Source organism: Salvelinus alpinus, chromosome 13, assembly GCF_045679555.1.
Source record: "Salvelinus alpinus chromosome 13, SLU_Salpinus.1, whole genome shotgun sequence".
NCBI lineage: Eukaryota > Metazoa > Chordata > Actinopteri > Salmoniformes > Salmonidae > Salvelinus > Salvelinus alpinus.
In genome coordinates, this window is record NC_092098.1 from 49,725,385 (window position 1) to 49,942,884 (window position 217,500).

A 217,500-nucleotide genomic window follows, 5' to 3' on the forward strand; every position below is an offset into this window, starting at 1 on the left:
TGTTTCTGTAGTGTGAGGCAGCTTGATGTACAAATACACCCCCTGGACAGGACGCTAGTCTATCTCCTGTTTCTGTAGTGTGAGGCAGCTTGATGTACAAATACACCCCCTGGACAGGACGCTAGTCTATCTCCTGTTTCTGTAGTGTGAGGCAGCTTGATGTACAAATACACCCCCTGGACAGGACGCTAGTCTATCTCCTGTTTCTGTAGTGTGAGGCAGCTTGATGTACAAATACACCCCCTGGACAGGACGCTAGTCTATCTCCTGTTACTGTAGTGTGAGGCAGCTTGATGTACAAATACACCCCCTGGACAGGATGCTAGTCTATCACAGTCAATAGTGTTATGTTATATCTCAAAGAAGCCCTTTACTTTGGCAGTGGGGTATGTACTGCGACAGGCGACAGGCAGAGTAGAGAGCGGTGAGAAGGCAGCAGCTTAGCTCTGTCGTCTAGTGCCGCACGTCACGTTGGCAACTTGTCATTCTTGCAGTAATTGGTCTGGAAGAGAAGCGCTGCGGTCTGGGTAAAAGACAGAGGGGGTGAGAGGTCCACATAGGCACCTGTGTCTCAGGATCCTCCTCATAAATCATGATTACATTTTGACCCAAGTTTGTAATGGAAGCTATGTTGATTGTTTGGTGCGTTTGGGCCGACCAGCACCTGCATTCTGGAAGAACTCTGCTAGTGAAGGAAGAGGGACATCACAGAGCAATGAGGAAGGATTGTGGGCAGTTTTAAAGGTGAAGATTTAGACAAACACACATGGGCTCAGTAATACCCTGGTCTGGTCCTCCTCAGACAGGACAGTAATATCCCAGTCTGGTCTGGTCCTCCTCAGACAGGACAGTAATATCCCAGTCTGGTCTGGTCCTCCTCAGACAGGACAGTAATATCCCAGTCTGGCCTGGTCCTCCTCAGACAGGACAGTAATATCCCAGTCTGGTCTGGTCCTCCTCAGACAGGACAGTAATATCCCAGTCTGGTCTGGTCCACCTCAGAAGAGGACAGTAATATCCCAGTCTGGTCTGGACATCCTCAGACAGGACAGTAATATCCCAGTCTGGTCTGGTCCTCCTCAGAAGAGGACAGTAATATCCCAGTCTGGTCTGGTCCTCCTCAGAAGAGGACAGTAATATCCCAGTCTGGTCTGGTCCTCCTCAGACAGGACAGTAATATCCCAGTCTGGTCCTCCTCAGAAGAGGACAGTAATATCCCAGTCTGGTCTGGTCCTCCTCAAAAGAGGACAGTAATACCCCTGGTCTGGTCCTCCTCAAAATAGGACAGTAATATCCCAGTCTGGTCTGGTGCTTCTCATAGGGGACAGTTATATTCCATTCTGGTCTGGTCCTCCTCAAAAGAGGACAGTAATGCCCCTGGTCTGGTCCACCTCAGAAGAGAACAGTAATATCCCAGTCTGGTCTGGTCCTCCTCATAGGGGACAGTTATATTCCATTCTGGTCTGGTTCTCCTCAGGGAGGAAAGTCATACCCCAGTCTGGTCCTCCTCAGAGAGGACAGTAATATCCCAGTCTAGTCTGGTCCTTCTCATAGAGGACAGTAATACCCCTGGTCTGGTCCTCCTCAGAGAGGACAGTAATACCCCTGGTCTGGTCCTTCTCATAGAGGATATGAATACCCCAGTCTGGTCTGGTCTGCTGCTCCAGCCCTGTTTTAATACAGCACCCAGGTGTTTGTTAGCCTGGGTATTTCTATCAATGACATCACTTTGAAGTGTGTCTCTCTTTCTCTCTTTGTCTCTCTCTCTCTATGTCTCTCTCTCTGTCTCTCTCTCTGTCTCTCTCTTTGTCTCTCTCTTTGTCTCTCTCTCTTTGTCTCTCTCTCTCTCTGTCTCGCTCTCTCTGTCTCTCTCTCTCTGTCTCTATCTCTGTCTCTCTCTGTGTCTCTCTGTCTCTCTATGTATCTCTCTCTGTCTCTCTCTCTGTCTCTCTCTCTGTCTCTCTCTCTCTCTCTGACTATCTCTCTGGGTCTCTCTCTCTCTCTCTCTCTCTGTCTCTCTCTGCCTCTCTCTATGTCTCTCTCTCTGTCTTCATTTCTGTATTTTCTTTCCTGGTAATCTCTCTGTGGAGCATACATACAGTATTGAAAAAAATATAGCTGACACTAAAGAGAAACTTCACTCTGGTCTAAACAATGGGCAGGTCTAGCAGCTCAGACCCTGCATTTAGAAATCATTGATCCTTTAACTCAGTTAGAATAGGGATGCTTTCTGAAGTGTCTCAATAATTCTTCACATCTTGGTCCTTGACATTCCAAGTTTGTCTGATTCTGGCTCATTGTGTGTGTGTCTGTTATTTACTGAACAAAAATATAAACGCAACAATTTCAATGATTTGAGTTACAGTTCATATACTGTAAGGAAATCAGTCAATTGAAATAATTTCATTAGGCCCTAATCTATGGATTTCACATGACTGGGCAGGGGCGCAGCCATAGGTGGGTCTTGGAGGGCATAGGCCCACCCACTTGTTAGACAGGCCCACCCACTGGGGAGCAAGGCCTAGCCAGTCAGAATTAGTTTCCCTCAACAAATGGCTTTATTACAGACAGAAATACTCCTCAGTTTCATCATGTGGAGGTCCTGGGCTGGCGTGGTATTAGTGGTCTACGGTTGTGAGGCCGGTTGAATGTACTGCCAAATTCTCTAAAACGACGTTGGAGGCGGCTTATGGTAGAGAAATGAACATTTAATGATCTGGCAACAGCTGTGGTGGACTGCTCATATATTATGTGCCTGTTGTTGCCATCTGCATCTGTTTAGAATTCTGAAGTAGCTTTTCATCGTTCTTTTTTCTCTTGTCAAAGTTTGAGACGTTTATTGCCCCTAATTAAGCCGTTGCAACTGCACACATTCATCGAGGTGGACACACACACACACACACACACACACACACACACACACACACACACACACACACACACACACACACACACACACACACACACACACACACACACACACACACACACACACACACACACACTGCACCAAACCCATGTCTGTGCCCCTTAGTGCCTGATAAGAACTATCTGTCCTATTATCTCCCCACAGGCAAATCAGTGGGCACCTACATCCTGCACCATTCTAACGCGCCACACATTCAATAGAGGTCAGAGATATACTGAACAAAAATAAAAATGCAACGTGTAAAGCTGAAATAAAAGATCCCAGAAATGTTCCCATTCGCACAAAAAGCTTATTTCTTTCAAATTTTGCACAGAAGTTTGTTTACATCCCTGTTAGTGAGCATTTTTCCTTTGCCAAGATAATCCATCCACCTGACAGGTGTGGCATATCAAGAAGCCGATTAAACAGCATGATGATTACACAAGTGCACCTTGTGCTGGGGTCAATAAAAGGCCACTCTAAAATGTGCAGTTTTGTCACATAACACAATACCACAGATGTCTCAAGTTTGAGGCAGCGTGCGATTGGCATGTTGACTGCAGGAATGTCCACCAGAGTTGTTGCCAAATAATTTAATGTTAATGTCTCTATCATAAGCCACCTCCAACGTTGTTTTAGAGAATTTGGCAGTACATCCAACCTGCCTCAACAACCGCAGACCACGTGTATGGCGTCGTGTGGGTGAGTGGTTTGCTGATGTCAACATTGTGAACAGAGTGCCCCATGGTGGGGTTATGGTATGGGCAGGAATAAGCTACAGACAACGCACACAATTGCATTTTATCAATGGCGATTTGAAAGCACAAAAATATCGTAACGAGATCCTGAGGCCCATTGTGAGGCCCATTTTTTTTAAGGTCTCTGTGACCAACAGACGCATATCTGTATTCCCAGTCATGTGAAATCCATAGATTAGGGCCTAATGAATTGATTTCAATTGACGGATTTCCTCATATGAACTGTAACTCAGTAAAATCAAGGAAATTGTTGCATGTTGCCTTTACATTTTTATTCAGTATACCTTGCAGAAACTTGGCTGGCTCTATCTATGTATAAACTCCCAGCAATTTAATGGGTAAATACATGGAGTGTGCGACTTTCTTAATTTTGATAGTTATATAGTTTATTCGCTGTTAGTCAGCACCTCCACACAAACACATTTTTCTGGGTGTGCGCCAGCTCATGTTTTTTAATCTACTATTGGCTCAATCTATGAACATAGAACTGATTTCTCCATGGAGCAACACGATCGGACGACAGCAGCCTCTGGCAAGTCAAAAGCCTCTTCATAACAACAACTGATAAGCTGCTTCCAGTGTGAAGGAAATCTCGAGCTTTTGCTGATATAGAATCCCTCATGTTAAACTCCAGACATTTTTATCTACCAACAGAGTTCTCATCCATAATTATCATGGCTGTCTACATCCCTCCACAAGCCAACACCACTTTGGCAGTCAACGAAATGTATGGGGCCAGAAACAAATAAGAAACCGCACACCGGGCCACTTGAGTGGCGCAGTGGTCTAAGACACTGCATCGTAGTGCTGTCGCTACAGCCTGGGGTTTGATGGCACAGCCGGTCATGACCGGGAGCCACATAGGGTGGCGCACAATAGGCCCAGCACCGTCCGGGTTATTGGATGGTTTGGCCGGAGGGCTTTCCTTGGCTCATCGCGCTCTAGCGACTCCTATTGGAGGGCCGGGCCCTGCAAGCTGACTTTGGTTGTCAGTCGAACGGCGTTTCCTCCGACATATCTGTACGGCTGACTTCCGGGGTAAGCGAGCAGTGTGTTAAAGCGGCAATATGTAACTTTTTGGGCAACCCGACCAAATTCACATAGAAATGTGAGATATAGATCTGTCATTCGCATTGAAAGCAAGTCTAAGAAGTGGTATATAAACTCAGCAAAAAAAGAAACATCCCTTTTTCAGGACCCTGTCTTTCAAAGAAAATTTGTAAAAAATCAAATAACTTCACAGCTTTTCATTGTAAAGTGTTTAAACACTGTTTCCCATGCTTGTTCAATGAACCATAAACAATTAATGAACATGCACCTTTGGTAGGGTCATTAAAACACTAAGAGCTTACAGACGGTAAGCAATTAAGGTCACAGTTATGAAAACTTAGGACACTAAAGAGGCCTTTTTACTGACTCCGAAAAACACCAAAAGAAAGATGCCCAGGGTTCCTGCTCATCTGCGTGAACGTGCCTTAGGCATGCTGCAAGGAGGCATGAGGACTGCAGATATGGCCAGGGTAATAAATTGCAATGTCTGTACTGTGAGACGCCAAAGACAGCGTTACATGGAGACAGGACGGGCAGCTGATTGTCCTCGCAGTGGCAGAACACGTGCAACAACACCTGCACAGGATCGGTACATCCGAACATCACACCTGCGGGACAAGTACAGGATGGCAACAACAACTGCCCGAGTTACACCAGGAACGCACAATCCCTCCATCAGTCCTTAGACTGTCCGCAATAGGCTGAGAGAGGCTGGACTGAGGGCTTGTAGGCCTGTTGTAAGGCAGGTCCTCACCAGACACCACCCACAACAACGTCGCCTATGGGCACAAACCCACAGTCGCTGGAACAGACAGGACTGGCAAAAAGTGCTCTTCGCTGACGAGTCGCGGTTTTGTCTCACATGGGGTGTTGGTCGGATTCGCGTTTATCGTCGAAGGAATGAGCATTACACCGAGGCCTGTACTCTAGAGCGGGATCGATTTGGAGGTGGAGGGTCCGTCATGGTCTGGGGCGGTGTGTCACAGCATCATCGGACTGAGCTTGGTGTCATTGCAGGCAATCTCAAAGCTGTGCGTTACAGGGAAGACATCCTCCTCCCTCATGTGGTACCCTTCCTGCAGGCTCATCCTGACATGACCATCCAGCATGACAATGCCACCAGCCATACTGCGCATTCTGTGCGTGATTTCCTGCAAGACAGGAATGTCAGTGTTCTGCCATGGCCAGCGAAGAGCCCGGATCTGGTGCAGTCTATGAGGAGATGCACTGCAGTACTTAATGCAGCTGGTGGCCACACCAGATACTGACAGTTACTTTTGATTTTGACCACCCCCCCTTTGTTCAGGGAAACATTATTCAATTTCTGTTAGTCACATGTCTGTGGAACTTGTTCAGTTTATGTCTCAGTTGTTGAATCGTATGTTCATATAATATTTACACGTTAAGTTTGCTGAAAATAAATGCAGTTGAAAGTGAGGACGTTTATTTTTGTTTGCTGAGTTTATTTGTTTATTTATTTATTTTGCTGAGTTTATTTGTTTATTTATTTATTTTGCTGAAGTTATTTGTTTATTTATTTATTTTGCTGAGTTTATTTGTTTATTTATTTATTTTGCTGAGTTTATTTGTTTATTTATTTATTTTGCTGAGTTTAATTGTTTATTTATTTATTTTGCTGAGTTTATTTGTTTATTTATGTTCTATGTGCGCTATTTCTATGATTCTTGTTTTTTAGTTTCGTTTTTGTTTTGTGTTTCTTTTTACTTTCGGTTTACGGTCAAAAAAACTGCTGAAAATACAATATTTGTGATTATGGAAAATATATTTCACAGCGGTTTAGATGGTACAATGATTTTGTCACATAAACTGAAATGATTAGAATTGATTAGAATTTTAGCAAACAGGGATTTATGCATAGTGCATCTTTAAGAAGCAGTGTGGCTTGGCGGGACATATTTCGTGGGACGCATGTCTTTCACCTCCACCTCTCCGGAGCCCGTTGGGGAGTTGTAGAGATGAGACAAGGTCGTAACTATCTATTGGATATCATGAAATTGGGCAGAAAGAGAAATGGGGTAAAATTACACACACATAAAAAAAATGACAAGGCACACCCGGAGGCACAATCTTTGGTGGGTCTTTAATGGTGGGAGGCTTAAAACCGTTCTACCTCACTTCTACCAACATGACTCCTGTGCCACTAGGAGCACTAAAATTCGAGAACACTTTTATTTTATCCACAGAAACGCATCCTTCGCACTTTCTTCAGCAAATCAGACCGTGACTCCATCTTCTTGCTTCCTATTTACAAACAAAAGCTCAAACAGGAAGTGGTCCAATGAATTAGACACAAGGCTACAAGACAATTTTTCTAGGACAGACTGATATATGTTTCAGGATTCATCCGATAGCATTCATCAATAGGTGGTTAATCAATAACTGAACAGACAATGTCGTCCACACAGTGACTATACAATCATATCCAAACCAAAAACCATGGATTACAGGCAGGATCTGTGCTGGGCTAAAGTCTAGAGCTACCACTTACAAAAAAACGGGGCACGGAAATGGACGCAAACAAGAAAGTCTGCTACGACCTCCGACAAGACATGAAACATGCAAAAGGACAATATTGAAAGAAGGTGGAATCCTATTACACCGCCTCCGACGCTCGTCGGATGTGGCAGGGCTTGCAGACAATAACTTATTACATAATAATAACGGAAACCCAGCCATGAGATGCCCAGCGACGCAGAACTCCAAACGAGCTAAATGCCTATTATGCTCGGTTCGAGGAAAACAACACCAAATCCTGCATGAAAGCCCCTGTTGTTCCGTATGACTCTGTGATCTCGCCCTCAGTGGCCAATGTGAGTAAAATGTTTAAAACATGTTAACACTCCCAAGGCTACCAGGCCAGACAGAACACCAGGGCACGTTCTCAGAGTATGCACAGACCAGCTGGCGAGTATCTTCACGGACATTTTCAATCTCTTATTGTCCCAGTCGGTAATCCCAACATGTTTTAAGCTGACCACCATTTTCCCTGTTCCCAAGAACAGTAACCTGTCTAAATTACTATCGTCCTGTAGCACCCCCATCTGTAATTACGAAGTGCTTTGAAAGGCTGATCAAGACACACGTCATCACCATCATTCCAGATACCCTGGACCCACTCCAATTTGCATACCGCCCCAACAGATCTACAGATCCTCAATTGCACTTAACACTACCCTCTCCCACCTGGACAAGAGGGGAAAAATTATGTGAGAATGCTGTTCATAGACTATAGCTCAGCATTCATCACCATAGTCCCCTCCAAGCTCATCACCAAGCGCGGGACCCTGGGACTGAACACCTACCTCTGCAACTGGATCCTGAACTTCCTGACGGACCGGCCCCAGGTGGTGAGGGTAGGCAACAACACCTCTACCATACTGACCCTCAACACGGGGGCCTCTCAGGGGTATGTGCTTAGTCCCCTCCTGTACTCCCTGTTCACCCATGACTGCATGGCCATGCATGATTCCAACACCATCATCAAGTTTGCTGACGACACGACAATGGTAGGCCTGATCACAGACAGCGATTAGACAGCCTACTGGGAGGAGGTCAGAGACTTGGCAGGTCAACAACCTCTCCTTCAACTTCAGAAAGAATAAGGATCTTGATCGTGGGCTACAGTAGAAAGAGGGGAGATCACTCTCCCATCCACGTCGACGGGGCTGTAGTGGAGCGGATCGTGAGCTTCAAGTTCCTTGGCGTCCACATCACTAAGGACCTAACATGGTCCACACATACACGCACAGTCGTGAAGAGGGCACGACAGCCCATCTTCCCCCTCAATAGGTTGAAAAGATTTGGTATGGGCACTCGGATCCTCAAAAAAGTTCAACAGCTGCACCATCGAGAGTGTCTTGACTGGCTGCATCACCGCTTGGTATGGCAAATGCACCGCACTCGACTGCAAAGCTCGACAGAGGGTGGTGCGGACAGCCCAGTACATCTGAGCTCCTTGCCATCTAGGACCTCTGTACCAAGCGGTGACAGAGGAAGGCCTGAAGCATTTCCAAAGATCAGTCACCCAAACCATAGACTGTTCGCTCTGCTACTGTCCGGAAAACAGTACCAGAGCATCGGATCTTGGATGAACAGGCTCCGAGACAGCAGTCTTATGGCTTGGCGGTAAAAGCTAAGTAGCCATAAGACTGCTAATTAGTTCATTAAATTGTTACACATACTATCTGCATTGACACTTGCACTGACTCTGAACACTCACAAGACTATAGATACACACACTATACACACTCACTCACACACACTACACTGAAACTCACACAAAACCAATACACATACACTACATACACACTTTCACACTCATCATATGCTGCTGCTGCTACTCTGTTCTTTAATCTTACTCTTATTAGTATCTATTCTGATCACTTAGAAGAGTGTAGTGTTGGTCATTACTGTTTACTGTTGGTCATTACTGAGACGTGGTTAAGGAAGAGTGTTTTGGATACTGATGTTAACCTTTCTGGTTATAACCTTTTTCAGCAAGACAGATCTTCCAAAGGTGGTGGAGTGACAATCTTCACCAAGGATCCCCTTCAGTGTTTGGTTGTCTCCACCAAGTATGTCCCCAAACAATTTGATTTGCTGGTTTTAAGTATTACACTTTCAAATAGATATTTGTTGACAGTTGCTGGGTGCTCACGCACCAGCCTTTACCCTACCTGCCCTAAGCTCTCTCCTGGCCCCTTACACTAAGTCTGAATTTGTCCTGCTAGGTGACCTAAACTGGGACATGGGACTCCCTAAATCTTTCTCAGATTATTACCAATCCCACAAGGTACAGGTTGACTCCAAACACCCACAAAAGGTTACTCTTCTTGATGTTATCCTCACAAATAATCCTGATAGGTCATTGACGCTTGCTAAAAAACTTTAATTAGCAAGCCTTCCTTCATGAACTGGCCTCTGTAAAATGGTATAGAATCAGCTTGATCCCCTCTGTCGAAGACGCTTGGACCTTCCTTTTTGATATTTTCAGTGGTATTGTTAACAAACACGCCCCCATAAAGAAAATGAGAATTAAAAACAGGTTCAGCCCCTGGTTCGACTGTGATCTTGCAGAGTTACTCCACCTCAAGAATTGCATTTGACGAAAGGCTCGGCACACGTATACTCAGGCTGACTGGCTCTCGTTCAGGCAAATGAAAAATAAGTGCACTCAGGCTATCCGGAAGGCCAAAGTTAGTTACTTTAAGGAGCAGTTCTCTCTCTGTGGGTCTAACCCCAAGAAGTTCTGGAAAACGGTTAAAGACCTGGAGAATATCCCTCCTCACAGCTGCCCATGTCCCTTAATGTTGATGATGTGGTTGTTACTGACAAGAAGCACATGGCTGAACTCTTTAATCACCACTTCATTAAGTCAGAATTCCTATTTGACTCAGTCATGCCTCCTTGCCCGTCCAACATTTCTTCATCTCCCACCCCTGATGCTTCTCCCTCTTTTTCCCCTGCCCCACTACAAAATGTCTCCCTGCAGGCAGTCAATGAGTCCGAGTTGCTAAAGGAGCTCCTGAAACTTGACCTCAAAGAACCATCTGGGTCAGATGGTTTAGACCCCTTCTTCTTTAAGGTTGCTTCCCCTATCATCGCCAAGCCTATCTCCAACCTTTTTATCATGTCTCTTCTTTCTGGGGAGGTTCCCATTGCTTGGAAGGCAGCCACGGTTCATCCTTTATTTAAAGGGAGAGATCAAGCTGATCCTAACTGTTATTGGCCTATTTCTATTTTGCCCTGTTAATCAAAAGTGTTGGAAAAACTTGTCAATAATCAACTGACTGGCTTTCTTGATGTCTATAGTATTCTCTCTGGTGTGCAATCTGGTTTCCGCTCAGGTTATGGATGTGTCACTGCAACCTTTAAAGGTCCTCAATGATGTCACCATTACCCTTGATTCTAAGCAATGTTGTGCTGCTATTTTTATTGACTTGGCCGAAGCTTTTTATACAGTACACCATTCCATTCTTGTGGCCCGATTAAGGAGTATTGGTGTCTCTGAGGGGTCTTTGGCCTGGTTTGCTAACTACCTCTCTCAAAGAGTGCAGTTTATAAAGTCAGAAAATCTGCTGTCTCAGCCACTGCCTGTCACCAAGGGAGTACCCCAAGGCTCAATCCTAGGCCCCACGCTCTTCTCAATTTACATCAACAACATAGCTCAGGCAGTGGGAAGCTCTCTTATTCATATATATGCAGATGATACAGTCTTATACTCAGCTGGCCCCTCCCTGGATTTTGTGCTAAACGCTCTACAACAAAGTTTTTTTAGTGCCCAGCAAGCTTTCTCTGTCCTTAACCTTGTTCTGAATACCTCCAAAACAAAGGTCATGTGGTTTGGTAAGAAGAATTCCCCTCTCCCCACAGGTGTGATTACTACCTCTGAGGGTTTAGAGCTTGAGGTAGTCACCTCATGCAAGTACTTGGGAGTATGGCTAGATGGTACACTGTCCTTCTCTAAGCACATATCAAAGCTGCAGGCTAAAGTTAAATCGAGACTTGGTTTCCTCAATCGTAAATCACTCCTCTTTCACCCCAGCTGCCAAACTAATCCTGATTCAGATGACCATCCTACCCATGCTAGATTACGGAGACATAATTTATAGATTGGCAGGTAAAGGTGCTCTCGAGAGGCTAGATGGTCTTTACCATTCGGCCATCAGATTTGCCACCAATGCTCCTTATAAGACACATCACTGCACTCTATACTCCTCTGTAAACTGGTCATCTCTGTATACCCGTCGCAAGACCCACTGGTTTGTTGCTAATTTATAAAACCCTCTTAGGCCTCACTACCCCCTATCTGAGATATCTACTACAGCCTTCATCCTCCACATACAACATCCGTTCTGCCAGTCACATTCTGTTAAAGGACCCCAAAGAACACACATCCCTGGGCCGCTCCTCTTTTCAGTTCGCTGCAGCTAGCAACTGGAACGAGCTGCAACAAACACTCAAACTGGACAGTTTTATCTCAATTCCTTCATTCAAAGACTCAATCAAGGACACTCTTACTGACAGTTGTGGCTGTTTTGCATGATGTATTGTTGTCTCTACCTTCTTGACCTTTGTGCTGTTGTCTGTGCCAATAATGTTTGTACCATGTTTTGTGCTGCTACCATGTTGTGCTGCTACCATGATGTTGTCATGTTGTGTTGCTGCCTTGCTATGTTGTTGTCTTAGGTCTCTCTTTATGTAGTGTTGTCTCTCTTATCGTGATGTGTGTTTTGTCCTATATTTATTTATTTATATTTATATATATATATATAATTATTTTTTATCCCAGCCCCCGTCCCTGCAGGAGGCATTTTGCATTTTTGGTAGGCCGTCATTGTAAATAAGAATTTGTTCTTAACCTACTTGCCTAGTTAAATAAAGATTAAATAAAAGAAAGAAAGAAAGAAAAAAGGTTTCCAAATGGGTTTTAAAGCTTTTTGGTTCCAGTTAGAACTCTTTTTGGTTCCAGGTAGAACTCTTTTTGGTTCCAGGTAGAACTCTTTTTGGTTCCAGTTAGAACTCTTTTTGGTTCCAGGTAGAACTCTTTTTGGTTCCAGTTAGAACTCTTTTTGGTTCCAGGTAGAACTCTTTTTGGTTCCAGTTAGAACTCTTTTTGGTTCCAGGTAGAACTCTTTTTGGTTCCAGTTAGAACTCTTTTTGGTTCCAGGTAGAACTCTTTTTGGTTCCAGGTAGAACTCTTTTTGGTTCCAGGTAGAACTCTTTTTGGTTCCAGTTAGAACTCTTTTTGGTTCCAGGTAGAACTCTTTTTGGTTCCAGGTAGAACTCTTTTTGGTTCCAGGTAGAACCCTTTTTTGGTTTCAGGTAGAACACTCTGTGGAAATGGTTATTCATGGAACCGAAAAGGGTTTTAAACTGAAACCAAAACTCGTTTTTCAAAGTGTTCTCTTATGGGAAAATCCAAATAACCCTTTGTAGATGTTACTTTTTTTTATAAGATTGTATTCACATTACCCTGCCTTCATGTACATATCTACCTCAAATACCTTGTACCGCTGCACATTCATCTGGTACTGGTACTCTCTGTATATAGCTCCACATTGATCTGGTACTCCCCGTATATAGCTCCACATTGATCTGTTACTCCCTGTATATAGCTCCACATTGATCTGGTACTTCCTGTATATAGCTCCACATTGATCTGGTACTTCCTGTATATAGCTCCACATTGATCTGGTACTTCCTGTATATAGCTCCACATTATCTGGTACTCCCTGTATATAGCTCCACATTGATCTGGTACTTCCTGTATATAGCTCCACATTGATCTGGTACTTCCTGTATATAGCTCCACATTGATCTGGTACTTCCTGTATATAGCTCCACATTATCTGGTACTCCCTGTATATAGCTCCACATTGATCTGGTACTCCCTGTATATAGCTCCACATTGATCTGGTACTGGTACTTCCTGTATATAGCTGTACATTGATCTGGTACTGGTACTTCCTGTATATAGCTCCACATTGATCTGGTACTTCCTGTATATAGCTCCACATTATCTGGTACTCCCTGTATATAGCTCCACATTGATTGGGTACTCCCTGTATATAGCTCCACATTGATCTGGTACTGATACTCCCTGTAGATAGCTCCACATTGATCTGGTACTTCCTGTATATAGCTCCACATTGATCTGGTACTCCTTGTATATAGCTTCACATTGATCTGGTACTGGTACTTCCTGTTTATAGCTCCACATTGATCTGGTACTCCCTGTATATAGCTCCACATTGATCTGGTACTCCCTGTATATAGCTCCACATTGATCTGGTACTGGTACTCCCTGTATATAGCTGTATTCTTGTGTATTTTATTTATGCTTTGTATTTTTATATATTTTTTTACCTCAGCATCGTTGGGAAGTGCTCGTAAGCAAGCATTACCCGTTAAAGTCTACACCTGTTGTGTTTGGCAAATGTGACAAATAAAATTAGCTTTGTCTGGGCAGACTAACATTCCATACTATCGAGAAAGAAAATAATCTTAGAGCCCTGGTGAATGATGTGATCCAGAAATGTGGGGATATTTATTAAACGTTAGCCCGTATGAATGGCTGTTCATCTAAAGAGATACACCTGTCTGTCCATCGCTGTGGTTCATCCATACAGAGATGATTCAGCTAGTTTGTCATCTCCGTCAGGTCCCCCTATCTCGCCTGTTGTCAATTTGTCTAGGACATCACCACACACACACACACACACACACACACACACACACACACACACACACACACACACACACACACACACACACACACACACACACACACACACACACACACACACACACACACACACACACACACACACACACACACACACACATCTGGGTGGTGTTAATGTTGTGTCAGTTGTTTTGTCCCCAGCTAGCTTGAAATTTCTGTCTCTCTCTCTGTCTCGCTCTGTCTCTCTCTGTCTTTCTCTCTCTCTCTCTCTCTCTCTCTGTCTCGCTCTGTCTCTCTCTGTCTTTCTCTCTCTCTCTCTCTGTCTCTCTGTCTCTCTCTGTCTTTCTCTCTCTCCATCTTTTCATCTCTTTGTTTCCAATCAGTTTTCTTATCTTTGTTTGTGAGCAAAGATGTAATCTTTGTTCAATCAGAGAATGCTGCTATTAATGAGATGCTATTGGACCACACCATTATTGGCAGGGTGAAGAGGGGGATATAGGGTCAGTTGTTAATGATAGATAAGCTGGTATTAAGATGTAGTAGAAATTAGCCTCCCTGCTTCTAGATTAAACATTTATCTTCATAGTTCTGTGAGTCAGGGATTCCTCTGTGAATTGACGACTGCGTCACAGACATTTCCCCAGAGCTTCGTGCAGGGAAGTGGGAGAGTTATGGGTGGGTGGGGGGGTGGGGGTCTATTAAGAGGAAAGAGGTGGGTGTTGACTGCTCAGCGTGCTTGTCAGGTACAGCTGCTGCAGAGTGAAGACTGTGATTGAGTCTCACTTCAAGTCTCCTTGATTCAAAGTCAATGGCAGCAACAGCCGTTTGTCCTCACAGGAAGCACTGTGGATCTGTCAGGGAAAACACTCACGATGAAAACATTACTGAGGGACTAAAGGTTTTAAGAAACTGTAAGGGATATCTACTATATTTGATGTTACCATGAAGTGACTATTCAAGCCATCAAGATCCTATTAAATTACAGTCAATTATTATTCTAGTTCATAATTATATATGGCAGCTATATTGTATCTAGGAAAACCAAAGTTTTCCAACATGAGGTTTTGTAGTGATTCCTATGTTGATGATCTGAATAATATTTGCTGGTCTGTGGTGTGTAATGAGGACTAACCAGATGCTGCACTTAACACATTTATAAAATTGCTTACACCAGTTACTAATAAGCATTAAGAAAATGACTGTAAAAACGATTAAATCCCAGTGGATTTATGAGGAATTAAAAATGTTTATGGTTGAGAGGGATGAGGAAAAAGGAATGGCACATACAGTTGAAGTCAGAAGTTTACATACACTTAGGTTGGAGTCATTAAAACTCATTTTTCAACAACACCACACAATTCTTGTTAACAAACTATAGTTTTGGCAAGTCGGTTAGGACATCTACTTTGTGCATGACACAAGTCATTCTTCCAACAACTGTTTACAGACACATTATTTCACTTATAATTCACTGTATCACAACTCCAGTGGGTCAGAAGTTTACATACACTAAGTTGACTGTGCCTTTAAACTGCTTGGAAAATTACAGAAAAGGATGTCATGGCTTTAGAAGCTTCTGATAGGCTAATTGACATCCGTTGAGTCAATTGGAGGTGTACTTGTGGATGTATTTCAAGGCCAACCTTCAAACTCAGTGCCTCTTTGCTTGGCATCATGGGAAAATCAAAAGAAATCAGCCAATCAGCCACCTCAGAAAACAAATTGTAGACCTCCACAAGTCTGGTTCATCCTTGGGAGCAATTTCCAAATGCCTGAAAGTACCACGTTCATCTGTACAAACAATAGTACGCAAGTATAAACACCATGGGACCACGCATCCGTCATACCGCTCAGGAAGGAGACGCATTCTGTCTCCTAGAGATGAATGTACTTTGGTGCGAAAAATGCAAATCAATCCCAGAACAACAGCAAAGGACCTTGTGAAGATGCTGGAGGAAATAGGTACAAAAGTATCTATATCCACAGTAAACAAGTCCTATATAAACATAACCTGAAAGGCCGCTCAGCAAGGAAGAAGCCACTGCTCCAAAACCGCCATAAAATAGCCAGACTACGGGTCGCAACTGCACATGGGGACAAAGATCGTACTTTTTGGAGAAATGTCCTCTGGTCTGATAATCAGATGGCTCATTCATCACAAAACCCACTGATATTGCCAACTACTTTAATGATTTTTTCATTGGCAAGATTAACTAACTTAGGCATGACATGCCAGCAACAAACGCCGAACCTACACATCCAAGTACACTGCTCAAAAAAATAAAGGGAACACTTAAACAACACAATGTAACTCCAAGTCAATCACACTTCTGTGAAATCAAACTGTCCACTTAGGAAGCAACACTGATTGACAATAAATTTCACATGCTGTTGTGCAAATGGAATAGACAAAAGGTGGAAATTATAGGCAATTAGCAAGACACCCCCAATAAAGGAATGGTTCTGCAGGTGGTGACCACTGACCACTTCTCAGTTCCTATGCTTCCTGGCTGATGTTTTGGTCACTTTTGAATGCTGGCGGTGCTTTCACTCTAGTGGTAGCATGAGACGGAGTCTACAACCCACACAAGTGGCTTAACAACAGACTTTCAGCATGCTTATAGGGAAGGGCATTCAACATGCACGGAACTTACACAAATGACTGATGATTGGCTGAGAGAAATTGATAACAAAAATATTGTGGGAGCTTTTTTTTTGTTAGACTTCGGCTTTTGACATTATCGATGGTCCCGTGTGGCTCAGTTGGTAGAGCATGGCGCTTGCAACGCCAGGGTTGTGGGTTCATTCCCCACGGGGGGACCAGGATGAATATGTATGAACTTTCCAATTTGTAAGTCGCTCTGGATAAGAGTGTCTGCTAAATGACTTAAATGTAATGTAAATGTAATCGATCATAGTATGCTGCTGGGAAAATGTACATGTCATGGCTTTACACCCCCTGCTATATTGTGGATTGACAATTACCTGTCTAACAGAACACCAAGGGTGTTCTTTAATGGAAGCCTCTACAAAATAATCCAGGTAGAATCCGGCATTAACCAGGGCAGCTGTCTAGGCCCCTTACTATCTTCAATCTTTACTAATGACCTGGCTCTGAGTAAAGCCAGTGTGTCTATGTATGCGGATGACTCAACACTATACACGTCAACTACTACAGCAAGTAAAATCCCTGCAACACTTAACAAAGGGCTACAGTCAGTTTCAGAATGGGTGACAATAAATAAGTTAGTCCTAAATATTTCAAAAACGAAAAGCATTGTATTTGGGACAAATCATTCACTAAACCCTTGACCTCAGCTATATCTTCTAATAAATAATGTGGAAATTGAGAAAGTTGAGGAGACTAAACTGCTTGGAGTAACTGTTATGGTCAAAACATATTGATGCAACAGTAGCTAAGATGGGGAGAGCTCTGTCCATAATAAAGTATTACCTTTTAAGAACAATATCAACAAGCCAGGTCCTACAGTCCCTAGTTTTGTCGCACCTTGACTACTGTTCAGTCGTGTGGCTAAGTGACACAAAGAGGGACTTGGGAAAAGTACAACTGGCCCAGAACAGGGCAGCACGGCTGGCCCTTAAATGTACACAGAGAGCTAACAATAATATGCATGTCAATCTCTCATGGCTCAAAGTAGAGTAGAGATTGACTTCATCACTACTTGTTTTTGTAAGAAGTATTGACAGGCTGAATGCACCAAGCTGTCTGTTTAAACTACTGGGCACACAGCTCGGACATCCAGGCATACCCCACAAGACATGACACCAGATGTCTCTTCACAGTCCCCAAGTCCAGAACACACTACTACATAGAGCCATGACTACATGGAACTCTATTCCACATCAAGTAACTCACGCAAGCAGTAGAATCAGATTTTTTTTTAAACGGATAAAAATACACCTTATGTAACAGTGAGAACTGTGAAGAGACACACACAGGTACAAACACACATAACACACACGCTATACACATACGTACACCTGGATAGTGTTGTAGTAGAGTAGTGGAAGGAGGAAATACACTTAATGTATTGTGAAATCTATTGTAAAATGTATTTTAATGTTTAAAAATAGTATTATAATGTATATTACTGCCTTAATTTTAGCTGGACCCCAGGAAGAGTAGCTGCCTTGGCAGCAGCTAATGGGGATTTATAATAAACACAAATACAACAATTATGAGCACAGAAACATACACTACCTGATCAAAAGTATGTGGACACCTGCTCATTGAACTCTAAATCATGGGCATTAAAATGGAGTTGGTCCCCCTTTGCTGCTATAACAGCCTCCACTCTTCTGGGAAGGCCTTCCACTTGATGTTGGAACATTTCTCTGGGGGATTTGCTTCCATTCAGCCACAAGAACATTAGTGAAGTCGGGCACTGATGTTGGGCGATTAGGCCTGGCTCGCAGTCGGCGTTCCAATTCATCCCAAAGGTGTTATATAGGGTTTAGGTCAGGGCTCTGTGCAGGGCAATCAAGTTCTTCCACACCAATCTCGACAAACCATTTCTGCATGGACCTCGCTTTGTGCACAGAGGCATTGTCATGCTGAAACAGGAAAGGGCCTTCCCCAAACTGTTGCCTCGAAGTTGGAAGCACAGAATCGTCTAGTGTATGCTGTAGTGTTAAGATTACCCTTCACTGGAACTAAGGAGCCTGAACAATGAAAAACATCCCCATACCATTATTCCTCCTCCACCAAACGTTACAGCTGGCACTATGCATTGGGGCAGGTAGCGTTCTCCTGGCATCTGCCAAACCCAGATTCGTCCGTCGGACTGCCAGATGGTGAAGCGTGATTCATCACTACAGAGAAAGCGTTTCCCCTGCTCCCGAGTCCAATGGTGGCGAGCTTTACGTCACTCCAGCCGATGCTTAGCATTGCGCATGGGGATCTTAGGCTTGTGTGCGGCTGCTCGGCCATGGAAACCCATTTCATGAAGCTCCCAATGAACAGTTCTTGTGATGATGTTGCTTCCAGAGGCAGTTTGGAACTCAGTAGTGAATGTTGCAACCGAGGACAGACGATTTTCACGCACTACGCGCTTCAGCACACGGCGGTCCTGTTCTGTGAGCTTGTGTGGCCTACCACTTCGTGGCTGAGCCGTTGTTGCTCCTAGATGTTTCCACTTCACAATAATAGCACTTACAGTTGACCGACTTGTTGGAAAGGTGCCACGTTGAAGTCACTGAGCTCTTCATTAAGGTCATTCTACAGCCAATGTTTGTCTATGGAGATTGCATGGCTGTGTGCTCGATTGTATACACCTGTCAGCAACGGGTATGGCTGAAATAGCAGAATCCCCAAACTTGAAGGGGTGTCCACATTCTTTTGTATGAACAGTGTATATTCTAAAATGAACTGTGGAGATTTAAGGCATCTAAATAAATCAGAAAGGATTCCCATATAAGTACAAAGACAACCTGACCTTTACAGACATCCAGACAGTGCAGGAGACTCTCTCTGAACATGGTAATCGTGTGGCATATCACTCAGGCATGTGAGAGGGAGGTAAATATCTCTTCACACATGGAATGCCACTGATTATTTACATGATGCAAATGAAGGCTGTGACCAAAAGAGAAGAAGAAAAATACTGCTGGAGGGCAGGCAGGCAGACAGGCAGATAGGCAGACAGGCAGGCAGGCAGACAGGCAGGCAGGCAGACAGGCAGGCAGGCAGGCAGGCAGACAGACAGACAGACAGACAGACAGACAGACAGACAGACAGACAGACAGACAGACAGACAGACAGGCAGGCAGGCAGACAGACAGGCAGGCAGACAGGCAGGCAGGCAGGCAGGCAGACAGACAGGCAGACAGACAGGCAGACAGGCAGACAGGCAGACAGGCAGGCAGACAGGCAGACAGGCAGGCAGGCAGACAGGCAGGCAGGCATACAAACTAAATGTTGTGTGACTGGAGTAGTGGCTAGGACGGAGAGATAGAGAGAGAAAGAGAGAGAGAAAGGGAGAGATCGAGAGTACAGGGAGAGGTGGAGGATTTCTCTTTCGTAATAACTTTGACACTCAAGAGGTTCCCTAGAAATGTGTGGAGCCAAAAGGGCTCTCTTACAGTGCCTTCAGAAAGTATTCATACCCCTTGACTTATTTCACATTTTGTTGTGTTACTGAATTCGAAATTGATGAAATAATTTTTTTTCTCTCTCACCCATCTACATACACAATAGCCAATAACGACAAAGTAAAAACATGTTTTCAGAAATGCTTGCAAATTTATTGAAAATGTATATCTAATTTACATAAGTATTTACACCCGAGTCAACACTTTGTAGAAGCACCTTTGGCAGTGATTACAGCTGTAAGTCTGTCTCGGTAAGTCTCTAAGAGCTTTCCACACCTGGATTGTGCAACAATTGCCCATTTTTCTTTTCAAAATCCGTCAAGATCTGTCAAAATTGGTAGACAACCATTTTCAGGTCTTGCCATAGATTTAAGTAGATTTAAGTCAAAACTGTACCTCGGTGTAGACTTGGCCTGTTGTTTTAGGTTATTGTCCTGCTGAAAGGTGAAATAATCTCCCAGAGTCTGGTGGAAAGCAGACTGAATCAGGTTTTCGTCTAGGATTTTGCCTGTGCTTAGCTCCATTCCATACATTGTTCATACTAAAAAACTCCCCAGTCCTTAACTATTACAAGTATACCCATAACATGCAGCCACCACTATGCTTGAAAATATGGGGAGTGGTACTCAGTAATGTGTTGTTTTAGATTTGCCCCAAACAAATGTCGACAGACAGACAGACAGACAGACAGACAGACAGACAGACAGACAGACAGACAGACAGACAGACAGACAGACAGACAGACAGACAGACAGACAGACAGACAGACAGACAGACAGACAGACAGACAGACAGACAGACAGACAGACAGACAGACAGACAGACAGACAGACAGACAGACAGACAGACAGACCGACCGACCGACCGACCGACCGACCGACCGACCAAACCGGCTACAATGTTATAGTATAGAATTGTATAGTACAGCATAGTCTAGTTCAAAGGCCTAGTGCAGTCAAAAAACGTGATTTGCCTGTGATTTATTTACATTTATACACAATGAGGTTGGAATAGTACTGTTAAATTGTGAAAATTATGATAATGCCCTTTTAGTGTCGGAGCTGTTTGAAAAGGCGACCTGAAATTTCAGCTTGTTTTGGTGGGGTGGAGTTTTGGCCTGCCTGGTGACATCACCAGGATGTAAATTGGTTAACAGACCAATAAGAAAGACAGTTCCGAACCTCTCTGCCAATAACAGCTAGTTTTCAGTTTTCCCCTTCCCACTCAGACCACTCCCACCAAAATTCTTGCTTGAGAAATTTCCCTTTCCGAATAAGTTATTTTTGTTAATTTTTTTACCATTTAAATTGAAAACAATCACAGTAAGGTACTTAATTGTTACCCAGAAATGATTTGATATTGAGATATAAAAAAAAACAACTGCATTGGACCTTTAAGCATTGCGCTGTGTTCACTGTATCTATAAGTCTTATCCGCTGCATGGGTGTCTGACTGTGGGTGAGACATGGCATGGCTGCATGAGAAGAAGTCAGATTTTCAAAGTGGCCCAATGCCTATTATGTACAGTGCATTCGGAAAGTATTCAGACCCCTTCCCCTTTTCCACATTTTGTTTCGTTACAGCCTTATACCCCATAATGACATCACAAAACCCCATAATGACATCACAATACCCCATAATGACATCACTATACCCTATAATGACAAAACTAAAACAAGTTTCTAGAAATGTTAGGAAATGTATAAAAAAAAACAGAAATAATGTATTAGCATAAGTGTTCAGACCCTTTGCCATGAGACTCGAAATTGAGCTCAGGTGCATCCTTTTTCCATTGATCATCCTTGATGTTTCTACAATTTGATTGGAGTCCACCTGCCGTAAATTCAATTGATTGGACATGATTTTGAAAGGCACACACCTGTCTATATAAGGGCCCACAGTTGACAGTGCATGTCAGAGCAAAAACCAAGCCATGAGGTTGAAGGAATTGTCCATAGAGCTCTGAAACAGGACAGTGTCAAGGCACAGATCTGGGGAAGGGTACCAAAACATTTCTGCAGCACTCTAGGTCCCCAAGAACACAATGGCCTCCATCATTCTTAAATGGAAGAAGTTTAGAACCACCAAGACTCTTCCTAGAGCTGGCTGCCCTGCCAAACTGAGCAATCAGGGGGGGAAGGGCCTTGGTCAGGGAGATGACCAAGAACCCCATTGTAACTCTGACAGAGCTCTAGAGTTCCTCTGTGGAGATGGGAGAACCTTCCAGAAGGACAACCATCTCTGCAGCACTCCACCAATCAGGCCTTTATGGTAGAGTGGCCAGACAGAAGCCACTCCTCAGTAAAAGGCACATGACAGCCCGCTTGAGTTAGCCAAAAGGACTCTCAGACCATGAGAAACAAGATTCTCTGGTCTGATGAAACCAAGATTGAACTCTTTGGCCTGAATGCTAAGCGTCACATCTGGAGGAAACCTGGCACCAGCCCTACGGTGAAGCATGGTGGTGGCAGCATCATGCTGTGGGGATGTTTTTCAGCGGCAGGGACTGGGAGACTAGTCAGGATCGAGGTAAAGATGAACGGAGCAAAGTACAGAGTGATCCTTGATGAAAACCTGCTCCAGAACGCTTTGGACCTCAGAATGGGGGCGAAGGTTCACCTTCCAACAGGACAACGACCCTAAACACACAGCCAAGACAACGCAGGGGTGGCTTCGGGACAAGTCTCTGAATGTCCTTGAGTGGCCCAGCTAGAGCCTGGACTTGAATACGATCAAACATCTCTGGAGAGACCTGAAAAAAGCTGTGCAGCGACGCTCCCAATCCAACCTGACAAAGCTTGAGAGGATCAGCAGAGAAGAATGGGAGAACTCCCCAAATACAGGTGTGCCAAGCTTGTAGCGTCATACCCAAGAAGACTCAAGGCTGTAATCGCTGCCAAAGGTGCTTTAACAAGTAGAGGGTCTGAATACATATGTAAATGTGATATTTCAGTGTTTAAAAACCTGTTTCTGCTTTGTCATTATGGGGTATTGTGTGTAGATTGATGAGGGGAAAAACAACTATTTAATCAATTTTATAATAAGGCTGTAAAGTAACAAAATGTGGAAAATGTCAAGGGGGTCTGAATACTTTCCGATGGCATTGTATAGTATAGTTCTGAAAGTTATGTAATCGCTTGAAGTTATAAATAAGTTGAGCTGTGAGGGATAGGACAGAACTAGAACACCTTGTTCCCCTTTTTCTCCTTCCAGCCCACTGCCTACTATCTGCAGTACAGTACTGGGCCTTCTCATCTTCTGCATAGCCACGGAGAAGGAGATCTCACTGCAGTAACTTCACATGGTTGAGTCTCAGTCTCAGATAAGATCAAACTTGTACCAACACCCTATACCCTTCCTTTTCGTAGGCTACTCCTACTGCAGTTTCACCACAGTTGTGAGTTGTACAGAACTGAGAAAGTATCAGAATAATTCAAGCAGCTCAAGGCAAAAAGCGACATAAGCGGCTGCTTAGGGGTCCCTGCATTATATATCCTTTTCATTGTTCTTATCTCAACTTACTATTGAGAGTAAGAATAGTAGAATACACCAGGTATAATTTAGAAATGTGGTCGTGCATCATTCAGTCACTGAAAGTCAACCAATTCGCCATGTCATCTAACAATAATCATGGCTGCATAACGATCGGGCATGCTGGGTACGTGCCCAGGGCCCTGACCTCAAGGGGGATGCTATTGATTTTGTTAGTCTTTCTTACTTAGATGTCATATTAACATGGCATAAGTCATGGAAAAATTTATAGAATTGCAGGAAAATACTTGTAAAACTGCACATTTCTTCTATAAGGCAGAATTCGTAGAATTTCAGGAAATTTGTTATAAAGTTGCTACATTTTCTCTCTGCCGAATGGCAAAATGTGTAGAATTGCATAAAACTTGCTTTAAAATGGCAACATTTTCTCTGCACCCCATGTTAAAATGTGTAGAATTAATGGAAATTAACTTTAAAACTTTGTTTTTTCTCTCTGCTGTTTAGGGGGGGGGGGGTGCAAAAAAATTTGCCCGCAAGGTGGAGGGGCCCATCTAAATATTGCTTAGGGAGCCCAAAACGCTAGAGCCGGCCCTGGATTCAAGGATGACCCAGGTGCACACTGTTCAAGGACAGTAAACTCACTTACCTAACTAGCTCATAGTGTGAAGTGAAGTGCTGTGTAGGAGTTGCGTGGGGGCATTAGATTAGTCAACATTTGATTACACTCAATTGGCAAACTATTTCCAGAGATGTAGACTACAGCTATTCCGAGAAGTACAAAATCAGGAAAGTCTCATTCTCTGCAATTGTGTTTAGGAGTCTTTTAAATAAGCTGTCCAGTGTTTCCAGAAATATTATATATAATGAATTACAATATGAGTGAAATAGTTCTCCTTAAAAAAAAAATTGTAATTAAGTATGTTTAAAAACAGCTTTTCTGTGTTTGAATGGTGTGGCCATATCACAACAACAGAATGGTCTGGGCATATACTGGTCAATAAAAGTATTAATGACAAGTAAACAGCTGATTGGCCAGCTCAGCCAATGAGACGTCTCACACAAAAACATGACGTCGTCCTCTATGAGGAAATAGAAAGCAAGTTTGAGGTGGGATTTTTGAAGTGTTTTTTTCCCCCTCTCATTTATGCTTTTGTCATAAATACAAGTATAGGACGAGTCAACCGCATTTTTGGGGTATGAGTAACATATTATGAGCTTTTAAAAGTGAGATTTTCTCGGGTGCACAAGATGATGTGCCAAAAGGGAAGAGATCCATAACCCCAAGCATGAACTGATGACATATGAAACATTTGTATCTTGAGAATGACATAGTATTACCTCCTGTGACTTTTCATATGCGGTGCATCAGAACTATAGGCCTAAACCGAGAAGACACGGGCGGTCCGTATTTGGCTTACCAAAACCATGGGAGTTTAGCAGTGCTTTCCACTCAGGTAATGACAACCAATAGGAAGGCAAGGGAGTGTTCGAACACGCTCACTCACGAGATAGGCGGTCCCTTCGCAGTCCCAACATATCACACCTTGTGGTTTTGATGAAGTGCTGACTGCAATAGGATCTATTGGGCAATAGAGTTGCCTTGAAAAGGAATCCGGCGGTACAGCTCAAATTGTCGGCTCGCAGAAGAAGAGGCAGGTGACCGTCTAGCAGGCAGATCCACCTCCGCTTGGCAGTCTGAACGCAAGGCACATCGGTGGAAAACGACTGTATATTAGACCTTTATTGTCGTAATAGATATTCCATATTTAACTACATGCCTTTTAATTTAATTGTTTAGTTAGTCAGTTCTCCCTCCGAGATGGATAGCGCGCACACGAAATCCGCATCGGAAGTTTTAGAGAACTTCAGTGTGAACGAAAACACTGGACTCACACTTGAACAAGTGAAATCTAATTTTGAAAAATATGGACCGAACGGTGAGTAACATTGTTGCTGTTTACTGTTATTCAGTTTACCTGGTTGAGTGTTAAATGCAATTCTTCCACAGTCACGGATATCATTGAGCAGTTTAGGGAAAATGTAATTCATCCACAGTCACGGATATCATTGAGCAGTTTAGGGAAGATGTAATTCATCCACAGTCACGGATATCATTGAGCAGTTTAGGGAAAATGTAATTCTTCCACAGTCACGGATATCATTGGGTAGTTTAGGGAAGATGTAATTCTACCACAGTCACGGATTTCATTGGGTAGTTTAGGGAAGATGTAATTCTACCACAGTCACGGATTTCATTGGGTAGTTTAGGGAAGTTGGTTAAATTATTTCCCGCGCCTTATTGAAAAACACGAATATCTGTCGCATACATCCTGCAAATGTTCCTTCCACCCTACATCTGTTGACTGATCTTATGCTTGACGCTACTGCCCGTTTTGTTATTTAAAAAAAAATATGTATCACACTTCACCGAGCTACATTGCGTTTCTCGCTTTAAACAAAGTTGTGTGTACGTGGGGAAACAACGCACTGAACCCGAACGTTCCTTATCACAGATAACTGTTACAACCTTCAACCAGATTAATAATAGAATATGCTATTATTGTAACACCTGTATTTAGGCTGGACGTCTATCGCATCGGTTTTGTAATGCATTCATGCATGTATTTTTTTTGGGGGGGGGTACGTAGACTAGCTTTATGGCACGTTCATCAACGACAATTATTAATTAAGAATAACTATTGCATAGTGCAATACTGTAACAATTTCATTTGGGGCTATAGTCAACAATAGGAATAGCCTTTACACATTATGGTACCATCTAGCTTTTTGATCATGACTCTGTTCCATTACATTACACATAGTCATTGGACTAAGGCACCTTCTATACGGGGGATTTGTTCGATGCTCGGTCTGGACATTAACATACATCGCTTGCAATAGAAGCAAAAGGACCTTATCTTTTCATATCAGCGATACATAATTATCAAAAAAAACAAAAGGTAAAAGTGATACATACCTTTTTCTATAGGGTTAGGGTCCCACATAGCCACATTTCCATGTTACAGCGCTTTTCTACGGAAAACAGACAGAAGACCGTGGACTACCTGTGCAAATTAGCTTTCTGGCTCTTCCCGAACACCTGTGTGTAAACGAAAGATGGACGCCACAAACGTGTTGTCACTGAAAAATACTGTCGGCTGCAACTGTGTTAAAACAGTGTACATGTGTGTTTTGGCATTTAAAAAAAATCATTTTAATGTGATATTAAAGTACAGGGATTTATGTGTCTAGAATCGTACATCATTTGGTAATCGAACCCCGTTTATAGAGGAGGAAGTATTTGGATGTTTTGACTTCCAGAGCCTATTCGCCCTTTAAACAGAACATGTAAGGTCCTTGGACTAAGGAGTAACTTTAGTCTTGAGCTAATTGGAGAACAACTATTCCCCCTTTCATTTAAAATAAATAAATAACATATTATTACTTGTCATTCCTGCTATAGACAGTCTACTATTTCATGTGAATGGATATTTCACCAGAGGCAGTCAATCAAGTTGATAAGGAGGAAATGTTTCTGTGGGATATTCTGTCAAATACAGAACTGATAGAGAGAACTTGATTTACCTGTTTCCATTTCAACCTCATTTGTTGTATTACGCATGGTTAATACTCTAGGTTTGAAGTTACACACTCCTGCCATGCTAGGCTACTGTATCAAGGGGAAGAGACTGGCATTTAGTGATCATTTTGGATGCCATTATGGCACCGCCATTAATTCAGGATTCCACGATGGCACCGCCATTAATTCAGGATTCCACAATGGCACCACCATTAATTCAGGATTCCACGATGGCACCACCATTCATTCAGGATTCCACGATGGCACGCCCAATTGAGGAACAGAGGGGGCCAAGGTGACGTGCTTAACACAGCACACCCACATATTTGGTGTCAGACTTAGTACCATAATGATAACATTCATAGGTTAAGGAAACTCTTTTCTTCTACTTCTGGGAGAAAGCGAAACAACAGCGCCGGAACAACAGCGCTGACTTGTGTGAAATCTGCACGGAAAACAAATATCCAGGACCGTCCCTCAATGTGCTCAAAGGGGCGTTTCTATAGGCTACAACCTGTTGATGATGCAGTATAATGGTACACGTCTTTTCCTCCCCGGGGTTTATTGGATCTTAATCAGATGTAGATGTGCTGCTGCTTAATGGGTGTTTTACTGAACTCGCCACCTTTACAATTGTCCTGAGTCTATGGCCTGATTGTTTTTGCATGGTGGCTGGTGCCTTTTAGCCATAGAGGAGGGCTGCTGCGCTGTATCATTAGAGAGAACCAGCAGTCCTTTGTTGGCTCAGAGCGAGACCTACCCAGAGATCTGTGTGTGGCGGTGACGACTTCATGGAAAAAGAAACGTCTAGTTACAGATAGCATCTCTTTCGTTGCTAGCTGTGAACTGACTTCCCGTGTGTGTGTGTGTGTGCTCGTAGATATGTTTGCTTAAGGGAATACCCTTTCCTCTCTTGGCTGTAAACCAGGGTTGCGTTCAGTAGGGCAACGTTGTGGACCGTTCAGATATAAATATATTCTGTGGAACAAACATGCCTCTCGGACAAGTAGAAGAAGCAATCTTGTCAGTTCATGAAATGTCTATCTGCAACGTTCCACTGTATATTTCCTGCTGAACGTGACCAATGTCCCGCTCTCTAATCCCTCACAGCCAACAACACAAGGAAAAGGAAGTGTTATTTTAAGTTTTAATGGCTACATGTCTCAGCTGAGTGGTGAATGTGGCACACTGAACGGCTCGTTCCCCTCTGCCGACAAACCCACCACAGCCTGCCTTTTGTAGTTGACAGCAACGACTCGCGGTACTTGGATTACAAAGTTGGTTCCAACGACTCACGACAATGAGTTTGGTGATGGTTGCAGGGAGAGAGCCGCTGTTCAAAGTGTGTGGGTGGCATGCTTTTCTGTTACAAACCCTCCATGATTACATCTCGCTCTCTGACACCGAGATGGACTGTTTTCATAGGGAGAATACAGGAGCTGTTCTGTAGTCTCGTTTATTATTACTATTACACCTGTAGACAATATGTCCACAAACAAATATGTCCCGCAAACTAATCTCTTACTGGTGAACACAAACAGGATTAGGTAGGTTATTGCTGTATGGCAGTACTTTTGTGCTTGGGGAACTCGTAAGGCCATAAACCTAATTATCAAAGAGAATATGTTCTCAGTCAGTTTACCTGGTAAAATAAGGGTATATAAATAATCCGCTGTGCATGAGGGCATATTTCTGAATATTTATAATGTATTTAGGGGTAAAAAACAAAAAAAAGGTTATGAACTAGGGAAGCCCCTTGTTCCTTCAAGCGATCTGCTCGGCTGTAGCCGGTACTAGCAACATTCCACACTAGCAACAAGATGTATCGGTATGCCAGTTTCTTAGACACAGACATAACATTCCTACGTCAGTACAGGACGGGAGGTCTATTTCACGCTTTGTCTGGCCCTGGAACTCCTGGATGGAGTGTTCATTAGGCACCAAAATGGAAACTAAAATGGACGATCTGGATTTATAGGTGTTTTCTATTGGAAAACATTTTTCTACGGTTTTCTCAGATCACGACCATGTAGGGGAGACTCCTCCATTTTAGATGATACATTGTCACCGTTGGTAGTGTCAGAGGTGGGTTGTGCCTTGGTGTTACTGTTATCCTAGCATAGCACACACATTTAGTAAGGCCTGTCTTACCCCTCGTCAACCTGTGGTATCATTATGGAAGTCATGTCTCCTTTTATTTTGAAACTGATAGGGGGGGGGGGACATTTTGTTTTGTGACCTCAAAAGTTTTCACCCTGTGTTTTACATACTCAAAGATGGAATATTTGGGTGGGTTGATGACATTAACAAGGTCAAAAACATTGGTTGTCACTTAACGAGTTGGTTTTAATTGTTACAAACGGTGACAAACACTAGCAAGCAGAGTATATTTCAGTTCTTTCCTTCATGTTAAGAGGACTTGAACGTCTCTGTCCACACAGACCATTGGGCTTAGTGTCCTTGCTACATCAGGCCACACCACACGCACCCACACCCATCTGGTAATATGGACCGTGTGTGTCATTCACAAGAATATTTACAACTTCTCTTTTTTTGTCTGCTGGTGTTACTTGTGAAGACCGCAACTCTGAGCGTGTGTGTAGTGAAAGAAGACAGACAGGCCTCTCTGCACGCTGAACGTACGATAACATAGGATGTTGCTTTGAGAACGTGCGTGAGGGGTGACTTGAATTTGCAGCTTGCACCCCCACCCACGTGGAGGGTGGTTTAAAAAAAGCTTTTTTTTGTACCCCTGTGTTTGTGTAAGAGAAATGGGCCAGCACGCTGGCTCTGTCGTCTGGCTGGGGCTGCTGACTTAATGTTTGTAGAACACAGACCCTAGCTCTACCCTACGTAAAACACGGACCCTACCCTACGTAAAACACGGACCCTACCCTACGTAAAACACGGACCCTACCCTACGTAAAACACGGACCCTACGTAAAACACATACCCTACCCTATGTAAAACAGAGTGGTAACAGACCTGGTTACCAAGATTTACGACCCAAAACGACTCCCTTTTCCCAGGATAAATAACTGAGAGAAACCGGTAAATTATTTATAAACTCGCAAAAAAAGAAATGTCCTCTCACTGTCAACTGCGTTTATTTTAAGCAAACTTAACATGTGTAAATATTTGTATGAACATAAGATTCAACAACTGAGACATAAACTGAACACATTCCACAGACATGTGACTAACAGAAATGGAATAATCTGTCCCTGAACAAAGGGGGGGGGTCAGTATCTGGTGTGGCCACCAGCTGTATTAAGTACTGCAGTGCATCTCCTCCTCATGGACTGCACCAGATTTGCCAGTTCTTGCTGTGAGATGTTACCCCACTCTTCCACCAAGGCACCTGCAAGTTCCCGGACATTTCTGGGGGGAATGGCCCTAGCCCTCACCCTCCGATCCAACAGGTCCCAGACGTTCTCAATGGGATTGAGATCCGGGCTCTTCGCTGGCCATGGCAGAACACTGACATTCCTGTCTTGCAGGAAATCACGCACAGAACGAGCAGTATGGCTGGTGGCATTGTCATGCTTGAGGGTCATATCAGGATCAGCCTGCAGGAAGGGTACCACATGAGGGAGGAGGATGTCTTCCCTGTAACGCACAGCATTGAGATTGCCTGCAATGACACCAAGCTCAGTCCGATGATGCTGTGACACACCGCCCCAGACCATAACAGACCCTCCACCTCCAAGTCAATCCCGCTCCATAGTACAGGCCTCGCTCGGTGTAACGCTCATTCCTTCGACGATAAACGCGAATCCGACCATCACCCCTGGTAAGACACAACTGCGACTCGTCAGTGAAGAGCACTTTTTGCCAGTCCTGTCTGGTCCAGCGACTGTGGGTTTGTGCTCGTAGGCGATGTTGCTGGTGATGTCTGGTGAGGACCTGCCTTACAACAGGCCTACAAGCCCTCAGTCCAGCCTCTCTCAGCCTATTGCGGACAGTCTGAGCACTGATGGAGGGATTGTGCATTCCTGGTGTAACTTGGGCAGTTGTTGTTGCTGTCCTGTACCTGTCCCGCAGGAGTGATATTTGGATGTACCGATCCTCTGCAGGTGTTGTTACACGTGGTCTGCCACTGCGAGGACAATCAGCTGCCCGTCCTGTCTCCCTGTAGCTCTGTCTTAGGCGTCTCACAGTACGGACATTGCAATTTATAGCCCTGACCACATCTGCAGTACTCATGCCTCCTTGCAGCATGCCTAAGGCACGTTCACGCAGATGAGCAGGGACCCTGGGCATCTTTCTTTTGGTGTTTTTCAGAGTCAGTAGAAAGGCCTCTTTAGTGTCCTAAGTTTTCATAACTGTGACCTTAATTGCCTACCGTCTGTACGCTGTTCGTGTCTTAACGACCGTTCCACAGGTGCATGTTCATTAATTGTTTATGGTTCATTGAACAAGCATGGGAAACCGTGTTTAAACCCTTTACAATGAGATCTGTGAAGTTATTTGGATTTTTTACAAATGATCTTTGAAAGACAGGGTCCTGAAAACGGGATGTTTCTTTTTTTTTGCTGAGTTTATGAATGGAATAGAACTGTTAAATTATATTTTACGTCAAAATGTAGCTTCTCTATTGCCTTGTCTCTGTGTGATGAATCACCAATGTTCAGGGTGGGGACAGACAGCCCATCTCAAAATGGAGCACAGACCTCAGCTATAAGGCCGTAGACCGATCATCTCATCATGGTAACTTTTTTTTCTTCCTGTGACAGGCAGGTAGGCCTACAAGGGGGCGGAATTGCAATCTACTGCAGCGTTCTGTCATGCTATCCAGGTCTGTGCCCAAACATTTTGAGTTTCTACTTTTAAAAATCCACATTTCCAGAAATAAGTCTCTCACCGTTGCCGCTTGCTATAAACCATTTTCAGCCCCCAGCTGTGCCCTGGACACCATATGTGAATTCATTGCCCCCCATCTACCTTCAGAGCTTGTGCTGTTAGGTGACCTAAACTGGGACATGCTTTACACCCCGGCCATCCTACAATCTAAGCTTGATGCCCTCAATCTCACACAAATTATCAATGAACCTACCAGGTACAACCCCAATCTGTAAACGTAGGCACCCTCATAGATATCATCCTGACCAACCTGCCCTCCAAATACACCTCTGCTGTCTTCAACCAGGATCTCAGCAATCACTGCCTCATTGCCTGCGTCCGTAATGGGTCTGCGGTCAAACGACTACCCCTCATCACTGTCAAACGCTCCCTAAAACACTTCAGCGAGCAGGCCTTTCTAATCGACCTGGCCCGGGTATCCTGGACGTATATTGACCTCATTCCGTCAGAAGATGCCTGGTTATTCTTTAAAAGTGCTTTCCTCACAATATTTAATAAGCATGCCCCATTCAAAAAAAATTGAACCAGGAACAGATATAGCCCTTGGTTCTCTCCAGACCTGACTGCCCTTGACCAGCACAAAAACATCCTGTGGCATACTGCATTAGCATCAAATAGCCCCCGCGATATGCAACTTTTCAGGGAAGTCAGGAACCAATATACACAGGCAGTTAGGAAAGCAAAGGCTAGCTTTTTCAAATAGAAATTTGCAGTAAGCATTTTTCTACGGCTGGCCATACTTTCCACCTGGCCACCCCAACCCTGGTCAATAGCCCTGCGCTCTCCACAGTAACTTGCCCAAACCTCCCCCATTTCTCCTTCACCCAAATCCAGATAGCTGATGTTCTGAAATAATCTGGACTCCTACAAATCAGCAAGGCTAGACCATCTCTTTCTAAAATGATCTGCCGAAACCCCCAATTACTAGCCTGTTCAACCTCTTTCGTATCGTCGGAGATCCCTAAAGATTGGAAAGCTGCCGCGGTCATTCCCCTCTTCAAAGGGAGAGACACTCTAGACCCAAACTGCTACAGACCTATATCTATCCTGCCCTGCCTTTCTAAGGTCTTCGAAAGCCAAGTTAACAAACAGATCACTGGCCATTTCGAATCCAACCGTACCTTCTCCGCTATGCAATCTGGTTTCCGAGCTGGTCATGGGTGCACCTCAGCCACGCTCAAGGTCCTAAACGATATCTTAACCGACATCAATAAGAGACAATACTGTGCAGCCGTATTCATCAACCTGGCCAAGGCTTTCGACTCTGTCAATCACCACATTCTTATCGGCGGACTCAACAAGGCTTGGTTTCTCAAATGACTGTGTCATTTCTAGACCTGACCTGTTTCCACAGACCTTAGCTACAGTGTCAGTCCTGCTGCAAGGTCTTTAACTATGAGACCGAGAGAGTTGGAGTGCTTGCTGACTGCTCTCTATGGCCTTTTGCCACAGCTACTGACTGGCTGGCTATTTATTTGACTAACCCTGGCTATTTTCTTGAATGCAGCAGTAGGCCAACGGAGGGCATCTCCTGACCACCTGCTTATTACCCCACTATAAAAGCCAGTACCAGTTCCCTCTGTTTCAGAGCTTTTTAACAATTTAGTCTATGGGGTTTTACTATGCTGCACTTGCTGTTCGATGCCTAGAGAGCCAGTGCGCATCCCCACTGACCCCCTATTAGGGCTCCCGAGTGGCGGAGCGGTCTAAGGCACTGCATCTCAGTGCTAGAGGTGTCGCTACAGACCATGGTTCGATTTCAGGCTGTATCACAACTGGCAGTGATTGGGAGTCCCATGGAAACAAATGATAGTCTCGCTAACCGCAAACCAGATGGGATGGCGTATCGCTGCAGAATGCTGTGGTAGCCATGCTGGTTAGGTGTGCCTTGAATTCAAAATATTTCACCAACAGGGTCACCAGCAAAGCACCCCCACACCATCACAACTCCTCCATGCTTCACGGTGGGAACCAACCATGCGGAGATAATCCATTCACCTACTCTGTATCTCAGACACGGCGGTTGGAAGCAAAAACCTTAAATTTGGACTCATCAGACCAAAGGACAGATTACCACCGGCGTAATGTCCATTGCTCGTGTTTCTTGACCCAAGCAAGTCTCTTATTGGTGTCCTTTAGTAGTGGTTTCTTTGCAGCAATTTGACCATGAAGGCTTGATTCACTCAGTCTCCTCTAAACTGTTGATGTTGATATGTGTCTTTTACTTGAACTCTTGTGAAGCATTTATTTGGGCTGCTATTTCTGAGGCTGGTAACTCTACTGAACATATCCTCTGCAGCAGAGGTAACTCTGGGTCTTCCTTTCCTGTGGCGGTCCTCGTGAGAGCCAGTTTCATCATAGCGCTTGATGGTTTTTGCAAACGCACTTGAAGAAACTTTCAAAGTTCTTGAAATGTTCCGGATTGACTGACCTTCATGTCTTAAAGTAATGATGGACTGTCGTTTCTCTTTGCTTATTTGAGCTGTTCTTGCCATAATATGGACTTGGTCTTTTACCAAATAGGGCTATCTTCTGTACCACCCCTACCTTGTCACAACACAACTGGTTGGCTCAAACGCATTAAGAAGGAAAGAAATTCCATTCCAGGTGGCTACCTCATGAAGCTGGTTGAGAGAATGCCAAGAGTGTGCAAAGCTGTCATCAAGGCAAAGGGTGGCTACTTTGAAGAATCTAAAATATATTTTGATTTGTTTAACACTTTTTTTGGGGGGGGTTGCTACGTGATTCCATGTGTTATTTCATAGTTGTGATGTTTTCACTGTTTTTCACTATTATTCTACAATGTAAAAATAAAATCCCTTGAATGAGTACGTGTGTCCAAACTTGACTGTTACTGTACATCTGTAAGGTCCCTCAGTCAAGTATTGCATTTCAAGCACAGATTCAACTACAAAGACCAGGGAGCTTTTAGAAAGACTCATAAAGAAGGCCAGTGATTGGTAACCATAACAAATCAGACATTGAATATCTCTTTAAGCATAGTCACGTTAATAATTATGCTGTGGATTATTTATTAAACCACTCAGACACGTCAAATTATACAGTGGTCCTTTTGAACTGAGCTGCAGGACAGGAATTAAACTGCCTAGGGATGTTACCATAAAGCCATTGGTGATTTTTAAAACGGCTACAGAGTTCAATGGCTGTGATGAGAGAACTGACGATGGATCAGCAACATTGCAGTAACTCTACAATAATGACCTAAATGACAGAGTGAAAACAATATAAATATACAGACTAAAAATGTAACAAGGCACTAAAGTAATACTGCAACAACAACAAAAAACAGCAAAGGAATACTGTTTTTGGCCTAAATGCAAAGCCTTCTGTTTGGTGCAAATCCAACAACACATCACTGAGTAACTGCCTCCTTATTTCCAAGGATGGTGGTGGCTGCATCATGGTATGGGTATCCTTTACATTGGCCAAGACTGGAGAGTTTTTCAGGATAAAAAAAGAAACGGAATGGAGCTGATCCCAGAACCTGCTTCAGTCTACTTTACACCAGAGACTGAGCGAGAAATTCACTTTTCAGCAGGACAATAACCTAAAACACAAGGCCACATCTACACTGGAGTTGCTTACCAAGAAGAGAGTGAATGTTTCTGCATGGCCAAGTTAGTTTTCACTTAAATCTGCTTTAAAATCTATGGCAAGACGTGAACATTTCTGTCTAGCCATGATCCATTGCACACCTGAGCTTGAATAATAGGTAAATGTTGCGCAATCGAGGTGTGCAAAGCTCTTATAGACTTACCCAAGTTACTCACAGCTGTAATCGATTCCAAAGGTGTTTCTAACATGTATTGACTTATGCAACTATTTTAGTTATTTAAATTTCTTTTTTTTAATCCTTTTTCCTTCCACTTTGACATTTGAGTATTTTGTGTAGATTGATGACAAATCAATTTGAATCCCACTTTGTAACACAGTAAAATGTGAAGAAATCCAAGGGGTCTGAATACTTTTGCAAGGCACTGTATATTATATTTGTATAACATTTGGATATAACACTTGTATATCGGCGAGGTAAACAGAACGTCTTTCTCTTTAGTCCTTAAGGTGTTTGAGTAATTTCAAATCAAATTGTATGTGTCACATGCTTCGTAAACAACAGGTGTTGACTAACAGTGAAACGCTTAATTCCTTCTCCAGTGGGCTCTCTGTTCTCCTGCTTGGTTGCGTGTAAAGTATCTGGGATCCTGTTAACTCGTCCCTTTTGTTTTATTCTCACGTCCTACCTCTACAGTACCTCATCCCCATATTATTACTTACCCTCTTGCTCTTTTGCACCCTAGTATCTCTACTTGCACATCTATCACTCCAGTATTAATGCTAAATTGTATTTATTTTCGCCTCTAGGGCCTATTTATTGCCTACCTCCCGACTCTTCTACATTTGCACACACTGTAGATTTTACTTTCTTTTGTGTTATTAACTGTACGTTTGTTTATCCCATGTGTAACTCTGTTGTTTTTGTCGCTTTGCTTTATCTTGGCCAGGTCGCGGTTGTAAATGAGACCTTGTTCTCAACTGGCCTACCTGGTAAAATAAGTCAGTCACACTCACTGAGGCCTTCTGGAGATGGATGTTGAGTCGCTGAGCTGAGCAGAGGCAGCATTGAGCTACACACAGACCCTTCTACTATCAGTCAGTGCTGCTCAGTCAGTCTTCACTGAATTAGACTTGATAATGTGGTTGGTTCTTACTGCTGTGTTGTTGAGGGGGGCTGGGACCTGATGGTATCCCAGGTGGTAGTTGGCTGGCTTCTGGTGACGCATCTCAACTCAGTCCTGTTGTGTGTGTGTGTGTGTGTGTTTGTTGCAGTGTTTGATCAGTCAGACTGATGAAGTTATGGCTGGGCGATATGGCCAAAATATGATATCACGGTATTTCACTTTTTAAATTTTATGAGTATTGCTTGACCCTGGGGTGGCAACACACATTCTAAGTGATTTCAATGGGTCTTTATCCATTCTGATTTGTTGTATACGGTTCAATTCAACTGAAATTATTTGTGGTTGATCATTTCTGCATTTCTGGCACTCATTTGAGATCATTTCTGGGCTGCATGACATGGGCCAACAATTTAGGCTTTTATTTTTATTTTTTCAAATTGTTGCAATTGAGATTAGAGCGAAACACTTGGGCGAACTGTTCAAATCAAATGTTATTTGTCACATACACATGGTTAGCAGATGTTAATGCGAGTGTAGCGAAATGCTTGTGCTTCTAGTTCCGACAAAGCAGTAATAACCAACGAGTAATCTAACCTAACAATCATGGAAATGAAATGATTATAGAATTTTGAATATAATAGTAGGCTCTTTGAATACAATGTTTGACATGACAATGACTGAAAAGCCAGGGAGGAGTTATTGTGACCGGATAGGAACCGAAGGGATGGTCAGTGTTTCTTAGGGGACCCTATAACCTTTTAAAATGTAGCCAATGTTTTTCTCTTAGCTACTTCATGTAGCTATCATATTCTTGCTTCGATATATTCCTCTTTGATTTAGAAGAAACTGTTGCACAAACAACATGCTGCTTTAGGTCTACACCATCACTGGTATTATCAGGTTGTATGGTTAGTTACGTTTTCTCTGACTGACTATTTATTAGCTAGCCGGCTAACTAGCAATTAGCATTAGCGGCTAACACGATTTAGGCCCAACTTGCTAAGAAAAATGAAAAACTATCCATTTGCAGATGTAAGAAACCAACTAACAGTCATTATATAATGCTATAATACCGCGCAAAGTGAAAACAGCATCGCTGTCATCAACATTGTTGCAAGTGCTGTGTTGACCATGCAGGGACGGAAAGCAAGTGTCTCGTGGTTGAACAGCCATGCGCTGCTTGAGTGACGGGGTGGGGCTAGGTCTGTGCGAAAAGCGGCGTGGAGAGAGCTGACTCAAGTAGCAGAGTAAACTATAAAAATGGATGTTACACACAGCTTATCACATTTAACAAACCAAACATTCAAATACCATTTATAGAAGGTAAAGTAAAAACCCAAACGTGTGTGTGTGTGTGTGTGTGTGTGTGTGTACCGTATTTTACTACACACACACCGCCCAGCCCTAGAGAACCCCCCCCCCCCATGCCTGAGGTACTGATGCTTTGTTAGGTTAATTTGTTCAGTAGATTTGGGTAGTTGTTACTTTAGATACTATTAATTGAGAAATAAATCTACATCTTGAGTTTAACAACCCAAAATGGCCGCTTCTCATGCCAAGAGTAGTAGTGAGTTGTGCGAGCCACAGTTGGACAAGGTATACGTAGGCTCTCCCAGTCCACTCACCACAACTCTAACGTTACATCGCTCCAGGCCACGGGTGAGCTCTCTGTCAAATCTTCTGCTGTGTCTCTGTCTCTCACGCACAAAACCGGAGAGACAGGCACTCACACGCACGAAGACGGGCCCAAATACCCTGAAACACTTAGTCGGCCTCCTGGGAAGGAAGGTGCACTCTCCATTTATATTAAATGAGTGACATCCACTGAGTAGATACGATCATAGACTGCCAGTCAATGATACGTCTGACACTTACCATTCACATCTAATACATGATCTGGTTACATTTACATTTACGTCATTTAGCAGACGCTCTTATCCAGAGCGACTTACAAATTGGAAAGTTCATACATATTCATCCTGGTCCCCCCGTGGGGAATGAACCCACAACCCTGGCGTTGCAAGCACCATGCTCTACCAACTGAGCCACACGGGACCGGTTAATGCATGTAGATGTACAGTGGGGGTAGAGGAAGGTGGAACTTGTCACCAGAGTTCACCTTTGTAGCTAAGGTCTGTGGAAACAGGTCAGGTCTAGAAATGACAGTGTCAGTCCTGCTGCAAGGTCTTTAACTATGAGACCGACCGAGAGAGTTGGAGTGCTTGCTGACTGCTCTCTATGGCCTTTTGCCACAGCTACTGACTGGCTGACTATTTATTTGACTAACCCTGGCTATTTTCTTGAATGCAGCAGTAGGCCAACGGAGGGCATCTCCTGACCACCTGCTTATTACCCCACTATAAAAGCCAGTACCAGTTCCCTCTGTTTCAGAGCTTTTTAACAATTTAGTCTATGGGGTTTTACTATGCTGCACTTGCTGTTCGATGCCTAGAGAGCCAGTGCGCATCCCCACTGACCCCCTATTAGGGCTCCCGAGTGGCGGAGCGGTCCAAGGCACTGCATCTCAGTGCTAGAGGTGTCGCTACAGACCATGGTTCGATATCCGGCTATATCACAACTGGCAATGATAGGGAGTCCCATAGGGCGGTGCACAATTGGCCCAGCGTCGCCCGGTTAGGGTTTGGCCGGGGGGTAGGCAGTCATTGTAAAATAAGATTTTGTTCTTAACTGGCTTGCGTAGTTTAAAAAAATAAATAATAATACTTTAAAAAAAAATTGTAGTGAACCACATTTTGACCTATTCCGTTAATGGTGCTCTGGTCAAATGTAGTGCACTATATTGAGAATAGGGTGCCATTTTAATGCAGACCAAGTGTGTCGGGATGTATCAAGGTCCTAAATGCGTTGCTTAACAGTTATTTTTGTGTTATTTTCAGCAGGCGTTGGCACTGTATTCCAGTAGTTTCCACAAGCCAAGTAGTCATGGCAACCGTTTTGAAAACTTTCACATATTTGCAGTTGAGACCGAGAGGACCTCAATCTCAAATCATAGTTTATTTGTCACGTGCGCAGAATACAACAGGTGTAGGTAGACCTTACAGTGAAATGCTTACTTACAGGCTCTAACCAATAGTGTGGGGAAAAAAGCTGTGGGTGGGTGTGTGTGTGTATAAGTAAAGAAATAAAACAACAGTAGAAAGACATTTGAAAAAAGAGTAGCAAGGCTATATACAGACACCTGTTAGTCAGGCTGATTTGAGGTAGTATGTACATGTAGGTATCATTAAAGTGACTATGCATATATGATGAACAGAGAGTAGCAGAAGCGTAAAAGAGGGGTTGGCGGGTGGTGGGTGGCGGGACACAATGCAGATAGCCCGGTTAGCCAATGTGCGGGAGCACTGGTTGGTCTGCCCAATTGAGGTAGTATGTACATGAATGTATAGTTAAAGTGACTATGCATATATGATAAACAGAGAGTAGCAGCAGCGTAAAAGAGGGGTTGGGGGGGGGGGGGCACAATGCAAATAGTCCGGGTAGCCATTTGATTACCTGTTCAGGAGTCTTATGGCTTGGGGGTAAAAACTGTTGAGAAGCCTTTTTGTCCTAGACTTGGCACTCCGGTACCGCTTAATTGGTTAGGAGACCGTAAAACGGCGGCCATCTCCTCCGGCTGGCCATTTTGTGGCCCTATTGCTGTGCTTTCCATATTATGACGTGTAGTTTTAGTCTGAAACCATTACAGCTCTAATCATTAGGCAAAGGAGACATTTAAAGGTGTGTTTGTGTGGTAGGAAGTTGTAATGAAAGCTACTGACTCAGCACATCCCATGTCCTAGTGGTGATGGATGTTACATTTCCTGGTGCTTCTCCTGGCTGTCTGTTACTGGCCATCAGAGCTGGGTTCAAATACTATTTGAAGTCTTTCAAATACTTTAAGCATTTTCAGGGTTTCTACTTTGGAACTATTCCATTGTGCTTGATCAAGCCCAGCTAAAGTATTTACAATTATTTCAAATACTACCTAAATTATTTCAAATACTACCTAAATTATTTCAAATACTACCTAAACTCAGGTTTGCTGGCCATGTACTTGGACATGGAACCCCTTTGTTCTGTTGGCTACTGTAACCAGGAAGTGGTTCCTCTCTGGTTGGACTGGTAGTGTATAAACAGGCTGGCTTTTGTTTTCATTGTCTCATAGCCAGGGGGAGAGCACATGATTGGTTGGGGGGGCAGACAAAGAGAAGCTGAGAGCCAGGGAGAGAGAGTGGAGAAGAATAGAGGCATGGTGAAGTCAGTTTGTTGGAATGTTTCAGAACAGGATGAGGCTGACGCAACCCAGATGACTACAGTGAGGAGGGAATCCTTGGCACAGAGAGGGCTGGGGAACCCCGTTCAACCCCTCCAGTCCTCCCTCCCTCTTTCCCTACCTCGCTCCCTTCCAGTAAGCAAGCCTCTCTTCCCAGCTCAGACCAGCAGAACTAGAAACTGCAGCCAGCCTGTCTGCCATAAAAACAATTGTTTGCCGCCCCACTTGTCTAACAGGGAAAAGGGCTTATGTCAGACTGGCAGAGCAGGGAAGACTTTTCTGGATTTTTGGACACAGTACACAGTCCTCAAAGGGTTTCCCATGTTCAGCTCAGAGCTCCTACAGGAACCAGAGCCTCTATATGCATGTTGCTGAAATACTTTAAATACATTCTCGTTAAAGAATGAATCATCGTTGCAATGCAGATTACTGTGTGTGCGGATGAGGCAACAATGATGATGATGAGATAATTGGTTAAGAACTAAGAAGGAATAGAAAGCTGTATTTTTTTATTTTTTTTTATTTCACCTTTATTTAACCAGGTAGGCTAGTTGAGAACAAGTTCTCATTTGCAACTGTGACATGGCCAAGATAAAGCATAGCAGTGTGAACAGACAACACAGAGTTACACATGGAGTAAACAATAAACAAGTCAATAACATGGTAGAAAAAAAAGAGAATCTATATACAATGTGTGCAAAAGGCATGAGGTAGGCAATAAATCGAATAATTACAATTTAGCAGATTAACACTGGAGTGATAAATCATCAGATGATCATGTGCAAGAAGAGATACTGGTGTGCAAAAGAGCAGAAAAGTAAATAAATAAAAGCAGTATGGGGGGTGAGGTAGGTAAATTGGGTGGGTAGTTTACAGATGGACTATGTACAGCTGCAGCGATCGGTTAGCTGCTCGGATAGCAGATTTTTAAAGTTGTTGAGGGAGATAAAAGTCTCCAACTTCAGAGATTTTTGCAATTCGTTCCAGTCGCAGGCAGCAGAGAACTGGAAGGAAAGGCGTCCAAATGAGGTTTTGGCTTTAGGGATGATCAGTGAGATACACCTGCTGGAGCGCGTGTTGCGGGTGGGTGTAGCCATCGTGACCAGTGAACTGAGATAAGGCGGCACTTTACCTAGCATAGCCTTGTAGATGACCTGGAGCCAGTGGGTCTGACGACGAACATGTAGCGAGGGCCAGCCGACTAGGGCATACAGGTCGCAGTGGTGGGTCGTATAAGGTGCTTTAGTAACAAAACGAATGGCACTGTGATAAACTGCATCCAGTTTGCTGAGTAGAGTATTGGAAGCTATTTTGTAGATGACATCGCCGAAGTCGAGGATCGGTAGGATAGTCAGTTTTACTAGGGTAAGTTTGGCGGCGTGAGTGAAGGAGGCTTTGTTGCGGAATAGAAAGCCGATTCTTGATTTGATTTTGGATTGGAGATGTTTATATGAGTCTGGAAGGAGAGTTTGCAGTCTAGCCAGACACCTAGGTACTTATAGATGTCCACATATTCTAGGTCGGAACCGTCCAGGGTGGTGATGCTAGTCGGGCGTGCGGGTGCAGGCAGCGAACGGTTGAAAAGCATGCATTTGGTTTTACTAGCGTTTAAGAGCAGTTGGAGGCCACGGAAGGAGTGTTGTATGGCATTGAAGCTCGTTTGGAGGTTAGATAGCACAGTGTCCAAGGAAGGGCCGGAAGTATATAGAATGGTGTCGTCTGCGTAGAGGTGGATCAGGGAATCGCCCGCAGCAAGAGCAACATCATTGATGTATACAGAGAAAAGAGTCGGCCCGAGAATTGAACCCTGTGGTACCCCCATAGAGACTGCCAGAGGACCGGACAACATGCCCTCCGATTTGACACACTGAACTCTGTCTGCAAAGTAGTTGGTGAACCAGGCAAGGCAGTCATTAGAAAAACCGAGGCTACTGAGTCTGCCGATAAGAATATGGTGATTGACAGAGTCGAAAGCCTTGGCCAGGTCGATGAAGACGGCTGCACAGTAATGTCTTTTATCGATGGCGGTTATGATATCGTTTAGTACCTTGAGCGTGGCTGAGGTGCACCCATGACCGGCTCGGAAACCGGATTGCACAGCGGAGAAGGTACGGTGGGATTCGAGATGGTCAGTGATCTGTTTGTTGACTTGGCTTTCGAAGACCTTAGATAGGCAGGGCAGGATGGATATAGGTCTGTAACAGTTTGGGTCCAGGGTGTCTCCCCCTTTGAAGAGGGGGATGACCGCGGCAGCTTTCCAATCCTTGGGGATCTCAGATGATACGAAGGAGAGGTTGAACAGGCTGGTGATAGGGGGTGCGACAATGGCGGCGGACAGTTTCAGAAATAGGGGGTCCAGATTGTCAAGCCCAGCTGATTTGTATGGGTCCAGGTTTTCCAGCTCTTTCAGAACATCTGCTATCTGGATTTGGGTAAAGGAGAAGCTGGGGAGGCTTGGGCGAGTAGCAGCGGGGGGGGCGGGGCTGTTGGCCAAGGTTGGAGTCGCCAGGAGGAAGGCATGGCCAGCCATTGAGAAATGCTTGTTGAAGTCTTCGATTATCACGGATTTATCGGTGGTGACCGTGTTACCGAGCCTCAGTGCAGTGGGCAGCTGGGAGGAGGTGCTCTTGTTCTCCATGGACTTTACAGTATCCCAGAACTTTTTGGAGTTAGAGCTACAGGATGCAAATTTCTGCTTGAAAAAGCTGGCCTTTGCTTTCCTGACTGACTGCGTGTATTGGTTCCTGACTTCCCTGAACAGTTGCATATCGCGGGGGCTCTTCGATGCTATTGCAGTTCGCCACAGGATGTTTTTGTGCTGGTCGAGGGCAGTCAGGTCTGGAGTGAACCAAGGGCTATATCTGTTCTTGGTTCTGCATTTTTTGAACGGAGCATGCTTGTCTAATATGGTGAGGAAGTAACATTTAAAGAATGACCAGGCATCCTCAACTGACGGGATGAGGTCAATATCCTTCCAGGGTACCCGGGCCAGGTCGATTAGAAAGGCCTGCTCGCAGAAGTGTTTTAGGGAGCGTTTGACAGTGATGAGGGGTGGTCGTTTGACCGCGGACCCGTGGCGGATACAGGCAATGAGGCAGTGATCGCTGAGATCTTGATTGAAGACAGCAGAGGTGTATTTGGAGGGCAGGTTGGTCAGGATAATGTCTATTAGGGTGCCCATGTTTACGGATTTAGGGTTGTACCTGGTAGGTTCCTTGATGATTTGTGTGAGATTGAGGGCATCAAGCTTGGATTGTAGGACTGCCGGGGTGTTAAGCATATCCCAGTTTAGGTCACCTAACAGAACAAACTCTGAAGCTAGATGGGGAGCGATCAATTCACAGATGGTGTCCAGGGCACAGCTGGGAGCTGAGGGGGGTCGGTAGCAGGCGGCAACAGTGAGAGACTTATTTCTGGAGAGATTAATTTTTAAAATTAGAAGTTCGAACTGTTTGGGCATAGACCTGGAAAGTATGACAGAACTTTGCAGGCTATCTCTGCAGTAGATTGCAACTCCTCCCCCTTTGGCAGTTCTATCTTGACGGTAGGGCTATGACTGAAATGCATTCACTAGTTGATATTTATAGGGCAGTTTTACAATGACCATTATCTTCCTGCTTCATCTTACTCTCCCACTTCCTGCTTCATCTTGCCCTTACTCTCCCACTTCCTGCTTCATCTTGCCCTTACTCTCCCACTTCCTGCTTCATCTTGGCCTTACTCTCCTGCTTCATCTTACTCTCCCACTTCCTGCTTCATCTTCCCCTTACTCTCCCACTTCCTGCTTCATCCTGCCCTTACTCTCCTGCTTCATCTTACTCTCCCACTTCCTGCTTCATCTTGCCCTTACTCTCCCACTTCCTGCTTAGATAACATGATCAGTGGAAACAGAGTGTTCTTCAAAGCACAATAACCCCTCTTTGTACTGCTACATTATTCATGTACTGTACCGTGTCAATAAAAAGCAATTTCATTCAATTATATTTTAACCTGAAATCATCAGACTATTTTTCTTTTTCTATTGGTTAATCAGCAAGTTGGTAGGAATAATTCAAAAGCTCCTGATTTTAACTCTGTGTAATTCTAGTGGTCCTGAAATACATGTAATTTCCCGGCGTGCGGGTGTGTGTCTTGCTTGGGTATGTTTTTGGAAGGGCTCTCCTCTGGGCGAGTCACGTCATGGTTCCTCTACTTTTCAGCCCTCTGAGTGGGGTCACGTTTTGATGGCCATGTAAAACCTCCAATGCCTAGTCATACTGTAGTTTGTTTCCAAACATGTCCATCGTGCTTTTATATTTCAGGATTTCAATTATGGCTTTAGAGTAAGACTGGAAATTGCAGCTATTGAGAATTTTCTGTGTTATCAAATATGAATGTTTTGCCCTGATCTCAGTAGGGTTATATAGACCAGTCTTACAGGAGCTCCAAGCTTGACAGGGGAGTGTATTGCTATAGCATGTTCAACACTTCATTATATAATAATATATATACACACACACACACACACAATTTAGCAGGCGCTTTTATCCAAAGTGACTTAGTCATGCATTCATACATTTTACGTACGGGTGGTCCCGGGAATTGAACCCACTATCCTGTAAGGCCCATGTTTTACCAACCGAGCTACACAGAACATCACATTACCTGAGCGTTATGCTGACCAGTATTGATGGACACGTGGTGCTGTAAAGAGGTTCTCATCACTGTGGTGGGTGTTGTGCTGCCTGTCCCTCACTCCTCTTCACCACGACTCCCCCTCCCTCCACGCCTCCCCCTCCCTCCACGACTCCTCCCTCCCCCTCCCTCCACGCCTCCCTCCACGCCTCCTCCCTCTCCCTCCACGCCTCCTCCGCCTCCCCCTCCCTCCACGACCCCCCCCCCACACACAGATCTGATAATGGTGAGAGCTGAAGAATAACATTTATTTGAAATCATCAGAGTTGTTACAACACACTAATCATTTAGTTCAGAAACACTGCCATGAGAAGCCTTCCTTTATTTCATATGTAATCATACATTTAAACTCAACTGCTCCAGGATTAAGTGGAATTGTTTACACATGTCATAAGCTTTTCAAAGCCTGTTCTAAATTAATCTGTTAATCATTAACATGTCTTTGCGCTGTCCCCCCTCCCTCTTTCGCTGTCCCCCCTCCCTCTCTCGCTGTTCCTCCTCTGTTGCTGTTCCTCCTCTCTCCTCTCTTCATCCATCTCCCCCTTCCATTCCTCCACGGATGGCGTGATGGTGGTGTGACACTGACAGAGCTTCCGGCTGAAGAAGGTAAATATTGATATTTCCAGTGAGATTCTAGTGCCCCCTCCTTTACAAGCTGATGATTAGCCCTTTAGCCTAGGATCGTGTGTGTGTGTGTGTGTGTGTGTGTGTGTGTGTGTGTGTGTGTGTGTGTGTGTGTGTGTGTGTGTGTGTGTGTGTGTGTGTGTGTGTGTGTGTGTGTGTGTGTGTGTGTGTGTGTGTGTGTGTGTGTGTGTGTGTGTGTGTGTGTGTGTGTGTGTGTGTGTGTGTGTGTGTGTGTGTGTGTGTGTGTGTGTGTGTGTGTGTGTGTGTGTGTGTGTGTGTATCCTCGGAGTACACACTGACTTGCAGCACCACCCATATAGATTATAGATACACTGTCAATAGAAGAGGGATTATTGACTGGCAGAACAGAAGTATAGACCTATAGAAGTCCCATATTATCAACGAATGGGTAGTGCTGTTTTACTGTGGTTCCAATTCTCATGATGTACTTGCAGGCCTTGACTAAGAGTTTTTATAGGTACAGTATGTGTGACAGGATGATGTATAGCCGGACCGTCTTATGACTTGACTATATGTACAGGGCCTTCAGAAAGTAGTCACACCTCTTGACTTTCTCCACATTTTTGTTGTTACAGCCAGAATGTTAAATGTATTACATTTAGATTTTGTCACTCTCCTACACACAATACCCCATAATGTCAAAGTGAAATAATGTTTTTCGACATTTTTTTAAACAAATTAATAAAAAATGAAAAGCTGAAATTTCTTGAGTCTAAGTATGTTTGTTTGTTATGGCAAGCCTAAATAAGTTCAGGAGTAAGAATTTGCTTAAGTCACGTAAGTTGCAATAATTTTACAATAATAGTGTTAAACATGATTTTTGAACGACTTCCTCATCTCTGTACCCCACACATACAATTATCCGTAAGGTTCCCCAGTCGAGCAGTGAATTTCAAAACACAAAGACCAGGGAGGTTTTCCAATGCCTTACAAAGAAGGGCACCTATTGGTAGATGGGAAATAACTTTTTATTTTATTAACATTGAATATCCCTTTTAGCATGGTGAAGTTATTAATTGCACTTTGGATGGTGTATCAATACACCCAGTCACTACAAAGATACAGGTGTCCTTCCTATCTCAGTTACCGGTTTAGAAGGAAACCTCTCAGGGATTTCACCATGAGGCCAACTGAGGATGGATCTACAAGATTGTAGTTAGTCCACAATACTAACCTAATTGACAGAGTGAAAAGAAGGAAGCCTGTACAGAATACAAATATTCCAAAACATGTATCCTGTTTGCAACAAGGCACTCAAGTAAAACTGAAATTAACATGTCTGATTACAAAGCATTATATTTGGGGCAAACGCATCACTGAGTACCACTCTTCATATTTTCAAGCATGGTGGTGGCTGCATCATGTCATGGGGACGCTTGTCATCGGCAAGGACTAGGGCGTTTTTAGGATAAAAATAAACTGAATAGAGCCAAGCAGAGGCAAAATTCAAGAGGAAAACCTGACATTCACCTTTCAGTAGGACAATAAGCTAAAACACAAGGCCAAATAAACACTGGAGTTGCTTAACAAGACAACATTGTATGTTCCTGAGTGGCCTAGTTACAGTTTTGACTTAAATCTTATTGAAAATCTATGGCAAGCCTTAAATGGCTGTCTAGCAATGATCAACAACACACTTGACAGAGCTTGAAGAATTCAGGTCTGCAAAACTCTTAGCGACGTACCCAGAAAGACTCACAGCTGTAATCGCTACCAAAGGTGATTCTAACGTGTATTGACTCAAGGGTGTAAATACTTATGTAAGTTAGATATTTATGTATTCATTTTTAAATAAATTTGGCAACATATTTCTGAACCATGTTTTCACTTTTGTCATTATGGGGTATTGTGTGTAGTTGGATGAGAACCTAAATTGAATCCATTTTTAAATTCGGGCTGTAGCACCACAAAATATGGAATATGTCAAGGGGTATGAATACTTTCTGAAGTGTTTGTGTGTGTTTTAGGCAAGTCACTATGGGAGCTGGTGGTGGAGCAGTTTGAAGACCTCCTGGTCAGAATCCTGTTGTTAGCTGCCTGCGTCTCCTTTGTAAGTAACTATTGAACCCAATACCCTGCTGCTCATCACATTCTCCTTTGTAAGTAACTATTGAACCCAATACCCTGCTGCTCATCACATTCTCCTTTTGTAAGTAACTATTGAACCCAATACCCTGCTGCTCATCACATTCTCCTTTGTAAGTAACTATTGAACCCAATACCCTGCTGCTCATCACATTCTCCTTTGTAAGTAACTATTGAACCCAATACCCTGCTGCTCATCACGTTCTCCTTTGTAAGTAACTATTGAACCCAATACCCTGCTGCTCATCACATTCTCCTTTGTAAGTAACTATTGAACCCAATACCCTGCTGCTCATCACATTCTCCTTTGTAAGTAACTATTGAACCCAATACCCTGCTGCTCATCACATTCTCCTTTGTAAGTAACTATTGAACCCAATACCCTGCTGCTCATCACATTCTCCTTTGTAAGTAACTATTGAACCCAATACCCTGCTGCTCATCACATTCTCCTTTGTAAGTAACTATTGAACCCAATACCCCTGCTGCTCATCACATTCTCCTTTGTAAGTAACTATTGAACCCAATACCCTGCTGCTCATCACATTCTCCTTTGTTCATTTCTCTCATTCATATGAGTCCTATGTTTTTGACTTTTTCTACATTGGCTTGAAAGTTTAACGTCTAGCTTTGCAGCTTAGCCCAATAGTGACAACCAGGCTACTCTGCCTTGACAGTGGGCAGAATGCGTCTGTAATACTCTGCCTTGACAGTAGACATGTGTTTATAATACCCTGCCTTGACAGTGGACATCATGTGTTTATAATACTCTGCCTTGACAGTGGACAGAATGTGTCTATAATACCCTGCCTTGACAGTGGGCAGAATGCGTCTGTAATACTCTGCCCTGACAGTGGACATCATGCGTCTGTAATACTCTGCCTTGACAGTGGACATCATGTGTCTGTCATACTCTGCCTTGACAGTGGACAGAATGCGTCTGTAATACTCTGCCTTGACAGTGGACATCATGTGTCTGTCATACTCTGCCTTGACAGTGGACAGAATGTGTCTGTAATACCCTGCCTTGACAGTGGACAGAATGCGTCTGTAATACTCTGCCTTGACAGTGGACATCATGTGTCTGTCATACTCTGCCTTGACAGTGGACATCATGCGTCTGTCATACTCTGCCTTGACAGTGGACATCATGCGTCTGTCATACTCTGCCTTGACAGTGGACAGAATGTGTCTGTAATACTCTGCCTTGACAGTGGACAGAATGTGTCTGTAATACTCTGCCTTGACAGTGGACAGAATGTGTCTGTAATACCCTGCCTTGACAGTGGACAGAATGCGTCTGTAATACTCTGCCTTGACAGTGGACAGAATGTGTCTGTAATACTCTGCCTTGACAGTGGACAGAATGTGTCTGTAATACCCTGCCTTGACAGTGGACAGAATGCGTCTGTAATACTCTGCCTTGACAGTGGACAGAATGTGTCTGTAATACCCTGCCTTGACAGTGGACAGAATGTGTCTGTAATACCCTGCCTTGACAGTGGACAGAATGCGTCTGTAATACTCTGCCCTGATAGTGGACAGAATGTGCCTGTAATACCCTGCCTTGACTGGACAGAATGTGTCTGTAATACCCTGCCTTGACAGTGGACAGAATGTGTCTGTAATACTCTGCCTTGACAGTGGACAGAATGTGTCTGTAATACTCTGCCTTGACAGTGGACAGAATGTGTCTGTAATACTCTGCCTTGACAGTGGACAGAATGTGTCTGTAATACTCTGCCTTGACAGTGGACAGAATGTGTCTGTAATACTCTGCCTTGACAGTGGACAGAATGTGTCTGTAATACTCTGCCTTGACAGTGGACAGAATGTGTCTGTAATACTCTGCCTTGACAGTGGACAGAATGTGTCTGTAATACTCTGCCTTGACAGTGGACAGAATGTGTCTGTAATACTCTGCCTTGACAGTGGACAGAATGTGCCTGTAATACTCTGCCTTGACAGTGGACAGAATGTGTCTGTAATACTCTGCCTTGACAGTGGACAGAATGTGTCTGTAATACCCTGCCTTGACAGTGGACAGAATGTGTCTGTAATACTCTGCCTTGACAGTGGACAGAATGTGTCTGTAATACTCTGCCTTGACAGTGGACAGAATGTGCCTGTAATACTCTGCCTTGACAGTGGACAGAATGTGTCTGTAATACTCTGCCTTGACAGTGGACAGAATGTGTCTGTAATACTCTGCCTTGACAGTGGACAGAATGTGTCTGTAATACTCTGCCTTGACAGTGGACAGAATGTGTCTGTAATACCCTGCCTTGACAGTGGACAGAATGTGTCTGTAATACTCTGCCTTGACAGTGGACAGAATGTGTCTGTAATACTCTGCCTTGACAGTGGACAGAATGTGTCTGTAATACCCTGCCTTGACAGTGGACAGAATGTGTCTGTAATACCCTGCCTTGACAGTGGACAGAATGTGCCTGTAATACCCTGCCTTGACAGTGGACAGAATGTGTCTGTAATACCCTGCTTTGACAGTGGACAGAATGTGTCTGTAATACCCTGCCTTGACAGTGGACAGAATGTGTCTGTAATACTCTGCCTTGACAGTGGACAGCATGTGTCTGTAATACTCTGCCCTGACAGTGGACAGAATGTGCCTGTAATACCCTGCCTTGACAGTGGACAGAATGTGTCTGTAATACTCTGCCTTGACAGTGGACAGAATGTGTCTATAATACCCTGCCTTGACAGTGGACAGAATGTGTCTGTAATACCCTGCCTTGACAGTGGACAGAATGTGTCTGTAATACCCTGCCTTGACTGGACAGAATGTGTCTGTAATACCCTGCCTTGACAGTGGACAGAATGTGCCTGTAATACCCTGCCTTGACAGTGGACATAATGTGTCTGTAATACTCTGCCTTGACAGTGGACAGAATGTGTCTGTAATACTCTGCCCTGACAGTGGACAGAATGTGTCTGTAATACCCTGCCTTGACAGTGGACAGAATGTGTCTGTAATACTCTGCCTTGACAGTGGACAGAATGTGTCTGTAATACTCTGCCTTGACAGTGGACAGAATGTGTCTGTAATACTCTGCCTTGACAGTGGACAGAATGTGTCTGTAATACTCTGCCCTGACAGTGGACAGAATGTGTCTGTAATACTCTGTCTGCAGGCATTGCTTTGCATACCACCTCCGTATTTCCAATAATACTGGCCTGCCGACGGCGGAAGGTTCAGACCTGTGACTCCCTAGATTTTCCCCTTAAAAGCATGTCTCTTTACTTCAGTATTTCCAATACTCTGACGCACACAATTCCTTAAATAGTGACCATGTTTTTGGGCCAGGTGGTAGGGTGGAGCATGTGGCACGGCCAGGGGAACCCTGACTGTATAATGATTTTATTTCCATCTATTACAGTCCCCAGAGCCACGGGATGGAATTACAGGGCTATTCTGGGCAGCGGAAAATAAGTATTAAAATGTATATGATACAAATATATCTACACTAATTGCCTTTTGTGTTGATCCTGGTGTTTCTAAGTGGGAGGCTGTTTGTTTTTCCTAATGTAAACTGGGCTGCCCTTTTAATTGTAATTTAAATGTGTTAACACTGTAACAAGACCCTGTTTTTGTTCCACTGATTTACAGCTCCCACAGCTTTACTATACACCAAGCAGAGTGAGCTACCTAGGCTGGTTAAACCTCCCGCACATCCTTTACTATACACCAAGCAGACTGAGCTACCTAGGCTGGTTTTACCTCCCGCACATCCTTTACTATACACCAAGCAGAGTGAGCTACCTAGGCTGGTTTAACCTCCCGCTCATCCTTTACTATACACCAAGCAGACTGAGCTACCTAGGCTGGTTTAACCTCCCGCACATCCTTTACTATACACCAAGCAGACTGAGCTACCTAGGCTGGTTTAACCTCCCGCATATCCTTTGACACTTGATGCTGATGTAGGCACTGCATCTCAGTGCTTGAGGCGTCACTACAGACATGATTGTGAGTCCCATAGGGCGGCGCACAATTGGCCCAGCGTCGTCCGGGTTTGGCCTGTGTAGGAAGTCATTGTAAATAAGAATGTGTTCTTAATTGACTTGCCTTGTTAAACAAAAGTTAAATAAAAAAGTGACATCAAATGGATTTAGTTAGTTAAATTAACACTTTTATTTTTATTTTATTACAACAATTCAGTTTTAGTGACTGACGTTGGTGCTTTAATGAATTACAGCAACATGTGCTCAGCCTACTGGTGCTGGAAGAGGTGGCGAAAGTGACCTACAGAAGTATCCGAAAAAAAGGCTATCCTAACCTATAAGGGCCAAACCTCAATGGGGGAATTACTAATTTGTGTGCCTATTTGAATAATATGTAAATGAAGACGTTGAGCTGCTCTGACTGCATGACATGAGAATAGAGCCTTGTAACCAGGCAACAAGAGAGGAACACAGAACAAAGCTGTTGTTTTTAAAGCGGTCTCCGATATAATCATTACACATGACTATTTATGGATGGAAGTCGTAGAGGAGAAGGAATGCTCAAGTTTACCACTACAGCCTCAATAACTGTTACTGATCACAATGCTTACTGTAATTTATCATATTGTAGACAACTTTTTTTTACTATTTAATTTGATCATCTTTTTACTAAGATTTGTTGTGTAGTTGAGACAACTTGATCACTCCCATCCATCTATGAGAATAGGGGTTATTCGACCGGGCTATGCCAAGTCAGGCTGACCCATGACACCAACCGATGACAACTGGCAACATCGATCAGCTGAAACAATGAATACACTTCCTAATTATGAAATAAACACTTCCTCCATTTTAATCTGAGGAAGGAGGGAAGGTTGGCTTCCTTTATTTCGTTTTCCACGGCATTATGTGAGAGGGGGAGTGTAGGTCAATGTTTTGGTTGGTGCAGGAAGGGAGTGAAAAAGTCAAGTTGCCATTGAATTGGGCCCTGATGCTTTGCTTGTTGTCGTGCATGTCTTTGTAAACATTATTTTAATACGTCTTTTTTAATTTTTTCCTTCCATTTGTTAAAGCTGTGTTTTGGTTTTAACGTGATGTTGGAACTGTGTGGCCATTCAGTCCCAATAAGCCATCTGTCTGGAAGTGAAGCGTAACTCCTGTCTTCTGAAACTAAAAACACTTCTCGTCATCCTCCTCTCAAGGGTCTCCAACCTTTTCCTAGCATGAGAGCAACTTTTTTTTATTTTTAAATGTCATGAGCTACTCTTTTTATAGCTTTCAAAAAGGCACATTCTCTTCTCTGCAACTCTTCCCCAGGTCCTTAGTGTACTACTATCTCTTGTACACTATGTATTCTGTCAATATGCCTGGTAAAATCATGTTTAATAAAAACTCTGAGGGGGGGGCCCTACAAAATAAATGTGGTTTCCCAAATTCTGTTTGAGATTTTCCTGGTTTTCAAATTTTTTTTTGGGGGGGGGGTTCACTCTCAATTACAATTGCTCATAGAGAAACAGCGAAATTGGATGTTCTGAGTCGATGTCAATGTTTAAATCGTATCAGAAAACCCTTTTTTTTGGGGGGGGGGTCTGGAAGATAACTTTTTAAAAATATATATATTTTTGTGTAATTCCCCTTTTTTTTGAGCCTCTAATGTGCCAGTCTAGCGATTGTGCTGTACTTCTATTGCTCATTTAATGGCAAAGTCAGCAAATAATAGATATACTTACTCAGGATATACTTCTGCCAGGTAAGCCTACTTTGCAATAAACATTTAATTGATATGCTTTTGAAGAAAGTATTTCTGTCAACCCACAAGATGTTTTTTACATCAACTGGCTACTAGTGATGTGCATTATTGTCTGTGAGCTGGACCGTTTGGCGCCGTTCACCTAAAAGAGACGTTCATTTGGCTCCCAAATTGCTCTTCGTTCAGTAATGCCTTAGAAATTGACGTAAAATCATGACAATATTATACATCTCTCATTTTTTAATCCTAAAACATTGTTTACCATTATGTCAGATCGTGAAATGTGAGTTCAAATACATTTTTACCTGATCAAATGATTAGATGACCTGCAATTTTTTTTTTAAATGAAGACCAAATGTAATACACTGAAAAAAAATTAGCGTGGACCAGAATGAGGCCCCCTCACTATACATAGTTCCTGCTCTGTGGTATTGCCATCTTCATAGTTTAAAAAAATAAAAACTGTGTCTGGAGCTCAACAAGCTATAGTAAAAGTATGCAAATCAGGTTGACTAGATAATAGCTGGGAGCTTGCGGTGTCTGATACCTGTGAGATTTATTTTATGACGGTTTGCAGTGGAACACGTGAAAATTCCATGTACTTTCAGAATTGTTTGGCGAGCTACTCATAGGTGATCTGGTAGCTACTCATAGGTGATCTGGTAGCTACTCATAGGTGGTCTGCGAGCTACTGGTAGCTCGCGATCGACCTGTTGGTAATCCCTGCTCTAACTCCCGTCTGCTAAAACTAAGAACACTCGCTAATTGTCAGAAATACCACGGAAGTGTGTGTCAGTCACAAGTACAGAGTAGCCAGCCAGGTGCCGGAAGCACCCATGGGTTAGAATGTCTTGCCGAAGGAGCTCGATTTTAGTGGCCTCCGGTACATTGTAACGCCTTCACATCATCTGAAATATACAGCAAAATTATTGAATATTTTATCAAGTTTACCTCTGAAATTTTTGTTGTGGTATTGTGCAGAAAGATATGACTTTGCAACTAAAATGACTGAGCATGTATGAATTAAGTGTATTGTTTTGGATATGGCGGGGCCTAAGGGTGGGCAATTCCAGTACTCAAGGGACTGATTTGTGTCACAGTTCTGCCCCAGCTAACACATCTTTGGTTTAGAATGCAATTTGATGAATCAGCTGTGTTTTTCTAGGCATGGAGAAAGTGTGACACCAATCAGGCCCTCGAGGACTGGAGTTGCCTACCCCTAGGCCTATGTGATCAGGACTATTTTTCAATAGCAACGCGACGTCGCAGAGTACACAAGTTCAGCTTCCCCAACTTTGGTCCCGCCCTGGTTTACTCTCCCTCGCCCATACTTCGCTTTCCTCAGTCGAAAATGAACTGGACCTCGTTTCATCACCCCCAACGTGCTAGATGGATTTCTGCTGAAAGTGGTAGACGCACTGCACACACACACAGACGGGCATTCTCGTTGCTTCTTCAGAAAGTTGCAGGAAATACGAAATAACTAACTACGTTTCCATTCACAGTTTTTATGAGCAAAAAGTCATACCGTATTAAAAAAATACATTCACAACAGCTGTGATGGAAACAGAACAATTTTATAAATGTTAACAGAATTTAATTCAGCAAAATGAATTATGTAAAAAATGGTGGTGGAAACACCTTTGTGCAAATATTGATTATAATAACCATCGTATCTAAGTAAACTTGGAGTCACACGATAATATGTTTTGTGGTCCTCCCACTACGACTTGGGAAAGCATGTAGTTTATTAGGCTAAAGATTAAATAAGTTATGAACACCACAGGGTGGTGAATGTGCACGGTGATGGACTTAATGCCCCTTTCCAATAAATATTGAGGGTCTTATTCTGGTGACATGATGATCGATACTTGACTGCCGTTTTGAGAAATAAAAGTATTCTCGCTCTTATTCATTAATAATCTCATGTAGACTAGTCTACCCTCACAGCCTACCCCCACAGCCTACCCCCACAGCCCACAGCCTACCCCCACAGCCAACCCCCACAGCCTACCTTCACAGTATCTGTGAGCTGTTGGCTGGAGTGCAGGTGTGACCAGAGGAGGCACATTTTGATATTTAACGGTTTTTGTGACAAAACTATTAGTAGAGTTGATAATGTGATGGAAACACATTGCCCTTTAGATTTTTATTCAGTCCTTGAAAACTTAAACGTAAAAAGTACATTTTGTGTGCACTACGTCATCACACAGATTTCTATCCGTAACAAGTCAGTTTGGTGGGAAAAAAATTCATAAAATTCTGTCGCCAATTGGATAGAAATCTACCTACTGATGCGTTCTGTTCATGTCTTATGATATACTCGAGCAAATTAAATGTTCAATACATTTAGGTGATTTAATAAATGTTTTAATATTGTTGAATTCTATTTTAATGTCTGGATTCGGTGAGGGCCCAAATGATCAAACTTTGACCAGAATGAGGCTCTCCATTACCTGTTGTTCCTGCAGTAATGATTCTTAATCAAATATTTTCATAATTTATTTGTAGATAATTGCCAAAAAAGCCTAGGTCTACTAGTAGTCTATGCAAACTAGGGAGCCAAATGAAGGGCTCTCACTGATGCGATTCGGTAGGCTACACTGACGAGGTGAGGTACTCACTTTAGCGTCACCGTCTGGCAAGCACCGACATCCTAGGGAAGGAAAACCTAGAAAATCCTTTGGTTTATTTGTCCCGACGCGATACCATCGTCATAACAACGTTGCTTGACTTTATGATTGATTGACTTTATTCAGTCACTTCAACACATTTTATAAACTTGCTGTTCAGTTGTCAATTAAAGCACAGTAAATGGCCTACTGTGGAATTTGACTGCAAACCAACCACAGCACACACACACATTGTATCGACCAAAATTGTGCCGACAGATGGCCATAACAAAGATGTTCCCTGTCATCGCTGGCTTTGTGACTGACGGGCGCCTATCCTATCAATAGATCGCTAGAATATTCATATCATTCATTCTAGTGGGAGAGAGCTCGATGGACTTGCGAATTGATACTTTTACGTGAAAAATAGTATTAAAAAAAAAAAATAATAATTTTTTTTTAAATATATTTTATTTTATATGAAGTGGAAGAAGTAGCCGGCTGAAAATTAGTCTGTAACCGGCCGATTAGCCGACAGACGGCGCTAATGGAAAACAGTGTCAACTGGCTAGCTAGGCTGAATGAAAGGACAGATCAGAACGAGTTTCTCTCCTTCAATATTCTCTACACAGAGCAGAGTGAAGTGAAGGGTAGATTTGCGGGACCCAAACGGTCGTGAATGATGAGCTATCGACCGAGGCTTGAGCCGCTGATCTGCTGTGCCCCGCTCCGATCCTCCTCACTGCTCAATACTCACTGTGGAGGAGAAAACACTGTTCTATTAACTCTGTATTATGTTGCCCCGCCCCCCCCCCTCCAGGTGCTAGCTCTGTTTGAGGAGGGGGAGGAGACCATCACAGCCTTCGTGGAACCTATCGTCATCCTGCTCATCCTCATCGCTAACGCTGTGATCGGAGTCTGGCAGGTGAGTGTCTCTCTCTTGTGTGTGTTCGTTCACCTGATCATGTGTCAGGAGATGGTGCTGACATGCAGGATATTATATGGTGTGTCACCTTAGGGTGAAGATATTATGTCACGAGTCATCTATACAGAACCATAACTTGTGTTCTGCTTTCGACCTTCATACGTGGCAGCAGGGCTTTTATTGATGGGTTGGATAGTAAAGCTGTATCTACTGAAACATGGAAACCATGGAGCCAAGGCCAAGCTTTTAAATTGCCCGGTGTATATACACGTGGCAATGTACATGGTGCTTCTAGAGGCGCCAGTAAAACAAGCCATTGATGATGTAAATGCTAGTTCTGTAGGTATTTCAGTCAGAGCGATCACTTACTGTCTTTGTTCATTTCACTCTGTAGACCTGCAGACAGAAACGGGTCAGTGTTAATTGAAAACCATGAACTGCAGCCTAATCAGAATTGGTCTCTGAATAGAGCACTTTGACCTTGGAGGGATGGGTAGAATGAGGTAGAGGGATGGGTAGAATGAGGTAGAGGGATGGGTAGAATGAGGTAGAGGGATGGGTAGAATGAGGTAGAGGGATGGGTAGAATGAGGTAGAGGAATGAGGAGAATGAGGAGGGATGGGTAGAATGAGGTAGAGGGATGGGTAGAATGAGGTAGAGGGATGGGTAGAATGAGGTAGAGGGATGGGTAGAATGAGGAGAATGAGGAGGGATGGGTAGAATGAGGAGAATGAGGAGGGATGGGTAGAATGAGGTAGAGGGATGGGTAGAATGAGGTAGAGGGATGGGTAGAATGAGGTAGAGGGATGGGTAGAATGAGGAGAATGAGGAGGGATGGGTAGAATGAGGTAGAGGGATGGGTAGAATGAGGTAGAGGGATGAGTAGAATGAGGTAGAGGGATGGGTAGAATGAGGTAGAGGAATGAGGAGAATGAGGTAGAGGGATGGGTAGAATGAGGAGAATGAGGAGGGATGGGTAGAATGAGGTAGAGGGATGGGTAGAATGAGGTAGAGGGATGGGTAGAATGAGGTAGAGGGATGGGTAGAATGAGGAGAATGAGGTAGAGGGATGGGTAGAATGAGGTAGAGGGATGGGTAGAATGAGGTAGAGGGATGAGTAGAATGAGGTAGAGGGATGGGTAGAATGAGGTAGAGGAATGAGGAGAATGAGGTAGAGGGATGGGTAGAATGAGGAGAATGAGGAGGGATGGGTAGAATGAGGAGAATGAGGAGGGATGGGTAGAATGAGGAGAATGAGGAGGGATGGGTAGAATGAGGAGAATGAGGAGGGATGGGTAGAATGAGGAGGGATGGGTAGAATGAGGAGAATGAGGAGGGATGGGTAGAATGAGGAGGTGGAGGGATAGATAGAGCAGATGTGATAAAATGGGGTTTGGAGGACACATTGACAGCTGAGTGAGCGAGCACTGGGTAAGGTCAGTCTATGGGTTGAATGTTCCGTTTATAGCCATTGCATTTCTAGTAGGTGTTCATTCCAAAGTGACAGAAATACACAAAACACATCAGCGTGGTACGAAATGGGGCTGCAATAAAGCTTGGACCTTTTGGCCTCTGTGTTGGTACTGAACCTGCCTCTGTGTGGTCCAGGAGAGGAACGCGGAGAACGCCATCGAGGCGCTGAAGGAGTACGAGCCAGAGATAGCCAAGGTGTACCGCATGAACCGCAAGGCTGTCCAGAGGGTCAAAGCCCGGGAAATAGTCCCTGGGGACGTTGTAGAGATTGCCGGTGAGTACAGGGTGAGGGACAGACAGTGTGAAAGTATTTTTCTTTGTTTCACCCTGCATTCTGGCCCATACCAAAAACACACACACACACACACACACACACACACACACACACACACACACAGTGCCTTCAGAAAGTGTTCACACAGTTTGTTGTATTACAGCCTGATTTTTAAATGGATTAAATGTTGTTGTTTTTTGTCACTGATCTACACACTATACTCCATAATGTCTTGAGTCAATAAAGTAACTGATCAACCCCTTTGTTATGACAAGCTTAAATAAGTTCAGGGGTAAAAAGTGGCTTTAAAATTCACAGAATAAAGTTGCGTGGACTCACTCTGTGTGCAGTAATATTGTTTACCATGATTTATGAACGGCTACCTCTACTATCTGTACCCCACACATACAATTATCTCTTATTACTTAGTAGAGCAGTGAATTTCAAAACACACACATATACAGTACCAGTCTAACGTTTGGACACACCTACTCATTCAAGGGTTTTTCTATATTTGAACTATTTTCTACATTGTAGAAGAGTAGTGACGTCATCAAAACTATAATAAAAAGTGTTAAACAAATGAAAATATATTTTAGGTTCTTCAAAGTAGCCACCTTTTGCCTTGAAGACAGCTTTGCACACTTTTAGCATGCTGACTGCAGGAATGTCCATCAGAGCTGTTGCCAGATCGTTTAATGTTAATTTCTAGACCGAGGCTATTTGGCTACTATCTACAGATACATTCTGAAGGAATCATTACTGCAAGAACAACAGGTAGTGGAGAGCCTCGTTCTGACGGCTGAGGAGTATTTCTGTCTGTTAATAAAGCCTTTTTTTGGGGGAAAACTATTTTTAATTGGCTGGGCCTGGCTCCCAAGTTTGTGGGCCTATACCCTCCCAGGCCCACCCATGGCTGCACCCCTGCCCAGTCTTGTGAAATCCATAGATTAGGGCCTAATGAATTTATTTCATTTGACTGATTTTCTTCATATGAACTGTAACTCAGTAAAATCTTTGAACTTGTTGCGTTTATGATATCGCACGTAAACTAAAACAGAGCCATTCTGGCAGTACTCGTAGGCACTGTGGATGGGGCTATATGATGATTTATTTCCTTGTTTCTATAATGTTGTTGCCTTCATGGTTTTTTTGGGGGTTGGGGTGTCTATTGATTAATGAGACGCAAATGTTATATTTATTTTAGTGCTGTAATTTGCCATTTACCTTGAAACATATTATAATTTGTTTATATTATTGTCTCAATGAGCCACTAGGCTATAAATAAGAGCTAAGTGCAATGGTCAGGACACTGACGTTAGCTTGACGTAGAAACGTCCGTCACTTGTTCGCATCCTGGTCGGTGAATTAAAGTGAGCAATAAGAAATCAATCTCTGACTTGAGTGCTCCAACTCCATTGTACCTTGAATTATTCCATTCGGAAGTTTTTCCTTGGTAAGTCGTTCATGTGATTTGTCAGTTGTTGTTGAGCACCCCTTTTTCTTTGTACGCTTTGGATGGTGTATCAATACACCTAGTAACTACAAAGATCTTTCCTAACTCAGTTGCCGGAGAGGAAGGAAACCGCTCAGGTATTTCACCATGAAGCCAATGGTAACTTTTTAAAACAGAGTTTAATGGCTGTGATGGGAGAACTGAGGATGGATCAACAACATTGTAGTTACTCCACATTACTAACCTAAATGACAGAGTGAAAAGAAGGAAGCCTGTACATAGAAAAAATGTTCTAAAACATGCATGTTAGCAACAAGGCACTCAAGTAATACTGCAAAAAAATTGGCAAAGCGATTCACTTTTTGTCCTGAATCGAAATTGTTATGTTTGGGGCAAATCCAATACAACACATCACTGAGTACCACTCTTCATATTTTCAAGCACAGTGGAGGCTGCATGTAATGGGTATGCTTGTAATCATTAAGGACTGGGGAGTTTTTCAGGATAAAAAATAAATTTCCAAAGCGTTTCCCATGCTCTGTCTCACCACCTGGTTACAATTGGCTCATTCATCCCCCTCTCCCCTGTAACTATTCCCCAGGTCGTTGCTGCAAATGAGAACGTGTTCTCAGTCAACTTACCTGGTAAAATAACGGATAAATAGTCTGCTTTCCACCAGTCACTGGGAGATTAATTCACCTTTCAGCAGGACAATAACCTAAAACACAAGGCAAAATCTACACTGGAGTTGCTTACCAAGAAGACCGTGAATGTTCCTGAGTCGCCGAGGTACAGTTTTTAATTAAATCTACTTCAATCTATGGCAAGACTTGAAAATGGTTGTCTAGCAATGATCAACAACATCAACAGCAATGATCAATGACATCATTTTGAAAATAATAATGGGCAGATGTTGCACAATCCAGCTGTGGAAAGACTGCCAAAGACTGCTTCTACAAAGTATTGACTCACGGGTGTGAATACTTATGTAAATTAGATATTTTTGTATTTAATTTTCAATAAATGTGCCAAAAAAAATCAAAAAACATGTTTTCACTTTGTCATTATGGGTTATAGTGTGTAGATGGGTGAGAAATGTAATACATTTTGAATTTAGGCTGTAACACAACAAAATGTGGAATAAGTCGAGAGGTATGAATACCTTGTGAAGGCACTGTAAAAGCCTTTCCTCTGGGCCCACAGATGCCAGCCAGGACCACATGTGAGAAGTGGCTGCGGTCGTTCCTGTATTTAGGGGACTTTAAATTTCCAAAGCGTTTCCCATGCTCTGTCTCACCACCTGGTTACTGCTTCTGGGTATTTGACAGACACGGCTGGCTCATCTAAAAAATAGTCTTGTCACTGGTTCCAGAACATGTGTGTATCGCACACGCACGCACGCATGCGCACACACACACACGTTGCAGAGAAGTTCTCATCAACGTAATTTGTGTAACCCTTGGCTTTGCCGTGCGAATGATTTCACACAGTATCAGCAGCAGAGTGATGTCTTGGGAAGGTGGGGGGGAAGGAAACGGGAGGGAGAGAGGGACCACAGCTTTCATTCATAATCACTGCACTGCATGCCTCCTAAGGCAGTCACAAGACAAGTGAAAGGGATGGTGTGCTCTGAATGGGTAATGTACTAGCTAGCTAGAATGAAGACCCAGTGTTCTGGTTAGGTAGCATGTATTTAAGAATGAAACACACTGAAGACCCAGTGTTCTGGTTAGGTATCATGTATTTAAGAATGAAACACACTGAAGACACAGTGTTCTGGTTAGGTAGCATGTATTTAAGAATGAAACACACTGAAGACACAGGCAGTGTTCTCCATGGTGTGAATGTTCATCTGGTGGGGGTGTAGATGACCTGACCCAGTGTCGTAGGAAACTTTGTTCAGCAGGGTGTGTTGACTGGGCTCGGCTGTGACACCCTCCCTCCCCCGACCAGACATGTATTTTATTATGGATCCACATTAGCTGCTGCCAAGGAAGCAGCTACTCTTCCTGGGGTCTGGCAAAATTTAAGGCAGTTATACAATTTTAAAAACATTACAATACATTCATTACAGAATTCATGACAATTACCTGATGTGGAATAGAGTTCCATGTAGTCATGGCTCTACATTGTACTGTGCGCCTCCCATAGTCTGTTCTGGACTTGGACTGTGAAGAGACCTCTGGTGGCACGTCCTGTGGGGTATGTATTGGTGTCTGAGATGTGTGCTAGTCGTTTCAATTATTCAATGTCCCTCTTTGTGGCACCTGACCACACAACTGAACAGTAGTCCAGGTGTGACAAAACTAGGGCCTGTAGGACCTGCCTTATTGATAGTGTTGTTGAGAAGGCAGAGCAGCGCTTTATTATAGACAGACTTCTCCCCATCTTAGCTACTGTTGTATCAATATGTTTTGACCATGACAACAGTTTACAACCCAGGGTTACTCCAGACAGTTTAGTCACTTCAACTTGCTCAATTTCCACTTTTTTTTTATTACAATATAAAGTGAATGATTTGTCCCAAATACAATGCTTTTAATTTTTGAAATATTTAGGACTACCTTATTCCTTGCCACCCATTCTGAATCTAACTGCAGCTCTTTGTTAAGTGTTGCAGCCGTGTCAGTTGACTGGCAGACGGAACAACAACACCACTGCCAGTCAGGGGGGGGGGCTACCCAAACAGCCTGTCTCCATGGCAACAATCCTCAGACTAGCTCCACCTCTACTGAAGCACAGAAATGTTGAGGTTCAACAGCACCTCTAAGAACACTGAGAAGAAGCAGCACTATCAGGTATCCTGTTTAAGTGTTAAGGTTGAGAGTCTACACCAGAAGTTAATGGGTATCTGTAGGAGGAAGGTATATGATGGGGGTCAATTAAGCCTGGAATGTACTGAGTGTAGGGAAAACGATCACGTGGCAGGCATTGATAAGGGGGGAGAGAGTCATGGATTAGTGATGAAGTGGGTTGAGGTCAGGTCACGTTAAGGGAAAATGGACCGTTTATTGCCCCTATCACTTAGTTTCCTGCCTAGCAATAAAGATACAATATTTAGCGAGAAGGAGGAGACTCCTTCTATACCACCACTATTGTAACCCATGTCTTTGTCTGTTCAGCTGTCCGATCCTTTAGGCAAGAATACACTTGGTTTAAAGCTTTCATAGGGTCCGTTGAGTTCTTACTCTGATCATTAGAACCTAACACTTTCTGGGACATATAATACAACCCCAGTCTGACACTACTGTATATGAGGAACCAATGAGATCTAGCCACTCCAATCCTCTTTATTGTCTCTATGGCGATCTGGCATCTTTGAGCTGAGGTGGAGAGGGAAGTGTTTTCAGTTGAAATGGGATTTGACCCCCCCCCCCCCCCAATCTGTCTCTGTAATCAGGGTCTCCTCTGTGGACGGTGAGTCCGAGTATCACTCCTCTCTGTCAGCAGCTCTATATAAATGAATGATGGGGTTTAGTTAGTCTAGCCCATCCAGTATCTGCTGAATGGAGGGCAGAGCACTCCCACTGTAGCACGCAGCCACACTGTTCACACAGACAGAGGAAAGATGCCAGTCTGTCAGGATGTGAGGGGCCCACAGAGGAAAGATGTCAGGATGTGAGGGGCCCACAGAGGAAAGATGCCAGTCTGTCAGGATGTGAGGGGCCCACAGAGGAAAGATGTCAGGATGTGAGGGGCCCACAGAGGAAAGATGCCAGTCTGTCAGGATGTGAGGGGCCCACAGAGGAAAGATGCCAGTCTGTCAGGATGTGAGGGGCCCACAGAGGAAAGATGTCAGGATGTGAGGGGCCCACAGAGGAAAGATGCCAGTCTGTCAGGATGTGAGTGGCCCACAGAGGAAAGATGCCAGTGTCAGGATGTGAGTGGCCCACAGAGGAAAGATGCCAGTCTGTCAGGACGTGAGGGGCCCACAGAGGAAAGATGCCAGTCTGTCAGGATGTGAGGGGCCCACAGAGGAAAGATGCCAGTCTGTCAGGATGTGAGTGGCCCACAGAGGAAAGATGCCAGTCTGTCAGGATGTGAGTGGCCCACAGAGGAAAGATGCCAGTCTGTCAGGATGTGAGGGGCCCACAGAGGAAAGATGCCAGTCTGTCAGGATGTGAGGGGCCCACAGAGGAAAGATGCCAGTCTGTCAGGATGTGAGGGGCCCACAGAGGAAAGATGCCAGTCTGTCAGGATGTGAGGGGCCCACAGAGGAAAGATGCCAGTCTGTCAGGATGTGAGGGGCCCACAGAGGAAAGATGCCAGTCTGTCAGGATGTGAGGGGCCCACAGAGGAAAGATGTCAGGATGTGAGGGGCCCACAGAGGAAAGATGCCAGTCTGTCAGGATGTGAGGGGCCCACAGAGGAAAGATGCCAGTCTGTCAGGATGTGAGTGGCCCACAGAGGAAAGATGCCAGTCTGTCAGGATGTGAGGGGCCCACAGAGGAAAGATGCCAGTCTGTCAGGATGTGAGTGGCCCACAGAGGAAAGATGCCAGTCTGTCAGGATGTGAGTGTCCCACAGAGGAAAGATGCCAGTCTGTCAGGATGTGAGGGGCCCACAGAGGAAAGATGCCATTTCCTTCCATAGCAGATACTGGATAGAGAGGCGTCCAGCTTGGCATAGTGTTCTGTATGTACAGTATTGCCTGAGCAGAGGAATATCTCTGTGACTTAATCTGGTTGCTTAGTGCCATGTAACACTAGTAAACACTCAGTAGGTAAAACCGCAGTTATTTTTTTCTCTCTCAGAAAGTGTCTAAAAGCATGTCCAGAATGGGTGACAAGGCAAACACTCCTTTTAAAATTATTATAATTTTTTTTAAACTTACATTTCTTCTCTAAAAATGTTTGTGTCGAGTCTTTTCTCTCCTGTATGTTGGATTAGTGTCCGTTCAAGTTGTTTCCATGGGAACTAGCGATCTGAAAGGAATGGAAATGGACACTCGACTACAGTGCCTTTTTGAGGAGAGCTTAAAAAACATCAATGCAGGATATTTACACAAGTTTCCACCCTCCTCTCTGCTGCTTGCCTGGTTTCACATTGTCCCCAGTGTTACGCCACAGTTATGGGTGTGGAACATTCCCTGGTTTTTATCTTTTGTTTTTTTACAGATAGAAACCTGCTGTACACTTGAGACAGACAGGGTTGTTGGAACGACGAACACATACAGGCTTTGAGGGCCTCAAGAAATAGAAACCTGGGAAGACCTCCTAGTGGAAAAGGAAGGGAGTGAAGATCGTCCCATACAGGAAATGGGTGCCATGTAGCCAGTTCACTACTACACGTGATGTTTGGGTTCCATTCTAATGAATATTCCCTAACCTCCTCGGTTAGGGAACTAGAGATGGATTTAGGTGGTAATGAGGTCAGAGTTGAAGAAGCTATGCTGTACTGTATTTTGCCTGCTGTCTATCTTCAGGAGAACTGGGACTGTGAACCTATCAGTAGTACGACCTTAACAACACAACAAGCTCTGTCAGTGTGCTACTTGCTGTGGCATGATTCAATTAAATCCACAATCTCAGACCATCACAAATCACATCAACCGGTGTTTGGTCTGATAGATCCTAAGTTCCAGGAGTGAATATCAGACCATCACATCAACCAGTGTTTGGTCTGATAGATCCTAAGTTCCAGGAGTGAATATCAGACCATCACATCAACCAGTGTTTGGTCTGATAGATCCTAAGTTCCAGCCAGGGTTGAACGTTAAGTTAAGCACACTCTACTGGATGATTCTCCAAAGGTTCCCTCCAGACAGTTGACAGTTTGCACTCAGTAATGGCGTAGGCTGCATTATGTTAAGGTAAGTATTCACTGTCAAATAGAACTTACTGATCCCAAGCTCCTATTATTACCATTTAGATGGGAGGGGAGCGAGCGAGACTCAGTCTGTGGGAGGTGATTGGAGACGAGTGATGGGTGAGTTGGAGGCGATAGGGCTACAGAAGGTGAGGAGGATGCTGGGAGTGGGAGTTTCAAAAGCCTCTTTTTGCAGTTGCCACACATACACCTCTTTCTTTCCTCGCTACATCTCTTTCTGGTTGTTGTTGAGGAAGAGGAGGAGTGGATTGTCAGATATAATGTGAGAGATTGAGTACTCGTGATGAAGTGGGAAAATGAGAACTCCAAGGGCAATGCAGGAAAATGCCATGATAGGGGGAAAAAAACAGGTTTTCTGAAATCAAACGAGCAGTTTGCCATAGTCCTACCAATGAATGTGATGTAAGGTTTTTAATCAATACCTTATGTTTGGTCAATGGTTCACTTCCTGATTAGAGTTGGAGGGGAGGCCAAATAACGCTCCCACACACACTAGGAACATAGCTAATCACTGTCAGTTTGCCTTCCGTAATAATGATCATTCTGCACCACCAGATAAGGCAATAGACAAGACAGAGACTTTTCATGAGGGATCACCTTGAAAAGCCTAATTGGTGCATTCTGTTACTAGCCTTGTTTTAGTGAATAGCAGTGGATTAGGCTGAGATCTGAGGACAGGGTTGGACCCATCTGAATTATGTAGGCTGATGTCTGAGGACAGGGTTGACCTGGATAACATGTAGGCTGATGTCTGAGGACAGGGTTGACCTGGATAACATGTAGGCTGATGTCTGAGGACAGGGTTGACCTGGATAACATGTATGCTGATGTCTGAGGACAGGGTTGACCTGGATAACATGTAGGCTGATGTCTGAGGACAGGGTTGACCTGGATAACATGTAGGCTGATGTCTGAGGACAGGGTTGACCTGGATAACATGTATGCTGATGTCTGAGGACAGGGTTGACCTGGATAACATGTAGGCTGATGTCTGAGGACAGGGTTGACCTGGATAACATGTAGGCTGATGTCTGAGGACAGGGTTGACCTGGATAACATGTAGGCTGATGTCTGAGGACAGGGTTGACCTGGATAACATGTAGGCTGATGTCTGAGGAAAGGGTTGACCTGGATAACATGTAGGCTGATGTCTGAGGACAGGGTTGACCTGGATAACATGTAGGCTGATGTCTGAGGACAGGATTGACCTGGATAACATGTAGGCTGATGTCTGAGGACAGGGTTGACCTGGATAACATGTAGGCTGATGTCTGAGGACAGGGTTGACCTGGATAACATGTGGGCTGATGTCTGAGGACAGGGTTGACCTGGATAAGATGTGGGCTGATGTCTGAGGACAGGGTTGACCTGGATAAGATGTAGGCTGATGTCTGAGGATAGGGTTGACCAATCTGGATAACATGTAGGCTGATGTCTGAGGACAGGTTTGACCAATCTGGATAACATGTAGGCTGATGTCTGAGGACAGGGTTGACCTGGATAACATGTAGGCTGATGTCTGAGGACAGGGTTGACCAATCTGGATAACATGTAGGCTGATGTCTGAGGACAGGGTTGACCAATCTGGATAACATGTAGGCTGATGTCTGAGGACAGGGTTGACCAATCTGGATAACATGTAGGCTGATGTCTGAGGACAGGGTTGACCAATCTGGATAACATGTAGGCTGATGTCTGAGGACAGGTTTGACCAATCTGGATAACATGTAGGCTGATGTCTGAGGACAGGGTTGACCTGGATAACATGTAGGCTGATGTCTGAGGACAGGGCTGACCAATCTGGATAACATGTAGGCTGATGTCTGAGGACAGGGTTGACCAATCTGGATAACATGTAGGCTGATGTCTGAGGACAGGTTTGACCAATCTGGATAACATGTAGGCTGATGTCTGAGGACAGGGTTGACCAATCTGGAGAACATGTAGGCTGATGTCTGAGGACAGGGTTGACCAATCTGGAGAACATGTAGGCTGATGTCTGAGGACAGGGTTGACCAATCTGGAGAACATGTAGGCTGATGTCTGAGGACAGGGTTGACCAATCTGGAGAACATGTAGGCTGATGTCTGAGGACAGGGTTGACCTGGATAACATGTAGGCTGATATCTGAGGACAGGGTTGACCTGGATAACATGTAGGCTGATGTCTGAGGACAGGGTTGACCTGGATAACATGTAGGCTGATGTCTGAGGAAAGGGTTGACCTGGATAACATGTAGGCTGATGTCTGAGGACAGGGTTGACCTGGATAACATGTAGGCTGATGTCTGAGGACAGGGTTGACCTGGATAACATGTAGGCTGATGTCTGAGGACAGGGTTGACCTGGATAACATGTAGGCTGATGTCTGAGGACAGGGTTGACCTGGATAACATGTGGGCTGATGTCTGAGGACAGGGTTGACCTGGATAAGATGTAGGCTGATGTCTGAGGATAGGGTTGACCAATCTGGATAACATGTAGGCTGATGTCTGAGGACAGGGTTGACCAATCTGGATAACATGTAGGCTGATGTCTGAGGACAGGGTTGACCAATCTGGATAACATGTAGGCTGATGTCTGAGGACAGGGTTGACCAATCTGGATAACATGTAGGCTGATGTCTGAGGACAGGGTTGACCAATCTGGATAACATGTAGTACAGAACTGTGTTGATGTATGTATTTACCTCTGTAAACCACGCAACTTCAAACCATTGCAGAATGGCATATTGGTTGTGTGGTTGTCAACATCAGTTGCAACATAGCTTTCAGTTACGAGGATGTCTGCTTCCTGTCTTATGACTTGTAAACCTCTTATATATTCTAGAAGTTTTTACTTAAAAAAAAAAAAACGTTTTTGTCTGGTGCTTGGATGAAGCAATTCCAGCATCACTATCCAGGTGTGACCCACCAACGAGCCCCAAAACCTGTTGAATGTGAAGCTGTGACAAATATGTGCAGTGGAAGCAATGAGCATGGTTCAAAGGACATTAAGTGCCACATGCCCACGACACCTAAACCCTGTCATGAAAGATGACTGTAATATACAGCCAGAGAGGAGAGAAATATATTGGAGGTATTAATCCAAGCTGCTTGTTTATGGCTTCATCCCTCTGTGATGAGGGAGCGGAGTGCTTTCTCAGATGCCGAGCGCGAGTGTGGAATCAATTTTATAGGGATGGCATCGTGACTCGATCAGAGTTGCATCAAGGTCGTTTTTATTTATTTTTTTGGTATACGGTTGGCTGCATGTTGTTGACTTGCAAGGCTAAACCAGGGCTCGCTGGCTGAAGTTACTTTGCTAAAGGCTTTGTTTTTTTAATACTGCGATTCGATAGGTTGCAATTGAGTGTTCACCTGGGAAACGTGGGTGGTTGCCGTCAGTTTCACAGCCAGGCTTCCATCTTCTCATTTCCTTTATGATGACACCTCCTGGCTCGCTGGACTCACATCTTCACAGGTCACTACAGAGGGCAAAGATCCTCATTTAAAATCTCACACACCTTTCTCTTGTCTCTCTTCACTCCCCTATTCTCTCGTCTCCATTTCAATTTAAGTGCTTTATTGGCATGGGAACCATATGTTAACATTGCCAAAGCAAGTGAAGTAGATGATAAACAAAAGTGAAATAAACAAAAATGTACAGTAAACATTACACTCACAGAAGTTACAAAAGAATAAAGACATTTCAAATGTCATTATTTCTATATACAGTGTTGTAACAATGTGCAAATAGTTCAAGTACAAAAGGGAAAATAAATCAACATATTTACATTGTGTTTGTTCTTCACTGGTTGCCCTGTTCTTGTGGCAAAAGGTCACAAATCTTGCTGCTGTGATGGCACACTGGTATTTCACTCAGTAGATATGGGAGTTGATCAAAATTGGATTTGCTTTTGAATTCTTTGGATCTGTGTAATCTGAGGGAAATATGGGTCTCTATCGTCATACATTTGGCAGGAGGTTAGGAAGTGCAGCTCAGTTTCCACCTCATTTTGTGGGCAGTGTGCACATAACCTGTCTTCTCTTGAGAGCCAGGTCTGCCTACGGCGGCCTTTCTCAATAGCAAGGCTATGCTCACTGAGTCTGTACATAGTCAAAGCTTTCCTTAAGTTTGGGTCAGTCACAGTGGCCAAGTATTCGGCCACTGTGTACTCTCTGTTTAGGGCCAAATAACATTCTAGTTTGCTCTGTTTTTTTGTTAATTACTTGACACATTGTAAAGAATAATCTTTTTGTTTTCTCATGATTTGGTTGGGTCTAATTGTGTTGTTGTCCTGGGGCTCTGTGGGGTGTGTTTGTGTTTGTGAACAGAGCCCCAGGACCAGCATGCTTAGGGGACTCTTCTCCAGGTTCATCTCTCTGTAGGTGATGGCTTTGTTATGGAAGGTTTGGGAATCACTTCCTTTTAGGTGGTTGTAGAATTTAACGTCTCTTTTCTGGATTTTGATAATTAGCGGGTATCGGCCTAATTCTGCTCTCCATGCATTATTTGGTGTTTTACATTTTACACTGAGGATATTTTTTCAGAATTCTGCATGCAGAGTCAGTTTGGTGTTTGTCCCATTTTTGTGAATTCTTGGTTGGTGTGCGGACCCGAGACTTCACAACCATAAAGGGCAATGGGTTCTATAACTGATTCAAGTATCTTAAGCCAGATCCTAATGAGTATGTCGAATTTTAGGTTCCTTTTAAACCAATTAAACCATCTAGTGTTCAGCGAAATAACAATACAATGTCAAATTTATTTTATTTTTTATTTCACCTTTATTTAACCAGGTAGGCAAGTTGAGAACAAGTTCTCATTTACAATTGCGACCTGGCCAAGATAAAGCATAGCAATTCGACACATACAACAACACAGAGTTACACATGGAATAAACAAAACATACAGTCAATAATACAGTAGAAAAATAAGTCTATATACAATGTGAGCAAATGAGGTGAGATAAGGGAGGTAAAGGCAAAAAAAAAGGCAATGGTGGCGAAGTAAATACAATATAGCAAGTAAAACACTGGAATGGTAGATTTGCAGTGGAAGAATGTGCAAAGTAGAAATTTAAATAATGGGGTGCAAAGGAGATAAATAAATACAGTAGGGGAAGAGGTAGTTGTTTGGGCTAAATTATAGATGGGCTATGTACAGGTGCAGTACAGTAATCTGTGAGTTGTTCTGACAGCTGGTGCTTAAAGCTAGTGAGGGAGATAAGTGTTTCCAGTTTCAGAGATTTTTGTAGTTCGTTCCAGTCATTGGCAGCAGAGAACTGGAAGGAAAGGCGGCCAAAGGAGAAATTGGTTTTGGGGGTGACCAGAGAGATATACCTGCTGGAGCGCGTGCTACAGGTGGGTGCTGCTATGGTGACCAGCGAGCTGAGATCAGGGGGGACTTTACCTAGCAGGGTCTTGTAGATGACCTGGAGCCAGTGGCATTAGCGACAAGTATGAAGCGAGGGCCAGCCAACGAGAGCGTACAGGTCGCAGTGGTGGGTAGTATATGGGGCTTTGGTGACAAAACGGATGGCACTGTGATAGACTGCATCCAATTTATTGAGTAGGGTATTGGAGGCTATTTTGTAAATGACATCGCCGAAGTCGAGGATTGGTAGGATGGTCAGTTTTACGAGGGTATGTTTGGCAGCATGAGTGAAGGATGCTTTGTTGCGAAATAGGAAGCCAATTCTAGATTTAATTTTGGATTGGAGATGTTTGATGTGAGTCTGGAAGGAGAGTTTACAGTCTAACCAGACACCTAGGTATTTGTAGTTGTCCACATATTCTAACTCGGAACCGTCCAGAGTAGGGATGCTGGACGGGCGGGCAGGTGCATTCAGCGATCGGTTGAAGAGCATGCATTTAGTTTTACTTGCATTTAAGAGCAGTTGGAGGCCACGGAAGGAGAGTTGTATGGCATTGAACCTCGTCTGGTGGGTTGTTAACAGTGTCCAAAGAAGGGCCAGAAGTATACAGAATGGTGTTGTCTGCGTAGAGGTGGATCAGAGACTCACCAGCAGCAAGAGCGACATTGATACAGGTAGCCTAGTCAAATAATTAACATCCAATCACATTAACCCTTACTCTCTCGTGGGAAACCTTCGTGCTTGCACAGACATTTAGAAACGAAACATGCCAATTTGAAAAATACCCCATGGGAGTAGTAAGACATGTATAAAAGCAACAGATACCATTAATAAGAAGGGGCTAGAAGCGTCTTATATGGTGAGCTACTGAGTGGCTAGGACAGGCAAGCCCCATACTATTGTGGAGGACTTCATTCTTCCTGCTGCTGCTGATATGGCTGGGACAATGCTGGGAGAAAAGGCCCCAAAAACTATACAGACAATTCCTTCATCAAACATTGTTTCACGATGCATCCGTGACATGGCAGGAGATGTTTTGAAACAATTACTGCTTCGCATACAAGCCAGTGAATTATATGCGTTACTGCAGGATCAGTCAACAGATGTGGCGGGCCTGGCACAGCTCCTGGTATATGGGGCGGCAGGTAGCCTAGTAGTTAGAGCGTTGGGCCAGTAACCGAAAGGTTGCTAGATCGAATCCCCGAGCTGACAAGGTAAAAATCTGTCGTTCTGCCCCTGAACGAGGCAGTTAACCCACTTTGGCAAGTCAGAGGCCATCATTGTAAATAAGAATTTGTTCCTAGTTAACGGACATATTTATGTTTTATGGGGGTCAATTTAAGGAAGACATCCTCTTCTGTAAACCACTGTAATCCAGGACAACAGGAGAGGATATTTTTTAAGTCCTGTACAGCTAGTTGCGCAACGGTCTAAGGCACTGGTTCTCAATCCTGGTCCCGGGGACCCAAAGGGGGGCACATTTTTTATTTTTGCCCTAAAACTACGCAGCTGATTTCAAATGATCAACTCATCAAAAAGCTTTGATTTGAATCAGGTGTGTAGTGCTAGGGCAAAAACAAAAATGTGCCCCCCTTTGTGTCCCCAGGACCAGGATTGAGAACCACTGGTCTAAGACACTGCATCTCAGTGTAACACTATAGTCCCTGTTTCGATTCCTCAATCACATCCAGCTGTGATTTGGAGTCCCATACAACGGTGCGCAATTTGGCCCAGCGTCGTCCGGGTTTGGCTGGGGTAGGCCGTCCATTGTAAATAAGAATTTGTTCTTGACTTACTTGCCTTGTTAAACAAAGGTAAAATAAAAAAAAAAAAAAAAAATGTGACATCAAATGTATTTGGTGGTCAGGATGTGTTGGTATCTGTACTGATGGTGTAAAAGCCATGACAGGGAGACATAGTGGAGTGGTAACGCGCAAGCAATTTCTCCTGACGCCACTTGGGTACATTGCAGCATCCACCGAGAGGCTCTTGCTGCCAAGGGAATGCCAGCTTGAAAGACGTTTTGGACACGACAGTGAAAATGGGTAACTTTGTTAAAGCATCTCCCCTGAACCTTCGTATTTTCTGCATTATGCACTGATATGGGCAGCGACCATGTAACGCTTTTACAACATAGAGAAGTGAGCTGGTTATCAAGTGGCAAAGTATTGACTTTTTTTATTTTTTTATTTCTTTTTTAATTGAGAGACGAGCTTAAAGTTTTCTTTACTGACCATAATTTTCAGTTGTCTGACCACTTGCATGATGATGAGTTTCTCACACGACTGGCCTATCTGGGTGATGTTTTTTCTCGCCTGAATGATCTGAATCTAGGATTACAGGGACTCTCCGCAAGTATATTCAATATGCGGGACAAAATTGAGGCCATGATTAAGAAGTTGGAGCTCTTCTCTGTCTGCATTAACAAGGACAACACACAGGTCTTTCCATTATTGTATGATTTTTTTGTGTGCAAATGAACTCAAGCTAACGGACAATGTCAAATGTGATATAGCGAAGCACCTGAGTGAGCTGGGTGCGCAATTACGCAGGTACTTTCCCGAAACGGACGACACAAACAATTGGATTTGTAATCCCTTTCATGCCCTGCCTCCAGTCCACTTACCGATATCTGAACAAGAGAGCCTCTCCAATACAACCCAACGTTGCAGAGTTATGTGGATCCTTTCAAGCACACCCTTCTCATTAACCTGTTGTGATTTTGATTTGTGAGTTATCGATGAACAAATAAGGTTTTATATGTAAGATGGCTAAATAAAGAGCAAAATTATTGATTATTTGTACCCTGGTCCTATAAGAGCTCTTTGTCACAACCCGGCTTGTGGGAAGTGACAAACTCACACTCATTCTTTGTGTGGCAGGCTTACAATGATGGCAAATAAAACATTTGAGTGCACTGACCCCTGTGCTGGAGGTAGAATTTTATGTAACCAGTTAAGTTGACTGAGCACACATTCTCATTTACAGCAATGACCTGGGGAATAGTTACAGGGGGAATGAATGAGCCAATTGTAAACTGGGGATGAATAGGTGGACATATTGGGAATCTAGCCAGGACACCCCTACTCTTACGATAAGTGCCATGGGATCCTTAGTGACCAGTCATGACACCCATTTAACATCCCATCCGAAAGACAGTACTCTACACAGGGCAATGTCCCCAATCACTGCCCTGAGGGATTGGGATATGTTTTTAGAGCAGAGGAAAGAGTGCCTCCTACTAGCCCTCCAACACCACTTCCAGCAGCATCTAGTCTCCCATCCAGTGACTGACCAGGACCAACCCTGCTTAGCTTCAGAAGCAAGCCAGCAGTGGGATGCAAGGTGGTATATCATATATCTTTATGTACATATTCTTCATCCCTTTACACTTGTGTGTGTGTATAAGGTAGTAGTTGTGGAATTGTTAGGTTAGATTACTTGTTGGTTATTACTGCATTGTCGGAACTAGAAGCACAAGCATTTCGCTACACTCGCATTAACATCTGCTAACCATGTGTATGTGACTAATAAAATTTGATTTGATTTGATTTGGCTATGCTGCTGGCATGTTTGAAGGGGTACGGGACTATAGAAAGTTTGGGAACCACTGCTCTAGGGCAACAGTGTCTAGATGGAATTTGTATTTGCAGTCCTGACGACTGGACCTTTTTTTGAAACACCATTATTTTTTGTCCTACTGCTATTTACTGTCAGTGCCCAGGTCTGACAGAATCTGTGCAGAAGATCTAGGTGCTGGTGTAGGCCCTCCTTGGTTGGTGACAGAAGCACCAGATCATCAGAAAACAGTAGAAATTGTCTCTCTTCCTCCCTCTCTCTTCTTCTTTCTCCCTCTGTAGAATGTTAACCCAATACTTTCATCAAATGACAGTTATAAACAAACAATCTGTCTGCTCTTCTAACCCAAGCCTGTTTTTTGTTTTTGTCTAGTTGGTGACAAGGTCCCTGCTGACATCAGGATCACCTCCATTAAGTCTACCACCCTGAGAGTGGACCAGTCTATTCTCACAGGTAGGCTACATACTGGCTGGTTGACTTGGCTGGAGTTGGTTGGCTGGCTGGCTGAGATTAAACCTCTGTTCCTCTTAATGTTACCTACAACAGCCTCTTACCTACAACATACTCGTAGTGTTACCTACAACCATGCTCGTAGTGTTATCTACAACAGCCTCTTACCTACAACATACTCGTAGTGTTACCTACAACATGCTCGTAGTGTTACCTACAACAGCCTCTTACCTACAACATGCTCGTAGTGTTACCTACAACAGCCTCTTACCTACAACATGCTCGTAGTGTTACCTACAACAGCCTCTTACCTACAACATGCTCGTAGTGTTACCTACAACAGCCTCTTACCTACAACATGCTCGTAGTGTTACCTACAACATGCTCGTAGTGTTACCTACAACAGCCTCTTACCTACAACATACTCGTAGTGTTATCTACAACAGCCTCTTACCTACAACATGCTCGTAGTGTTATTTACAACAGCCTCTTACCTACAACATGCTCGTAGTGTTACCTACAACATGCTCGTAGTGTTACCTACAACAGCCTCTTACCTACAACATGCTCGTAGTGTTACCTACAACATGCTCGTAGTGTTACCTACAACAGCCTCTTACCTACAACATGCTCGTAGTGTTACCTACAACAGCCTCTTACCTACAACATACTCGTAGTGTTACCTACAACAGCCTCTTACCTACAACATGCTCGTAGTGTTACCTACAACATACTCGTAGTGTTACCTACAACAGCCTCTTACCTACAACATGCTCGTAGTGTTACCTACAACAGCCTCTTACCTACAACATACTCGTAGTGTTACCTACAACAGCCTCTTACCTACAACATGCTCGTAGTGTTACCTACAACAGCCTCTTACCTACAACATACTCGTAGTGTTACCTACAACAGCCTCTTACCTACAACATGCTCGTAGTGTTACCTACAACATACTCGTAGTGTTACCTACAACAGCCTCTTACCTACAACATGCTCGTAGTGTTACCTACAACATGCTCGTAGTGTTACCTACAACAGCCTCTTACCTACAACATGCTCGTAGTGTTACCTACAACAGCCTCTTACCTACAACATACTCGTAGTGTTACCTACAACAGCCTCTTACCTACAACATGCTCGTAGTGTTACCTACAACATGCTCGTAGTGTTACCTACAACAGCCTCTTACCTACAACATGCTCGTAGTGTTACCTACAACAGCCTCTTACCTACAACATACTCGTAGTGTTACCTACAACAGCCTCTTACCTACAACATGCTCGTAGTGTTACCTACAACAGCCTCTTACCTACAACATACTCATAGTGTTACCTACAACAGCCTCTTACCTACAACATACTCGTAGTGTTACCTACAACAGCCTCTTACCTACAACATGCTCGTAGTGTTACCTACAACAGCCTCTTACCTACAACATGCTCGTAGTGTTACCTACAACATGCTTGTAGTGTTACCTACAACAGCCTCTTACCTACAACATGCTCGTAGTGTTACCTACAACAGCCTCTTACCTACAACATACTCGTAGTGTTACCTACAACAGCCTCTTACCTACAACATGCTCGTAGTGTTACCTACAACAGCCTCTTACCTACAACATGCTCGTAGTGTTACCTACAACATGCTCGTAGTGTTACCTACAACAGCCTCTTACCTACAACATGCTCGTAGTGTTGCCTACAACAGCCTCTTACCTACAACATACTCGTAGTGTTACCTACAACAGCCTCTTACCTACAACATACTCGTAGTGTTACCTACAACAGCCTCTTACCTACAACATGCTCGTAGTGTTACCTACAACAGCCTCTTACCTACAACATGCTCGTAGTGTTACCTACAACAGCCTCTTACCTACAACATACTCGTAGTGTTACCTACAACAGCCTCTTACCTACAACATGCTCGTAGTGTTACCTACAACATGCTCGTAGTGTTACCTACAACAGCCTCTTACCTACAACATGCTCGTAGTGTTACCTACAACAGCCTCTTACCTACAACATGCTCGTACCTACAACATGCTCGTAGTGTTACCTACAACAGCCTCTTACCTACAACATGCTTGTAGTGTTACCTACAACATGCTCGTAGTGTTACCTACAACAGCCTCTTACCTACAACATGCTCGTACCTACAACATGCTCGTAGTGTTACCTACAACAGCCTCTTACCTACAACATGCTCGTAGTGTTACCTACAACATGCTCGTAGTGTTACCTACAACAGCCTTTTACCTACAACATGCTCGTACCTACAACATGCTCGTAGTGTTACCTACAACAGCCTCTTACCTACAACATACTCGTAGTGTTACCTACAACATGCTCGTACCTACAACATGCTCGTAGTGTTACCTACAACAGCCTCTTACCTACAACATACTCGTAGTGTTACCTACAACATGCTCGTACCTACAACATGCTCGTAGTGTTACCTACAACAGCCTCTTACCTACAACATACTCGTAGTGTTACCTACAACCATGCTCTTACCTACGACGTGCTCATACTGTTACCTACGACGTGCACGTACGTACAACAGCCTCTTACCTTTACCTACAACATGCTCGTACTTACAACGTGCTCGTACCTACAACGTGCTCGTACCTACAACGTGCACGTACTTACAACAGCCTCTTAGTGTTACCTCTCTACCACCCCCCCCCCCTCTTCGGAGGACAAATATCTTCGTTTTTTACAGCTTTTTTGCTACATACATACATACTACTTTTATATAAAGCAGTCACATAAGCTCTTTAATCCCAACCCTCAGCCACTCTCAGCCCATCCCACCTATCACCATAGACCACCCTCGTTTGGTTTCCATTGTGAGATAGATGAAAACCTTTCCTACGAGTATTATTTATTGGCTATGACTTTCCAAATTCCCCAACAGTGCTATTTGTAAGTTTAATTTTAACTGCGTGTTAACATTTTTTTTTTTTTACCATTCCTGAACCTGTGACCAGAAACCAGCTATATAGAGTCAATACCAGAACAAATGATCTATTGATTCTGTCTCTTCACAGCAAAATCTACAGAGCTGAGATTGTTGTATGCCCAATATATATAGCATTCTGTTGGTGGCAAGAATTATATATAATAATTTAAATTGGAAAACTCTGTGTTGACTCAAGTGTAGGTTTTTTTGTACCAATTGGTACATCGCAAAACATATAATCTCCCATTTATTTTGCAACCTGTAGGGCGTAGCCGTCAACATTTTTGTCTTCAGATGAAACTGGTATATTTTTCTGTTTATGCCAGTTCCTTTCAGCCAATTTCTATCTGCAAACAAGTTCCCTACCTTCTCTCTTTTCCACTTGCCTCCTCTGTTTTTGTGGTTGTGCTGCAATCAGTTGGTTGTAAATTTGGAATGAGCAAATATTCCCATATATTTTCAATAACTGCATGTGACAACTCCTCCGTTTCTATTCATAATATCATTAAAACAGTTGAAGTCGGAAGTTTACATACACCTTAGCCAAATACATTTAAACTCAGTTTTTCACAATTCCTGACATTTAATCCTAGTAAAAATTCCCTGTCTTAGGTCAGTTAGGATCACCACTTTGTATAAAGAATGTGAAATGTCAGAATAATAGGAGAGAATTATTTATTTCAGCTTTTATTTCTTTCATCACATTCCCAGTGGATCACAAGTTTACATACACTCAATTAGTATTTGGTAGCATTGCCTTTAAATTGTTTAACTTTGGTCAAACTTTTCGGGTAGCCTTCCACAAGCTTCCCACAATAAGTTGGGTGAATTTTGTCCTATTCCTCCTGACAGAGCTGGTGTAACTGAGTCAGGTTTGTAGGCCTCCTTGCTCGCACACGCTTTTTCAGGTCTGCCCACAAATGTTCTATAGGATTGAAGTCAGGGCTTTGATGGCCACTACAATACCTTGACTTTGTTGTCCTTAAGCCATTTTGCAACAACTTTGGAAGTATGTTTGGGGTCATTGTCCATTTGGAAGACCCATTTGCGACCAAGCATTAACTTCCTGACTGATGTCTTGATGTTTCTTTGTAATATATCCACATAATTTTCTGTCCTCATGATGCCATCTATTTTGTGAAGTACACCAGTCCCTCCTGCAGCAAAGCACCCCCACAACATGATGCTGCCACCCCTGTGCTTCACGGTTGGGATGGTGTTCTTCTGCTTGCAAGCCTCCCCCTTTTTCCTCCAAACATAACGATGGTCATTATGGCCAAACAGTTCTATTTTTGTTTCATCAGACCAGAGGACATTTCTCCAAAAATCATGATCTTTTTCCCCATGTGCAGTTGCAAACCGTAGTCTTGCTTTTTTATGGCGATTTTGCAGCAGTGGCTTCTTCCTTGCTGAGCGGCCTTTCAGGTTATGTCAATATAGGACTCGTTTTACTGTGAATATAGATACTTTTGTACCTGTTTCCTCCAGCATCTTCACAAGGTCCTTTGCTGTTGTTCTGGGATTGATTTTCACTTTTCACACCAAAGTACGTTCATCTCTAGGAGACAGAACACGTCTCCTTCCTGAGCGGTATGACGGCTGCGTGGTCCCATGGTGTTTATACTTGCGTACTATTGTTTGTACAGGTCAACGTGGTACCTTCAGGCGTTTGGAAATTGCTCCCAAGGATGAACCAAACTTGTGGAGGTCTACAATTATTTTTTCTGAGGTCTTGGCTTTTTTCTTTTGATTTTCCCATGATGTCTAGCATAGAGGCACTGATTTTGAAGGTAGGCATTGAAATACATCCACAGGTATACCTCCAATTGACTCAACGGATGTCAATTAACCTATCAGAAGCTTCTGACAAATTACTTGTCATGCACAAAGTAGATGTCCTAACCGACTTGCCAACACTATAGTTTGTTCACAAGAAATTTGTGGAGTGGTTGAAAAACAAGTTTTAATGACTCCAACCTAAGTGTATGTAAACTTCCGACTTCAACTGTAAATATAATAAAAAATTTAAACATTTTTTTGCATAATGTTTTTTTATTAACCAGTGTAATTTGAGTTCTGTCTTTTCTGGAGGATACAACTGAAGTTGTAACCAGCTTTGTATGGCTTGTTTAAGAAAGGCCGATACTTTAAACAAAATTTCATTTTCAATTACTCGGAAATGAGAAGTTGAAATCTGTATAAAGGCAAAAAGGTCATTTTTGAACAAAGGACGAGCCTTTCTTAATAATCTACTGGAGAACCATTTTGGGTTCAAGTATAACTTATGTATGAGTGAAGCTTTTAGTGTGAGGTTTAAAGCTTTAATATTGAATCATTTTAGCCCCCAAAACTCATATTCATTATATAAATAGGCACGTTTTAATTTTGTCTGGCTTAGCATTCCAAAGAAAATGGAAAGAAAATGTTCTGCTCATGATTTTAAAAAATTGTCATTTGGAGGCAATGCCATTAGTAAGTAAACCAAAGAGTTTATCAATGTGATTTCTTTTCTTCCATAAATAGACAAGCATTTACCTCTCCATGGTTGCAGAATCTTGTCTATTTTTGCTAACTTGCTATTGAAATTGTGGTAAGTTGATATTTTTTGAGATGTAAATACACAGTATGTCTACTGCACCATCCACCCATTTTTATATTGTACACTTGTCATAATTCGGTTTTAATCCAGAGAGGCTAGAAAAGTGATCAGTATCTTCAATGATACTCCGCAGGGATCCAGATTGCGGACTCATTGGCATACATTGACACTGTTTTTATCCTCTGGATTTCTAACCCCTTGATGTTCTTGTTGGATGCCATTTTTATAGCTAGCATTTCAATGGCCATAATAGATATGGAGACAACGGACAACCTTGTTTTACTCATCTTAAAAGCTCAATACTTTCTGAAGTAACCATTATTTACTATTTTACATCTGGGGTTGCTGTCCATAACTTTAACCCATTGTATAAGAGATTCACCAAAATTAAAGTAATCCAGGCATTTATATATAAATTCTAATCGTACTTTATCAAACACCTTTTCAAAATCTGCAATGAAGACCGACAACATCCTCGTAGTGTTAATGGCTTGTAGGATCTTATGTAAGTGTGTACTAATCCGTCTCTACAGGCGAGTCTGTGTCAGTGATCAAACACACCGACCCCGTCCCTGACCCCAGAGCTGTCAATCAAGACAAGAAGAACATGCTGTTTTCTGTAAGAACTATACTTCCTGTTTGGCGCCGGCTCTGCTTGCACTTCTCACTCTCACACAGATACACACATGGCTCTGTTCTGGTCTCAGCCTGCTGCATTCCTCAGGTGGGGGGTGAAGCTCTTACACTAAAAGGGCATTATTATAATATTATTCCAATCTCATAGTGTATAAATGTATATAAAACACAGGAAAATCACATTTCTGACTGCACTGGGCCTTTAAGATGTGGTCAGCAGATATAATCTTGGTGACATCTGCAGACCTACTCTTTAAATGTCAAACCTGAACAAGAGTTAGTTGAAATTAGCAATTGCTGGTCCTATATGGATGCAGAATGCATGGTTTGATTTCAATATTAACCCTGCACTGACCTCTTCCTCATCCTCTTGCTCCTCCTCCTCAGGGCACCAACATCGCTGCGGGGCGAGCCATCGGCATCGTGGTCTCCACCGGTGTATCCACGGAGATCGGTAAGATCAGGAACCAGATGGCAGCCACGGAGCAGGAGAAGACCCCCCTGCAGCAGAAACTGGACGAGTTCGGGGAGCAGCTCTCCAAGGTGGGTTTTAGGATGATGATAATTGAAATGTATTTATTTATGCTTTGTGCTATCATATACTACACTGTTTACTGTTAGATTTTTTTCTGTCTGTTTTCTGTTTTTGGTCTGTGTTTTCTGTGCTGTGTATGAGCCATATGACTGCGAGCCCAAAACAAAAGTCACATTTATTTAACCCAAAAAAAACGAACAAAAAAGTTTTAAACTTTGAACACTCCAAGGTCATCTCCCTGATCTGCGTGGCCGTCTGGATCATTAACATCGGCCATTTTAGTGACCCGGTCCACGGGGGGTCCTGGATGCGGGGGGCCATCTACTACTTCAAGATCGCTGTGGCCCTGGCTGTGGCTGCCATCCCTGAGGGTATGTGGGAGCAGTTTTATCCATCCCTCTGCCACTCTCTCACTCACTCCAAATTCCATATAAACAATATAATGAATTATACTATGCTGTTCATGTCTCTCCACCTGATCCAATCCTGCCTCTCTTTACTACCACTGTCGTCCTCAGGTCTACCTGCTGTGATCACCACTTGCCTGGCGCTGGGGACCCGCCGCATGGCCAAGAAGAACGCCATTGTCCGCAGCCTGCCCTCGGTGGAGACCCTAGGCTGCACCTCCGTCATCTGCTCCGACAAGACCGGCACCCTCACCACTAACCAGATGTCTGTCTGCAAGGTAACCTAGGAATGTCTGGGAATGGTTTCCTGTGGACTGTAATATTAGTGTGACTGACGGCTGTGCACGTACATCAATAAGAAGGTGAAGGGTTAAGTGTCGTTCTCAAGGGCACAAAAGCAGGAGATGGCACATGGGATACACACACTTTTTTTCCCCTATCGGTCTTTGGATTCGAGCCAGCAACCCTCCGGTTGCAGACGTATCTAACCTCTAGGCTACATGTCGTTGTAGTGGATGTTGTGTCCGTTTTTGTTGTTGTTGTCGGCCCAGTATATTTAGTTCCAGTCCAGAGAGAACCCAAAGCATTGTGCTGTACCTTCATATCGTCATACAGGATTGACACTTCCTTCATACTGGGAGTTTCCTTGGAAAGCCTCCAGTCACACACACAGCGACACACATGTGTATATACACACACACACACACACACAAACACACACAGACAGAGATTTTGGACGGAGAACAGGTGGGGTTAGTCGTAATGGAAAATCCCTGTGGTGTTGTAATGTTTCCAGTCCTCAGCCAGCCTTTTGATAGCTAGCCAGGGCAGGCTGGCAGCACCACTCTGAGCTGTAGACAACAGTTGTACAAGGCCCTCTCGCTCACCCTGAGAGAGTCAGGCACAGACAGACGGCAGGCAGGAAGCTGCTGCTGAATACCCCTTTACGTACAGAAACTAAGGCCACACACTCTGACACCCATATTGCCACTCTTGTGGAATCCTCCAGCCCATCGTGTTCCCCTCCACACTGTCTCTCTCTGTCTGTGTCTGTGTCTGTGTCTGTGTCTGTGTCTGTGTCTGTGTCTGTGTGTGTGTGTGTGTGTGTGTGTGTCTCTGTGTGTGTGTGTGTGTGTCTCTGTGTGTGTGTGTGTGTGTGTCTCTCTGTGTGTGTGTGTGTGTCTCTGTGTGTGTGTGTGTCTCTGTGTGTCTCTGTGTGTGTGTCTGTGTGTGTCTCTGTGTGTGTCTCTGTGTGTGTCTCTGTGTGTGTCTCTGTGTGTGTCTCTGTGTGTGTGTGCTCCACCATAGAGGAAATGCCAGGATCAATGTTTGTCTTGGCTTCCATTTAGCCTCTGGAGCAGGATCTGGCTGACACCCTACCTAACAAACACTCTTACACTCACACCTGACCTTTCAACTCTGAGAAGGGCCCAACTGTGTTTCTCATTTAACCTTTTTGAACATCTCAACTGAACATGCTGGCCAGAGGTCATTGGCAAGATGAGCAAACTTAGGCTTGACATGCCAGAAACAAACACTGACACTGCACATACAAATGTAACTGATCAAATTATGAAAGACAAGCATTGTAATTTTGATTTCCATAAAGTGAGTGTGGAAGATGTGAAAAAAAATTGTTGTCTATCAACAATGACAAGCCACTGGGGACTGACTACTTGGATGGAAAATTACTTGGATGGAAAATTACTGAGGATAATAGCAGATGATATTACCACTCCTATTTGCCATATCTTCAATCTAAGCCTGATAGAAAGTGTCTGCCCCAGGCCTTTAGGGAAGCAAAGTCATTCCGCCACCCAAGAATAGTAAAGCCCCCTTTACTGGCTCAAATAGCCGGCCAATCAGCCAAAGAGCTGCAGTTAATTTCAGAATGGGTGGCAAGGAATAAGTTAGTCCTAAATATTTCAAAAACTAAAATCATTGTATTTGGCACAAATCATTCACTAAACCTCAACTAAATCTTGTAATGAATAATGTGGTTATTGAGTAAGTTTAGGAGACTTAACAGCTTGGAGTAACCCTGGATTGTAAACGGTCATGGTCGAAACAACAGTAGCTAAGATGGGGAGAAGTCTGTCCATAATAAAGCGCTGCTCTGCCTTTTTTAGCAACACTATCAACAAGGCAGGTCCTACAGGCCCTAGTTTTGTCACACCTGGACTACTGTTCAGTTGTGTGGTCAGGTGCCACAAAGAGGGACCTTGGAAAATTACAATTGGCTCAGAACAGGGCAGCATGGCTGGCCCTTAAATATACACTGAGAGCTAACATTAATAACATGCATGTACCTCGACTAACCTGTACCCCCTCACATTGACTTGGTACCACCTGTATATCGCCTCGTTATTGTTATTGTTTTAATTTTAATTTTTTACTTATAGATTCTTTAAAATGCATTGTTGGTTAAGGGCTTGTAAGTAAGCATTTCACGGTAAGGTCTACACCGGTTATATTTGGCGCATGTGACATAAAATTTGATTTGTAAATCGCTCATGGCTCAAAGTAGAGGAGAGATTGACTTCATCACTACTTGTTTTTGTAAGAAGTGTTGACATGCTGTTGACATAGTGTACCAACTGTCATCATCAGCGGCATGGAGCGAGCGAGAGAAGGAGTTCCCTCCTGTCCTGTGAGAGTATATCAAAACAAGGTAATCTCCCTGAGCTGAGCTAACAGCTATCCCTGGGCCCTCCCCGCCTGCCTGGGAATATGGCTGCCTGTATGCTGGAGAGACCTGGATTGGATCCCAAATGGCTCCCTATATAGTGCACTACTTTTGTTTTGACCCTATTGGCTCTGATCAAAAGTAGTGCACTATATAGGGATCCATTTGGGACTCAACCCTACTCTGCTCTCTCTGGTAAATATTTACTCTCTTGGCCCAGGCTATATTTGCTTAGTGCAGCTGGGAGATACAGGGAAACACAGAGTAGAGCTCCTCACGGGTCCAAAAAGGACTTGTTTCGAAATGGACCTTGGGCTTTCCCACCCGGACCCGATATGCATATATTTTTTTAAATATAGAGACCTGTTCCGAACAGACCTGGGGACAACTAGAGCTTTTCCGAGTGAGGGAAGCAGCACAAAAGTAATTTTAAGTTACTGTACTTTATTAAGCTGATAATTTTCTACATTGTAGAATAATAGTCATCAAAACTATGAAATAACACATGGAAGTGTTAAACAAATCAAAATATATTTTAGATTCTTCAAAGTACCCAACCTTTGCCACGATGACAGCTTTGCACACTCTTGGCTTTCTCTCAACCAGCTTCCCTTGGAATGCTTTTCCAACAGTCTTGGAGTTCCCACGTATGCTGAGCACTTGTTGGCTACGTTTCCTTCACTCTGCTGTCCAACTCATCCCAAACCATCTCAATTGGGTTGAGGTCGGATGATTGTGAAGGCCAGGACATCTGATGCAGCACCTTCACTCTCCTTCTTCGTCAAAAAGCCCTTACATAGCTTGGAGATGTGTTTTGGGTCATTGTTCTGTTGAAAACAAAATGATAGTCCCAATAAGCACAAACTAGAAGGCACGGTGTATCGTTGCAGAATGCTGTGGTAGCCATGCTGGTTAAGTGTGCTTTGAATTCTAGATAAATCACCAGCAAAGCATCGTCACACCACCTCCATGCTTCACGGTGGGAATCACACATGCATAGATTTTCCATTCACAAAGACACGGCAGTTGAAACCAAAAATCTCAAATTTGGACTCCTCAGACCAAAGGACAGATTTCTACCGGCGTAATGTCCATTGCTCGTTTCTTGGCCCAAGCAAGTCTTGACCCAAGCAGCTGAGCTTTCACAGGTGTGTCCCATCAGCACTGACGACCCTCCCAGCTCCGCCCACCTCTCCTACTCCGCCCACCAATCTCCTGCAGGAAGTAAGCACAGCAAAACCCAGTAGACCGTGCAAGGAGGGGCCGTCACGGTGTCTTTTGGTAGTGGTTTCTTTGCAGCAATTCGTCCATAAAGGGTTGATTTACGCAGTCTCTGAACAGTTGATTTGTGTCTGTTACTTGAACTCTGTGAAGCATTTATTTGGGCTGCAATTTCTGAGGCTGGTAACTCTATCTTATCCTCTGCAGCAGAAGTAACTCTGGGTCTTCCTTTCCTGTGGCGGTCCTCATGAGAGCCAGTTTCATCATAGCACTTGATGGTTTTTGCAACTGAACATGAAGAAACTTTTAAAGTTCTTGAAATGTTCCTTAAATTAATGATGGAGTGTCATTTCTCTTTGCTTATCTGAGCTGTTCTTGCCATAATATGGATTTGGTCTTTTACCTAGTAGGGCTATCTTCTGTATACCACCCCTACCTTGTCACAACACAACTGATTGGCTCAAATGCATCAAGAAGGAAATAAATTCCACCATTTAACTTTTAACAAGGCACACCTGTTAATTGAAATGCATTCCAGGTGACTACCTCATGAAGCTGGTTGAGAGAATGAAAAAGGGTGTGCAAAGCTGTCATCAAGACAAAGGGTGGCTACTTTGAAGAATCTAAATTTCTAATCTACATTTTGATTTGTTTAACACTTTTTGGGGGGTTACTACATGATTCCATATGTGTTATTTCATAGTTTTGATGTCTTCACTATTATTCTACAATGTAAAAATAAAGAAAAACCCTAGTATGAGTAGGTGTGTCCAAACTTTTGACTGGTACTGTATGATTGGCCAACATAAACAACAAGCCACTCTCATGAAAAGCAAGCGCAGCAGCATAAATAATAATATTTTTCTCACTCTGTACGGGCCCGTCTGTACAGCCCTTCCGGATAAGTCCGTTAAAATTACACATACCCAAGACCCGTGACAATCAGATCTGACCCAGACTTGTGACTTAATTTAGAATTCTGGATCTGGACCTGCTCAGATTGGGTCTTGGGTATTAGTGTAGATGTGGATCCGTGAAGCCCTCTAACAAAGAGCCACTCTCCCTCCTCAGTCCTCACTGTGGGGCAGTGTTTTCCAATTGTAGTTTTGGAATGATAGGAAACACCAGGGGAAACGGACCCTGACTTACTGCTGCCATTCTGTACAAGTCTCTCTTGCAAAAGAGATTTGATCTCAGTGAGACTGACCTGTATAAATGAAGTTGTATCTAAAATAAATGAAAGCCAGTCTCTCTCCTCAGTTCTAGCAGTTGGCCAGTGGGGTTTTTCCATTGTGTTTTGGTGTGATGGGACCTTATAAGGGCATATTCAGGGTTTCCAAGACTGCAGTCCTAGTGGCAAGGATCAGACATGGAATTGTAGAGCTTTAGTTTGCAAAATGTTTGCCTTTTACTATTTCAGTCTACTTAATCATACTCCCATTTTCCTTGGCTTGTTAGTTATCTGTGTGTGGCAGCACACACGTAATCATCAATTCAGAGCACAGCTGTATGCAACCTGATCGTTAATGCCCATGGTAAAATTGGTTTGACTTTGGATATCCCTATGGGGCTAGCTAGGGACCATCAGTGAACATGGGACAATATTCTAAAATGTTAATGTCTCCCAATTTCTATGACTTCACCTCAAACCAACTATAAATTATATTTCATATACAAATATTGAAAGCATTTCATTAGAAAACTGAAAGGTGTACAACATGAATGTATTGTCCCATTTGTGTGTGTGTGTGTGTGTGTGTGTGTGTGTGTGTGTGTGTGTGTGTGTGTGTGTGTGTGTGTGTGTGTGTGTGTGTGTGTGTGTGTGTGTGTGTGTGTGTGTGTGTGTGTGTGTGTGTGTGTGTGTGTGTGTGTGTGTGTGTGTGTGTGTGTGTGTGTGTGTGTGTGTGTGTGTTGTCAGTACTGACCTCATTGTAGTCCAGTGAGGGGTCGTTGCACATGGAACAGACAGTGGCCAGACAGACAGTGGCCAGACAGACAGTGGCCAGACAAACAGTGGCCAGACAGACAGTGGCCAGACAGACAGTGGCCAGACAAACAGTGGCCAGACAAACAGTGGCCAGACAGACAGTGGCCAGACAGACAGTGGCCAGACAGACAGTGGCCAGACAGACAGTGGCCAGACAGACAGTGGCCAGACAGACAGTGGCCAGACAGACAGTGGCCAGACAGACAGTGGCCAGACAGACAGTGGCCAGACAGACAGTGGCCAGACAGACAGTGGCCAGACAGACAGTGGCCAGACAGACAGTGGCCAGACAAACAGTGGCCAGACAGACAGTGGCCAGACAAACAGTGGCCAGCTCCAGAAAGCCGTCATCTCCATCTTGGCCCCTTTCAACCTGAAAGAGAACACACACGCATACATACAGTGTTGTAAATCATTCTGTGTATAAACAGCACAATCAATCAAATGTATTTATAAAGCTCTTTTTACATCAGCCGATGTCACAAAGTAATAAACAGAAACCCAGCCTAAAACCCCAAACAGCAAGTAATGCAGATGTAGAAGCACGGTGGCTAGGAAAAACTCCCTAGAAAGGCAGGAACCTAGGAAGAAATAGAGAGGAACCAGGCTCTGAGGGGTGGCGAGTCCTCTTCTGGCTGTGCCGGGTGGAGATTATAACAGTATATGGCCAAGATGTTCAAACATTCATAGATGACCAGCAGGGTCAAATAATAATAATCCCAGTGGTTGTAGAGGATGCAACAGGTCAGCACCTCAGGAGTAAATGTCAGTTGGCTTTTCTTAGCCGATCATTCAGAGTTGGAGATCTTGGAGAGAGAGTCGAAAACAGCAGGTCTGGGACAAGGTAGCATGTCCGATAAACCGGTCAGGGTTCCATAGCCACAGGCAGAACAGTTGAAACTGGAGTAGTAGCATGACAAGGTGGACTGGGGACAGCAAGGCGTCATCAGGACAGGTAGGCCTGAGGCATGGTCCTATGGCTCCGGTCCTCTGAGCGCGCACACACGTCCTCTAGAAGCAGCAGATGAACTGAACGGAAAAGTAGTATTTTATTGGATGACTGCATTCTTTAAAGGGGCAATCTGCAGTTGTTACATCCATTTTTGGACTTTTAAATTAATGTGTGTGTGTGTGTGTGTGTACAGTTGAAGTTGGAAGTATACGTACACTTAGGTTGGAGTCATTTAAAACTTGTTTTTAACCACTCCACAAATTTCTTGTTAACAAACCATAGTTTTGGCAGGTCGGTTAGGACATCTACTTTGCACATGACACAAGTCATTCTTCCGACAATTGTTTACAGACAAATTATTTCACTTACAATTCACTGTATCACAATTCCGGTTGGTCAGAAGTTTACATACACTATGTTGACTGTGCCTTTAAACAGCTTGGAAAATTCCAGAAAATGATGTCATGGCTTTAGAAGCTTCTGATAGGCTAATTGACATAATTTGAGTCAATTGGAGGTATACCTGTGGATGTATTTCAAGGCCTACCTTCAAACTCAGTGCCTCTTTGTTTGACATCATGGGAACATCAAAAGAAATCAGCCAAGACCTCAGAAACAAAAATTGTAGACCTCCACAAGTCTGGTTCATCCTTGGGAGTAATTTCCAAATGCCTGAAGGTACCATGTTCACCTGTACAAACAATAGTACGCAAGTATAAACACCATGGGACTACGCAGCCGTCATACCGCTCATTAAGGAGATGCATTCTGTCTCTTAGAGATGAACGTACTTTGGTGCGAAAAGTGAAAATCAATCCCAGAACAACAGCAAAGGACCTTGTGAAGATGCTGGAGGAAACGGGTACAAAAGTATCTATATCCGCTGGAAACTAGTCCTATATCGACATAACCTGAAAGGCCACAAAGCAAGGAAGAAACCACTGCTCCAAAACCGCCATAAAAAAAGCCAGAGTACGGTTTGCAACCGCACATGGCGACAAAGATCATACTTTTTGGAGAAATGTCCTCTGGTCTGATGAAACAAAAATAGAACTGTTTGGCCATAATGACCATCGTTATGTTTGGAGGAGAAGGGGGGATGCTTGCAAGCAGAAGAACACCATCCCAACCGTGAAGCACGGGGGTGGCAGCATCATGTTGTGGGGGTGTTTTGCTGCAGGATGGACTGGTACAATTCACAAAATAGATGGCATCATGAGGACATAAAATTATGTGGATATATTGAAGCAACATCTCAAGACATCAGTCAGGAAGTTAATGCTTGGTCACAAATGGGTCTTCCAAATGAACAATGACCCCAAACATGCTTCCAAAGTTGTGGCAAAATGGCTTAAGGACAACAAAGTCAAGGTATTGGAGTGGCCATCACAAAGCCTTCCTATAGTAAAATTGTGGGCAGAACTGAAAATAGCGTGTTTGAGCAAGGAGGCCTACAAACCTAACTCCGTTACACCAGCTCTGTCAGAAGGAATGGGCCTAAATTCACCCAACCTATTGTGGGAAGCTTGTGGAAGGCTACCCGAAACGTTTGACCCAAGTTAAACAATTTAAAGGCAATGCTACCAAATACTAATTGAGTGTATGTAAACTTCTGACCCACTGGGAATGTGATGAAAGAAATAAAAGCTGAAATAAATCATTCTCTATAATATTATTCTGACATTTCACATTCTTAAAATAAAGTGGTGATCCTAACTGACCTAAGACAGGGAATTTGTACTAGGATTAAATGTCAGGAATTGTGAACTGAGTTTAAATGTATTTGGCTGAGGTGTATGTAAACTTCTGACTTAGTGTGTGTATCTATATATACCCATTGATTCTTGAAAAGTATAACTAATAAATGCCTCATGAGCTTAGTTCAGCTGTCGTACCCCATCAGAACCCAACATATATAAGCTTGTTTTACTCCAATGTTTTTTAAGCAAGTAAATATAAACGAACACTATACATCTTTAACATGGTTAAAACTGTAGTTTTGATATCATGTATGGTTAGTCTTCTCTGTCTATGAATTTGAGTGGTTACATTAATTCTCCAGCCTAATCTCTCAGTCGGGGAGGGATTGGGTTTTGTTTGCTGAACCACAGGGGCAGGGAGCATTCATTTGCAAAATGTTAGATGTTTTTTTACATAAGTTTTAGTCATACTCACATTTTTCCTTTTGCTTGTTAGTTATGTGTATGCGTGTCATTGTATTGTTCACATACACATTGTTAGCAGATGTAAATGCAAGTGTAGCGCAATGTTTGTAAACTGTCTGTGACAGCGCCCTGTCCCTATCTCTTAACCTTGAGATGGGTCTAGCTACTCCATAAGGTTCTGATAAAAACATCCATGTCCACTAGCCTGGTCATATCCTGCTTTCCCAGCCTAGCGGATATCCCAGGGTGCGGTCAAAGACACAGAGAGGAGGGAATCCCCTCTGACGTCATACCATTGCACTTCCATTACACACAGTGCGGAGGCACACCCTCACTATGTTACTGCTGCCATCACAACATAATAACCACAGTACGGACCGCGTCCGATTTGAGTTGAGTTTCTACAGCCATGCACCTTTTGGTTCATATGAATCATGCAGTGGCTTGTTTCCATGGAGACCATCTCAGATAGTGAGATTAAACAGAACACTAAAATGGCAGTTAAAAAAAATATGTATATATATATATTAGCTAATAGGTCATGTAGTAAACCACTATCTTGGTATATTAGTGAAGAATATTGTATTTTATGTTATTAGCTTATTTGTCACCGATGACACTACAGAAACATCAGAGAGGCTCCTGTTCCCATGAGCCATTTCGGCTCGCATAAGCCAAGGCTACTTACTTATGCACAAATCTAGCACCATATTAGCTACCTATCTGATTCTACTGCTTGCGTGAGTTACCTGATGTGGAATAGAGTTCCATGTAGCTGTGGCTCTATGTAGTACTGTGCGCCAACCAGAGTCTGTTCTGGACTTGGGGACTGTGAAGAGACCTCCGGTGACATGTTGGGTAGGCATGGATGTCCTAGCTGTGTGCTTGTAGTTTAAACAGACATCTTGGTGCATTCAACATGTCAAAACTTGTTACTGTTAAGGCCCTGTGGATTGATGAGGAATTGAAAAGCTGTATGGTTGAGAGGGACGAGGCCAAAGGAGTGGTGAGTAAGTCTGACTGCACATCTGATTGGCAAACTTATTGTAAATTTGAGAAATTATGTGACGAAAATGAAGAAAAATATTTAAGACCCCTTATGAAAATTTATGAAGATAAATTACAAGGTATGATTGAAAAAAGCTTTGGAATACACTAAATGAAAGACATATTCAACCATCTTTAATTTATCACGCAACTTTTTGACGTTGCCAATTCCTTTTAATAAATATTGAATTGGCAAACTTAGGCATGAAATGCCAACAACAAACTGTGAGCTATCATATTTGTGCATAAAATAACTAATAATGAATGAAAAGCATTGTAATTTTGAATTCTGAGACGTTAGTGTGGGTGAGGTGGAAAAATTGTTGTCCGTCAATAATGAGAAAACACCTGGTATTGACAACTTAGAATCTATCTACCAGAATATATTTCTCTGTAAACAAATTAACAACATACTTTCAGCATGCTTATAGAGAAGGGCACTCAACATGTACTGCACTGACACAAATGACCGATGATTGGTTGAAATAAATTGATAATAAGAATATTGTGGGATCTATACTGATTTCAGTGCAGCCTTTGATATTATTGGCCATAACCTGTTGAAAAAAACGTATGTGTTATGGCTTTTCAACATCTGCCATATCGTGGATGCAGAGCTATCCATCTAATAGAACAGAGGGTTTTCTTTAATGGAAGCTTCGAAACTCAGCAAAAAAAGAAACGTCCTCTCACTGTCAACTGCGTTTACTTAAAGCACACTTAACATGTGTAAATATTTGTATGAACATAACAAGATTCAACAACTGAGACACATAAACTGAACAAGTTCCACAGACATGTGACTAACAGAAATGGAATGTTTCCCTGAACAAAGGCGGGTCAAAATCAAAAGTAACAGTCAGTATCTGGTGTGGCCACCAGCTGTATTAAGTACTGCAGTGCATCTCCTCCTCATGGACTGCACCAGATTTGCCAGTTCTTGCTGTGAGATGTTACCCCACTCTTCCACCAAGGCACCTGCAAGTTCCCGGACATTTCTGGGGCGAATGGACCTGGCCCTCACCCTCCGATCCAACAGGTCCCAGACGTGATCAATGGGATTGAGATCCGGGCTCTTCGCTGGCCATGGCAGAACACTGACATTCCTGTCTTGTAGGAAATCACGCACAGAACGAGCAGTATGGCTGGTGGCATTGTCATGCTGGAGGGTCCTGTCAGGATGAGCCTGCAGGAAGGGTATCACATGAGGGAGGAGGATGTCTTCCCTGTAACGCACAGCGTTGAGATTGCCTGCAATGACAAGCTCAGTTCAATGATGCTGTGACACACCACCTCAGTCCATGACGTAGAAAGGCCTCTTTAGTGTTCTAAGTTTTCATAACTGTGACCTAATTGCCTACCGTCTGTAAGCTGTTAATGTCTTAACGACTGTTCCACAGGTTCGTGTTCATTAATTGTTTATGGTTCATTGAACAAGCATGGGAAATAGTGTTTAAACCCTTTACAATGAAGATCTGTGAAGTTATTTGGATTTTTACAAATTATCTTTGAAAGACAGGGTCCTGAAAAAGGGACGTACATTTTTTTTGCTGAGGTTATAATGTTAAACGTGTGGTGTACCACAGGGCAGTTCTCTAGGCCCTCTACTCTTTTCTATTTTTATGAATGACCTGCCACTGGCATTAAAAAATACCTGTGTGTCTATGTATGCTGATTATTCAACCCTGTACGTGTCAGCAACCACATTTAGTGAAATCATTGAAACCCTAAACAAAGAGTTGCAGTCGGTTTTAGAATGGTTGGCCAGTAATAAACTAGTCCTGAACATCTCTAAAACTATAAGCATTGTATTTGATACAGATCAAACCCTAAGTTCTAGACCTCAGCTGAATCTGATCATTATGAATATGGCTGTTGAGGAGATTAAATTACCTGGTGTTACCTTGAATTGTAAACTGTCATGGTCAAAACGTATTGATTCAATGGTTGTAAAGATGGGTAGAGGTATGTCCGTGATAAAGAGATGCTCTGCTGTTTTTGACACTCCACAAAGCAAGTCCTGCAGGCTCTAGTTTTATCTTATCTTGATTATTGCCCAGTCATATGGTCAGGTGCTACAAAGAAGGACCTAGAAAAACTGCAGCTGGCCCAGCTCAGAGTGGCACGTCTTGCTAATATAAAAACTAAAAGTAGAGGAGAGACTGACTGCATCACTTCTTCTTCTTATAATAAACAGATGTTGATAATTCCAAATGTATTTGCATAGTCAATTTACACAGCTCTGACACACACTTACCAGATGTGCAGCCAGGAGTCTTTTCACAGTCCCCAAATTCAAGAAAATGTACAGTGTTATATAGAGCCATGATTACATGGACCTCCAGCTCAGATTGGTCAAGTGAACAACAAACCTGGTTATATTTATTTAAAAAATTAAACGATAGAAACACCTCACGACACAATGCCTCTCCCCTAGTTGACCTGGATATTTTGTGAATATTGAGCATCTATTAATGTTGTATTGTCGTTCTGCAGTTTGGTTATGTAATGACTAAACGCAGACGTTCTGTACATTACCTTGTAAATAATGGACGATGCAGCAGGACAAGGCAGAGTCCATTTTCAGAGTTAATTTTTCCTAGGTAATGTACAGAAAGGAGGTGTTTAACCCACATATACCACAGTTGCCAAAGAAAACAATACTAATGCACACATTTACATATATACACTTTTTTTATAAGAGAATTAATACTTTCTCATCTTTTGGTTGCTAGAGACGCGAGCCGTTTGTTCCATTAGTTATATATTTTTTAGATGCGACCCATTTCTTTGTTCTACAGTATATGTTCCGTTGCCATGTTCTTGTCCTTTGCTTGCTAGCTAGCCAACTAGTTACAGCTAACAGTCACGACCTCCGCAGCCAGAATAACAGCGAAGTAGCTGCATATGCATTTGTTGTTTTTACTGACATTCATTTACATAGATCCATAACAATGAGCTGATGCCCGATTTTGCCTGGCATAGCTAGAAATGTTTGCCTTGTCAGAACACAACACTCTTTTCATTAGGAGGAGATCACATTACATATCAAACACCAGGCTAGAAGCTAGCTAAATAGTTTGTTGCTAGCAAACCTGCCAATATGACAGTTGCTGGTCAAACTACAAACATGTGGGGGGGGGGAGGGTTCTGTCCTTGTGCTGTTTTTGTTTTTCAGTGTTCTGTAGTATGTCATGTTCTGTGTGGGCCCCAGGAAGAGTAGCTGCGGCTTTCACAACAGCTAATGGAGATCCTAATACAATTTCAAAATATACTGAAGGGAGAAGTTGTCTTGACTGCATTCGTTCTTTAAAGGGTCAATCTGCAGTTGCTCCCCTTTAAATGAATGATGTGAACCCATTGATTCTTAAAGAATATAACTTTATAAATGTCTCATGAGCTGAGTTCAACTGTCGTACCCCAACAGAACCCAAAATATAAGCTTGTTTTACTCCAATGTTTTTAAACAAAGTAAATGTAAACAAACACTTTATAGCCTTAAACCATGCTTAAAACTAAACGTTTTGATATCATGGATGGTTAGTCCTTGCATCCATATCTTGGTCTATGAGTAATTTCAGAGTAATTACATTCCTCCAGCGTAATTCCTCAGCATTTTTACCGGAACAGGCAGAGTACGCGTTATTGTTTAAATGGCTGATTGCCCCTTTTTTTAATCGGACACTGTCTGTTTAACCCTCCTGTTGTGTTCGTTTTATGTTAATTAAATCTGTGTTCCCGGTCCAAAATGACCGCCCCATTATAGTTGATTATAAATCCATAATAATACATATATTATCACCTAATGTTGTGTTAGATCTCGTAAATCAACTTAAGTTATTGTGAACATTACACGCTTTGAACTTTTATTTGCTATTTATGGCCTGTAGGCCTCATTGACCTGAGCTCATACAACTCGTTCTTGAGTTAAAAAAAACAGAATGTATGGATTATTTTGACTATAACAAATAGATGAAACATATTGTGCTATTTATCAGACTACTTTGTGTCCAAGTTTAACAAGGACTCTCTCCTCCTCGCCAGTGTCATGATCAAAGATATGATCAAGAGCCTCACATACAGTATATCGTTTGGTCATTGTGCTGCCACAGAATGAATTGTGAGCAAGACCTCAAAAAAGCTTTATATACCAGAACTGTGAGAAAAGTTCTATATATTATTGAAACAATGTTGAGATTGTTTGTGAGAATGCCAACAGGTGTGGTTCCCGTGGGGGGAATATTCTGTTGGGGAAAGGTTCCCGTTGGGGTTGCCATGGAAGGGGAGTGAGGGGTGTGTGTGTGTGTGTGTGTGTGTGTGTGTGTGTGTGTGTGTGTGTGTGTGTGTGTGTGTGTGTGTGTGTGTGTGTGTGTGTGTGTGTGTGTGTGTGTGTGTGTGTGTGTGTGTGTGTGTGTGTGTGTGTGTGTGTGTGTGTGTGTGTGTGTGTGTGTGTGTGTGTGTGTGTGTGTGTGTGTGTGTGTGTGTGTGTGTGTGTGTGTGTTCGCTCAAACACACATGCATGTGGTGGTTTGGGAGAGGAAGTGTGTCCATCTGATGTGAATGGGCATGTGCCTGAACTCAATTTTATACACTAATTATAGTCTCACCCATTCATTTCTAATGACCGGTCATTTTTGACTTGGAACACCACAGGTCAATTACATAAACCCTTGGTACTTTGTTTCCTCGCCATATTATCCTAGTGGTCTGAACAGCTTGTTCTTCTCCAGACGCCATCTATCCTCTCCTTAGTGTTCCACTTCAGTGTGAATTGAACAACAGACCCCCCTCCTGTGGTGAACCAATCAATGCACTCCCACAAATTAACTAGAGCAGAGCCATTCCATCTGTTTCATCACTGCTGCAGGATGAACAACGCAAAGCAGAGAAGGGCCAGATCACAAACTCACACAAACTCAACAAACTCACAGGAGAGAAGGGCCAGATCACAGACAAACTCACACAAACTCATACAAACTCACAGGAGAGAAATGACTAGAACCCTACCATCCACTGCTGGGCTGAAAGCCTAACAGACCTGCCAGCCTAACAGACCTGCCAGCCTAACAGACCTGCCAGCCTAACAGACCTGCCAGCCTAACAGACCTGCCAGCCTAACAGACCTGCCAGTGTGGCCAAACCCTAATTGTTCTGGGACGGCCTCTCCACGCAGGAAATCAGTACATTAACACAGGGTCAGACGCACAGACAAAACAAAACTCTTGGCAACACAGGAGGTCTGAGCACAGGGAAGGATAGACCGACGTCAACACGACTTGGGCAACAACTTGGCCCATATACTCATCCACTACAGTGTATATATACAAGCTCCGTCTGTTGGTCTGTCTGTCTCAGCAAGAGTATGATTTATAGTCTTTCTGTCTGTCTCTGTCAGCATGGTTAACATTATTTACATTGCCAAAGCAAGTTAAATAGAAAATCAACAATCTCTCATAAACAGCTGTGATATGAAGCCAGTGAGTGGCTGTATGTGGTGGGAAATCCCTGTGTTTTGTGGGCTAGGCAGTGTGGGAGGGTGTGTGTGTTTCCCACTGCGTCAGTGGCCGGTGGGCCACATTCACCTCTCCCATGGCCCTGTAGAGAACCCTGGGAAACCCTGGGCCTCCCACTGAAAGCACTGTAAGAGCTTTGCTGATAGCCTAGCCTACTCGACCCTGGGGCTTTGCTGATAGCCTAGCCTACTCTACCCTGGGGCTTTGCTGATAGCCTAGCCTATTCTACCCTGGGGCTTTGCTGATAGCCTAGCCTACTCTACCCTGGGGCTTTGCTGATAGCCTAGCCTACTCTACCCTGGGGCTTTGCTGATAGCCTAGCCTACTCGACCCTCGGGCTTTGCTGATAGCCTAGCCTACTCTACCCTGGGGCTTTGCTGATAGCCTAGCCTACTCAACCCTGGGGCTTTGCTGATAGCCTAGCCTATTCTACCCTGGGGCTTTGCTGATAGCCTAGCCTACTCTACCCTGGGGCTTTGCTGATAGCCTAGCCTACTCTACCCTGGGGCTTTGCCGATAGCCTAGCCTACTCTACCCTGGGGCTTTGCCGATAGCCTAGCCTACTCTACCCTGGGGCTTTGCCGATAGCCTAGCCTACTCGACCCTGCTTTAACTATCCCAACTCTCTTTCTCTTCCCTCTCCAGATGTTTGTGGTGGACAAGGTGGAGGATTCCAGCTGTGCTGTCCATGAGTTCTCTATAACTGGCTCAACCTACGCCCCTGAAGGACAAGTGTGAGTGTCCCATCCTACCACCTTTCTGTTAGCTCCATGTCAGTGCCCCTGCGGAAATTGAATTAGCATAATATATACAACACCCATCAAAATCCCTCTGTTTAAACTTCTCGCCTGCGTCTCCAGCCGCCGCACCCGCCTGCGTCTCAAGGCGCCGCACCCGCCTGCGTCTCCAGCCGCCGCACCCGCCTGCGTCTCCAGCCGCCGCACCCGCCTGCGTCTCCAGCCGCCGCACCCGCCTGCGTCTCCAGCCGCCGCACCCGCCTGCGTCTCCATCCGCCGCACCCGCCTGCGTCTCCATCCGCCGCACCCGCCTGCGTCTCAAGGCGCCGCACCCGCCTGCGTCTCAAGGCGCCGCACCCGCCTGCGTCTCAAGGCGCCGCACCCGCCTGCGTCTCCAGCCGCCGCACCCGCCTGCGTCTCCAGCCGCCACACCCGCCTGCGTCGGCCTTCCGCATCTGTGGTGGAAGGTGGCAGAGCTACAGTGCTGTTTGTCAGACCGTGAGAACATCCCGAAAATCGGTCTTCTCACTAAAACATCTGTAGCGTCCGAACTGTTTAGGGACTCGTCTGAAGGTAACCTGCTACTGGGTGCGAGAAATGAATGAAAGTGGATAGAGCATTTCTACGTCAAAGGTATACGGATAATTCCACGGTAAAACATTTATTACATAATTTTTGGGGGTTGTAATTCTTTTGTCTCTCGGATAAAGTACATATGCTTCAAAATATTCCTTTTGACTTTTTCCAATGTATGAATCTGTTATTCAATGCATTTCTATAGGCTTATAGCAGTAAGGCCAAATTCAATGTTTTATCAAATTGTTGTATATATTTTTTGATACCTAAAGGGGTCCTAAAATTCTACATGAAATAGCTAAATGTTCCTTCTTATGACCTTCTTAAAACAATCCCATATGTTAGCTTAGTAGAAACCCAGACTCTAGGGGGTTAGTCTACAGAGTGCAAATGAACTGTGATTTCAGGTTACAATTCGTAGTTTCTCTGACTGTGGAATCACACTGTCAAACACACTAAGTTTATCTCCCCCACCTCCCAGTAAGTGTTGTGTGGTCCATAGTGTTAACACACTGACCTTCAGAGGAAAGTAATGGCCAGCCATTGTGTTAACCTTCCTTGGCTCCAGACAGACAACTATTTTTACAGGCGGCAGTGGAAAAGCCTTGGTCACACCACCACTCTCCAGCGGCCGGCCGGCTGTTAAAAGCCTTGGTCGCACCACCACTCTCCAGCGGCCGGCCGGCTGTTAAAAGCCTTGGTCACACCACCACTCTCCAGCGGCCGGCCGGCTGTTAAAAGCCTTGGTCACACCACCACTCTCCAGCGGCCGGCCGGCTGTTAAAAGCCTTGGTCACACCACCACTCTCCAGCGGCCGGCCGGCTGTTAAAAGCCTTGGTCACACCACCACTCTCCAGCGGCCGGCCGGCTGTTAAAAGCCTTGTTCACACCACCACTCTCCAGCGGCCGGCCGGCTGTTAAAAGCCTTGGTCACACCACCACTCTCCAGCGGCCGGCCGGCTGTTAAAAGCCTTGGTCACACCACCACTCTCCAGCGGCCGGCCGGCTGTTAAAAGCCTTGGTCACACCACCACTCTCCAGCGGCCGGCCGGCTGTTAAAAGCCTTGGTCACACCACCACTCTCCAGCGGCCGGCCGGCTGTTAAAAGCCTTGGTCACACCACCACTCTCCAGCGGCCGGCCGGCTGTTAAAAGCCCCTAACCTCCTTTTTTTTCCTCCATTTGATGTAAAGTGTTTATTTGAAGTCTCTTTCCTTACCCGCCCCCAAAGGTTTACTCTGTTCTTCACTGTGGTTAATGGCTCTTGGGAAGTTTAGAAAGAATGGCAATTATGTTTTCCTGAAGCATGTCAACTTATTCCATGATAACACATAGCACAGAGAGGGCAGGGAGGAAAGGACACAAATGTGACAAGAACTAAAATAGTCTTATTGTCTTCAAGGAATAGGAGAGCGAGCGAACAAAAGTATGTGGACACCCCTTCAAATTAGTGGATTCTGATTTTTCAGCAACGCCAGTTGCTGAAAGGTGTATAAAATTGAGCACACAGACATGCAATCTCCATAGACAAACATTGGCATAACTGAGGAGCTCAGTGACATTCAACATGTCACCATCATAGGATGCCACCTTTCTAACAAGTCAGTTTGTCAAATTTCTGCCCTGCTAGAGCTGCCCCCGGTCTACTGTAAGTGCTGTTATTGTGAAGTGGAAACGTATAGGAACAACAATGGCTCAGCCGCGAAGTGGTAGGCCACACAAGCTCACAGAACGCGACCGCCGAGTGCTAAAACACGTAAATATCGTCTGTCCTCGGTTGCAACACTCACAACCAAGTTCCAAACTACCTCTGGAAGCAACGTCAGCGCCATAACTGTTCGTCAGGAGCTTAATCAAATGGGTTTCCATGGCCGAGGAACAGCACACAAGCCTAAGATCACCATGCGCAATGCCAAGCGTCGGATGGAGTGGCGTAAAGCTCGCCGCCATTGGACTCTGGAACAGTGGAAATGCGTTCTCTGGAGTGATGAATCACGCTTCACCCTCTGGCAGTCCGACAGACGAATCTGGGTTTGACGGATTCCAGGAGAACGATACCTGCCCCAATGCATAGTGCCAACTAAAGTTTGGTGGAGAAGGAATAATGGTCTAGGGCTGTTTTTCATGGTTCGGGCTAGGCCCCTTTGTTCCAGTGAAGGGAAATATTAATGCTACAGGATACAATGACATTCTAGACGATTCTGTGCTTCCGACTTGTCCTTTCCTGCATGACAATGTCCCCGTGCACAAAGCGAGGTTCATACAGAAAGGGTTTGTCGAGCCTGCACAGAGCCCCGACCACAAACCCATCGAACACCTTTGGGATGAATTGGAACGCCGACTGCGAGCCAGACCTAATCGCCCAACATCAGTGTCCGACCTCACTAATGCTCTTGTGGCTGAATGGAAGCAAGTCCCCGCAGCAATGTTCCAACATCTAGTAGAAACCCTTCCCGGAGAGTGGTTGTTATAGCAGCAAAGGGAGGACCAACTCCATATTAATGCCCATGGTTTTATGAGATTTTCAAGCATGTAGTGTAGCTTGGCCAAAGTCCTGGTGTCCGAGTTCTGGACCTACAGTAGCGTGGATAGGACCTGCAGTAGCGTGGATAGGACCTGCAGTAGATCTGTCCTTTCTGTCAGTATAACCTGGTTGACATCATCTCTTGCTCTCTGGAGTGCCCACTCTAGTCTAATGCCTCAAATGACTACCTGCTCGGCCAGAGGCAGACCCAGATCTGTTACAGCATACCTGCCTAGGCAGAGGCAGACCCAGATCTGTTACAGCATACCTGCCTAGGCAGAGGCAGACCCAGATCTGTTACAGCATACCTGCCTAGGCAGAGGCAGACCCAGATCTGTTACAGCATACCTGCCTAGGCAGAGGCAGACCCAGATCTGTTACAGCATACCTGCCTAGGCAGAGGCAGACCCAGATCTGTTACAGCATACCTGCCTAGGCAGAGGCAAACCCAGATCTGTTACAGCATACCTGCCTAGGCAGAGGCAGACCCAGATCTGTTGCAGCATACCTGCCTAGCCAGAGGCAGACCCAGATCTGTTACAGCAGGGGTATTCAACCATTACCCTACGAGGTCCGGAGCCTGCTGGTTTTCTGTCCTACCTGATAATTAATTGCACACACCTGGTGTCCCAGGTCTAAATCAGTCCCTAATTTAGAGGGGATCCATTTTTTGTTTTTTAAAGCAGTGGAACTGACTTCAAGGTCCAGAGTCGAGTTTGAGGGTGCTACAGTATACAGTCAGTTCCATAAGCATTTGGACAGTGACACAATTTGCATCATTTTGGTTCTACGCCACCACAATGAATTTGAAAGAAAACATCCAAAATGTCCTTTAAGTGTAAACTAAGTGTTTTGTCAAAATTATTGTAAGAACTGTGTAGGAATTACAACCTATTACACAGCCCTCCAATTTTAGGGGCTCAAAAGTAATTGGACAAACTGAACAATCATACATTTAAATTGTGAGTTTTAATACTTCAATGACTGCCTGAAGTCTGGAACTCATAGACATCACCAGATGCTGTGTTTCTTCCCTGGTGATGCTCCGCCAGGTCTTTACTGCAGCTGTCTTCACTTCCTGCTTGTTCTTGGGGGCTTTCGCCTTCAGTTGTGTCTTCATTAAGTGAAATTCATGCTCAATTGGAATCAGGTCAGGCGATTGACTTGGCCATTTGCATAACATTCCACTTCTTTACCTTAAAGTATTGGGTTGCTTTCGCAGTATGCTTCGGCTCATTGTCCATCTGCACTGTGAAGCGCCGTCCAATGAGCTTTGAAACATTTGGCTGAATCTGAGCAGACAATGTAGCCCTAAACACTTCAGAATCCATCCTGCTGCTTTTGTCAGCAAATACAAGGGAACCAGTTCCATGGGCAGCCATACATGCCCACGCCATAACACTACCTCCACCATGCTTCACAGATGAAGTGGTATGCTTCGGATCATGAGCAGTTCCTGCCCTTCTACATACTCTTCTCTTCCCATCATTCTGGTACAAGTTGATCTTTGTCTCATCTGTACGCATTATGTTCCAGAACTGGACAGGCTTTTTCAGATTAGTTTTTTGGCAAACTCTAATCTGGTCTTCCTGTTTTTGAGGCTTACCAGTGGTTTACATATTGTGGTAAACCCTCTGTATTTACTCCGGTGAAGACTTCTCTTGAATGTTGACTTTGACACAGATACGCCTACCCCCTGGAAGGTGTTCTTGGTCTCACTAACAGTTGTGAAGGGGGTTTTTCTTCACCAGGGAAAGAATTCTTCTGTCATCCACCACAGTTGTTTTCCGTGGTCTTCCGGGCATTTTTGTGTTCCTGAGCTCAACAGTGGGTTCTTTCTCTTTAAGAATGTACCAAATAGTTGATTTGGACACACCTAATGTTTTTCCTCTCGCTCTGATGGGTTTGTTTAGGGGGGGCCGCATATAAAAAGTGCTGTAATTCCTACACCGTTCCCCCGATTTGGATGTAAATACCCTCAAATTAAAGCTCCAAGTCTGCACTTTCAGCTCATATTCATTATTTAATTTCAACTCCAATAAGCTAAACTAATAGTAACTTGGTCAATGTCCAAATATTTATGGACCTGACAGTACCTGCCCAGACTGGGGCAGACCCATATCTATTACAGTACACCTGCCCAGACGGGGGCAGACCCAGACCTACTACAGTACACTTGCCCAGACTGGGGACAGACCCAGATCTACTACAGTACACCTGCCCAAACAGGCCTCACGATGTCTTACAGTACCGTGCCAAGTGTTCCCCTTCAGTCAGCTCAGTCCATACAAGATTAGGCTCATATATTTTCCCTACTGAAGTTGATGAAAACCCCATCAGTATATCCAATGTAATGCCAAGTGATGATGTTGTGTTAATCACTATTCAGGGCTCGTATCCACAAAGCATCTCAGAGTAAGAGTACCACACACACACACAACGACTGCCCCCTGAGCACTGAGCTCCCACACACACACAACGACTGCCCCCTGAGCACTGAGCTCCCACACACACACAACGACTGCCCCCTGAGCACTGAGCTCCCACACACACACAACGACTGCCCCCTGAGCACTGAGCTCCCACACACACACAACGACTGCCCCCTGAGCACTGAGCTCCCACACACACACAACGACTGCCCCCTGAGCACTGAGCTCCCACACACACACAACGACTGCCCCCTGAGCACTGAGCTCCCACACACACACAACGACTGCCCCCTGAGCACTGAGCTCCCACACACACACAACGACTGCCCCCTGAGCACTGAGCTCCCACACACACACAACGACTGCCCCCTGAGCACTGAGCTCCCACACACACACAACGACTGCCCCCTGAGCACTGAGCTCCCACACACACACAACGACTGCCCCCTGAGCACTGAGCTCCCACACACACACAACGACTGCCCCCTGAGCACTGAGCTCCCACACACACACAACGACTGCCCCCTGAGCACTGAGCTCCCACACACACACAACGACTGCCCCCTGAGCACTGAGCTCCCACACACACACAACGACTGCCCCCTGAGCACTGAGCTCCCACACACACACAACGACTGCCCCCTGAGCACTGAGCTCCCACACACACACAACGACTGCCCCCTGAGCACTGAGCTCCCACACACACACAACGACTGCCCCCTGAGCACTGAGCTCCCACACACACACGACTGCCCCCTGAGCACTGAGCTCCCACACACACACAACGACTGCCCCCTGAGCACTGAGCTCCCACACACACACAACGACTGCCCCCTGAGCACTGAGCTCCCACACACACACAACGACTGCCCCCTGAGCACTGAGCTCCCACACACACACAACGACTGCCCCCTGAGCACTGAGCTCCCACACACACACAACGACTGGCAACTTCTCCAACCTGCCAGCTGTATTGAATGTTGTGAACATTTATTCATGAGACATCTTAAGACACTAGGTGTAATACACAGACATATAGACGTAGTGTGTGTGTGTGTGTGTGTGTGGACGTGTTTAACTATTCTTGTGGGGACCAGAAGTCCCTACAAGAATAGTAAACAAAGTAAAAATTGACCAGCTGGGGACATTTTGTTAGTTCCCACAAGGTCAAATGCTATTTCTAGGGGGTTTAGGGTTAAGGTTAGAATTAGTGTTAGGGTTAGAATTAAGTTAAATATTAAGGTTAGGAGGTAGGATTAGTTGTAGGGTTAGGGTTAGGAGCTAGGGTTAGGTTTAGGATAAAGTTTAGGTTTTTGGGTTAGGGTTAGGGTTAAGGTTAGGACTAGGGTTAAGGTTAGGGTTAGGGTAAGAGTACGGGTTAGGATTAGGGTTAGGTTTAGGTTTAGGGTTAGGGGTTAGGGAAAATAGGATTTTGAATGGGACTGAATTGTATGTCCCCACAAGGTTAGCTGTACAAGAGTGTGTGTGTGTGTGTGTGTGTGTGTGTGTGTGTGTGTGTGTGTGTGTGTGTGTGTGTGTGTGTGTGTGTGTGTGTGTGTGTGTGTGTGTGTGTGTGTGTGTGTGTGTGTGTGTGTGTGTGTGTGTGTGTGTGTGTGTGTGTGTGTGTGTACAGGAAAAACAGTGGCAGTATTCCATTAGTTGTTATGAGAGTGAATTACGCCACTCGGGATGATGATAAAAACGTCTAGTCCATGTATGTTTGGGCTCCCGAGTGGCTCAGCAGTCTAAGGCACTGCCTCTCAGTGCAAGAGGCGCCACTACAGTCCCTGGTTCGATTCCAGGCTGTTTCACAACCTGCTGTGATTGGGAGTCCCATAGGGCGGCGCACAATTGGCCCAAGGCCGTCATTGTAAATAAGAGTGTGTTCTTAACAGACCTGCCTAGTTAAAAAATGTTTTAAATATTGTGTGTGTGTGTTTGCTCTTCCAGGTTGAAAGGGGACAAGGTGGTACAGTGTGGAGATTATGATGGACTTCTGGAGCTGGCCACTGTCTGTTCCATGTGCAACGACTCTTCACTGGACTACAATGAGGTCAGTACTGACAACACACACATTATGGTCTTGTAAGTCATTAAGGGACTGTTCTGTCACTTCAGCCTGACCCTCTCTGTCCCTATCCTTTCATCCTGTTTTCCTCAGCGGTAAAAAGCCTTCCCTTTTTATTTTTTAAGCAGCTGTGGCACGCGGACGCACAGGTAGCCTAGCGGTAGCCTAGCGTTGGGCCATTAACCTAAAGCAAGTTTGAATCCTGAGCTGACTAGGTAAAAAATCTGCTCCAGGGTCGCCGTCAATAATGGCTGATCTCTGGTCGTGGCCCCACTCTCTGAGGGTCTCAGGGGGGAGTTGGGATATGGTGACCCTTGTCGTGGCCTCTCTCTCTCTGAGGGTCTCAGGGGGAGTTGGGATATGGTGACCCTTGTCGTGGCCTCTCTCTCTCTGAGGGTCTCAGGGGGGAGTTGGGATATGGTGACCCTTGTCGTGGCCTCTCTCTCTCTGAGGGTCTCAGGGGGGAGTTGGGATATGGTGACCCTTGTCGTGGCCTCTCTCTCTCTGAGGGTCTCAGGGGGGAGTTGGGATATGGTGACCCTTGTCGTGGCCCCACTCTCTGAGGGCCTCAGGGGAGTTGGGATATGGTGACCCTTGTCGTGGCCTCTCTCTCTGAGGGTCTCAGGGGGAGTTGGGATATGCAGAAGAAACACATTTCCAATTCACACCACACTTGTACAGGTTACACAGTTGTAGATGAGTGAAACAGGGCAAATATAAGCATCCCCTATTTACGCACAAACACACACACTGAGACATGGCTGCACATCTGTTGTTGCTTTCTCCTAGGTTTGACTGATGTCGTCATCAATGTGGAGTTGGACTAACAAATGAGTGTGGTTGCTAAGCAAATCACTCGTCTCTTAGAGACGGGGCTTTGTGCCAGTAAGACAAGCTGGCAAATGTCTCATGGACTTAGCTATGTATACAAACCACCTATTACATTGCCCTGAATGCATGAATCATGACCAAGGCGTGCACACACACACACACACACACACAGGAGGCTTCTACAATTGCCAATCCAATTTTACTCTGATGTGTGATTCTGTTTTCTCACCTCTCTGTCATCACCATGGTGCTATGGTAACCATGCTGTGTGTAAAGGGAAGCTGAAGACATGGCAGTCTAATTGCAAGACACTCAAACGCTGAGAAGATTCCTAGTATAACTGAATTAGTATGTAATGCCATTTTGTGACCGTTAACCAGTAGAATGAAACTGGCTTTCCCAACTAGACATGATGGAGAAAGGCATTTAGGGGATAGAGCTAAGGGGAAATAGAGCAGCTGTGTGGAGAGAGAGAGTGGTGGACCCTGATGGTGGAGGAGCCTGGGGGTTTATAAACTCAGCAAAAAAATGAACGTCCCTTTTTCAGGACCCTGTCTTTCAAAGATAGTTGGTAAAAATCCAAATAACTTCACAGATCTTCATTGTAAAGGGTTTAAACACTGTTTCCCATGCTTCAATGAACCATAAACAATTAATGAACATGCACCTGTGGAACGGTCGTTAAGACACTAACAGCTTGCAGACGGTAGACAATTAAGGTCACAGTTATGAAGACTTAGGACACTAAAGAGGGCTTTCTACTGACTCTGAAAAACACCAAAGGAAAGATGCCCAGGGTCCCTACTCATCTGCGTGAACGTGCCTTAGGCATAATGCAAGGAGGCATGAGGCCTGAAAATGTGGCCAGGGCAATAAATGGAAATGTCCGTACTGAGAGACGCCAAAGACAGTGCAACAGGGAACAGGATGGACAGCTGATCGTCCTCGCAGTGGCAGACCACGTTTAACACTTGCACAGGATCGGTACATCCGAACATCACACATGCGGGACAGGTACAGGATGGCAACAACAACTACCCGAGTTACACCAGGAACGCACAATCCCTCCATCAGTGCTCAGACTGTCCACAATAGGCTGAGAGAGGCTGGACTGAGGGTTTGTAGGCCTGTTGTAAGGCAGGTCCTCACCAGACATCACCGGCAACAACATCGCCTACGGGCACAAACCCACAGTCGCTGGACCAGACAGGGCTCTTCACTGACGAGTCGCAGTTTTGTCTCACCAGGGGTGATGGTCGGATTCGCGTTTATCGTCGAAGGAATGACCGTTACACCGAGGCCTGTACTCTGGAGCGGGATCAATTTTGGAGGTGGAGGGTCCATCATGGTCTGGGGCGGTGTGTCACAGCATCATCGGACTGAGCTTGTTGTCATTGCAGGCAATCTCAACGCTGTGCGTTACAGGGAAGACATCCTCCTCCCTCATGTGGTACCCTTCCTGCAGGCTCATCCTGACATGACCCTCCAGCATGACAATGCTACCAGCCATACTGCTCGTTCTGTGTGTGATTTCCTGCAAGAACGGAATGTCAGTGTTCTGCCATGGCCAGCGAAGAGCCTGCATCTCAATCCCATTGAGCATGCCTGGGACCTGTTGAATCGGAGGGTGAGGGCTAGGGCCATTCCCCCCAGAAATGTCCTGGAACTTGCAGGGGCCTTGGTGGAAGAGTGGGATAACATCTCACAGCAAGAACGGGCAAATCTGGTGCAGTCTGAGGAGGAGATGCACTTAATGCAGCTGGTGGCCACACCAGATACTGACTGTTACTTTTGATTATGACCCGCCTTTGTTCAGGGACACATTATTCAATTTCTGTTAGTCACATGTCTGTGGAACTTGTTCAGTTTATGTCTCAGTTGTTGAATCTTGTTATGTTCATACAAATATTTACACATGTTAAGTTTGCTGAAAATAAACGCAGTTGACAGTGAGAGGACATTTATTTTATTGCTGAGTTTAGATCATGATGTGGTTAAGCTGGGTGGACAGACAGATGGTGTGGACAGAGATGTGCCCTATGAAAATCCAGTGGACTTCTCGCATCATAATTCCCTCTCTCAATTCAATTTAAGGGCTTTATTGGCACGGTAAACATATTTTAACATTGCCAAAGCAAGTGAACTATATAATAAACAAAAGTGAAATTAACAAATAAAATGAACAGTAAACATTACACTCACAGAAGTTCCAAAATAATAGACATTACAAAAGGGAAAATAAATCAACATAAATATGGGTTGTATTTACAATGGTGTTTTGTTCTTACGTCTCTGTCTTTCTGAATGACAGTGTGTTTCAAAAGCTTTCGACTTACCCATCCTCTGTCCTGTCCCAGGTCAAAGGAGTGTATGAGAAGGTGGGTGAGGCGACGGAGACGGCCCTCACTACCCTGGTGGAGAAGATGAACGTGTTCAAGACTGACATGTCAGGCCTCAGCAAGGTGGAGCGCGCCGGAGCCTGTAACTCAGTAAGCAACTAGAGGAAACACTGAGGGGATGTATACAACACCACTATGGATGTCCACGGTGAATTAGACATACAACATACTGCTTGCATATTCATATACAGTATTTAATGGTGTATGTTGTCATAAAGTGATTTAAACAACTGGACAACAAGTTCAAAGAAAGTATGGTAGCTGGTACCTATTGGCTTTCAACGCATGGGACAATCTCCACCTAGATCACCTCAACCTCTATGGTATGATATATACTCTATTGTCCCTGAGGGGAAGTTTGACATGGACAATGGAGTGTGCTGCTGCTTCCACATAGATACATAAAGAGGAAGGCCCCCCAAAAATGGTCAGACTCCAGTCTCCCAAGTCATAGACTGTTCTCTCTGCTACCGCACAGCAAGTGGTACCGGAGCTCCAAGTCTAGGTCCAAAAGGCTCCTTAACAGCTTCTTTCCCCAAGCCATGAGACTGCTGAACAACTAATCAAATGACCCCCCCCCCCCCCCCCCCCCGCTCTGACTCTGTCAATGAGAAGTGGTGCGTCTGTCCTTCTCTATGTGCATGACCAATGACACTGTGACAGGAAGACACGAGAGAGAGACTAACTCCCTGTGTTCTTGTCGATGACCAGCGGTTTTAAGATTTTCCACTGAACTCCATTCATATCCCCAACAGTCCCACAATGAGAAGAAAATAAAACTTGTCACAAGTCCTGTCCTCAGAGGCTAGAGAGGATAATATTTAGACAAGCCGGGGGTTTATGAAGAGGTTAGCTAAACTTTCCAGCTTTCTGTTAGGGCTTTCAACAGGGGGGAAAGGAAGAGGTTTCCTACTAATGCACTAGTTGATGGTGAAGGATTTGAGGTGAAAGTGTGTGTAACTATGTTCTGCCGTCACTAGATCGACTTGTACTCACGTTCCTCGTCTTTTTGTTTTTGTGATGGGACGAAGAGGAATTTTGGCTCGGTGGCTGTCTTTCTGTGAGGACATCTGTCAAGTGTCTGAGTCCCCTGGCATCATGTCTCCAGGACATAACTGTCTGAGTTGGGAGGGAGGATCGGAGGGAGGGGAGAGGAGAAGGTAGGGATGAAGGCAGTGGGAGGGAGGGGGAGAGAGAGAGAAGGGATGGAGGCTGGGGAGAAGGGATGTTGGGCGGGAGGCTGTGGGGGAGGGTGGGAGGGAGAGAGGAGAAGGTAGGGATGAAGGGAGTGGGAGGGAGGGGGAGAGAGAGAGAGAGAGAGAAGGGAGGGGGAGAGGCGACTGTATGTGATGAAGAGAAGGGAATGGGAGAGGAGGGAGACAGGGAGATGGAGACGCTGGGAGAGGAGGGAGACAGGGAGATGGAGACGCTGGGAGAGGAGGGAGACCGGGAGATGGAGACGCTGGAAGAGGAGGGAGACAGGGAGATGGAGACGCTGGGAGAGGAGGGAGACAGGGAGATGGAGACGCTGGGAGAGGAGGGAGACAGGGAGATGGAGACGCTGGGAGAGGAGGGAGACAGGGAGATGGAGACGCTGGGAGAGGAGGGAGACAGGGAGATGGAGACGCTGGGAGAGGAGGGAGACAGGGAGATGGAGACGCTGGGAGAGGAGGGAGACAGGGAGATGGAGACGCTGGGAGACGAGGGAGACAGGGAGATGGAGACGCTGGGAGACGAGGGAGACAGGGAGATGGAGACGCTGGGAGACGAGGGAGACAGGGAGATGGAGACGCTGGGAGACGAGGGAGACAGGGAGATGGAGACGCTGGGAGAGGAGGGAGACAGGGAGATGGAGACGAGGGAGACAGGGAGATGGAGACGCTGGGAGAGGAGGGAGACAGGGAGATGGAGACGCTGAGAGAGGAGGGAGACAGGGAGATGGAGACGCTGGGAGAGGAGGGAGACAGGGAGATGGAGACGCTGGGAGAGGAGGGAGACAGGGAGATGGAGACGCTGGGAGAGGAGGGAGACAGGGAGATGGAGACGCTGGGAGAGGAGGGAGACAGGGAGATGGAGACGCTGGGAGAGGAGGGAGACAGGGAGATGGAGACGCTGGGAGAGGAGGTAGACAGGGAGATGGAGACGCTGGGAGAGGAGGGAGACAGGGAGATGGAGACGCTGGGAGAGGAGGGAGACAGGTAGATGGAGACGCTGGGAGAGGAGGGAGACAGGGAGATGGAGGGAGACAGGGAGATGGAGACGCTGGGAGACGAGGGAGACAGGGAGATGGAGACGCTGGGAGAGGAGGGAGACAGGGAGATGGAGACGCTGGGAGAGGAGGGAGACAGGGAGATGGAGACGCTGGGAGAGGAGGGAGACAGGGAGATGGAGACGCTGGGAGAGGAGGTAGACAGGGAGATGGAGACGCTGGGAGAGGAGGTAGACAGGGAGATGGAGACGCTGGGAGAGGAGGGAGACAGGGAGATGGAGACGCTGGGAGAGGAGGGAGACAGGTAGATGGAGACGCTGGGAGAGGAGGGAGACAGGGAGATGGAGGGAGACAGGGAGATGGAGACGCTGGGAGACAGGGAGATGGAGACGCTGGGAGACGAGGGAGACAGGGAGATGGAGACGCTGGGAGAGGAGGGAGACAGGGAGATGGAGACGCTGGGAGAGGAGGGAGACAGGGAGATGGAGACGCTGGGAGAGGAGGGAGACAGGGAGATGGAGACGCTGGGAGAGGAGGAGGACAGGGAGATGGAGGGAGACAGGGAGATGGAGACGCTGGGAGAGGAGGGAGACAGGGAGATGGAGACGCTGGGAGAGGAGGGAGACAGGGAGATGGAGACGCTGGGAGAGGAGGGAGACAGGGAGATGGAGACGCTGGAAGAGGAGGGAGACAGGGAGATGGAGACGCTGGAAGAGGAGGGAGACAGGGAGATGGAGACGCTGGGAGAGAAGGGAGACAGGGAGATGGAGACGCTGGGAGAGGAGGGAGACAGGGAGATGGAGACGCTGGGAGAGGAGGGAGACAGGGAGATGGAGACGCTGGGAGAGGAGGGAGACAGGGAGATGGAGAGGAGGGAGACAGGTAGATGGAGACGCTGGGAGAGGAGGGAGACAGGGAGATGGAGACGCTGGGAGACGAGGGAGACAGGGAGATGGAGACGCTGGGAGAGGAGGGAGACAGGGAGATGGAGACGCTGGGAGAGGAGGGAGACAGGGAGATGGAGACGCTGGGAGACGAGGGAGACAGGGAGATGGAGACGCTGGGAGAGGAGGGAGACAGGGAGATGGAGACGCTGAGAGAGGAGGGAGACAGGGAGATGGAGACGCTGGGAGAGGAGGGAGACAGGGAGATGGAGACGCTGGGAGAGGAGGGAGACAGGGAGATGGAGACGCTGGGAGAGGAGGGAGACAGGGAGATGGAGACGCTGGGAGAGGAGGGAGACAGGGAGATGGAGACGCTGGGAGAGGAGGGAGACAGGGAGATGGAGACGCTGGGAGAGGAGGGAGACAGGGAGATGGAGACGCTGGGAGAGGAGGGAGACAGGGAGATGGAGACGCTGGGAGAGGAGGGAGACAGGGAGATGGAGACGCTGGGAGATGGAGGGAGACAGGGAGATGGAGGGAGACAGGGAGATGGAGACGCTGGGAGACGAGGGAGACAGGGAGATGGAGACGCTGGGAGAGGAGGGAGACAGGGAGATGGAGACGCTGGGAGAGGAGGGAGACAGGGAGATGGAGACGCTGGGAGAGGAGGGAGACAGGGAGATGGAGACGCTGGGAGAGGAGGGAGACAGGGAGATGGAGACGCTGGGAGAGGAGGGACACAGGGAGATGGAGGGAGACAGGGAGATGGAGGGAGACAGGGAGATGGAGACGCTGGGAGATGGAGGGAGACAGGGAGATGGAGACGCTGGGAGAGGAGGGAGACAGGGAGATGGAGACGCTGGGAGAGGAGGGAGACAGGGAGATGGAGACGCTGGGAGAGGAGGGAGACAGGGAGATGGAGACGCTGGGAGAGGAGGAGGACAGGGAGATGGAGACGCTGGGAGAGGAGGGAGACAGGGAGATGGAGACGCTGGGAGAGGAGGGAGACAGGGAGATGGAGGGAGACAGGGAGATGGAGGGAGACAGGGAGATGGAGGGAGACAGGGAGATGGAGGGAGACAGGGAGATGGAGACGCTGGGAGAGGAGGGAGACAGGGAGATGGAGACGCTGGGAGACGAGGGAGACAGGGAGATGGAGACGCTGGGAGAGGAGGGAGACAGGGAGAGGAGGGAGACAGGGAGATGGAGACGCTGGGAGAGGAGGGAGACAGGGAGATGGAGGGAGACAGGGAGATGGAGACGCTGGGAGATGAGGGAGACAGGGAGATGGAGACGCTGGGAGAGGAGGGAGACAGGGAGATGGAGACGCTGGGAGAGGAGGGAGACAGGGAGATGTAGACGCTGGGAGACGAGGGAGACAGGGAGATGGAGACGCTGGGAGAGGAGGGAGACAGGGAGATGGAGACGCTGGGAGAGGAGGGAGACAGGGAGATGGAGACGCTGGGAGAGGAGGGAGACAGGTAGATGGAGACGCTGGGAGATGGAGGGACGCTGGGAGAGGAGGGAGACAGGGAGATGGAGACGCTGGGAGACGAGGGAGACAGGGAGATGGAGACGCTGGGAGAGGAGGGAGACAGGGAGATGGAGACGCTGGGAGAGGAGGGAGACAGGGAGATGGAGACGCTGGGAGAGGAGGGAGACAGGGAGATGGAGACGCTGGGAGAGGAGGGAGACAGGGAGATGGAGACGCTGGGAGAGGAGGGAGACAGGGAGATGGAGACGCTGGGAGACGAGGGAGACAGGGAGATGGAGACGCTGGGAGACGAGGGAGACAGGGAGATGGAGACGCTGGGAGACGAGGGAGACAGGGAGATGGAGACGCTGGGAGAGGAGGGAGACAGGGAGATGGAGACGAGGGAGACAGGGAGATGGAGACGCTGGGAGAGGAGGGAGACAGGGAGATGGAGACGCTGGGAGAGGAGGGAGACAGGGAGATGGAGACGCTGGGAGAGGAGGGAGACAGGGAGATGGAGACGCTGGGAGAGGAGGGAGACAGGGAGATGGAGACGCTGGGAGAGGAGGGAGACAGGGAGATGGAGACGCTGGGAGAGGAGGGAGACAGGGAGATGGAGACGCTGGGAGAGGAGGGAGACAGGGAGATGGAGACGCTGGGAGAGGAGGTAGACAGGGAGATGGAGACGCTGGGAGAGGAGGGAGACAGGGAGATGGAGACGCTGGGAGAGGAGGGAGACAGGGAGATGGAGACGCTGGGAGAGGAGGGAGACAGGGAGATGGAGGGAGACAGGGAGATGGAGACGCTGGGAGACGAGGGAGACAGGGAGATGGAGACGCTGGGAGACGAGGGAGACAGGGAGATGGAGACGCTGGGAGAGGAGGGAGACAGGGAGATGGAGACGCTGGGAGAGGAGGGAGACAGGGAGATGGAGACGCTGGGAGAGGAGGGAGACAGGGAGATGGAGACGCTGGGAGAGGAGGGAGACAGGGAGATGGAGACGCTGGGAGAGGAGGGAGACAGGGAGATGGAGACGCTGGGAGAGGAGGGAGACAGGGAGATGGAGACGCTGGGAGAGGAGGGAGACAGGGAGATGGAGACGCTGGGAGACGAGGGAGACAGGGAGATGGAGACGCTGGGAGACGAGGGAGACAGGGAGATGGAGACGCTGGGAGACGAGGGAGACAGGGAGATGGAGACGCTGGGAGAGGAGGGAGACAGGGAGATGGAGACGCTGGGAGAGGAGGGAGACAGGGAGATGGAGACGCTGGGAGAGGAGGGAGACAGGGAGATGGAGACGCTGGGAGAGGAGGGAGACAGGGAGATGGAGACGCTGGGAGAGGAGGGAGACAGGGAGATGGAGACGCTGGGAGAGGAGGGAGACAGGGAGATGGAGACGCTGGGAGAGGAGGGAGACAGGGAGATGGAGACGCTGGGAGAGGAGGGAGACAGGGAGATGGAGACGCTGGGAGAGGAGGGAGACAGGGAGATGGAGACGCTGGGAGAGGAGGGAGACAGGGAGATGGAGACGCTGGGAGAGGAGGGAGACAGGGAGATGGAGACGCTGGGAGAGGAGGGAGACAGGGAGATGGAGACGCTGGGAGAGGAGGGAGACAGGGAGATGGAGACGCTGGGAGAGGGAGACAGGTAGATGGAGACGCTGGGAGAGGAGGGAGACAGGGAGATGGAGACGCTGGGAGACGAGGGAGACAGGGAGATGGAGACGCTGGGAGAGGAGGGAGACAGGGAGATGGAGACGCTGGGAGAGGAGGGAGACAGGGAGATGGAGACGCTGGGAGAGGAGGGAGACAGGGAGATGGAGACGCTGGGAGAGGAGGGAGACAGGGAGATGGAGACGCTGGGAGAGGAGGGAGACAGGGAGATGGAGACGCTGGGAGAGGAGGGAGACAGGGAGATGGAGACGCTGGGAGAGGAGGGAGACAGGGAGATGGAGACGCTGGGAGAGGAGGGAGACAGGGAGATGGAGACGCTGGGAGAGGAGGGAGACAGGGAGATGGAGACGCTGGGAGAGGAGGGAGACAGGGAGATGGAGACGCTGGGAGAGGAGGGAGACAGGGAGATGGAGACGCTGGGAGAGGAGGGAGACAGGGAGATGGAGGGAGACAGGGAGATGGAGACGCTGGGAGAGGAGGGAGACAGGGAGATGGAGACGCTGGGAGAGGAGGGAGACAGGGAGATGGAGACGCTGGGAGAGGAGGGAGACAGGGAGATGGAGACGCTGGGAGATGGAGGGAGACAGGGAGATGGAGGGACGACAGGGAGATGGAGGGAGACAGGGAGATGGAGACGCTGGGAGACGAGGGAGACAGGGAGATGGAGACGCTGGGAGAGGAGGGAGACAGGGAGATGGAGACGCTGGGAGAGGAGGGAGACAGGGAGATGGAGACGCTGGGAGAGGAGGGAGACAGGGAGATGGAGACGCTGGGAGAGGAGGGAGACAGGGAGATGGAGACGCTGGGAGAGGAGGGAGACAGGGAGATGGAGGGACGACTGGGAGATGGAGGGAGACAGGGAGATGGAGACGCTGGGAGATGGAGGGAGACAGGGAGATGGAGACGCTGGGAGAGGAGGGAGACAGGGAGATGGAGACGCTGGGAGAGGAGGGAGACAGGGAGATGGAGACGCTGGGAGAGGAGGGAGACAGGGAGATGGAGACGCTGGGAGAGGAGGGAGGACAGGGAGATGGAGACGCTGGGAGAGGAGGGAGACAGGGAGATGGAGACGCTGGGAGAGGAGGGAGACAGGGAGATGGAGGGAGACAGGGAGATGGAGGGAGACAGGGAGATGGAGGGAGACAGGGAGATGGAGGGAGACAGGGAGATGGAGACGCTGGGAGAGGAGGGAGACAGGGAGATGGAGACGCTGGGAGACGAGGGAGACAGGGAGATGGAGACGCTGGGAGAGGAGGGAGACAGGGAGATGGAGGGAGACAGGGAGATGGAGACGCTGGGAGAGGAGGGAGACAGGGAGATGGAGGGAGACAGGGAGATGGAGACGCTGGGAGATGGAGGGAGACAGGGAGATGGAGACGCTGGGAGATGGAGGGAGACAGGGAGATGGAGACGCTGGGAGAGGAGGGAGACAGGGAGATGGAGACGCTGGGAGAGGAGGGAGACAGGGAGATGGAGACGCTGGGAGAGGAGGGAGACAGGGAGATGGAGACGCTGGGAGAGGAGGGAGGACAGGGAGATGGAGACGCTGGGAGAGGAGGGAGACAGGGAGATGGAGACGCTGGGAGAGGAGGGAGACAGGGAGATGGAGGGAGACAGGGAGATGGAGGGAGACAGGGAGATGGAGGGAGACAGGGAGATGGAGGGAGACAGGGAGATGGAGACGCTGGGAGAGGAGGGAGACAGGGAGATGGAGACGCTGGGAGACGAGGGAGACAGGGAGATGGAGACGCTGGGAGAGGAGGGAGACAGGGAGATGGAGACGGGGAGACAGGGAGATGGAGACGCTGGGAGAGGAGGGAGACAGGGAGATGGAGACGCTGAGAGAGGAGGGAGACAGGGAGATGGAGACGCTGGGAGAGGAGGGAGACAGGGAGATGGAGACGCTGGGAGAGGAGGGAGACAGGGAGATGGAGACGCTGGGAGAGGAGGGAGACAGGGAGATGGAGACGCTGGGAGACGAGGGAGACAGGGAGATGGAGACGCTGGGAGAGGAGGGAGACAGGGAGATGGAGACGCTGGGAGAGGAGGGAGACAGGGAGATGGAGACGCTGGGAGAGGAGGGAGACAGGTAGATGGAGACGCTGGGAGATGGAGGGAGACAGGGAGATGGAGACGCTGGGAGAGGAGGGAGACAGGGAGATGGAGACGCTGGGAGACGAGGGAGACAGGGAGATGGAGACGCTGGGAGAGGAGGGAGACAGGGAGATGGAGACGCTGGGAGAGGAGGGAGACAGGGAGATGGAGACGCTGGGAGAGGAGGGAGACAGGGAGATGGAGACGCTGGGAGAGGAGGGAGACAGGGAGATGGAGACGCTGGGAGAGGAGGGAGACAGGGAGATGGAGACGCTGGGAGAGGAGGGAGACAGGGAGATGGAGACGCTGGGAGAGGAGGGAGACAGGGAGATGGAGACGCTGGGAGACGAGGGAGACAGGGAGATGGAGACGCTGGGAGAGGAGGGAGACAGGGAGATGGAGACGCTGGGAGAGGAGGGAGACAGGGAGATGGAGACGCTGGGAGAGGAGGGAGACAGGGAGATGGAGACGCTGGGAGAGGAGGGAGACAGGGAGATGGAGACGCTGGGAGAGGAGGGAGACAGGGAGATGGAGACGCTGGGAGAGGAGGGAGACAGGGAGATGGAGACGCTGGGAGAGGAGGGAGACAGGGAGATGGAGACGCTGGGAGAGGAGGGAGACAGGGAGATGGAGACGCTGGGAGAGGAGGGAGACAGGGAGATGGAGACGCTGGGAGAGGAGGGAGACAGGGAGATGGAGACGCTGGGAGAGGAGGGAGACAGGGAGATGGAGACGCTGGGAGAGGAGGGAGACAGGGAGATGGAGACGCTGGGAGAGGAGGGAGACAGGGAGATGGAGGGAGACAGGGAGATGGAGACGCTGGGAGACGAGGGAGACAGGGAGATGGAGACGCTGGGAGACGAGGGAGACAGGGAGATGGAGACGCTGGGAGAGGAGGGAGACAGGGAGATGGAGACGCTGGGAGAGGAGGGAGACAGGGAGATGGAGACGCTGGGAGAGGAGGGAGACAGGGAGATGGAGACGCTGGGAGAGGAGGGAGACAGGGAGATGGAGACGCTGGGAGAGGAGGGAGACAGGGAGATGGAGACGCTGGGAGAGGAGGGAGACAGGGAGATGGAGACGCTGGGAGAGGAGGGAGACAGGTAGATGGAGACGCTGGGAGAGGAGGGAGACAGGGAGATGGAGGGAGACAGGGAGATGGAGACGCTGGGAGACGAGGGAGACAGGGAGATGGAGACGCTGGGAGACGAGGGAGACAGGGAGATGGAGACGCTGGGAGAGGAGGGAGACAGGGAGATGGAGACGCTGGGAGAGGAGGGAGACAGGGAGATGGAGACGCTGGGAGAGGAGGGAGACAGGGAGATGGAGACGCTGGGAGAGGAGGAGGACAGGGAGATGGAGGGAGACAGGGAGATGGAGACGCTGGGAGAGGAGGGAGACAGGGAGATGGAGACGCTGGGAGAGGAGGGAGACAGGGAGATGGAGACGCTGGAAGAGGAGGGAGACAGGGAGATGGAGACGCTGGAAGAGGAGGGAGACAGGGAGATGGAGACGCGGGGAGAGAAGGGAGACAGGGAGATGGAGACGCTGGGAGAGGAGGGAGACAGGGAGATGGAGACGCTGGGAGAGGAGGGAGACAGGGAGATGGAGACGCTGGGAGAGGAGGGAGACAGGGAGATGGAGAGGAGGGAGACAGGTAGATGGAGACGCTGGGAGAGGAGGGAGACAGGGAGATGGAGACGCTGGGAGACGAGGGAGACAGGGAGATGGAGACGCTGGGAGAGGAGGGAGACAGGGAGATGGAGACGCTGGGAGAGGAGGGAGACAGGGAGATGGAGACGCTGGGAGACGAGGGAGACAGGGAGATGGAGACGCTGGGAGAGGAGGGAGACAGGGAGATGGAGACGCTGGGAGAGGAGGGAGACAGGGAGATGGAGACGCTGGGAGAGGAGGGAGACAGGGAGATGGAGACGCTGGGAGAGGAGGGAGACAGGGAGATGGAGACGCTGGGAGAGGAGGGAGACAGGGAGATGGAGACGCTGGGAGAGGAGGGAGACAGGGAGATGGAGACGCTGGGAGAGGAGGGAGACAGGGAGATGGAGACGCTGGGAGAGGAGGGAGACAGGGAGATGGAGACGCTGGGAGAGGAGGGAGACAGGGAGATGGAGGGAGACAGGGAGATGGAGACGCTGGGAGAGGAGGGAGACAGGGAGATGGAGACGCTGGGAGAGGAGGGAGACAGGGAGATGGAGACGCTGGGAGAGGAGGGAGACAGGGAGATGGAGACGCTGGGAGATGGAGGGAGACAGGGAGATGGAGGGAGACAGGGAGATGGAGACGCTGGGAGAGGAGGGAGACAGGGAGATGGAGACGCTGGGAGAGGAGGGAGACAGGGAGATGGAGACGCTGGGAGAGGAGGGAGACAGGGAGATGGAGACGCTGGGAGAGGAGGGAGACAGGGAGATGGAGACGCTGGGAGAGGAGGGAGACAGGGAGATGGAGACGCTGGGAGAGGAGGGAGACAGGGAGATGGAGACGCTGGGAGAGGAGGGAGACAGGGAGATGGAGGGAGACAGGGAGATGGAGGGAGACAGGGAGATGGAGACGCTGGGAGATGGAGGGAGACAGGGAGATGGAGACGCTGGAAGAGGAGGGAGACAGGGAGATGGAGACGCTGGGAGAGGAGGGAGACAGGGAGATGGAGACGCTGGGAGAGGAGGGAGACAGGGAGATGGAGACGCTGGGAGAGGAGGAGGACAGGGAGATGGAGACGCTGGGAGAGGAGGGAGACAGGGAGATGGAGACGCTGGGAGAGGAGGGAGACAGGGAGATGGAGGGAGACAGGGAGATGGAGGGAGACAGGGAGATGGAGGGAGACAGGGAGATGGAGGGAGACAGGGAGATGGAGGGAGACAGGGAGATGGAGACACTGGGAGAGGAGGGAGACAGGGAGATGGAGACGCTGGGAGACGAGGGAGACAGGGAGATGGAGACGCTGGGAGAGGAGGGAGACAGGGAGAGGAGGGAGACAGGGAGATGGAGACGCTGGGAGAGGAGGGAGACAGGGAGATGGAGGGAGACAGGGAGATGGAGACGCTGGGAGAGGAGGGAGACAGGGAGATGGAGACGCTGGGAGAGGAGGGAGACAGGGAGATGGAGACGCTGGGAGAGGAGGGAGACAGGGAGATGTAGACGCTGGGAGACGAGGGAGACAGGGAGATGGAGACGCTGGGAGATGAGGGAGACAGGGAGATGGAGACGCTGGGAGAGGAGGGAGACAGGGAGATGGAGACGCTGGGAGAGGAGGGAGACAGGTAGATGGAGACGCTGGGAGATGGAGGGAGACAGGGAGATGGAGGGAGACAGGGAGATGGAGGGAGACAGGGAGATGGAGACGCTGGGAGAGGAGGGAGACAGGGAGATGGAGACGCTGGGAGAGGAGGGAGACACGGAGATGGAGACGCTGGAAGAGGAGGGAGACAGGGAGATGGAGACGCTGGGAGACGAGGGAGACAGGGAGATGGAGACGCTGGGAGAGGAGGGAGACAGGGAGATGGAGACGCTGGGAGAGGAGGGAGACAGGGAGATGGAGACGCTGGGGAGAGGAGGGAGACAGGGAGATGGAGACGCTGGGAGAGGAGGGAGACAGGGAGATGGAGGGAGACAGGGAGATGGAGACGCTGGGAGAGGAGGGAGACAGGGAGATGGAGACGCTGGGAGACGAGGGAGACAGGGAGATGGAGACGCTGGGAGAGGAGGGAGACAGGGAGATGGAGACGCTGGGAGAGGAGGGAGACAGGGAGATGGAGACGCTGGGAGACAAGGGAGACAGGGAGATGGAGACGCTGGGAGAGGAGGGAGACAGGGAGATGGAGACGCTGGGAGACGAGGGAGACAGGGAGATGGAGACGCTGGGAGAGGAGGGAGACAGGGAGATGGAGACGCTGGGAGAGGAGGGAGACAGGGAGATGGAGACGCTGGGAGAGGAGGGAGACAGGGAGATGGAGACGCTGGGAGAGGAGGGAGACAGGGAGATGGAGACGCTGGGAGAGGAGGGAGACAGGGAGATGGAGACGCTGGGAGAGGAGGGAGACAGGGAGATGGAGACGCTGGGAGAGGAGGGAGACAGGGAGATGGAGACGCTGGGAGAGGAGGGAGACAGGGAGATGGAGACGCTGGGAGAGGAGGGAGACAGGGAGATGGAGACGCTGGGAGAGGAGGGAGACAGGGAGATGGAGACGCTGGGAGAGGAGGGAGACAGGGAGATGGAGACGCTGGGAGAGGAGGGAGACAGGGAGATGGAGACGCTGGGAGAGGAGGGAGACAGGGAGATGGAGACGCTGGGAGAGGAGGGAGACAGGTAGATGGAGACGCTGGGAGAGGAGGGAGACAGGGAGATGGAGGGAGACAGGGAGATGGAGACGCTGGGAGACGAGGGAGACAGGGAGATGGAGACGCTGGGAGAGGAGGGAGACAGGGAGATGGAGATGCTGGGAGAGGAGGGAGACAGGGAGATGGAGACGCTGGGAGAGGAGGGAGACAGGGAGATGGAGACGCTGGGAGAGGAGGGAGACAGGGAGATGGAGGGAGACAGGGAGATGGAGGGAGACAGGGAGATGGAGGGAGACAGGGAGATGGAGGGAGACGCTGGGAGATGGAGGGAGACAGGGAGATGGAGACGCTGGGAGATGGAGGGAGACAGGGAGATGGAGACACAGGGAGATGGAGACGCTGGGAGAGGAGGGAGACAGGGAGATGGAGACGCTGGGAGAGGAGGGAGACAGGGAGATGGAGACGCTGGGAGAGGAGGAGGACAGGGAGATGGAGACGCTGGGAGAGGAGGGAGACAGGGAGATGGAGACGCTGGGAGAGGAGGGAGACAGGGAGATGGAGGGAGACAGGGAGATGGAGGGAGACAGGGAGATGGAGACGCTGGGAGAGGAGGGAGACAGGGAGATGGAGACGCTGGGAGACGAGGGAGACAGGGAGATGGAGACGCTGGGAGAGGAGGGAGACAGGGAGAGGAGGGAGACAGGGAGATGGAGACGCTGGGAGAGGAGGGAGACAGGGAGATGGAGGGAGACAGGGAGATTTTAGGGAGACAGGGAGAGGAGGGAGACAGGGAGATGGAGACGCTGGGAGAGGAGGGAGACAGGGAGATGGAGACGCTGGGAGAGGAGGGAGACAGGGAGATGGAGACGCTGGGAGAGGAGGGAGACAGGGAGATGGAGACGCTGGGAGACGGAGGGAGACAGGGAGATGGAGACGCTGGGAGAGGAGGGAGACAGGGAGATGGAGACGCTGGGAGAGGAGGGAGACAGGGAGATGGAGACGCTGGGAGATGGAGGGAGACAGGGAGATGGAGACGCTGGGAGATGGAGGGAGACAGGGAGATGGAGGGAGACAGGGAGATGGAGACGCTGGGAGAGGAGGGAGACAGGGAGATGGAGACGCTGGGAGAGGAGGGAGACACGGAGATGGAGACGCTGGAAGAGGAGGGAGACAGGGAGATGGAGACTCGGGGAGATGAGGGAGACAGGGAGATGGAGACGCTGGGAGAGGAGGGAGACAGGGAGAGGGAGACGCTGGGAGAGGAGGGAGACAGGGAGATGGAGACGCTGGGAGAGGAGGGAGACAGGGAGATGGAGACGCTGGGAGAGGAGGGAGACAGGGAGATGGAGACGCTGGGAGAGGAGGGAGACAGGGAGATGGAGACGCTGGGAGAGGAGGGAGACAGGGAGATGGAGACGCTGGAAGAGGAGGGAGACAGGGAGATGGAGACGCGATAGGGAGATGGAGGGAGACAGGGAGATGGAGACGCTGGGAGAGGAGGGAGACACGGAGATGGAGACGCTGGAAGAGGAGGGAGACAGGGAGATGGAGACGCTGGGAGACGAGGGAGACAGGGAGATGGAGACGCTGGGAGAGGAGGGAGACAGGGAGATGGAGACGCTGGGAGAGGAGGGAGACAGGTAGATGGAGACGCTGGGAGAGGAGGGAGACAGGGAGATGGAGGGAGACAGGGAGATGGAGACGCTGGGAGAGGAGGGAGACAGGGAGATGGGGACGCTGGGAGAGGAGGGAGACACGGAGATGGAGACGCTGGAAGAGGAGGGAGACAGGGAGATGGAGACGCTGGGAGACGAGGGAGACAAGGAGATGGAGACGCTGGGAGAGGAGGGAGACAGGGAGATGGAGGGAGACAGGGAGATGGAGACGCTGGGAGAGGAGGGAGACAGGGAGATGGAGACGCTGGGAGAGGAGGGAGACAGGGAGATGGAGACGCTGGGAGAGGAGGGAGACAGGGAGATGGAGGGAGACAGGGAGATGGAGACGCTGGGAGAGGAGGGAGACAGGGAGATGGAGACGCTGGAAGAGGAGGGAGACAGGGAGATGGAGACGCTGGGAGAGGAGGGAGACAGGGAGATGGAGACGCTGGAAGAGGAGGGAGACAGGGAGATGGAGACGCTGGGAGAGAAGGGAGACAGGGAGATGGAGACGCTGGGAGAGAAGGGAGACAGGGAGATGGAGACGCTGGGAGAGGAGGGAGACAGGGAGATGGAGACGCTGGAAGAGGAGGGAGACAGGGAGATGGAGGGAGACAGGGAGATGGAGGGAGACAGGGAGATGGAGGGAGACAGGGAGATGGAGGGAGACAGGGAGATGGAGGGAGACAGGGAGATGGAGACGCTGGGAGAGGAGGGGTGGAGGATATTGTTTCTACCTGACTACCAACCTGATAACTACCAGAGCTGTGTTCCTGGAGCTCAGGTGACCCCTACTGTTAATGCTCTATCAGAAGCCACTAAACCATACAGCCATTTAAGATCCTTGCGATTTAGACTAACATGGTATATTCTCATGTATTTATAGCAGTTTTTATTTGGCAGATTTTGAAGGGTGTGAACGCAGGGCTGTATACATTCCCTGGTAACTCTACAGTTCACTACAAGCTTAATTAAGGCCAAGTTGAGTTGTACCTTTTCAAGGGTGTGTTTACACAGGCAGCCTAATTCTGATATTCTTTTTCTAAACGAATTGGTCTTTTGACCAATCGTATCAGCTCTTTTGCCAATAATTGGGCTACTTTTGTAAAGCCTAAGTGGTGTCAGGGTCCTCTGTAACATCAGAGTCCCTTTTACTGCTGTATCATCTGTTGTCACTGGAGATTCACAGACAGAGGGTCCTGTCTGGCCCACATTGATTCTGCTACTTCATATATACACACTTGTCTGTCTGGTGCAGTTGGCTGACTGTTCAGACAGGATGTTGGAGCACCATCAGGGTGTTTTCACTAGGAACCAAACGGAACCAAACGGAACCAAACAGGGAAGGGCCTACCTTAATTTGTCCAATAGAAACTCTTGGTTTTGTTGCAAATTGATTTATGTTGCGAGGCAGTTGGCTACGGTGTAGAATAATGATTACACCCCAGGTGTCAACAACAAACCTCCCAGTCCTAGTCCCCCACCTGGTCTGATAGACCCCTCCCTCCCTCCATCACAACAACACAGTCCAACCTCCCAGTCCTAGTCCCCCACCTGGTCTGATAGACCCCTCCCTCCATCACAACAACACAGTCCAACCTCTCAGTCAAGAGTAGACATGGTGTTTGGTGCCTCATCCTTCATGGGTAGGTTCAGTTGGGTTCATTGTTCGCTACATTGCGTGACACTGTACTGAATGACACGTTTCCCCCAAAATGGTGCGCACCATTCTTCAACAGCCTTGTGGTACATGTGCTCCTGTTTGGTGGGTGTGGCCTGATCAATGTGGGTGTGGCCTGATCAATGCGGGTGTGGCCTGGCCGATGTGGTTGTGGCCTGATCAATATGGGTGTGGCCTGATCCATATGGGTGTGGCCTGTTCGATGTGGGTGTGGTTTGATCAATATGGGTGTGGCCGTCTGAAATCTCAAAACCCGTGCAGCCACACCATGTGGTAATTGCCCTCTGGTGCCACCATAATCAAGTTTTTCATCTGGTCGTTCAGTACAGTACCGTTTTCCGTTGAATTCAATGCCATTCTGTCATACTGAAACGCAGCTCATGTGTCAGCAGCCCAGCCAAGACTCCCTCCCCCGGCCATCACCCTCTTATTGAGCCCTATCCATTAGGTGTCAGCAGCCAGAGAAACCTCCCACTCTGTCTCCCACCTGGCCCATAAGAGCCCCCTTTATCACAACAACAACACAGCCAAGCCAGAGTCAAGCCCCCCCAGTCCCCCACAGCTGCCCACTAACATGCCTGTCTGGAATAAACATCTTGGGCACCGGCTTACACTGACAGCTCCAAAAACAAACCCACTTAACCCTCTCATCTGCCCCGCTCTCTCTCCCTCCATCTCATCTGCCCCGCTCTCTCTCCCTCCATCTCATCTGCCCCGCTCTCTCTCCCTCCATCTCATCTGCCCCTCTCTCTCTCTCCCTCCATCTCATCTGCCCCTCTCTCTCTCTCCCTCCATCTCATCTGCCCCTCTCTCTCTCCCTCCATCTCATCTGCCCCGCTCTCTCTCCCTCCATCTCATCTGCCCCTCTCTCTCTCCCTCCATCTCATCTGCCCCGCTCTCTCTCCCTCCATCTCATCTGCCCCGCTCTCTCTCCCTCCATCTCATCTGCCCCGCTCTCTCTCCCTCCATCTCATCTGCCCCTCTCTCTCTCCCTCCATCTCATCTGCCCCGCTCTCTCTCCCTCCATCTCATCTGCCCCGCTCTCTCTCCCTCCATCTCATCTGCCCCTCTCTCTCTCTCCCTCCATCTCATCTGCCCCTCTCTCTCTCTCCCTCCATCTCATCTGCCCCGCTCTCTCTCCCTCCATCTCATCTGCCCCGCTCTCTCTCCCTCCATCTCATCTGCCCCTCTCTCTCTCCCTCCATCTCATCTGCCCCGCTCTCTCTCCCTCCATCTCATCTGCCCCGCTCTCTCTCTCTCTCCCTCCTCTCATCTGCCCCGCTCTCTCTCTCTCTCCCTCCATCTCATCTGCCCCGCTCTCTCTCCCTCCATCTCATCTGCCCCGCTCTCTCTCTCCCTCCATCTCATCTGCCCCTCTCTCTCTCTCCCTCCATCTCATCTGCCCCTCTCTCTCTCTCCCTCCATCTCATCTGCCCCTCTCTCTCGCCCTCCATCTCATCTGCCCCTCTCTCTCGCCCTCCATCTCATCTGCCCCGCTCTCTCGCCCTCCATCTCATCTGCCCCGCTCTCTCTCTCTCTCCCTCCATCTCATCTGCCCCGCTCTCTCTCCCTCCCTCCATCTCATCTGCCCCGCTCTCTCTCCCTCCCTCCATCTCATCTGCCCCGCTCTCTCTCCCTCCCTCCATCTCATCTGCCCCGCTCTCTCTCCCTCCCTCCATCTCATCTGCCCCGCTCTCTCTCCCTCCCTCCATCTCATCTGCCCCGCTCTCTCTCCCTCCCTCCATCTCATCTGCCCCGCTCTCTCTCCCTCCCTCCATCTCATCTGCCCCGCTCTCTCTCCCTCCCTCCATCTCATCTGCCCCGCTCTCTCGCCCTCCCTCCATCTCATCTGCCCCGCTCTCTCTCTCGCCCTCCATCTCATCTGCCCCGCTCTCTCTCTCTCGCCCTCCATCTCATCTGCCCCGCTCTCTCTCTCTCTCCCTCCATCTCATCTGCCCCGCTCTCTCTCTCTCTCCCTCCATCTCATCTGCCCCGCTCTCTCTCCCTCCCTCCATCTCATCTGCCCCGCTCTCTCTCCCTCCCTCCATCTCATCTGCCCCGCTCTCTCTCCCTCCCTCCATCTCATCTGCCCCGCTCTCTCTCCCTCCCTCCATCTCATCTGCCCCGCTCTCTCTCCCTCCCTCCATCTCATCTGCCCCGCTCTCTCTCCCTCCCTCCATCTCATCTGCCCCGCTCTCTCGCCCTCCATCTCATCTGCCCCGCTCTCTCTCTCGCCCTCCATCTCATCTGCCCCGCTCTCTCTCTCTCCCTCCATCTCATCTGCCCCGCTCTCTCGCCCTCCATCTTTCTCTCTCCTACCAGGTGATCAGACAGCTGATGAAGAAAGAGTTTACTCTGGAGTTCTCGCGTGATCGCAAGTCCATGTCTGTGTACTGTACCCCCATCAACAAACCAGGCTCCGGGTGCAAGATGTTCATCAAGGTGCAGACACACAGACACCTCAATCAACAGATCAACAGATCAACAGAGTCCAACTCTATGCATTTTCTCTATAAGCCAGAGTGGGAGAGGAGCTTGGATGTCCCCATTGTGACCTTTTGACCCCTCTAACACACAGACACACACACAGACACACACACAGACAGACACCTCAATCAACAGATCTTTCACACGCTGTAATACTACAGAGTCCGACTCTATACATTTTCTCTATAAGCCAGAGTGGGAGAGGAGCTTAGATGTCCATTGTGACCTTTTGACCCCTCTCTCACACACACACACACACTAAATATACATCTATATCCCGCCCACCCCTCCACTCCCACAGGGTGCCCCAGAGAGTGTGATGGAGCGATGCCAGTACCTGCGTGTTGGCACAGGGAAGGTGGCGCTGACCCTTCCCCTGAGAGAGCAGCTGACCTCCCTGATCAGGGACTGGGGCACGGGCAGGGACACGCTGAGATGCCTGGGCATGGCCACACGGGACTCGCCACCTAAACAACAGGACATGGATCTGGAGAACTCCACCAAGTTTGCTGAGTATGAGGTGAGTGTGAGGTCAGTGTGAGGTCAGTCAGACGAACAAGCAGCTGGGTGAATGCCAGACTCGTGGGCAGACTAGGCAGGGAGATTACTCACTCAAAATTACTCACTGGTTCCTGTTGGGAAAGACGATCCACATTGAAAGAAATGATAACGATCATCATATTTGAAATGGTTTAGTTCTACGGTGACGCCTGTCATCGATCCTTCGCTACATACAGGTTGTATTTGAATGCTTGACTGGGTGTTTGACGTTCATCCATCTTGTGCTATCTGGTTCATTCTACTGTCTTTCCCCTTTACCCTTCCCTCCTCCGCTCTACCCTTCCCTCCTCCGCTCTACCCTTCCCTCTTCCGCTCTTGCTCGCTCGCTCCTCTGTCTCTCGCTCCTCCTCGTCCTCCTCTGTCTCTCTCGTCCTCCTCGTCCTCCTCTGTCGCTCGCTGCTCCTCCTCGTCCTCCTCTGTCGCTCGCTGCTCCTCCTCGTCCTCATCTGTCTCTCGCTCCTCCTCGTCCTCCTCTGTCTCTCGCTCCTCCTCGTCCTCCTCTGTCTCTCTCTCCTCCTCGTCCTCCTCTGTCTCTCGCTCCTCCTCGTCCTCCTCTGTCTCTCGCTCCTCCTCGTCCTCCTCTGTCTCTCGCTCCTCCTCGTCCTCCTCTGTCTCTGTCGCTCGCTGCTCCTCCTCGTCCTCCTCTGTCTCTCGCTCCTCCTCGTCCTCCTCTGTCTCTCTCTCCTCCTCGTCCTCCTCTGTCTCTCTCTCCTCCTCGTCCTCCTCTGTCTCTCGCTCCTCCTCGTCCTCCTCTGTCTCTGTCGCTCGCTGCTCCTCCTCGTCCTCCTCTGTCTCTCTCTCCTCCTCGTCCTCCTCTGTCTCTGTCGCTCGCTGCTCCTCCTCGTCCTCCTCTGTCGCTCGCTGCTCCTCCTCGTCCTCCTCTGTCTCTCGCTCCTCCTCGTCCTCCTCTGTCTCTCGCTCCTCCTCGTCCTCCTCTGTCTCTCTCTCCTCCTCGTCCTCCTCTGTCTCTCTCTCCTCCTCGTCCTCCTCTGTCTCTCTCGTCCTCCTCTGTCTCTCGCTCGCTGCTCCTCCTCGTCCTCCTCTGTCTCTGTCGCTCGCTGCTCCTCCTCGTCCTCCTCTGTCTCTGTCGCTCGCTGCTCCTCCTCGTCCTCCTCTGTCTCTCTCTCTACCTCCCCAGACGGGCCTAACGTTCGTTGGCTGCGTGGGTATGCTGGACCCGCCCAGGAAGGAGGTGACTGGTTCCATCCAGCTGTGCGCCGAGGCGGGCATCCGTGTCATCATGATCACCGGGGACAACAAGGGCACGGCCGTGGCCATCTGCCGACGCATCGGTATCTTCGGCGAGGATGAGGATGTAGTGGGCAAGGCCTACACGGGCCGGGAGTTTGATGACCTGCCCATCGACTCCCAGAGAGATGCTGTGAAGCGGGCACGGTGCTTTGCCCGCGTGGAGCCTGCACACAAGTCTAAGATTGTGGGCTACCTGCAGTCGTTTGATGAGATCACTGCCATGGTGAGAAGACGGTTGACACACAGATCCTCCCCTCCTTTAACTGCATGGCTGTGGGGCCTCAGTGCCTCATTTCATTATAATCCTGACCTGATCTAGATTAATATTGACCTTATTTCATTATAATCCTGACCTGATCTAGATTAATATTGACCTTATTTCATTATAATCCTGACCTGATCTAGATTAATATTGACTTTATTTCATTATAATCCTGACCTGATCTAGATTAATATGGACCTTATTTCATTATAATCCTGACCTGATCTAGATTAATATGGACCTTATTTCATTATAATCCTGACTTGATCTAGATTAATATTGACCTTATTTCATTATAATCCTGACTTGATCTAGATTAATATGGACCTTATTTCAATATAATCCTGACTTGATCTAGATTAATATTGACCTTACTTCATTATAATCCTGACTTGATCTAGATTAATATGGACCTTATTTCATTATAATCCTGACCTGATCTAGATTAATATGGACCTTATTTCATTATAATCCTGACTTGATCTAGATTAATATGGACCTTATTTCATTATAATCCTGACTTGATCTAGATTAATATTGACCTTATTTCATTATAATCCTGACTTGATCTAGATTAATATGGACCTTATTTCATTATAATCCTGACTTGATCTAGATTAATATTGACCTTATTTCATTATAATCCTGACTTGATCTAGATTAATATGGACCTTATTTCAATATAATCCTGACTTGATCTAGATTAATATTGACCTTACTTCATTATAATCCTGACTTGATCTAGATTAATATGGACCTTATTTCATTATAATCCTGACCTGATCTAGATTAATATGGACCTTATTTCATTATAATCCTGACTTGATCTAGATTAATATTGACCTTATTTCATTATAATCCTGACTTGATCTAGATTAATGTTGACCTTATTTCATTATAATCCTGACTTGATCTAGATTAATATGGACCTTATTTCATTATAATCCTGACTTGATCTAGATTAATATGGACCTTATTTCATTATAATCCTGACTTGTTCTAGATTAATATGGACTTTATTTCATTATAATCCTGACTTGATCTAGATTAATATGGACTTTATTTCATTATAATCCTGACTTGATCTAGATTAATATGGACCTTATTTCATTATAATCCTGACTTGATCTAGATTAATATTGACCTTATTTCATTATAATCCTGACTTGATCTAGATTAATATGGACCTTATTTCATTATAATCCTGACTTGATCTAGATTAATATGGACCTTATTTCATTATAATCCTGACTTGATCTAGATTAATATTGACCTTATTTCATTATAATCCTGACTTGATCTAGATTAATATTGACTTTATTTCATTATAATCCTGACCTGATCTAGATTAATATGGACCTTATTTCATTATAATCCTGACTTGATCTAGATTAATATTGACCTTATTTCATTATAATCCTGACTTGATCTAGATTAATATGGACCTTTATTTCATTGGTGTGCAAATTAATAAATGAATCCATAGATATGTTTGAGCTAATTCTTTGGATAAATCACTTCTGGGCCAATCTATTCTGACTTGCCTTGACAATGAAAGAGTTCTGTGATAGGCCAACTTTCCCATCTCATGTCTGTACAACACCTTATTAACCCATAAGAGTCTAACCCTATTAAATAAAGAAATGATTAAATATTCCTCCTTCTCTCCACAGACTGGTGATGGGGTGAACGACGCGCCAGCCCTGAAGAAGGCAGAGATTGGCATTGCCATGGGCTCGGGCACAGCTGTGGCGAAGTCAGCATCTGAGATGGTTCTGTCTGACGATAACTTCTCTACCATCGTGGCGGCTGTGGAGGAGGGCAGGGCCATCTACAACAACATGAAACAGTTCATACGATACCTCATCTCCTCCAACGTGGGAGAGGTTGTCTGGTAAGCACCGACGCATGCACTGCACACACACACACACCACACACCACACACCACAACACCACAACACCACAACACACACACACACACACACAGAGCGTAGGTTTTACTAACCTAAAATTGATATCCATTCAAAATGCCATTTTCCCTAACAATAACCGTGTCGTGTTGTGTCTCTTGTTGTGATGTGTGTTTTGTACTATATTTATATTGTGTTTTTTAAATTTTATCCCAGGCCCCCGTCCCCGTAGGAGGCCTTTTGGTAGGCCGTCATTGAAAATAAGAATTAACAGACTTGCCTTGTTAAATAAAATAAAAATACAATTTTATCCTGAACCTAGCCCCTAAAATAGCCTTTGTCCTCGTGAGGACCTGGGAGGCAGAAATGTCCTTGTTTTACTTGTGGGGACTGGGGGATTTCCAGTACCCATGACGATAGTAATGCAAGCCCACATCAGACAGACACACACACGTTGTCCAGTCTCCTAACCAGAGTTCTCAGGAATGCTGACTCTTGTCTTTATGTATTTCTGATGTTTTTTTCCCCCCTCGCTGTCTGAAGCATCTTCTTGACTGCCATCTTGGGTCTTCCTGAGGCTCTGATCCCGGTCCAGTTGCTGTGGGTCAACCTGGTGACAGATGGTCTCCCTGCGACTGCCCTGGGCTTCAACCCCCCAGACCTGGACATCATGGACAAGCCGCCTCGCAACCCCAAGGAGCCTCTCATCTCTGGGTGGCTGTTCTTCAGATACCTGGCCATCGGAGGTGAGACACTGTCTGGTCCACTGGACACTGGTTACAATACAACAGGAAGTTACCCATCGGCAGCTCATTCATACTCTTTCTATCCATAATGTATTCTTGCGAGCTATAATCAAAGTTTAATGCTAGCTACTTAAAAATTATCCATTACATTGGGGATTAAATCATGATGGATTTGGATCTCACGGCTGCTGTCTGACTGTGTCCTTGCAGGGTATGTTGGTCTGGGCACGGTGGGTGCTGCCACCTGGTGGTACTTGTTTGATGATGAAGGCCCTCACGTGTCCTTCTACCAGCTGGTGAGTGGAAACAAACACACCATTACTAAGACTTCATTAGGGCCTTATTCATTAGACACCAAGTGGAAGAAAACAGACTGAAACAGGGAGGGACTGTCCAATAAGAAACCATGTTTTGCTACAGTGTGTCTTAATGAGTACAGTAAGACCTAGTATTGAATATGTATTAGGATCCTCATTAGGCTTCCTAGGGTCCAAACAGGGTTAAAACGATGACATCGCAACAAAACAACAGCCTACATAAATATAAACTTAACATTATAGAGTCATTATTACATTATAACTCGATTACAAAGTAACAATATAACATTGAGAGAGAGAGAGTGTGTGAGAGATTGTCTCTCTTCACGGTCCGCGTTATACGGTTTATGTTGTTTTTAAAATGTGATTTTACTGATAACTCGAGTTACTTGATGTGGCAGAGTTCCATGAAGTCATGGCTCTATAAGGTACTGTACAGTCCACCTTTTATCTCTGCTGGGCCTAGAAATGTTCTGGTGAAAAGTCACTTTTCAATCACCTCCTGTGTGTGTGTCTGTTTTCAGACCATAGTGCTTTATCACGTAGGACTGATCTGGACTGGATTTGGCTGTTGTTATGGTCAGCGCCAGGTTACCCCATCAGCTGTTTGCCGTGATGACGGTCTCTGGGGTCATACAAACAGAGCAATAGAATTGGAGGAGAATGAGACACGTGGTCTGAGAGAAGGAAGAAGAATGTCAGAGAAACAGGAAGAATGTCAGAGAAACAGGAAGAACAGGAGAGGAGAAGTTAGAGTGAACTGAGTCCACAGAAAGATAAATGTCAGAGAAGGAAAGGGGGGGGGCAGAGGAGGATGAGAGGAACTGAGTCCAAGGGTCCACAGAAAGAGAAATGTCAGAGAAGGAAAGGGGGGGGGGGAAGAGGAGGATGAGAGGAACTGAGTTCAAGGGTCCACAGAAAGAGAAATGTCAGAAGGAAAGGGGGGGGGGGCAGTGGAACTGAGTCCAAGGCTCTCCTGCAGGGGTCAGATCTGATCTGAGACCCAACACAGCCTGTCTCAGGGGGGTTAGGTCACTTCCTGTGGACACAGCACACATTCACACACACTGTGTTCTCCGAATGTTCTGATCATTTACTTGTGGGAAGTCAATCAAGTTCATCTAAGACTGTGTAAGAAGCTTTGGAATAATACTCAAAAATATAATTAATGTATCTACAGTGCACCTGGAAAGAATTCAGACTCCTTGACTTTTTCCACATTTTGTTAAATTAAAGCCTAAAATATATTAAATCGTTTCCCCCCCTCAATCTACACAATTGGAGGAGATAATGACAAAGCAAAAACAGTTTTTGAGAAATTTTAGCAAATGTTTAAAAATAAAAATAAATTAAACGGAAATATCACATTTACATAATTATTCAGACCCTTTACTCAGAACTTTGTTGAAGCATCTTTGGCAGCGATTACAGCCTCGAGTTTTCTTGGGTATGACGCTACAAGCTTGGCACACCTGTATTTGGGGAGTTTCTCCCATTCCCTTCTGCAGATCCTCTCAAGCTCTGTCAGGTTGGATGGGGAACGTCGCTGCACAGCTATTTTCAGTTCTCTCCAGAGATGTTCGATCGGGTTCAAGTCCGGGCTCTGGCTGGGCCACTCAAAGACATTCAGAGACTTGTCCAGAAGCCACTCCTGCGTTGTCTTGGCTGTGTGCTTAGGGTCGTTGTCCTGTTGGAAGGTGAACCTTTGCCCGAGTCTGAGGTCCTTAGCACTCTGGAGCAGGTTTTCATCAAGGATCACAATGTTCTTTGCTCTGTTCATCTGTTCCTCGACCCTGACTAGTCTCCCAGTCCCTGCCACTGAAAAACATCCCCACAGCATGATGCTGCCACCACCATGCTTCACCGTAGAGATGGTGCCAGGTTTCCTCCAGATGTGACGCTTGTCATTCAGGCCAAAGAGTTCAATCTTAGTTTCATCAGACCTGAGAATCTTGATTCTCATGGTCAGAGTCCTTTAGGTGCCTTTTGGCAAGCTCCAAGCGGGCTGTCATGTGCCTTTTTACTGAACAGTGGCTTCCGTCTGACCACTCTACCATAAAGGCCTGATTGGTGGAATGCTGCAGAGATGGTTGTCCTTCTGGAAGGTTCTCCCATCTCCACTGAGGTACTCTGGCGCTCATTCAGAGTGACCATCGGATTCTTGGCCAAACCGATTGCTCAGTTTGGCCAGAAAGCCACTGTGTTCTTGGACCTTCAATGCTGCAGAAATGTTTTGGTACCCTTCCAAGACTTGTGCTTCGACATAATCCTGTCTCGGAGCTCTACGGACAATTCCTTCAACCTCATAGCTTGGTATTTACTCTGACATGCACTGTCAACTGAGGGACCTTATATAGACAAGTCTGTGCCTTTCCAAATCATGTCCAATCAATTGAATTTACCACAGGTGGACTCCAATCAAGTTGTAGAAACATCTCAAGGATGATCAATGGAAACAGGATGCACCTGAGCTCAATTTCCAGTTTCATAGCAAAGGGTCTGAATACTTGTGTAAATAAGGTATATCTGCTTTTTTTATTTATTAATACATTTGCAAGAATTTCTAAAGACCTATTTTCGCTTTGTCATTATGGGATATTGATGAGGATTTTTTTTTTTAATTGAATCCATTTTAGGATAACAAAATGGGGGGGGGAATCAAGAGGTCTGAATACTTTCCGAAAGCACTGTGAATTGAAGAGAATGAAGTTGAATGGTGCAGCACAAAGCCCATTCCACTGTGCTATCATGTATTTGTCTGTTGTCTGTATGCTGTTGAAACCTGCTCACCCCTGTCCTCTCTCTCCTCACAGAGACACTTTATGCAGTGCTCGGAGGACAACCCCATGTTCCAGGGCATCGACTGTGAGGTGTTTGAGTCTCGTTTCCCCACCACCATGGCCCTCTCCGTGCTGGTCACCATAGAGATGTTCAACTCCCTCAACAGGTCAATCAGCAGCCTCTTCTACTTAGAGGGGACATAGCTATATGATTATATGTACAGTTGAAGTCGGAAGTTTACATACACTTAGGTTGGAGTCATTAAAACTCATTTTTAAACCACTCCACAAATTTCTTGTTAACAAACTATTGTTTTGGCAAGTCGGTTAGGATATCTACTTTGTGCATGACACAAGTAATTTTTCCAACAATGGTTAACAGACCAGATCATTTCAATTATAATTCATTGTATCACAATTCCAGTCTGTCAGAAGTTTACATACACTAAATTGACTGTGCCTTTAAACGGCTTGGAAAATTCCAGAAAACCATGTCATGGCTTCAGAAACTTCTGATAGGATAATTGACATCATTTGAGTCAATTGGAGGTGTACCTCAGTTTTTCACAATTCCTGACATTAAATCCTAGTAAAAATTCCCTGTCTTAGGTCAGTTAGGATCACCACTTTTATTTTAAGAATGTGAAATGTCAGAATAATAGTAGAGAGAATGATTTATTTCAGCTTTTATTTATTTCACATTCCCAATGGGTCCTCCTGACAGAGCTGGTGTAACTGAGTCAGGTTTGTAGGCCTCCTTCCTTGCACACGTTTTTTTCAGTTCTGCCCACACATTTTCCATAGGATTTAGGTCAGGGCTTTGTGATTTGACTCAAATGATTTCAATTAGCCTATCAGAAGCTTCTAAAACCATGACATAATTTTCTGGAATTTTCTAAGCTGTTTAAAGGCACAGTCAACTTAGTGTATGTAAACTTCTGACCCACTGGAATAGTGATACAGTGAAATAATCTGTCCGGAAACCATTGTTGGAAAAATTACCTGTCATGCACAAAGTAGATGTCCTAACCGACTTGCCAAAACTAGTTTGTTAACAAGAAACTTGTGGAGTGGTTGAAAAATGAGTTTTAATGACTCCAACCTAAGTGTATGTAAACTTCCGACTTCAACTTTATAAGCTTTTTATAAGTACAGCTTATTCTATTTGCTTAATGATAGCATAGCCTACAGTCACATCCATGTTACTATGGTTCTGACTGTTTTCCCACCATTTCCCCAGCGTCAGCGTGTTATTTCTGGGTAGTTGGACGGCATCAGGCCTATTTCCACATCTCGAACATGGAGAGATGTCATCGTGGTGTTTTGTGATGGAGGGAGGTAAAGTCTGACTCTCTCTCTGCCAGGGTTTCCCATGGAGTAACCCTGTCAGAAGCTCCCCACAAACCCATAGGCCTAATCTCTCTCTCTCATGAGTAGGAAACATGTCTTTGGGAAGGAAATATTATTATTAATAGTACTAGGGTCAGTAAAAAAGTAAATTGTGGTTCATTTCTCCAAGCCAAAATTAGATCGTGTATAATATGACATTGGCTCAGGAAGCCTGTTTTCATTCGGTTAGAACTCCATCCATATGATGTCACAATGTCACCGCATTAACAGATGAGGAAGGAACACCTCCATGGAAGAGACGTTTGGGTAAAGTTTGGAATATCATTCATATTTGCCATTTAGCAGATACTATTATCCAAAGTGACACCCATTTAATGCGTGCATTAATTTTTACACCTGGGTGGTCCCTGGAATCAAACCTACAACCCTGGCGTTGCTAGTGCCATGCTCTACCAACTGAGCCACACGGGACCAGCATATCAGACCATGTTTTGCTGCCCAGGTCTGGGATCAGTAGTTGTTTTGGCTGTTAATACAGTGAACACAGTGTGTGTTTTTGTTCTAACGTGGCCCCTCCTCCTCGGGACCCTAGTCTGTCAGAGAACCAGTCCATGATCAGGATGCCTCCGTGGGTCAACTTCTGGCTGCTGGGAGCAATCGTCCTCTCCATGTCCCTCCACTTCCTCATCCTCTATGTTGAGCCGTTGCCTGTGAGTACAGTGTGTATATATATATACAGTCTCTGTCCATCTGGATGGCTGTCTCTGTCTGTCAGCAAGAGTATGATTTATTGTGTATCCCTCTCTCTCTCTGACCTCTCTCTTTCTCTCTCTGACCGCTCTCTCTCTCTCTCTGACCTCTCTCTGACCGCTCTCTCTCTCTGACCGCTTTCTCTCTCTCTCTCTCTCTGACCGCTCTCTCTCTCTGACCTCCCTCTGACCTCTCTATCTAGCTGATCTTCCAGGTGACCCCTCTGACCTGGTGCCAGTGGATCGTGGTTCTAAAGATATCATTCCCTGTCATCCTATTGGACGAGGCCCTCAAGTACATCTCCCGCAACCACTTAGACGGTACAACTCACAGTTTCTAGAATGAGCTTCCTGTAGAGGAATGTGTTTGTTTTGGTTTCCATAGAGACTGTAACGGGGCTTTGGTGAGACAACAGAGTTAAGGATAGCTTCTCTTCTAGGGCTTACTGGAAAAATCTCCCAAAGTGACGGTTTCTTACTTTCCCCTCTTTTTCTGCAGTCTTTATTCAGCCTAAACTCTTCCCTCTCTTCTTCTAGAAAATGTATTCTTTCCTTTGTCTTTTCTCCCCCTCTGCTTCCTCCTTCCACCTCTCGGAACGTTCATATTTAGCTAAAACCTGCTAGGTTATATATTTTTTTTTTGTTTCCATTTGTTTTTCTGGCTCCGGGTTAAGCCCTATGCGTGGACACATTCATTTATTGCAGACGTTCATGTGCTATTATTATTGATGTGTTGTTTCTCCTCCTCAACAGACAACGACGACAAGAAGTACAGGAACAGGCAGCTAAAATATTAAGACTCCCACACACACACACACACACACACACACACACACACACACACACACACACACACACACACACGTTCACGTAGGCCCAGGAAAGCGTGATGAAAAACTACAAAACACACCCAGGACTTAAACTTTCCACTCATCGCTTTTGACTCTGTACAGTAACATAGTGGTGCAATAGGTAGACCATGGAGAGGTAGGAGGAGAGCAGGGGATTGTGATGTCTAGAGAGAGAGAGGGAGAGAGAGCGAGAGGGGCATAACCTGGAGGCTACAGACAGACTTGATGGTACCAACAACAGACAGAGACTGGCATGCAGGAGAAGATACTACCAACGGGCAGCAAGAGGAACCACACTGCTCGGCCTGAGGTGTCTGCCCACCCCCAGGCCAGATGTTCTGGGTGTATCCAGAACTCATGTGTCCATCCCACCCCATATGAACCCCTCGGTCTGCCAAGAATTCTGTCATTCAGATCCACAGTATTGTCAGTGGTCTGTGCTGCTCTACCAGGGTCATGGTAGTCAGACCATCACACTGTAACTACTCTCCTTTAATTGGATCACCACATTCCTCTCTTCCTCCTTTTCCTTTCCTCCCGCTTTCTCTTCCTCCTTTTCCTTTCCTCCCGCTTTCTCTTCCTCCGTTTCCTTTCCTCCCGCTTTCTCTTCCTCCGTTTCCTTTCCTCCCGCTTTCTCTTCCTCCGTTTCCTTTCCTCCCGCTTTCTCTTCCTCCGTTTCCTTTCCTCCCGCTTTCTCTTCCTCCTTTTCCTTTCCTCCCGCTTTCTCTTCCTCCTTTTCCTTTCCTCCCGCTTTCTCTTCCTCTGTTTCCTTTCCTCCCGCTTTCTCTTCCTCTGTTTCCTTTCCTCCCGCTTTCTCTTCCTCTGTTTCCTTTCCTCCCGCTTTCTCTTCCTCTGTTTCCTTTCCTCCCTCTTTCTCTTCCTCCGTTTCCTTTCCTCCCTCTTTCTCTTCCTCCGTTTCCTTTCCTCCCGCTTTCTCTTCCTCCGTTTCCTTTCCTCCCTCTTTTTTTCCACATGGACGTCTGCTTGCTGTATATTGAGCTGATTTCTGCTCTTTGGCTCTGATTTTTGTACTCTCCTCTCTTATATCGCTCTCCCTCTCTTCTTTCCCTCTCTTTAACTCTCTTCTCTCCCTTTCTCCCTTCTCTCTGTTGAAGAGGCAGGTAGGCATCATTGGGCCTGAGTTGTGACTCATTCAGCCTTGGGCAGTGTAGTGTAGTGTAGACCTCTATCTCCTGAATGTGTGAATAGCTTTCTGCTGCTTAGCTGCTACTGGGGGAGCCGGGGTCAGCCCAGAGACAAGCCAACCAAGATGAAATGATGACTCTACCTACTGTGTTCAAACCCACTCTGGCCAGACTGTTGTGACAAGCCCATCCAGCCTCACAGCCAACCTTCAGTGCATCCCTCATCCCATGTCCATTCCAGAAGAACTCTGTTCCTTAATCACAGCGGTAGCTGCAGAGTACTACTCGTACAGCTGTAGCTGCACAAAATATACTTCTGCTTTGGAAAGGATGCGTAGAGGAGGGTGAGGAGGAGAATTAACAAGCAAGGCAGCTGAATTGGCTAGCCTTCATAGAGGTATATCCGAGACCTTTGTCTCCGACACATAAGAATATGCACACATGTCAATCATATCAAGACTCTAACACTCCCAACGTGATGTACTTCCACTTGGACCTAGTAAGGTCAAATAATTAATGTATTTTTCTCCCATAGACCCCCCCCCCCCCCCCCCCACCACCACCACTCCCACTCTACTTCCAGGCCATACCCCTCCAAACACTTGTTTACACCGTTAACCCAATCTAGACGTTTTAGTTTTGATATTAATGAATAATAATAACACCCCGTTGGTATCCTTAAAGAATGTCCAGTAAGGCAAGTTGACTCCAGCTCATCTCTCTGCTCTCCATGCTGCTCTCCATGTTGCTGCCAAATGCTTTTTTGCCTTACAGGTTAACGTTTGTGTATTGTTTTGAAAACTAGTAATAATGATATATTTGACTGAATGAACCCAGGAGGTTTTGGATTGTGTCTTTAGCTTTAGTTGTTTTGGGGGGTGCGGGTGGCGTTCGCTGTTGAGCCGTGCTGTGTGGGCTGAGGCCGGTGGGATAGCTGGAGGGAAGAAGACTCAGTGTCTCGTCCATACTGAGCCTCCTAACACCTTTTTATAGGTCATCCTTGGTTAGAGCACCAACCAGTAGGACTACTGGACTGGTCTTGGGTCAGTCCTATCACTCCAGATCAGGCGAGTTCTGACCACGTCAGTTTGGATTTCATCAAGGAAACAGCACAGCCTACCGTTGTAACGTGTAAAGAAAGACCGGCTCTTAAAGGTTAGACAACCGGTTAACTCTTTAGCCAGTCACCCGTTCCACACAACACAGCGTTGATCTTAGTGTAGAGAGCCAAGATCTAGAACACTGTAGCCATGCTTGGTTTCATCAAGGAAATGTATACCACGGTGATGCAGAAGCTCTATCTAGTGTATCTATTGGCTAACAGTGGCAGAAGGCTTCAGGACTGCCGGTGTGCTTCCTAGCTGGTCCTCAGCCCCAGATCATGATGGTACTCAGGCTGTCCAGCAGTGATGTGGGTTTGTACAGTACCTTGTTATTTACTACTGAATCCTTGAACTTTGTACAGAAAAATGAGAAAGAGCGTTCGCATGGATACTTTGTTAGTGTAATTAATAACCTATACTGTATATTATATTACTTTTTCTGATAACTTACATGACATCAATGAAACCTACTTACCAGGGTCATTACCAACAGCAAGAGAACCAACTGCAAGAAACTATTTCAGTTTTTCTTTAAGTGCATCTAAGAATCTCCATTTTCTTGTAGACTAGAAAAAGGTTGTTTTATTTATCATTGCTGTTATTTTTTACGGTTGCTAGGAGAAAAAAAAATTACTGTAAAATAAACAAAAATAATTATAATGAGAATAATAATTTTGATGATTAAATAATTAATTTCAGTGATAGTAATCTGGTTTGAGAATATTTGATGAGCATTTCTAAATGAATTGTGTCTTTACACAGAGTGATGAGCAGAGATGAATCTTGGGTAATGAAGTTTTATGTGTGTTGAAAGGCTTGGTGTGACTACAGGCTCCAGAGACCCCCTCCTCCCCCCCCATTAGACATTTGGGTCACAGTTAGGAAGGTGGTCCTCTTCTAACCATGGTACGCTTGGATAGCCTGGTCCTAGATCTGTTTGCGCTGTCTTGCCAAGTTTCCAATTGACAACGACCATAACAGTTGACTTGACCGTAGAAACAGATCGGGGACCGTCAGGCTAACGGTTGGCATCTTGTGCTCTGATAAAATAGCCACCCATGTGTGTATTATCAATCAGGTAGTCACCAATCTAGAGTTGGCTCTGCTCCCATTGGACCATTCTCTCTGTCAACCAATAGGAAACATTCACAAGCCTCTGGGGCCTGAATCCCACCACTCAGAAGTATAGGATTATCTTTATTGCCTTGTTAATATTAAATGTGGACACCATTTTTTATGTGACAAATACATGGAAATAAAGATTATTTATCTTATTTATTCAGAGGTTTGTGTTTCCTTTTATTTTGTAATACTATATGTTGAATGCGGTGGGTTGGGTTTGGTTGTTAAAGAACATTTGATGGGGAGACAAACAAGATCTGTACGCTATCTGTTCAGTATAAGTTTGGTTCTTCAATATTTTGTGTGTTAGGCAAAGTGATAGTGCCTGAATGAAATCTTACCAGCAGAGGGAGGGATTGGATCATTTTCCCATCGCTGAAGATGTCTGTGACTCACATCACTTCACTAGAGGAGCCAAATGTCTGTGACGCATCACTAGAAGAGCCAATGGAACCATATACTAGGTAGAGATGTCAGGTCATAGCAGGTGTTTTATAATGAGGAGAATGGAGTGTGTTACATGGACGATAAAGATGAATCACTACCTGAGCTGTCTCCTGAGGACCAGATTAGAAGGTAGCCACACACGCACACTGAGCATGAAGTGTGGAATTAAGTACAACTCGGACACGCGTGCACCTGTAAGTCCTACTGTGAACGATCTATGATTTCTGACTGACAACGATGATAAATGACATCCCAGAGGTCAGATCATTAATCAGAGATAATACATTTGACACACAACCAAAGTCAGTTGCACTTAATTTGCTCAGGCTGGTCTACAATTACTATGCTGTGGTGCAGGGCACAGAATTAAGTTCAACATTTTGAAAACCACTAAATAGCTTAACATTCTATTCCCCCTCCGAGTAGTGAGTGGAGGCCCACATCTTTAGGCAAAATAAAGAAAAAATTCTCATCATCATTCATCATTCTCATCATAACATTTCATATGCTAGGCTGCCTCAAGTCACAGAAGAGGATAATGGGACCAACTCCACATTAACGCCCATGGTTTTGGACTGAGATGTTAGACAAGCAGGTGTTCACATACTTTTGTAGTGTATAACTTTACACACATTTGGAATTTTGTCAAACATTGTTAAAAAGGCCCAGCCCCTCCACCTAACTTGATGCTAGTTTCTGCTCACCCTAATCACCTGTCAATCAGCCTTCACACTACTGCCCATTTTAACCAATCAATCAGTACTTTTGAATGCACCACTAGACAGGGATCCCGCTTCTTTGCCGGGAAAGAGGCGCGGGAAAATTCGACATTGGAGTGCTTGTGTCATCCAGAGACCACGACTTGTTTGTGTAGCTTTACGGACTTCCAAACATTTTGTACTTTGAAGTGGGGGGGGGTTATTGTGTGTGATGACTGAGGGTTGGTTAGCACCTGTATCCTATTGTACTCGGTATAGCTTCAGAGAAGCCGACCACTCTGACGGTGCCAGCTAACTGTGACAAACTCCAATTATCAAACAAAACACCCAATGCTGATCTCCCTCCATACACTTATTTCTCTTTCTGACCACGCCAAATATTTATCTTCAACCAGACTGCATAAAATGGTCGCCCTAAACACACATCAAACCAGCATTACAGCACGGTGAACAGACTAGAGATGGACCTTTTCTTCAGTGGGCAGAAGCTCACAGTGGGCAGAAGAGAGGCCCGACTCAGTGGAAAATCTGTCTCCCTCCAGCAGGTGGCGTTTTTCCTGTTGTTTCGCCCACCAAGCAATGAGTTTTTGTATCGAGGTCAATGGGTCTCGAATTTTGTCAGGAAAAAATGAATGACTTAAATGCTATGTGATGTTAATTTGATTGAATATAAAGTTTCGTAATAGTTAAGTTGTTAGGAGTGTATTGATATAAGTAGGACACGTGACATCCCGGCAACTTTGGGAAAAAACACTTTAATATCGGAGTTGTCTCGAGATGGCTATGCACATTCATAGCATGAGGCTAGTAGCATAGCATCTCCATTGAATACAGGTGGTTGACGTCAACAACACTCTTCTAATATTCAAATAATGAGATGTATCTACCAATCAAAAGAAAGGATTGGCGGGAGCTAGACAAACCGCAGTGCCGCTTTGTGGACGACTCTCATTTTTAGGATGGAGAGACATGCATCTTGTCAGTATATCCATAATCTTTGCTTTCTATCAACAGGCCTTGTGGGTGTGTTTCATAGAGATAGATAGATGACTCGTCTTTACAGCGTCTGTGACGCATGGCCAGCACCATTGAGGCAATCTCCATTTTGAAGTAGTCCATTTTCTTCATCACTGATGACCCGGTTGGACATGACTCCAACCGGGTCATCAGGAGGGATCAGCCAATGAAGTTGGAAGTCCCACCCGGTTGACTACATTTAAATGGTTGTAGCCCTCAATGGTGCTGCCCATGCTAAAATGTCCTTTTGGCCACTAGAGGCCTCTATTATTCTGTATGGTGTGTTTATACATATCCCCCCTGGTCACCAGTAATAGATTTCCCCTGAGAAACAAGAATGCAAAACATAGTTCCTACGCTGTCAATTCTCAGTTAAATTAGCAAGTTCAGGTGATTTTTATTTTTGTTGCCCCAAACTACATAAAGTATAACAACAGCAAATAAATCAATCTAAAGTTGCTTCTACAAAGACCCCCCCCCCCCCCCCCTCCCCCTGCAAGAAAACCTCTCGATTAGAATTTGCCATCATTTTCATTAGCCCTAAGTGAATGTATGGTGTCTTTAGAAAAGGATCATTGCGCTATATTGAAAGAAAGGGGACTCATAATGATAGAGGAACCACTTCTGCCTCCACTAGAGAGACGACAGTGAGGCCAGTACATGCGAGAATGAAGTACTTCACTGAAGTGTTACTCTGTTCATTCACACTTATCTTTCCATTAGTTACATTTTTTTTCTTCAGATTTGCAACTTTTCTGTTTTACACTATCCTTCCATTAGCCTTGGATGTGATGTGGCCAAATCCACATTCCTACTTTGTGTGTGTGCAGCTATTATCTTACCGTAAATACCATAGTATATACACACACAAAATAATATGGAAAGCTTTTCAAACTATACAGGAGCTTCTCATCTAAACCATATTGCACATAATATTGCACACTTGATTAATGCAACAATTCACTAATGTTGGGACATTTTAAAAAGCCTATAATTTTCCATTTGTCTAACAACAATAATGCTGTCCAGCGGTATTAGGGTAATTAAGGTTGTTCTTGCAGGGGGCATGTGGTATCAGAGCGCCATTGTCTTTAAACTAGGGGTATCAAACTCATTCCATGGATGACCTAGCGTCTGCTGGTTTTAGTTTTTTTCCTTTCAATTAAGACCTAGAGAACCAAGTGAGGGGCGTTCCTTACTAATCAGTGAAGAATGGCGTCGGGTAGGGATGCCTGCCGTTTTATGGGCTCCTAACCAACTGTGCTATTTTGTGTGTAATGTTGACGCTACCGTCTCTTATGAGCGAAAAGAGCTTCTGGATATCAGAACAGCGATTACTCAACTCAAACTGGACAAAGATTTTTTATTTAATGACTCTGACACAAAGGATATAATGCTGCTCCCAGACTAGGCCCATATCCCCATCATTCTCATGAAGAAAATAAGGAAATACAGGGGGGCAGATCAGGGTGCATTGTGAGAATTTGTTGGCGAGTGGGTAACCCGCCTCTACCATCCATCTATTGCACAACATGCAATCACTGGAGAATAAACTGGATGAGCTCCGTTCAAGACTATCCTACCAACGGGACACTAAAAACTGTAGTATCTTATGTTTCACCGAGTCGTGGCTGAACGACGACACGGATAATATACAGTTGGCTGGGTTTTCCAGCATCGGTAGGACAGAACATCTACGTCTGGTAAGACGAGGGGTGGGGGTGTGTGTCTATTTGTCAATAACAGCTGTTGCACAATGTCTAATATTAAGGTTGTTTCAAGGTATTGCTCACCTGAGGTAGAATAACTCACGATAAGCTGTAGACCACACTATCTACCAAGAGCGTTCTCATGTGTAGTATTCGTAGCTGTCTATTTACCACCACAAACTTGCACTAAGACCGCACTCAACGAGCTGTATAAGGCCATAAGAAAACAAGAAAATGCTCATCCAGAAGCTGTGTTCCTAGTGGTAACTAGGGACTTTAATGCAGGCAAAGTTAAATCTATTTAGCCTCCCGGGTGGCGCAGTGGTCTAGGGCACTGCATCGCAGTGCTATGCTGCGCCACCAGAGTCTGGGTTCGCGCCCAGGCTCTGTCGCAGCCGGCCGCGACCGGGAGGTCCGTGGGGCGACGCACAATTGGCTTAGCGTCGTCCGGGTTAGGGAGGGTTTGGCCGGTAGGGATATCCTTGTCTCATCGCGCTCCAGCGACTCCTGTGGCGGGCCGGGCGCAGTGCGCGCTAACTGAGGGGGGCGGGTGCACGGTGTTTCCTCCGACACATTGGTGCGGCTGGCTTCCGGGTTGGAGGCGCGCTGTGTTAAGAAGCAGTGCGGCTGGTTGGGTTGTGCTTCGGAGGACGCATGACTTTCGACCTTCGTCTCTCCCGAGCCCGTACGGGAGTTGTAGTAATGAGACAAGATAGTAATTACTAGCGATTGGATACCACGAAAAATTGGGGAGAAAAGGGGATAAAATTAAAAAAAAAAAAAAAAAAAAAGTTAAATCTATTTTACCTAATTTCTACCAGCGTGTCGCATGTGCAACTAGAGGGTAAAAAACTCTCGACCACCTTTACTCCACACACAGAGACACGTACAAAGCTCTCCCTCGCCCTCCATTTGGCAAATCTGACCGCAATTCTATCCTCCTGATTCCTGTTTACAAGCAAAAACTAAAGCAGGAAGTACCAGTGACTCGCTCAATATGGAAGTGGTCAGACGACGCGGATGCTACAGGACTGTTATGCTAGCACAGACTGGAATATGTTCCGGGATTCATCCAATGACATTGAGGAGTATACCACCTCAGTCACCGGCTTCATCAATAAGTGCATCGACGACATCGTCCCCACAGTGACAGTACGTACATATCCCAACCAGAAGCCATGGATTACAGGCAACATTCCCACTGAGCTAAAGGCTAGAGCTGCTGCTTTCAAGGAGAGGGACACTAATCCGGAAGCTTATAAGAAATCCCGCTATGCCCTTAGATGAACCATTAAACAGGAAAACCGGCAATACAGGACTAAGATTGAATCCTACTACACCGGCTCTGATGCTCGTCAGATGTGGCAGGGATTGCAAACTATTACGGACTACAAAGGGAAACCCAGCCACGAGCTGCCCAGTGAAGCGAGCCAACCAGATGGGCTAAATGCCTTTTATGCTCGCTTCGAGGCAAGCAACACTGAAGCATGCATGAGAGCACCAGCTGTTCTGGACAACTGTGTGATCACGCTCTCGGTAGCCGATGTGAGCAAGACCTTTAAACAGGTCAATATTCACAAGGCCGTGGGCCAGATGGATTACCAGGACGTGTACTCAGAGCATACGCGGACCAACTGACAAGTGTCCTTACTGACATTTTTTAAAACCAACATGTTTCAAGCAGACCACCATAGTCCCTGTGCCCAAGAAAAGGAAGGTAACCTTCCTAAATGACTACCACCCCGTAACACTCACGTCAGTAGCCATGAAGTGCTTTGAAAGGCTGGTCATGGCTCACATCAACACCATCATCCCGGAAACCCTAGACCCACTCCAATTCGCATACTGCCCCAACAGATCCACAGATGACGCAATCTCAATCGCACTCCACACTGCCCTTTCCCACCTGCACAAAAGGAACACCTATGTGAGAATGCTGTTCATTGACTACAGCTCAGTGTTCAACACCATAGTGCCCACAAAGCTCTTCACTAAGCTAAGAACCCTTGGATTAAACCCCTCCCTCTGCAACTGGATCCTGGACTTCCTGATGGGCCGCCCCCAGGTGGTAAGGGTAGGCAACAACACATCTGCCACGCTGATTCTCAACATGGGGGCCCCTCAGGGGTGCGTACATAGTCCCCTCCTGTACTCCTTGTTCACCCAGAACTGTGTGGCCAAGCACGACTCCAACACCATCATTAAGTCCCCCCCCCTTTGTTTTTACATTGACTCAGTACTAATACCCCGTGTATATAGCCTCACTTTTGTTATTTTATTGTGTTACTTATTTAAAAATAAATATTTATTTAGTAATATTTAGTAAATATTTTCCTAACTCTATTTTCTTAACTGCATTGCTGGTTAAAGGCTTGTAAGTAAGCATTTCACAGTAAGGTCTGCACCTGTTGTATTCGGCGCATGTGACAAATACAATTTGATTTTGATTTAATTAATCAATCAAGTACAAGGGAGGAGCCGAAACACGCTGATGCTCGGCCCTCTGTGGATTGATTTTGACACGTGCTTTACGCTAGACCAATCAGAGGGGAGTGCAGTATGTGGTAGAAGTCCTACGAGGTTTACACAACAACAACAACAACAACAAAATATGTACGCTGGAACTAGTTTAGTGTAAAGAGAGTCTCTTATGCTTGGTATAGACAAGGACAGGGATGTCTGTATGTCTCATCTCTCATCACAGTTTGTGTACTTTCACTTGATGGCTCTTCTCAGTTTCTTCAACTGAACGTGCATCTGGCTTGATATTATATAGAAGCTGAAGCTGTCTGTGTGTTTCATGGTGGCTGGCTGGTTTTATTAATGTGGTTTAAATCCTCTCTCGTCTCCATTTGTTTACTCTTCTCTCTTCATCCCATTATTTGCATGTGATATGTTTGAGACTCCCTCCCCATGGCAACGTGTCTTCCCCCTCCCCATGGCAATGTGTCTTCCCCCTCCCCATGGCAACATGTCTTCCCCCTCCCCATGGCAACATGTCTTCCCCTCCCCATGGCAACGTGTCTTCCCCCTCCCCATGGCAACGTGTCTTCCCCCTCCCCATGGCAACGTGTCTTCCCCCTCCCCATGGCAACGTGTCTTCCCCTCCCCATGGCAACGTGTCTTCCCCTCTCCACGGCAACGTGTCTTCCCCATCCCCATTGGCAATGTGTCTTCCCCATCCCCATTGGCAATGTGTCTTCCCCCTCCCCATGGCAACGTGTCTTCCCCCTCCCCATGGCAACGTGTCTTCCCCCTCCCCATGGCAACGTGTCTTCCCCTCCCCATGGCAACGTGTCTTCCCCCTCCCCATGGCAACGTGTCTTCCCCCTCAGTGCTCAGTCTTATAAACACTTCCAAGTTCAAGGACTGGTGGGTATTTTCACCTGCTGCAGCTGCCAAGAACTTAAACGCTGCTTATATAAAATGACCGATATGATGCTGTGCATTTAGGCTTATGGCTCCAATTGGGGTTTTTCATGTAAACTCTTCTTTCAGATTTGATAGGAAATTATTTTTTTGACGTGTGTGTGTGTGTGTGTGTGTGTGTGTGTGTGTGTGTGTGTGTGTGTGTGTGTGTGTGTGTGTGTGTGTGTGTGTGTGTGTGTGTGTGTGTGTGTGTGTGTGTGTGTGTGTGTGTGTGTGTGTGTGTGTGTGTGTGCGTGTGTGCGTGTGCATATGCTCTGTCGTGCCGTGTCAAACACACACCACCATCCCAGGGTATTACTATTCCGTCCCAATGCCCAGCCGGCGTCACTGTTCCTGGGGAGAGAGAGGAGGGAGGAAGCGGGTCCCTTATTCATCAGGACCAGTGTGAGGTAGTTAGTTCCACCCAGGGCTCCAGGCTCCCCCAGTACTGTGATCAATGGAACATCGTTGTGTTTATCACGGAAGTGGTATGGACAGTTTTATTGGTCGGAATATTGTTCAACAAGGGACGCTGTTTTTTGTCAAACTTGTAGACATTTCCTCGAGGGCACTATGGAAGGTTCATTTGTTAGAGACGGATATAGAGTAGAGTATTACTTTATTAATCCCAATATGGGAAATTGTTTTATCATAGCATGCATCATCAATTACTTACAATGACAGAACACGCAACAACCAACACATGATTAAAATTAATATTAGTCTGATTTAAGTGTTATTTTCTATCCTACTCTGAGGAAAACAGGCAACAACATTTTACAATAGAAAGATCTCATAAAACAGTTAATGAATTACACTCATTAAAAAGCCTCATGTCTGTGGGTAAATATGATAATCTAAACCGCTCTGTGGAACATCTGGGCAGGATGTACCTGCTACTGAAGCTACTCCTGTGTTTCATCAGAGCCCTGTGGAGTGGGTGTTTTTCATTACAGCCCTGTGGAGTGGGTATGTTTCATCAGAGCCCTGTGGAGTTGGTATGTTTCATCAGAGCCCTGTGGAGTGGGTATGTTTCATCAGAGCCCTGTGGAGTAGGTATGTTTCATCAGAGCCCTGTGGAGTGGGTATGTTTCATCAGAGCCCTGTGGAGTGGGTATGTGTCATCAGAGCCCTGTGGAGTAGGTATGCTTCATTACAGCCCTGTGGAGTTGGTATGTTTCATCAGAGCCCTGTGGAGTGGGTATGTGTCATCAGAGGCCTGTGTAGTTGGTATGTTTCATCAGAGCCCTGTGGAGTAGGTATGTTTCATCAGAGCCCTGTGGAGTGGGTATGTTTCATCAGAGCCCTGTGGAGTAGGTATGCTTCATTACAGCCCTGTGGAGTTGGTATGTTTCATCAGAGCCCTGTGGAGTGGGTATGTGTCATCAGAGGCCTGTGTAGTTGGTATGTTTCATCAGAGCCCTGTGGAGTGGGTATGTTTCATCAGAGGCCTGTGGAGTAGGTATGTTTCATCAGAGCCCTGTGGAGTGGGTATGTGTCATCAAGCAGAGTCAAGCAGAGTCTCCTCTCATCAGACAGCTGACTACAGCAGAGTCTCCTCTCATCACAAAGCTGACTAAAGCAGAGTCTCCTCTCATCACACAGCTGACTATAGCAGAGTCTCTTCTCATCACACAGCTGACTATAGCAGTCTCCTCTCATCACACAGCTGACTATAGCAGTCTCCTCTCATCACACAGCTGACTATAGCAGAGTCTCCTCTCATCACAAAGCGGACTATAGCAGAGTCTCCTCTCATCACACAGCTGACTATAGCAGTCTCCTCTCATCACACAGCTGACTATAGCAGAGTCTCCTCTCATCACACAGCTGACTAAAGCAGAGTCTCCTCTCATCACACAGGTGACTATAGCAGAGTCTCCTCTCATCACACAGCTGACTATAGCAGAGTCTCCTCTCATCACACAGCTGACTATAGCAGAGTCGTCAGAGAATTTCTGTAAGTGGCTCAGTTCATTGTTGTGTTCCGAAATCATGTGAGTAGAGGGTAAACAGAAAAGGTGACAGGACCATCCCCTGCGGCGCCCCCCGTGTTTGTACATATCCGATCTGATACTTCCTGGTTCAGTCTTACCAACTGTGGTCTATTGCTCAGGTAGTTCACAGTCCATTTGATTGTGTTTGGGTTTACGTGGATGTCCTTTAGCTTCCGGGCCAGCAGGTGGGGCTGTGTGGTATTGAAAGCACTGGAGAAGTCAAAGAACATTTTGTTTCCACCACACAGCCGGGCTTCTCCAGGTGCTCGTACAGTATAATACTATAGTAGTATAATACTCTGTGGAGGTAGAGCGTCTTCACCACCAGGATCCAGTTAGGCCGACACCTCGTCTTAGAGCGGGTTTTAATACCCTTAAGGTTTTCATCACTTGTGATGTCAAATCCACTGGTCTAAAGTCTATCAGTGCAGTACCTCCTGCATTCTTTGAGATGGACACTATGCATGATGTTTTCCATTTAGTAGGAATATTTGACAGTATTAGGGGGACAGGTGGAAAATATATTGCAGTATGAAAGCCAGTTGATTAGCTCTGGCTTTAACCCCATCAGGCCCTGCTGACTTACTGGGATTGATCCTCTTCATGTCACGCCCTGACCTTAGAGATCCTTTTTATGTCTCTATTTGGTCAGGGTGTGATTTGGGGTGGGTATTCTATGTTCTTTAGTTCTATTATTTGTATTTCTATGTTTTGGCCGGGTAAGGTTCTCAATCAGGGACAGCTGTCTATCGTTGTCTCTGATTGAGAACCATACTTAGGTAGCCCTTTTTCCCACCTGTCTTTGTGGGAGGTTAACTTTGTTTGTGGCACATAGCCTTAAGCTTCACGGTTGTTTTGTAGTGTTTATTGTTTTGTCGGCGTGTTCACCTAAATAAATGAATATGTACGCTCACCACGCTGCACCTTGGTCCTGTTCATTCGACGGCCATGACACTTCAGCTACTTCACCACATGACATATAAGAGGTAGGGTTGTAGAGAATCGAAGGACCATGAATATAATGAGAAACCTTAGGTGCTACGGCTTGAGGCCGGTAGTAACCACTACAGAATGTCTGGTCAGAACAAGGATGAGGCAGATGTCCAGGTTAACTTCTCTGCGCTACGGATCCCTTTAGCGGGATCATTTTCCTAAACAACCGCTGAATTGCAGGGCGCAAAATATTACTAACAATATTTATAATCATGCAATCACAAGTGAAATATACCAAAACCCAGCTTAGCTTGTTGTTAATCCACCTATCGTGTCAGATTTTGAAAATATGCTTTGCAGCGAAAGCAATCCAAGTTTTAGTGAGTGTATCAATCAATGCTACAACAGCTAGCCCCAAATTAGCATGGTCACGAAAGTCAGAAAAGCAATAAAATGAATCGCTTACCTTTGATAATCTTCGGATGTTTGCACTCACGAGACTCCCAGTTACACAACAAATGTTCTTTTTGTTTCAATAAATATTACTTTTATAACAAAAAAACGCCATTTGGGTTGCGCGTTATGTTCAGAAAACCAAAGCCTCGTTCCGTTTGACAAAAATTCCAAAAAGTATCCGTAATGTTTGTAGAAACATGTCAAATGTTTTTTATAATCAATCCTCAGGTTGTTTTTAACAAACATAATCGATAATATTTCAACCGGACCGTAACCTATTCAATAAAAGTGAGAAAGAAAATGGAGAGCTACCCCTCTCGCGCGCAGGAACTAATCAGAGGACACCTGACTAGTTTTGAAAAATCTCGCTCATTTTTCAAAATAAAAGTCTGAAACTATGTCTAAAGCCTGGTCACAGCCTGGGGAAGCCATTGGAAAAGGAATCTGGTTGATACCCCTTTAAATGGAAGAAAGACGGCCAGGAAACACAGATTTAAAAAAGAAAAAATCCCTTCCGGGTTAGATTTTCTCAGGTTTTCGCCTGCAGAATCAGTTTTGTTATACTCACAGACAATATTTTGACAGTTTTGGAAACTTTGGAGTGTTTTCTATCCTAATCTGTAAATTATATGCATATTCTACGATCTGGACCTGAGAAATAGTCCGTTTACCTTGGGAACGTTATTTAAAAAAAATAATAATAATCTGACCCCTAGCGTCAAATATCCACACACACACCTGACCACTCATGGTTCAGATAATGGAGAATCATGTCCAGTGAAATCTGACATTAAGTATGTGGTTCTGAAAGAAAAGACGTGAAAGAACTTAGGCTATAGCACTGAATTTATGTGAATGACATGGCTGTATAAGCTAGCACAGGTAAGTCTATAACAGCAAGGGCTTTACACTACAGCAGGCATAGACACATGGCCTAGACACATGGCAATAGACTAAACAGCTTGTTGGACTTTTACACATGAAACTCGGGCAAATGAGCTCAAATAAAAATTACAGTATTGTTGAAATGCATACATAATATAAATACAATGAACGATATACAGTACCAGTCAAAAGTTTGGACCCACCTACTCATTCAAGAGTTTATTTGTACTATTTTCTACATTGTAGGATAATAGTGAAGACATCAGAACTACGAATTAACACATATGGATTCATGTAGTAACCCCCAAAAATACATCAAAATATATTTTAGATTCTTCAAAGTAGCCACCCTTTGCCTTGATGACAGCTTTGCACACTCTTGGCATTCTCTCAACCAGCTTCACCTGGAATGCTTTTCCAACAGTCTTGAAGGAATTCCCTCATATGCTGAGCACTGGTTAGCTGCTTTTCCTTCACTCTGCGGTCCAACTCATCCCAAACCGTTGAGGTCGTGCTAACACCACTGATGTCTGGGTATTTTTTGCTGGAAAATGTCCCAGTCACTGTTATTCAGGCCCAGCCACACTGTAATTTCTGCCTAGACCTGCGCCTCAGACTTTAGGCAGTACAGAGGAAGCTGTGAAGTAAATTATTGACGCGATGACTCACATAAGTAAACAGGCTATTTCTAGGCCCCACTGTGTAGGGCTTGGGCCTGTGTGTGGAGGCCAGTTTTCAAAGACACGTTGACGGATCCAAAGACACACTGACAGTTGAAGTTCTCCAGCTCTGTGTGAGAGACTGTGTGGGTGCATGGCATGTGTGCGTCAGTGTGCACGGATGTGTGTTTGTGTGTTTTCTTGGGTGGGAGATACAAATCTCTTGCTACAAGGAGGGCCAGTCAGTTTTCCCTCCATCCAACCCATGATGTCAGTCCTTGAGCTGTGTTCTCTGAAGCCGGGGCTGTTGCCAAGGAACCAAGATGAACTCTCTATGAACTTCCCTCATGGCGATGGTCGGCAACGACAGAGAAAGTTCTGTCCAACAACAAACTTACTGCACTTTCTGACTTCAGTCCCTTGTTGCATTGTTGATTCTCTAGTCTGTGTGTGTGGTGTGTGGGTGTGTGTGTGTGTGTGTGAGTTCACTGTGTCCGGCCAAACACGTTATTCAAACTGATGAACAAAGAAATGCACCTGTGACTCCAGTAGCATCCTACTGATGGAGGAGAGCAGAGGAGGCAGCAAGATCTCTTTCATAATAACACAGTCTCTGCATGTCATTCAATGCTACGTTACTCATCCCAATAGATTAGCTGAATCGTGTAGCCAGCTACAAACTCATGGCCCTGGGCGATGTTCAATCAAACACATTATACAGTATACAGACGTTTCAGAGAAGGTGACGCCAGCAAGGTCATTCTTCCCACACTGACAGTTTCAATAAGTACTAAAGGCCCAGTGTAGGCAAACACATGACACACACACACACACACACACACACACACACACACACACACACACACACACACACACACACACACACACACACACACACACACACACACATACACACATACACACATACACACACACACACACACACACATATCCACAATGTGGTTGGAATAATACTGTGAAAATGTGAAAAGTATGATAAAGCCCTTTTAATGTCAGAGCTGTTTGAAAAGAACACCTGAAATTTCAGCCTGTTTTGGTGGGTGGAGTTTTGGCTGGCCTGGTGACATCACCAGGAGGAAAATGAGTTAATAGACCAATAAGATAGAGTTCCAAACCTTTCTGCCAATAACAGACCGTTTTCAGTTTCCCCCTCCCCACTCAGACCACTCCCAGACAGTCGAAGCAAAATTCTGTCTTGAAACATTGCTCTTTGATAAGAAGCTATTTTTGTTTCTTTTTTTGACCATTTTAATTTAAACCAATCACAGGAAGGTACTTCATCGTTACCCAGAAATGATTTGATATTGAGATAAAAACGGCTGCATTGGACCTTTGATTTTTAACTAGCCTACTACTTTACACATCACAATTCAACTAAGTTACTATCTTACATATCTGGAAAGTCCAGTTTCAGGTTTTGATTGAATAGAGCCATAGATGCCGAATAAGTTATTCCTATCCAAAATCCTTTAGATGTTAGACATTTAACCTAATATTTGTGATATTGCAAATGGAGCTTTCTTTTCCACAATTCCCGAAAGCATTTGGACACACAATGTTTCTCTATGTTGATAGCTTACAAAACCCTATAGAAGCAGCTGTTTAAGTCTGATACAATTTGAACGAAAAGACTACACATGCCGTAATATGACGGTTCGTAGGACCCAACATGACAATTATCCTACAGAAATGTTTGACGAATCATAAAAGTTCGTTGTATTATTTCTATATGTGTAGGCTACTGTCGACATGCGGTGCGAAGGCCAGCAATTTTCCTATACGTTCTAAAGACTGTTCTAAAGACTCCATATTCTAACAGAAATATTTTTAGGATAGCCTACTGTAGGCTATTTCTACAGTGGGACTTTAAAGTGAAAGCAAGTGGAAGGAAGCGCTCTCGCCAATGTGTAGCCTACTACATATATTGCGGAAGAGAGGGTGTGAACGATGGGACACATTTCAGCGCACTATATAGATCGCTAGGGACAAGGCGTGTTTATGGAATGATGCGGGTGTGTTTCAGGTTGGATTTATAAAAGGGGTTGTCCGACAGAGAGTACTTGTCAGTTGTTGTATTATTATTCTGTGTTTTAATGTAGTGATTGAACGCTGTGTCAGTAACATCATTTCCACGGTTCCACCCGGGACATCAATCTAGTGCTCGCGGGCTCTCCAAAACATTGGTCCAGGCAGACTTCCTATTCCGGTGAGTGAAACTTTTTAAAATACCATTGGACATATTTCTTCATCAACAATGTCATGTCAAAGCTTTCCTATACTCTTTTGCGGGCACATGTGTATTGCAGCATTTGGAACAAAAGAACCTGGATCATCATTCATTCTCATTGGGCTACCTATACCATGTGCTCAGGCATTGTACCGGTTACCTATGCTGTAGTCTGTTCTTGACACATTTATTCTCTCTGAAATGTCAACACAACGTTTATAGGCGGACGAACATGCCGGCCCTTTGTTAGAATGTACGGTAGTAGCGCCTTGACAGTCAATTGATGTGTCTGCTACGATCTGTGCTGTACGATCATTGCAATACACACGCCCGTTAATAGATTGCTCTCACAATTTTGGCATATCAAGGTAAGATAATGTTATTCAGTATGCTAAAGCAGCATACTCCCCCAATGCATTGTCTGTCCGTGTCCATGCTCACACAGTGATGTAGCTGGTATTATGTACACTTTGTGCAGTAGCCTAGCCTATAATGATCCAACATAGATGGACTCTGGTTGTGACTAGATGAGGTACAGCTAAGCAGGGTTGCCAGGGTTTACTGAATTTTTTAGCCGTTTGACCACACAAAACCCGCACAAAGGCCATAAAACTAGCCCTTTTTTCTTCTTCCTATTTTTTTTTTGACAGCGAAAGAGGAGTTGACATATATAATAAACCCTTTTTCCCTAACGTTATCGAGTGAATTAAGAACGAATATCGAAGTAACTTGTAACGACGTTAGAAGCAAAATTCGGTTTTCATCAACACAATTATTGTGAGCTATGACATGACATAATGAAGGAATTTGAATATGTCGCAGGAGAAAAGATAATTCGCCCTCATTAAACTCGCCAGGCAATTGTTCATCAATGGATGTCAATTTAACTCGTTTTACTGGTATGATTAAGCAATAAGGCACACGGGCGTATGGTATATGGCCGATTTACCACGGCTAAGGGCTGTTTTTAAGCATGACACAACACAATGTGCCTGGATACAGCCATTAGCCGTGGTATATAGGCCATATACCACAAACCCCCAGTATGCCTTATTGCTATAGTCTGATATACCACGGCTAATAGCCAATCAGCATTCAGGGCTCAAACCAGGTGTATAATTGTAAATAAATCCCCTTTGGACATGTGCATAACTAGGTAAATCTGACAGGAGAGTTTGAGTGATGAAAGTTGGACAGAGGATCTCAAAATCTCAGAGCAAGAAACACTTGGAAGAGCATAAACTAATGTCAGGCTATTTTCTGGCAATTGTGCCGTTATTATGTACCAGATGTTAATAAATACAAACCGTTATAAATGGCCCATTTGCCAGATGAACTTGTCATTTCAATAGGCTACAGACTAAAATCTGGGTTTATTATTGTAATTCAACTTTGTCATGGTTTACGTAGATAAAAGCAGGTAGTTTGTAGCCCCTGATAGGCCTAGATCTCATTTCAGATAGTCTACAGTCACCTAGACAAGATGTAGAATAAAATGTATTAAATATTAATTACCTGTAGCCTAATCTGACTCATTTTACCGTCAATCTAATGCGTCCTAACGACTGATCGGCAATTGCGATAGATCTTTGATAACTTCCAATTTGAATTAACTAAACATGTCCATGAATAATTGCACCACAGCACAAGGCTACAACAACAATAAACTGAAGTTACAGGCTACTTGTTGTTTGTCAGCTCCAGGCATGCTACCCACGTGGCACACATTCATTTGCAATGACTCCAGTGATATCGTCATTTCAACATATGTATTGTATCAAATGGTAGCCTACAATGGCATAGAAATGAAAAAGGGTATTTGATGGCCAACAGAGGCAAATGTATCATTCTCCACATTTAAATCTCAGTTTCATTGAGGACTTTTCCCCCCATAAAAAGAACCAAGAGGGGGTAGTTCCATAACTTCCATTTCAAATTCACACTCAGGCATCCCCCCCCGAGACCCAAGAACATGCATGAGCATGCATAAAGCACTTCTCTTGATACCATTTTCTTTAAGCAAAGTCAAAACCACCTTCGAGCTAATTTATGTCATTCGCTCTAGTGCGCCCACAGTCGTTTTCCAGTGCTTTGTCTCCATTATTTCTTGATGTGCATCAGTTCCAGCGTATTTAATATGTTTTACAGAAAAAAGGGTTGGGAACAGGTGTCTCCATAATGACAATCTAAATAGCCTACCTACAACTGGGCAAAAGTTCCTTCTCTTCACGCTCTTTCAACACACACACACACACACACACACACACACACACACACACACACACACACACACACACACACACACACACACACACACACACACACACACACACACACACACACCCTCCAGTCCTCCCAACCACTCACTCAGTAATAGCCTGCCTCACTGCCTGACAGTCAGCAGCAGGTCACAGTGACAAATATATATTTTAAGAGAAATGCCACGGAGGCCGTAGTGCAACTTAGAAATAGCCCAAAAACCCACAACCAGCGACCAATACATTTTTACCCGTGACATCGTTTATCAAAGTAGCCCAATGTTGCAGGAAAACCACAGACTTGGCAACACTGCAGCTAAGACCGGAAGTTACTTTCCGTAGCAGATTCAGAGAGCATTTTAGCTAACCCTAACCATTTTCCTAACCTTAACCTTATTTTCCTAACCTGCTACATTAATTATCCTAACCTGCTGCATAAGTTCTCCTAACCTGCTATGAAAAAGTCCCTTCCGGTCGTAGCTGTAGCCTATAACACCTAGTCAACCCTGTCTCCATAGACATTATTTTCAATATTCATTCATCGTAACAAATGCTTATAAATGATAAAGCATTTATAAAGCGCAACACACCACCACCACCACCACACCACCACCACCACACCACCACACCACACCACCACACCACACCACCACACCACACCACCACACCACACCACCACACCACCACCACCACCACACCACACCACCACACCACACCACCACACCACCACCACCACCACACCACCACACCACACACACCACCACCACACCACCACACACCACCACCACACCACCACCACCACACCACCACACCACACCACCACCACCACACCACCACACCACACCACCACCACACCACCACCACACCACCACCACCACACCACCACCACCACCACACCACACCACACCACCACACCACCACCACACAACACACCACCACCACACCACCACACAGCACCACGCACCACACCACGCACCAGCAGCACCACTCTACATTCACTACCTGTACTGCTGACTGCAGACCAGCGATGCTTGGGTTATCTCACCACCACACCACCACCACCACACCACACCACCACCACACCACCACCACACCACCACCACACCACCACCACACCACACCACCACCACACCACCACACCACCACACACCACCACACCACCACCACACCACCACCACCACACCACCACACCACCACCACCACACACCACCACCACACAACACACCACCACCACACCACACCACCACACCACCACCACACCACCACACCACACACCACCACCACACAACACACCACCACCACCACCACACCACACCACCACACCACACACCACACCACACACCACCACCACACAACACACCACCACCACACCACCACCACACCACCACCACACAACACACCACCACCACACCACCACCACCACACCACACACCACCACCACCACCACCACCACACCACCACCACCACCACACCACCACCACCACCACACCACCACCACCACCACACCACACCACACCACCACACCACACACCACCACCACACAACACACCACCACCACACCACCACCACACCACACCACCACCACACACCACCACCACACCACCACACCACCACCACACCACCACCACACCACACCACCACACCACACACCACCACACCACCACCACCACCACACCACCACCACCACCACACCACCACCACCACACCACCACCACCACACCACCACCACACACCACCACCACACCACACACCACCACCACACAACACACCACCACCACACCACACACCACCACCACCACACCACCACACACCACACACCACCACCACCACCACCACACCACCACCACACCACCACCACCACACCACCACCCACCACCACACACCACCACCACCACCACACCACCACCACACAACACACCACCACCACACCACCACCACACCACCACCACCACACCACACACCACCACCACACCACACACCACCACCACACCACCACCACACCACCACCACCACCACCACCACCACCACCACACCACCACACACACCACACACACAACACCACCACCACCACACCACCACCACCACCACCACCACCACCACACACCACCACCACCACACCACCACCACACCACCACCACCACCACCACACCACCACCACCACACAACACACCACCACCACACAACACAACACACCACCACCACACAACACACCACCACCACAACCACCACACAACACACCACACCACCACACCACCACCACAACACACCACCACCACCACACAACACACCACAACACCACCACACCACGAACCACACCACAACACACCACAACACACCACCACAACACAACACACCACCACCACACACCACACCACCACCACAACACACCACATAATAAGCCTAACTACTGTGCTGTTGCTTATTAAACCATATTACCAGTATAGTCCTATTATTGAGCTACAGGGAGAGCAGTGTGTGATACAGCTCATTACAATGACTGTCATCCGTGTGTGGGTGATGTGATGTGTAGACAGCAGCAGTGCAGGTTTCAGTGGTGGGTTAACAACAACGGTACGCACATAACAGCTTGTCTTATTCAAATCTCAAAAGCGCCCTGTAATTTGCATCCCATTTAAAATGTATACCTCTCTCACGCTCTCTCTCTCTCCCTTCTCCCCTGTATTGGTAGCTCAGTATTAGCCACTTTGAGATCCTCATTTCCAAATGGACAGTTTGTGTTCATTGGTGGTGTGTATTTCAGGAAGCTGTTTTCGTGACTGACTGTTTGCCAAACAATGCGTCAGCAGTACTGTTGTTTCTCTTCTATATTTACTTCCTGTACTGCTGACTGTGCAGATTAGTGATGCTTGGGTTGTCTCATAACCCGCAGTCCCCGCGGATGCAGTTGAAGTCGGAAGTTTAGTCAGAATAATAGTAGAGAGAATGATTCATTTCAGCTTTTATTTCTTTCATCACATTCCCAGTGGGTCAGAAGTTTACATACACTTAGTTAGTATTTGGTAGCATTGCCTTTAAATTGTTTAACATGGGTCAAACATTTTCGGGTAGCCTTCCACAAGCTTCCCACAATAAGTTGGGTGAATTTTGGCCCATTCCTCCTGACAGAGCTGGTGTAGCTGAGTCAGGTTTGTAGGCCTACTTGGTAGCACACACCTTTTCAGTCAGTTCTGCCCACACATTTTCTATAGGATTGAGGTCAGGGCTTTGTGATGGCAACTCCAATACCTTGACTTTGTTGTCCTTAAGCCATTTTGCCACAACTTCGGAAGTATGCTTGGGGTCATTGTCCATTTGGAAGACCCAATAAAGGTAAAATAAAAATAAAATTTGCGACCAAGCTTTAACTTCCTGACTGATGTCTTGAGATGTTGCTTCAATGTATCCACATAATTTCCCTGCCTCATGACGCCATCTATTTTGTGAAGTGCACCATTCCCTCCTGCAGCAAAGCACCCCCACAACATGATGCTGCCACCCCCGTGCTTCACGGTTGGGATGGTGTTTTTCGGCTTGCAAGCCTCCCCCTTTTTCCTCCAAACATAACGATGGTTATTATGGCCAAACAGTTCTATTTTTGTTTAATCAGACCAGAGGACATTTCTCCAAAAAGTACGATCTTTGTTCCCATGTGCAGTTGCAAAACGTAGTCTGACTTTTTTTTTATGGCGGTTTTTTGAGCAGTGGCTTCTTCCTTGCTGAGGTGCCTTTCAGGTTATGTCGATATAGAACTTGTTTTACTGTGGATATAGATACTTTTGTACCTGATTCCTCCAGCATCTTCACAAGGTCCTTTGCTGTTGTTCCGGGATTGATTTGCATTTTTCGCACAAAAGTACGTTCATCTCTAGGAGACAGAGCGCGTCTCCTTCCTGAGCGATATGACGGCTGCGTGGTCCCATGGTGTTTATACTTGCATACTATTGTTTGTACAGATGAACTTGGTCAGCCACCCAGTCAGCTAGCCAGTCAACCAGCCAGTCAGCCACACAGTCAACCAGCCAGTCAGCCACCCAGTCAGCTAGCCAGCCACCCAGTCAGTCAGCCACCCAGTCAACCAGCCAGTCAGCCACCCAGTCAGCTAGCCAGCCAGCCACCCAGTCAACCAGCCAGTCAGCCACCCAGTCAGCCAGCCAGCCACCCAGTTAGCCAGCCAGCCAGCCACCCAGTCAACCAGCCAGTCAGCCACCCAGCCAGTCGGCCACCCAGTCAGTCGGCCACCCAGTCAGTCGGCCACCCCAGTCAGTCGGCCACCCAGTCAGTCGGCCACCCAGTCAGCCAACCAGCCAGTCAGCCACCCAGTCAGCCAGCCAGCCACCCAGTCAGTTATCCAGCCAGCCAGCCAACCAGCCAGCCAGCCAGCCAGTCAGCCACCCAGCCAACCAGCCAGTCAGCCACCCAGTCACCCAGCCAGCCACCCAGTCAGCCACCCAGTCAGTCAGCCACCCAGTCAGCCACCCAGTCAGCCAGCCAGCCACCCAGTTAGCCAGCCAGCCAGCCAGCCACCCAGTCAGCCAGCCAGCCAGCCACCCAGTCAGTCACCCAGTCAGTCACCCAGTCAGTCACCCAGTCAGCCAGTCAGCCACCCAGTCAGCCAGTCAGCCACCCAGTCAGCCACCTAGCCAGCCACCCAGTCAGCCAGCCACCCAGTCAGCCAGCCACCCAGTCAGCCACCCAGTCAGCCAGCCAGCCACCCAGTCAGTTATCCAGCCAGCCAGCCAGCCAACCAGCCACCCAGTCAGTTATCCAGCCAGCCAGTCAGCCACCCAGTCAGTTATCCAGCCAGCCAGCCAACCAGCCAGTCAGCCACCCAGCCAACCAGCCAGTCAGCCACCCAGTCAGCCAACCAGCCACCCAGTCAGTTATCCAGCCAGTCAGCCACCCAGTCAGCCAGCCAGCCACCCAGCCAGCCACCCAGTCAGTTATCCAGCCAGCCACCCAGCCAGCCACCCAGTCAGTTATCCAGCCAGCCAGCCAACCAGCCAGTCAGCCACCCAGTCAGTTATCCAGCCAGCCACCCAGTTATCCAGCCAGCCAGCCATTACTGGATTCCTGGAAGCAACGTTGTGTTTATGTAGCAACACAGAGCAACTGCTCAGCTGAGGGAGTCTTTTTGTGTTTTAATGTTTTAGTCTGTCTGTCGTACATTGTGAACAACCCACAATGTCAACTTCGTTGCGGTATACGGTATACTCTGGCTTTCGTGAAATTCATTTGCATTGAATTAAGGTACATTTACAAATGATTGTTAAGTATGAAAAAAGTATGAAAAATGTAAGCACTCACTACTACTGTAAGTCGCTCTGGATAAGAGCATCTGCTAAATGACAAAAATATAAATGTTAAGAAAGGGTTACAAATAATAGGCTTTGCTTGTTTGATTAAGTCCAACTGTGTGTGCCTGTGCGCATACACACTTTAAAAGGCACAGAGAGTGTGAGTCCGTCCTCCTATCTTTATGTTTAGAAGTGTGTAATTACACTACTGTAACACACAGGCCAGGTCGATACCAGCCCAGCACAGCAGGAGTGTCAGAGATCAGACGAATTACTCAACAAGCTCTACCTCCTAATTGTCTCCTAGGATGTACCAAAGGGTACCCTATTCCCTACATAGTGCCCTAAGGGTCCTGGTCAAAAGTAGTGCACTTTATAGGGTCCTGGTCAAAAGTAGTGCACTTTATAGGGTCCTGGTCAAAAGTAGTGCACTTTATAGGGTCCTGGTCAAAAGTAGTGCACTTTATAGGGTCCTGGTCAAAAGTAATGCACTTTATAGGGTCCTGGTCAAAGTAGTGCACTTTATAGGGTCCTGGTCAAAAGTAGTGCACTTTATAGGGTCCTGGTCAAAAGTAGTGCACTTTATAGGGTCCTGGTCAAAAGTAGTGCACTATATAGGGTCCTGGTCAAAGGTAGTGCACTATATAGGGTCCTGGTCAAAGGTAGTGCACTATATAGGGTCCTGGTCAAAGGTAGTGCACATTATAGGGTCCTGGTCAAAAGTAGTGCACTATATAGGGTCCTGGTCAAAAGTAGTGCACTATATAGTGGGTCAGAGACCTGGTCGTGTGGTGCCAGGACAACAACCCTCTCCCTCAAAGTGATCAAGACAAAGGAGATGATTGTGGACTACAGGAAAATGAGATCGGAGCACTGGGTTCTGTCTCCTACAGAGTCTCTCCTCCTGATAGTGATGATCAGCCTGGGTTCCAGTCTGTCTCATACAGAGTCTCACCTCCTGATAGTGATGATCAGCCTGGGTTCCAGTCTGTCTCATACAGAGTCTCACCTCCTGATCTGATCAGCCTGGGTTCCAGTCTGTCTCATACAGAGTCTCACCTCCTGATAGTGATGATCAGCCTGGGTTCCAATCTGTCTCATACAGAGTCTCACCTCCTGATAGTGATGATCAGCCTGGGTTCCAGTCTGTCTCATACAGAGTCTCACCTCCTGATAGTGATGATCAGCCTGGGTTCCAGTCTGTCTCCTACAGAGTCTCTCCTCCTGATCTGATCAGCCTGGGTTCCAGTCTGTCTCCTACAGAATCTCTCCTCCTGATAGTGATGATCAGCCTGGGTTCCAGTCTGTCTCCTACAGAGTCTCTCCTCCTGATAGTGATGATCAGCCTGGGTTCCAGTCTGTCTCCTACAGAGTCTCTCCTCCTGATAGTGATGATCAGCCTGGGTTCCAGTCTGTCTCCTACAGAGTCTCTCCTCCTGATAGTGATGATCAGCCTGGGTTCCAGTCTGTCTCCTACAGAGTCTCTCCTCCTGATCTGATCAGCCTGGGTTCCAGTCTGTCTCCTACAGAGTCTATCCTCCTGATAGTGATGATCAGCCTGGGTTCCAGTCTGTCTCCTACAGAGTCTCTCCTCCTGATCTGATCAGCCTGGGTTCCAGTCTGTCTCCTACAGAGTCTCTCCTCCTGATCTGATCAGCCTGGGTTCCAGTCTGTCTCCTACAGAGTCTCTCCTCCTGATCTGATCAGCCTGGGTTCCAGTCTGTCTCCTACAGAGTCTCTCCTCCTGATAGTGATGATCAGCCTGGGTTCCAGTCTGTCTCCTACAGAGTATCACCTCCTGATCTGATCAGCCTGGGTTCCAGTCTGTCTCCTACAGAGTCTCTCCTCCTGATCTGATCAGCCTGGGTTCCAGTCTGTCTCCAACAGAGTCTCTCCTCTTGATCTGATCAGCCTGGGTTCCAGTCTGTCTCCTAAAGAGTCTCTCCTCCTGATAGTGATGATCAGCCTGGGTTCCAGTCTGTCTCCTACAGAGTCTCTCCTCCTGATAGTGATGATCAGCCTGGGTTCCAGTCTGTCTCCTACAGAGTCTCTCCTCCTGATAGTGATGATCAGCCTGGGTTCCAGTCTGTCTCCTACAGAGTCTCTCCTCCTGATCTGATCAGCCTGGGTTCCAGTCTGTCTCCTACAGAGTCTCTCCTCCTGATAGTGATGATCAGCCTGGGTTCCAGTCTGTCTCCTACAGAGTCTCTCCTCCTGATAGTGATGATCAGCCTGGGTTCCAGTCTGTCTCCTACAGAGTCTCTCCTCCTGATAGTGATGATCAGCCTGGGTTCCAGTCTGTCTCCTACAGAGTCTCTCCTCCTGATCTGATCAGCCTGGGTTCCAGTCTGTCTCCTACAGAGCCTATCCTCCTGATAGTGATGATCAGCCTGGGTTCCAGTCTGTCTCATACAGAGTCTCTCCTCCTGATAGTGATGATCAGCCTGGGTTCCAGTCTGTCTCATACAGAGTCTCTCCTCCTGATAGTGATGATCAGCCTGGGTTCCAGTCTGTCTCCTACAGAGTCTCACCTCCTGATAGTGATGATCAGCCTGGGTTCCAGTCTGTCTCCTACAGAGTCTCTCCTCCTGATCTGATCAGCCTGGGTTCCAGTCTGTCTCCTACAGAGTCTCTCCTCCTGATAGTGATGATCAGCCTGGGTTCCAGTCTGTCTCCTACAGAATCTCTCCTCCTGATAGTGATGATCAGCCTGGGTTCCAGTCTGTCTCATACAGAGTCTCTCCTCCTGATCTGATCAGCCTGGGTTCCAGTCTGTCTCCTACAGAGTCTCTCCTCCTGATCTGATCAGCCTGGGTTCCAGTCTGTCTCCTACAGAGTCTCACCTCCTGATAGTGATGATCAGCCTGGGTTCCAGTCTGTCTCATACAGAGTCTCACCTCCTGATAGTGATGATCAGCCTGGGTTCCAGTCTGTCTCCTACAGAGTCTCTCCTCCTGATCTGATCAGCCTGGGTTCCAGTCTGTCTCCTACAGAGTCTCTCCTCCTGATAGTGATGATCAGCCTGGGTTCCAGTCTGTCTCCTACAGAGTCTCTCCTCCTGATCTGATCAGCCTGGGTTCCAGTCTGTCTCCTACAGAGTCTCTCCTCCTGATCTGATCAGCCTGGGTTCCAGTCTGTCTCCTACAGAGTCTCTCTTAAACTGATAAAGATAACACATTTAAAAACCCAACACTCATAACTTCAATTTGTGTCAAAGTTTGCAGGACATTCGTCAAACAAAGCTTCACATAATTAGCAGTGTTCTGCTGCTTGTATTCGGCCCATAGTGATTGCCCAGTGATTGGTGGAGAAGAGCATTGTGATTGGGACTGGGGAGAACTGCTGTACTTACACACGTCAAATCAAAGTGTATTGGTTGCGTACACAGTTTAGCAGGTTTTTAGCTCCTAACAATGCAGTAAAATGTGAAACAATTCAAATGTAAGGGGGAAAAAAAGACATAAAGTCAAGAACGGCGTGACGAATCTGATTAACAACCCAAATAGCAGTGTAGCAGTAATCAAATGCAATCTACACTTCTGAAGTGCTGCTCAGAACAGATTCAGTGAAGAGCACAAGACCCAAGACACTTCCCTGAAGCATGCCACTTAAAGATCCACAGTGGCCTTCTGAAGCATGCCACTTAAAGACCCACCGTGTCCTTCTGAAGCATGCCACTTAAAAATGCCACTTGTCTCCCGGGTGGCGCAGTGGTCTAGGGCACTGCATCGCAGTGCTAGCTGCGCCACCAGAGTCTCTGGGTTTGCGCCCAGGCTGGGCTGGGTTCGCGCCCAGGCTCTGTCGCAGCCGGCCGCAACCGGGAGATCCGTGGGGCGACGCACAATTGGCATAGCGTCGTCCGGGTTAGGGAGGGTTTGGCCGGTAGGGATATCCTTGTCTCAGTATGTAAAAATAATAATAATAATAATAAAAAAAGAAAAAAATGTATGCACTCTACTGTAAAGTCGCTCTGGATAAGAGCGTCTGCTCTTGGCCGGTAGGGATATCCTTGTCTCAGTATGTAAAAATGTAATAAAATGTATGCACTCTACTGTAAGTCGCTCTGGATAAGAGCGTCTGCTAAATGACAAAAAAATAAATATAAATAAATAAATAAATAAATAAAAAAAGACCCACAGTGTCCTTCTGAAGCAGGCCACTTAAAAAGACCCCCAGTGTCCTTCTGAAGCATGCCACTTAAAGACCCCCAGTGTCCTTCTGAAGCAGGCCACTTAAAGACCCCCAGTGTCCTTCTGAAGCAGGCCACTTAAAGACCCCCAGTGTCCTTCTGAAGCAGGCCACTTAAAGACCCCCAGTGTCCTTCTGAAGCAGGCCACTTAAAGACCCACAGTGTCCTTCTGAAGCAGGCCACTTAAAGACCCACAAGTGAAGCATGAGGCTTTCACTGAGCGTTATTCTGATGCTTATTTCTAATGAACGTTCTCTAAGCACCAAGAATTAATCCTCTCGTGAGTCTCCTCCAACATGTTTCCTCAGCAGGGTCACCACGTCCAGTATGTTGTTTTCCCATGGCAGGTGTGGTGAGGTGAGCAGGGTGAGGTAACAGAGGGTTGTTCTAACCACTCTAGGCCAGAGATGGGCGACTCCAGTCCTCTGGTGCCAGAGTGGTTTCACACTTCCCCCCCCATCCCTAGCAAACACAGATGATTCAACTAATTGCATTCTAAACTGAAGATCATGATTGGTTGATTGTTGGAGTCAGGTGTGTTAGCTGGGGCAGAAGTGTGACACCAATCAGGCCTCTGAGGTCTGGAGTTGCCCATCCCTGCTTCTAGGCCAAGTTCTGCCTCTATTATAGTGGAAAAGACTTGACAGGTCAACATAATATAGCAGATGTTTCTCATTAGACTGCTCAGTTCTTCCAGATCAGTGCCAATGTAGGAACAGACTTTTTAGAATCTGTACTCAGGAAGAGCCTGGAGTGTCTGTCACTGGAGTGTCTGTCACTGGAGTGTCTGTCACTGGAGTGTCTGTCACTGGAGTGTCTGTCACTGGATTGTGGGATTGTGTCTGTCACTGGATTGTGTCTGTCACTGGATTGTGGGATTGTGTCTGTCACTGGATTGTGGGATTGTGTCTGTCACTGGATTGTGGGATTGTGTCTGTCACTGGATTGTGGGATTGTGTCTGTCACTGGATTGTGGGATTGTGTCTGTCACTGGATTGCGTCTGTCACTGGATTGTGGGATTGTGTCTGTCACTGGATTGTGGGATTGTGTCTGTTACTGGATTGTGGGATTGTGTCTGTCACTGGATTGTGGGATTGTGTCTGTCACTGGATTGTGTCTGTCACTGGAGGTTGTCTGTCACTGGAGGTTGTCTCTCACTGGATTGTGTCTGTCACTGGATTGTGGGATTGTGTCTGTCACTGGATTGTGTCTGTCACTGGATTGTGTCTGTCACTGGATTGTGTCTGTCACTGGAGGTTGTCTGGCACTGGAGTGTCTGTCATTGTGACCCATTGGAGTTTTCATCATGGCACAAACACAGAGGGAAGGCTTTTCTATAAGTGTTTATAACCCAACTGTCTTCAGTTGTAAGGTAGCGAGTGATCCCTGGCTTACCATTAAACGCCTCGATGTCATAGATCTTGGGAGAAGTGTATGGACGAGACTGGACTCTCTAGTTCAGTGTTTATTAATCCTGGTCCTGGGGACCCAAATGGGTGCACATTTAGTTTTATTTTACCCTAGCACCACTACACACCTGATTCCACTAATCAACTCATCATCAAACCTTTAGTGGAATCAGGTGTGTAGTGGTAGTTTGTTGTGTGGATGCAAAGCATTGTTGAACACATGGTGTTTTGTTGTTGACAGATTTTGAGAGCATGCTTAATTGTTTTTGGGTTGTGTGTTTAGGCAAGGCTGCACGGTGGAGGAGGTGTGTGTTTGTGTGTGTCAGGGTTTCCATTCGAAAAATGTGGCACCGGACAATGTGAGCAGGAAGATTTTAATTTACCGGCCATTTAAGAAATTTGCCAGACCCATAAACATTGTGTGCATAACCCATTAGGGCATCTACCCACGGTGCTCAGAATGACAGAAATCACATCTAGATTATGGTGATGCATCTTAACAGAACATGCAACTCATGTAATGAAGTAGCCAATAAAACATAATTTCAAACATTTGTCAAAATGCAATTCTCGGGAAAACACCATTCTAAACAGCACACCTGGGAAAACACCATTCTAAACAGCACACCTGGGAAAACACCATTCTAAACAGCACACCTGGGAAAACACCATTCTAAACAGCACACCTGGGAAAACACCATTCTAAACAGCACACCTGGGAAAACACCATTCTAAACAGCACACCTGGGAAAACACCATTCTAAACAGCGCTCCTGGGAAAACACCATTCTAAACAGCGCTCCTGGGAAAACACCATTCAAAACAGAACACCTGGGAAAACACCATTCTAAACAGAACACCTGGGAAAACACCATTCTAAACATCACACCTGATAGCAGTTCCGTATGTGACAGAAATTAAAATCTCTGTTAGAAATTTAGAAAGAGGAGGAATCTGAAGATGCAACAACTAGGATGGGTTGCTAATATGACTGGGATGGTGCCTTGGGCTTCTGGACTACGAAAGAAAGTCGATAGGAAAACCAATAGAACAGGAGAGAAATGGTATATTTGATTTATTAATTTATTTCACCTTAATTTAACCAGGTAGGCTAGTTGAGAACAAGTTCTCATTTTCAACTGCGACCTGGCCAAGATAAAGCATAGCAATTCGACACATATAACAACACAGAGTTACACATGGAATAAACAAAACATACAGTCAATAATACAGTAGAACAAAAGAAAACAAAAAGTCTATATACAGTGAGTGCAAATGAGGTAAGATAAGGGAGTTAAGGCAATAAATAGGCCATGGTGGCGAAGTAATTACAATATAGCAATTAAACACTGGAATGGTAGATGTGCAGAAGATGAATGTGCAAATAGAGATACTGGGGTGCAAAGGAGCAAGATAAATAAATATATACAGTATGGGGATGAGGTAGGTAGATAGATGGGCTGTTTACAGATGGGCTATGTACAGGTGCAGTGCGTAGCGGTGGGTCCAATAGGAAAACCAATAGAACAGGAGAGAAATGGCATAACGGTGGGTCCAATAGGAAAACCAATAGAACAGGAGAGAAATGGCATAGCGGTGGGTCCAATAGGAAAACCAATAGAACAGGAGAGAAATGGCATAGCGGTGGGTCCAATAGGAAAACCAATAGAACAGGAGAGAAATGGCATAGCGGTGGGTCCAATAGGAAACCAATAGAACTGGAGAGAAATGGCATAACGGTGGGTCCAATAGGAAAACCAATAGAACAGGAGAGAAATGGCATAGCGGTGGGTCCAATAGGAAAACCAATAGAACAGGAGAGAAATGGCATAACGGTGGGTCCAATAGGAAAACCAATAGAACAGGAGAGAAATGGCATAGCGGTGGGTCCAATAGGAAAACCAATAGAACAGGAGAGAAATGGCATAGCGGTGGGTCCAATAGGGAAACCAATAGAACAGGAGAGAAATGGCATAGTGGTTTGTCCAATGGGGAAACCAATAGAACAGGAGAGAAATGGCATAGTGGTTTGTCCAATAGGAAAACCAATAGAACAGGAGAGAAATGGCATAGCGGTGTGTCCAATAGGAAAACCAATAGAACAGGAGAGAAATGGCATAGCGGTGGGTCCAATAGGAAACCAATAGAACAGGAGAGAAATGGCATAACGGTGGGTCCAATAGGAAAACCAATAGAACAGGAGAGAAATGGCATAGCGGTGGGTCCAATAGGAAAACCAATAGAACAGGAGAGAAATGGCATAACGGTGGGTCCAATAGGAAAACCAATAGAACAGGAGAGAAATGGCATAGCGGTGGGTCCAATAGGAAAACCAATAGAACAGGAGAGAAATGGCATAGCGGTGGGTCCAATAGGAAAACCAATAGAACAGGAGAGAAATGGCATAGCGGTGGGTCCAATAGGAAAACCAATAGAACAGGAGAGAAATGGCATAGCGGTGGGTCCAATAGGAAAACCAATAGAACAGGAGAGAAATGGCATAAAGGTGGGTCCAATAGGAAAACCAATAGAACAGGAGAGAAATGGCATAGCGGTGGGTCCAATAGGGAAACCAATAGAACAGGAGAGAAATGGCATAGTGGTTTGTCCAATGGGGAAACCAATAGAACAGGAGAGAAATGGCATAGTGGTTTGTCCAATAGGAAAACCAATAGAACAGGAGAGAAATGGCATAGCGGTGGGTCCAATAGGAAAACCAATAGAACAGGAGAGAAATGGCATAGCGGTGGGTCCAATAGGGAAACCAATAGAACAGGAGAGAAATGGCATAGTGGTTTGTCCAATAGGAAAACCAATAGAACAGGAGAGAAATGGCATAGTGGTTTGTCCAATAGGGAAGTAAATGGAAATAAAATAATTCCAAATATTTCACCAGAAAGCACGACTTATCCTCGATTCCTCTGTGGATCATTAGCTTCTTTGGGAAAATACAGTTGCAGTGGACTGACTGTTTTATATCCCAAGGTCGTAGGCCTTTTGCCATAATGGCGCTGCCCAAATTGTGCTTGTGGCAAAAGGCCTACGACCAAGGGATTTAAAACAGTCCACAGCAACAGAATTTTTCCAAAGAAGCTAATGATCCTCGATTCTTCTGTGGCTAAGTCGTGCTTTCTGGTGAAATATGTTGGCCTAGCTGGTTATTGAGTTGCGGCTGTCAGTGTAAAACATCTAAATTATGTGTGAAGATAATGTGTCTGGAGTCAAATTAAAAATGATGAGACAAGACGGTGAAGGGGAGAAGATATAGGCCAGTCTCTCTCTGGAATGGCTGTCTCCCGCCAATTCATGCGCTTTTCATTGTTTAATTTTGTGAATTGTTTGGCCATTTATTTAATGTTTTATCAATTCCCCATTACATATGTCACCAGTAGTAAATATACCATTAATCCCCGTCATTTAGTTACTTACATTTTTGTCAATGCATGTTTTAATTACAGTCATTTACCTTTCTCATTCCCGGAGTGGAGACGTTGTTTGCAGAGTTCACAACCCGCTACACTTGGGAGAAAGACGTTTTGGTTTATTCCATAACCATAATTATTGAGATTTGTAAATGTTTTCATTGTCTTGTTTGAAGGACTGCATGTGAGCAATGAGCAAGTGTCTGTTTTTTCTGCCCTGATAATGTTGAGGGAGAGCACGCGTCTGAGTACGGTTAGAAGTACTTGGCCTGCTGCGCAGAAATGTAGCAATGTGGGGTTTTTTAAACGTCCAATTGCGAATGATAATATAGTAAAACTATAGTTCCTCACAGTAAGCTATTTGAAAAATCTTTTGATAGTCTCTTGATAGTCACCAATCCTGGGTGTGAAAGAGCAATGGAAGTTATAGGCCTACCACTGGATCACGGTGTATCAACGTGTCCATATGGCAGAGGCTGGTGATCTCAGGAGTAGTTGACTTATCTTTTAGAATTTTATCATTTGAATTCAGATTTTTATGAAGGTCCCCAAGAAGTAGCCTCCATCATTCTTAAATGGAAGAAGTTTGTAGCCACCAAGACTCTTCCTAGGTCAGGGAAGTGACCAAGAACCCAATGGTCAATCTGACAGAGCTCCAGAGTTTCTCTGTGGAGATGGGAGAACAGTCCAGAAGGACAACCATCTCTGGAACACTCCACCAATCAGGCCTTTATAGTAGAGTGGCCAGATGGAAGCCACTCCTCAGTAAAAAGGCACATGACAGCTCATTTAGAGTTTACCAAAAGGCACCTAAAGGACTCTCAGACTATGAGAAACAAGATTCTCTGGTCTGATGAAATTAAGATGAAACTCTTTGGCCGGAATGCCAAAGTGTCATGTCTGGAGGAAACCTTACACCATCTCTACGGTGAAGCTTGGTGGTGGCAGCATCATACTGTGGGGATGTTTTTCAGCGGCAGGAACTGGGAGACTAGTCAGGATCAAGGGAAAGATGAACAAAGCAAAGTACAGAGAGATCCTTGATGAAAAGCTGGTCCAGAGCGCTTAGGACCTCAGACTGGGGTGAAGGTTCATCTTCCAACAGAACAATGACCCTAAGCACACAGCCAAGACAACACAGGAGTGGCTTCAAGACAAGTATCTGAAAGTCCTTGAGTGGCCCAGCCAGAGCCCGGACTTGAACCCGAACAATGATGTTCCCCATCCAACCTGACAGAGCTTGAAAAGATCTGCAGAGAAGAATGGGAGAAACTCCCCAAATACAGGTGTGCCAAGCTTGTTGCGTCACACCCTAGAAGACTCAAGACTGTAATCGCTGCCAAAGGTGCTTCAACAAAGTACTGAGTAAAGGGTGTGAATACTTATGTAAATGTTATATTTCTGTTTTTTATTTGTATTTATACATTTGCTAAAGTGTAAAAATAACAGTTTTTGCTCTGTCATTAGGGGGTATTGTGATGTCATTATGGGGTATTGTGTGTAGATTGACGAGGGGAAAAAACTATTTAATACATTTTAGAACAAGGCTGTAACGTAACAAAATGTGGAAGTCAAGGGGTCTGAATTCTTTCCGAATAAACTGTATGTTTTCAAAACGCTTACTGCCTCCAGCTCACATTGTAAAGTAGTGGGTGGCGCACTGATAGCCTGTTGCCTGCACTTGTCCCACGTCCTGACCATACAGAGTCCTTATCTTCTATGGTGGAGTAGGTCAGGGCGTGACTGGGGGGTTAGTCTAGTTTATTATTTCTATGTGAGGTTCTAGGTTTGTTTTTCTATGTTGGTGATTTTGTATGATTCCCAATTAGAGGCAGCTGGTAATTGTTGTCTCTAATTGGGGATCATATTTAAGTAGCATTTTTTTCCACCTGTGTTTTATGGGATATTGTTTTGAGTTAGTGGACGTAGCATCTCTGTAGTCACGGTTCGTTGTTAGTTTATTGTTTATTTGGTTTTTTGTCTTTGCTTAGTTTCACTTTCTAATAAATAATGTGGAACTCTACATCCGCTGCGCCTTGGTCCGACATTTATTCCAGCGAACGTGACAACTTGAATGGTGAATGGGAGGCTGGCTTCAATTACAAGTTGACAAATAAAAATAGTAGCGCTTTTTAATTGTGACTCAAAACTGTTTTTAGCGCGCGGTTGCATTTTAGAATTGTTACGCAATGAATGGGCTGATGAAAGCACATGTTTTACTCCAGCAACAACCAGCTGAGGGACTGCAAGTGAAATCCAGCTCACGCTGTGTGCGTGTGAAATTTTATGTTGGATAAATAAGATACATGATGACTAACGAAAATAAACACAGGCAAATTTAAATCCACTCATGCAAATTAATCTATAAGCATGATGGTCAAATGTATTCCCATCGACTGGTATTTCCATCTATGAATAAAAAAAGCGTTATTTTGCAATAGGATTTATTTAAATCCTGGTCATTTTGGCCGGAAACAGTTTTATTTATTGGCTGTCATTAATCATCATTAGGGCCCTGAGTAGTTCCTATCAACCTCTAGTTCAGAGTGACTCCTGGGGCAGAGTTACGCATCAATCAATCAAGCCAATTACTTCTATTTGGCCGTTAGAAATAGCACGGGCTGACTATTAAGATAGACATTGGGATCTCTTTTCGCTGGCAGAGTGGAACGGTAGTTATTAAGGGAAGAGAGAGATGATTTATGGGAGGGGCTGTGCTAAATACTTTAGAAACACTTTACTTAAAGGCTTGAAGTGTAATGCTTTATAACTTGTTACAAGCATGTATGAGTCTTTACAATGAGCCTCTATAATGTCTTATAATAGGGTCATGGGCATTACAGGACGTCCCTGTAATGACTAGCTCATCATATAGTCTCCCTATGACACTGACTTTTACAAAGACAAAGAATAGGACCCCAGGTCTTGTTTAGGCCCTTACATGCTATTCTTCTGGTTAGTCTACTTGGTTCATTAACATCATGTTATTCATAGACAGGCTCCAGCAAGATAATAGCTCTCAAACAGACCTTTGTTTGTGCTATGAAAACAGCCTGTGGGATTTCGATTAGCTGTAGGTATGTAAGTACTGCTTTATTCGATAGGTGTGGTAAATGTTCTGAAATATCAGTGTCAGTAAATTGTACCTTCTGTACAATTAGCCACACTTGAAATTGAATGAACCGTATTAAAACAGAACACCAAAGTCACAAATCAAAGTTAACGAACCATTTCTCGCTAAGACACAGCCATGTGAAACATATCTTGTGGCTGTCTCATCTACATTGTAGCTAATAAGGAATAACTTCTAATGGTGTGACACACCTGGACCTAATGTAACTAATTAGTGGGGAATTGCAACTAATAACCTTGAGTTTATTGAACCATTAAGGCCAGTCCGAGGATGTGAACATCACACCATGTTTAACTACATGTGATTGTGATAGATGCTAGGCTAACCAAAACATGTCCTAGATAGCTTGCTGATCGTGATAGACGCTAGGCTGACCAAAACATGCTCTACAGTAGATAGCTTGGCACCTTTAAAGATGCAGCTCTACATTTTCTCAAGTAAGGGTTGCTAGACAAGCCCTATGGTGACAGACACACACACACACACACACACACACACACACACACCATCTTGATTGTCCATCGAAGACTATGAGGACGATGCTTGTCTTCTGAATATTGGAAAGGGATGGTTAAGTGCTTTTGGCGCTCGTGCCACTTCATGTGGCTGTGGAGGCCGATGTGGGACACACACACAAACATGCTGTACCTGTGAGCTCTCATGGCTGTTGTAATGGCTGTAGCTCATTGACATTTTTCACTTCTGCTCTTTACATTGCTACTTTCTTTCTTAATTGGGTTTACCAGGCTGGGAGGACACACACACACACACACACACACACACACACACACACATCCCCTCGTATACTCACTTTTTAATCCCAAGGATGCATATCAACGTAGTGTAGTGGAGGTATACGGCGTATCAATTATAAGGCTGATGGATCAGATCAGAATGTTTCGCTTTAAAATGTAAACTATTAATTCACATTTCCAGCGCAGCGGTGTACACACGGAGTTAGACTTGACCCCATGTTCCAAAATGAAAATTGCGGGAAAACATCATTCTAAAATACGCAGCGCACATGCAAGCGGTTTCCTGGTCACAGTTGGAAATATCCATGAGAAATTTAGAGAGAGGATATCTAAGGATGCAACAAACTATCATGGGTTGCTAATATGACCAGGTGTAACGCTCGTCTGAAGAAGTAGACCAAGGTGCAGCGTTGGGAAGTGTTCAGGATCTTTAATACTCAGAACACCAAACAAAAACAACAACAGGAATAACGAACGTCACGTTCTGCAGACTTCACAGAGCTAACAAAAAACAAGATCCCACAACATAGGTGGGAAAACAGGCTACCTAAGTATGATTCCCAATCAGAGACAACGATAGACAGCTGCCTCTGATTGGGAACCATACTCGGCCAAAAACCAAAGAAATACAAAACATAGAATGCCCACCCCACATCACACCCTGACCTCACCAAATAGAGAAATAAAACGGCTCTCTAAGGTCAGGGCGTGACACTAGGATAATGCCTTTGGCTGCTAGACAAAAAAAGAAAGTTGAAAGAACCAATAGAACAGCAGAAGGCATATGACAAAGTCTTTATAAAATAATTGCCTCATTGAGTTTGTCATTGTTTCTCATAGAATATTTCACACAGGGTTCCTTTCCTTGGCCGTTCGAATTTATTTGACAAAATTATAGTATACCCAGTTCTCCATGCACCACTACACCTTTGCTTGGTTCACAACATTGATTTACATCTGACAGGCAGCTTGGCTAACAAGGATGTCACATGATGGAACATGGCGGGGCATTGTGATACCTCGCTAGACTAGCCCTAACAGTTGAGAGAGGATGGTGCACGACAATAGCAGGGCATTCTGCCACTGTGAAATATATTTTTTTCAACTTTTTTGTTGTTGTTATAATCCACAAAATTCACGTCCTGTTGCTGCAGGATTCTTTTCCTGCTGTAGCAAACTGGCTCAAATTAGGATCCTACATCTGTATAGTGCGACATGAACCACATACTTCAGGCCTTTCTCTCTCTAGTCTGTTCCTGTAGACCATTTGGTATTCCACTTTTTTTTCACCAGAATTTCTGTGGATCCTATTTCTTCCACAATAATTTCTCACGACCCCAAATCTAATAACACAACCTTAAAACCGGTAAATGTAGATTTTCACATCAACAAATAACGTTAAATTCATTGTATTTTCATCTCTTATCATAATGAAAAGAAACCAATAAATACATTTACTCAATAAAATTGTATTTTTCTAATTATCTTTCTCAAAAACGTGTGTATATTGTCCCATACAATAATCAATACTCTTAGGTTTTTATTTTTTATTTTATTTTAGCAGCCCGGACTGAATACCACTGCTGTAGAGTGTAGGTAGTGTAGTGCCTCTATGTTTTGTGCTGGCTTGGCTGGTACACTCTTAGAAAAAAAAAAGGTGCTATCTAGAACCAAAAAGGGTTTTTCGGCTGTCCCCATTGGAGAACCCTTTTGGTTCCAGATAGAACCCTTTTGGTTCCAGGTAGAACTCTTTTGGGTTCCATGTAGAACCCTTTCCACAGAGGGTTTTACTTGGAACCAAAAAGGTGGTTCTAGTTGAAACCAAAAAGGGTTCTCCTATGGGGACAACCACAGAACCCTTTTGGAACTATTTTTGAGGAGTGTACCTTATCTAGAACCATCCGGTTCCCCCACTACACCAGAGCACTTTTCCAGACAGTTCCTTCCATCTATCCTCAAGTAGCATCCATCAGCATGAGGGATGCACTTCAATATATAAGTGTAATGTGTGGGTGTGTACACTCAGGCATGTAACTCCCACTCTCCATCTGTCGGGACGGAGACAGGGAGAAAGAGCGAGAGAGAGGGAGGGAGGGTGGCCCCATGAGAACCTGATGACACGCAGACTCTCACTGCCCTGAGGGCACAGTGGTACGATTACCTCTTACTAATCTATTTCAAAACTCCCCATGTCTGGGCTAAAAAATAGACACACAACCAACCAGTGGCTTTCTGAGGTTATGGGACCTCCATCAGTGTGAGTGGTGGCATTGGATTAAGGGGAGGGGCTCCAGTCCTGCTGCCAGTGTGAGTGGTGGCATTGGATTAAGGGGAGGGGCTCTAGTCCTGCTGCCAGTGTGAGGGATACAGCACTCAAGGGAGGGCTGTTGGAGGTTGGTTACACCAGGGGGCTATCCTGGACTTCCCTGCCCCTGTTGTGAAGACCCAAAGTAAGACCCTTAAACAGGTTAACATTCATTACCAGGATGCGTACTCAGAGCATGCGCTGACCAGCTGGCAAGTGTCTTCACTGACATTTTCAACCTCTCCCTGACCCAGTATGTAAAACCTACATGTTTCAAGCAGACCATCATAGTCCTTGTGCCCAAGAATGTCAAGGTAACCTGTCTGAATGACTGTCGCCCCATAGCACTCACATCTGTTTGCCATGAAATGCTTTGAAAGGCTGGTCATGACTCATATCAACACCATCATCCCAGACACCCTGGACCCACTTCAATTTGCATACCACCCCAACAGATCCACAGATGACGCAATCTCTATTGCACGCCACACTGCCTTCGCCCACCTGGACAAGAGACCTATGTGAGAATGCTGTTCAATGACTAGAGCTCAGTGTTCAACACCATAGTGCCCTCCAAGCTCATCACAGGACCCTGGGACTGAACATCTCATTTTGCATCTGGATCCTGGACATCCTGACGGGCCGCCCCCAGGTGGTGAGGGTAGGCAACAACACATCCGCTATGCTGGCCCCTCATGAATGTGTGCTTAGTCTCCCCCTGTACTCCCTTTTCACCCACAACTGCCTGGTCGCGTACGACTCCAATACCATCATTAAGTTTGTTGACGACACAACAGTGGTAGGCCTGATCACTGACGACGCTGAGACAACCTATAGGGAGGAGGTCCATGACCTGGCAACAACCTCTCCCATAAAGTCGGCAAGACAGCAGGAGCTGATTGTGGACTACAGGAAACGGAGGGCAGAGCACACCACCATCCACATCGGCAGGGCTGTAGTGGAGCGAATCGAGAGCTTCAAGTTCCTCAGTGTCCCCATCACTAAGGAATTAACACACCAACACAGTCGTGAAAAAGGCATGACAACGTCTCTTCCTCCACAGGAGGATGTAAAGATTTGGCATGGGATCTCAGATCCTCAAAAAGTTCTACAGTTGCACCATCGAGAGCATCTTGACTGGCTGCATCAATGTTTGGTATGGCAAATGCTTGGCATCCGACCGCAAGGTGCTACAGAGGGTAGTGTGTATGGCCCAGTACATCACTGGAGCCGAGCTCCCTGTCATCCAGGACCTATATACCAGGCGGTGTCAGGAAACCCCTAAACATTTTCAAAGACTCCAGCCACCCAAGTCATAGCTGTTCTCACTGCTACTGCACGGCAAGCGGTACCAGTGCACCAAGTCTGGAACCAATAGGACCTTGAACAACTTCTACCCCCAAGCCATAAAATTGCTAAATAGTTAACCAAATAGCTACCCGTACTATTTGCATTGACCCTTTTTGCACAAACTCTTTTGAGTCATTACATATGCTACTGCTACTGTTTATTATCTATCCTGTTGCCTAGTCACTTACCTACAGTATCTTCAGAAAGTATTCACACCCTGTGACTTTTTCCACAGGTTAGAGCCTGAATTTAAAATGGATTCAATTGGGATGGTGTGTCAATGGCAGTTAACCCACTGTTCCTAGGCCAGTTAACCCACTGTTCCTAGGCCAGTTAACCCACTGTTCCTAGGCCAGTTAACCCACTGTTCCTAGACCAGTTAACCCACTGTTCCTAGGCCGCCATTGAAAATAAGAATATGTTCTTAACTGACTTGCCTAGTTAAATAAAGGTTACATTTAAAAACTTTTTTTTTTAAATAAGCTGCAAGAGTATGTCCTACAGTCCCCTACGTACTTATCTGGACATTGCAGCCAAAATGTGTACCTTTGGCTCTATACTCCAGCATCAAATTTTGAGATCAAATGTTTGATATGAGATGACAGGACAGAATTTTATTTGAGGGTATTTTCATACATACTGTATCGGTTTTACCGTTTAGGGAACGGTAGGTTTTACCGTTTATGAAAGCACATTATGTATCTAATCCCCTCATTTGCAAAAACAAAAATTCAGTAGTTGAAAAATTCACTTAAAGTGTATTAAAGTAGTCAAAAAACTTCAGTACTTGGTCAAATATTCCTAGAACACAATGACTACATCAAGCTTATGACTCTACAATCTTACGGGTGCCTGTGCGGTTTGTTTTGGTTGTGTTTTGGTTGTGTTTTGGATTGTGTTTTGCCCAATAGGAACTGAATGGTACAGTTGAAGTCGGAAGTTTACATCCACTTAGGTTGGAGTCATTAAAACTCGCTTTTCAACCACTCCACAAATTACTTGTTAACAAACTATAGTTTGGGTAAGTCGGTTAGGACACAAGTAATTTTTCCAACAATTGTTTACAGACAGATTATTTCACTTATAATTCACTGTATCACAATTCCAGTGGGTCAGAAGTTTACATACACTAAGTTGACTGTGCCTTTAAACAGCTTGGAAAACTCCAGAAATTATGTCATGGATTTAGAAGCTTCTGATAGGCTAATTGACATAATTTGAGTCAATTGGAGGTGTATCTGTGGATGTATTTCAAGGCCTACCTTCAAACTCAGTGCCTCATTGCTTGACATCATGGGAAAATCAAAAGAAAATCAGCCAAGGCCTCAGAAAAATAATTGTAGACCTCCACAAGTCTGGTTCATCCTTGGGAGCAATCTCAAAACGCCTGACGGTACCACGTTCATCTGTACAAACAGTAGTACGCAAGTATAAACACCATGGGACCACGCAGCCGTCATACCGCTCAGGAAGGTGACGTGTTCTGTCTCCTAGAGATGAACGTACTGCGAAAAGTGCAAATCAATCCCAGAACAACAGCAAAGGACCTTGTGAAGATGCTGGAGAAAACAGATACAAAAGTATCTATATTCACAGTAAAACGAGTCCTATATCGACGTAACCTGAAAGGTCGCTCAGCAAGGAAGAAGCCACTGCTCCAAAACTGCCATTAAAAAAGCCAGACTACGTTTTGCAACTGCACATGGGGACAAAGATTGTACTTTTTGGAGAAATGTCCTCTGGTCTGATGAAACAAAAATATAACTGTTTGGCCATAATGACCATTATTTTTGGAGGAAAAAGGGGGAGGCTTGCAAGCCGAAGAACACCATCCCAACCGTGAAGCACGGGGTGGCAGCATCATGTGTTGGGGGTGCTTTGCTGCAGGAGGGACTGGTGCGCTTCACAAAATAGATGCCTTCATGATGCAGGAAAATGATGTGGATATATTGAAGCAACATCTCAAGACATCAGTCAGGAAGTTAAAGCTTGGTCGCAAATGGGTCTTCCAAATGGACAATGACCCCAAGCATACTTCCAAAGTTGTGGCAAAACGGCTTAAGGACAACAAAGTCAAGGTATTGGAGTGGCCATCACAAAGCCTTGATTTCAATCCTATATAAAATTTGTGGGCAGAACTGAAAAAGCGTGTGTGAGCAAGGAGGCCTACAAACCTGACTGAGTTACACCAGCTCTGTCAGGAGGAATGGGCCAAAATTAACCCAACTTATTGTGGGAAGCTTGTGGAAGGCTACCCAAAACGTTTGACCCAAGTTAAACAATTTAAAGGCAATGCTACCAAATACTAATTGAGTGTATGTCAACTTCTGATCCACCTGGAAAGTGATGAAAGAAATAAAAGCTGAACGAAATAATTCTCTCTACTATTATTCAGACATTTCACATTCTTAAAATATAGTGGTGATCCTAACCTACCTAAAATAGGTTATTTTTACTTGGATTAAACGTCAGGAATGGTGAAAAACTGAATTTAAATGTATTTGGCTAAGGTGTATGTAAACTTCCGACTTCAACTGTATATTAGAATATATGTTTCTGAACACTTCTTCGTTAATGTGGATGCTACCATGATTAAGGATAATCATGAATGTATTGTGAATATGAGAGAGAGAATGAGAGAGAAGGATGCATTTTTGAAAAATCTGTTTATGACCATTGAAAGCTGTATTGTCTTTGCCAAACCAACTTCCTACCTTCCTGCCATATAGACCAATAGAGTGGGCACCGATCTGCTTATGGTACCCACTCGCTCTCTCTCACTCCTATCATTTGACCTTTAGTAGTTGAAACGGCTTTGGAGAAGAAAAATAATTTGTTGTTCAGGTGTTTGGAACTGGAGAAAGCTTTGGCAGGCTTCCAATGTGCTGCTGTTTGCTTTGTTGGGCATTTAGGCTAAATGGAGGCATCAGCAGTGCTCTGAAGTCAGGCTCTCTGTTGTTCGGGCCAAAATTGTTCTCTTGTGTCTGATATTTAAAACATTTTATGGGCTTGACTATGTGCCTGTTGGGCTCAATGCTGGCCCAGACTGTGGAATGCTTAATGGACTGAGTGTTAGATAAAGACACAGTGGCATGGGGGATGTTGTCTGCCTGGAAAATTCATGCAGGATGGAAACACAAAGATACTGATTGGCTGCATTAGGACTGTGGAAAGACTGGTTGGCTGCATTAGGACTGTGGAAGATACTGGCTGGCTGCATTAGGACTGTGGAAGATGGCTGGCTGCATTAGGACTGTGGAACATACTGGCTGGCTGCATTAGGACTGTGGAAGATACTGGTTGGCTGCATTAGGACTGTGGAAGATGGCTGGCTGCATTAGGACTATGGAAGATGGCTGGCTGCATTAGGACTGTGGAAGATACTGGCTGGCTGCATTAGGGCTGTGGAAGATACTGGCTGGCTGCATTAGGGCTGTGGAAGATACTGGCTGGCTGCATTAGGACTGTGGAAGATACTGGCTGGCTGCATTAGGACTGTGGAAGATACTGGCTGGCTGCATTAGGGCTGTGGAAGATACTGGTTGGTTGCATTAGGACTGTGGAAGATACTGGTTGGCTGCATTAGGGCTGTGGAAGATACTGGTTGGCTGCATTAGGACTGTGTAAGATACTGGTTGGCTGCATTAGGACTATGGAAGATACTGGTTGGCTGCATTAGGACTGTGGAAGATACTGACTGGCTGCATTAGGACTGTGGAAGTTACTGACTGGCTGCATTAGGACTGTGTAAGATACTGGTTGGCTGCATTAGGACTATGGAAGATACTGGTTGGCTGCATTAGGACTGTGGAAGTTACTGGTTGGCTGCATTAGGACTGTGGAAGATACTGACTGGCTGCATTAGGACTGTGGAAGATACTGACTGGCTGCATTAGGACTGTGGAAGATACTGACTGGCTGCATTAGGACTGTGGAAGATACTGACTGGCTGCATTAGGACTGTGGAAGATACTGACTGGCTGCATTAGGGCTGTGGAAGATACTGACTGGCTGCATTAGGACTGTTGAAGATACTGACTGGCTGCATTAGGACTGTGGAAGATGGCTGGCTGCATTAGGACTGTGGAAGATGGCTGGCTGCATTAGGACTGTGGAAGATGGCTGGCTGCATTAGGACTGTGGAAGATGGCTGGCTGCATTAGGACTGTGTAAGATGGCTGGCTGCATTAGGACTGTGTAAGATGGCTGGCTGCATTAGGACTGTGTAAGATGGCTGGCTGCATTAGGACTGTGTAAGATGGCTGGCTGCATTAGGACTGTGTAAGATGGCTGGCTGGCTGCATTAGGACTGTGTAAGATGGCTGGCTGCATTAGGACTGTGTAAGATGGCTGGCTGCATTAGGACTGTGTAAGATGGCTGGCTGCATTAGGACTGTGTAAGATGGCTGGCTGCATTAGGACTGTGTAAGATGGCTGGCTGCATTAGGACTGTGTAAGATGGCTGGCTGGCTGCATTAGGACTGTGGAAGATGGCTGGCTGCATTAGGACTGTGGAAGCAGCTCCCTTGTCTCCTCTTTAGTCTTTCTGTTAATTGTCTCAGGCTGGACTGTATTAGGTAGAAGGTCAATCAAATCAAATCCAAGTTTATTTGTCACATGCGCCAAATACAACAGGTGTAGGTAGACCTTACAGTGAAATGCTTACTTACAGGCTCTAACCAATAGTGCAAAAAAGGTATTAGGTGAACAATAGGTAAATAAAGAAATAAAACAACAGTAAAAAGACAGGCTATATACAGTAGCGAGGCTATAAAAGTAGCGAGGCTACATACAGACACCGGTTAGTCAGGCTGACTGAGGTAGTATGTACATGTAGATATGGTTAAAGTGACTATGCATATATGATGAACAGAGAGTAGCAGTAGCGTAAAAGAGGGGTTGGCAGGTGGTGGGTGGCGGGACACAATGCAGATAACCCGGTTAGTCAATGTGCGGGAGCACTGGTTGGTCGGCCCAATTGAGGTAGTATGTACATGAATGTATAGTTAAAGTGACTATGCATATATGATAAACAGAGAGTAGCAGCAGCATAAAAGAGGGGTTGGGGGGGCACACAATGCAAATAGTCCGGGTAGCCATTTGATTACCTGTTCAGGAGTCTTATGGCTTGGCGGTAAAAACTGTTGAGAAGCCTTTTTGTCCTAGACTTGGCACTTCAGTACAGCTTGCCATGCGGTAGTAGAGAGAACAGTCTATGACTGGTGTGGCTGGTGTCTTTGACAATTTTTAGGGCCTTCCTCTGACACTGCCGGGTGTAGAGGTCCTGGATGGCAGGCAGCTTAGCCCCAGTGATGTACTGGGCCGTACGCACTACCCTCTGTAGTGCCTTGTGGTCAGAAGCTGAGCAATTGCCGTACCAGGCAGTGATGCTACCAGTCAGGATGCTCTCGATGTTGCAGCTGAAGAACCTTTTGAGGATCTCAGGACCCATGCCAAATCTTTTTAGTTTCCTGATGGGGAATAGGCTTTGTCGTGCCCTCTTCACGACTGTCTTGGTGTGTTTTGGACCATTCTAGTTTGTTGTTGATGTGGACACCAAGGAACTTGAAGCTCTAAAACTGCTCCACTACAGCCCCGTTGATGAGAATGGGGGCGTGCTCGGTCCTGCTTTTCCTGTAGTCCACAATCATCTCAATGTCATGGATCCTGTGTGGTGGGCCAGCAGAATTTCTGTGTGTTTGTGTGTGTGTGAAAACTAGGACCAGGGACCTCACGATATTATATTATCATGACACTCAGCAGTGATGTGGAAACAAATCGATACAATATATAATCCAAAATATTATCCCGCTATGTAACTGTACCGATTCCCCCCCATCAATTGTGAATACATGCTAAATGTAATACAGTATTTAGGCTACTGAATGTAATACAGTATTTAGGCTACTGAATGTAATACAGTATTTAGGCTACTGAATGTAATACAGTATTTAGGCTACTGAATGTAATACAGTATTTAGGCTACTGAATGTAATACAGTATTTAGGCTACTGAATGTAATACAATATTTAGGCTACTGAATGTAATACAGTATTTAGGCTACTGAATGTAATACAGTATTTAGAGGCTACTGAACGTAATACAGTATTTAGAGGCTACTGAACGTAATACAGTATTTAGGCTACTGAAGGTAATACAATATTTAGGCTACTGAACGTAATACAGTATTTAGGCTACTGAACGTAATACAGTATTTAGGCTACTGAATGTAATACAGTATTTAGAGGCTACTGAATGTAATACAGTATTTAGAGGCTACTGAATGTAATACAGTATTTAGGCTACTGAACGTAATACAGTATTTAGGCTACTGAATGTAATACAGTATTTAGAGGCTACTGAACGTAATACAGTATTTAGGCTACTGAATGTAATACAGTATTTAGGCTACTGAACGTAATACAGTATTTAGAGGCTACTGAACGTAATACAGTATTTAGGCTACTAAATGTAATACAGTATTTAGGCTACTGAATGTAATACAGTATTTAGGCTACTGAATGTAATACAGTATTTAGAGGCTACTGAATGTAATACAGTATTTAGGCTACTGAATGTAATACAGTATTTAGAGGCTACTGAACGTAATACAGTATTTAGGCTACTAAATGTAATACAGTATTTAGGCTACTGAATGTAATACAGTATTTAGAGGCTACTGAATGTAATACAGTATTTAGAGGCTACTGAATGTAATACAGTATTTAGAGGCTACTGAATGTAATACAGTATTTAGAGGCTACTGAATGTAATACAGTATTTAGGCTACTGAACGTAATACAGTATTTAGGCTACTGAACGTAATACAGTATTTAGGCTACTGAACGTAATACAGTATTTAGGCTACTGAACGTAGACCTAAATGTGATCAGACGTGATTATTGTGCCTGTCTGACTGGATAATGGCTTTAGTTTGTGTCTGATTGCCGTTGCTCTATCAAGAGTATTTCATAGACCTCCTTCTACTTTCCTTTACAGGTTCTTGTGATTTTCAGAGGAAAGACGATCATCAAGGGACATTGAGGTAAATAAATCAATACTTCCTACCACGGGTTACGGAGAGAGATACAAAACAAGAATCTCTATTGTCGTTGTAATTCCAGGAGCTATGATTCAGATACTGCCCTCACTACTAATCCTACCTACCGTTCCATAAGAAACATCGATCCAACTACTCAGTGGGCAAAACTATGATACTATGACATCATTTCAACCCGTTTTGCTCAGTTTGACTGAGCTAAATTGGTCCCAGGGGAATACTCCATAGACACAGGTGACCTGTGGTTTCTGTCAGTGGGCACTCTCTCCCGGCTCAGGAGCTTCTAGCTTGTCAATCAATATCCATCACAGTGTACAGTACTCCAGGGTCCTCGTCCACCACTAATATCCATCACTACCTCAATGTAAAGTACTCCAGGGTCCTGATCCACCACTAATATCCATCACTACCTCAATGTAAAGTACTCCAGGGTCCTCATCCACCACTAATATCCATCACTACCTCGATGTAAAGTACTCCAGGGTCCTGATCCACCACTAATATCCATCACTACCTCAATGTAAAGTACTCCAGGGCTCTCATCCACCACTAATATCCATCACTACCCCAATGTACAGTACTACAGGGTCCTGATCCACCACTAATATCCATCACTACCTCAATGTACAGTACTCCAGGGTCCTCATCCACCACTAATATCCATCATTACCTCAATGTACAGTACTCCAGGGTCCTCATCCACCACTAATATCCATCACTACCTCAATGTACAGTACTCCAGGGTCCTCATCCACCACTAATATCCATCACTACCTCAATGTACAGTACTCCAGGGTCCTCATCCACCACTAATATCCATCACTACCTCAATGTACAGTACTCCAGGGTCCTCATCCACCACTAATATCCATCACTACCTCAATGTACAGTACTCCAGGGTCCTCATCCACCACTAATAGCCATCCCTACTTCAATGTACAGTACTCCAGGGTCCTCGTCCACCACTAATATCCATCACTACCTCAATGTACAGTACTCCAGGGTCCTCATCCACCACTAATATACATCACTACCTCAATGTACAGTACTCCAGGGTCCTCATCCACCACTAATATCCATCACTACCTCAGTGTACAGTACTCCAGGGTCCTCATCCACCACTAATATCCATCACTACCTCAATGTACAGTACTCCAGGGTCCTCATCCACCACCACACTGCTTTCTGATTCTTTTTTTACACAAATACACACAGAACACCAACAAACACTAAACAGCATGCAACTCCACATAGTGTTAAACACACAGCTGAAGCTTGAGACAAATATCTACCAAGTAAATATGCCAATGTTTTCCCACTCAATGACTTGTTTGGTATGCTGTTAACCTTGGTCTGTTGTGTGAGTGTGTGAGTGAGAGAGAGAGCAAATACTGCCAATATTTATCTGTTTATTTATCTTCCCCTACTATACTTAGTAACTATTTGCACATTGCTAAAACACTGTACATAGCTGACAATATAACACCTGAAATGTCTTTCTCTTTTTTCAAACCTTTGACTGCAATATTTACTGTTAAATTCTAATAGAAGAAGACGTGTTTGTTGTAGAGAGAGAGAGAGAGAGCGTAACGGTTCCGTAACCACAGACACTGGGAGACGGGAAGCGAGTACAGGGTGAGGATTTAATAATAAATAGACAGGAAACTAAACAAGAACAGCGTCTGGACAAGAGAAACAAAACAACATCTATGCAGACACGGGAATGAAACTGAGGAAGTGATAGATATAGAGGAGGCAATCAGTGACGTGATTGAGTCGTTGAAGTGCTGGTATGCATAATGATGGTGACAGGTGTGCTTAATGATGAGAGAGAGAGAGCATTGGCATATTTACTTGGTAGATATTTCTCTCAAGCTTCAGCTGTGTGTTTAACACTATGTGGAGTTGCATGCTGTTTAGTGTTTGTTGGTGTTCTGTGTGTATTTGTGTAAAAAAAATAATCAGAAAGCAGTGTGGTGGTGGATGAGGACCCTGGAGTACTGTACATTGAGGTAGTGATTGATATTAGTGGTGGATGAGGACCCTGGAGTACTGTACATTGAGGTAGTGATGGATATTAGTGGTGGATGAGGGCCCTGGAGTACTGTACATTGAGGTAGTGATGTATATTAGTGGTGGATGAGGGCCCATGAGTACTGTACATTGAGGTAGTGATGTATATTAGTGGTGGATGAGGACCCTGGAGTACTGTACATTGAGGTAGTGATGGAAATTAATGGTGGATGAGGACCCTGTAGTACTGTACATTGAGGTAGTGATTGATATCAGTGGTGGATGAGGACCCTGGAGTACTGTACATTGAGGTAGTGATGGATATTAGTGGTGGATGAGGACCCTGGAGTACTGTACATTGAGGTAGTGATGTGTATTAGTGGTGGATGAGGACCCTGGAGTACTGTACATTGAGGTAGTGATGGATATTAGTGGTGGATGAGGACCCTGGAGTACTGTACATTGAGGTAGTGATGGATATTAGTGGTGGATGAGGACCCTGGAGTACTGTACATTGAGGTAGTGATGTATATTAGTGGTGGATGAGGACCCTGGAGTACTGTACATTGAGGTAGTGATTGATATTAGTGGTGGATGAGGACCCTGGAGTACTGTACTGCCCTCCCCACTGCAGAGAGTTTTGTCTTGGTGGATTGATATTTGAGACTGACATGATCAATTCAGTCCAAGCCTACATGGTTGTGTACTGTACAGGCTTGTGTTTCAGATAGGTAGAGGAATGAGGATTTGTATCAATGACTGTGCTGTCATCTGGGAATGAAACCCAGTGAGAAAACCGCTCAGCGAGAACCTCACTTATAAACAACTCCATGAAGAACACATTATTTGATTACTAGTCTTATTGAGATGTATTCATGGGGCTAACCTCATTTCTTAGTGTCCATCAAGCTTTCTCTACCCTTAACTTTATTCCCGAACACCTCCAAAACAAAGGTCATGTGGTTTGGTAAGAAGATTGTCCCTCTCCCCACAGGTGTGATTACTACCTCTGAGGGTTTAGAGCTTGAGGTAGTCACCTCATACAAGTACTTGGAAGTATGGCTAGATGGTGCACTGTCCTTCTCTCAGCACATATCAAAGCTGCAGGCTAAAGTTAAATCTAGACTTGGTTTCCTCTATCGTAAATCGCTCCTCTTTCACCCCAGCTGCCAAACTAATCCTGATTCAGATGACCATCCTACCCATGCTAGATTACGGAGATATCATTTATAGGTCGGCAGGTAAGGGTGCTCTCGAGCTGCTAGATGTTCTTTACCATTCGGCCATCAGATTTGCCACCAATGCTCCTTATAGGACACATCACTGCCCTCTATACTCCTCTGTAAACTGGTCATCTCTGTATACCCGTCGCAAGACCCACTGGTTGATGCTTATTTATAAAACCCTCTTAGGCCTCACTCCCCCCTATCTGAGATATCTACTGCAGCCCTCATCCTCCACATACAACACCCGTTCTGCCAGTCACATTCTGTTAAAGGACCCCAAAGCACACACATCCCTGGGTCGCTCCTCTTTTCAGTTCGCTGCAGCTAGCGACTGGAACGAGCTGCAACAAACACTCAAACTGGACAGTTTTATCTCAATTCCTTCATTCAAAGACTCAATCATGGACACTCTTACTGACAGTTGTGGCTGTTTTGTGTGATGTATTGTTGTCTCTACCTTCTTGCCCTTTGTGCTGTTGTCTGTGCCCAATAATGTTTGTACTGTGTTTTGTGCTGCTACCATGTTGTTGTCATGTTGTGTTGCTACCATGTTGTGTTGTCATGTGTTGCTGCCATGTTGTGTTGCTACCATGTTGTTTTCATGTTGTGTTGTTACCATGCTGTGTTGTCATGTGTTGCTGCCATCCTATGTTGTTGTCTTAGGTCTCTCTTTATGTTGTGTTGTCTCTCTTGTTGTGATGTGTGTTTTGTCCTATATTTATTTATCTATATATATTTTTTTAATCCCAGGCCCCCGTCCCCGCAGGAGGCTTTTTGCCTTCTGGTAGGCCGTCATTGTAAATAAGAATTTGTTCTTAACTGACTTGCCTAGTTAAATATAAAAGAAATGAAACATCCACTCGGCGCTGTCGTGCTCTGAAATCCTTTAGATATTTCCACGTTGGCCTTGACAATCTTTGTTTGCTGCCTGAAACACAACAAACTGATTTTCGAAGACAAATGTAGACCACGCTGGAAGTGGGTCTCTAAGAACATGGAACAATCAGCAGGCCCTGTGTGAACTCTCTTCATCTCCTCCTCTTCCTCCTCCTCCTAATATCCACCTAAAGATGGGGACGGATTGAAAGAGCATTTGGCTCTCTCAAAAGTTTCCATCCATTATATGTATCTATTTATTAATGTATTTATTTTTGCTCTGCTCTGCCTCTGCAATATGATATGAAAACAGTAAGCTTGTATTGTATGTATGGTAATGGAGAAGCCAAAATGGGGGACCATGGAGAAGTGTTGTGGCTCCTGTTGATGCTTAAACCTCGTGAAGGACACACACACACACACACACACACAGTGTAGTACAAGGAGCACAAGGTATCAGATTTATAGAATTTTCCTTGTAGTCTACATTAAAAAGGCACTTGATTTAATGTAACAGGCTTTCAAAATACAATATCGATATATCATTTCTACTTAAAGGGGTGCAAAAGGCACTCATTTTGTGGAACGACCCAAATACAATATCTAGGCCAAAGGTTCCCAAACCTTTTTGGCCCAGGACCCCATTTTGATATCTGAAAATTCTCTCGACCCCCACCCATGTGGAAAAAATAGTATGTAATTAACAGCCAATGTTTACTTTTAATGTGGGGCTATGACAGTCAATTGAAAATAATTCTAACATTATTTCTTATTGTCTTCTCAACTCACCGTCACATACTTTTAATGTGGGGCTATGACAGTCAATTGCAAATTAGTCTGACATAATGTACTGCATCTTATCTCACCGCCACTAATGAGATGGGTGTGACTTGATGCATGTCTCGCCGGAGCTTCTCAAAGTCAGGTGGCGTGGTCCACCTCATCTCTGCTGTCACATCCAACCTGGATCGAAATTTGGTTTTGGTGCCTTCAAGACAACTGAGAACTCTGGAAAATACGGGGTCAAATCACTGATCTTCAGGTCGGAAAGTCGGAGCTCTAGAAAGAGTTCCCGAGTTGGAATTCCGAGTTGGATGACCGTTCAAAACGGGTTTCTTTCCCAGTCAGAACGCGTTTCCCCCCCCCCCAGAGTACCCAGTTGTCTTGAACACACTGAAGTCAGAAGTTGGAGAGTACCCAGTTGTCTTGAACACACTGAAGTCAGAAGTTGGAGAGTTCCCAGTTGTCTTGAACACACTGAAGAAGTCAGAAGTTGGAGAGTTCCCAGTTGTCTTGAACACACTGAAGTCAGAAGTTGGAGAGTTCCCAGTTCCCAGTTGTTTTGAACGTGATATTAATGCTCAGAGGGAGATGGCAGTGTCTTCCCTTTGAGTTAGGAACCAAAACTCCTACGTAGTGACCCGTGAATGCATTCCGTCACATGACAGCTCGATCAGCTGTTCGACTTCACTTACCGGCATGTCAACTGAGCCAGGATCACAGTCAAACGTATAGGGAAGTAGGTCCCAAGGTGCTCTTCCAAGCGTTGGAGGTGAGCGGTCATCACTCGTGTGGGACACTTACTGATGTTGTTTTCTGTTAGAAACATGCACAGCCGAGGGAAGTGGAAATGGTTCGCTTTTGAAAGAATCTCTCTCCAATAGGAATTATTTCCTCTGAATCCACTGATTCGGTCACTCAACTGTAGAATGTTTTCGTATTTTCCCCGACGTGTATAGCTAACAAAAGTCCATGCATGGGCATCTCGGCTTTCACAGCTAACGTCCATTTGGAGAGCATAAGCTGGGGAGTTTGAGTGGTTCAGTCAGTTTCCTCTAGATTGCTAGCAATACCATACATTCTTTGTTTAACCGTGTTATCTGACAAAGGTATGTGAGTTTCTGTGTCTCTGCCACGTATTGTTTTCACCATATCAATTGCAGCCTGTAAAATCAAAGTCTCTGCAATAGGGTTTAGTTTCATAGTTTCATTTTTATTTATGTTTTAAATTTAACCTGGAAAGTCAATTAAGAACAAATTCTTATTTTACAATGATGGCCTAACCCGGCCAAACCCTCCCCTAACCCAGACGACGCTGGGCCAATTGTGCGCCTCCCTATGGGACTTCCAATCACGGCCGGTTGTGATACAGCCCGGGATCGAACCAGGATCTGTAGTGCACTGAGATGCAGTGCCTTAGACCGCTGCGGGCCTAGTCATTCACTAGTGTGTGGTTTCATAGCGTAGTGGATATAGTCATTCACCATGGGAATGATGCAAGGGCTGCCTTTTTCCATGATCTAAGGGCACTCTCTGGTTGAATTTTCGAGTTGAATATATATATATATATTGATGTTGGGCCTGGCTCCCAGTCGGCGTTCCAATTCATCCCAAACGTGTTAGATGCGGTTAAGGTCAGGGCTCTGTGCAGGCCAGTCAAGTTCTTCCACATTGATCTCAAAAAAGCATTTCTGTATGGACCTCGATTGGTGCATGGGGGCATTGTTAAGCTGAAACCTGAAAGGGTCTTCCCCAAACTGTTGCCACAAAGTTGGAAGCACAAAATCATCTCGAATGTCATTATATGCTGTAGCGTTAAGATTTCCCTTCACTGGAACTAAGGGGCCCGAACCATGAAAAAACAGCCCAAGACCATTATTCCTCATCCACCAAACCCAGATTTGTCCATCGGACTGCCAGATGGTGAAGTGCGATTCATTACTCCAGAGAACGTGTTTCCACTTCCACTCCAATGGCGTCGAGCTTTACACCACTCCAGCCGACGCTTGCCATTGGCATGGTGATCTTAGGCTTGTGTGTAGCTGCTCGGCCATGGAAACCCATTTCATGAAGTTCCCGACAAACTGTTCTTATGCTGATGTTGCTTCCAGAGGGAATTTGGAACTCGGTTGTGTGTTGCAACCGAGGACAGACGATATTTACACGCTACGCTCGGTCCCGTTCTGTGAGCTTGTGTGGCCTACCACTTTGCGGCTGAGCCGTTGTTGCTCCTAAACGTTTCCACTTCACAATAACAGCACTTACAGTTGACCGGGACAGCTCTAGCAGGGCACACATTTGACAAACTGACTTGTTAGAAAGGTGGCATCCTGTGACAGCGCCACGTTGAATGTCACTGCGCTCTTCAGTTAGGCCTTTCTACTGCCAATGTTTGTCTATGGAGATTACATGGATGAGCGCGATTTTATACACCTGTCAGCAACGGGTGCTGCTGAAAAATCAGAATCCACTAATTTGAAGGGGTGTCCACATACTTTTGTTCACTCGCTCTCCTATTCCTTGAGGAATTCTCCACAGTGTCACATTTGTGTCCCTGCCCTCTCTGTGCTATATTATAATATATATATTTTTGTATAAATGTTTTTCTTCAGGATTTTGGAAATTCTCCCGTGACCCCATTTTCATATCAGGCGACCCCGTGACCTCTAGTTTGGGGGCAGCTTGACCTAGTGTAACAGTATAACTTTAGACCGTCCCCTCCCCCCGACCCGGGCGCGAACCAGGGACCCTCTGCACACATCAACAACGGTCGCCCACGAAGCATCGTTACCCATCGCTCCACAAAGGCCGCGGCCCTTGCAGAGCAAGGGGAAACCCTACTTCAAGTCTCAGAGCAAGTGACGTAACCGATTGAAACGCTATTAGCGCGGACCCGCTAACTAGCTAGCCATTTCACATCCGTTACACTAGGTTGAAGATAACAAAGGATAAGACAACGTAATAATTCCATGCAGAAGCGGACCAGCACCGGAGCGAAAGACTGGAAGTAAATATTAGCAGTACATAAAGTTCGCCATCAAAGTAGAAAATAAACACAATCGTAGTAAATTTCAGGTTCACTACTCAGCAACAACAATAACTGTTTTACTCCCATTCTATTCATCTAAAATGTTTTTATGACTAATCTAAAGCCACTTTGTTACATGATTTCCTGACCTCTGGTCACGTTTTCACTGCTAATCCTGTAGAATCAGCCACGGCGCCGGTCCAATTAATGTGTTTTTTTTCTATAACGCTTCTATAACGCTTCTATAACGCTTCCATGAGAAATTATTAGGTTGTTTTAATTATCAGCCTAATACCAGGAAGTGACTTCTCCATGTTTATCAATGGGGTCAAGAGTCAATGGCTCTTCTCTTTCTCTCCATTCCGCTCTGCCTCTACGCTTCAACCAATGAAAAGGCTTTCAAAGTGTAATTACTGTTTTGGCAGCAGTGTTTGTTGTGAAGTAGAAAGACAGTCATCCGACCAAGGAACACTGAAAGCTACACGCTGTAAGTTTTAGTGAATTCGTGGGTGCGTCAAGGTCCTTCACATTAATGGTTGTCAGGGGCAACGAGCAGCCAGCCCTCCAGAACTTGGATTGCCCACCCACTGTGAGTGAACTGATATGGTGGAGTCGACACGTACACCCACACACACACACACACACACACACACACACACACACACACACACACACACACACACACACACACACACACACACACACACACACACACAGCCACGGGTGTTGTGAGTTGGGGTGAGGCAGAGACGTGATAGAATCAAGCATTTGATGTTACTGTGAATCGACTCCAGTTGACATGGAGCCAAGACTGCACCGGTGAAATAAACTGCTGCATGAATCCACTTGACCCCAGTTAAGTCCCAGTTGAATCCACTTGACCCCATTTAAGTCCCAGTTGAATCCACTTGACCCCAGTTAAGTCCCAGTTGAATCCACTTGACCCCAGTTAAGTCCCAGTTGAATCCACTTGACCCCAGTTGAATCCACTTGACCCCAGTTAAGTCCCAGTTGAATCCACTTGACCCCAGTTAAGTCCCAGTTGAATCCACTTGACCCCAGTTAAGTCCCAGTTGAATCCACTTGACCCCAGTTAAGTCCCAGTTGAATCCACTTGACCCCAGTTAAGTCCCAGTTGAATCCACTTGACCCCAGTTAAGTCCCAGTTGAATCCACTTGACCCCAGTTAAGTCCCAGTTGAATCCACTTGACCCCAGTTAAGTCCCAGTTGAATCCACTTGACCCCAGTTAAGTCCCAGTTGAATCCACTTTACCCCAGTTAAAAGTCCCAGTTGAATCCACTTTACCCCAGTTAAAAGTCCCAGTTATCTAGAATACCAGTCACTGACTAAAGGAGAGGGTTCTCAGAAATAGCAGAAGATGACAATGTGTTAATGTGTGTGTCTTACGGTGTGTGTGTATGTTACTGTGTGTGTGTGTGTTAGTGTGTGTGTGTTACGGTGTGTGTGTGTGTGTGTGTATGTTACGGTGTGTGTGTGTGTATGTTATGGTGTGTGTGTGTGTTACGATATGTGTGTTACGGTGTGTGTGTTTTACGGTGTGTGTATGTTACGGTGTGTGTGTGTGTGTTACGGTGTGTGTGTTACGGTGTGTGTGTGTGTGTTACGGTGTGTGTGTGTTAGAGGTCGACCTATTAAACGGAATGGCCGATTAATTAGGGCCGATTTCAAATTTCATAACAATCAGAAATCGGTATTTTTACACCTTTATTTAATCTTTATTTAACTAGGCAAGTCAGTTAAGAACACATTCTTATTTTCAATGACGGCCTAGGAACGGTGGGTTAACTGCCTCGTTCAGGGGCAGAAGGACAGATTTTTACCTTGTCAGCTCCGGGGATTCAATCTTGCAACCTTACAGTTAACTAGTCCAACGCTCTAACCACCTGATTACATTGCACTCCACGCGGAGCCTGCCTGTTACGCGAATGCAGTAGAAGCCAAGGTAAGTTGCTAGCTAGCATTAAACTTATCTTATAAAAAACAATCAATCAATCTTAATCACTAGTTAACTACACATGGTTGATGATATTACTAGTTTATCTAGCGTGTCCTGCGTTGCATATAATCGATGCGGTGCGTATCGTTGCTCCAATGTGTACCTAACCATAAACATCAATGCCTTTCTTAAAATCAATACACAGAAGTATATATTTTTAAACCTGCATATTTAGCTAAAAGAAATCCAGGTTAGCAGGCAATATTAACCAGGTGAAATTGTGTCACTTCTCTTGCGTTCATTGCACGCAGAGTCAGTGTATATGCAACAGTTTGGGCCGCCTAATTTGCCAGAATTTTACGTAATTATTATGACATAACATTGAAGGTTGTGCAATGTAACAGAAATATTTAGACTTAGGGATGCCACCCGTTAGATAAAATACGGAACGGTTCCGTATTTCACTGAAAGAATAAACGTCTTGTTTTCGAGATGATAGTTTCCGGATTCGACCATATTAATGACCTAAGGCTCGTATTTGTGTGTTATTATGTTATAACTAAGTCTATGATTTGATAGAGCAGTCTGACTGAGCGGTGGTAGGCAGCAGCAGGCTCGTAAGCATTCATTCAAACAGCACTTTCTTGCGTTTTGCCAGAAGCTCTTCGCTGTGCTTCAAGCCTATCAACTCCCGAGATTAGGCTGGTGTAACCGATGTGAAATGGCTAGCTAGCGCGTTAATAGCGTTTCAAACGTCACTCGCTCTGAGACTTGGAGTAGTTATTCCCCTTGCTCTGCCATTGTGTTCCTGGTTCGAGCCCAGGTAGGAGCGAGGAGAGGGATGGAAGCTATACTGTTACACTGGCAATACTAGAGTGCCTATAAGAACATCCAATAGTCAAAGGTATATGGAATACAAATGGTATAGAGAGAAATAGTCCTATAATAACTACAACCTAAAACTTCTTACCTGGGAATATTGAAGACTCATGTTAAAAGGAACCACCAGCTTTCATATGTTCTCATGTTCTGAGCAAGGAACTTAAACGTTAGCTTTCTTACATGGCACATATTGTACTTTTACTTTCTTCTCCAACACTTTGTTTTTGCATTATTTAAACCAAATTGAACATGTTTCATTATTATTTTGAGGCTAAATAGATTTTATTGATGTATTATATTAAGTTAAAATAAGTGTTCATTCAGTATTGTTGTAATTGTCATTATTACAAATAAATACATTTTTAAAAAAGTCAGATTAATCGGTATCGGCTTTTTTGGGTCCTCCAATAATCGGTATCGGCGTTGAAAAATCATAAACGGTCGACCTCTAGTGTGTTACGGTGTGTGTGTGTTATGGTGTGTGTGTGTTACAGTGTGTTACGGTGTGTGTGTGTTACAGTGTGTTACGGTGTGTGTGTGTTACGGTGTGTTACAGTGTGTTACGGTGTGTGTGTGTGTGTTACGGTGTGTGTGTGTGTGTTACGGTGTGGGTGTGTGTGTGTGTGTTACGGTGTGTGTGTGTGTGTTACGGTGTGTGTGTGTTACGGTGTGTGTGTGTTACGGTGTGTGTGTGTGTGTGTGTGTTACGGTGTGTGTGTGTGTTACGGTGTGTGTGTGTGTGTTACGGTGTATGTGTGTGTGTTACGGTGTGTGTGTGTGTGTTACGGTGTGTGTGTGTTACGGTGTGTGTGTGTTACGGTGTGTGTGTGTGTGTGTGGGTGTGTGTGTGTTACGGTGTGTGTGTGTGTGTGTGTTACGGTGTGTGTGTGTGTGTGTGTGTGTGTGTGTGTGTGTGTGTGTGTGTGTGTGTGTGTGTGTTACGGTGTGTGTGTGTGTGTGTGTGTGTGTGTGTGTGTGTGTGTGTGTGTGTGTGTGTGTGTGTTACGGTGTGTGTGTGTTACGGTGTGTGTGTGTGTGTGTGTGTGTGGTACGGTGTGTGTGTGTGTGTGTTACGGTGTGTGTGTGTGTGTGTGTGTGTGTGTTACGGTGTGTGTGTGTGTGTGCGTGTGTGTTACGGTGTGTGTGTGCGTGTGTGTTACGGTGTGTGTGTGTGTGTGTGTGTTACGGTGTGTGTGTGTGTGTGTGTGTGTGTTTTACTGTTTGTATAGTTCCTACAGAAAGTGTTCACAACCCATCGCTTTTTACACTTTTTATGTCACAGGGATTCAAACGGATGTAACTTTCCTTTTTATGTCACAGGGATTCAAACGGATGTAACTTTCCTTTTTTGTCAACGACCCACACACAACACTAATGTCAAAGTGGAAGAATAATTCTACAATTTTAAAAAATATTATGAAAAATAGATCAATATTAAACCCCCTGATTACAGCTGCAATTCTTTCTAGGTAAGTCTCTAAGAGCTTTCCACACCTGGATTGTGCATCATTTGCCCATTTATTCTTTTCAAAATTCTTCAAGCTCTGTCAAATTAGTTGTTGATCATTGCTATACAGCCATTTAAGTCTTGCCATATATTTTCAAGCTGATTTAAGTCAAAACTGTAACTAGGCCATTCAGGAACATGTAATGTCATCTTGGTACGTAAGCAACCCCAGGGTATATTTGTCTTTGTGTTTTAGGTTATTGTCATGCTGAAAGGTGAATTTGTCTCCCAGTATCTTTGAAAGCAGACTGAATCAGGTTTTCCTCTAGGATTTTGCCTGTTCTTAGCTCCATTCAGTTTCCGATAACAAGCATACCCATAACATGATGCAGCCACCATCATGCAGGAAAATATGATGAGTGGTGAGTGGGTCCAGGGGCAGGCAGGTCCAGGGGCAGGCAGAAGGTCATACACAGGAGGAGGTAGGTAGCTGGGTCCAGGGGCAGGCAGAAGGTCATACACAGGGGGTCCAAAAAGGCAACAGTACAGGTAGGGAAAAGGGTAGTAACGTCATCTGGGAGATCAGGCAATAGGTTGATAACAGGAAAAGTACAGGCAGGGAATAGGCCAAAAGCGTCGTTAGTGAGGCAGGCAAAAACTATCATACACGGGAGGATTAGAAGTGTGTCACAAAACAAACAATATCTTACAATGATGGGGTGCAAAGAACTGAACTAAATAGTGTGTGATAATGACATACAGGTGTGAACAGGTGATCAGAATTCAGGTGATTGGGATCTGGAGAGTGAGCTGCGCTCAGGTGATCTATGTGTTTGAGAGTGTGAGTTGGGAGAAGACGTTACAAACAGGTGTAGATCTTACTGTGAAATGCTTACTGACAAGCCGTTAACCAACCATGCAGTTATAGGAAAATAGAGTTAAGAAAATATTTACTAAATCAACGAGTTTCAAAAAAAAAAAATATTTTTAATGTGTGTGTGTTACTGTGTGTGTGTGTGTGTGTGTGTGTGTGTGTGTGTGTGTTTGTGTGTGTTACTGTGTGTCTGTGTGTGTGTTATTTACTCCCTGATTAAGATAGGTTCTTTGAGACATGTTTCCTGTGTTCCGTCCCTCCCTCCTTCCTTCCTCCTGTCCTTCCTCCCTCCCTCCCTCCTTCATCCCTCCTTCCTTCCTCCTGTCCTTCATCTTGGAGTAGATCTGACCCTCTGTCTGTGGTCTTTTCTGCAGAGACAATAATTCCTCAACCAGCTGGCTGCTCCACCTCCCTCTGATACCAGCTCACTATGACAAGCTGTTTCCCTCATTTACATTTGGAATAAAAGGAGAGAGCTTACAATGAACAAATCTCTGCTGTTATTGTCACATAGGTTCAAACACACAGAGACACACACAAACAGACAAACACACACACAGACACTCGGTGTAATTGCATGAAACAGTGGATCTTGTTCATCAGATCGGTGTTAAGACAGGCATGTAAACACACACACACAGACACTCAGAGAGAGAGAGCTGGAGACAGATAGAGAGAGAGAGAGAGGCAGATGGAGAGAGGGGGAGAGAGAGGGAGAGAGAGAGAGGGGCAGATGGAGAGAGGGGGAGAGAGAGAGGCAGAGGGAGAGAGAGAGGGGCAGATGGAGAGAGAGAGACAAATGGAGAGAGTCAGACACAGATGAAGAGAGAGAGAGGCAGATGGAGAGAGGGGGAGAGAGAGAGAGAGGGGCAGATGGAGAGAGGGGGAGAGAGAGAGGCAGAGGGAGAGAGAGAGGGGCAGATGGAAAGAGAGAGGGGCAGATGGATTTTCACCATCATTATTTAACCTCTTGAGATGGGAAACAGATTTGTATGAAGTTAAACATGTGCTCTTTATGACAGAATGTTACAATTAGCTAAAATCAAAACTTTTTGGGGGACCAAGTTACACTTCTCAAAGAGCATTGACTTGGTGGAATGCCAATGTGTACATGCTCTTGTGTGGATTAGATTGGTCTGGTTGTTATCTGTAACCTGTAAATCATGGAACATGATACAATGTCCATATCATATGATATCATAATGTGTTTGATCTGTATTTTTATTGAGCTGCCCTCTCGGCCAGGTCTCCATTGGTCTCCTCAATGGGATAAATACAGGTTAAATGAAGGTTAAATAACAATAATAGTACAATCATCTCAATCATTTTCTCTTCTGTATGAAATGATCCCTCCCTCTACTCTGTTGGCTGCAGCTCCAGTGAGGCTCCAGTGCGAGTCCCCCCCCTCCTGGCTGGCCCAGACCACGTTGATGCTGTTGTGCCCACCCCGCCTCCCTCCTCCCCTTTTACTCCGGCGTTCCCACCATACCTTCTTCCAGTGATGGCTATGAGTACCGACCCGGGCTGCAGAAGGGACGACTCTGACCCTGACTCAATGACCCCTGACCCCAGTAACCTCACCGCCATGATGGCCGCAGTCACCATGAAGACCACCGAGACAGACGTCTCACCGGCCAATGGCGTGAGGAACGGGGCTCAGCAGGACGGAGCTAAAAGGGGCCCTCCTTCGCGGGCACACCTCTCAGGGAGGAAGCTGTCGCTACAGGAACGAGGGACGTACCCATCAGGGGGGACTCACGTCTCCCCCCGTGTGGCACGCAGACCCACCGTGGAGTCCAAGCAGGTCTCCATCTCAGATGCAGAGGTGAGTGAACGGACTCTGCGCCTTCACAGGGAAAGGGATAGGAATTTAATGCAATTCAGTTCAGTGCAAAAAACATGATTATTGCTCCTATGTTTTGAGTTGAATTGAGAGGGCTAAGTCAGGTTTATAAATGGGGTTTGGAGGCATAGTTCAGTGGTAGAACGTCTGACTGAATACCAAGAGGTTTTCAGGTTTAAATAAAAGATGAATAGAATTAAACATAAAATGTTGAAGACACCAGCAGCCACAGCCAGAGAAATCCTGTTTGCATCTTTTTGCAGTCATTGTTGGCTTGAGAGTCACAGCTCTGTATGTGTGCAGTGGGATCAGTGAATGGTGGGATTGTATGCTCCATCATTGTGAACTGTGATTTGTAGTGCAGAATAGACTTGATTTTTCTGTATTAGAAAGAAAGTGAATCTCGTCCGAGCTGGCGTGTGTCGTGCCACTGGACCAGTCAGGAGCTTTCTCTCTCAGAGAGCTTAAGTTTTAGCAGCATTTAATGGGTCCACATACTAATCCCTGTGTGTGTGTGTGTGTGTGTGTGTGTGTGTGTGTGTGTGTGTGTGTGTGTGTGTGTGTGTGTGTGTGTGTGTGTGTGTGTGTGTGTGTGTGTGTGTGTGTGTGTGTGTGTGTGTGTGTGTGTGTGTGTGTGTGCGCCCCCGCACATGTGTGTATGTTCTGAGATGACCTAGGGCAGTGCTCTGCTCGGGAACAGTCATGACATTGTGGGATTGACATGAATGTGTAATGTACATATAGAATATTGTGGCAAACCTCTTGAAGGTTAGGAACGTTTGTCACAAATTAAGTGGGAAACTGTCACCAAAATCACGCCAGAGTGAGAGTTCTTTCGAACAGGACAGTACCTGTGTGTTTGTCTCTCCGTCCTGGTCCACCCAGGCCGCAGGCAAGGTCAAGGATAGCAGGGTTCGGTACACGAATCGGGTTCTCGGTAGGTCCAGGTCCAAACGCCAACAGGTGAGTCCAAAACAGTCAGGCTCCTACACCGTAAATCAAACCAATATATATTGTCTCTTTCTCTTTGGTTCATAGATCCTTCCAGCCCTCTCTCTCTCTTCCTGGTTTGTCTTGACCCTTTATCTCTGGGTCGGCTCCACCTTCTGAGGGTTCCCCTTGCTTCTGGGAATTGTAGTTTTGGCAGTCGGCCATTTTGTGATCTGTATTTCTGATTTTAGTGATCGGGCAGAGCCCGTTTATTAGTTCTGTTCTCTCACATACAGTGGGGAGAACAAGTATTTGATACACTGCCGATTTTGCAGGTTTTCCTACTTACAAAGCATGTAGAGGTCTGTCATTTTTATCATAGGTACACTTCAACTGTGAGAGACGGAATCTAAAACAAAAATCCAGAAAATCACATTGTATGATTTTTAAGTAATTAATTTGCATTTTATTGCATGACATAAGTATTTGATCACCTACCAACCAGTAAGAATTCCGGCTCTCACAGACCTGTTAGTTTTTCTTTAAGAAGCCCTCCTGTTCTCCACTCATTACCTGTATTAACTGCACCTGTTTGAACTCGTTACCTGTATAAAAGACACCTGTTCACACACTCAATCAAACAGACTCCAACCTCTCCACAATGGCCAAGACCAGAGAGCTGTGTAAGGACATCAGGGATAAATTGTAGACCTGTACAAGGCTGGGATGGGCTACAGGACAATAGCCAAGCAGCTTGGTGAGAAGGCAACAACTGTTGGCACAATTATTAGAAAATGGAAGAAGTTCAAGATGACGGTCAATCACCCTCGGTCTGGGGCTCCATGCAAGATCTCACCTCGTGGGGCATCAATGATCATGAGGAATGTGAGGGATCAGCCCAGAACTACACGGCAGGACCTGGTCAATGACCTGAAGAGAGCTGGGACCACAGTCTCAAAGAAAACCATTAGTAACACACTACGCCGTCATGGATTAAAATCCTGCAGCGCACGCAAGGTCCCCCTGCTCAAGCCAGCGCATGTCCAGGCCCGTCTGAAGTTTGCCAATGACCATCTGGATGATCCAGAGGAGGAATGGGAGAAGGTCATGTGGTCTGATGAGACAAAAATAGAGCTTTTTGCTCTAAACTCCACTCGCCGTGTTTGGAGGAATAGAAGGATGAGTACAACCCCAAGAACACCATCCCAACCGTGAAGCATGGAGGTGGAAACATCATTCTTTGGGGATGCTTTTCTGCAAAGGGGACAGGACGACTGCACCGTATTGAGGGGAGGATGGATGGGGCCATGTATCGCGAGATCTTGACCAACAACCTCCTTCCCTCAGTAAGAGCATTGAAGATGGGTCGTGGCTGGGTCTTCCAGCATGACAACGACCCGAAACACACAGCCAGGGCAACTAAGGAGTGGCTCCGTAAGAAGCATCTCAAGGTCCTGGAGTGGCCTAGCCAGTCTCCAGACCTGAACCCAATAGAAAATCTTTGGAGGGAGCCGAAAGTCCGTATTGCCCAGCGACAGCCCCGAAACCTGAAGGATCTGGAGAAGGTCTGTATGGAGGAGTGGGCCAAAATCCCTGCTGCAGTGTGTGCAAACCTGGTCAAGAACTACAGGAAACGTATGATCTCTGTAATTGCAAACTAAGGTTTCTGTACCAAATATTCAGTTCTGCTTTTCTGATGTATCAAATACTTATGTCATGCAATAAAATGCAAATTAATTACTTAAAAATCATACAATGTGATTTTCTGGATTTTTGTTTTAGATTCCTTCTCTCACAGTTGAAGTGTACCTATGATACAAATTACAGACCTCTACATGCTTTGTAAGTAGGAAAACCTGCAAAATTGTCAGTGTATCAAATACTTGTTCTCCCCACTGTATCTGCCATTTATCACTCGACCCCCTTCGTTGCCACAATATGTTGCCTCTAGCTGCATAACCATCTGGTCTCATCTGAGGGAACACCAGGAAGTAGCCCATCTCCAAGAGCGTGTATGAAATGGCACCCTATTCCACTTGGACACTGGTCTAAAGTAGTGCACTTTATAGGGAATAGGGTGCCATTTGGGAAGCAGTCCGAGACTGAGAGATATACCTCTTAAATGTAATGGTGAAATGTGACACAACACCTGGATTTTGTCTTATGTAGCAAAATGTGAAGATTCTTTTTTTTACATTGGTAAAAAGTAGAGACTCAGAGCTACAAAATGATATATCATACACTGTATTTTTGAGGGAAAATGGGAAAGTAATTCTGCTTTGAAAGTTGATACGCTTGTTGTTAACTCACTTTTGTGAAAAGGGCATTTTAGTGTTTCGGTGAGAGAGCTCTTCTTTGTCTACACCCATTCAGCATCGTCCACACCCTCTTAAGCTTTAGCCCCATCCATCTCCTTGTATTCAGAGCGCACACTTGACGCTCTGGCCGAAGATTTGTTTACCTCCGGAGAACATGAAAACAGCCTAACCAGCGCTGGCAACAATTTCATTTTTTTTTTTGCTGACGTTTACTGACACCGGCCATATTCAACGGGTGTTGTACACTTTAGCTCAAGACATGTACCTAGCTAGCGAGCTAAACAATTAACCTAGCTAGGTAAACAACATGTAAGATCACACACATCACTTCACACGTTAGCTAACGAGCCAGCCACCTAACGTTAGCTAGGAACACTTTAGCTTGAAATGAAACAACTTTCTGTCAAAATTAGAAACATGTAATGTCTGAAAATGTAGCTAGCTAGACTATCTTATACATCATCATGGATGGTGGACGCGACTCCCTGTCACGGATCCATGCCACAAATGCCCTTAGTTTGAAGACGTAATCCCATCCCTTTAGCTATCATACTCTAATTCCACTGATTTCAAAACTCGAGCCTCCAGAAAGTGGAGAGCAACACTTATGCAGCTACATTTAAAAAAAGACGCGTTCGACAGGATTACTAACACAGACTGTCCAGCTCAAATAGTCAAAAGTCTTCTATATGGCAGACCAATCCGAACTCATCTCTCGGCATGTCCAGCCCATTCATTATCTCAGCCAATCGTGGCTAGTGGGGAGGTTGTCGTCTTTTTATGGGGCTTAACCAACAAGACTCGCAATTTAACCTTTGTATTCGTATTTTCAGATGGCATACAAGTTTGTTATTATGGCACATGAAAGTTCACATATTCAAAAAGGCATTTCTGCCCAAAAATTTGATTAACATTTTTTTATATACATATTTTTTACATTCAAGCAGCTCTCCTGTGAAGTCGTGACTTGCGATGTACGCCTAGTTTCCTGAATCGGGTCACAAATGTAGATTTCCACCTAATTAACATACCCAAAAGTAACCGATATTCATGTGTAATTACATGATTCTGACATGCAAAAACTTGGTATATTTGGAGTGAAGGCATCTGGGAGATGGTGAGGAAATTATCAGAAGATAGATAGGAGTTACATAGTTCAGAATACACAAGATCAAACACACACAAAATAACAGTTTTTTTTGTTAATTTATTTTGAAAGTCATCTTTCATTGACAACCTATAAGGGAATTACTGATGCCCATAGTTGGAAACACATCAGATAGCTTCCACAACATGTGAATGATATCAGAAAAAATGGTATTGATAGACCTAACAACTAGAAATGGTATTGATAGACCTAACAACTAGACATGGTATTGATAGACCTAACAACTAAAAATGGTATTGATAGACCTAACAACTAGAAATGGTATTGATAGACCTAACAACTAGAAATGGTATTGATAGACCTAACAACTAGAAATGGTATTGATAGACCTAACAACTAGAAATGGTATTGATATACCTAACAACTAGAAATGGTATTGATAGACCTAACAACTAGACATGGTATTGATAGACCTAACAACTAGACATGGTATTGATAGACCTAACAACTAGACATGGTATTGATAGACCTAACAACTAGACATGGTATTGATAGACCTAACAACTAGACATGGTATTGATAGACCTAACAACTAGACATGGTATTGATAGACCTAACAACTAGACATGGTATTGATAGACCTAACAACTAGAAATGGTATTGATAGACCTAACAACTAGACATGGTATTGATAGACCTAACAACTAGACATGGTATTGATAGACCTAACAACTAGACATGGTATTGATAGACCTAACAACTAGACATGGTATTGATAGACCTAACAACTAGACATGGTATTGATAGACCTAACAACTAGACATGGTATTGATAGACCTAACAACTAGACATGGTATTGATAGACCTAACAACTAGAAATGGTATTGATAGACCTAACAACTAGACATGGTATTGATAGACCTAACAACTAGACATGGTATTGATAGACCTAACAACTAGACATGGTATTGATAGACCTAACAACTAGACATGGTATTGATAGACCTAACAACTAGACATGGTATTGATAGACCTAACAACTAGACATGGTATTGATAGACCTAACAACTAGACATGGTATTGATAGACCTAACAACTAGACATGGTATTGATAGACCTAACAACTAGACATGGTATTTATAGACCTAACAACTAGACATGGACAAATGTTTTAGTAAGTGGTGTCAGGTGTGGACACGGGACGTTTTCAAGTGTCCCTAAACCTCTCTGAAGTGTCATATGTCTGTAAATTAGATAATTCCAGTGTTTTCGCTACATCCGCAATAACATCTGCTAAACACGTGTATGTGACCAATAAAATGTGATTTCGATTTTTTATCCTTAAACACAATTTATTCCATATCAACCTCACTCACAAACACATCATCATCTGCACATCTATCACTCCAGTGTTAATGCTAAATTGTAATTATTTCACCTCTATGGCCTATTTATTGCCTCCCTACTCTTCTACATTTGCACACACTGTACATAGATTTTTCTGTTGTGTTGTTATTGACTGTACGTTTGTTTATGTGTAACTCTGTGTTGAGGTTTTTTGTCTCACTGCTTTGCTTTATCTTGGTCAGGTCGCAGTTTAAAATGAGAACTTGTTCTCAACTGGCCTACCTGGTTAAATAAAGGTGATAAAAAAATAAAAAATAAAACTCGAAAATAGTGGTGGTGTTATGGGGTATCCAGGGTACATTCAAGTGTACTTTTCAACCTCTCCAAAGTGTCAGAATGTGGTAATTGCACTGTTTTTGCCCACTGCATGTGCCTTAAAGTGATTGTTTACTATAAAAACCAACAACTCAACACCAACCTCCCTCATACATTGTGGTGGTGGTGTGTTTTCATCATATTTTTCATGCGCAAAGATTTAGTCACTCGGTGGACATTCGATGTTGCCATTATGTCATACATCATTAGATAACATTGGCAATAGGCTAGATGTGTTCCTACCAACCTAAGGATTAATGTCATACCCCACGTGTAACTATAGCTCAAACACAGACCAAATTGAAGCTTACCTTGTAAGATGTTTGCTGTTTGGTGAAAACGTTGTATAAAATAAACATTTTGACTCTCGGGGCTGGTGATCAGTAACGGTAGGTCAAAGCCAGACAAATAAGATATCCTCATGATCTGTGGAGTCCCGGCTTTCGGTGTGAATCAACGTATTCCGTGTTTATCTTGTTTATGCTTCACACCGCCAACCGTAACGTAGGTAGCAGCCGTCTTGAAATTAGGTCATCGGTATGCCCTTATACACTCGTATGCCCATATATGGTAGTAAGTCCGAAGATTTTAAGGCACAGCTCAATAGCCAAGATACCATGTCTTTGCAGATGGGGAGTACCGTTCTCATACCAGACTGAATTGAATATAACAAATCAAATAGGGTCCCCAAATATGGGACTTTACATTTAAGAGGATTTATTAAAGGTTCTGTCTGGCTCCGGCTGTCAGCTTCTCAAAGACCAGAGGCTCTGTGTCTCAAAGGGAACCCTATTCCCTATATAGTGCACTACTATAGCACCCTATTCCCTATGTAGTGCACTACTATAGCACCCTATTCCCTATATTGTGCACTACTATAGCACCCTATTCCCTATATAGTGCACTACTATAGCACCCTAGTCCCTATATAATAGGGTTAAATGTGGAACGCGCCAAGGTTGTAGCTGTGCTGAGTGACAGTGAACCAGGATAACCTTTAACGGCATGGTGAGAGAGAGAGGAGTTTGTCCTCTTATTGACTTTTCCTGGGCTAGATCAGCTTCAATATTGCAGATTGTGGCTTCTATCAATGTCGTTGTCTGCATCATTTCCAATCCCCCATATCTATTTTTTTGTAAATATACAGTGTATATACTTATTAAAAGTATTGATATTTTCCTTTGTTATTTTCCCCTAACCCTACCACCCTCCTCTAATTAGAGTAAACTAATGGACAACAGCACTTAGGCTTCTATGTACTATATACATTTTACAGACACAGTATATTTTACAATACCTCTCTGTCTTTCTGTCTCTCTCACGCTCCATCTCTGTCAATCTCTCTACCTCTCTGTCTCTCTCTTTGTCTCTCTCACACTCCATCTCTGTCAATCTCTCTACCTCTCTGTCTTTCTCTCTCTTTCTCTCTCTCACACTCCATCTCTGTCAATCTCTCTACCTCTCTGTCTCTCTCTTTGTCTCTCTCACACTCCATCTCTGTCAATCTCTCTACCTCTCTGTCTTTCTGTCTCTTTCTGTCTCTCTCACACTCTGTCTCTGACATAATTTACAAACTAAGCATTTATGTTTAGTGAGTCTGCCAGATCAGAGGCAATAGGGATGACCAGTGATGTTCCCTTGATAAGTGTGTGAATTGGACCATTTTCCTGTCAAAAGTAAAGTACAGACACCTAAAAGTAGTACTTTAAAGTATTTCTACTTAAGTACTTTACTCTACTACTCTCACACTACGTCTCTCTCTCTCTCTCTCTCTCTCTCTCTCTCTCTCTCTCTCTCTCTCTCTCTCTCTCTCTCTCTCTCTCTCTCTCTCTCTCTCTCTCTCTCTCTCTCTCTCTCTCTCTCTCTCTCTCTCTCTCTCTCTCTCTCCCTTCCTCTCTCCCTATTTTTAGAGGGATGAACATAATTATAGAATCTCTTGTTTTGAAGCCGAGGATTAACCACAGTAATCCGTAGAGTAACACCTGAAACCCAACAATGCAGCGATGCTTTAACAACAATGACAGTCAGATGATCTCAGCCACACCCACAACAGCATCCCACACCCACAACAGCACCCCACACCCACAACAGCATCCCACACCCACAACAGCACCCCACACCCACAACAGCACCCCACACCCACAACAGCATCCCACACCCACAACAGCCCCCCACACCCACAACAGCACCCCACACCCACAACAGCACCCCACACCCACATCAGCATCCCACACCCACAACAGCACCCCACACCCACAACAGCACCCCACACCCACAACAGCACCCCACACCCACAACAGCACCCCACACCCACAACAGCATCCCACACCCACAACAGCATCCCACACCCACAACAGCACCCCACACCCACAACAGCACCCCACACCCACAACAGCACCCCACACCCACATCCTTGTCTCATAGTTTTGATGTTTCAGTGGTATTAGGAATCTCTCTAGCACTCCCTTTCTCTCTATTCTCTTCTCTCTCTCTCTCTCTCTCTCTTTCTCTCTCTCTCTCTTGTCTCTCTATCTTTCTCACTCTGCCCCCTCCATCTCTCTCCTCATTTTCCGACCACAGTGACAGCATCGCCTTCACACTTTTCAGAAAAAGCATGAGCAGCGTTTTGGCACCAATACATTTCCCTCTTCTATTTATTGGCTCGTCACCCGATGCTCAGTAATGAAGGAGTAATGTCTGTTTAAGTGGGTTCCATCCTCCCACAGTGCACACAGGTGTGTCTCTCTGCCCTCACTAAGGTGTTGGAAGAAACTATTGACCTCTGTCCCCTGCAGGGCCACTTTAATCTGAGGGACAGAACCTCTGTCCCCTGCAGGGCCACTTTAATCTGAGGGACAGAACCTCTCTCCCCTGCAGGGCCACTTTAATCTGAGGGACAGAACCTCTCTCCCCTGCAGGGCCACTTTAATCTGAGGGACAGAACCTCTCTCCCCTGCAGGGCCACTTCAAGGTGAGGGACAGAACCAAAATGGAGACTTGTAAAATCACCAGGAAATCAGCTGAAAGTGATTCAAATTTAGGAAATCTGTTCCCAAGTATTCCCACACGTAATTAGATCGACATATGTGATTGTTTTCCAAATTTAATCAGGGTTTTAAATGATTCTGCTTTTGTCAAATACTATATCTGTTTGTGCTGCTTGCAGTTTCCAGAGTTAGCCATCTTTGAGGCCGGATAACGTAACTCGTACGTGTAAAGGTTATTGATGTTGTTAGGTACAGCGGGAGTTTTTCTAAAATAGCTTTATAAATGAAAAGAGAGCAATGTATCGACCTACGTGAGGTTAAAGAGAGCCAGCCTACTCTCTGGTTGAGAATACAGTGATGTCCTAAACCTGTCACCTGTGATAAAATGAAGTGCACTATGGGTATCTAGCATCTTTAATGATGTGGCAGCTGCGTTCATATAGATGATGTTGCCGCGGTCTAGGAACGGTAGGAACGTCGGCTATTTAGTGAGACTGTATTTCTATAGAGAAGCCTCTTTTTATTCTCAGTTTCTTAACTAACTCATCAATATGCTTTTAAAAAGACAGCTTTTCATCTATCCAGATGCCCAGATATTTGTAACACGGACATGATCAATATGGACACCATCCAAAGTACATTATGCTAAAGTCATTAGCATCATTTTGTTATGTGCTCTAGTAAACATTTACTGTTGCATTTTATCCGCCTTCAATACTAGTTCTGGGGTCAATAAAGGTTTTCAATAATACAATGACAGTTTCAAGTTTGTATTTGTTATATGTACATGATACACATGGTATACACTGTCCAAATAAATGCTGACGCGCAGGTTACAGCATCCAATGTTCTATTTCTCTCTGCAGGGGGGATTTCTTTCTTTCCATGTTGTTTCCATGTTGTCGTTTACAAATGTCATCCCTTTCTTGTCTTCTTCCTGCTGCAGGACTGTGTCCAGCTGAACCAGTACAAGCTGAAGAGTGAGATCGGCAAGGTGAGCCTAGACCTAACGCAGAACACCCTGGATTTAATTATTCTCTTTCTGATATTGGTATAGCATGTTTCTTTACCATTGTGTCCCCGTTGTATCGAACTGTCTCCCATTGATTATACAGTCTGTTATGATTAACACCGAAGACAAAAATCTATATTATCCCTGAGCGGAATAGCCCCGTGTTCAATTACCTTATGTCAATCCTGCTGGTGTTATCCGTGCGCTGCCTCTGTCTCTGTCTGTCTGGGTCTGTCTGGGTCTTTCTCTGTCTGGGTCTTTCTCTGTCTGGGTCTGGATCTGTCTGTCTGGGTCGGTCTGTCTGGGTCTGTCTGTTTCTGTCTGTCTGGATCTGTCTGGGTCTGTCTGGATCTGTCTGTCTGGATCTGTCTGTCTGGGTCTGTCTCTGTCTGGGTCTGACTCTGTCTGGGTCTGTCTCTGTCTGAGTCTGTCTGTCTGGGTCTGTCTCTGTCTGGGTCTGCGTCTGACTCTGTCTGGGTCTGTCTCTGTCTGGATCCTACTCTGTCTGGGTCTGTCTCTGTCTGGGTCTGTCTCTGTCTGGGTCTGTCTGTCTGGGTCTGTCTGTCTGGGTCTGTCTGTCTGGGTCTGTCTGAATCTGTCTGTCTGGGTCTGTCTGTCTGGGTCTGTCTCTGTCTGGGTCTGTCTGTCTGGGTCTTTCTGTCTGGATCTGCCTCTGTCTGGGTCTGTCTGTCTGGGTCTGTCTCTGTCTGGGTCTGCCTGTCTGGGTCTTTCTGTCTGGATCTATCTCTGTCTGGGTCTGTCTCTGTCTGGGTCTGTCTGTCTGTCTGTCTGGATCTGTCTCTGTCTGGGTCTGTCTGGATCTGTCTCTGTCTGGGTCTGTTTCTGTCTGGGTCTGTCTGTCTGGATCTGTCTCTGTCTGGGTCTGTCTGTCTGGGTATGTCTCTGTCTGGGTCTGTCTGTCTGTTTATGTTTCTGTCTGGGTCTGTCTCTGTCTGTTTCTGTCTCTCTGTTTCTGTCTGGGTCTGTCTTTGTCTGGGTCTATCTCTGTCTGGGTCTGCCTGCTCAATCAGGACAGGCTTATGTAACAATCTCCATTAAAGGGCCTGACCATCAATAGAAGACGGTCATCTTTTAGCTGTTCTCTCCATAGCTCATATAAGAGTCATAGAGGTTTCCACTGGGGATCCAGTCCGTCCATAGTATCCTCTAGCTGCTTACCTCTTAGTCTTGGAGGGGAGATGTGTTAGAAAATATACTAGAAAGAGAGGCGCTGAAGCAAGGTGGAAGCTCTTTGCAAGTTACAGGCAAGTCTATGGGTCCAATGTTCCCTCCCCTTCTGAAATGTGAAAATATGTGAAATCGTGATTTGTCCAAATTATATGTTTTGTGCGTCTGTCTGCCCACGAGAGATTAGCCGCCTCCTAATCCAACAAGTGGTTTCTCTTAAGAATGATCCCTCAGGCTATTTGTTCTGTCTGTCTCCTATCTTTATGAAAGCCTCTGGACGAGTCACGTTGCTTTGATGTGAACTTGAATCATACGGTAGAGCGTGTCCATGAAGCATCTCGTCCTGTTTCCTCTGACTACTGAATGCTTCAGAGCACCAGAACCGGCTGGGACTGGGGGGAATTTATAAGAGGTGTTCCGTTCCACAGATGATTCATTCCACACCTACTAAGACTAGATAAACCCAACAGAGATACACTATAATAACATAGAGAGAAACACTATAATAACATAGAGAGAAACACTATAATAACATAGAGAGAAACACTATAATAACATAGAGAGAAACACTATAATAACATAGAGAGAAACACTATAATAACATAGAGAGACACACTATAATAACATAGAGAGAAACACTATAATAACATAGAGAGAAACACTATAATAACATAGAGAGATGGACTAAATATGCTGCATTATTGACATGTCTCTCTCCTCTCCTGTGACTTTGCAGGGCTCCTACGGGGTAGTCAAACTGGTCTACAATGACAATGATGACAATCACTATGTAAGTGACCAGCGTGTGTGTGTGTGTGTGTGTGTGTGTGTGTGTGTGTGTGTGTGTGTGTGTGTGTGTGTGTGTGTGTGTGTGTGTGTGTGTGTGTGTGTGTGTGTGTGTGTGTGTGTGTGTGTGTGTGTGTGTGTGTGTGTGTGTGTGTTAGCCCTCTTTCTACTTATAAAAGGAGACAATTATGATCCATCAACCATTTTCAGCTCTTTGTGAAGTGGAACGTTTTAGTAGCTTGAAATGATAATGGCCCAACTCAAGGCCTTTATCTACCTGCACACTGTCTTAGTTATCCCCTGGGTGTGTGTGTGTGTGCGTGTGTTGCGCGCATAACTGCGTGTGCATGTTTGTGATTCACCTTAATGGTGTCGATGCAAAGCGATCACATCAGTGGGAAAGGGTTCTCCGTTCCCCGTCTTAGTGCTCATGCTGACGGTGAGATGGCCTGTACTGTAAATGCACGGACAGATTGCATGGTTCAAATCAGAGACAGACTGGTCTCATCTGGAGAGAGAGAGATGGAGGCAGAGGTGCTGAGAGAGAGAAGGGGCGGAGAGATAGGGGGGAGAGAGGAGGGGGACAGAGCGAGAGATAAGGGGGGGGAGAGGGTGGTGAGAGAGAGAAAAGGAGAGAGATGAGAGAGATGGAGGTTTGGTCCTGGATAAAAACAAGGAGAGATGGATGAGGGGAAAAAACAACAAAAATGTATGACATCAAAACAAAATAATGTGTGACATCACAACTGGATGTCGCTCTGGAGAAGAGCGTCTGCTAAATGACTCAAATGTAATGTAACATGAGGAGGAGGAAGGCACAGGATTTAATTATATTTCCAGGCATTCAGACTTGGCTCCAAACTCTTTTGATTGGATCTGTACATCTGTGTCCACAGTGAGAGCTCCAAGTGGGAGCTCTGTTATACATCCTCACACGGAGTACCAGTAACCCTCTAATGGTAAAGATGTTGGACAACAAGAAAGGCTTCCCTGTAACAGATTTTGCAACAGATTATTTTGTGATTTTGTTGTCCAGTTTTGCACGCTCTAATCGTGTAGACAATCTACAGTCTATCTTAGATTACAAGATCATCTCTGATGTCATCTCTCTGTGTCAGCCGAAGTGACTGTTTCCCATGAGTATGGTAGTCGCTCTAATCACTTCCTCTGAAGCTCTGCTGTGCCCAGATCTTTTGAGTGTTCAAAATACACTTTTGTGGTAGAGTTTCTGTCACTGAGGGGTTATCAGATTGGTGGAATCCTTTTTGAAAGTTGCATAAACACACAGGCTAATAAAATAAAGCTGTGGACGTTAGGTTGAGGTGTAGTTCATGCTAGAGCACGACATGGCAACAGTCCGTGGACTTCGTCCTGTATATTAATACCTAATGCCGATGGGTCTCTGTGCTTTCGACGCATTGACATTGATCATGTAGTGAGATGGAAGTTATTTTTCTGTTTGTTGTGAGCACACTCCCCTGTTGTGAGCACACTCCCCTGTTGTGAGCACACTCCCCTGTTGTGAGCACACTCCCCTGTTGTGAGCACACTCCCCTGTTGTGAGCACACGCCCCTGTTGTGAGCACACTCGCCTGTTGTGAGCACACTCCCCTGTTGTGAGCACACTCCCCTGTTGTGAGCACACTCCCCTGTTGTGAGCACACTCCCCTGTTTTTAGTTTTCCTCCACTTTCTGATTTACTTCCTGTCTTTAAGTTTGGTGTGGGTTTCATTTACTTCCTGTCTTTAAGTTTGGTGTGGGTTTTCATTTACGTCCTGTCTTTAAGTTTGGTGTGGGTTTTCATTTACTTCCTGTCTTTAAGTTTGGTGTGGGTTTTCATTTTGTTTGGGTAGATTTAGTAGGTTCTCATGGTAGGTGTCGTAAAGGTCTCAGTTGTCAGTCCCCCCCCATGAGTGTCTTTCAGAACCCAAATCACTTTAGTGTGAAATGAAGAAGCTAATTATTAGCAGAC

At 45.6% G+C, this 217,500-nt stretch overlaps 2 protein-coding genes across 3 annotated transcripts in view; both read left to right on the top strand.

Moving 5' to 3' along the window:
* The first annotated feature begins 25,047 nt into the window (after positions 1-25,047).
* LOC139537859 (sarcoplasmic/endoplasmic reticulum calcium ATPase 1-like) lies at positions 25,048-143,051 on the top strand. The gene is made up of 23 exons (XM_071339710.1): positions 25,048-25,464; positions 46,206-46,223; positions 48,230-48,312; positions 57,493-57,597; positions 59,206-59,344; positions 75,939-76,019; positions 82,116-82,201; positions 82,606-82,761; positions 82,983-83,124; positions 83,272-83,438; positions 99,377-99,465; positions 106,951-107,053; positions 110,257-110,388; positions 128,584-128,703; positions 129,050-129,268; positions 130,448-130,783; positions 132,496-132,716; positions 133,276-133,478; positions 133,689-133,774; positions 136,609-136,742; positions 138,518-138,635; positions 138,878-138,995; positions 139,428-143,051. Exons 1-23 carry the CDS (start codon positions 25,347-25,349, stop codon positions 139,469-139,471), a joined length of 3,018 nt encoding a protein of 1,005 aa, XP_071195811.1. The 5' UTR covers positions 25,048-25,346; the 3' UTR covers positions 139,472-143,051.
* A 13,829-nt stretch (positions 143,052-156,880) lies between these two features.
* Positions 156,881-217,500, top strand: part of LOC139537862 (calcium/calmodulin-dependent protein kinase kinase 1-like) — a 128,018-nt gene continuing 67,398 nt past the window's right edge. For both annotated transcript variants that reach the window (XM_071339714.1, XM_071339715.1), the window contains exons 1-5: positions 156,881-157,352; positions 188,489-188,534; positions 203,009-203,459; positions 213,489-213,536; positions 215,479-215,532. In XM_071339714.1, coding sequence (XP_071195815.1) covers positions 203,136-203,459; positions 213,489-213,536; positions 215,479-215,532 — 426 coding nt within the window. In that variant the 5' untranslated portion in view covers positions 156,881-157,352; positions 188,489-188,534; positions 203,009-203,135. The remainder of the gene's footprint in view (positions 157,353-188,488; positions 188,535-203,008; positions 203,460-213,488; positions 213,537-215,478; positions 215,533-217,500) is intronic.

Bases quoted from the DNA above. Each gene is read 5' to 3' on its own strand.
- LOC139537859 (XM_071339710.1), top strand. From the start codon at position 25,347: ATGGATAGCGCGCACACGAAATCCGCATCGGAAGTTTTAGAGAACTTC. The intron at 110,389-128,583 runs GTAAGCAACTAG...CTCTCCTACCAG, and splicing joins GCGCCGGAGCCTGTAACTCA to GTGATCAGACAGCTGATGAA. The intron at 130,784-132,495 runs GTGAGAAGACGG...TTCTCTCCACAG, and splicing joins TTGATGAGATCACTGCCATG to ACTGGTGATGGGGTGAACGA.